Source organism: Cydia splendana, chromosome 21, assembly GCF_910591565.1.
Source record: "Cydia splendana chromosome 21, ilCydSple1.2, whole genome shotgun sequence".
NCBI lineage: Eukaryota > Metazoa > Arthropoda > Insecta > Lepidoptera > Tortricidae > Cydia > Cydia splendana.
In genome coordinates, this window is record NC_085980.1 from 5,815,684 (window position 1) to 6,104,041 (window position 288,358).

Consider the following 288,358-nt stretch of genomic DNA (forward strand, 5'->3'; position numbering starts at 1 on the left):
TTAATCATCATCATCTTACGCAGACGAAGCTAGTAGGTATATATGTAGCTTCTATATTCACTTCTACTGTGCAAGTGATCTGACTCACACAGCTTCTCATGTCTGAATCACCTGACGCTCTCATAACCTTTCTGAACCGGAAAACCAATATACAAACAAACCTGTGCCCCTAATACTGTTCTCTGAAAAACAAAATAGCTCGTAGGAGTAACAACTTTATCTTTACAGCTTACAACGGCATACCATAAGGCATTTCAATGGATCTTTTATGGGAGTATTGAGTTTGCGAGTTCACCGCGTGACAAGATAAGTTTGCAGTATGGAACCATCGAGATCGTTTCTCTGCTTTCTATGTCCGCTTTCACTTCCGAGCTCAAAACGACCACGAACTATTCGCGAACTCAAAAGAAAAACGACGTATGTGCGTATGAAGACGCATGCATTGATTGCCTTTTACTGTCAAGCTGTTATCGGTGAGTCAGAGTTGTTTACAAACTTGCCGCAAAACAATGTCATGTGCCGTGCTCGCTTTCTTTTGCTAATGCGTGTCATTGAACTCTGATAAAAATAGGCGGATATAAATAAACTAATGGTTTTGTTAATTAAAATAGATGTAGGTATTTTATGTCTACGGTTTTACGAAAGTTTCGTGAGAATCGGATGTCCGGCTATGCTGCCTGTGCCTGCAGTGGCGGATTTGCCCTAAGGCACAGTAGGCCCGGGCCTACGGCCAGATATTAGGGGCGGCGGTCTACCTATATGGTGGGTGCTGAGTAAAAGGGCGGCTAGTGTTAACTACAGGGCCTGAGGTCTAGGGCGGCTAATAATGCAAATCCGCCACTGTGCGCTTGGTCGGATCTAAATCGTAGACGATAAAATGGCGAAAAGTGTATTCAATAAAGCTCGAAACGGTTGCTGACTTACTGAGTATAATAATTTTTAAAAAATGAGCGTCCCACTGCTGGGCACAGGGTTCAATCAAGCTCGAGAGGACTTGGGCTATTGGGCCAGCGTGGGGACTACCCATAGGTACTTACACCTTTAAACTTCTTCGCAGATGTACGTACGTACCTATGCAGGATCTCAGAATGCATGTTTTCCTTCACCGAAAAGCTAAGTAGGTAAGTAAATATATAGGTAAGTACATGCGTTCCGTAAAACTCATTGGTACGAGCCAGGACGCCCAGGACTTGAACCCGCTTTGAGCTGAGAATACTGGGTTAAAATAATAGCTGACATGAATGACATGAGTGATAAATAGTGAATGTGACTGTACGCCTGGACCCAGTTCCGGACTCTTCATCGCACTGAATATTAAGTACCTTACCTACCTTAGGACCTTGGGCCTTAGGAGGTTATAAAACCTGACCCTGGGGGTGCTGCCTGAATTATTTGAGGGATTTTCGAGAGCTGGAATCATCCCCGTTCCACCATTCCCCGCGTATTAGCGCGCCCGCGTCAAATTCCTGCTTCATAATTTTTTTTTCTAGAATTATGTTTTTCTCATTTGTCGTTTTAGGGCGCGCCTAGGGGGGCGCCTAGAACGGCCACTCCACTCGCTCTGCCCTAGGGCCAACCCTGGATCGTATGCTCTTAAAGTAAACATAGGTACGTCGACCATTTGACAACCTTCTGACAAAACGAGTAGTCCCAACCCCATTACCAATTAATTTCTTTTCTCATCCTACATACATTTACTCATTATTTAAATATAGACACTACTTCTACGTCACTAATTATAAGTACAACATACATCACTAATTATAAGAAAGTTTGTGAAGGCATATTCAAGGAAAATTCTTTAGAAATTACTTACATTACTTACAGGCCATGCATTTGGGAAGTACCTCAAACAAATAATACAATTACACATACATACGTACCTACGTCATTTTCACCTTCTTGCTAAAAACTTAATGAATAAAAATTATGTGATTCATGCTTTAAAATTGTAATTTTCCTAATTTAACTCGACATTGAAATTCAACTCAATTTGTATGCAATATTAAAGAACCATGTTTTAATTTTAAATAATACGCGAGTGTCAGATCAAATCATTATAATAGATTCGACAGGTTTTTATAAAATACCAGTTTTGCATTTTCACGTTTTGCTTTATTTTAAATTCGTCTTTATCCATATCTCGTGGTAAAAGTACCTATTCCAGTGAGCGTAGCGTGAACAAATCGTGCCGTGGGCGAAGTAGCATCTGCGAGGCCCTTTTCTTTCAATGTGTATTCCCAAGAAAATAAAAGGGGTTGGCTTCCGCGAGGCCCCTTTAAGTATGAGGCTGTGGGCGAGGGCCCACTTCGCCCACGCCTATAGTTTGTCTGTATCTTAAGTATCTTTAGGTATTTAAATAAAAGTATTTTCGGGTAGGTAGTTATAATATAACATTTATTAGTTAACCGACCAATTACAAAACCACCTGAATCTGTTACTGAACGACCTGACATTATTTGATCATGTAATATTTTCATTTATCCTCAAATGGCTCCTTAAGCCAGTTGAGGGTAGATGAAAATATATTTTGTTTACTTACTTTTATTTAAATACCTAAAGATACATACTATAGCTACTCCACTGCCAGGGTGGCAGAAACTTTTTGCGTGGATGCTGCCTGTACCGTGCAGGTACCTATCTACATGGCCATCGTAACATATACACACCGCGTCACATGAATAAGACCAGCATATTTTCCTTTGCTATCGAAGATATAAGGAAAAATATATATATAATAATGGTACGTATAAACATCTTTAGGCATGTGAAGTTTAACTATAAACAATCGAACTTCTTAATACTCAGCGAGTCTTTGTGACAATGCTGGTAGGTAATTATGACGCGTCACTTGAATACGACCATTAAATAAAACACAAAAAAAAATTGTTATTAAATAATATTTATTTAAAAAAATGTGACTAATAATTAATACTGTGTCCGTTCTTTTGGATTAAATCAAAAATCCGAGATGGCATAGAATGATATAAACTTCTTATATATTTAATCGGTAGTTTGCTCCAAGTAGTAGTTTGCTGAGTTACTCTTGCATGCATTATTCCAGGAATATCCTCTTGATTACTCAATAGTAATAATGGGTGATTTTAATGTGGATCTTCTTAGGAATTCTTGGCAAAAACGTGAATTATTGGACTTATTGGGTCAATATAACCTGTGCCCTATGCATAAGTTGCCAACTAGAATTACTGAAACGACTGAAACGTGTATTGATCATGTTTACTCGAACTGTAGTAAAGGTACCTGGGACATACAGCTGATAAGAAGTCACCTTAGCGATCATGACGCTCAAGTATTCAATATGAAAACATTATGTAATGTGAGTTCTAAGCCACCAGCGATGAGGAGAAATATCTCACAACTTAAAACCCATAACTTTATAGAGGATATGGCTAACCGCTCATTTTATAATTTATTTCACTCTGACATGACGCCTGATGAAAAAATGAACCACCTAATCTCAATAATTAAGAATTCTTTTGACATACATTTTCCTTTAAGAAAGTACCCGCAAAATCAAAGTACTAAAATTAAGTGGGTTGATGATGACATTATGATGAGAATGCAATTTTATGATGACATCAGTGGTTTAGTTGAACGGTTCCCAACTAATCAGGATTTATTGGATTTTGTTGATAATTATAGGACTATTATTGATAAATTAAAACGAGAGAAGCGTAGTTTGTTCATTAATAAAAAAGTTGAAGGGTCTGATGATGTTAGCAAAATGTTATGGCGCATTATAAACATTGAAACGTGTAAAAAACAAAGTAAACCTGATCCAATGGAAGTTTTATTAGTAGCAAATACTGGATCTTGTTGTGGTCACAAACAACTGGCTGATAAAATTAATGATTATTACATTGACTTAAATAAATCAGAATGTAGGCAAATAGATTTAGAGAAAGCACTCCAATTTTTAAATGAGGCTACAAAATTGGTAGTGTCTAAAATTGATACTTTCCTATTTACTATTTCAGAAGTTAAAAAACTATTGAAAGCAATAAAATCTAAACATTCGACAGATTTTTATGATATTTCGGCGGACCTTATAAAGAAACTCCCTGATAATGTCATAGACATTTTTTGTGCCCTGCTTAATCAGTGTGCCATCATTGGGGTATATCCTGGCTCGTTAAAGATAGTTAAGGTTAGTCCAGTTTACAAGGGCAAGGGATTGAAAGAAGAAATAAAAAACTTCCGTCCAATATCATTAGTACCGGCACTATCGAAAGTTGCTGAGCTAGGTCTTTGTAATAGGTTAATGGAATACTTTGAAAGAAACAAGTTACTTCATGATCACCAGTATGCGTACCGCCACGGCCGGTCTACGGTAGATGCTGCTCGTGCGGTAAATCAGCGTGTCCTCCAGTATATTGACCAAAAGAAAATGGTTGCAGCAGTTTTTTGTGACTTGTCCCGTGCGTTTGATTTGGTTGATCACAAATTATTATTACATAAGTTGCAAAGATATGGTGTACAAGCTAGTCTTTTAAATTTTATTAAATCTTTTTTGAAGGACAGGGAACAGGTAGTGTCGGTTGATGGGGGGGGCACTAAGTCTGAGATGAGGACACTACATGACTGTTCTGTCCCTCAGGGTTCAGCGGTTGGTAATTTCCTCTTCTTGGTGATGGTTAATGACCTCATTAGTTTGTTTCAAGATGGTAATTTTATAATGTTTGCTGATGATGGATGTGCCATTGTTACCGGTGATTCTTTTGAGGAGCTAAGGGGGAACGTTTTGAATACATTATTAAAATTGACATGTTGGTTCCAAGTAAATGGCTTTCTGATTAACCTTAATAAGACATCGATAATGCATTTCTGGCTAAGAGGACTGTATCCCACTCCCCTTGACATAACAATAAATAATATTACGCTTCCACAGGTGCAGAACGTGCGGTTTCTTGGGTTTGAATTTGATTGCGGCTTAAAATGGGATAAACATATTGATTCACTTACTAGTAGACTTGCCAAAGCGTCGTTTGCGCTGTCTCGGCTTGCTCCTGCACTTTCACGTGAGAACCTCCGTATGGCATATTACGCGTATGTAAACTCGATCCTTGTGTACGGTATTGACCTTTGGGGGCTGGCAGCCGAAAGGGATAGAGTTTTCATACTGCAGAAGAGGGCTGTTAGAATGTTGTCTGGGGTGCCGCCATTCACTCCAACAAAAGAGTATTTCCGGGAATTAAAAATTCTAACAGTGCCCTGTTTATACATTTTTGAGGTAGCAAAATATATGTTTAAGCACAAGAGTGATTTTGTTATGCGTCGACCTGATCAAAGGCAAACAGATCGCGATATTAAATCTGTCCTTGTCAGGCTCGTAAAATCATCCAACTCGCTGGGGGTAGTTGGCATTAAAATTTATAACAGCCTGAGCCGTGAAATAAAAGAGGCGGCTTCTTATGAGCTATTTGTTAAAAAGTTGAAAGATTTTTTGATTGACCAGGCTTTTTTCACGGTAAAAGAATTTTATTGTAAATTTAATGTAAAATGAGTCTAGTAATATTTTTTGACATTTGTATTTTTTAATTTTTAATTTTTTGTTAGGTTTATTGACATTTGTATATACCACTATTTTTGACATTGTATATATTATGTACTCTGACATTTGTATATATTCCTTTTTAATTTGTGTGGATTATGTATTTTTAATTTTATTGTGTACCTATTGTATATTTTGACATGTGTTTTTTGACATTAAAGATATTGAATTGAATTGAATTGAATTGAACACTTTTTTATACCCTTCTCGAGTTCTTGCTTGTTGCTATATTGTTTACCATTTTTATAAACTTCACGTGACAACCACCCCCATACATTTTCTAGTATATTTAGGTCGGGGGAGAGTGATGGCCAGTCGAGAACGTCGACATTTTTTTGTTGAAACCATTGACGGACATCATGCGCTCTATGAATGCTGGCATTATCATGTTGGAAAATGAAACTTTCATCGTCTGTCATACTGCTAAACTTACATATTTCATTTTATAGAAGATTAATGTAGCTTTTAGAATTTTGTCTACCTTGTAACACTACTAAATCGATCGGTCCGTTGTATGATATCGCACCCCAGACCATAACTGAGCCTGCGTCATTTCGCCGACGCGATAAAATTATTTCATTTTTTCGTAAATCATGAAAATAGTAAGAATACCCGTCGGGGCCATCCAAATTAAATTTTTTTTCATCACTAAATATAACTTTATGCCACTCTTTGGTCCAGTGCATTTTGTTTCGTGCAAACCGAAGACGTTCCGTACAGTGATGCTCTTTTAAACATGGCTTTCTCTTAATTTTCAAACGTTTTAAATGGGAACAATTGCGTATAACCCTTTGAACAGTCCTCACAGATGCTTCAGTTCCAACATTATGGGCTATTTGTCCGGCTGTTAGCGTAGAATTCGACGCTTCGCGTAATATTGCTCGGCGCTCTCTTTCAGTTGTAGCGAATTTGGTACGGCCTTTGAATTTCTTACCATAATTTTCAGGATCGTCAAGAAAACGACTTACCACCTGGTGTGAACGCCCTATTTTTTTCGCGATTTTTCTTAAGGAATAGCCCTCTTCGCAAAGATTTTTTATTTTTCCTATTTCCTCTAGATTCAAACACTTTTTCCGACCCATATTAAATAAAAAAATTATTATATCGTGACTACTCGATGTTGTTCACTTCAAATACGCGTAATACGTGCACTCTGTGTCGTTTTTGTTTTGAAACTGAGGCCGCGCGGGGGGAGGGAAGTCATTGGTCGTATTCAAGTGACGCGTCACAATATTACCAACGTAAGCGTTGCTCGCGGTCACGCTGGGCGGTTAAGTTCAAATGTTTATAGTTACACTTCACGTGCCTAAAGATGCTTATACGTACTATTCTTACATATTTATTTTAATTAATATCTTAAATAACATAGAAAAATATGCTGGTCCTATGGGGTCATCCATTAATTACGTCACACGAATTTCTAGGTTTTTTGACCCCTCCCCCCCCCCTTGTCACATTTGGTCACATTTGGCAAACCCCTCCCCCCTAGTGTGACGTCACATTTTTTCTACGAAATCGCCAAATCGAATTAAGTAAGTACCTAAGTATTATTAATATTTTATCAAAATATTTTTGACGATATAAATATTAGTAATTTTATAACCCAAAACTGCTTAGGAAAGAAAATTAAAAGAATAAATACGATTATCGTTTTAAAAACTTGTTATTTAAATGTACAGCGAATAAAATAATAATAAAAAAAATTCAGTTACTGATGAAGTTAAAGTGACGTCACAAAGTTTGTGTCTCCCCCCTCCCCCATGTCACAATATGTCACATTTTCTTGACCCCCTCCCTCCCCCTAAACGTGTGACGTAATTAATGGATGACCCCTATTCATGTGACGCGGTGTGTATAATCTCGATGACTGGCATTTAAAAACTTTCAGGTTCAACTTAAACGATGCCGGTCAATGACCTGCGAATTAGCCGACTTGGAAAGTGAAGGTTAGATTGATGACAGCAATTGGTCGTTAAGGTGAAGGCCCACCCGCGTTTCATTAAGCCAATTGGGCACAATTAAGTTGAGAGACAGGCTTGCACTTTTGTGCATTTCTTGCAGTTAACCCGTGATGGATGCAGTTGACCCGTGAAAAAAAGGACCATGTCAGAGGCAAATGAATAATAAAGACAATTTATTGCATCTGAGAAACTGCGTGCCTCATCATTGTTATAAATTGTTCACCACGTACCGATAAAGAGGGGTCAGACTTGGCTCAGACTTTGAAAAACAAAATACACTGACGCTGAAATGTGGGTAGCTATCGCTGTTTTAGTAGCAATTTATCTTCATTTAAAAAATACATAAATTTTGAAGTAAATTCAATGAAAATTTGGTATTACAGCGACATCTAGTGAAATCTAGCTGTACTACATCGACAACATGTTATCGTTAGTTTTGGTAAATAGGCTACAGAGGGCACTGTATCTTTACCCTGTTGCCTGCTTTATCGACAAGAGCTGACAACACTTGACATTTGACGTCAACAGGAATGTTACAACTAAAAAAATATTTTCTACCATTGCTTGATATTTTATGGGTAAAGTGGATTTTATTCCATGCGATGTTTTTTTTACATTTTTCTATATTGAATTTCAAATTCATAATATTTAAAATAGGCCCTTGAGGCATTGTACCAAGGATGCTGGCGGCATTTCCTCGCTGTATCGCAATGCTGATACGTTGTGCGAGGTAGCCGCCAGCTCTTCGGTCACCAGTTACGGTTACGTCAACCAGACGCTTCGCGATTTCTGCGAACAACTTATGCGCGCTGGGACCCCATGGACCTAGAGTTTCAACACCAAATGGTACAAAATGGTACTCTCTACCGAGGCTCTTATATTTGTTACGTTTTAGAATTTCGGCGCTTTCCGCCGCTCCGCCCGCTTTTACAGTAGTCCGTTGGAGGTGGGACGGTGCCAGTGTGTCTACGCAGGTAGCATCCCACACCAACATCCGTCCCAAGCTCCAAGGAACTAAGGACACTCCATGGGGCCTATTTTAGATTTAAGCTAGTTATTAATTTCGTTTAGTAGTACCACTGTAAGCATATATATTGTATGTAAATAAATAAAATAAAAATTTTAAATAAATTTCAGATAGCTATCTCAATAAAAAATTTCTTCCTATATATAGATAGATCTTCATTTATTTTGGTATTAATCATACACCGTCCATTACATACTCAGACACACCCACTTTATCAGTAGAAGAAGGTGTAAAATTCATATTTTTTATGGAAAGTCAAATCTTCGAGTCTACATTGTTTAAATTTACCGCCTTTTTGTACTGACAAAGTGTGTGTGCCAGAGTATAATTATTATAATTCGATGACGGTCAGTAGTAGTTGGTAGTAGTATATTAGGGATACTATAGTTTGTCAAGGGCTGTCTCATTTCAAACATAGATAGAGAGAACCATACTATCATTGTCTTACACTAGTACTAGCACCCAAAAGAAAAGGATGAGTATAGTTTTTTTGTTCTTATTTACTGGCAAATTTGGTTTGAATACTCTTTGGTCAGGGCCTTGGGAGATTTTAAGGTTGTATTCTGGCAACATCAGTATGCGGCTGCCAGTGCCAGCCGTCAGTTCATGAGTTTGACATATTCTAGTGAGTTAGCCGATTTCGCTGGATTAGACTAGAAAAATGCAACAAATAAATTTCCAGCTAACACAATACGTATTAGCGGCCCTATTTTTTAGTCCTATCCTAGCAGAATGGAATACCCGGGACTACGTTAGGCGGGAGCACTCCCTCACAAAACCTTACCAGGGTGAGTGACCTGTGACTCTATTGACTTTGATCTTGTGAATATAATTAAATAAATGCGTAAATGTACGTTTATTGGTTAATTTCAGGAAGTGGGATGTCGGTGCCTTACTGGGACTTCTTAGGTAACACGATAGTGACAACGAATTACGTTCGCTTAACCCCCGATTTGCAGTCCAAGTCCGGGGCTATTTGGAACACTCAGGTAACGATTTTGTATTATCGCGAACGTAAATATGCATACCACGATAAGCAGGAACAAGGGCGTCGTAATACATTATATGTTTAGTAATAAATACGGGCATAAACATGCGATTTTATGTGGACATTATAGTATGAGTATAAGGGTGATTTTGGCTTGAAATGCCGCTCGCTTATCATTAGAAGTAAAAACGAATACAACGATTTAATAAAGTAATGATTTATGTCTTCTAAGTACTTGTATCTGTTATGCAAAATTTTATTTTAGGATGCACTCATGGCAGCATAGATTTTTGTAACATTGTAAATAGTAATTTGGCAGCGTTCAAATTATTTGGCTTGTATGAAATGTATTGGCTGAATGGGTAATTCAACAAAAATTTTAACATACAAAGAAATAAAATCTACACTAAATTTAATTATTTATACAGTTACTGTCAGATATATCACAGCGGCCAATCTGTTCACAAATATCTGAACAAAGTGCATGTTCAGATATTTATAGCACCTTGGCCACTCTGATATTACTGATGGTGACTGTGCAAACCTACTAGAGCCATCAATGAGTTACATTAGAAAATTAAAGTAGAATAATGTAACAAAATTTTAGTCTCAATAATTTCCATTTTCATAATATTTATTCTGTGGCTATCAGAAAAACACTAGGTATCATCATTGTTTATTACAAAAGTGCAACCATTGAAGGTTAAAGTCGAGATAGCATCAGGTTTTCTTTTGAAAATACATATTGTAATACCAACAATCATCCACTTATTTCCACAATGGCAATATAATTATCGTGCTATTCGTGCAAAGTGTTATTGGTAATTTACTATATGTAGGGTAATTCGCCAGTAACTGGCCACTGTTAGTAATTGGCCACCAAATGAATTCTATTCACCTATAAACAGAGTTCATTTTAATATAAGGTTTCAATAACTGGTCAGCCTTCAATAACTAGCCGCCTTATACTAAAATGAATTCTGTTTATAGGTGAATAGAATTCATTTTTAGTTTAGGGCGGCCAGTTACTAAAACCGGCCAGTTACTGGCGAATTACCCTATATATGTATTAGGTATTTTGGGTATGTGGTTCAGAAGGTCCGGTAAATTAAAAGATGCGTGTTCAGTAGTTAACGTTTACTATGAGACTAAACTTACGCGCCAAACGCTCTAGTCGGCTCTAACCTATACCTATACTATGATGATGATGCTCTCCTGACCGATTTCGGCCACAGCGACTGTGTGCTCACTCTCTGGTGCGCCCTTAAGTGGCTCACGTACACTATCTTCTTGCTGAATACTCGAGCGCATTTTGGGCACGTCAGCACACCACCTATATAATTGTAGGAAATTGAGGCTGGCGGCTGAGCCTTAAGCTCATCTCGTTTTTTGTCGAGCTTACTGCGGCAAACCTATACTATACCTTTACTATGGGTACATATGTTGCGTATTGATGCCAGGGAGATACGCCACAGTAATAACAGTGAGATGCATACAACAGTTTGTTTACTTTATATGACACAAGTGAATCACATATTTGTACAGATGTTTTTGTAAATAATAAAATTAATAAACATCGCTATAAACTGAATACTCTGAATAATAAGAATACTCTCTGACTGCCTTGTCTTACAAGATATAAACATGACTAGCCCCTTATACACCTTATACATCGGTGGACCTTATTACCAGTGATCATACATTTTCCAGCATTTTTGGTACAGCAGAGTGGTGTTAACGGAATTGGTATAGATAATTTCAACTGAAATGGTAAATTAAGGTTAATATTAACGTAATTAACGCTAATTAATCATTAGGGTTGAAATTATTTATACCAATTCCGTTAACACCACTCCGCTGCACCAAATCGATTCGCGTGGTGTTAACGGAATTGGTATAGATAATTTCAACTGAAATGGTAAATTAAGGTTAATATCAACGTAATAAACGCTAATTAATCATTAGGGTTTTTTTTTTTTTTTTTTTTTATGGTCCTTTTATCTGCAATGGGCTGTTTTAGCCAGACTCAGATGTTCTGTCGTTTTGAGGGTTTTGAGAGGTATTCCATTAAATACTCTCTCTTGACTTTGATGAGTTTATCTTCTAGTGCCTTTGGTCCAGCCGCAGTATTTGCCACCTTTTCAGCCTACTCGGATTGTCATTGGTGTTTACCAGGTCCCTTGCAAGTTCGTTTGTATGTTTTTTTAGTCGTTCTTTGTATTTAACACAATATCTGTTAACTTCCTCTTTGATTGTTGGAATATTTACGTATTCATGTATCTCTGTATTTTTTGCAAACCATGGTGCACATGTTACAGCCCTTAGGACATTATTCTGAAACCTTTGTAAAATTTCGAGGTTTGAGTTACTGGCCGTTCCCCAGAGTTCAATCCCGTAAGTCCATATGGGTTTTATAATGCATTTATACACTAGCATTTTATTAGTTAGTGTCAGAGGTGATTGTCGGCCGATCAGCCAGTACAGGCGCTTGTAATGAAGGTCTGCTTCTTTTCTCTTTGTTTTGATGTGGTTGGCCCATGTTAGTCTTCTATCCAAGTGAAGACCAAGGTATCTTACACAAGTTTCTTGGGGTAGTTGTTCTCCTCTCAGGTTCACGGCTGGACAGTTCTCTCTTCGTAGTGTAAATGTTATTTGTACTGATTTACTCACATTTGGCTTTATTCTCCACTTTTCAAGCCATTCTTCTATCTTGCATAAATGAGTTTGTAATTTTTCAGCTGCTATGGTCGGGTTTACGTGACTTGCAAGACAGGCTGTATCATCAGCATATGTTGCCGTTACCACTTCTTCACTACATGGTAGGTCAGCCGTAAATATTGAGTACAGAACAGGGCCCAGTACGGAGCCTTGCGGGACAGAGGCTTTGATGCTGTACAACTGGGACACTTCATCGCCAAATTTGACCTGAAATTTTCTGTCTTGTAGGTAAGATCTTAATACCATATAAAATGAGTTAGGTAATAACATTTTTAGTTTATGTAACAGCCCATCATGCCAGACTCTATCAAATGCTTGCTGGATATCCAGAAACACAGCAGCACAATATTCCTTTTGTTCCAAAGATTGTTTTATCTTGTTTACCACACGATGTACTTGTTCTACTGTTGAATGCTGTTCTCGAAATCCAAACTGGTGGTTGGGTATGATAGCTTCTTTCTCTAGGATTGGCTTGAGTCTCCGCAGGAAGAGCTTTTCGAAGAGTTTTGACATTATTGGTAGAAGACTAATTGGTCTGTAGGAGCTTGGGTCTATAGGCGTTTTTCCAGGTTTGGGTATCATACAGATTTGAGACACTGTCCATAGTCTGGGATAATAATGTATTCGCATTATGGCATTAAATAGCATAGTCACATAGACAATAGATTTTTTAGGTATGTGTTTCATAACTTCTGCCGTTATTAAGTCGAAACCAGGTGCCTTCTTATTGCTTAGCATTGTTATTGCCTTTTTTAGCTCTCTTGGAGTAGTAGCATGAATAGGCAGTGACAGTTGTTGATCGCTTTCCAGGGAAGCCTTCACCTCATGTTCGAAGTCTGTCATTGAGCTAGTATTGGGCATAAAAACTTTGCTAAGGTGTTGCGCGAAGAGTTCGGCTTTTTCTTTGGGACTTTTAACCCATGTACCAGACTGAGATTTCAGTGGAGGAACAGCTTTTTGGGGCCTTTTGAATTGTTTTGTAAGTTTCCACAAGGAATACTCATCACACTTCTTCGCCGATAGTGACAAAAGTTGTTGTTGATATGTGTAGTTTTCATTTTCTGCAATCATCGCTTTTTTTTCATTTTCTGCAATCATCGCTTTTTGCAAAAGGCATAACCACAGGCATAATCCACCGATGTACAGTTATCAGTGTGGGCGATGGTATGTGCAGGCAGCAAATCTATTAGCAAGCTTGTATATGCATGGGGGCTAAGCTACCCGTTGGGCCGTTTTGCTGACTGTACCAATGAAAAAAGGCCTGTGCCTCCATGTAAAGTAGTATTATTCTTATTCAAATCTTAAACAAACTCCATTTTGCTCTATTATAACCAGTGATCGTACATTTTCCAGCATTTTTGGTGCAGCAAAGTGTTGTTAACTAAATTGGTATAAACAATTTCAACCATAATGATTGACTAGCGTTTATTACGTTGATATTAACCTTAATTTACCATTTCGGTTGAAATTATCTATACCAATTCCGTTAACACCACGCGAATCGATTTGGTGCAGCGGAGTGGTGTTAACGGAATTGGTATAAATAATTTCAACCCTAATGATTAATTAGCGTTAATTACGTTAATATTAACCTTAATTTACCATTTCAGTTGAAATTATCTATACTAATTTCGTTAACACCACTCTGCTGTACCAAAAATGCTGGAAAATGTACGATCACTGATTATAACGCAAGTTTACTAAGACAGCTTACTACTATTTTTTTTTATACCTCTCCAGTGGCAAACTGCAGGGTCACTCCTTTGTAGGGTTCCGTACCCAAAGGGTTTAAACGGGACCCTATTACTAAGAATTCGCTATCCGTCTGTCTGTCAGTCCGTCACCAGCCTGTATCTCATAAACCGTGATAGCTATAATAGGCAGTTGAATTTTTCACATTATGATGTTTTTTTGTTCCCCGCTAGAACAACAAATACTAAAAAAATAAAATAAATATTGAAGTGGGGCTCCCATACAACAAATGTATTTTTTTGCCGTTTTTAATAAGTACCCCATATTGTACCTAATATACATAATTAATATAATTATGTAATGAAAACATTGGCCCTATTACCTCGTTACCTCTATGAAACCTTAAATCACCTTTACACATCAATTACTTAACTTTTAACCTTGATCTAGCTCTAATTTTCTCCTAACTCAAGGTTTACCTTATCAACGCTAAAACTAACATTTAAAGCAAAATAAACTCTAGTCACTAATGGTAAAGTTGTTTATCCCTTGACACGGTTTAATTCATCAGAGCAATCAATTATAACTTTAGTCCAGCATATTTCGCTGGCTGTTCAAAGAGGCAACGCCAGCAGCGTGCTAGGCACATTTACCCGGGTACCTATCGACCCTAGTCTGTAAATTTCTATAATATTACTTCTTATATTTGTTATATAAATAAATAAAATCTATTATTCAATTAATTTTGTTTGAAGTAAAGAAGGTGCATGTTTAGGCAATGAAGTAACTTTTGTCAAAGGCTTTGAAGACGATGTCGTATATTTAATTAGGTTTTATTCCTTTACATTACTTATTCAATAAACAACTGAGGATTTTTATATTGCAGTAACATCATGTGTATAAATATAAACTGACAGTGACAATGTAGGCGATGGTATAATCAAAGTAATTTCAACATATTTTCTTCCAGCCATGCTACACTCGCAACTGGGAGCTCCAAGTGCAATTCAAAGTCCACGGACGAGGCAAAGACCTTTTCGGAGACGGCTTGGCTCTGTGGTACGTCAAGGACCGAATGATGTACGGACCCGTGTTCGGTAGCAAGGACTATTATACCGGCCTGGCTATTATACTGGACACGTATAGCAACCACAATGGAGCGCACAACGTAAGTTTAAATAACCTGCCAGTGGGGGTGTTACCTACGAGCAGGCGTGGCTCACTCCGCGATTTCGTCGCGTCGCTGTCGCTACAAGTACATGCGGCCCACACCAATTTTGGTGTCTAGCAGTAGAAGTTGCCGCGCACCGCTACGATACCGATATCTGTTGTTATAGACGCGTTTTGTTAGAGAGTGATACTTCTGTACCTAGGACTATTATTTATTTTGTGCTAGGGGTGTGTCGTTAGTTATGTTTAAATTCAGCATCATCATCATCTAAGCCATAAGACGTCCACTGCTGAACATAGGCCTCCCCCTTGGACCTCCATTCGTACCGGTTGGAAGCGACCCACATCCAGCGTCTTCCGGCGGCCTTAACAAGGTCGTCTGTCCATCTTGTGGGTGGACGTCCTACGCTGCGCTTGCTAGTCTGTGGTCTCCACTCGAGCACTTTTCGATGTTTAAATTGCTCGAAAATAAATCCCATAGGAAACGGAGAACGAAACACCATTGCCACACTATACGGGGTCTTAGAATCGATTCCTTAATAATTTTCCCCCTAGACTTGCAACTGCCCAATTTGCTTATTGTTAATCTGGTTTATTGGAACTGAATTACGTTCACGATGCAACACTCACAATAACTCTCGCATTTTTCCTAGTCACCAGTGTCTTTTAACCTTTTAACCGCCGTATACTGATATATAAGACAAACAAAATCGGACTCAATTCGCCGCGGTCTGATAAATAAGACAAAGCTTCGTGTAATTTCGTACCGCCAGCGACACGAGCACGCTCGATGAAAAATTCTATGGCGGTTAAAAGGTTAATTTGAACTGGGAAGCGATTTGACTTAAACTGTGTTTTTTAGCACCAACACCCCTACATCTCGGCAACGGTAAACAACGGCAGTTTGCACTACGACCACGATCGAGACGGAACGCATACGCAGCTAGCCGGCTGTGAGGCGAAATTCCGGAACTATAACCACGACACGCATCTCAGCATTGTTTACAAGGATGACACGCTTATCGGTATGTTTTAGGGTTCCGTACCCAAAGAGTAAAAACGGGACCCTATTACATAGACTCCGCTGTCCGTCTGTCACCAGGCTGTAACTCATGAACCGTGATAGACTAGACTAGACAGTTGAAATTTTCACAGGTGATGTATTTCTGATGCCGCTATAACAACAAATACTAAAAAGTACGGAATCCTCGGTGGGCGAGTCCGGCTCACACTTGTCCGGTTTTATTTTATCAACAGTCATCTACAGTTCGTCAAGATGATTCAAACGAATCAAACTCAATGATGCTCTACAGCTTGAAGTCATTCTATTCTATAATTTGAAAGATTTTTACACAGTTCAATTACGTGACTTTTTTCAAAATGGTGTAATTAGTGGAGCTAGAAGGATTAACGAGGTCACAAAGCCACTAGTTCACTAGTATAGTCTATAACTATCAACCCGCCCAGCATCGCACAGGTTAACAAATTATACACCTAAATCTTCCTCAAGAATAACTCTACTGATAGATGAAAACCGTATGAAAATCCGTTTCAGTAGTTTTTGAGTTTATCGCAAAAAAAACATACCTACAAACACGCAAACAGACAGACGCGGCGGAGGACTTTGTTTTATAAGGTGTAGTGATTTAATCTATTTACCATTTTACAATAACAGAACAGAACTACAACATCGAAACTTTTTATTCCAGTATCAACCGACTTGGAAGGCAAGAACGCGTGGAAGGAGTGCCTCAGGGTGGAGAACGTGCTCCTACCGACCGGGTACTACTTCGGCGCTTCGGCGACGACGGGGGATCTGAGCGATAACCACGACATCATCGCTATCAAGATGTACGAGCTGGATCTGTTGGATTCTGTAAGTACCCACAAATATCGATGTACAACTACATATCATATATATCACCGATGGATCAGATAACTAAAGCGGAATACCATCGGTAAAATATAAACTATGGCAGCGGTATTTAAGAGGTAGTAGTGTAGTAGTTCGTATACTTTGCCTACTTGAATAGTAAAATTACTTATGGTGTTATATTGTGGGGAAGATTTGAGTTACATATATAGAACTTTGTAACTTTTAAGCCGTAAGTATCCATTTAGATTATCAACTCGAAAGGCTAAAGTGCTTAAGAGTGCCTCGGGGTGAGCGATAACCACGACATCATCGCTATTAAGATGCACGAGCTGGATCTGGCGGATTCTGTAAGTATTATAGCAGTGATCAGTCAGTCACTCTTTCGGATGCGTTCGGATCTCTTGGGTCTTGGTAACATACATCGGCAGGTATACTAGACGTGAAAGCGATAAACTAAGTAGTGCATTGATGACGTACTCCACGTAGCTACTAGTCAACCCTCTAGCTATATAATAGGTTGATTGTGACACTCACTAATCAAATAATGTAACATATGTAAACTGACATGCACAATCTGACAATAAATGATTACTTACTTACTTATTGAATATGTAATCGTCATTCTGTTGTTTCATTTCGCCGTACTTTCGTATCGCCTTACCAAAGACATATGTAACTTCGTATAAGACGAATAAAGTCTAAGGAAAAAACGTGCCTCGGAATTCAAGTAAAAGTCATTTTCGAATAGATGCCGCACACACCTTTAGCCTATCCTCGGCTAGATGGCGTGACGACACCGTTTCATATTTAACAATTTTAACACATAAGTAGGTAGATATCAGTGAATGAACATGGATCAAAATGATATAAAAATAATAAAATCTCTTATCCATATAAGTATATACATTTTTTGATAACTTTATACGTTTTCATTTTGAGTTTTAGTCGTGTGTCGATAGATGGCAGTAAATTTACAGTGACTACAAAATTTACAATGACAGGACCCCTCTATACTATCTATTCTTTTTGGCCTTACCAAAGATACATTGATTGAGTAAGTAGCGTATAATCTAAGACAATTTCGTGCTTCGAATTTGGCAGGTAAACGAGATGGCGCTGTACAGCTCCATACATTTTGCGGAAACTCTGATTGTCAAAAGTTGACGTTTGACAATTCAGGTGAATGCAAAACATATGGCGCAGTATAGCGCCATCTGTTTAGGATGTCAAACTAAGGGCCACGTTTTTTTCTTAGACTTTACCTCTCTATTACAATCAATTATCTGGGGCCTTACATAGCGACCGTGACAGGACTATTATTTGGCCGACGTCATGCATTACATACATGACGCGTAAAACTACTCAAAAATCTATGAATTAAGGGAGGAACAACATGCAGTTTTGATGGACTGTAGGACATTATAGCATTTAAACATCAGTGAAAAACCGGGCAAGTGCGAGTCGGACTCGCGCACGAAGGGTTCCGTACCATAATGCAAAAAAAAAAAAACGCAAAAAAAGGAAAAAAAAAACGGTCACCCATCCAAGTACTGACCACTCCCGACGTTGCTTAACTTTGGTCAAAAATCACGTTTGTTGTATGGGAGCCCCATTTAAATCTTTATTTTATTCTGTTTTTAGTTGTTAGTTTAGTAGTTATTTGTTGTTATAGCGGCAACAGAAATACATCATCTGTGAAAATTTCAACTGTCTAGCTATCACGGTTCGTGAGATACAGCCTGGTGACAGACGGACGGACGGACGGACAGCGAAGTCTTAGTAATAGGGTCCCGTTTTACCCTTTGGGTACGGAACCCTAAAAATGCAACTGCTTCGCATACTAACACCATTTTTTTTATTCACAGCAAAACAAAGATGAGGACCGCTCGCACATAATCCCATCAGCGCGAACCTTCGAAGCGCCCCGCGAACACATAGACGACCCGAAGCCCGCCATGTCCGGCGTCAAGACCTTCCTGTGGATGATGTGCATAGCAATCATTGTCATCGTGTGCGTTGTTCTTGGTATCATGTGGTACCAGAAGCGGCAGGAACATTCTAGAAAACGGCTGTATTAATGTTGTATATCCCATCAGTTCAAACCTTCGAGGCGCCCCCAACCCGCCATGTCCGGCGTCAAGGCCTTCCTGTGGATGATGTGCATAGCCATCATTGTCATCGTGTGCGTTGTTCTTGGTATCAGAAACGACAGGAACATTCTAGAAAACGGCTGTATTAATGTTGTATGTCCCATCAGCCCAAACCTTCGAGGCGCCCCACAACCCGTCATGTCCGGCGTCAAGACGTTCCTGTGGATGATGTGCATAGCCATCATTGTCATCGTGTGCGTTGTTCTTGGTATCATGTGGTACCAGAAGCGGCAGGAACATTCTAGAAAACGGCTGTATTAATGTTGTATATCCCATCAGTCCAAACCTTCGAGGCGCCCCACAACCCGCCATGTCCGGCGTCAAAACCTTCCTGTGGATGATGTGCATAGCCATCATTGTCATCGTGTGCGTTATTCTTGGTGTCATGTGGTACCAGAAACGACAGGAACATTCTAGGAAACGGCTGTATTAATGTTGTATATCCCATCAGCCCAAACCTTCGAGGCGCCCCACAACCCGCCATGTCCGGCGTCAAGACCTGTGGATGATGTGCATAGCCATCATTGGCATCGTGTGCGTTGTTCTTGGTATCATGTGGTATCAGAAGCGGCAAGAACATTCTAGAAAACGGCTGTATTAATGTTGTATGTCCCATCAGCCCAAACCTTCGGGCCGCCCACAACCCGCCATGTCCATTCCGTAGCGGTGCGCGGTAACTACTCCTGCTAGACACCAAAATTGGTGTGGGCCGCATGTACTTGTAGCGACGCAGCGAAATCTCGGAGTGAGCCACGCCTGGTACCAGCAGCGACAAGAGCACTTGAGGAAACGGCTGTTTGATGGGAGAATCGTCCTGTTATAAGATCATATACCTTATTGCGAAGACTTAAGGTCCAGTTCAGAATGTCAGAACAGCGGTAGTGAATACTAAGGTGAAACGGCAAGCTCGATGTAGATGGCTCCGCAGTGATGTTCTAAGTGTCAGGTGAGATAGACAACATCCTTTTTCGAGTTAAAACACACACAAGTCTATTTTTCGTTTATGGATTTAGAAACTCGAAAGATGTGCTTGATTATATTTTTTATTACTGCATTATATTTCACGAATATTACATTTATTTAAATATATAAATACAACAGATAACGGGAAAGATATGTCAGTTGGAAACACTTCTCTAAAGCGCCCTCTGTATTGAGCGATTTTCAGTTTTCAACCCAATTGAGGGATAACTTTGGCAATATATTTTTATCCTTTGACTTGTTTAAAATGTGAATCGCTTGCAAAAGTTATTTCTCGACGTATTCATATGTATGATGTCCTATTTGTAGTAAACTATTGATGCGCATAATATTTTGTAAAGATCAATTTAGAAAACATTAATAATTTCATCAATGAATATGTTAATCCATTCGAGTTTTTCGTTTACGTTAACGTAGTTCATTCGTTTCATAACAATTGTCAACGATAAACTAATTGCGAAGTAATATTTTCCTAATTTATTTTTATGAAATATAGTTTGAGATGAGGGAGTGAATCTTATAAAGATAAGATTTTTGTGTAACCAATGTTATTTTAGTTACTGTACAACAGATAAAATATTAATTATTTAGCCCTTCCCTACAATTATTTACTTTACGTTACTTTGTAATCTGTGTGAAATAGGGTCGAAAGTATTAATTTATGACCCATTTCGTACCTTGTCACAGTGACAATCAATATGAAAGTCGCTAGAGACCTCATATTATTGTCACTGTGACAAGGTATAAAATGGGTCATAAATTAAAATTTTCGACTGTACAAGGATGAATTAAAAGTTCAAATATGAATTTAAGTTTAATATTAACTTTACGCATTATTTATAATAGGCGTAGCGTTTAACCATTCGACTGCTAAAGACATCATATGGCGCGCGCGACTACAGCTTAATATCAACCTGCATTTCGACAAGGTATGCGAAGACGCGCCGCGCACGATGGGCGTTCAACGGGTTAAAGGGTTATTGTACATCACTTTTGTAGTTACATGCACTTTTCAAAACATCTTTGTGGTATGTGTCCTTTAAAATCAATGTATTGTGAGAATGGTAAGTCTTTAAGACCGCCACGACCATTTTATATAACACGCAAGAATAAACTTTATTTAAGTGACATAAGGTTCATTTTATATTTCAATCTTTGTCGGCTGTGCCCGCCTGGCGATCAAAAGGTGAAATGTAATTACATACTTTTGCTGTAGTATTTGTTGCTAATAATAATAATTATAATTATGAGCTTCTTAACCAATGAATTAGCCTTGGTTACTTGGCTCTAAAATTCGGCTGATGCCATATAAAACAATTATTATTATAAATGATCTGGAAAACATTCCTTATTTATTTTGATTTTTTTCTTCGGAACATTTGGGCTATGAGTATAATAAAAACAAATATATTGTGCCTTTGCAAAAAAATTATATAATACACATAACAGATTATAATAAATTACAATGCTGTATAGTTCGTTTTTTTAGCATTAGAAAAAAGGTAAACAATCTTGAAGTGTCTTTTTATTGAAAAACACTTGAAAAATAACTCACGGGAAATATGTAACAAATTATGAATCATATACGATTATTTACATTCTTTTGCTTTCATAAGTAATAGTTACTGATTTTTAAAAAGCGTTTTTCAATTAAAAGGCATCGCAAGATCGCGTAGTCTTTTTCTAATGCTAAAAAAACGAACTATAACACTGTTACCATAATTTAGATTTTGGGATACACAAAAACGGCTTCTCTAAAGTCGACAAAACCTTATACAATTATTGTTATTTTAAACTGGCCACATCTAAACTTACATTTAATGCTTATTATTGGTTAAAACTATTTAACGAGGTCATTACTTTTAATATGGCACAGGGATGAATTATTTTCTCATAAGAGTCATAAGCAATAATTACATATCTCAATGTAAACCCTTTGCCGCCTCAGTCACATATATGTGACTGTTTACATATAGAGTCGGACCAATATAACTATGCATGGCTTTGCAATGAAAAAGTGTGGCAATGTCATCATTTATGTCAAATTTCTATGAAAATATGAATGGCATTTGAAATGAAAAAGTGTGCCAATGTCATCATTTAAATATGTTAAATTTCTATGAAAATATGACGTTTATTATGACATTCCCTTTTTTCTATTCAAATCGGTGCAAACTTAGCTAGAAACTTACCACATTAAATTTACCATAATAGCAAAGAGAATAGAGTGTATAGAGTGTTACTGTCATGATAAATTATGTAGCCACAGTACATTTAATGCCATCTGTCGACAGAATATTAAAACTGTTAGAACGCCATTTGACTTTGATCCCTTTTTTTTTCACTGATATGTGTTAATTAATTAAATATTGAAATTAACCCCATCAAAGGTTATGGCGTTCGTTCGCAAAAGATTGCAGCATACCTTTGGCCTACTGTCGAGTAAACTGAAAGTCGTAATTAGATTCCAAAAAAAGTAAGACAATGTTGCCACTGCAATAATTTGTTTGTAAAATGGTAAATTCCTTTTTATAAATAAACACGCGAAGATAATTTATTTATTGGTAATTTTACTCCTACGATTTAAAAAAGTACTTATTTTTACATAAATACGAGACGCGCTAGTAAAAAGTGGCAACATTGTCTTACTTTTTTTGGAATCTAATTACGATTTTCAGTTTAGATGGCGTTAATTTCAATTTTTAACTAATTAGCACATATCAGTGAAAAAAGAAGGATCAAAGTCAAATGGCGTTCTAACAGTTTTAATCTTCTGCCGAAAGATGGCAGTAAATTTACTGAGGCTACATAATTTACTTTGACAATCCGCCTCTATTTCAAATACTCTTTGATAATAGCTAGTGGCGGTAAATGGGTTAATATTATTATTTAGTTAGTACCTAGTATAACGCAGCTTTGCTCTCCTATGTCAAATTTGGTTAGAAATGTATAATTGTATATTATTTTAGTTCTAATTGGTTATCCTATATCACATTATTATTGTTTTTATACATAAATGTAACCTGAGTAATAATGTAAGCATACAAGTTGGCTTTTATAATATTAAAAATTGGTTTTAAAATTTGGGTTATAAATTATAAAAATTGTTAAACTGGGAGGAGTTTCGCGAATTATTATTGGCAAAAAGCACTTTAATAATAATATAATAGTGTACTTTTTTACATTAATTTCATGTTAATTCTATGTTTACATATTACTCAGGCTATTTTCTAAGTTAAGTAATAACTACCAGTACATGTAACATAATAAAAAAAACTTCATTTACCTATGTATTGTACAAAATCCGCCCTAGTATCTAATAAAACATCTTCCTCTGTTGCTATATATAACTTTAGTCATTAGAGTATGGTAAAGGATAACTCACACTAGAACGGACCGGGTCCGGGCTTAGGTGTCCGACACTTCAGTTTTCTATAGAAATCATCACGCGATCACCGATCATCCGTCATAGAAAACGAAGTGGCGGAAGCCTCGACCCGGACCCGGACCATTCTAGAGTGACTCATCCTTAGCGCCACTTGCACTATTCCACTAACCAAGGGTTAACCGGTTAAACCGTTAACCCAGTGTCAAATTGTACTGGTATCCATGATAACTCCAGGTTTAACCGGTTAACCCGGTTAAGATGGTGCAAGTGGCCCTTAAAGAGTATAATATATTAAAAAACATCACTGCCGTTGCAAAATTTACACATGCTATGTTTAACAAGAATAACACTATTTATTATTGTTTCAAAATTATCGTTATATTCCACTAAAATGTGTCCGCGGCTGGCCAAAACCTGTCACTTTGTCGCTTACCATAAAGACGAGATTTGCTTGTATCTTTATACAAATAACCTGTCAAAGTATCTTTGGGGGTTTTCAGAAAAAATTGTACCATTTACTTTTTTTCGAACAACCATCAACTTTTGGGTTATTTAGACTCAGAATCACGAGTACTATTGAATGAGACTAAGAAAAAAAGTGTCCCCAGTTTTTCATACAAATTTTGGGTGTCAGTTTTGTAACGGTCCATACAAAATGTACCTATGTGAAAATGCATTACAAAACTGACAAGTTTCCCGGTCGCGGACACAAATAGTCATACTAAAACAAAGATACAATATTATTTAGTTTTTTGAATATTTATGTTATTGTCTCTCTCATTTCAACTAAGATTGCTTTCTGTAGTGGAAGATAGAAGATTATATAGATAAGGCGTAATCTAAAACAATAACTAGTGACAGTTTTGGTAGATATTTTGCTAAACTTGGAAACCAAATTACCACGCTCTTCAAATAAATATTGAATATGTAGTCATACAAAAATAAACACAGAATACGCAAATATTTTTGCACTTATACGTATTTACAATTAGTAGACAGAAAAATATTACATAAATGTATATATATATCTCAAAGATAAGATTCTTAGTGCGAAAATGGGTGTATTTCCATTTGTCCCCGCCGGGCACAGATGGGAATAGTAGGCGCTTCATATGCTTAAATCATTCCTATTTGTCCCCGCCTCGTGTATGGTGGCGGTCACGTGGGGCGGGGAGAAATGGGAATAAACCCGAAAACGTCTTACCCTACCATTTTCGCTGACAACGACTTAAGGCCCATCGTATACAAAAAGTTGGCAGTTGAATTTGAATCAGACGAGCAGGAAATAAGGTTTAATTTCGTTTCTTTTAAAATAAAATTCGACGTTACAATAGTGAGTATTATATTCTTTGGTTACAATTCAATATGATTTATATGTCTTTGAAGTACAGCTTGGCAAAAAAGAGTAGAAATTAAAAAGTGGCAACACTAGTGTGGTCTCGTTTTCTTAAGCCCCCTCCAGACTATTCGCGTGAATCGCGGGCGAAGCCGCGAACGCGAGTGTGGAGTCGATTTTCGCAGACAGTCTGGAGGGGACTTTATATATATTGGTTTGAAAGGGACGACACTACAGTGTTGCCACTTTTTAATTTCTACTTTTTTTTGCCAAGCTGTAAGTGTACCAAGTTCAGACAGGGTATATCGGAGCGCCCAAGGTGTTCGGCTCATTGTCATCAAGACGCTAATATAGAGTGTGTGTGCGTGCGCTCTGATATATCTGATGGAGGTTGGACCATCGGCCTTAGGAGGATAGATTATATTACACAGATATTATGTATTATATAGGCAATTTGGAATGGGCGACTTCGGGGGTGATTGTTTGATTCGCAAATCACATTATTTTGTTTAGTATGTGCTAGTGTTTTTATGTATTAGTGTTTCCAATAAATCATTTATAAGTTTTTTCTATTACTGTGTTTTATTCCTAAACTTTACCACTGTAGGACTTCCTTCAGGACGCTATTATGCGGTAGATAAAGAAGTAGGTATATACACATTTGATTATTTACCTCGTCATCATCTTTCTCGTGTTGTCCCGGTATTTTGCCTGGGCTATGGCAGAAGAATATATGGAAAGAGAATTGGCATAGCATAGGCACTAGTTTTTTCGAAAGCGACTCCTGACCTACCACTCGGAGAGGCCTAGGCCTTATTGGGGAACATCTGGTTTCCTATCGAAATAATGTAATGACACGTATAATTTCCGAAAACTCATTGGTCATACGAGCCAATTCCCATTTAAAGAATGTCTAGGTATATTCTGTAAATGGGACCGAAGTTCGCTGATTTCTCCGAAACCATTAATTTCCGTTGCACTAAATGGGGGAGAGGGTTAATTTAATTCGCTAGCTCTGTCTTAAGCCCGCTCCACACTCGTGCGCGAAGCCGCGAACGCGAGTGTGGAGTCGATTTCGCTTATCTACGATCTCGACTCCACACTTGCGTTCGCGGCTTCGCGCCGCGATTCGCGCACGAGTGTGGAGGGGGCTTCACACCTAGTCTAGCTTTGCGGCGTTTCGTTATTTGCATAAAATTTATCAAATATACTCTGTCAAACCATTTCCGTCAGTAGAAAAGAGCGGCAAATTAAAAAAACCGGGCAAGTGCGAGTCGGACTCGCGCACGAAGGGTTCCGTACCATAATGCAAAAAACGGCATTAAAAAAACGGTCACCTATCCAAGTACTGACCCCGCCCGACGTTGCTTAACTTCGGTCAAATATCACGTTTGTTGTATGGGAGCCCCACTTAAATCTTTATTTTATTCGGTTTTTAGTATTTGTTGTTATAGCGGCAACAGAAATACATCATCTGTGAAAATTTCAACTGTTCGTGAGATACAGCCTGGTGACAGACGGACGGACGGACGGACGGACGGACGGACGGACAGACGGACGGACGGACGGACAGCGAAGTCTTAGTAATAGGGTCCCGTTTTACCCTTTGGGTACAGAACCCTAAAAATGTAGGTGCGAAGAGTTATCGTCTTAACGACCCATCGAAAATTTTTGGCACCTTTTTCTACCGACAAACTTGTTTGACCGTCTATAATTTATGAATATAATAAATCTTTCATTTTATCAATCTGTTTCTTCATCAACTGATGGTAAATATAGCTGGTCAAGCAAATCTTGTCAGTAGAAAAAGGCGCGAAATTCAAATTTTCTATGGGACGATAACCCTTCGAGCCTACATTTTTCAAATTTGCCGCCTTTTTCTACTGACAAGATATATTTGATAAGTTTTAGAAAATAAAATATGTATCGCAAAAAGTTTATTTCATTCACGGAACATTTTTAGCAAAACGAAACGCAGTTAACCAACAATGACACTAATGACAGTGACAGCGTAAGCGTAGCAAAGCGCGGTGAGGCGGCGAACGAAAGCGTCTTTCCTCCATTATCCGTAACTGTGAAAATCAGAATTCTTTAGCATCTACAGTTGTGTCGATTCATAAGTGTTTAGTGTACTATCTAGCATCCTATAACCGCCTTAGCGGTATCATCCACGATGGACGTGAAGTCTTTCCTACATTCTTGGTGCGCCAAGAAAAGTCTCAACCCGACTTTCGACGTCCGTGCCACAGGTATTGATCACTAAATTCACTAATACAATTATGCTTTTGCTGTTTCTTAGGCTTAGAGTTTAAATGTGATCGCGTACGTTGTTAATAACAATAATGCAATTAATTCTAACCTTATTCTTCAGGGCCGAAACATCGTCAGCGTTTCCTCTGCGAAGTCCGTGTGGATGGCATTTCTTACGTGGGCGCCGGTAACTCGACCACCAAGAAAGATGCCCAGATGAATGCAGCCAAAGACTTTGTGAATTTCTTAGTCAGGACTAATCAGGTAATTATTCAGTTTTTGTAAAATATTCTTTATTTTAATATTGAACACTGTTTGTCGTTGGTATGTGAATGGATAATGAATATCAAAATTATAGGGTAACACAATTTTCAGAAGCCCATGCTAAAAATATACATTTTTTATGAATTAAGTAGTACTTATATAATTATTTTCTTCTGCATTTTGTATGTGCATGTGTTATTTTTTTTTTACTCATGTTTTATTCAGTACTTACCATCATGATCCTCACTTTTATTAGGGTTTTTACCCTTTGGGGTAAATACGGGACCCTTTTCCTAAGAACCCTTGGTGGGTGAGTCCAACTCGCACTTGTCTGGTTTTCTCCACACATTCCGTTTGGAAATAAAGTTTTAATTTTCATATTTATGTTACAAGTTACCATATTAAATTTAAGTTACATGAAACAATAAAATCTACATATACATTTAAACAGGTGGCTGCAAATGAAGTGCCCGAGGAGGTGAGAGTGAAGACAGAGGACAATGGGGCCGGTGGTAACAACTTCGGCAACAACGGGAACTTTGGTGGTGGCGCCAGCTACCAGGGACAGGAGCCCCAAAGCAGACCTGTTTTCCAAGTAAGATTATTACTTTCCTGGCAATAAGCAATAAATGTAAACTTTGTTTAGTGACTATTCTATTTTTATTGTATTTATTAATATTTAGTTGGAGATAAGAAATATTTATTGATTAATAAATTAAAACAGACAATTGAACTAATATTTAAAATAAAGAAATGCATTTTGCTATTGAAACAGCAGCTTGTACTTAGTAGAAGCCCCTATAACAAATAAGGTATTAACCCCTTAACTCTCAGGGGTTTTAATTTAATTTTTCAGCATAAAAAGGAACTTACATTTAAAGTTAAACTCTAAATCATCAGTGGTAAGTGTGAACTTAGTCTTTTTTAATGGTCCCAACCAACATTTGTCTTAACTATGAAACTTTTTTTTTCACTCTATAGGAAGGCATGGGTCCGGAAAGCATGGGCCAAGCATACCAAGCCTACGGAGGTCCCAGCCAGAACTTCACCTACATGGACCGGCTCCAGCAGCAGAAGAACGTGGAAGAAGCCGAGGACCTGGACGTGAACGCCAGTCTCCATGGCAACTGGACCATGGAGAATGCTAAGTCGAAGCTTCATCAGTTCATGCAGATGAATAAAATCAATGCGGACTATGTTTATAAGGCTGTTGGGCCTGATCATACCAGGTTTGTTGAAATACAGGGCTTAGAATCGTTATTTAAACTAAAATGGGACTTTATTGCGTATTTACTTTTATTATTAAAAGCAGTGGTGACTGAGTGGATATGACGTCCGACTTTCAATCCGGAGGTCGCGGGATCAAATCCTGGCAGGTACCAATGAGTTTTTTGAAACATATGTATGAAATATCATTTGATATTTACCACTAGCTTTTCGGTGAAGGAAAACATCGTGAGGAAACCTGCATACATCTGTGAAGAAATTCAAAGGTGTATGTGAAGTCCCCAATCCGCATTGGGCTAGCGTGGGGACTATTAACCCAAGCCCTCTCGCGCATGAGAGGAGGCCTGTGCCCAGCAGTGGGACGTATATAGGCTGAAATTATTATATATACTTTTATTATGTATCCTGAGCATAATCTCACGCTATGAGCGTAATATCAAGATAAATAATAAAAAAATAAATGTAGAGTAAGACCAAGCTATGTTCGCAGCGATTTTGTTAGCCTAGACAGTGCAAGTGTTATTTTGATGAAATGATGACGTTTAAATAACACTTGCACAGTTTGGGCTATCAAAATCGCTGCCAACTTAGCTTGGTCAAACTCTATGCAATAAGCAATAAGTCCTCTTTTAGTACTAAAAAATGAAACATGTGTAAGTGTAATCTTTTGAGTTATGCTTATAAGCCATTGGTTATTCACATTTAATTGAAAAACCAATGGCTGGTTGTTATTTCTGCAGGAAATGTGGTCAGGCATGACTTAAAATTAAGAAGTCAAGCTTGACATGAGAAACATGGAGACATTAACATTTTAGTCTGATTTTGACATTGTTAATGATATCAGGATATTACAGCCGATAATTAGATCAACAGTTTTTTTTTATAAAGTCTCATTGTATGGAACATGCTAACTGTGTAAACAAGCCGCCATACTGAAATCATCATTCAGTGACAGTTTCAATATGGCGGTTTGTTTACATAGTTAGCAAGTTCTATAGAACACTTTACATATATGTACGATTAGTGATTACGATTGCGTCGCCAAAATTAATACCTAGTGAACCAAACATACCAACAGTCAGCGTCAAAAAGAAGTAATTCGTACATTGGTGTTTTTTCCGTGACTTTAACTTTTTTGTACGTAATTTGAAAGTTAATTCCATGCACAACAAATAACGGAAAATGTAACAATGGCTAACTTATCTTTCCTAATAACTTAATTTATTAAATTGCAGACAAATTTAAGTTTTAATCTATGTATGTACATTTTTTTAAATCCATCCCTATTCTATTAATGATAGTAAATTTTCGGTTGGAATAAGGGCCTTATTTCAATAGCCCATGGATTTCTAATTGTGCAATGCCTGCGTAATAAGGCCCTAATAACTAAATTGGACAGTGTCTTGATGTTTCTGAATAACCTCATTAAAAATGTGAGGCATGTATTGCAGAGTTTAAGCAATATATACTTCACAACAATTTATTCTTATGGCTGGAGTTGATGATACAAATCTAAGACAATCAAAAATATTCATTTAATGAAATTATGAACATTTTTAGCAAAACTACCGTTTGCAATAGTCGTATAAAACAAGATGAAAAATAGCATTATATGTTACTTTTTTATTGACTACTATTTTGCGAGATTCACGGAGAATAGAATAGAATAGAATAGAAAGTTTTTTTATTGTTTATCATTTTTGTTACATACAATTATGTCCGCCAAAGGGGTGTGTTCTTAATGTAATATGTCTTAAAGATCTATACATTTATTTTATGTCGTGTAGCCAATTTACAGCTCACAGGAAAGTAATGTACTTAATTACACTGTTTATTATATTTTATTATTTATCACAAAAATTTTTATTTTAAAAGATGTTCCCTCGAGGGTAGGCTACTTTTACTCACGTATTTATGTCTATCTTTTTTACTGACATAATCTATTTCGCCGATTCTGTTGCTGTACATCATCGGGTTGTATTGACCGTACTTAACATATTGTGGACCAGGGTTCTCTAGCCCCGGGATGCACAAATTATTCAGCTTATCTAGCATGTCTCGGTGTAAGTCATGAAGTCTAAGATGCCATGGGTCTTCATCTAGTAAGTCCCATAACATTTCTGTGGGTATTGAACGAGGAAACCCTCCCGCAGACTTAAGAGCCATGCGGTATTGCCTTTCAAGCGTTAAAAGGTTCGTCTTGCTTACTCTAGGGAGTAGTTGTACTATTCCATAGTCTAGTATAGGCAGGAGACATGCCTGAACAACCTTTAGTTTGGTTTCTATGTTTACATTGGAGTAGTAGCCGATTATAATTCACGGAGAAAGACAATGATGGTTACCAAGAAAATTAAAATTCGAATTTAAGTCTATCTCTCACTTAATTTAAGTGACGCAGATACAGTACAGTGTCGATCAAGCTTTCGATTAAAGAACTGAATATACGTTTGTAGACTATTTCAAATGGTAACAATTTTATGAAATTGTTCATAATATCCCTACAAAATCAGAAGGTTCAAATTGATTGTCTAAGATTTGTTTTCAACGCAGGTAGAGCTATTTACATCGAGAAGTCATGCCTGACCAGACTTCCAGAATGTACTACATTTACTCTGCAACGTCTTCGTCATTTGGGGGTGAGTTGTGTGTAGCGAAAATATTTGATTAATGATTAGTGTAGGGGAAAATTACGATATAAGTAAAATTTTAACTGAATTAGTTTATGGTAATTTTTTAAATTTCCCATGGTACTAATGAGTACACGCCTCCCAGGAAGATAGGCTTATCCTTTCCCGCTTCAAAATAGCATTTTGAATGTAAAAATAATTATCTCTTAATGTCGGTATATGGAGTGTCATCGTTTTTCCCCTGGACTTTTCATTTTAACTATAAAACTCCCGTGAGACTTGAACATATTTTTTTTTAAACGGGTAACTCACGTTGGATAATCTTCTTCTCGGAGCAACGACCCGCCTTTACTGGTTGAGGACGCGACGTGACGTGTGTGTTAATAATACGTGAGCAACCCGTTTAAAATAATTTTAAATATGGACTCTTCATGTTCAAATTTGGAAATGTTTAGTTTGTGTAATCTTGTGCGTCTTGATAAATAATTTAAGTAGTGTCTGAACTACATATACTGCATACAAATACAGCTTTATTTCCCATTGTTTTCTGCACATCCGCTACACAAATTTCTATATTTAACAGGAGTTTTTGCTGCGAGATGTCGATCTACGTACGCCAACTGGGCCGCAACGTGACGGGCCGAGAGACGGCCTCGAACAAGCAGACTGCCAGCAAATCCTGCGCTCTGTCTCTCGTACGACAACTATACCATCTTGGCGTTATTGAAGCCTTTAGCGGGACTCTGAAGAAGGACAGGTATGGATTTACACATAAACGGTCTCGAACAAGCAAACTTCCAGCAAATCCTGCGCTTTGTCTTTATGGATTTGCATGTATAATAGGATTTGGATGTATTTCTGCTGCAAGATGTCGATCAACTTCCGTTAACGTGACGGGCCGAGAGACGGCCTCGAACAAGTAGAGCAGACTGCCAGCAAATCCTGAGCTTTGTCTCTTGTACAACAACTATACCATCTTGGAGTTATTGAGGCTTTTAGCGGTACTTTAAAGAAGGAAAGGGCTCGGGCTACTGTACATTTTAACCTCATACTCCGTCGCGATATCCGCCCGTAGAAAAGTGACATCTGTAGCATGGTAGGAACCATCGGGAAAAAGCACGCGTGATTTCGTAGAAAAAATATTAGAAAGAAAGACGCAGGGTCGCCGTGTGATAGGGCATTAATCATGAAAACCGTTTAGTTATACTCCAACACCAGGCCACTCTGGCTGGGTCGCCATGTAATATGGGGAGTCTATTGAGACAATAATTAATGTTTTTTTTGGCAATATTGTTGCAACAAATGCAAGAAAATTCATTTGTTGCACCAATATTTTATATATACCTACTGATTATTGATAAATAGAGGATAATTCATATGATTATTTTTAACATTAAATTATGTTTGCAGGTCTAATGAAGGCAAAATGAAGCCGCACCCAGTGGCTATTAGTCCTGAGCTGGAGCAACAGCTAGATAGCACTTTACAAGGTATAATTTTGAATTGTAACTCTAACAAACATTTTTGTAATACTACAAGTTTCAAAACCATCTACGAAGGTGATATGTTACCTACAGTCAGCAGCAGAAGTTGCTAAGCGGGCGATGTGTTCAAAATTACCTTGACACGCTCTTATTCTCTTAACAGTAAAGTCGCGTCAAGATAATTTTAAACATCTCGCCCACTTAGCACTACTTCTGCTGCTGATTGTACCTATCAAACTTAGTAAATTTGCAGTGGCAATACTGAGGAATCTTTGTAATTAATCTGAAATTTTTAAAGTAGGCAAATATTCAACTTTTAACCCTAGAACCGTTAAGTAAATGAATCCCAGAGAACATCTTAGCTGAAAAATTGGCTGTTTCATACAATTTTTTTCTTATTTTTGGGATTAATGCCACAGTAAAAATTTTTTTGTATGATCTGTTCTGTTAACTTAACTATTTATTTCTGTTCTCCAGAACTCGGTATCGAACCTGTGAACGTAGACACAGCCGCAAAGCCGGCAGATAACGAAGGGCAACCCACCGGCGTGACCATACTACAAATGGATCGCGTTCGAGCCATGCGCGAGGCGCGCCCAACGCACGCCGGCGTCGTATCATGGTCGCCGCCGCAAGCTAACTGGAACGCTTGGACTGCCTGTAACATTGGTACGTTGTAATATAGACTCTATACCTTTGTAATAAAGTAATAAGGTTACAAATAGATCGGTTTCGAGTCGTGCGCGAAGCGCGACCAACGCACGCCGGCGTCGTATCATGGTCGCCACCTCAGGCCAACTGAAACGCTTGGACTGCCTGTAACATTGGTACGTTGTAATATAGACTCTATACCTTTGTAATAAGGTCACAAATGGATCACTTTCGAGCCATACTCGAGGCGCGCCCAACGCACGCCGGCGTCGTATCATGGTCACCGCAGCAGGCTAACTGGAACGATTGGACTGCCTGTAACATTGGTACGTTGTAATATAGACTCTATACCTTTGTAATAAGGTTACAAATAGATCGGTTTCGAGTCGTGCGCGAAACGCGACCAACGCACGCCGGCGTCGTATCATGGTCGCCACCTCAGGGCAACTGGAACGCTTGGACTGCCTGTAACATTGGTACGTTGTAATATAGACTCTATACCTTTGTAATAAGGTCACAAATGGATCACTTTCGAGCCATACGCGAGGCGCGCCCAACGCACGCCGGCGTCACCTGGCGTCGTATCATGGTCACCGCCGCACGCCAACTGGAACGCTTGGACTGCCTGTAACATTGGTACGTTGTAATATAGACTCTATGTCTTTATAATAAAGTTGTGGCGTCTCTAGCTGTCGCTATCGACGTCGTGCCACAATAATCTAACAGATGGCGTTAGGGAGCTAGAACGCAATTAGTTAGAAACCTACATCGCGCTTACGAAGTTTCAAATGTCACTTACTATATATACTCCTTCTGACTACCTCTCAGTGGACCTCGGTCCCCAGGCATAACACCCGCATGGAGAGAGTACTCTCTCCCTCTATCTTTCCTACATTGGTGACCCTGACGTGATAGAGCAATAGACAAATAGATAGGATAGATTTTATAATAACTAATTTCGTTCCACAGACGAAGGTCCCTTGGCCACAACCTCTCTCGACGATATCAGCTCTGACCTCGAGCGCAACCATCGAGACCTCTGCCAGAACAGCCAACTGTATCAGGAGAGCATGAAAGAGAGGGATAATCTTCCTGTCTTCGCTATGCGGTCCACCATTATGGAGGCCATCAATGAGAACCCCGTGATCATCATCAGGGGGAACACCGGTTGCGGAAAAACCACACAAGTAAGGACACCTGAGGCCCATTTCTCGAACGGTATTAATCTAATATTATTAGTGTGTTGCCATGACAACCCATACGATTTGACAGTTCGTGGACTAATAATATTAGTCTAATACCGTTCGAGAAATGGGCCCCAGGTGATAGAAAAGTCTATAGACCAGGGTTCTAAATTATGAAGTAGTTATACTCCTTGATAATTATTACGATTACCAGAGGCTCTGTGAGCTGTGCATCTGCCGAACCCCCGAGGCTCCACCATTTAAAAAAAATGTCCTAAAACTGAACCGACAAAAAAAATATGCTTAGCAAACCTGTTTACAAGATTTCACGAGAATCGGTTGAGAAATCTACTTGTAGAGAACAGTCAGACAGTCATATGAAAGGATTTTTGCCCAAGCTGAGGCAGAAACCTTCGCTATCGCTCGGTTAATGAACAAACTTTAAATTAAAACTAAACTGTTTTAAAATTTAAAATCTCCAATTTCTTTGTCCGATGTCAGTGCGTCTCACTCTCTCATTAAAGGAAAATGTGAGACGCAATACACATTGGATAAAGAAATTGGATAGGTGGTAACCTATCATGTATTTGTGCAGGTATGCCAGTTCATTCTGGATGACTACATAGCGAGCGGTCAAGGTGCCTGGGCCAACATATGCGTCACCCAACCACGAAGAATCTCTGCTGTTAGCGTCGCTGAGAGAGTGGCGTCTGAGCGGTGTGAGGAGCTAGGGAACAGTGTTGGGTATGTTGGAATAATACATTATTGTATAGGCCGGGAAATGGCAATTCGTGAACGAGATTCGATTTGAAGTTGAGCCCGACAAAGATACGAATCCACGAATTGTTATTCCTGCCGAGGCATATAAGCATAGCGCTTTTTTCCAAACATACGAGGAAATAAGATAAAATAAAAAGCATCATTTGAATCGAACCTTCACGTCAAAAACTTCAAAAACAATTTTAGGATTATAAATATGATTCTGTGTATAGCCAATAAAATTTCTACATAGCTATGCTCTATAAGTTGTAAATTTGATTATAATTTTTATTCCGCAGCTATTCCGTGCGATTCGAGTCCATATTGCCAAGGCCGTACGGTTCAATTATGTTCTGCACCGTGGGCGTACTGTTGAGAAAACTCGAAGGCGGATTGAGAGGAGTCAGCCATGTTCTAGTAGATGAGGTAACTGATACTTATATTTATTCGTGATTTTATATTTTAAATAAAATATTTTAAATATGGTTTATTAGCTTTCGTCAGTTCCTTACACCACTTTATGAACATTCAGGTTCTACTTATATTTATTTCAAAGTGGACTATATTAGTGAACATAAAAGTCAGAAATATGCATTGATATTTTCTTGACATAATCATGTGAATTCGTCGGCTAAAGTCGAAAACCTTGTAACTTCCCCGGATGAGTTAAAACTTTAAGTAAGTTGTCTAAGTTTGCAAATCTCTAATATAGGGTCATCCATTAATAACATCACACGAATTTCTAGGTTTTTTGCCCCTCCCCCCCTCATTGTCACACTTGGTCACATTTGGCAAACCCTAGTGTGACGTCACTATTTTTCAACGAAATCGGCAAATAGAATTAAGTCGGTTGTATACTTCGCCGGTTGTAAAATTTTTAAAAAGAAATATTAGTAATTTTATAACCCAAAACTGACTAGGAAAGAAAATTAAACGAATAAAAATGATTATTGAGCGATAAGACCGCCTGTCGTTATCTTTATTGTCTTTGTTTATGTTACTGTACATTTATTGTAAACTACGAGTATGTGAGGTGTGCAATAAAGAGTATTGTATTGTATCGTTCCAAAAACTTGTTATTTAACTGTACAGCGAATTAAATAATTTGAATAAGTTAAAGTGACGTCACAAAGTTTGTGACTCCCCTCCCCCCTGTCACAACATGTAACATTTTCTTGACAATTCTCTTTAAGCTAAGGCAAAAAATACCCAAAGGTGTTGTACATTTTTATATGTTACCTGATTACGTACCTGTGACCTGTTACTCAGGTCCACGAGCGAGACGCAGACACCGACTTCGCTTTGATTCTGTTGCGCGACATGGCGCATACTTACCCGGACCTTCGCATCATTCTCATGTCAGCTACGGTTGATACAACACTGTTTACCAAGTACTTCGGCAACTGCCCCGTTATTGAGGTAAATTACACAGGAAACTCACATTTGTCTAACTATCGAGCTCGTACGTTCTATAAGTGCATGAGCGAGATGCAAGGCTGACTTCGCCCTGATTCTATTGCGCGACATGGCGCATACTTACCCGGACCTGCGCATCATTCTCATGTCAGCTACGGTTGATACAACACTGTTTACCAAGTACTTCGGCAACTGCCCCGTTATTGAGGTAAATTACACAGGAAACTCACATTTGTCTAACTAACGAGCTCGTACGTTCTATAAGTGCATGAGCGAGATGCAAGGCTGACTTCGCCCTGATTCTATTGCGCGACATGGCGCATACTTACCCGGACCTGCGCATCATTCTCATGTCAGCTACGGTTGATACAACACTGTTTACCAAGTACTTCGGCAACTGCCCCGTTATTGAGGTAAATTACAGAAAACTCACTTTGGCCTAACTAAAGAGCTCATACCTTCTATAAGTGCATGAGCGAGATGCAAGACTGACTTTGCTCTGATTCTATTTCGTGACATGGTGCATACTTACCCGGACCTGCGCATCATTCTCATGTCAGCTACGGTTGATACAACACTGTTTACCAAGTACTTCGGCAACTGCCCCGTTATTGAGGTAAATTACACAGGAAACTCACTTTGGTCTAACTAAAGAGCTCGTACCTTCTATAAGTGCATGAGCGAGATGCAAGACTGACTTCGCCCTGATTCTATTGCGCGACATGGTGCATACTTACCCGGACCTTCGCATCATTCTCATGTCAGCCACTGTTGATACAACACTGTTTACCAAGTACTTCGGCAACTGCCCGGTTATTGAGATAAATTTACACAGATACTCAATTAGATCTAACTAAAGGGCTTAATTTCTACAGGTTCATGAATGAGATGCAACATCGACTTTGCCCTGATTCTATGGCTTACCCGTTACACCTTAGAGTCAGATCAGCACTCATGTAAAGTACTGATTTTGAAATGTTTTAAAGGCACATAAAGCCAGGGACCGTTACCGGTATAACTAAAAATCAAAATATCTCATAGGTTTCACATTATTTCTTTGATATTATAGAATAGTATTTAGGTAAGGATAATGATTGATCAGATTAGCTAAATTAAGTGAAAAAATATACATAAACAACCATGATACCGAAATTGAATACCGGTTAATTTGTATGAAAAATATACCGGTATTCGGTCCCTGCATAAAGCATGATTTTTATTTTGTGCTCAAAAAATATGTTTGACATGTCTGTCTGTATCAACAGGTCCCTGGACGCACGTTCCCAGTCCGCCAGTATTTCCTCGAAGACTGCATCGAACTGACAAAGTTCGTGCCTCCCGTCGACTCCAGAAAGCGGAAAGCGTCAGGAAAGAAGGCCAATAAGGAAGATGGAGACGATGATGAGGATGAAGGTGGGTTTAATAGAAGATGGAGGTGGATCTAGTATAAGTAGGTCCAGTAGAAGACCAAGAACTGACCAAGTTGAAAACCCGTCGACACTAGAAAACGGAAGGCGTCAGGCAAAAAAGCTAACTAATAAGGATGATGGAGACGATGACGAGGATGAAGGATTTTCATGCGGTTTTCACCTATCAATAGAGTGATTATTACGGGTGATTTTAAGGTACATAATTTGTTAAGGTTTTGTGTCGGGGCGGGTCGCTAGTTGTAATATAAGTCAATTGCAATTCAGTAATGCCACTCGCGGCGCAACGTTATAAAATTGCAATTATGTGTCATGACCCCGCGCTTCGTAACCACGTTATAATTTGGTGTCTTTTACCCCCTTATATTCATAAAACTTTACGGGCCTGTAGGTAAATTTTGTTTTATCCCTTTCAAGTCGAAATGACAGATAAAGACAAACGATTTATAGCTGATTCAGGCCAGTAACGCGTTTATGAATAACGTGTGTGCTAAACAAACCATGCAAAATCGGGTTTCACAACTTTTTGTATATCAATAGGTGTTGGTGTGGACGAGCAGGAAGAAGACTTGAACAAGATCGCTCAACTGGGCAGCGACTACTCACCTCAGACGGCGCAGTCCATGGCCAAGCTCTCCGAGAAGGATGTAAGTAGTGTCCTGAAAAATTGGCCAACATTATGTACTATGACAAACATTACTTCGTCTTGAAAACAGTGATTCTATACCTAATAGATGTCTATCTATATCTAATTCCCATTAATAGGAGAAAGGCTGGAGAAAGGCGACTGTTTGGAAGTTATTTTTTTTTTATTGAGAAAGTTTAGTCTAGTATTAAAATAAAAATATGTAACTTAGAGCTTTTTTAAGTGCCCGGTTACATTATTTTTTTATTTGCCAACTTTTAGAAACAGAATTGTCTGGCTATAACAATTTCTCTTCACTTTTTTTTTTATTTTAGGGCTTTGCCGAATCCGACTCGCACTTTACCGGTTATTATTTAATTGTCGGCACGGGCAAACTTGACCATTATAAAACAAATTGGTACCCAAAAAACCCTAAAAACGACAACCATGACACATTTAATTTTTCCAGCTAAGCTTCGAGCTAATCGAAGCCCTGCTGGTCTACATCGGTTCCCTGAACAGCGACGGCGCCGTCCTGGTGTTCCTGCCCGGCTGGAACCTGATCTTCGCGCTGATGAAGCATCTCATGCAGCACCGGCTGTTCGGGGACCAGTCGAGATACGTGATCCTGCCGCTGCACAGCCAGATACCGAGGGAGGATCAGAAGAAGGTGTTTGTTACGCCGCCGCCTGGCATTATTAAGGTGAGGATATAATAGTGTTTTTAAATACCTATGTATCTGAACACAGGGGCAATGAAAATCACTCCAGAAATGGATCACTCCAGTGTAGGTATATGAGAATTTCTACAGAAATATACCGCTTTTTGCTCTTAAGTGTTTGTATTTATTTATCAGAAGTCAAAACGAGTACTCTTTATTATAATCTCATTTGTTCTCGTAATTTCTATCAAATTAAATTGAACCTTATGACCTCGTAAGACCAGTGATTATTGGAGACTAGAGAATGCGATCCCAAAGAGAGGATCAAACCAGAGGACTTTATCTCATTTACACAAGTGATCACATTTCTTTTTGTTTTGTCTTGACAGTACACTACAAGGAAATGTGATTAATTTTAATATATGGCGCCATACCGCATCATGCCCTAACGCATTCACTGCTAGGGGGCGTGGCCTAGGAACAAACTTGTATGACGGTGGACGCACATGTGCGTCGGGGGCAGTGAATGTGCTATTCTATGCTTGTAAGTGATTTTTATTCATTTACTTTCACCGCCAGGTTATCCTGTCAACGAACATCGCTGAAACTTCGATCACCATCAATGACGTAGTGTACGTCATCGACTCGTGCAAGGCCAAGATGAAACTGTTTACGTCACACAACAACATGACATCATACGCCACCGTGTGGGCCAGCCGGACTAATTTAGAACAGGTATGACGGTGTTGTGATCATGATCAATGACATGTACGTCATAGACTCGTGCAAAGCCAAGATGAGATTGTTTACGTCACACAACAACATGATGTCATACGCCACCGTGTTCCAGCCGGACTAATTTAGAACAGGTAATTTTGACCTCAAGGTCGTCTTTCGACCGATACATTTAAAACGAGGAAAAAATTATCCACCCTATAAGTTGGGAGACAAATATAAAGCTTGACATCAAGATTTTCTTACATAACGGTATACGTGTACTTACTGTAGATGCCAGTGGTATTTACTTCATCACTTAGTGCCACTTGCACCATACCACTAACCCGGGGTTAACCGGTTAAACCATTAACCTAGTGTCAAATTGTACTGGTAACCATGGTTACTCTAGATTGAATCAGTTAACCCCGGGTTAGTGAATGGTGCAAGTGGCCCTTAGGTGTGTAATTGGGTGAATCAACTTTTAATCCTGGCGGCTTAGCACGGTCGCGTTTTTATCCCCTGTCACCATGCCTGTCACGTTCTAACAAGTATGTAAGGGGCTGTCCATAAATTACGTCATCGATTTTTGACGATTTTGGACCCCCCCCCCCCCCCCCTATAATCATCCAAAAATCATGCATCAAATGACCCCATTTCCTCCTACTTCATGCTACCGTCATCCGATGTCCAGACCCCCCCCCCTCTAATTTGAAATGACGTAATTTATGAATAGCCCCTAAGTGCGAAAGGGACGCGCATAGTGATAGTCGATAAAAATGGAACTGTGCTGAGCCCGCTGGTCTCCAGGGTCACTCTTAAAATACTAGTTATTTCGTATTTAAATGAACCAACCTTGAATTTTTTGGTAGGTATAAGGCCTTTCCATAATGGGACATCTACTAAGCACGTTTGTAGAACATGGTACAGCAGCTCTTCCAAGAAACTAAGCTACTTGTCGTAAATAGCTATTAGGGTTCATGTATGTGTTAAATTAGTCTTTGCGTTTAGGTTGCTATTTTTACTTTTGTATATCATGTTTTACTTTGTGCTCGTATATTATGTCAAATGAATTGCGTGGAATGTTTTATATCTAGTTATAAGTCTAGGATTCATGCTCCTTTCATACGTGCTTAATATTGTACCTATTTATAAGTCTAGGATTCGTGCTCCTTTCATACGTGCTTATAATTAACGAGATTGGCAAAAATATACATTACTGACTCTGCATGATACACCCACTAGTTGAAGAAGGTACCAAACGGCCTTGTGTTTTACTATATAAGGCAGATCCGATTCGTGGCTTATTCAGAGATATCAGAGACATCAAGAGAGCTTCACTCATACCAGCCTGAACACTCTCCAAGTGAATAAATCAAATATATGTGTTTTCATTTCACACAACACATATACCGGTAAATGGAGGTATAGCGGACTTCGAGACAGCACAGCGGCCAGCGCGTTCCAGCGGCGAGTTTCTACGCTTCTCCCAACGAACCCCCATCACGAAAAGCTACAGTCTACACTCCACAGTTTGGTCCTTTTGAAGCCGGATGAAGATAGAAAAACGTACGCGCTGAGTTTCAAGCGACATAGCTTAACTCAGACATCAAGATAGAAAAACGTACGCGCTGAGTTTCAAGCGACATTGCTTAACTCAGACAGCAAGAAAGAAACAAGTACGCGCTGAGTTTTAAGCGAACGTTGCTTGACTCAGACGGCAAGAAAGAATAAAGGACGCGCTGAGCCTAGAAGTTCGCTTCGGTTTAGACCCAAACCCTATACCTTTCCGTAACCCATTTACCGGCTTGCCGGACGGACCGTGCAGCGTCGTAGGACCACCTCCGCTCACGTGTCCTGGCAACTTTCGTTGCAAGTGTCACATGGTTGATGCCCACACACTGCTTTCGAACGTTCTAGGCATAGCACTTTGCCATTGCGGGAGATTCAGTGCCACGAGGGATCCACGCTTAGGGCACTGACGTTGCGCACGGCAACGGTCAGTCATAGGCATAGGCAGGTCAAGTTAGGGACCCCCCGCGTGTGTTAAGTGAAGTGGTTCCAGCCAGAAAGATGTCCGAAAAGGAAGAAAGGAGCCTACGATCACGCACCAAGGGCCCACCTGCGCCCGCACCGAACATGGATACCCCTACCCCCTCGTCTGGTAAGACTACGTCCAACGAGACTAATACGTGGAGCAAGGGCACCAGTGGCAACCCGAATGCTACCGGTGGAACCGAGTCGGTACACTCGGAGACGTTAGATGCCACCGTAGTAATTCGTAGTAGGTCGAATACGCTAGTGAATAAAGACACCGATGCGCCGCCGCCGCCGTCGCGGGCGCCGTCTAATCGCGAATTAAAGAATCGCAAATCGGTTAGGGAACGCGACAATAAATTGTCGGTGCTAATGGCCGAGCTCGAGGTTCATAAAGCCCGTCTAGTCGTTGCTAAGACCGAGTCCGACACTGCCAATTTACGGCTGCAGGTTGCGCAATTGAAGGCGCAGTCTCGCGGCGGCAGTGACGCGACCGTCGAAGCTTCTAAGACAGGGTCCGACACTGCAAATTTACGGCCGCAGGTTGCGCAACTGAAGGCGCAGTCTGTCGGCAGCAGTGACGCGACCGTCGAAGAACGTACTAGAAGTTGGGTAGAACGACAAGCTAGGTTACAGCACGAGGTCGCGAAAGAAAACGTTAAATTCCCGCCGCCGAAAAAGACCGCGCAGCCGCCGCCGCGTGCAGCCGCCGACCGGGCTAGCAGACCGCCCCCGCGCGTTTTAGAGGTACCGCACGGTACCTACGCGCCAATGTACCATAAACCGCCGGAATTACCTGCATTCGGCGGAGATATCACCGAGTGGATATCATTTAGGGCAGAGTTCGAAGATACGTCGCCCATGTTTAGTGCCGTCAATAACGTCAGTCGGATTAGGCGCGCACTTAAGGGCGAAGCTCGGACGGCCGTAAAATCAATAATGTACACAGTTCAGGATCCGTACGAGATAATGGAAGCGCTGGAACGGCAGTTCGGCGACCCTGAGGAGATTGTTCTTACGGAAATTCATAATGTTAAACGCATGCCGCGTTTATCCGAAGACAATTCGAATATAGCCTCATTCGCCGCGCATGTAGCAAATGCCGTCGCCACCATTAGATCCTTGCGTCAAGAGAAATACTTGCACGCGCCTGAGCTCGTGAATAAAATCGTGGATAAATTAAATCTGATAGTGCGCTATGAATGGGCCAAATACAGGCAGTCTAACGTAGAAACACCCGGGTTAGTAGCAATTTCCGAGTTTCTTAACGAAATTAGTACTGCGGCCAAGCGCGTAAACCGACATAAGCCGTCTAACCGATCACGGAATGCAGTGAATGCGGTTTCCTCTGTGCACGAACCGAGAAGATCGAGCCAAGCTCTCTCTGGGTCTCGTGCCCCCGCGTTCTACCGTGATACGTCTAATAGATCGCGAAACGCGGTAAACGCTGTGCGCGAACCCAGTCGATTGAGCAACGCTCTCGCTGGGTCCGGCGCCCCCGCGTACTCTCGCGACGTTAGTTCGGATTCGGAGTCAGATTACCACGAAACGTACACGCGTGATACGTCTAATAGATCGCGAAACGCGGTAAACGCTGTGCGCGAACCCAGTCGATTGAGCAACGCTCTCGCTGGGTCCGGCGCCCCCGCGTACTCTCGCGACGTTAGTTCTGATTCGGAGTCAGATTGCCACGAAACGTACACGCGTGATACGTCTAACGGGTCACGGAATGCAGTGAGCGCGGTTTCCTCTGCGCGCGAACCCAGAAGATCGAGCCAAGCTCTCTCTAGGTCTCGCGACCCCGCGTTCTACCGTGATACGTATGATAGATCGCGAAATGAACGAAACGCGGTTTCCTCTGTGCGCGAGCCCAGTCGATCGAGCCACGCTCTCGCTAGGTCCCGCGCCCCCGCGTCCCTTCGCGACTATAGTTCGGATTCGGAGTCAGATCCCCACGAGTCATATACACGTGATACGGGAAATAGATCGCGTACTAGTAAATCAACTATAGCTCAAGTAAAGCGCCGCGATGGTAATTTAAAAAAGCCAGCGTCAACCGGAGCTAAGCCCCAGCGGGAGATATCGTCTGTCTCTGTCTCGCGCGATGCGTGCGCCATATGTAAGAACGGCAAAGAACACAAAGTTAGCGAGTGTTCGAAATTTCTAGCCGCGACTATATCTGAGCGATGGGACTTGGTGAAGGGTACTAGAATGTGCTATAGATGTTTAGGCGCGAGTCACCGTACGCGTTTTAAATGTAAATATGTCGCGTGTGGCATGAGTCAGTGCGAAGCCGGACATAATAAACTATTACACGGATTAAGCGCGGCCGCATCCGCGAACGGTAATAGTGTCCCGGCGGCACCTGCAGTACTCAATGTTAGGCTGCCGCAGACGTGTCTCAAAGTCATTCCTGAAGAGGTGTCGGAACCGTTAGGTACCGTCCAAACCCCCGCGCTATTTGACGAAGGCGCGGCAATGGCTTTGACGATACACGAAACTGCGGACAGCATCGCACCTGCGGTACAATTTGTTGGGCACGCAAAGCCTAATACCGCGGAAGACGAGGCCTTACAACTTGCGAAACGACATTCTGAGACAGAATCATTAGGCGTTTCGCAGAAGGTACCTCGGGCCGACCCCGGCCAACGTGCGCTAGATTTGTTAGAAGCCACCTGCGAGAAGATACCGGGGGAGCAAAGGTATCGCTCGGGCTTACTTTGGCGGTCAGATGACGAGAAACTCCCCGATAACCGAGCGCAAGCATTGAAACGGCTGTACAGTCTAGAACGAAAGCTAGACCGCGATGCGAAACTTAAAGCCGAATATGCAAAGCATATGAACAACTTGCTCGACAAAGGTTACGCGGAGAAAATGGACTCGCCGCCGCCCCCCGAGGCACCCCGGACGTGGCCTCTGGCGCACTTTCCAACTTTTCAGCCGCAAAGCGGGAAAACGCGATTAGTTTGGGACACGGCAGCCACAGCTTACAGACGTTCGTTTAACAGCGCGCTGTTGGCTGGCCCCGACCTGTTAGAGTCTTTACAGATCGAAATAATTGAGCAAGATCGCGATACGTTACGTTTCGTTTGGTGGACAGGGATCGATTGGGACTCGCCTATACCCGTCTCACTCGCACCCGCGTGGCGATCGTTCATTATTAATAACGTACGATTAGTTCGCGCCACCGCTAGTATTCTGGTTGCCGCCGAGGTTTTCAAAGCCGCATTGTTCGCTAAGAAAACAGACATAGAGATAAATAAGGGGCATTTAGATTTAGCAGAGATATTACTAATCCGACGGAGTCAACATGCTGCATTTCCGGAGGAAATCAAGCTTCTGGAAACTGGGCGGCCACTCCTGAAGAAATCTCCGCTATACAAAATCGCTGTACAACTTGACAAAAACGGAATCATCGTACTAAATGCTAGAATCGATAAAAACACGCACATGCCTGTTTTACATGCGAAAGAAGATTTCGTCAAGTTATTAGTACAGCATTTTCATGCACTCTACAATCACGGCAACCACGCGACCGTCATCAACGAGTTGAAACAAAGGTACTACATTATCGGGCTGCGCGGTAGCATTCGCTATATAACGAATAAATGCCAATGGTGCGGAACCTATAGGGGAACGCCAATCAAAGTTCCCATAGGTGACTTGCCGCCAGAAAGGCTAAAAGCGAATCAGCCGCCGTTTACCGCTGCAGCCGTAGACCTGTTTGGCCCCATGCACATAACTATAGGCCGCCGCCGCGAGAAAAGGTGGGGTGTACTATACACATGCCTCACGACTCGCGCTGTACATCTGGAGCTTGCCGCCTCACTTTCGGCATCCTCCATGATACTGTCGCTACGCCGAATGATAGCGCGACGCGGCACGCCTACAGTTCTCTATTCCGACAACGCCACCAACTTCCACGGCGCGGAAAGAGAACTGGCAGAGGCCAAAAACACGCTGCCCGACAGTCTCAAGCCCTTCTTGACCGAGCGAGCCATAAAATGGAAGAAAATTCCACCCGGCAACCCCTCCGCTGGCGGTGCCTGGGAACGGCTCGTGGGCAGCGTTAAAACCGCATTAAAAGTAGTACTGAAAGAAAGAGCACCCCACGAAGAAGTTCTACATACTTTACTGCTAGAATCAGAGCACATAGTCAATTCCAGACCGCTGACACCAGTGAATCCAGATTTAGACATCGAAGCCCTGACGCCGAATCACTTTCTTATCGGTCGATCAAGTGCCATGTCGCCACTGGGTGTCTTCACAGACGCAATTATGTCGCTCTCTTCGTGGAAAACAGCGCAAACGCTAGCCGACCAATTTTGGAGGCGCTGGCAGCGGGAATACCGACCCAGCCTCCTCCCCAGGCCCGGTGCTCACCAAAACGTGAGAAAACTGCATGAAGGTGACGTAGTCATCATTGCGGATAGCTCCATGCCACGAGGAACGTGGCCCAGAGGCGTAATCGCCCAGCTATTTCCTGGCCCAGATGGTCATGTGAGAGTGGCCATTGTTCGCACACGCGCAGGTGACGTCCGCCGCCCAGTTTCTAGACTTATCCCCATTTACTCCGCGCATGAAGACGGTGTTGACACACGTGGGGGAGACTGTCGTAAATAGCTATTAGGGTTCATGTATGTGTTAAATTAGTCTTTGCGTTTAGGTTGCTATTTTTACTTTTGTATATCATGTTTTACTTTGTGCTCGTATATTATGTCAAATGAATTGCGTGGAATGTTTTATATCTAGTTATAAGTCTAGGATTCATGCTCCTTTCATACGTGCTTAATATTGTACCTATTTATAAGTCTAGGATTCGTGCTCCTTTCATACGTGCTTATAATTAACGAGATTGGCAAAAATATACATTACTGACTCTGCATGATACACCCACTAGTTGAAGAAGGTACCAAACGGCCTTGTGTTTTACTATATAAGGCAGAGCCGATTCGTGGCTTATTCAGAGATATCAGAGACATCAAGAGAGCTTCACTCATACCAGCCTGAACACTCTCCAAGTGAATAAATCAAATATATGTGTTTTCATTTCACACAACACATATACCGGTAAATGGAGGTATAGCGGACTTCGAGACAGCACAGCGGCCAGCGCGTTCCAGCGGCGAGTTTCTACGCTTCTCCCAACGAACCCCCATCACGAAAAGCTACAGTCTACACTCCACACTACTATTGTCTCCTGGCTGATGGGACAGAATAACAACAATAAATAGTTGATCGACCCAATTACATTATGATACAAGTGTGCTACGTTGGTCATTAAAGAAAAAGGAAGCATGCGCGCTATAAGAAAGCCAATGTGTGTAATGACAGCACCCGTGTTTCATACGACGTTTATCAACAGAGTTGCGAGTTAAAAACAAAAGTTATATATTGATAAAAAATCAGTAAAAGTACAATAAATGAAAAGTGTCAACATACATTACCGCACTAGTTTGATAATTATAACATTACTGCACTAGTTCGATAATTATAATGAAAAGAGCACGCGGATTTAATATCTAGGATGAGCCTAAAAACGGTTCTATAAGTTCAACTGTGATGAAAAGAGTATTCCTATGGGGTGTCTCAAAGCCCCTCTTAGACAAGATAAAATAGGGCATGAATCTCTGTCTGCAGACAAGTTTACTGAATGGTCTTACGATATGTGACGTCCCACGGGTGAAGGTACCTTATGGCGGTTGGCGCTTACGCTATTATTAACGCCGCTCCAATACTATTGCGGTGCTATCCGACGTAAGCGCCAGCCGTCATAAGGCATCTTTTCCCGTGGAGAGTCACATATATTTGTTTGTTACAGCGCAAAGGTCGCGCGGGGCGCGTGCGAGCGGGCGTGTGCTTCACGCTGTGCTGCAAGGCGCGCTACGAGCGCCTCGAAGAACATTTGGCGGCCGAGATGTTCCGCACTCCACTGCACGAGCTCGCTCTAAGGTAATGCCTATGACAGGCATTTTGGTCAGTAGAAAAGAGCGACAAATTTAAAAACTGTAGGCGCAAAGGGTTGTCCTCCCATAGAAAATTTTAATTTCGCGCCTTTTTCTACTGACTAAGTGGGTTTGCCAAAGTATATCAAATATTTTAAGCAATGTGTGTCGCATACCTGTGATACCTGCCAAAGAAACGCCACAGTCATGCACAGAGTGAATACGAGTCGCGTTCACACTTTGCTGCAACGCGCTACTGGTAGTACTGGTGCTTAGATGAACATTTGGTAGCTGTTATGTTCCGTACTCCACAGTACAAACAGACTCTGCTATTTTTGTCCAATTTAAACTGTTGTGAGACATACTAACATTGAATAATTTTACGGTACTGTGAAAAACAAGTGAGTCTAAACCGTAAAATTATTCAATATTTTTGTCCAGTCTGCAGAAGATCCCTACAGTCCGTGAAAACCTCCTAAATGACAAATAGACTAGTCTCTTAACAATACTAGGTCGCTTCTTTAATCGAGTCCCATGGATCTAAATTTACCAGCCAAAGAAAGGCCTTTTCATGGAATTTTGATTGTCATTGTGGATTCGATATCGCGTGCGGGATTCTAAAGAAAGCCTACTTCACCTTAACTATAACTGTGCTTTAACTATTTACGGACGGACGGAATGCTAAAAAAATGAAATGATATGAAATTATTATTTTTTATTTCAGGCAACTAGTGGCCCATACATATATACCTTCAAACTGGCATACATATTATAAAAATATATTTTAAAACTAAACACAACAAATCACATTATGGCTGCGATGCATTACGCAGCCCCGCAGTGTCAGGGAGCCGACCGAGGGGCCGACGCCCTTCGCCTAAAACTCCTCCTTGGTGAAGGTCGCTAGATGTTCAGTCGGAACGCTCACCACAAACGAATTAAAATTCGCGTTGTGTCGAGATTCCAACTTCGCGACCCTCAGGATGAATCCGGTCTTCGTTTTCACATACTTTACGATGTCATCGACGCTAAGTTATAAGTAACTAATATACCTACATTTTCTAACAGCATCAAGCTCCTCCGCCTCGGCAGTATCGGCCACTTCCTCTCCAAGGCCCCGGAGCCCCCGCCGCTAGATGCCGTCATCGAGGCCGAGGCGATGCTCCGCGAGCTGGGATGCCTTGATGCCAACGACGCGCTGACTCCATGCGGGACTATACTGGCTAAGTTGCCTATTGGTAAGTAATGTAATAAGTAGTGATGTACCGACTATTGATTTGGCCGACTAGCCGACTAATCGGCGCTCGGATGGCCGATTAGTCGGCCGACTAGTCGGCTAGTCGGCCGGATCATTAGTTTCGTCTAAGTTCGGTTCAGATGCACTTAAAACAACCGTTTTACCCCTTTCGTCGCGTTATTTGTCATATTATAAATAATAACGCTGAAAAATTAAATAAATAAAAAATTCTAAGGCTATATTTCATACGACAACCGGACAATCGAACAAGAAAGCGACCAAGAGGTCAATAATTCGAATAAAAGTTTTCGTAAGCACCCTAAATAGGAATTTGGGTAAAATAGGTGAAAAGCTTATGGTAAATATTTGCTGTTTATTTCTTTTTGCCCTATTTTTCTGTCACTTATAAAGTGCCGACTAATCGGCCATTTTTGCCGACTAGTCGCCGACTAATCGCCGACTACAAATGTGGCCGGATAGTCGGCTTTCCCGACTAGTCGGCGACTAGTCGGTACATCCCTAGTAATAAGTATAGCATTAACTCTAAATTCAATGACAGTGTTGACTTTATAGTCTTTAGTTTTTAAATTGAGCTCGTTTCAAGAATGTATTCAGTATTGTTTTCACCTCCGCAAACGGGAGGCTGCATAAAAAAACCGGACAAGTGCGAGTCGGACTCGCCCACCGAGGGTTCCGTACTTTTTAGTATTTGTTACATGTTATAGCGGCAACAGAAATACATAATCTGTGAAAATTTCAACTGTCTAGCTATCACGGTTCATGATATATAGCCTGGTGACGGACAGACGGACAGTGGAGTCTTAGTAATAGGGTCCTGTTTTTATCCTTTGGTTACGGAACTCTAAAAAGGGTCGGAATGATGATTAATGTTCTATGTAAACCTTTGACAGTTGTGAACCCCATAGGATAAGGGTTCCGCCACATATGTCGAGGCGGAATCGGCAAAATCCGATAGGAGAGGAAAATGCTTTATGTCTGCGCAATAAGAGCGAAAAAGTCGTCGTTCGGCTCGGTTCGCATGGGCCGGCGCCTGCCGACGCGTCGACGGCTTTTTCTCTCTTATTGCATAATATATATTGCGGACATAAAGCTTTTTCCTATCGGCTTTTGCCTTACAGCATTTAGTAACTGCCGATTTTTGCGGGGGAGGGGCACGTCAAACGTGTGGCTATATTTACATGATTTGTATGTAATCTATAAATAGCCATGTCAGATAAACGTCAGTCCATACAAAATTTGCACAATAGGGTATCAAAGACTTCGTATAAGATGAATAAAGTCTAAGGAAAAAACGTGCCTCGGAAATCAAGAAAAAGTCATTCTCGGATAGACACACCTTTAGCCTATGCTCGGCTAGATGGCGCGACGACTCCGTTTCATATTTAACAATTTTAACACATAGATATCAGTGAATCAACATGGGTCAAAATGATATAAAAATAATAAAATCATTTATCCATATATATATACATTTTTTTGATAATTTTATAAGTTTTCATTTTGAGTTTAGTCGAGTGTCCATAGATGGCAGTAAATTTACTGTGACTACAAAATTTACTATGACAGGACCCCTCTATACTATCTATTCTCTTTGAGGGTATTATACTGTATTTAAAATAAATTATTTTACACCATGCGTGAAATAAAGCATCAGATAATTATTAGAAAAACACAGATAGGATTTATTTTTAAACACAAGTTCTATTTAATAAATCGGATAGAAATATAAAAAGTAGGCGAGTTGACCGTGACGTCGCGTCGCGATGTAATGTTTCATATAAATTCCATAATAGCAAATCGTTTTGACAGTTCTAAAAAGTAATTGATTTGACTAGTAGGAAAATACCCCATTGTGCAAGATTTTCGGCGGAGGGGTAAGCTCTTAAAGGCGACTTCGGTTATTAAATGCTAAGGCTTTTGCCGAATGCGTGTCAATATATCTGTGGAGACCCTAATGATCCCCTAGTTAAGTTTAAACCGTGATATTGATCGTACAGAGCCCCGTCTCGGCAAGATGATGGTGCTGGGGTTCGTGCTGGGCGTGGGTGACGCGCTGACCACGATGGCGGCCAACTCCACCACGTTCCCGGAAGTGTTCGCGGTGGAGGGCCGGCGCCGCCTCATGCCGCACCAGCGCGCGCTGGCCGGCGACCGCGCCTCCGACCACGTCGCCATGCTCAACGCCTTCCAGGTACCATTAACTGTACTACAGAATAATAGTATTATCATACAGAACGGCCACGCACCGCCCCGCCCCGATTCGTATCACCTCGCCCCGCGACCGGCCGCGACATGAATCTGACGGACTTCTGGCGTCCTCTCAGTAAAGCGACTTACCCATACATACACAATGACGCGTGTACAGACGTGCCGCGCACACATATAAACGCAAATGATTTTTGATGTACGGCGTGTCCGCCCTGTGACTGTACATCGGTGGACCTTATGCCTGCCGTAATAAGGTCCACCGATGTACAGTTTAGGAGTGTTGCTATTTGTACTACGCGACGTGTGGGCCACAGGTGACCACACGGCGGTGGTGGTTAGTTGTGTCCGTGGGGTACTTAACGCGTTCCTCCTCGCTTCACAAGATGATGTCGTCGTCGACCATTTGGCTCGGTCATATGACTATCGTTGAGTAATTCGTCGAATAAAATGTATGTAATGTATGAATAAATGCAAACGTTAATGTTATATGTCATAATTGTCAGTATAAGTACCAATAATTCTACGAAGTAAGACATTCTCACATGAAAAGGCGAAGGTTGGTTGTCTAAATAAATCATCGGCGAAGTGAAATTCAGACAAAAAAAGTTGGCGAAAAGGCAGAAAACCGAACTACACGGATAGCAGGGTCTCGTTTTTATCGGCTGCCGTGTCATGCGTCGCATTTATATACGTGTTAGAACGTGACAGGCGATAAAGAGGCGACCATCTTAGCTCTGCTGGACACTTAAGTCTTCTTTTTATTTTAATACTTTTGTATAATTGTTTCAGATGTGGGAGCGAGAGCGCGCTAAGGGCGAGGAGGCGGAGATGGCGTGGTGCGAGTGGAAGGGACTGCAGCAGACAACACTCCGGGTCACCTCGGAGGCCAAATACCAGCTCATAAGTATGTAACACCTCAAATGCACAGTAAAAAAGGCGATTAATATGTTTCGACTTCATGTAGTCTATGGTTCTATTTTCCTAATGAGGTTAACATAAGTTTATAAGTGCAGTCTATAATTTCAAGAAAGTTCAAGGAAATGGTAGAGTCAGCAGCATAAGTTGCTAAGCCTATTCTCTTAACAATAAAGTCGCGTCAAGATAATTTTGAACACCTGGCCCGCTTAGCAACTTCTGCTGCTGACTGTATGCCCAGATGTACTTATTTTACATGAATTAAAAAAACGTCGGTTGATGTCATTTTTACCTCTCGAAACTGGTGCAAAATAACATGCTTAGTTAACACAAAGAGAATTGAGTGTATAGAGGCGGATTGTCAAAGTAAATTTACTGCCATCTTTCGACAGAAGATTAAAACTGTTAGCACGCCATTTGACTTTGATCCTTATTCTTTCACTGATGTGTTAATTTGTTAAAAATTGAAATTAACGCCATCTACCCAACTGTAGGCCAAAGGTTATAGCGCCATCGCTCGAAAAGATTGCACCATAACTTTGGCCTACTCTCGAGTAGATGGCGTTAATATTAATATTTAACAAGTTAACAAACACATACCAGTGAAAGAATAATGATCAAATGGCGTTCTAACAATTTGAATCTTCTCTCGAAAGATTGCAGTTAATGTACAGGTACATAATTTACCATGACAGTAACTCTCTATTTCAAATTCTCTTTGGTTAACATGAAAATGGATTGTTATGTAATCCTTTAACTACGGTCCGATATTTGGACCGCGGAAAAGAAGCGAGAGTTCCAAAGGGCAGGCCATACAAGCCGGTCCGCTAAAGGGAGCAGGAGGGTCTAAGGCCTTGGCCCTCAAGTTTGGACTCCCCTGATCTAACCAATCTAACCCAAATTTCTGTTCCAGATATCCTGACCACCGCAATCGGGTTCCCGGAGGAGTGTTGCGTGCCGCAACGCTGGAACCCAACCGTGCCCGACCCCATGTTGGACAACGTGATCGCTCTCATGGCCATGGGGCTTTACCCCAACGTCTGTCTGTATCAGGGGAAACGGAAGGTCAGTCCAGTTGTTTACTCTAGGGGTCAAACTTGGCAGTAATAGACTGGAATCTGACCGTGCCATCGGGTTCCCGGAGGAGTGTTGCGTGCCCCAACGCTGGAACCCAACCGTGCTCGACCCCATCGTGGACAACGTGATCGCGCTCATGGCCATGGGGCTTAACCCCAACGTCTGTCTGTATCAGGGGAAACGGAAGGTCAGTCCAGTTGGCTACTCTAGGTATTGGTCGAACTTGGCAGTAATAGACTGGAATCCGACCGTGCCGGTCCTCAACCGGGTTCCCGGAGGAATGTTGCGTGGCGCAACGCTGGAACTCGACAGTGCCAGACCCGATGTTGGACAACGTGATCGCGCTCATGGCCATGGGGCTTTAGGGGCTACTCTAGGGGTAAAACTTGGCAGTAATAGACTGGAACCCGACCGTGCCGGACCTCAACGGGGTTCCCGGAGGAGTGTTGCGTGCCGCAACGCTAGAACCCGACCGTGCCCGACCCGATGTTAGACATCGTGATCGCGCTCATGGGCCTTTACCCCATCGTCTGTCTGTATCAGGGGAAACGGAAGGTCAGTCCAGTTGTCTACTCTAGGGATTAAACTTGGCAGTAATAGACTGGAACCCGACCGTGCCGGACCTCAACGGGGTTCCCGGAGGAGTGTTGCGTGCCGCAACGCTAGAACCCGACCGTGCCCGACCCGATGTTAGACATCGTGATCGCGCTCATGGGCCTTTACCCCATCGTCTGTCTGTATCAGGGGAAACGGAAGGTCAGTCCAGTTGTCTACTCTAGGGATTAAACTTGGCAGTAATAGACTGGACCCGACCGTGCCGGTCCTCAACCGGGTTCCTGGAGGAGTGTTGCGTGTCGCAACGATGGAACCCGACAGTGCCCGACCCGATGTTAGACATCGTGATCGCGCTCATGGCCATGGGGCTTTAGGGGCTACTCTAGGGGTAAAACTTGGCAGTAATAGACTGGAACCCGACCGTGCCGGTCCTCAATCGGGTTCCCGGAGGAGTGTTGCGTGCCCCAACGCTGGAACCCGACCGTGCCCGACCCCATCGTGGACAACGTGATCGCGCTCATGGCCATGGGGCTTTACCCCAACGTCTGTCTGTATCAGGGGAAACGGAAGGTCAGTCCAGTTGTTTACTCTAGGGGTCAAACTTGGCAGTAGTAGACTGGAACCCAACCGTACCCACCCCATGTTGGACATCGTGATCGCGCTCATGGCCATGGGGCTTTACCCCCTTTAATCTTGCAAGTTAAATTTGATCCACTTCGCGGTTTCCGATTGAGCTGAAATTTTGCATGCATGTATAAATCGGATGACAATGCAATATTATGGTACCATCTAGCTGAACTGATGATGGAGACAGGAGGTGGCCATAGGAACTCTGTGATGAAACAACGCAACCTAATTGTATTAGTAGAATTGTCTCGAGTTCTCGACGAGTATTAGTTGTCTGTCGTAAGAAAAGTACAGTCAGCGATAAAAGCTTGTACCAAAAATGAAATTTTTGACAAAAACTTATTAACGTAATCTTTTCTTTTCCACCAGGTGTTAACGACGGAAGGCAAGCCGGCCCTCATCCACAAGACATCGGTGAACTGCAGCAACTTCGAGCAGAAGTTCCCGTCGCCGCTCTTCGTGTTCGGCGAGAAGGTGCGCACGCGCGCCATCAGTTGCAAACAGACCACCATGGTGGCGCCACTGCATCTACTGCTGTTCGCTTGCAGGAAGGTTGAGTGGGTAAGTTGACTTAAAGTGGGGCAGAGGACGTCCACAGTGCGCCGCCATCTTGTTCTTCGCCTTAGGCCATGATAGCCCGATTGCCGTCAACTCGAATGCCACTGAGCGCCGCCAAGATTGTTTGGGATGGCCAGGATGGCCTGCTCCTCTCTCTTTTGCCTTGCGGGGGTCCGTTCTAGGGCTTGCCTAGGTCGGGAAGGTGGGTCGGGATCCCTTGTAAGAGTGTGACCGATCTAGGTTCACTTGCGGCACGCGATCTGATGACCGATCGGGGTTTCGCGGCTTGTATCTATTAGGCGTTCATTAGATATTCTTCTCTCGGGCCAGTATATCCCGATGAGTACCCACTAAGTAGTAAGTAGCCCCAACATAAATGCGTTTGATACAGTCACGGGCTGTAATTGGATTCAATAACCACGTTACAACCCTAATAATTAAAGTCCGTGGTCGTACATAGAATGCAGAAGCGCAAAATGCCACCCATATAATTGTGTTATGCTCGACCCGTTGTTTTCAAAGCCTTGGTTGTTTCCAAACCCTGCTTGGTTGCATCGAAAGGCATTATGGTTGTTTTCTAAGCCTCAATAGCTATTTCCAGAAAATCCTTGATTGTTTCCAAAGTCTCGTTGGTTGTATCCAAAACCTCCTCTTGGTGTTAGTCTACCGCCACGAAACCCTCTCCCCCTAAAACCACCCCAAACCTTTGTATTCCCAAAACCTCCTTTATTTCCAAATCCTCCTTGGTTGTATCCAAAACCCCCTCGTTGTGTTAGCCTACCTGCGAAGCCCCTCCGTTACTTAAGTTCAGTAAATAAAAATTTAAAATAAATAATTGTATTGCAGATCGACGAAATGGTGCGCCTGGACAACTGGTTGAACTTCGACATGTCACCGCGCGTGGCCGCCATGGTGACGGCGCTCCGGCCCGCCATAGAGAAGCTGGTCGAGCGCGCGGCTGCTGAGCCCGATGCCGCGCTGCAGTTCTCGCCCTCCGAACAGAAGGTAAGGGAAAAGGGGATATACATCCGTCCTGTATTGCCGCAGTGATGGTTCTTCGGCCCGCCATAGTTTTTATCGGAAAGGCGAATTTTGACACTATAAGCCACAAGCCAGTTCATAAGTGACTCTCGAGTGGCATTTTAATTCATAAACTTTTTATTAATAATTAACTAATTAACCTTTTGGACGCCAATTACCGATATATCCGCACCGCAGGTTCAACGCCAAAGACTGATTAATCGGTCACAAACCACAGAGCAACATAGACCTACGCGCATATGCATAAAGTTCAATTTCAGTTTTGACACTTCGGTGACGTGGCGTCCGCGTGACAGCTTTTGTGTTTGACACGGCATCGAAAAAGTTAACCTAATAACCAATTTATAATGGTTTTATCTTAGAACAATATTGTGACAACATTTCCTTTTACAGCTCGTCAACTGCGTGAAGGCCTTATGCGTGGTCGACGCAGGAGACTTCAACATCCAACGCGAGCAAGGCACCCCCGTATTCAGACCCGACGGGGCAAAACGGGGCAACCGCGGCTGGGGCACCAGCGGACCTCGGGCCGGCTTCACCGGAGGCGGCATCGGGGGCAGGGGCGGCTTCGGGAACAATCAAGGAGGATTCGGAAATAACCAAGGAGGATTTGGGAATAGAGGAGGATTTGGAAATAGGGGGGTCGGTGGCGGTTTTAGGGGGAGAGGAGGATTCCGTGGCGGTTTCAGAGGCAGGGGCCAATGGTAAAGTGATTAGACTATTCCTTATTAATTAAGTTAGTGTGACGTTTTGTGTATTATTAAGATTACCTAGTGAAATAAATATATTGACTACGAAACTGGTTTTTGTATTAATAAAATGATTATGGACAGGAAAACATTTATTGAAACAATAATTACACAGTAAAATTAGTGCCGCTCACCATTCTAACCGCTAATTATGATTTCCGGAATAATTAAAAAATAAAGTGACACCATGATCTACAGCGGTGAGCAGAGATTTAGTGTAGTAAATGAAGCAAGTTGTTGTATGGAGACCCATGCATTAATTTCTCAGTCGATGAAATTTAGCTTGGTTATTGTATAGTATGAGCCGAGACTAACATTATAAATATCCAAAAAAAAAACACTCCTAAGTTAGGTAAAAACACAAATCTGATTATATATTGAACCGAGTAATTCCTCAGTCCAAAATTTTTTTACAAAGTTTTATCAAACATGAGAATATTTTTTTATGATACTTCCTTTTTTTGACGCTCAATTTCATCGGAAAATTGCTCTGTCATTTTTTTCTTCTTATATGATCTTAGAATATAATTTGGCGCAGTGGGTAAAAAAATCCAAAAAAAATGCGTATCGAAATGTATGTATTATAGAACTATTAAAAACTGAGAGTGGAAAATTTTTAGATTTTCATTTTGTAGGTATAAAACGGCAATAAAATGGCATTCCAGTGAAAAAATTAGACTGAGCAATTTTCCGGTCCAAGACACGCCAAAAAAATTTATTTTATTAATACTGGTATTTCTGCTGGGATATTTTTTTGATATTTAATATATTGTTGCAATACGTTACATGAATATGTCTGGTGAAGAAAGTTTGAACGGAGCATTTTTCCGTAAAAAGATATTAACGATTTAAGACTTTAGGTATTTACTTTAATTCTATTATTATTATTCTTTGGAAATTTATACAATACTTTTTATTTATTGATACTTTATCATACTGTAAAGTTTTTTCTGGCTGAGGAATTACTGCGGGGTCCACTACCTTTATTTACTACACTAATTTACAAGAACCATTGTCAACGCAATTAGCTGGCGCGCGGAAGATCGCGGGGTTAGTATGTGAACGCCTAATAGTAATTGGAATGAAATAATCAAGAAAATATGCTAATCATGATTATAGAAATTATAAATAATTAAAACTAAATAGCTATACTAAAACACTTTCTGTTAAAATCTAATCGTGAATAATACTAACGTAAATAGAATCGTAAAGTTGGCTGAAAAGCCAAAGCCTTTGTCAGTCAACAGGGTTTTGAACGACAATCAAAATAAAGTCTTTATCTGGCGCAACCATGATCTCACTCCTCTTGCTCCGAATTCTCAGGAACGTCAACTCGTTGGTGGGGTCCAAGTCTCTGACAACCGACTTAGCTTTGTCTATGAGCGAACCCATGAGTCCGGCGTATTGTACTGAGACATGGTTGTCCAGGGTTGTCTTGATTGGGATACCTAGAATTACAGCACAGAATAAATAATTGTACCTACTACCGTACAGAAAGGACACTTCCTACGAAACCGAAGTTAACCCTAACCCCATGCTAACCCTAATGTATGGCACTATTCCTTTCCGCCAGCTTTCCGCTATTTAGGGTTGTCAAAATTCAAGCCATCTTATCTGTGGTCGTGCACGCAAAAGGACGTCAAAGCGGTGCCAATCCTAATAATTGCTCGGAGCAATGTTAAGCCGAACGGAGCCGAGTTTGCCCGAAAGGAGGAGTGTCCGTCCACTGATTACAGTTTGTATATAAGTAGGGCTTAAACACATTAGGAAGAAGTAGCGGTTTTCTCTCGAAAAGCACTGTTAAGAACAGCTTATTAATGAAGGCATGTTAGAATGTTTAGTGAAGTAGGTTATTATATTGTTATATTTTTATTTTCATACCTTCGCCGTTGACAATTATTACGCCAGCTACACCTTTATGCGTGCTAAGTTTGCGAATCGTTTCTTCAGCCTCGTTTGCCATGGCGAAATGCTTTTGAAAGTCAGACTTTTAAAATGTTTGTTGTCAATTAAGCTCAGAATTAAGTCAGTTTGACAATTCTTACGATTGTTTTGATAATATAAATGGCCGTGAAATGGCCATTTGCAATCAATAAACATTGTAAAGAGTACGCATTAAAAGTATCGAAATTATTTAAAGTACTTGCACATGGCGCATATACAAAATATAACACGCGTGTTGCCGCATATGAGTCGCTTAACTTCAAACTCGGGTAAATCCATCTGTCTGATTACGCGATTTTGGTACTTATGAAGAAAAGGTAGGGTAGATATTTGCTGAGGGTCGAATGGATTTACCCGAGTTTGAAGTTAAGCGACACATAACCAACACATAACACCTCCATAACACGCGTATGTTGCGCATAATGCTGGCTACACACGTAACTATAAATCGTAGCGATTAGTCTGTGCAGTCCGGTTTGCGCAGTTTTATCTACCGTGTGTATGACAAATCGTTGTATCTAGCCGGGGTAAGTTATTTGTTAGGTTTATATGCGTTCAGAGGGCCTACTATACCGCGAACCACGCTTTCTGTCACACTTACGTACGAATTGATAAGTGCGACAGAGAGGCAACACATGGAACGTGGTTCGCGGTAGGCCCTCTGTAAACAATGGTATGAAGAAGCATACTGGTTCAGCAAGTCCCAGCTCGATTTCTCTGAATAACCCTAAACTTATAATAGTGAAGTACCTACATTCTTAACAGTAATAGGTATGTATAAGTATTTCTGTTATCCTCATAATTATGAGAAAACCTCCAGAATCATGGCAAATAAGTTGACAATAGGTAAAATAATATTATAATAGATTATTTATTTATTTATAGGCAACTACTAAACAAATAATTGGACACATCATAGGAAGTAATGAAGTAATTGCTGACTTATACCATCAGCAACATCATCTTTGAATAATTGGCATGATTTCCTAAGACATACATGAAAGAATAAAGAAATCGATATCACTAACGTCATCACAATTTTCTACATGACAACATTATCTGAAATAGGAGCTTCTATTCCATTTTTTTCCAAAGACTCAACCTGTAAGTACAATGGCATTCTTCCAGTCCTCATCTTCTCTCTTTTATGTACCTTCAGCTGATGCTTCATCATCTGTTTCCGATATCCAAATGCCTTACCGCAGATGTTACAGAGATGGTCCTTAATGCCGGTGTGATCGACTTTGAAATGTAGGTCTAAAGCCCGTTTTGTGTTGAAGCCTCTTCCGCAAGATTCGCATTTAAAATCATGCTCCGCTTTATGCACATGCATATGTTTGTTAAGGTTACTTTTACTTATAAAACATTTAGCACACTGTGAGCATTGATACGGTTTATCTCCAGTATGTGTTCTCATGTGCATTTTTAATGACTCGGTAAATCTACCTCTATATGGGCAAAGAGAACATTTGAAGGGTAAATCATAGAAATGTGTCAACCGATGCCTTGTAAACTGTCCCTGCATGATGAACTTCTTGCCACAGATATCACAAACGAATGGGACATCTTCTGGTTTATGCAACAACAGATGCTTTTTTAAATATGATTCCGAGTACAAATTACAGCATATTGGACATCTTATCTTCATATTCTCGTGTTCTATAGATGCCTTGTGCTCATTGTAATCTTGAAATAGGTTAAAATCTACATTGCAACGGCGACAATGGTAGTTAGGTTTCACTTCCACTTTATGTTCTGTGTCATAGTTATGGTCACTGTCATTGTTAAAGTTTAAATTATGTTCTGTAGCCTCCTTGAGTGTCTGTTCAGACTGTTGAGCAGTTTTTCTGAATAAAACCGCTCCTTCTAACAGAGAATGACACGGTTCGCATAAATATTTGGGAAATATATCGTCAATCTGTACTTCAATGCCTCCAAACATATTCAAGCTTTCTACAATATCTTTACGGGCATCGTCGCCATAAATTGGAATATTACCTTCCTTAAGACATACTCTGCATGTGTAGTCCTCAAGCGCGATTGGCTCCTTCTTTACTTTGGAGTGATGAGCAATTATGGAGTCTTCTGTTTTCTTGTTCTTACATTTATCATGGCGTAAACGCCTGCAATGTAGCAGTTTCATAAGAACTAATGACCCAACCATTGCTGCGGCTTTCTGCGACTGTTTCCTAGCAAAATACCGACCAATTCTAGTTGAAATAATATTGAAATATTAGAAGATCACTGCTTCGCGTTATTGGGATTTTGTTATATTTTGACGTTTCAGTGGAAATGTTGCTATAGTAAAATATTTATTTTATTAAAGCTAGGACAGACCAAGAAAAGTCTGCAGCGGATTTGATAGCCCACGCAGTGCAAGTGTCATTTATACGTCATAATTTCATAGAAGTTTGACGTTTAAAATAACACGTGCACTGCGTGGGCTATCAAATCCGCTGCAGACTTTTCATGGACTGACTCTACCAAATTCCTACATTAGGTTACTATAGTGCACAGAATTTAAAGAGTTTAAACAGGGATTTTATACCTGAATAATGTCACGCTAATAACGAGTATTTAGTACTCTTGAAAGTTTTTTGTAGCTACTTTCAAGACAGCAGCCGTAAAAGTCTAATTTCAAGAGAATCACAATACGTAATAAGACAAAACATCAATACATACGTGAAAAACATCCCCCAAGATTTTTATTTCATGCTATCTCCAGTAAATCTTTAACATCTTATGCCAGTAATAGATATTTACTGATGTAGTCGTAGCCTTATTTAACAAATCAAATCTTGCAATGGTAACACTGTAATCTGCATCGGGTTCTCCTCATTGACAGCTGTCAAGTGTCAATGTCATAATCATAAGTGGTGGGTCTGATTTGGGCATTTTGGGCCCCGAGACCCAATTATATTTTTGTTATTAAGATATTTAACGACTCGTTACATCAAAAATATTATCTATATTGTATTTAGTCGTAAAAGCATCTCGTATAATTAAAAATGAACGTATTAAAGGTAAATAAGTTATAACCTCAAATTTGTTTTCATTTTAGTTTTTACTTAAAAATATTATTTTATGCACAACCGTTACAAATAATCAGAGTCTTAACATAAAGTTTCTCATGTAGTATCATCAGAAATCTAGCATTAAAACAGTTTAATACAAAAAATCGATTTCAGGGTATTTGGAAGACCTCACCGCTGATTAGGAGCACCATAGCCACAAATTATGCAGCTCTTCGACCTCTTTCCACTGTCACACCCTCTCCAGTACCAAAGACAATTCAGGACATCCCTAGCACAGTGGAGCTGGATAAGTTGTATAAAAAAGTTGAGTTGGAAATGAGAGGCATAGATCCTGCTGTGCTGCTCAGTTACTCCTGGTTTTGTGTGGCTGCCGCGTCGCATTTGGGGATTGAGGTGACGAAAAGGTTTGTGATTTATTATTTTATATATTATTCTTGTGATTTTATTGTTTAAAATTAGTCTGTATCTTTAGGTATTTAAATAAAAGTAAACAAACAAATTGTAATTTTTCGGGTAGTTATAAAATTTATCGGTTAACCAAAACCGCCTGGATCTGTCACTGAATGACCTGACTTTGGCCTACATTATTTATATCATGTAATGTTTTCATCTACCCTCAACTGGCCTAAGGAGCCATTTGGGAGTAGATTTTGTTTACTTTTATTTAAATACCTAAAGATACAGAGTATAGTCTTAACTTCCTTCAGTATGTTAACACATTCGACACCGCGTACCCGACTCTCGGGCACTCGTAAACTTTACTCAGATGCCGGCATACCCGCTAGTCGGGCAAGAGCTATAAACCTACACGCGACGCCGAAGTGCCCGACAGGCGGGCAAGCATTGCATCTTCACTACCTCAGGGCTGCCACTGCCACTAACAGAAAAAATTGTAAGTCTTCTGATTATTATGTGGTCGAAAAGTTGGTACAGTTGATTATTATATTTTATTACTTCACTTTGTATTTTTATTTACTTTACCTAATGCGATTACAATATAAAAATTCTTATTAGTTGGTTACGTGAAATTGCATACACGGGTATGTATCAATAGGAGTTAGAATTAGGAGAAGAACAAAACGGGGAGCCTAAACAGATGAGACAGCAGATTTAATTTTATCCACGTACTTATACGAAAGTTACTTGGCAAAGCCCTGAGCGTCCGCCGCTTGCCTGACTAGCGGGTTCGCGGCGTGCGGCATTGAGTTGCACGTCGTTGCCCGACTAGCGAGTACTGTCGGTTTCTGCGGTATTGTTTGAAATTTTGCCTGGTTGCGAAAGTGTTAATATCTTTATTAAGATTTCTTGAGAGTGCCGCTAATATGTACTGCTTATAATGCTCTCGGTTTGAAGCATTTATAAGAAAAGTCAACTCATTCTTTTAGTGAAGTAGTACAGAATATTTCTATCATTCAATTCTAAAGTGAATGGTCACTTAGTAAACATGTATAACTAATTTAGTTAAATCAGAGTATTTTTTGCAGCTTTGCACCCAGAAAAGCTGAAAAGGAGAGGCATACCCTCCTCAGATGTGTTCACATCTACAAAAAGCACAGAGTTCAGTATGAGATCCGGACATACTTTAGGTTCATCCATCTACAGAGGCTCACTGGCTCCACCTGCGACACCTACCTGGAATACATTGAAAGGAATCTTCCAGAAGGTTGCGCTTTGAAAGTCACTAAAGTTGAATGTCAGAAGCTACCGGAACACATCACCCCGCCCACAGAATAGTTATTGTAAATATAGTGTAGAAAGTTTAGAATAAAAGTTTAAGTATGAATTTCCTTTATTTATTTATATTAGGCAGTTATTACATTGTGTAAATAATTGTATTAATGTACTCATTCTACAACATAGCTAAACATTTTAATACTGTGTCCCAGACGTCCCAGTATTTGTCAAATCTGTAGTAATTTTATTATAACATGGTCCAATAGTTTTAATTTCTTATGAAGCTGACAGTCACCTAAAATATCTAATCAACTGCACCAATAAACACATTTAAATTCAGGTCAGTACATAAAATAAATTAATTTTGAGACTAGAATTTAATATATAAAAATTGAATAGTTCATTTGAGAATTAACTATATTTTCGGCTGTAACCTCTCATTTGGATTGATCAATAATTTATGTAAGTAAAAATGTACAAATGGTATATTTATGTTGGTCTCTATTATATATTTGTGGTATACAAAGCTATTACATCATTCGGATACAAATCTGTGCATTGAGTTAATATCATTTTATGACAAAAATGTAAGGCTACATGACTGTATTTTTTAACAACTAGTAAGCTTCAAACAACAAACACTTAAATATAAACTACGTAATACCAAGTAATACTTAGGCTTTAAAGCAAATATGTTACCTAACTACTTTCACCTAAATATATCTTACAAACAACTTCCCTTTAAATGACTCTTACCTAAATCACTTGTATAAGAGACAACATTATTAACAACACTGCTTTAAAATTGGAATGTTATAGTTTTTCAGTCAGCTTTTGGCATTATTTAGTATCTCTTTGGCACTGAGGTACTTTGAAACTTATTCTAATCATACTGCTGGTTTTTGCACACAGTGAACATGAAGAGAATAGCGAAGGCCATCTCCAGGGCGTGGAACATGAGCATTACGGCGCACCAGATGTATTCCAACCTTATAATGTAGGTTTGGTAGATGAGGAAGTAGCAGACACCTACTGCTGAGGGTATTGTGAGTAGGACTGAAAAGAACACAGGAACCTCTGAAACAAATAATAATATTGGCAAAGTTAAGTGTTTCAGGCGACGATAAATTCATATTTTGCGAGTGGGTGACGTCATTATCGGTTTTCTCCATGGACTTGGCCTGGTTAAAAAATTCAAGCGCCTACTTACTTTTACTAGACAAGTTTCCTCTCTGTCCTAAAAATATGCGAAAAGCCTCGATAACACATAAGGCGCCGAAAATACCAGTTTCAGTTAGCAATGCGTTCTCCGGGTACGACACATTTATCGCTTTCAAAATCCCAATGGCCACTTCACACACGAAAAACATGCCTAAATAGAAATTATTCAAGTACAACAATATTTCGTAAGCCAAACTTGAATTTACGTTGGTCATTTTCGACATATTATTCGTTGGGTTTTGGAGTGGGTTTTGGTCAAAACATGCAGCTGAAGTGAATGAACTTTTACTTTGTCGAAAGTGACGTTTATTTTAGTTCGTTCAATATCGTTCGGGAAAGCGGAAGTGCGAGTGAATGAGGGAGAGGGTGCAAAGCGCAAGGGCTAAACTGACAAACGTTTATTTGCGGGTGGCTAAAAATGGAACTAATTTTGTCACGTAGTTTTTAAAGGCTGTCTGATTGATGGAAGCGACTTTTCCAGCGCCAAAGTTTTGGTAGTTCGTAGTAAGGTCAATACGCTCAATAGGTAAATGAATTTGCATGTGTTGACGTCACGGTCCATTAATTTTACACGTTGTTTGTATGTTTATCTTTGTCGGTAGGTATTGGGTATTACTTACTTTAATCTTATTTTTACTTAAGCTTCGTGCTTTATTTAGCTCGGAGAAGACTCCGCGAATTCTTTGCTCCGCGACCACGGGGACAACGCCATCCTCGAAACGTCGGAGGTAAATTTAAAAACTTAATCATACGAGATTAAGTCCCGTTTTGCTAACTAATAATGAGTTAAAATGGTGACAGTTTAAACCAGTACTTTAGCTTTATTTTAAAATTTATTTCCATTTATTTTATTTCGACTTGCAGTTTGCTTGTTTTTTTTTCATTGTAGGTATACCTATTCTATTGCCTAATAGTAAGAAAGGTGTGGAAGGGTGATAGCTGGTCGCTAATTATCAAAAGCAATGAGATTAAGAAACATATATACACCTATTCTCTTGCCTAATAGTAAGAAAGGTGTGGAAGGGTGATAGCTGGTCGCTAATTACCAAAAGCAATGAGATAAGGAAACATATATACACCTATTCTATTGCCTAATAGTAATAAAGGTGTGGAAGGGTGATATATATAGCTGGTCGCTAATTACCAAAAGCAATGAAATTATGAAACATATATGTATAGGTACCTACCTACATCACACGCTAGTGTAGGTACTACATAAACCAGCAACATAAAAAGTAAATACATTGTAAGTTCTAATATTTACAGCATTAGGTGTCCGCATTTAGTCCGCTAAAAGGAGCGTATCGAATCAACAAGCCTAACACACTTTGTATGTGCCCAGACTTGCTTTACTAAAGGCGTAAGGCAAAAACAAGTAGGTATATATATAGACAAATGTATAATAAAGACTGTAAATTCATTCAAAAGTTACATTTAGTGGTTCATAGACAATTTTTAAAGGAAATCGACAGAGATCTTCTTCTCTGTTGTATCGCTCTTTACAGAGCGGTCGTGGTCTCGTTGAGGCGTCCGCATCGACAGCCCAAGTAGCACAGATTAGCTGTATAGCAGCCGCATAATGAAGTACGAATACGCTTGAAGCTGGAATATAAAAGCTGCATAAGAGCTGTATAAGCGTCTTTTCAGCTTTTATAACTCTTAAATGGGCACAAATTAGGCAGCCTTAAGTTCACATAGCTACTTAAGAGCGTTGTAGCAGCAATTTAACGGAATTATAAGGGGTAACAGGAATTATAAGAGGTGTATATTGACTGGGTAAGAGACCACCAGTTACCCTATATTCAGCTAATATGTCACATGTGCGCCCTAATACCGGGAAAGATTGACGTTGGGCTGAATAAAAGATAATTAATAACATACTTTTACACCTCTGCTTTAAAAATCAGCTATTATATTTAGTATAGTGACGACGAACGCAGAGGTGAACATATTTATATTGAAGCAAAAACGTTAAGCGCAACGACACCATAAGTCATTTTGTTAAAGTGTTTAGTTAAATGTTTGTACATGATCTTTTATATATTAATGCGAGAAAGATGTTTGGGAATGCAAGTTTATTGACATTATATATATACATTATCTAAGAAAATTTCAGTGCGCCACGAAAATAATCAGTATTTATTTAAATGAATGATATAAATAAGCTATGTGTAAAAACTATTTCAGTGGTTCGGACAGAATTATGAGATAAAAAGTTAATAATACGTTATAGGAAGTACTAAACTAATGATTTAGGTTAAGAACTCAGGCACAAAACCTTATTGTTACCCTTAAAAGTTGGAAAAGCAATTTCAATTTTGTAGGTTATAATACAATAAAATGGCGGTCAATGTTAAAAAGCAACGTGAACCGTTAAAATTCTTATATGCAGCATATACGACTGTTATATATCTGATAAAGATACTTAAGTGAACCACTATAAAGTCCAAGTCGTTATTTCGATACACTAGTGAACCTCTAAACAGTTAAAAGGCATCTTGTGAACGTTTTAACAGCCGCTATGCAGACAGTCCCAATGGTAGTATAATAGGCTGCTTAGCGGTAAACATGTTCAGCGCTAAGCCGTATTATGCGCCACATGTGTTCGATTATACGTCTATTGGTTTCATAATAGTTCACTCGTTCTCCCTTATAATAAGTCAGCGAAATAAAAGCTGCTTTAGCGGTAAACATGTTCAGCGATAAGCTGTATTATGCGCCCCATGTGTTCCATTATACGTCTATTGACTTCATAATAGTTCATTCGTGCTTCCTCAAAAAGTCAGAATAATAAAAGCTGCTTAGCGGTAAACGTGTTCAGCTATAAGCTGTATTATGCGCCCCATGTGTTCCATATATACGTCTATTGGCTTCATATTAGTTCACTCGTACTCCCTTAAAAGTCAGCGTAATAAAAGCTGCTAAGCGGTAAACATGTTCAGCGATAAGCTGTATTATGCGCCACATGTGTTCCATTATAAGTCTATTGCCTTCATAATCGTTCAGTCGTGCTTCCTTAAAAAGTCAGCGTAATAAAAGCTGCTTAGCGGTAAACACGTTCAGCGATAAGCTGTATTATGCGCCACATGTGTTCCATTATACGTCTATTGGCTTCATATTAGTTCACTCGTGCTCCCTTAAAAGTCAGTGTAATAAAAGCTGCTTAGCGGTAAACATGTTAAGCGACAAGCTGTATTATGTGCCACATGTGTTCCATTATACGTCTATTAGCTTCATAATAGTTCACTTGTGCTCCCTTAATAAGTCAACGTAATAAAAGTCCACAATTACCTCCTTATACAGCACATGGCGTAATTTGATCCACTAAACAGACCTTATAACGATTAAAGCATTTGATAACCCTTAAAGCTGTATAGGGTCGTAGCAAATATACATTTATATCACTCTTTGCGTATTAATGGTAGTTTTCAGAGCCGTAATGCAGCTTTTAATCAGCCCTAAGCTATATAAATATCACTGAGATCTATTATACAGCTGTAGGACCACGAGTGTGCTCTTATAAGTGTCTTAATACGCACAGAGCGTTAGATAGAACTAAAAGTGAGTAGTTATAGAGCTATCTGTGCTACTTGGGAGTAGGTAGAGGCGGACACAGCTCTTCGCACGATTTCCCGCCATCTCTTCCTATTGGCATTGGCAGACTATCTGGCACAGTCAGATACCCGGTTTCCCACTGACCGAATACCGCCCGCATCATCGCTGCAGCGGTAATCCTGTAGTTGTCTTCCTGTTTGACGACACTGCCAACTCGCCAAGTCACTGATTTAACTCTCAGATCGCTTACATGATAATGATGATGATGGTATGGTGGTGGTATGGTATGCTTTAAGCAGCGATCAAATATACGCGGCGCGCGGCTATCGTGACCACTGCTCATGCAGTTGATGCAGTGTTTGAAAATTGAGACCTAGGTAAGGCTCTCCGAAACCTGTCGCGCTTGTGCAAACTTAGCTATACTTAATCAATCAATCAAAGCATTTATTTTTCAGGCTACTAAGGCCCATAGATATTACATACCTTACAAACTAGCATATACAACAACAATACTAAAACTACACTAATAAACAACAATCATAAAAATTTTAAATACTAAAAAATCATTTTCGTGACGCAGTTTTCTGTTGCGGCGTCATCGTCACCTGCTCTGGTGTAGGATTCGGCAGATTCCCACGGAACCGCCGAAATATCGCCTTCGGCTAGAAGTCGCTTTACTAAGCGACTAATAGCGACCCGTATATTTTTGAGTTTAATCTGTCGCGAGTACTTACTACTATATTTAGTAGTAAGTACTCGCGACAGATTAAACTCAAAAATATACGGGTCTGCAAACGGAGAAACACGACACATTTATCATTCGCTTGTCTTTATCTTCACTTCTCTCATCATCTCTTCTCTTTTGCTCGTCATTATTTATATCATTCATTTCCCCACATTGACAGTCTTTATGTTTACTTGTTAATGTTAGGTAGTACTTTGATGTAAATAATGTTGTCGTCACCTCACCCCCGTTCTTTCTAGTGTAACTAACGGTAAGTACTACATAATCATTTACCAGCACGGCTACCACGAATTGGCGTTTTTTACGTTAGCGTCTGCGTCAGATGTGGTAAATATTAAGACACGGGTAAAAAGTAAAGTTTTTAACATTCTAAAACTTATTATATTCCATTCCTATTCCATTTAAAAAGAAGTCTACACACATTAAGGCTTCTTTTAAAATGGAATAGGAATGTTGTGCAAGTTGCGCTTGCGCAGATGCGCTAAACTGCAACATGACATAACGCACCGCACTTGTAATGCATAAAAGGTTGGGCGCCACTGTAATAACTTTTTTATTTTTGTTTAGGATTTAGTTCGAGCCCCGTGGAAGGACCTATGTCTGTATCTTTAGGTACCTATTTAAATAAACGTAAACAAAATCTACCCTCAAATGGCTCCTTAAGCCAGTTGAGGGTAGATGAAAACATTACATGATCAAATAATGTAGGTTAAAGTCTGTTCGTTCAGTGGCTGATCCAGGCGGTTTTGTATTTGGTTGGTTAACCAATAAATGTTATAACTACCCGAAAATATACAAATTATTTGTTTACTTTTATTTAAATACTTACCTAAAGATGCAGAGTTATCACGGAAATCATCATTTTACCAAGACGAAGTCGCCGGCAGAAGCCAGTATGTTATCAATATTATGAAATCACTACTTTTAGGTACTTACTTACTTTCGTATCAGTCTGTTGTGTAGTTTAATGTAGAAATATTAATTTATCTACCTACAGCTACACACATACCTATCATAAATCCTCTATGATGCGTCCAAAAACCGTTTCTGAACACATCATATTTAGAGAACTTATGTATAATAGGTATGTGTAGATAAAGCAGTGTATATGACTGTACAAAATTAGGCATTAAAACTCTGCTTGATGTTTTTATGAAACTAGCTGAAAATCTGCTACTCTGCCATTCATTATCTTGTAGTATGATCAAAGATGTGTTGAAGCGGCATATGAAAAGAGCTCATATATAGAGCCAACAACATGGGAAACACTAGCTGGTGACCGTCCACTGTGGAGGCATATTGTGCAGACGCAGGTGCGTGAACTTAAAGCCGCAGGCGACGCACGGAGCTCGTCGCTAAGCGTGACGAGCTAAAGGCCAGAACACCTGTGGCCATCACCCATCACGTATAATTACGTCGGAGGGGTGCTGACATGCAGCGAGTGCGGCCGCACATTTGCTGCATGATTGGCTACGTCAGTCACCTGAGAGCGCACCAGCGACGCTCTCAGCGGTAGAAAAGCAGTCGCTGTAGCCGAAAACGGCTAGCGGGGGGGATGAGTTGTAGTCACATATAATCACTCACATAAAACTACTATTACCCATAGACTACTAAAACATGGTCTTCTCTTCCCAGAGTGACACAGGCCTACGTCACAATAACATGGCCGCTATATGTAGCGCTATCGCATATTATCATATAGCGCTGTCGCATGATGACGTAGGCTTGTATATGTAATATTTTTACTAGTTTAGACATAAACTCGCTAGCAGTCGCTCGCCTACTAGAAACCGAAAGCGGTCAGGAAGAAAGCAGCACTGCAGTTGCTATTTACCCGCCAAACCTGTTATTACTTGTGATGCAAGTGCATCAGACTGCAGGTTAGAGGTCTAGCGGGGAAAATATCATTTATGGGGCCGTAAGGGGAAATTATAAACTTGAAATTTACGTCCCTATGAGGTGAACCGATATGTCAATCTTAAAGGATTTACGAACATTTACAAAAAATATAAATGAAACCCTCAGATTCAACTGGGAATCGAACCTAGTTAAATCTGTGAAATAAATTGGAAGTCGTTTCCTTGCTAAAATGGATAAAAGGAACAAATATCATTGTAAGACCAAAACCATGTTGGATGCCCCATAAATACATGATCCATATCCAAAGAAAATGGCGTGTTCGTCATATCGTTTACTAAATTAAAGTACATCCCAAGAGGCCGGGACATTTTCATGTGTACAAAAATAGTTATTTGTTTTACAAGGGGGCAAAGTTGTTGTTTAACCGCTCGTGCTAATATTGATACCCGAGCAAGCGAAAGATTCCAAAATTTAACCACGAGCATAGCGAGTGGTTCGAAAAATGGAATCTCGAACGTTGCGAGGGTTTCAAAGCACGAGGGTTAAACAAAATTTGCCCCCGAGTGAAACACAAAATGTTTCACCACACCAACCCGAAGCAAATATTAAATGTATAATATCAAACAAAATCAAACCAAATCAAATTCAAACGAATGTTATTAAATATTGATCATCCAAAATAATCATTTAAAAGTCAATTCTACCAGCAAACATAAGAAAACAACTCAAAATTTGCATTTGATTACTTTGCCTCACATGTGAAATACTGATAGCAAAGTGCAACTTTGCTATTCGTTTTTGAAGTGCAAAGTAAGCCTTTCCGAGCTGGTGTGGTGAAAATATGTTTTTTTGATCACACTTGCGCAGTAAACTATTTCTTATTACCTACAGTAGATACATTTTCTTGGCTTAGATCGTCGTATAGCTAATGTAAGATTTGACTCTTCCTTTTTTTAAACGCCTATCATTTTCTAACCACTTTTTATTTGCACATCTTGTGTATCCATGCCTTTACCTATTTCGGTATTCCATCCTATTGGAAAGTAGTGAGAGTGGTAGCAGAACGCGCTGCACGCGACCACACCGCTTCCGCGTAACGTTCGGAACGGACGTTCGAAAATCGAATGTTCAGTTACATTTGTAATTCCAAATTTGAAATATGAGGGTCAAACCGAACTTGACCTTTTCGAAGCTGGATGAACAAACGGGGGAGTTACTCGATAGGATGTTTGAGAAGAAGGATTGTATGGTGGAGATTAATCCGGGGAGGGTGATTCTGCCGGCGGATTATATGACGATTGGGCAGGATATTTTGGATATGGGGGTGCTGGAGAATGATGTTTGGATGTGCTCGTACCCTCGAACTGGTAAGTCTAAGACATAATTTAAGCACACATAAGAGTTTTCAATTGACAGCAATGTTTGTTCACTTCTCGTTGAACTCCTTGCAACCCTCAAGATTCCACTTTTAGAATAATTTACTTGTTCTAATTTCAATTCAAGCACGAGAGGTAAACAACAACTTTGTCAACAAGAGGGAAAACAAATAGGTACTTATTTTCGAACACCAGGTCTCTTTATTTTTCAAAATCTGATGAGAAAGTTGCATTTTATGCACAAAACTGGCGAAGTAGGTACCTAATTTGATGCAAATTTTGAGTTAATTTTGAATGATAAATATTTAATAGCGTTCATTTGGATTATGTAATTTTTTTAATTTTTAACAAGCAGAAACGTCTGCGAGTAATTTTTCCACTTTTTATTTAAATTTGTAATGTTTTACAGTTAGAATTTTCCTTTTGTTGGTGTGGTGAAAAAAATTGCGAAACCCTCATAACGCTCAATATTGCATATCACGAACTCACTACGCCTGGTGGTTCAATTGTTTCCATCATGGTATTTTTTTTGTACAAACGAATACGAATAATTACATTTTTTAAATCAATATTTACAAGTACCTAAATAACCAGATTTTAATCGATTTCCATCAATGAAGGTCACAGTTCTTTAAAGTCTCATAACAAGTTCTAATGGTGCTTTGATTATTGATAACGTTTTGATAGTATTATTTCATTTGTGCAGGCTCCACATGGTGCCAAGAAATGGTCTGGCTCATAGGCCATGACCTGGATTACGAGGGAGCCAAATCTTTGCAACAGGTAAGTTTTATCAACATAAATTTACTGAACCTAGTGGCCTACTTTACTCGTAATATTCCCAATTAACTGATCATTATGATTTTAATGATTTTATTGATAGGTCTGTTTTTTTTCCCGATTTCGCGTTTGTTCCCAAAGTCAAACATGACTTAAACATATTTTTCTACTCGTCGACTGTAATTCTTGAATTAAGATTTTGTATACCAAACTGCAATTGGGTACTTTTCATGGTCTAATAAAACATGGTCTTCCATTCCCAGAGTGACACGCGATTACGTCACAATAACATTGCCACTTTATTTCAACATAACATGTTACATGGGTACATTATACCTATGGTTAATAAGTTAAAATATTTCTTTATAATTTTATAATTTTCATTTATATGTATTTTAGCTTAAATTTTACAATAACACGTCATTTTTAATTACTCGTTAGCAATATCTTCCGATTCACGAAAGAAATTTCAGACTTTCGGGTAATTCTGTTTATACTACTGGCAACACAGGATAGCGCTGAGGACATTTGACAATTCGGATCTAGATAACTTCATGCCCTGACCGTCATCCTTGTCGAACGCGTGTTAATTGTTATTTCCTTCTCGCTCAGTGTCAGCAGTCGCAGAGTTTTCCAAACTTTTCACGTCGTAAGCTTGGTAATTAATGTTTTGTTACGAAAATGGTTGGCTGTTCTATTCGGAACTGTAAGAGTAGGAGTAAAAAGGGCAGTATAATCAGATTTTATACGTTTCCGAATAATGAATCCGTAGCCAATGAATGGCTTCGCTATTGTGGACTGAAAACAATATGTAAAAATGGTATGTATACGTAATTATCGACAATAATTACTATTAATGATAAAATTTTATGTTCTATGTTTGCTTGTTAACACAAGCAGCCCCCCTAAGAAATTAAAACGAAAATTGCTTAAAGTGTCGAACACCGTTTATTGATTAACTGTGAATTAGTTTTTCAAACGTTTGTCTTGTATAGATAAATAAAGTTTAATTTAATACATTAGATTTGTTTTATTTTACTATGTTTCTACATGAATAACTTAAAATTAATGCCGTTAAAATAATTTTCACCGTTGGTTAAAATTCTCCCACATTTCAAAGTTTGAGAACCTGTAAACAGCATGATGACGTAGGCGCGTGTCAGTTAGGTCATACGCGAATCTCGGAATGGAGTACCAGGCGGAGTATATTATTATACCATGGGTACTTTTAATGTTTTAATGTATGGGCTCCCAACTCTCAACTCAACTATAATATTAATATTCCCCTTGCAAAATATGGCTAGGGGGCCTAATAGGGGCTGAAAAACACCGGTTATAATGTTAGCGAGGAAAATGAAAATAACCGGTCCGGAAACGAAGCAAGCTTCCGAACCGGTGAACCGGTACTTTCCAGCTCATGGCGGCATTTTGCTTCCGCGTTTACCAGGAGCGCAGAAAACGAAGGAACAATCTGTGACCCAAATACGAGAGTCCAGAAAGCCGCACTAGATGGCATTTTGCGGCTATTAAGTACGCATGTGCAATCTAGTCTATCTATAACTGAAAGTACTATTAAATCGAAATGAAAGAGAAAGTTTTACTATAATGGCGTTTCAATGCGATAGAACGAGACGGGATGAGGGGTAGTTTCCCTGTGAACGTATAGGCGAGTCAAGTTTAGTGTTGTCCAGTGCATTTTCTACATCGTAACCTGTCTGTCTCAGACCTATATTTATAGGGTATTTAGATACCTAGCTATTTCTTTCCATGAAACGGTTATGGATAATTGGATATGAATATAATCTATTAAAATTTCATAAGAAATATCCCTGTTTGTAGCTGACAGATCATATCCATTACCGTTTCATAACCAGATTATAAAATTCGAATCTTCCTCTTGGTTTCGACTTAGACTGATATTTTTCCAGTATACAGGATGGCCAAAAAATAAGTGTATTCCCATTGCCACGGAGGTTTTAGGATTATACTGAGCAACTTTTACTATGGGACCAACCCCGAAATCGCGAAGAAAATATTTTGGTCATTTCATACATTTTGGCTGGTCGATTTTCTAGGGAGGGTAATTTTTTATCTATTGGGAGGGTAATTTTTTTTTTCGTGATTTCGGGTTGGTTCCATAATAAAAGTTGCTCAGTATAATCCCAAAACCTCCTTGGCAACGGGAATGCATGCAGTTATTTTTTGGCCACCGTGTATATTGGACTACGTACAGTGGCCCATTTCTCAAACAATATTAGTCTATTGGACTATAGACCAGGGGCCCATTTCTCGAACAATATTAGACTAATATTATTAGTCCACAAACTGTCAAATTGTATGGGTTGTCATGACAACACAGTAATAATATTAGACTAATACCATTCGAGAAATGGGCCGCGGTAGGTCGCTGGAGCTACTTTATACTGGTTTCAAGATGATGCGCTGGTTCAGTCTTGGGAATGAAAGATCTGAAAATGGATTTCCTCAGTTTCATGCTGCCCTAGTACACGCGGAAGGGGAATTGTCTCTAAAGCTCCAAGGGTGCTACGGATACGAGATGAATTCTCAACGGAACGTCTGTACTGTTTCACAGATCGGTCTCAAATAATCGGTCTCGGTTTGTGGATGCTGCGAATGTACTAAAAGCGCATTGAAGTGATGGTTGGTGAACCTTTTGGAGTTGGTATAAGGTTCAATGTTGATCGTTATTAGGCTTGTTAGTTTTACAGACTTTGGCTTTACTGCGATTCAAATACAGACGATATAAACATGCCATTGCAACATTTTAATTGAGCGAGCGAATGGGAAGCGTTTTCGTTTTAGCTTGGCTGAAAAATTATTTCTTATGGTCCATGGCGCAGCATGGTTCCATTTATATCGCCTGTCACTAGGCCCATCACTTTCACACTTACATACTTGTTAGAACGTGACAGGCATGGTGACAAGAGATAAAAATACGACCATGCTAACGCCGCAGGTCAAATTATTCAACTGATTCTCGTGATTTCTTGATAATTACTCGTAATACAATGTTTTTCTTTGTCGATTCAGTGTTTGAATTTTTTTTGGAAATGGCGTACGTTTAGGTATTCAAAACCCCTAGTGTTCATTCGATAGGATAGAGTGATGAGCGTTCGCGTTTGCGTCATGTCTATTTTTGTCTGGGATTTTGAACAGCGCGCCAAGCGGGACGTTTTGGAAACTTAAAATCCAGTACAAAATTACTCTTAACGCAAACGCGTATGTCACGTCACAGTACAGTTTTAATAGGCAAGTTGACTCTTTCTTTCGTGAGTTTTGACCCTAAGTAAGTCTTCAGCTCACAAAGCCACTAGTTTAAATTCACTCATCTTAATTTTTCGCTCGTTTATTCATTAATTATTTAGTTGCATTGGCCTCCAAACAAAATTTGAATTTGTTAAATATGTTGTTTGTTTAGATTCGCTGCCCACTGGTAGAGCTATCATGCATCATGGTGGCTGGACACTCGGAATGGCATGACGAGTCTGTAAAGGTAAGCTTCTTTTAAGTTATTTTGATTGTTTAATTTTATTTTATCTTAAGGTAGCGCCAACAGCGCATATATGCGAGTTGCGACTTCCGATTGTAGTTGTAATAGTTATTTGTTTCACTCAGGGGCAAAGTTGTTGTTTAACCGCTCGTGCTAATATTGATACCCGAGTAAGCGAAAAATTCCAAAAGTGAACCACGAGCGTAGCGAGTGGTTTGAAAAATGGAATCTTGAGCGTTGCGAGGGTTTCAAAGCACGAAATTGTTGTTTAACAACTTTGCCCCCGAGTGAAACACAACATTTTTCACCACACCAACCCGAAGCAAATATTACTAAGATAAGATTACTTTTACTTTGTAACTCTGTTCTCGTGTAAGTGACTTGTATGTCTTTTATGAGAATAAATATCTTTAAACCTAAAACTAAATATTAAATGTAAAATATCAAACAAAATCAAATCCAAATGAATGTTATTAAATATTTATCATCCAAAATAATCATTTAAAAGTCAATTCTACCAGCAAACATAGGAAAACAACTCAAAATTTGCATTTTTCTTTGCCTCACATCACATGTGAATAAAATGCAACTTTGCTATCAGTTTTTGAAGTGCAAAGTAAAGCTTTCCGAGCTGTGTGTGTGGTGTAAAATATTTTTGTATTTATTTTAAAAGGGCACATCGGTGGATCTAGTGAAGTACCGGCTAGCGAGACCTCGGTACATCCGCAGTCACCTGCCTTGGGATCTGCTGCCAGTGGACATTCAGCGCGAGGACGGACAGGCTAAAGCCAAGGTATGTACTTACAGCCGTATTCATAAAAAATCCTTAAACGAGGAATGATCAGCGTATTCAATCAAAATCAGCTGTTTTGTGACCGCCGTCTAGCGTTAATAAACAGATAAAGAAGGGTCCGCGGATCCATAACTTTCCGAGCTTTTGCTAAACAGATGATCAACTGTTTAGCGCTAATAAGCGTTTATGAATCATGTTTTTTGACATCTGGTTATCAGCAACTGTTGATCAATGCTCTAACTTTTTATGAATACGGCTGTTAATAAATAATTTTATTACCGCAAAACACCGCGAGTTGTTAAAATGATTAATGAGTGGTTATTGAAATTTGCAATGCATCTCCCATGCGCGCAATAGGTAAGCGTAGCCATAGGTAAACATGTTGCCTTTTTAACTTGGAGAGTACCGCCCGTATTTGGCTTATTTATTCATATTAAATACATTCGATCATTAAAAACGTCTATCTGACACAGCTTGAATACGCTCACAGAATCATTCCATTTTTCGTTAATATTGTTGTGAAATTTAAAAACATTCTAATTTGCTTACTCCAAATAAATAATTGAGTATGGCCTTGTTATGTGGGGATACAGTTAGTACCTACAGCTCTCTACAGCTAGTGACATTCTAAGCGTTTTAATAAAAAAATCCTTTTAAATCTATGTAAAGTTATATCAATATTTACGAAGACGTTATAAAATAAGTAAGAGTAAAAGTACAGAGTATCTACATAGATGTAAATATATTACTTACCTTGTTTATACTGCAGTATAGTGCTACATCTATCCAATGAATGTTTCACAAATGATTGATCGTCCTCATAACGAACAACATTATGTATTACCAAATGCCTAAACACTCATCATGCGTAAATCTGCCTGCAGCGAATTACTCAGTAACGCACGCAGCACATCAGCTGTTTTGAGTCGGCGCGCACCTCACTAGTCAAAGGATCTTGAAGCTTAGTACATTGTGGCTACGTTATACATTTGAATGGGATTTGAATACGTTATACATTACAACAACAATTATCGCGACCACGCGCAAATTTTAAAAATAGAATGTAACTGTTGTAAAGAAGCTTCAAATTCCTTTGATTCTACTAACGTGCGCTGCGACTTCACTCAGCTGATGCGGTACATAATGATGGTTGGGTGCAGCGTAGCTTGAATGCCTTCCTCTTCCTAATGTTTGCTAACAACGTTTATGAAACGATTTGTGGCCGAGTTATGTTTGTTTTGTGTAATTTCGAGGAATTATAAGGCTGTGCTTGTGTGATTGTGACTATGCTTATTGTTTTTATATAATGTAGAGTGGACAATCAAGTAACATTGCCAACCTAAGTTTTAAAGTAGATAGCCAAGACAAAACAAATCCAAACGTGTACAAAGTGCAATATTAATTAATCTCACCCTGATTAAAGTAACACGTTTTTTTGACCTACCGTTACTCGTTCTACCTTTGCTAGTTCGACAGGTGGAACTAGTAATCTTTTTTTCAGACGACCTATATTGATCACGCTTTTTAGAATCATTCAAACCAACCAGTATTTTTTTCATAGGACTTAACCGTTAACCTGAACTTTTTTTCTCAAACCAGTATTTTTTTCATATAGATGGTCAAGCAAATCTTGTCAGTAGAAAAAGGCGCGAAATTCAAATTTTCTATGAGACGATCACAGACTACAAAGATGAAGAGAAAGACCCTTCGCGCCTACATTTTTCAAATTTGCCGCTTTTTTCTACTGACAAGATCTGCTTGACCAAGTATAGGACTTAATAGAACTTTTTCTCAGTATTTTTGCACCTATACTTTATATTTTATGTGTTCCCAGGTAATCTACACATCACGCAACCCTAAGGATATGGTAGTATCCTACTACCACTACTGCACGCTAGTACACGGCTTAAAGGGGACCTTTGAGGAGTTCTGCGACCTTTTCATGCGCGACCGCGCGCCCTTTGGACCAGTATGGAACCACATTCTAGGTAAGAGTATTTGTAGTAGAGAATTGTAAAGAAAAAAAAAAGGTTGTGAAGAAAGTCATAGAACAGATTGGTTCAATTTCCTACTTTCCGCACTTGTATCGTAAATAACTATTGTTTTACTTAAAACGGAACAAACAAAACTCAACCCTATTTTCTAAATGATTTGGTTTATATTTCAATGTCTTACACTGAATATGGTGGGCAGGACAAGACTAGGGGGGAATCGGAATAAGTACGGATGTCCGGCAACGTGCTAGTACATAAATTCGAGGCAAGTTCCTCTTCCGCGTGTACCAGGATCACATATATGTTAGGAGCTTTCTATATTTTAGTTGCAATGCCATCTATCTCGATCGCTGTGCAATAAATGGTTAGGGGAGAATGGCTGCAATATGCGGTTATGGAAAGGTGTGTTTCTAAGTTTCCTTTCCTCCTACGCGATTTGTTTACACAGAACAAGCTAATTGTGCATGCCTTAGCAATGACAAAGTGAGGCAATAGCTACGACCATTCATGTCAAATTTATAGGAAAGTATGCAGTTTATAATGACATTCCATTCCTGTGTTCTGTTCAAGTCGGTGCAGATTTAGCGTAGACGGACACTAATTGAGAATATTCATTAAGTAGGTAATAATTATTGCTGACGAAACTTGATTTGGTAACTTAATTTGCCTGCTCCTGCAAATGATGATGACATTAAATCTGTTCTGTAATCTTCCACAGGCTTCTGGACCCGCCGAAACGACCCTAACGTCCTGTTCATCAAGTTTGAAGAGATGAAGCATGACTTACCCTCCGTGGTCAGAAGGACTGCTGACTTCCTTGGGAAGACCATGACCAATGACCAGGTACGTTGATCTCTTACACCTATCTATTGCTTGACAGTACTGACGGTTTGGAGTTGGTCGGCAGGACGACAAACGAAGATGACCAATGAACAAATAAGTTAAGTGCAAGCCAGCTAATGTCGATAAAATTGTATAATAAATTAACTGAACGTAAAAACTACCTACGTCAATTCTTGGGATTAGTTGTCAAGCGGACCCCAGGCTCCCATGAGCCGTGGCAAAATGCCGGGATAACGCGAGGAAGAAGAAGAAGAATAAATTAACTGAAGATATTAAAAAAGAAGAAAAAGAAAATATTTGTCGACGTCGACCGTGACAGCTAGAGGACACGGCACAATATTATATATATCGTTCTCCAAGTACCACAACATAAGTCTTTTTGAGCTTACTTCGGGGGTTAATTAATTTGTGGCTTAGTCAATTTGTATAACAAACCCTATAATATTTAAAAAAAAACCCTATCTTATCTGAAAATCTACCATATCTTTTCAGGTGGATAAACTGTGCGACCATCTCTCCTTCAAGAACATGAAGAGCAACCGCGCAGTCAACCTCGAGCCAATCCTCCAGAAATCCTTCGGCAAGAGCTACTTAGAGGGAACCAAGCTGAGATTCATCAGGAAAGGGGAGATTGGGGACTGGAAGAACTACATGTCTGATGATCTTTCGAGGAGGTTCGACCAGTGGGCGGAGCAGCATTTGGAGGGGACTGGCCTGAAGTTTGAATAATTTTAACAAGACTGCCTTCAGACCCAGACATACCGAAATGTTTAGGACGAGTTAGTTACAAGAGGGAAATATTAGTGACAACTGTTTTAAATATTTCAATATCTCTGAAGAACTTTTTATCCTATGTAATATTTGCTATTTTGTAAATGATGTTCTTGGTAATTAATAAACGTTTTTATCACAACTGATTTATTTCTTTCGTATGCTAGTTTAAAGTCGAGAGTAGGTGGTGTTAGGATCTACGAGTATTCTAATTCCATTGCATTATCATAGAGGTTAATATTCAAACTAAATACTGTAGGTACAAAATTTTGACTGACAGAGCATTTTTCATATTTTATGTATATCATTGAGTAAGTTTATTTTAGTAAATTTCTATTATTCTATTTCTATTAAAATTCAGATTTTTAATGACAGGTATTGTTCCAATTATTTCGAATTTAAGAGCCCATCAACGTGCACACTAGTGCCACCTAAATAATCGTGATTATTATATTTAAATTTAACGAAAGATATCTAAAAAAGGGGGCCGCTACGTACTGTATTTTGTATTTAAGTACCTTTTGAATACATCAGACTAGTTTTTATCTATGTTGTTGGATTCGTCGATCTAGGAACTCAAAACAAAAACGGCCGTTTTAACTTTGGACGCATAGATTGACGAATCCAGCAATATAAAAACTAGTTTGAGTAGGTTCAAAACAGGGATGTAACGGATGTGGTTTTATCGGAACCGAAAACGGAAACAGATGTTTTCAATTTAGTTTAACGGAACCGAAAACGGAAACGGAACCGAAAACGGAAACGGAACCGGAACCAGAATCGGAGCCTGACTTTTTAACGATGTAGTCGTTTTCCCCTTTCTAGAATAAACCTTCAGACAAAGTTTACACTTAGTCGTGTCCCCACTAACTTCATCAAAATAGTTCCAAATCGAACTTGATTTCGGCTTCATTCGGCTTTTTTTTTACACACTAACATTCACCACACACACTACACACAGTCAGTAGTCAGTACACAACAGAACACAACCGATTTTAATAACACGAATAAAACAAATTAAGTATACAAACAAACAACAAATTAGCGTAGCACGTGGCAAGCGGGGTGATGAGCGAATGACTGGTATGAACCCGTTCGTTTTTGATGTACGCCGCCGCCGTGCGAAGCATTGACATCCGTTATAACTTCCGTTTCAAACATAACGGAACCGGAACAGAAACGGATGTGTAATACCAAACGGAAGTTCCGCCTTAACGGAAACGGAACCGGAGCTCCGTAACATCCCTGGTTCAAAAGGTACTTAAATACAAAATACAGTACGTATTAGCGGCCCCCTTTTTTAAATATATTTCGTTAAATTTAAATAATCACGATTATTTAGCAGTGGCACTAGTGTGCACATTGATGGGCTCTTAAAAAATACAAATTATTTATTAGTGACGGTTTGAAAATTATACACCTAAACCTTACTCAAGAATCACTCTATTGATAAGTGAAAACCGCATGAAAATCTGTTCAATAGTTTTTGAGTTTATCGCGAACATACAAATACACAAACAGACAGACGCGACGGGGGACTCTGTTTTATAAGGTGTAGTGATTGTAATAATTTCGAACGATAGGCAACTGGGGCAAAAGAAATGCTGTAACTTTCGATGCATTTAATTTCACAAAAGTAAGATTCCCAAGTTAGGCAACATAACAAATTGATATGATGTTTTAGAATCACAGAAGCAAAACTATGTTGCAAATATAAAAAAAAATCTAGACAAATATTTGATTTGATTAGTTTTATGTTCATGATCATAAACATCAAATAGACATAAAAAATAAACAGAGTACTAGAGTTAATCCAAGATAAGTCTGTAACGATTTTGATAGCACACGTAGTGCAAGTTTTATTTGAAACGTCAATTCTATGAAATTATGACGTATAAATAACACTATGCTATCAAAATCGTTGCAGACTTTTCTTGGTCTAACTCTACACCATACCTATAGCACCTCATATTTTAATACCAAATGTGACTATTATACATGTCCTCTACAGGATAACGTGCTAAAATAGAGCGATTTATACAAATCACAACAAAAATTGAATTTTAAAAACCCTGTAAATTTCTAGCTAACATTTATACATTCAACGTTCAAAAACGCATTTTGAGAAACGGTATCTAGGAAACAATAATAATAGTATCTACAAATTACCACACACTGGCAAAATGTAATAATGATAGAAATCAAATAAAAAAATAAATCATTATATATATTTATTTATAATTAAAAACATCACTGTTACACTTTTCCAGTCGTATTTTTTAAATTCCCAATAAGGAATACTTACCTAACGTGTACAAAATATAAATCTTAAAGTGTGAATAAATTAAGTACATTAGTAAAGAAAAAAATGAGTAAGTACAACAGTAATAGACTAGATAAAATATTATTCTTAATTGACTTAGCATACGACATTAAACTGTGATTTAATACGAAAAAATCACTTCGGATTTGTAATAAAGACAACCTTGTAGGTATATATGTGTCATTTTATATTACATTTGAGCATAAAACTTTAAGGATTTAGATAGTTTTATTACGTAGGCATATTTCAAATGATGAGATTATTTTAATATACCTATTATAATATAACAATGAGTATTTTATTGCGCCAAGCAATAATAATTTGCTATAATTTAATTATACACATTACCACAAGGTTTTCCTTATTCTTAATCCCCTAGAGCTACCTACTTAGTTTCCTAATTGTGACGTGACTGCATTTACAATGCTTTTAAATTAAAAAATATATATTTTTTTTAAATATATTTTAGTCAACATTCAAAATATGTGTAATCAATGAAATACTACGCTTTAAACATTTTTAGTGAACGAAATGCAAGTTGAATGTAAATCATTACGAGTATTCTTTGCCGCCTTTTTCTACTGACAAAGTTTGCTTGCCAGAGTATTAAAAAAAAAAAAACAGTCAGTAAACATCATATTTTTGTCAAAATTACTTGGCATTTAATATTGAATTGTTCTACAAAAATATTTATGAATTAAATAAATATTTTGATAATTAAATTCTAGATATGTTATAATATTTGCCGATATATATCGAAATTAGAAACATAATTATTTATCTAGGTTCAACTGTGACACAGTTTAATAGTTTCGTGAATTTATAAATGTTATAATTATTTTTGTACGTGCCACGTGTTGAATAAAACATTGAATACTACAAGTTTATTGTGTACACTGACACACCAGGAACATTCAGAGTAGAAACATTGTCAAACTTTATAACTTACGAGCTAAAATACTGAAAATATACAATACTATACATGTTTCATTTGGACCTAAACTTGAAAAATATAATCTCATTCGGTATCTAACTACCTTTCTTTGGATCTAGATTATAAATAAAACAAGAATTTAGCTACAATTGTGATATATATGTCTTATTATTATTTCTCTCTTTATTATAATTTTATTTCTTCATTTGTTTTAAATTAAATCCGTACACGGCGGGAAGAAGTTGATAAATTTCGGGAAAAAATTGAAGAAATTTGAACCTTATACAGTTTCATTTTAAGTTCAAATTTCTTCAACAAAATATCTCCAGTTATCAACTTCTTCCCGCCGTGTACCGAAATAACAACTATATTTTGTTGCGAAAACAACTACCAATAATTCTTACTTTAATCCGCAATGCAGTTACAACTTTTATAAAATATTAAGTATGTATCTTTTATTTATTCCCAAGTATACATCAATCTATAATAAAATTCTATAGAAACCACTGTTAAACAGTGTCAATAAATTGTATGTTAAAGTAAGGTGGGCTAAGACTGTCACCGGGGTAAGACTATCACTTGTATGGAATCCTCATACTGTTTGTCTTGCCCCGTGCAAAATAAACTGTTAGTCTCACCCCACCTTACCTTATACAATTTGGTATTTTATTTCCTATTGTCATCGTGTAAAGCTCTTTTTAACTTGATAGCTAATAAGCTACAATCTTTGGAATTATCTTTGGAATGGCCATGCATGCACCATAAAAACAATAACTTAAATATTATACAATAGCAATTTTGCGTTCAATAACATATTTACTGGAATAAAATTTTTCCAAAATATATCTTACTTTAAAATGATATGGATTATGGCTGCACTATATAATATTATTGTAAAAAAATATATTGTTTATTTTATGGTTTATCCAATTATTATAAAAAGGTAACGCAGGTGTACCTAATCAATACAAACAGTGTAACACAGATGTTTTTTTTTAGTTTTTTTAAATCCGTCAAAACTCAAATTTATTGCACTTTATGAATAATATAATCCTTTGCAAATAAAATAATACTTAGACCTTTGATTCAAAAATATTAACTTTGTTTCTAATAAGTTATTTATAGTGCGTTTTAATTTTAATTGATATAAATCAGATATTACTGAAATGTTTTCTTCTACGACCAGGCTCCAATTTCACCACGGTGACAGGTGCGACAATTGTAAAACATCACTGTTGCTGACGTCACAGGCATCCATGGGCTACGGTTACCGCTTACCATCGGGCGGGCCGTATTCCTGTTTGCCACCATCATTGTTTTATTAAAAAAAACTTTATTATATCGAAAAAAAAACAGTTATTTCTCTTGCTAAGTTTATGACAATTGTCACAAAAACACTACAATTGTCTCGAAATTTCGACATATATTAACTCATTACCTGTCAAGAATTACCTACAATTCTTCTAAATCTTGACAATTGTCAGAAACTTCGCAAAAGAAATATCTGTTTTTTTCCGATATAATAAAGTTTTTTTTAATAAAACAATGATGGTGGCAAACAGGAATACGGCCCGCCCGATGGTAAGTGGTAACCGTAGCCCATGGATGCCTGTGACGTCAGCAACAGTGATTTTACAATTGTCGCACCTGTCACCATGGTGAAATTGGGGCCAGTACCGATAAAAATATGCCAATAAGCTTAGCTTACAGCTTATAAATTTAAAAATATACATATTATCTACATTTTTATTGATTCCGTGTAACGAAAGTTACGCGTATAAACGTACGAGTATTTTTTAATCGATTAAAATGTCGACAAATAATACAATACTTTCTCGGACTAGATAATTTATAACAACACAAACCTTGCATTCTTTAAGAATGAAAATAAACTAAAATTTTGCACAAATTACCTACTAAAACTGAACTACAACTTGAAAATTCATGGAATGTCAGAATCTTTAACATGAGTCCAGGAAGCTCATACGTAATTTGGTAGTGATAAAAAAAATTGCCCGACTAGCAGTTTTCACAAAAAGACCTATAAGTAAAAAGAATGAGCTTCTACCAAAATTACGGTTTTATTTTCTTCTGTAAGTACCTTGATTGAATTTTAATTCAAATTCAATTATGATAATACTTACCACCTAATATTTGCATAATGTGACCGATCAACAACATCAATGTTTCTATAATCCTTAACCAATGGACTCAATTCAATATTTTAATATCAGCACGTCATGATATTTGGGACATGACTTTGATAGAACAAAACAACTTTGACATTTTCTCTGGCACTGGCGTAGACACTTCACCAGATTGTTCGATATCTGCTGCCATCAAACAAGTCAAATTGAGCCTCATCACAGTCATCACTAAGTATCCAACATACATCATAGGCCTAAAGTGTAATTACCCGTGTTCAACTAAAATCCTAAATAAGTTGACAGCTAGAATTATTTTTATGTCTCACATGTGGGTTTCCGAACGCGCCACAACACTGGTGGTGATTCACGTTCTTCGTGTGATGGTGCCCATGGACCGGGGGGTTTTTGTCCTTTAATGATTCCTTGTGGGGCTTGGTGACGCAGGTTTTGTGGGGTGCTATCCGGGCTTTAAAGCGTCCCACTTTGCCAGGTTTGGGGTTTTCTGTGATGGCCTCTGAGACAGTGCAGATGTGGCTTTGGCTGAGCTCGTGTGCGTCTTGGTATTCTGTATCGGTTTCTGAAAGGATACAGTACAATTATTTACAAGAGTATTCTTAGATTTTTTATACAATTATGTTTATAGGGTTAGGGTGTTAGGGTTTATGTGCTTTGGGTTATTGCACAGTTATTAAACCTACTTGGTTTAGTTGGCGCAGTCGCTATGATTTATGTGCTACGTTCCCAGGAGAAACTAAAATGTAGCAATATCATGTCGGGAGTTCTGGGGGCATAGCCAAGTGACAATCGTTGATAGGAACCGATTGAAGGTGAAATAATGTACAGATGGAAAAGATTACGTGAATTTTCTTTGCATCTATCATCCCTATACATATTTTCTTTTAGATCGGCGTCTGTCGATGTACGACTGTTATCTTGGCAAGGCTTCCTGTAGGCAAAGGAGGATGTAGGTACCTTTATTGTATATGGATACGGAAATAATTCTAATATTCGCCTAGCTCTAGCTATTTCATCTGCGCTGTGTTGATGTGACGAGTCTGTGACGAGACAGGCGGGCGGCGCCGAGAGTACTACTGACATTCGAGAGACGCACTGTAACGCAGTGGTATTATACGGTAAGGTATGTTATAGCTACCTATTTTCTCTGCGCTGTGTTGATGTGACGAGTCTGTGACGACGCACGCAGGCGGCGCCGAGAGTACTACAGACATTCGTGAGACGCACACTGTAACGCAGTGGTATTATACGGTAAGGTATGTTATAGCTACCTATTTTCTCTGCGCTGTGTTGATGTGACGAGTCTGTGACGACGCACGCAGGCGGCGCCGAGAGTACTACAGACATTCGTGAGACGCACACTGTAACGCAGTGGTATTATACGGTAAGGTATGTTATAGCTACCTATTTTCTCTGCGCTGTGTTGATGTGACGAGTCTGTGACGACGCACGCAGGCGGCGCCGAGAGTACTACAGACATTCGTGAGACGCACACTGTAACGCAGTGGTATTATACGGTAAGGTATGTTATAGCTACCTATTTACTCTGCGCTGTGTTGATGTGTCGAGTCTGTGATAAGGCAAGTGGGCGGCGCCGAGTGTACTACGGACATTCGAGCCACGCACTGTAAAGGCCCCAGTACACAATGGGCCATCGCCGGCCACTCCAAGGGACGCAGCCATGCGGTAGAATGAGATAGCAATATCACTTGCTCCCTCTAACGCATAAATGCGTCCCTTGGAGTGGCCGGCGATGGCCCATTGTGTACTGGGGCCTTAACGTAGTGGTATTATACGGTAAGGTATGTTATAGCTACCTATTTCCTCTGCGCTGTGTTGATGTGACGAGTCTGTGACGACGCACGCGGGCGGCGCCGAGTGTACTGCGGACATTCGAGCCACGCACTGTAACGCAGGGGTATTTATATCACCAAAGTTAAAGTTATAGGTAACGTAAAGACTCACGTTAGAACGGTGCGGGTCCGGGCCGAAGCATCCGATAGAATTAAAGCATCATACGATCACCGATCACTCGTCAAAGAAAACGAAGTGTCGGAAGCCTCGGCTTGTACCCGGACCTTTTTAGCTTGAGTCATCCTTAAGGCCCCATCACACGAGCGCTTTTTCAACGCGCTTTATAAATGCGCTTGAATTCGTCCGCACGCTAAATTCGATTTAACTACCAAGGCTTAAAGTCGTAAATCCAACAACGCTTGATAAAAAGCGCCACCGCCGTCGTGTGAATAAATACACATGTATCCATTTGTGTCATTCAAGCGCTTTTTTAACGCGCGTTGTAAAAGCGCTCGTGCGTATGAGGCCTTAAGACGCTGAAACGCTTTAAAAGTGCCTTGTCATAATACTGATGTAAATATATAAACGATTCGATATAAAAAAAATACCCAATTAAGTACTTACTTATAAAGAGTAAATATTGAGTTGATAGTAGTAGCCATCACTAATGCTAGGAAAGAAGATTCAAGATAGCAACTATATATTAGAGATGCCACGAATATTCGGCAACTATTCGGTATTCGGCCTATTCGGCCATGTTTTCTTGGAAAGTTGTTAAACACGAAGACCCTGTTTTTGAGCATTTGTTGATTACAAATATTTTTATTTTTATCATGGGTCTAATTTAATTGACTCTAACTACATTCACTAGTTCTGAGCAACAAAAGTCAAATCAGCAAACGTTGTGCTTTGTTGGCGAACAGTTTTCATAATTAACGTGACTCAAAATGTTCGCATCTTATGCCGAATATTTGGTAGCGGAATATTCGGCGCTTCGGCCGAGAGAGGGGCCAAATATTCGGTATTCGGTATTCAGCCAATCCCACTATTCGGGGCATCTCTAATCTATATCTTCTAGCCGCCCAGAGGCCTATAGAAAGGCCTCCCGTTCCATTCAAAGCCAAATAATCAAAATTGCATCTGTCTTGGCAAGTTTTAATATCTGGGCGGCTAGAGAATATGCGGCTTTCCATCAGAGAAGGGTCCTTGTGCTTGAACTGCAATAAGGACGTTTCAATCAGAATTTCGGGTTGACGTTTCAGATGGAAACGTCGTTATTGCACATGAAGCATACAACCCTTCTGTGATGGAAAACCACATATGGCAAGTACCAAAGCACTAGAACTAGAACTTAGGGCCACTTACATCATTCACTAACCCGGAGATAACCGGTTAAACCTGGAGTTACATGGTTACCACTACAATTTGACACTGGGTTTGGGTTTAACCGGTTAACCCCGGGTTAGTGGAATATAGTATAAAACTTACAGCTGCATCACCCAAGTTCTCCTCCCTTTCTTTGGAGGGGGGCGCGGTACCGTTTCTGCAAGGGGACGTCGCACTGTAACTACAGACGGACGAATGACAGACGCTGACGTGTTATTGCTTACGCAGCGTACTACGTAGGCGAACAACACGTGAACGCGAAGCGAAGCGATGCGGCGCGGGGTGAATGAATCCTTTGATACCTATAGAAGTGTCCTACGTGGGCGATCTCGTTGCGAACGCGAACGCCTTGGACCCGCCGCGCCGCGCCGCGTCGCGTTCGCGAGTTGTTCGCTTACGTAAGACGCAGCGTTAGACTAAATAGGTAGAAGGGAAGGGATCCTTCATAAAACACGAAAAAACGTGAAAGATCATTACGTTTCTTGTAATTTTACGATAGGTTATTAAGTGAAGGTTTTTACTGTTCACCTGTTAAGATTTATGAAAGGAATACTTATAGTAATTAGGTTCCGTTTGGTACCGACGGTACCGATTTTTTAACAAGCTGATACGTCTGCGAGCGATACTCCAAATTTCTAAGTCCTGCCGGAAGTGTAACATTTTGCATTATTCCTTTAATATAAAATTTACCGACGGTACGAGTACCGTTCGGTTAGGTAATCCATAGAAGGAAATTTGAACATTTTAAGGTAAACTTAGCATCAATTTACCAAATAGAATTGAGGCTGTCGATGGTCCTCGCAGGGTCCGTGGCGAGGGACTCTGTATCAGCCCAGTTGCCGCCCAAGCTCGCCGAATTAGACCTCGAATCTGCAAACATGGTGTTATAAACGGAAATAAAATCCATATATTAAAGGAAAAGTGACTAATCTCTAGTAAGTATCTGAGGCCGGAATCAAACTTCGCAACTAAGAGCTCTTTCCCACTGACGTACAGTTTTTTGCGGGTACGGTTTTCTGCGGGATCCCGTTTTCTTTAGTATGCGTGCAGTATCCCGCAAACATAATGCTCGTGTGAACGTTACTACTAAAACGGGATCCTGCAGAAAACCAACCCGCAAAAAACTGGACGTCAGCGGGAAAGAGCTCTAAGGCCTCCAACTAGACCATCCGACACCCGATCACCTATGTCCGTACAGAATGTCTAACAAATGAAGTTGAAACGATTTTTGCTTGTATTATATTATGTTATATATGTTTACAAAATGCTTTTAATAACCCATAGGTATATGTATAAGTGCCAAGAGGACAGTGAAGCAATCAGGATATATTTAAAGAAGCCTCACGCTAGACTATTTGATCTATCCGATCTATTGTATCCGATTCGATTCTATCCGATCTAGACCAGTGGTATATGTCACTCTTTCTCTATTATCTTAGCGTATAAAGGATGACTCACGCTTGACCGGGCCGAGCCCGGGCCGAGGCGTCAGTCATGTAATTTTCTATGACAGCTGATCGGTGATGACGTGGTGGTTTCGATAGAAAACGAAGCGCCGGAAGTTCCGACCCGGCCCCGGCCCACTCTAGAGTTTAGCGTTCGTTTTCTATGGAAAGCACCATGTGATCACCGATCAGCCGTCATAGAAAATGACATGTCGGACGCCTCGGCCCGGGCTCGGCCCGGTCAAGCGTGAGTCATCCTTTATACGCTAAGATAATAGAGAAAGAGTGACATATACCACTGGTCTAGCGGTAATAGTAGATCGGATACAATAGATCGGATAGATCAAATAGTAGAGCGGTGGTCCGTAATAGTAGATAGGTGCAACTTGGACATACGCTAAGATGAGAGAGAGATTGACAGGTACCTACCTCTGGTCTTCTCAGTCTTGTGGAGTTGGCAATGCTAGAATACATTCGTCGTTCATTCACTGGTTCAAACCCCGGCTCGTACCAATGAATCTTTCGGAACTTATGTACGAAATATCATTTGATATTTACCAGTTGCTTTTCGTTGAAGGAAAACGTCTTGAGGAAACCGGACTAATCCCAATAAGGCCTAGTTTCCCCTCTAGGTTAGAAGGTCAGATGGCAGTCGGTTTCGTAAAAACTAGTGCCTACGTCAATTCTTGGGATTAGTAGTCAAGCGGACCCCAGGCCCTATGAGCCGTGGCAAAATACCGGGACAACGCGAGGAAGAAGAAGTTCATTCACTGGTTACGTGACTGTTGAAGTGGCGTGGCCATTGGCTGTATGTGTGAGGGAGACATACCTCTGGGCTTCTCAGTCCTATTCGGCGAGTTAGCTAAGCTCCGTCGCGCGACATCTTGGAAAGTGACAGGCGAGTACATCCGTCGTTCTTCTATAGGTGACGTCAGAGTTGGTGTCGCGTGCCCTGAGTTCCGGACTGTTTGGGTTGACGGCTGGGCTAAAGTGTTCCCTGGAATCAGAAGATTTGGACGGCATAGTTCTAGTTAAATAAATATTATAGGACTATTTTACATAAGTAGATCGACCTTGTCCCACAGTAAGCTCAATAAGGTTTGTGTTTCGGGTACTAGACGACGATATATATACTACAGTTGCCTCCAGAATCTCGCGAACTAAATTGACAGGTCAATGTGCACAAATGATACCACAGTTTGGCCAATGCTGTTCATATCGATATTTTCAAAAAGTTTGCATTAGAGAATATCGCGAGAATTCACCGCTAGGGGCGCTACTGTTGCGCGGTCAGTTAAAATGTATTGGTTAAACATATTGTAATTAAATAAATATCTTATTTTATTTATTTTGTTTTATTTGTTAGGAAAGCTTACAGCGAGAGCAGGCGTGGCTCACTCCGCTATTTCGTCGCTTTGCTACAGGTAGCTAAAAGTACGTCCGCTCCACACCAATTTTGGTGGCTAGCCATAAGCCGCGCGTGGCGCTGTCGCCACCTAGCGGCCATATCTGTCCTGATCGTAACAGACGCGTTTTGTTAGAGAGTGAGTCTTCTGTACCTAGTACTATTATTTATTCTGTGGCGAGAGTAACAAGTTAGGTGATAACATAGAAACAGTGATTTTGGCTCAAAATTTCAAATAAGTTCAATGTGATTAATTTCTCATTTACTTTGTGTGGTGTGGAAGCAAAGATTAAATCGTCTCGGTGATCCCTATTGCTTCGATTGTAAAGACCAGTCCCTAAACTGGATATTGAAGTTCACAATTAGGTCAGAATTTAAATCATTATGGATCAATCTTATCTACCGGCCACATGTACAAAATTAAATCAACAATTTTAGATTTATGGCGACAACCGAGCTCTTGAAATTGCCCCCAAACCTGCATACTAACATCGAAATTAGTCGTTTCGCATCCGCACCTCCTGATTTGATCGGTAACGTCACAATCGAATCAACCACTTTTCGCAGCATATAAATCGAAATCGTTTGTGGGTCACACTAAACAATTATCACATGGGTAGTAAGTGCAATAATATTATTATACTACTCTTTGGTGCAATATCTTACTTATCGATATCATTCTATCGACATATACTCGTGACTATTTTTTCTTTGCTATTCCTGGCATCATTTTATTTGTCAAACTAATGCCAATTTAGTTCGCGAGATTCTGGAGGCGACTCTTAGTATATCCATACTTAATATAGGGTTGAAATATACAGATTTTTGCACTAATGTTTAACAAACTGTATCTCAAAAACGGTGAGAAATATTAACGTGATTAATTAAGTAGAAAATAAAGTACGTAGCCTAAACAATTCCCTGTTTGCGTAAAAGTCCTTAATTCGTTCTGTTCCACCCGATATAAATATACGCACCTCTACCTACTTATATACAATCGTCGTCTAGTACCCACAACACAACAAGTCAGACCCCATATGGAGTACTGCTGTCACCTTTGGGCAGGAGCACCTGGATGCCAGCTTGGACCCTTCGACTCAGTCCAAAGGCGCGCTGTACGAATCGTCGATGATCCCAAAGTCACAAGCGGTATTGAACCTTTAAGTCTAAGGAGAGACTTTGCCTCCTTGTGTGTGTTCTACCGCTTGTGCAATGGGCTGTGCTCTGAGGAATTATTTGACATGATGCCAACGGCCGCTTTCTATCACCGCACCGCTCGCCGTCGGCAGGGTGTTCAGTTCATCCTCACACCCTAGAACCTAAATGGTCGCGTACTGTGCGATTTAAGAGGAATTTCCTCCCGCGGACGCTCCGGCTGTGGAATGAGCTCCCTTCCGAGGTTTTCCCGAGGGTCTACAGTATGGGGTTCTTCAAAAAAGGAGTGTACAGGTTTTTAAAAGGTCGGCAACGCGCTAGTAACACCTCTGGAGTTGCAGGCGTCCATAGGCTACGGTGACTGCTTACCATCAGGCGGGCCGTAAGCTTGTTTGCCACCGATGTGGTATAAAAAAAAAACACAAGCCTTATTGAGCTTACTGGGACTAGGTCGATCTGTGTAAAATTGTCCTATAATATTTATTTATTTAAGAGAGTGAGGAGAATACTAGGTACCAGGGTCACATCAACCATAATGTGACTAAATGAATATTTACCTGATAGACTGACCAACGAGCACGGTCCAGAGTTATGCACGGCATTAGCCACCTGCAAACCGTTGTTCTCCTTATTCAAGAACTGCTGCGCAGAATACTCAGCAATGGAGTCTCTGACATCAGCCGCTCGCTCCCATTCTGGCTCCATCCCTGGTTGGAGTTGGGGCGATATCACCTTGGTTAGGGAAGGTCTGGACTCCCTACCTTCGAGCCAGTAGGTCTTCATTGAGCCTGGAATTTGAAATTAGTTAGTTACAAACATTCTAAAACTAAAATTTGGGTTTCAAACGCTGACATTAAGACCTCCTGGCCTTATGACTAAATTGTCATGAAAGAAAGGATCTTAGACACACCTTTGGAAGAAGTTACAAAATATCATTTTTACAATTCCGGTTCCACTCATAGAGTGAGGTAAGATTAGTAGTTTTTTTTCGCTTTGTAGATACTAAAATCTAGTCATCTTATGTCTGCATTAATTTTGCATTGACACAATGATATACTTTAATGAAAATGGGACATTTATGAAGCTGTTGCCTAGTTATTTCAATGTAGCCCAGCACTATATATGGTATTTGTGTAAGCACTAACCTTTCCCTTTAACCTGTATTTCTCCCCTCTCCTGCACCATATAAGAGGGCGAGAGTAGCTCTTGTGTCGTCTCCGATATATGGATCCTCATGGCTTCCGAGGTGGACTCCATTCGCGAGGCGGTGTTGACGGAATCACCGAAGAGGCAGTATCGAGGCATTTTGAGGCCAACAATGCCGGCTACGACTGCACCGGAGTGAACGCCCACTCTTATAGAGAGATGAGAGCCTAGAACAGAGGAACGGTGGAAACTAGTTGGCAGACATCGATCTATCAGCTAAAAGTGGCCACCGCAGAACATAGGCCTTTCACATCAAACGCCACGAAGTCAGATCGAACAACCACAGCTAGTGGACATTTATCCGGGCATGCTTGCGTGTTGATAAGGATTAGCCGATTTTTTTTCTCATATTTATAACTGTACATGGATCTTTAAGGTTGGTATTCCATCTGTCCAAAGTGTATTTTGTCTCACATTTTGCTTAACGAGAGAGTGAGACGCAAGGAAATTGGACCAAGAAATTGGATAGGTGGATAGGTGGTGGTAAGTTAATAGTATCCAATATGATCAAGCCTCAAATCACAAACTTTCACAGAAGCCCTCAGGAGTCTCAGGTCCAATATTTGGCAGTAGTCTTCATAATTTTATTGTGTTGCCCCGTACCTGTGCTAGGATCCTTAAGGTCAGTGATGGCGTCCACCATGTCAAGCGCCATATCGCAGACTTTCTCGGCGTGGTTGTCTTCTTTCTCAGGAGCCCCGGATACAACCATATAAGCATCTCCTATCGTTTCCACCTGCAATTATAGATTCTTAAATTTTTCTTTGGATATTCAACAAATAGGCTACATGACAAATTTTCATTGATGGTAAAAATCAATCAGGTTTGTTTTTAGGATCAAATGTCTATATGGGACCCATTGCATTAAAGCAATACAAAAGTCAGAAATGATAGTCAAAGTCCGACAGTCGTACTTCACTCCCGAAACGCCCCTAACAAAACGATAAGTGACCGTGACGTCAAGGTCACTGAGAGTCCATCTTGAAGTATGAACACTATGAACAAAACAAGAAAATTGCGTTTTTGTCGGTGAAATATTGCGTTTATGTATATAGTTGCGATACAATCTTTTTTTTGGATGAAATGTGAGGAATCGAATGGTATCCTTACTTATTTCGTTTTTAGTAGTTAAAAAAAAACTTAAATTTTGTAATTTTCAGGTGCTGTATTTTTGTATTATTTCCATTTTTTTTTAATATCCACAATATGTGATAAATTGCTCATTTGCTATCTATTTTACTAGATTTTGTTATAAAATTCAACATGCGTCATGGCAGTAAATAAGGATGAAGACACCATCATCCCTATTTACTGCCATGACGCACTTAGGAAATTGGAAAACAAATTTGAATTTGGAATTCAATTGAATGACTTTTCTAATCACAGAAAAAAGTAAAACTGCTTTCTTTTTAATGGCTGTAATGGCAGCATTATCAACAATGTCAGTGTTATGCGGAAAGTGCGTAGAGTTAGACCATGACAAGTCTGTAACGATTTTGATAGCACACGCAGTGCAAGTGTTATTTAATCGTCATAATTTCATAGAAGTTGAACGTTTAAAATAACACTTGCACTGCGTGTGCTATCAAAATCCTTGCAGACTTTTCTTGGTTTAACTCTATAGTAGGTATACAGTCTGTATACAGGGTATCATGAGACGTGAGCAGGACTAAGCCTACACAATCAGTAAATGTTAATGAATCGTTCACAACAATTTTTTTTAAAGTAAAACAATCACGTTTTTAGGGTTCCGTAGCCAAATGGCAAAAAACGGAATCCTTATGGATTCGTCATGTCTGTCTGTCTGTCCGTCCGTATGTCACAGCCACTTTTTTCCGAAACTATAAGAACTATACTGTTGAAACTTGGTAAGTAGATGTACTTGTTCTGTGAACCGCATTAAGATTTTCACACAAAAATAGAAGAAAAGCAATAAATTTTGGGGGTTCCCCATACTTAGAACTGAAACTCAAAATTCTTTCATCAAACCCATACGTGTGGGGTATCTATGGATAGGTCTTCAAAAATGATATTGAGGTTTCTAATATCATTTTTTTCTAAACTGAATAGTTTGCGCGAGTGACACTTCCAAAGTGGTACAATGTGTCCCCCCCCCCTGTAACTTTTAAAATAAGAGAATGATAAAACAAAAAAATATATGAAGTACATTACCATGCAAACTTCCACCGAAAATTGGTTTGTACAAGATCTAGTAAGTAGTTTTTTTTTAATACGTCATAAATCGTAAACCGCAATTTACGGAACCCTTCATGGGCGAGTCCGACTCGCACTTGGCCGCTTTTTTTCTGTTGTTAAACTTTTTGGTAAGGACAAATTTATTTATCTACAATCATGGAGACCCTACAACATTTAATTAACAAAGATAAAACCTTTCTTACCGTTATGACAGCACTTTTAATATGAAGAAAATAAAATGTCACACTTTGCGAGATACGATTTTTCAAAAGTCTTAGACTCTGATGTCATTAAATTTGGCACTCGTAATCAGCTTGTAATGGAATAAAACGAAGAGGGTGAGGGTGACCATAAATGTCGTAAATAAATTAAAACTTTTTTTAAAACAGTATAAAATAAATTAAAGTTAATCTCACAAATACTGGTACGAAACAGTTGCTAATAACTAACTGTATAACTTACTGTATGCGTAGGCTTGATCCTGCTCAAGTCTCATGAATCATCCTGTAGATTAGGAGATCAGTTTTACCCTCACTTTTAAAACTATTCTACCGATGTTAACTGTCAGCGGGCAGCCACAGCTGACAGTAAAGGCAGAATAATCAGTTTAAACGTGCGGGCTGACCTCACTTTACCGTCAAATATCCTTTTAATTTAAATTCTACTAACAATAATCTTCTGAGGTAAATTACATAGCAATAGCACAGGAAATGTCTCACAGTTTTAATTAAAAAGTCACAACCACCACCACCCCGCAACTCAAGCATATTAGGCCAATCAAATTAGATTTGTTTCAGGAATTAATTCCCAGCAAGCTGGAAATCGTCTTAATACCTTCATTTGGTTCTTCTTCTTTGTCGTCACACTCTTGTCAGAGTGGTCGTGGTCGTCATATCAGGGCTGGTGGCAAGCTTCACAATCTGTCACCATTCCTCCCGTACTGTAGCCCTTCTTGTACATTCATGGAGTGGTTCATTGAATGCACTTTTGACTAGGTCTGACCAACGCATTAGTGACGCCTTGTGCCTGGCGCCTTGTGCCTTCGACTTTTCCCTGCACTACAAGTCGTTCCACAGATGTATCATATCGACGCGTAATATGTTCTAAATTAGCGTAAACCGAGTTTGCTCTTTTTCAGTTTTTTGCTTGTAGTTCAAAAACGATACGTCCGACGGAAAATTTGCTCTAATCATGATAAAAACTTACATCTGAGGATCTGAAAAATACCTTAATATGAAGTCGTATCAAACATTGTAAAAAATGGTCACCACATCGAATTTCTTTTTTTTTGGTAAAATCGTGGTAAAATCCAGATTTTATTAAGTGTCTGATTTACAGCCATCTTGTTGGTAGTGACCTTGATTTTGACGGTGGGTTCCTTTTACACAGCGAGTGGTTTTATCAGTCCAAGGTAAAATGTATCTCCTAAGGCTCCCAAATTTATCCACACCTCCTGGGATGGAGCAAACTCGGATTATATGAATTTAGTACCTAATGAAAGTATTAAAATGATTTCTAGCTTGCTGGGAATTAATTCCTCAAAATGCTTTTTTTTATCTAATTTGATTTGCCTATAAGTGTCATCGGTAAATCAGTTTCAACTTTAAATGGATTGCTCAAAAATACGGTAAAGAGCGGACCGAGACGGGATAAAAGTGTTATAAATTAAGTGTAATCTCGATGAAAATCGAGTGGGACGGGACCTATTAAAGTAAACTTGAAAGTTTTAATTAACAGTGACCCAACTTGCGGCCTTGTGGCGAACATTTGCCCAGGTTTGTTAACTGAGTGGGGGTTAGACAAACATTGTTGTTTCGTCCCGTGTAATCTATCTTAAATCCACTTACACCATCCCGCCAACCCCCCGGGTTACCCCGTTAAAACTGTGACAAATTGAAATGTTAACATGGTTACTCCAGGTGTAACCGGTTAACCCCGGGTTAGTACCGGGTAACCCGATACATATAGGGGTAACTGGGAGTATGTAATAAGAAATGCAGGAGTACTTAATTAAGAACTTGTATTCACACAACCACTACCAGGCTCCAATTTCACCACGGTGACAGGTGCGACAATTGTAAAACATCACTGTTGCTGACGTCACAGGCATCCATGGGCTACGGTTACTGCTTACCATCGGGCAGGCCGTATTCCTGTTTGCCACCATCATTGTTTTATTTAAAAAAACCTTATTAAATCGAAAAAAAAAACAGATATTTCTCTTGTAAAGTTTATGACAATTGTCACAAGAAACACTACAATTGTCACGAAATTCCGACATATAACTCATTACCTGTCAAGAATTACCTACAATTCTTCTAAATCTTGACAATTGTCAGAAACTTCGCAAAAGAAATATCTGTTTTTTTCCGATATAATAAAGTTTTTTTTAATAAAACTATGATGGTGGCAAACAGGAATACGGGCCGCCCGATGGTAAGTGGTAACCGTAGCCCATGGATGCCTGTGACGTCAGCAACAGTGATTTTACTATTGTCGCACCTGTCACCGTGGTGAAATTGGGGCCAGGAGACAACTAAGGAGCGAGCTATGCGTTGGACCTTCCGTAGGCGCGCGGAATGCTGACAACGCATAAGCTGAGGGGCTACCGCGAAAACCGATATTCGCAAATTGCGGGGATCTTTCTCTTTTACTCCAATGAAGGCGTAACGCAGCGTACTACGTAGGCGAACAACACGCGAACGCGAAGTGAAGCGATGCGGCGCGGGGTGAATCAATCCTTTGATACCTATAGAAGTGTCCTACGTGGGCGATCTCGTTGCGAACGCGCACACCTTGGGCCCGCCGCGCCGCGCCGCGCCGCGTCGCGTTCGCGAGTTGTTCGCTTACGTAAGACGCAGCGTTCTTAGAGTGACAGAGGAAGATGCCCGCAATTTGCGAACTTCGTTTTTCGCGGTTATAGCCCTGTCCAAACCTTGTCCCTATAATACACATACCTTATAGACCCGGTTCCGTTCAGTAAGTGTATCGAAGATGGAGTACATGGCGTTTAGCATGGACACCACTTCCATGGGGGTGATGCGGGAGCAGATCTCCGTGAACGTGACCACGTCGGAGAAGAGGATGGACACGCTGTGGAACATCTGAAAAACGAAACATCATCATCATTCTAGCCTTCAGTCGCCCACTGCTGAGCATAGGCCTCTCTTCGTGTACGTCACTTATCCCAGTCCTGGGGTAGTCTCATCCAAAAGTGCCCCGCGATTTTCTGAATGTCATCCACCCAACGAGCCAACGGACGCCAGGCGCTTCTTTCATCCGAAAGCGGCCACCAATCCGTCAACATTTTGGTCCATCTGCCATCACTCTGCCTAGCAACATGTCCCGCTCAACTCCATTTAAGCTTGGTGATGACGTCACCCACGTCTCGCACCTTGGTGGAGCGTCGGATAACAAAACACACTCTAATTAGTGCCTACTAGGTATTTCATGTGTAACATTTGTAAAAAACCTAGGCGTATTATGACTACTATGCATAAGGATATTGGATTACAAGGAGTTTAAGAGTCAAAAGCTTGACATATTTAGCACTAAATCATTTAAGGTAAGCGTACTGGTGCTCGACACGGTACCAGTACATGTCATCTTGAAACTTAAGTCATTGTCAATAGAGGGCGTGACAGCAAGGTGTCATCTATTGGGCATTAGCATGTAGAGCACTAGTACGGTTACCTTAGTAATTTTGAAACATTTCAATTCCGTAAAGTAGGTACCTATCTTATTGTCCAATCCCTCTCGCGTAAATAGACAAGATTTACCTTCCCCGTCGTCGGCACCAATGGCAAGCATCTTCCACTTAGAAGGGAACAGTCTCTATTCTACAAACATAGGTGCCAATGACTGATATTTTTCAGTGCCACTCATTGGGTAGTGTTTCTTTTTTTTTTTTCGATGTGGCGCGCGCACAGCTCTTGTGAGCAAGGACCCCGCTAAGGATACGGGCGAGCCTTGCTCATGTGCATATCTGTCGCCAGTTTTCCCTATACGACACCCACGGGACGAGATGGGGTGGTGCTATTCTTTTTAGTTTACCCTCAATTTACTTTACAGTACATGTGGTCCTATTTTCCCGCACTAGTGCGTAAAATAGCACTTTTCGTGCATATGTCAAAAGTTTAAAGGGCCATATGTACTGTAAAATGTTGTACGATACACGTGCGAATAGGTAATTCGCAAATCGTGTCGATTTAAAACACTCCATTTGGTCGTGTTTTAATTTATCGCCACTCGTTTCGAATTTCCTCTTTTCCGCACTTGTATCGTAAATAACTATTACGCTAGGATGGTGCTACTTTACCGCCCTAGGGCGGGATTAAGACAATACGTGCCTATGTCAAAAATTTAAAGGGCCATATGTACTGTAACACGTTGTACAATACACGTGCGAAAAGGTAATTCTCAACTCGTGTCGATTTAAAACGCTCCCTTCGGTCGTGTTTCAGTTTATCGCCACTCGTTGCGAATTTTCTACTTTTCACTCTTTGTATCGTAATGTACTAATTTTTATTATTTTATACTTATAGTTATGAGCGAGTATTCGTGATATATTTTAACAATTAGCCGCCCATACGTCAAACCTTGCCAAGTAAAATTAAAATGTATTTTGTCAACACAAAGTTCAAATTAGAATGGAACAGGAGACCTTTTTATAGGTCTCTGGGCGGCTAGAGGTTAAGGTAACAATCTTGTCTCATTTGACATAATTGCTCTGCCTTACCTCGAATGTCAACCTCTTCGTACTCCCTAGCCCATTTCAGTCTCTTATTACAGGTTAAAGGAGCTTATTACACGTTAGAACGGGCAGTGCCCGGACCGGAACTTCCGGCGCTTACTTTTCTATGACATGACAGGTGATCACGTGATGCTTTCCATAGAAAACCGATGAGCTGAAAGCTCCGGCCCGGACACGGCCCGTTCTAACGTGAGCGATCCTTAACATAACAGTTCCACCAAGTCATTTTCACAGCGATTTAGATAGAGCCCTCTCTAAGTGCAGTTAGCTCCAGGGGACAAATTTACTCCACACCACCTAATTGAGGGTTATCCACGGGGATCACCTTTATTACATCTATCCTTTTAAGAACATTATGCTACGCATGTGAGTGTGAAATGTGTAAATTGTTCACAAATGTAAAGCACGAAACACGAAAATGAAAGCACTCAAAGTGCACGTGCAGCCCTTAATCAATATCTATGCTAAGCAGACACTAAAGTTAAAATGAACTTGAATATAACTTTGTAAGTTGCGGGCGAATTTCCGATACTAAGTAAAATTGAAACTTAAGTTTTGTAGCGTAAGGTATAAAATATACACAATAATAATCAACTCACTCAAATTCGCTTTAGATACTTCTTGAACGGGTAACTGAGAGAAAGTTTGCATTATATGCTTTCTTGTTACATGAGATATGTAAGAAACTTAAAAACTATATTGAAGATCAATGAAAACGGGTACACGTACCAAATACCTCATAAAAATATTGAACCTAAATCCAAGGAAAGACTGCTTTTGTACTTAAGCGTGCTCTTTCGCTTGTAAAAGGGCTTATGTTCAGAAGAATCGTTTGAGATGAAGGCACGACTACTGTGGGGCTAGGTACTTTTTTAAATCTCATCGCTCACTAGCACAGCATCTAAACCCCGGAATCTAAGTTTTAAATAATCTCAACCCGATAGCTCACTTCACAAGTATCAATAGGGTTTTACCGCTTTAGCGTCGACCATCAACTTGCTTAGGTTAGGTATCATCTGGTACAACAGTTAATCAGTTCATTTAATCTTGTTATCCAGTTTTTACCTCAGATTCCTCACCTCACATCCCTTCTGTTTCAGTTGTTTGCTTGAAAACATCGACAGAAACTTACCTCGCACGTATCAATAGGGTTCTCCCCCTTCCTTAGTCTATCAGCAACTTGCTTAGGTATCATCTGGTACAAGAGCTCGTTAGTCCTTTTCATCTCCTCATCCAGTTTTACTTAGGAAACCTCACCTCATACCTTACCTGTTTCAGTTATTTGCTTGAAAACATCGACAAAAACTTACCTCCCACGTATCAATAGGGTTCTCCCTCTTCCTTAGTCGATCGGCAACTTAGGTATCATATGGTACAAGAGCTCGTTAGTCCTTTTCATCTCCTTATCCAATTTTTACCTCAGTATCCTCACCTCACACCCGTCCTGTTTCAGTTTTTGCTTGAAAACATCGACAAAAACTTACCTCGCACGTATCAATAGGGTTCTCCCCCTTCCTTAGTCTATCAGCAACTTGCTTAGGTATCATCTGGTACAAGAGCTCGTCAGTCCGTTTCATCTCCTCGTCCAGTTTTCTCATGGATTCTTCTAGTTTCTTGCTCTTCTGCTGCTCCTGGTCCAGGGCTAGTTTGAGCTCCACGGATTGCTGCGTCCCGGCTAACATCAGGTCTCTAGAAAGTTTAAAAAAGTTTGAGTGGTAAGTACTTACCCAACTAGAGTTTTCGTGACAACGTTGTTAGGTATAACCTTTTTCATATGCAATCATTAATTATATTTCATCGACTTCAGAAAAAAGAGGAGGTTCAATTAGTCGAATCTTTATTTTTACATAAAATTTCATCGATAACTTGGACATTATTATACAGATTCTTTTTTTGTTAAAAGCTGTTATTAATCTCTTCTTAATTTCCTCATTTTCCTTGAAACTATTTGTTGTTGTGTGATAGCAAGTCGATTTTGTTCATAATTATTTTCATTTTCCTTTTTGTTTATACTCTCATAATGGATACTAGTAATATAAAACTCGAAACGAGAAAAGCCGATTAGATATTAAGATAATATTATATTTCACTGAATTAATATGGTCTCTTCATAGAAATAAGGTTAATAAGGTCAAACTTCTAAAACCGAAAATATTAATATAAAATTGATGAATTGCTCCTCAAATTTCTTAAGAGCTCTTTATGTATAGTCCCTACTGGGGCCTTCTCAATATTACCTAACGTTTGGCTCCTTCAGGGTATTAAAATGTCAGTACTTATCGAAGTTATTAGAAGAATGCAAATAGTTTATTATTAAATAAATTTTATCTTCATTTTGTGTGTTCAACGATATATTCAATTATACGAAATATACAAAGAAAATGTCTTGAAGTAATAGGTAAATAATAGAAGTTTCTGATGTTGTCAGGCATTATCAATTTATCACGGTTGCTAATACTCGTAATCTTAAGTTTTTGACACACATATGCACTTAGAGAGATTATCAAAGTTTGGTGGTGATTTAATTAATAATTTAATACATTATCTACATACAACTTTCGAACAATGTCGTCAAGTAATTAAATTTATGTGTATAATTATAATGTAAATTACGTTCCAAAATGATTAATTTGTAATGTAATTCAGAAAATTACCTTTATTTAAGACATTTCTATGTTCTTTAAAGCGTATAGGTACCTACTTAACAAGAGAATAATTATGTACCTAACTAAACCATGCGGTTAGCTATTAATATAAAATCCTCGGGGTAAAATATTATCATTTCAGCTATTTTATATCAGTTACTACGAGTACATTCCCTTTTCATCGTGGGCGTAAGTAGCTTTCTTATTCTGTCACTTTTAGAATGTCACTTCCGAGGTCTAATCCTACTTCGCATACTGAATTACTGAAGAAATGACTTTGTATACGTAGACTTCTTTGGAATTTTAGAGTTTGACTAAAAAGTTTTACTGGTCATTTCTCTTACATAGATGTTGGCGTGAGCTAGTCGCGCGACGCGCGAATGATAGTAAAAACATAATAAATCTATGAGTAAAAAGACATGATTTTGACATCCATTGACATCAAAATGAAACTTTGAATTGGCCACATAGTATCTTACCTGCTGTTTAATATATTATACTTTTGATAGAGGATATTATGCAGTGAATGGGTGCAGTTAATTAAGATTTCTTCTGGATATGCGAATAACTAATTCTTTGGACATCATTCGACGGTTCGTGGTCCCGGCCGCCATTATGCTTTGTACTGCTGCTCCAGCTATCCTCTAGTGCATCGCCAAGGCCTCGACGGATGACTGAATATCTTACCTGCTGAAGTCATGCATGGACAAGTCGTTGATGTACAGGCCTGTGGAGACCAGTGCGGAGAGGTCCGGCATCACAGGAGTCCCCAGGTACATCATCATCCTCCAGTTATCCATGTAGATCATTTGACCTGGGTAAAATACTTCAGTTAGACACCTGTACGGCTACCACTAGTTTTGACATTGACATATTAGCTCGCGTCTACGTAAATTACTTTCTATACATCTCGCTTGCACTAATATGCGAGTACGAGCGAGATGCATAGAATGTATGTTACTTAGACGTGAGTGAATATGTCAATGTCAAAACTGGTGGTAGTGGAACTGGACTACTCAGTTTGCACAGATTTTTTGCATCAAGTTGGCAGTGATATGTTTATATGTTACCGTAAAAACCAGTTTTTAGTGAAAACGTGTTTTCCCTAGTTAAATCTAGTGTTTCGTATCGTCTCAATGAAAACGCGTTATCACTAGTCAAAACTAGTTTTCCGTTAGGTCTTCGTGAACTGGGATTTTTTAGTCAAACTAGCTTTCGCAAAGTGCCTTTTCTAAAACTAGTTTCCACTAATTGTTCCCAAAAGAAGATTGCGATCCCTAATTGTGTATGAATTACGTATACAGAGATTTATTCGAAGTGCTCAAAAAGTAGTGACGACTAAATGAAAACACGACTGTGATTGTGATACATTAATCGAAGTATTTGTTGCTAAAAAACTGAACTTAAGAGTTCAGTTTTTTAGCATGTTTAACGTTTAACATGTTTAACGATTTAACAATAAATATGATATACTTATATGATACAGAATGTAACAAACATAAAAGGGATCCGTTTAAGGGCATATTCGTTATCGTGTTTTGATTAGGAAAAAGTAGATGAAAAAATTTTTGGACGAAAAAAAAAACATTTTTTTCTATGGGGCAGGTCGTCCAAGTCAGCCAATTCTCCATATTGAGGCCAAACATTTTTGGCATTATAAAAAAAAATTTCTTCAATTTTTTCGGAATTAAAACACGATGCCGAATATATCCTTAAACGGATTCCTACTATTATTGTTACATCTTGTAGTGAAGTATCTACTCCAGCATTTAATTCAATAAAATACGTATTTCTTCTATTCTTGACTATAATTCCTTCAGGCGAATTTTCATACGATAATACTTATCAAATAAGTTTACCCGAGGCAAATATCATGGAATATGTAGTGCGTAATTAGACTAATTAGATTTCCTCATAACATGCCAATGCCAAACGTGTGTACCCACATTTACACGTAAGTAGGTATGTATGTATATACTTTATTGTACATAGAAATAAAAACACGAGAAACACAGTACGTAAGTACGTAGGTATTCGTAATACACGAATGTGCTTTATAATTATCGACGTTGTAAAGGAGGTAAATTGTATTAATATTATAATATTAATGCAATATCATAAGGACATTCTTACACAAATTGACTAAGTCCCACGGTAAGCTCAAGAAAGCTTGTGTTGTGGTTACTCAAACAACGATAAATATAATAGGTATATAAATACCTACTTAAATACATAGAAAACATCCATGACTCGGTAACAAATATCTGTGCTCGTCACACAAATAAAATGCCCTTACCGGGATTCGAACCCAGGGCCATTGGCTTCACAGGCAGGGTCACTACCCACTAGGCCAGACCGGTCGTCAGAATGTATAACTATTAACTTTCATATAATAATCATTAATGAAGGATTGTGGACTTGTAAAGAGAGATTCCTACTGAGTGCTGATGGAAGTAGAAAATAAAAAGTGAAAATTCTTTAGTTCTTTTACTCAGTAAATTATGATGCTGAATAACTACGAATTATGGTTCTATTTGGAAACATGTCCAAAATACTTTTCTGACAGAAATTTACGTTTTTAACACAAACAAATAGTGCAATTACAGCTAATTATTAAGACTATTTATAATATAACTATTAAAACAAATCTATTTACACTTTAATAATAATTCATTAAAATCACCTTTTTAGTATCTACCTAAAATAACAAATATTTTTTAAATAGTGAATTCTTGTGCATTGTGGACAACAAGTGCAAAAATACCTAATTAGGTACATATCTCATTTAAAACTTTATTCAGAAAAATATGTCTAACATAAAATATGACAAGTGCCATTCATAAAATAGGTGCTTAATATTTTAGACGCCCAACGCAATATTTGTTTAATTTTCGCGTCTTTTATTTATTGATTTTGTGCGCACATTTTTACAAGTGAACACAATCGCTTAAAATATTGTGATAAGGTGGCCATATTAACGATATTACCAGCTATCAAAAAACAATGTGGAATCGCGTTCCAAACTACCTTTAAGATGTAAAATAATAACGTCAGGTAATCGTCTTCCGTCATACGCATAACGTTTCTTCTTGGGCATTCCTGTAAAATCAATACATTAAAACTTACCTCGACAATTCCTATATATAGCTAACGAAAAGAGTCTGTCGATGGTCAGTTAAGAGCTTTTAGTTTATACAATATCTTTAAGAGTCACGCAAACCCGCCGCCATAAAGGCGCTCCCATGCAATAAATTAACGATACTCCGGTATAAATACAACGCCGCGCGGCGCTGTGCGGCGTAAGCGCCATCGACAATAAGGTCCCTTTTCGTAGATAATGCCCCATTTTAATACGACATTCTGAAATAACATGAAACTATGTTGCGGCGGCGGCCAGGTTCGTGTCTCTTTAGGCATCACACTCCACCCTATTTGCCGTTGCATTTCTATCCTTGAAAGGGAAGTGATGATGCACTTATATATTTGCGCAAATAGCGAAGCGTGATGTGGATCTGTCGTGGACGGAACCGAAGTATTTATTACTATTTGATTGATAATAAATTATAAACATCGCCCTTTTTTACTTATTGCTGTTTATACAAAAATATTTTGATAAACAATAAAATACACAAAATTTTCTGTCTGCAATCTCAATTTTTCACTCTTTTTTAAGTCTTTTTAACTACATTAGTACTAAATAATACTAAAATCACATTTATAATTACTAATTGTAATACATGTCATGTCCCTTGCGATAAGTAACTTTTTGTGTAGCTATTACTTTACAAGCCGACTTTGTGCCCAAATAAATCCTGGTTATTTTGCCATGTCTCATGAAATATTACTACTAATTTGCAGGTTTTGTGCACAGAGTCGAAAGACAGACAGAGGTAGGGTTGCTTAGAGGGTTGATGTTAATTTTGCACGCACACATAGTCACTGTTTGATACACCGATTCTGATTTAACAATTTGTTATGGATTTGATCTGGCTTTGACACGACCTTCACAATAAATAAATAAAATAAATAAATAAATATTGTAGCACATTTTTTACACAAATTGTCTAAGCAATAAGCAACAAATGGGTGTACAATAGTTTTGGAGATTAGTGCGTCTGCGATCTGACGCACGAGTTTTACATGCTCCAGTGACATGACCAATCAGCCTAAGCGATCTTTAAGGTCAAAACCGTAGCAAATTGTTAAACAGAATTGGGCATTCTTTGCTCGCCATCGAGTTGTAAATGTGTGCGTGTCGCGCATAAACTCAAGCAAATCTGCGCGTTAAGAAATCAGTTATTAGGGTTCCGCACCCAAAGGGCAAAAACGGGACCCTATTACTAAGACTCCACCGTCCGTCTGTCTGTCACCAGCGGGCGTAGCATGGTTACTTTTTTATCGCCTGTCACTATGCCCATCACTTCCGCACTTACATACTTGTTAGAACGTGACAGGCATGGTGACAAGCGATAAAAATACGACCGTGCTACCGCCGCAGGCTGTATCTCATGAACCGTGATAGCTAGACAGTTGAAATTTTCAGAGATGATGTATTTCTGTTGCCGCTATAACAACAAATACTAAAAAGTACGGAACTCTCGGTGGGCGAGTCCGACTCGCACTTCTCCAGTTTTTTTATTTGTCTTAGCGACCTACCTCTGAATGTCTTTCATCTCTGTGGATTTGTGATTTAGCTTCGTAGGCGTTGTTAACGTCCTTTGTTTCTGCTTTGCTTTGTTACCTTTGTTTCTAATTTGGTTGCTTTCACTTTAGTACTATTAAGCTTTGATTTATAAATAGACTCAAACAGACCTAATAGTTTAAGACGGTTAATGAAGACTGTTTCTAAATGACTTCTGAGTATATTGTGGTTGATAATTGGTTTGATATATTTAAGACAAACTAAACGGAATAATTTGATACCTATTGAAAACACGCTTAGTGTATTTCAGTGGTATGGGTATGATGCTTTTAATAGAATGTTGTGACACTTGAGACTTTATGATATAAATAATTTAAATTAATGAAATCATATAAACATATTACCTACTTTTAATTATAACCTTTCTAACCAAAATTATAGTCTTTATAACCAAGATGTAATTAATATATTCCGTTTCTCGTTTTAGGAAGGCGGCATATATGTTTAATAAAAATTAAATACAAAATTACAGGTAGTTTAAGTAAAGATAATTAGTTTTAAATACGAATGCATAAACCTTATACTCCGGACAAATATTATACCCATCGCTTTCCAATGAATTAATAAATTATGTACCTAAGTACTAAGCATAGGTATTCCATAAAAAAGTTATATAAATTTACTGAAGTTGTTAAATATTAATAGAATTACGCGTCACCTCGACAAACTCAATTACAGTGATATGGGTCGACGGGAACCGGAAAGTGGAATATTTTTATTGCTGACAGGATTTTGATGACCCACATCTGTAGTTGATAGTTTTCTAAGTATCTGGGGGACTTTAGATATGGGTTTTATTAGGATTTGCTTAGGCTAAAAAGAAGAAATTACTTATAAGTCTGTATCTTTAGGTATTTAAAAAAGAGTAAACAAAATCTACCCTCAAATGGCTTCTTAAGCCAGTTGAGGGTAGATGAAAACATTACATGATCAAATAATGTAGGTTAAAATCAGGTTGTTCGTTGACAGATCCAGGTGGTTTTGTATTTGGTTGGTTAATCAATAAATGTTATAACTACCTGTACAAATTATTTGTTTACTTTTATTTAAGTACCTAAAGATACAAAGTATAGTGAAGTGTCCATATTTTTATGTAATTGTTGATAATAGGCATATATATTGTGTATATGCAGGGTGTATCCGTCACTTTCTATCCCGCGGTGTTAAGTGACAATTATTTTATCACGTGTATAAAGCCATCCATAATACGCCCACTGGATAACTTTTCCAAATAGAAATAAATCTCTATAGATTACGTAAATATATAAGTATCTGTAACAGTCTAATTGTTCTACATAAAGAGACATGTTATCCGCTTTTTTTGATGCTGACTGACTGGGTGCCAAGCAAAACGTTTTTCTGACTGTATGATCATGAAGATGGCTGACTTGTAGAGAAACCATTAGCCATTAAGTCCGCCATCTGTCATTATTTTTGTTTTGTACAATAAACATTAAAAATACATAAATAATCATGACTATCATGAGTGAATATTTATGAGGATTCGTGTTTACTAATAAAGGCTTTACGGTTTCCGATTGAGATTTGCTTGGCAACATCGAAACAAAGGTACAGTGTTGCTAGGGCAACTTTGGTCGTTCTCTCGACTTATATAGGTAAGTACAGTCGGTTCCCTAACATAAGTTTCCACTTTTCAATACGATTATTACATGGCAACTCCGGTAGGTACTTAAGTTGGGGCACCGACCGTACATAAGATAATTCACTCTTCACATAACCAGACATAAAAGTTTTTGTGGCAAAATAAAGTGATTGTGGAGATTGTCTGCTTAAGCTAACACGAGCTATTATACTTAGTAACATTATTTTAATTAATGAATTACAGTGAGACGCCTCATTCCGCTCTCGTATGTTTCTTTTCTTTCAATGAATGTGTTATAATTATACAGGATTTTGACTCCTGGAAGTCCTGGAGACCCTATACATCTCTAAGGATAATTTGATGAACTATTATAATCTTATAGTTCTGACACCTAGAGACATTTACACCTCTAAATGTTATAAGTAGTTTTTTTTTGTGTTTTTGTGTCTGTATTTTTTTAATATTAATATTATAGGTTTTTTATGTAATTCAACATTAAGAGACCATATACATCTCTCAGTAATTGTAATACATTATTTTGAATTGTTAGTTTTATTTTATAAAATTGTGGATGTATTGTTATTTTATTATTTTTGCTTGTATGTAAATTCAATGATGACGTGTAAAAGTGCCCTTGTGGCCTATTTGCTGAATAAATTTTAATGTTTGATGTTTGTTTGATGTTTGATTGACAAAATTAAATATCGACGTGTCTGTTATCGATGTTACCTTAAACCTTATACTTAGATATTGATTACGTTCGATATCTACTTCTCTTTTGATATATTGGTAGTTTTCTATTCTTTTGGCACTGTATACTACAGTTTACGTTTGAATTTTTAAGTACTAAATATATGTAATAAAGAAATTATGTACCGCTTTGTTATTGATTTGCATTATTGACATTTTCGGTAACTTACCTACAGCAAATAGAAGTTACATATTTTAAATATCTATAATCTACTTATGACTTATCGATTTCGATGTTTCATTTACTCAAACACTCGTTTTTGCCACAACTTTTGTTAAGATTTGTCATGACTGTTACGTCGTTGTGTCACGTGTTAGCGATTCGTTTAACTATAATTATTCCCTATGCCACTATTTCATTTGCATGTGACATTCCGATTACGTAATTGACGAAACTTGTATCGTTATTAATGTTATTATGGTTGCATTTCTTTGCATGCATAATTCAGAATTTGCATGCTTTGTTTGTACAGCAGAAAATAAATATGCACCTAAATATTACACATTTTTTCTGATAACATTTAGTTTTGTGAAATCGTGATGTCGTCAAGTTGTCAACTACGTTCATGATTTTTCATTCTCTCATTACCTAACTCTTATGTACCATCAGCATCACGCTCCGCAATTGTTGCGCAATTTAGGGTCCTAGCTAAATTGGTTGTTCAATACTTACGCTATATAGAATTTTCAAATTCGCAAAAACTCTAAATGGCATAACAATCCTGTGTGGTGACTGTACATAGGAAAAAAGGGTTATGTTAATAATTAATTAGCTTACCTTTAAGCCTCAAATTCTTCTCCGTGGTCCCATCAGACTCATCCGACAGCTTCAGAATCTCGCTCCTCTTGTCTGTGGCCTTCTCGTGGATGACTGCCTCTACCGTCACCAACTCGAAGATGTTGTTTGTGCGGTTCAGGATCTGTGGGATATTTTTTTATTAGCTTAATTTAGTGGCCCGCTGCTGGGAAAAGGGCACCCCTCGTTTCCTCCACTCGACCCTGTCGTTTGTATTTTCCACCATTCCGTGTAGGATGCTTTCTAGTCGTCCCTACATCTTCTTTTTGTGGGACATAGTATACAAAAGTAGAGTCCTCCTAAGCTAACTCTCTTCACCGACAAAGTGTGAAAGTGCCACTATAAGCGCCATTTTTATACTTGCACAGAAAATTGAAATTATCACGGCGTCTCGAACTCGAGATTCAAAAAGTTTTCTGTAATACGAGGGTTGCACTGAAAATGTCGGGAATAGAGAAAACTGTCGCATCTAGACGGTCAATCTTTATTTTAATACATACTTAAACTCAAACTGACCACGCATATAAATTTTCTTTTGAAAGTAATCATTCTGTAATGCACACGGCTCATAATCCCAAAGTCCTTTTTGTATGGCGATTTTGGGGCCTTAGTGGTTTTGTATGAAATTCGTGGAGTAGCCAACGGAATTGAAGTTTTTTTACATATATATATATATATATAAAAGATTTTTTTACTGTTGTCATATGAATATTTAGGAATGTCGAAATCTGCCGATATGCAACTTTTTTGGCAGTCTTTTTAATTAACAGCACAAATGCGATTTTAATTTTTGACGTCGCTTTGGAATGACATGCTTCTTTAAGATCACCCATGGGATAAAATGAAAGTGACTTTCATATTTAATTTTAACTGCAAACGAGCGTACGATGAACTCTAGTTCATAAAAAAATAACAGAAGCCCATTGTAACTTTTATTTGTTCGCTGAGGGCATATTGAAAACCGTTTAAAAATATGATCCGAAAAATCACTTGGCCAAAAATTCAAATAATGTTCGACATACAATTTTCAAATTGCCAGTAATTCTTAAATACAAATGACAACCAAATGGAATATACCTTAAAAGTTTTATAAAGAGTTACATTTTTATAAATTATATGCCTGTTTCTATTATGTTATTTCTAAGTGTCCCATTCCCGAATATTTCAGTGCGACCCTCGTAGCAGACGTATGTAGACGTACCTGCTCACTACAAATTAATTTGACTATATAATATGAATAACTTATCGATAAGATTACCTAATCGATGTTCCATTTTCTCAAACACTCGTTATTTTGCCACGAATAGTTCTATTTCTGGTCTTTACATTAGGTTCGTAACCAAATATTGTTTAAATGTGTAGGTATATACTCACTGTTTGAAACTTAAACGCGATGAGCGGTCGAACTAGATCGAACCAGTTGGTGATCTTCTTGCCCACCAGGTCGGGGAGGATCACCATCAGAGAGTTGCCGATGCTGCGGACCACCATGTCGGATCTATATAATCAAAAGAACATCTTCAGCATTGTACATCAGGATGTACCTAAGGGTACAGTGGCGTAGTGTGAACCGATCTAGCCGTGGCCGAAAACCAAATCTGCGAGGCTCTTTTCAATGTGTTTTCCCAAGGTAATAAAATGGCTTTGTGCGAAGGCCCCATTCGCCTACGCCACTGCCTGGGTACAATGGACGGAGTTAAGGACGAGGTAAAGCACCCACGTGGCACCAACCCCTTATTAATTGTAAGGGAACCTCAGGGACCCAATAATATAATTATGTCACGTGGACGAATATAGTCAGTATATTTGTCAGTAGAGTAATTTAACTTTTCTATGGGAGACCGAACCCTCGCACCAACAATGACAAAGTTGTAGTTATATCTATTTAAACCCAAAAGTGGAACTAATTTTAACTCTTGTCTTTGAAACAAATTAATGTGAGTTTTCGCCGTAGTTTCGGTATATCGAAAAACAAATCCCTAACTAGGTACAGAGAAACTTTGATCCTAAATAAGTTTAGGTTCGTGTTTTATTACTTATCTCCTCAGCCTAGAAAAGTTTGTAGAGATAAAACACTCGAACAAAAACTTCTTTTGCGTCGGGGTTTAAATATATACACAACAAGTGTATATTTTCTGAGTCCATGCGCAGTTATATGCTGAATAAACCCCTCATAAATATGGAAATAAAATATGTCATATCAAATTCACCTGTTGCTGTGTTCACGCAAAACATAAACGTACAAACAAGATCAAGGTAAGGCTCCTTAATTATAATAATCCCCATACCACATTACTTTATTTTCGTTTGTTCTGTTTTCTTGTGTACTTTTTCATTGCGACCTAATCAAAAATACAATTAAAAAATTTTTGTTTTAGATAATTAGTTACGTTGTTAGGTACGGATAAGACAAGGCCTAGCGTAGGTACAACTTAATGCACAGCTAAAAAAATGTAGTCAAGTTCTAGATTTAAACATTAGCATCCACAACTATGACACTCTAGTTAAGTAACCAATGATGATGTGGACGAATATCCGGATAGCCTGGAGAAAGATGACGGGCAAAGTTGAAGGCACCAGACCTCGGGGCCCTCCTCCTACTGGATGGTGTGCTCAAATCACTGCACCTATGCAATTAAAACTGCACGAGGTCATGCGCTTGGCGAGGAATAGAAGCCTATGGAGGAACCTGGTTTTCAACAGAAGGACATGATGTCACGATTATCAGCATTGAGGGACCGACTGAAGAAGAAGATGTGGGCGAAAATGAAGGTACCAGACTGCCAGTCATTGGCACATTTTTGTTACCACTTTTGCCTTAGTATACAATTAAAAGTGCCTTTTTTACATGCCACATTGCTTAATAGGTAATAACATGTAATAATCTAAAGATACTGACGGAACATACAGCCAAAATGTTCGAATATTGTACGACCCAATGGGGTGAAAATGGATAAATGACTTTAAAAATGGGATTTAAAGTTTATGATTGTAGGGACCTACTAATTAAGTCAGTGCACATACGAAACTGCTTTATCCTCCTGAGAACCAGAAGCAATTGATTTGTTTTTGAAATTGGAATTAGTTACACAACAAAAGTTGCAAATAGATTTTGGAATATGTACAAAAAATTGTACGCAGGGACTTAGGAGGTTAAAATGAGAACATATTAGCCCGGGTGTGCCATTAGCTGCTATAAACAAGATCAAAACAATTTCCAAATATGCAAATTATATGTACTTACATAACAACTTAGTTTCAATCTCGTGGAATAAGGCCAGTTATAACCATCGCTACGCTACTTGCTTTGACGAAACCAGTCTAAATATCACCTGCATATCTGTAATAATTATGTGTGATTGGAGATCACGGTATACTGTTTCTGGGGGTAATAGTAACAAGCAAGTAAACATTCAGTCATGTGTATAATTATGCTATATTCATTGGTAACACATACATACAATATACATACACATATATAGGTATTGTATACATTTAACTAACGCCTTATTATGGAGTTGTAAAGTTTAAATTAGATAGATAGATAAAATCTTTATTCAACCACAACTTATACATGCTTTGTGACACAATAAATAATAACAAGAGACAAAAAGAAAGTTGACAAGAGACAAAAAAAAGAAAAAGGCAACATACAATTTTACACTTATAGCAGTAATAATAAGCGTTAAATTTATGGGCATTATACACTTCGCATATTCGGATTGCATTGTGTCGCGATTGCTTTGTCTCTTCGCCTGTGGGAGTATCGCGATGGGATCTTATTTAGTTGTCACTAAAGATAAAGGGCCCACTGATTAAGTAACAGTCCGCCAGACGGAATCGGCCTGTCAGTTAGAACAAAAAGTTGACAGTTCCGAACAAATGACAAGCAGATACCATCCAGCGGACTGTTAATCAGTGGGCCCCTTAAGGGTTGCCATACCTAAATAAGATCGCGTTCACGACAGGGATCTTCAATGGATCTTATTCGCGAAAAAGGCATAAAAAGGCCATTAAATAAAAGTAACAAAATAAATTCCCTACAGACCAGATAAAATTATGATTTTCTATGTATTCAGAATGCTAAGGTTTTAAATGCCATATTCTATTCTATTCTATAAGGTTTTAAATGCCATATTAAAAAAAAAATGCTGTCTTATGTTAGACTGTATCATGAGCAATTGAGCACGCCCTAGGCCCCAGGCCCTGTAGCCGCCCCTTTCTCAGCACCCATCATATTGACTGCATTTTGTGTTATTACAATTTGCCGCCCCTAATATCTTGCCGCCCTAGACCCGGGCCTACTTGGCCTTAGGGCAAATCCGCCACTGCATGAGCAGCTAATTACAATACTGTTTCATTCAAACTATAGCTGCTGTCTGTATCCCTGCCTGTTCTTGCCATAAGTGGTATGCTGGCCAGGCCGTATTTGACATTGACATAAAATAACTGTGTCCTATAGCCACCAGACAGGCGCCACAACTTCTAAGTCTCGATAATTAATATTAATAATATATCTTCAATCTTCATCCCCTCAATAAAGAATAAAGACCTTAAATAACACCGAGATCTAAGTACATAATAAGATTAATAAGTAACACGAATTCTGGTTCGTTCAAAAGAAAGCCGCCTGAATACGTAAGCCAGATCCCTTAGCTTCGCCTTACCAGGCCCAAACAGGAGGGGCAAACCAAGGCAGCGGTGGCACAATGTCATCGATTTTAACACGGGTTAGCGGAAACCGATATCCAGGATAGGGCGAAGTGGAAGGAGAAAAGTAGGAAAGCGGACACCGTCACAGTAAGCGGACCCCGACAAACCCTAGGAGGATGATGATGATGAAGTAGGTAACATTTGGTTCGCCTGAGACAAGTCTAAGAATTCGACTCGTTCACTCGTCGCTTTTAAGCGATTGGAACAGACTCCAACATGGGGACATAGAATAAAATACCCTAACTTCATCGACATAAGGTTGAAAAATCAAAAAAATTGTCTGATCGTGCTGCGTTGACATATTGCAAGAAACTCGGGAATTAATTCAGCAATTTGTTTAGAGATTCTTCTTGTGTACGAAATTCGTTAATAATCTCGCGAAAATGTTTTGTGAGAGATCTTTGTTTTTTGAGAATAAGAAATTTGTAACGTAACATCTTGAAGAAAATGTTGTATTATCTCTGGTAGCTATACGAGTAGGTACTGCCTACCTATTTTTGCCTATTATCTATATCTACACAGTACAAAATAAGAAGAATTCGTTAAGTATCTAAGGTCCACTTGCACCATCCAACTAACCCGGGGTTAAACCGTTAACCCAGTGTCAAATTGTATTGGTAACCATGGTAACTCCAGGTTTAACCGGTTAACCCCGGGTTAGTGTATGGTGCAAGTAGCCCTAAGTATTTTAACAACAGGAGCAGGCCTTTTTAAATGTTGAAATCAATTTTTCATCGTAATTTCAATAACACAAATTAAAGTTTTGATTCATTTAGATTAAAATCGACGAATTTAATAAGATCGTTAAAAGTCGCCAATAAGTAGGTACTTGTATCGAAAATCTGCAAAGTATTGAATTCTTTTATTTAACTATTTGACCATTTGTTTGCCAGTATCAAGAAATAGTACCTCGGTACCAACGGAGTTGAATTTATAGGAGCGCTGTCCTGGAATGGTGCTGTATAAATTCAGGTTTAACAACCTAAGAGCAGAGACGTGTGAAAAAATCAAGATCACAACAAAAGTTTAGTATTTAAATCCCGGATCCTAAACTGTCAGATTCTTCTTCTACTAAGCCGGCCCCTCACTGCTGAGCATCGTGACTCCGCATAGGTACCAATTTTCCTTATGGCAGCTCTCCACTTCTCCCTGTCGGCTGCTTTGTGGAAAGCGTTGCTTAAGTAGTGTGATGTCCATCTGGGCGGATATTTGGTCACACCATCTCGTTGGACTTGGTCCTCTAGGGCCTCTAGGCCGTCTGCCGTCCTTTCCCATCACCACAAGTCTCTCCAAGTTGTCAGAGTCTATGCGAGCTATGTGACCGAAGTATCTCAGTAGAAGACAGATGGTGAATAGTCTAGGTTCCTTTTTCAAATGAAAAAAAATCTGATTTCTGAATGTCAGATAGATTGTTCTAATTTTTCCAATTTCTGATGCAGAGGCTGTCCATCGCGATTTAACGAGCGAGGTGATGGGCACCTTTGCGTCTGGAATGGACGCGGGACGAGTTGTGAGAGTTTTTTCTTTTTTTGTTGTTTTGTTTAGTTAAGTTTTTACTTTGTCTTTACGTTTAATTTTAATCTAGAGATATTTTTGATACTTAAGTTTTAAATTGTACCCCTACTTATTTTGATAAATAAATTGACTAAGATTTTTCCAACCAATATGTCAGTACCTGGAACCTGGGCGGACCTGAAGTTGGACTGGTGGAATACCATCCTTAAATGTTGTAGGTTGTAGTGCTACCTCAGGCATTTTTGACGATTTTTGACCCCCCCCCTCCCCCCTAAAATCATCCAAAAATCATGCTCTTCGAATGACCCCGTTTCCTCCTACGTCATGCTACCATCATCTAATGTCCAGACCCCGCCCCCCCCCCCCCCCCTAATTTGAAATGACGTAATTTATGAATAGCCCCAAACCCCTAAACCGTTACACACGTTTGAGAAAACTTCATGTCTACTCGTATACTTGAGAATTAAGATACTTGTAAGTAGCGATAAAGATGAGGTCCGGAACTTTAGGAGGAGATTAAATGTCTGTGTATGTTACTAGTCTCTGGTAAGAGGATTTAACTCACTGTCTGAGTGTAATTTAATGAAGGCTTGTGGCTTCAGCTGGAACTCTAGCTGAGCTGTCTTACTGTCGCGACGTATACGGATTTATTGGTATACGTATCAGTTGTTATGTTAGAGCACATAAATAGTACTTACTGTAGGTGTATCTCTTTTCACAATAAGCAGACTCATACTACTTGTAGTGCAACCTGCATGCTTAAGTGTACAATAACGTGGGAATGTCTAGATATTCCCATGTGTTTCTCATGTCATAACCAGAAGTGACTGTCTAACATCAGTTAAAATATCACACACAAAATGCTAAACTTTCTTCCCGTGTCTTAAAACAGGGGCAGTCAACTCGCGATTGTCAAACGTAAGTTAAAATGTTACATACATACATAGAAGTATACACTTATGTTTAAGAACAAAGAGTTCAACACTCTTGTTGAGCACTCGTCCTAAAACGATGTAAAAGGGATACCCGTAACGTATCGATTGAGGTATAGAGTCTGCAGCGGATTTGATAGCCCACGCAGTGCAAGTGTTATTTTATACGTCATCATTTCATAGAAGTTTGATGTATAAAATAACACTTGCACTGCGTGGGCTATCAAATCCGCTGCAGACTTTTCTTGGTCTGACTCTACCTACACCTCAAACAATATAAGCGAAGAAGACAGGAAGACATTTTTCCAACCGTGTCCATAGCCAGAAAAGCCAGGGTCCGATTGTCAGTTGGAAAATCACTTTCATTTCACTCATTTTCAAGTCTAGAAGCGCCTGTAGAAAAAAAATAGCACTCACCCAAAAACAATGCAAAACGGGAATATCTCGAACAGCACAGAGGCGCTGATGGGCAGATGTTTCTCCTCCCGTGTCATGGCCAGAGACGCCAGGGTGAACGCCCGATTGTCAAATGTCAGCTGGAAGGTCACGTGGACTGTGTCAAACAGGAGTTCTTCCCGTAGCAACTCTATTCGCATCTCCTTGTGGTAGAAGTGGCGGGCTACCTGGAAAGTGGTGTAGACTAAAAAAGTAGTGTATTTGGACCAGATATTATTATTTAATGTTATACGCTAAACTTTTTTAATTTGCACTTTCCAAAAAAGGTTTGCAAAGATTTTAATATCATATTAACCTTATCAGAAAAAAATGGTTTTTAAATATTTATAACTACATAATTATTGTCTTTTGTCCAAGAAATAAATATATAAGATTTCAATTTATTATTTATAGTGAAAATATAATTGCTTTGATTATAAATAGTGATATACTTCAAATACTAAATTAATATCTATAAAAACAGGAACATTGTTTTAGTCGTAATATACAGCGCCATCTAGTTACAAAACTTCCAAACAAACGCGTTCAAGTGTTGCTAATATTAGCACCGTGATATCAACTATGATAACATGTTTTTAGTTTAGATCTTATTCAAATAACTAAATACAATAAAACTACGTTGTTTAACTTGTAAATCATTAAGTAAATTACAAATACAAATACTACAGAACGTGGTCACTAATTTCGCTACGTCTCGCAACCGGGGGTGTAGCTCAGATGGTAGAGCGCTCGCTTAGCATGCGAGAGGTACGGGGATCGATACCCCGCACCTCCAATTAAATCAACTTTTTGTTTTTATTTTTTTACTTGCATTTTTATATTGTGAATAAGATTATAAAAATAAAATTTCTATTTTTTTCCGTACTAGGTATTTAGATCCTTTTCTTTATAGCTAGTTTGATAAAAATACTAGACTAGATAATCTCGTTTCTAACATAATCTGGTTTAGCGAGTAAAAAGGAAATTCTATTAATTAGGGAAAATACGGTTTCGCTGCTTTATTAAGTCTGGTCTATTATTACTCAATTATAAAAGAACGAACAAAGGAACTTTGATCCGTCTCAAATATGAAATTAAGTAAATTCATGAGGTAGGTACAAAAATGTTAGAAAGTTAGAAATTGATTGGGTAGGGCACCTATAATATTGCTTAGAACTTAAATTTCTGTAAAAACAAGAAAATCACATGTATGATTGATTATACCACGGCTAGCATGATCAGTAAAGTTGTGAAGTCGCAAGTCGTGCGAGATAGCATATATAGTCTACGTCATTTAATTTATTTAACATAGTATGTGCACCTGAAACTCTCACCTCTCTAATCTGTCCCATAGCGTAATACACGAACCCTCTCCTCTTCGACCTATAATGCAGCGTCAGTCCTTGCCGCGTCTCATTCTCGCATATAAAACTAGGCGCTCGCATCCTAGGATAGCTAAATTTTAGGTATTCGTGTAGGTTATCTAGGCCGTTTAGGAAGTCCCTCATGTGACGGCCTAGGACTGACAGGACGCGGTCGTAGCCGTATTGGGACACGAAGCCCACGAAGTAGACGCCCATTTGGTCCATGAATTCGCGCTCTGTGATGCCTAGGACCTGCAACAAAGGGTATAGTTAGACCAGGCTAAGTTGGCAGCGATTTTGATAGCACGGATTGTGCAAGTGTTATTTTAAACGTCACAATTTCATAGAAGTTTGACCATTGAAATAACAAGTTGTTATGAAATCGTCCCCATTGTGATAGTGTTAACCGCCTGACTGCCCGATTCGAACTTTAAGATACGTCAATTAAGGTGTAGAGTAAAGCAAGTGTCCTTGGATGTCTGTATCGATTGGTTTTGATTTGCGCGCCATCTCTGTATTTATTCAAGAGTTAAGATCCATAGCGCTATTGCGACTATTGTTGAACAGTCGCGCGGCTCAATGAACAGATGGCGCTTATACAGGTAAGATAATATAAATAAATGTGAAATAAAATAAAATGTTTCTATTCCACATCGACTGCTGATCTAACAACTAGAGTCAGACCAAGATAAGTCTGCATCGATTGTTATAGCATACGCAGTGCAAGTGTTATTTTAAATGTCAAACTTTTATGAAATAAATTATGACGTATAAAATAACACTTGCTCTGCATGCTATCGAAATCGTTGCAGACTTCCCTAGGTCAACTCTATACATGGTATAAAAAATCTATGGGCCCTGGAAGTACCTTTTAAATCTTTATAATATACTTGGTCAAGCAGATCTTGTCAGTAGAAAAAGGCGGCAAATTTGAAAAATGTAGGCGCGAAGGGATATCGTCCCATAGAAAATTTGAATTTCGCGCCTTTTTTTACTGACAAGATTTGCTTGACCGTCTATACTTAGCTTATTTTACGTAAAGGAAACATTCTTTTATTTAATTTTGCTGTAGGTATTAGTAAAACTGTATTCAGTTTTTTTTTATGTTAAAAAGGTACTAATTGTACCTAAATTGAGCTATCTCAACATTTCAAGGTAGATTCCCTTCGGAGCCCATATTTTTTTCGGCTCTGTAGGTATAAGCGACCGATGAGAATAATACTATTCCCATTTGTCCCCTATATCAGGCATGGTCAGTGGCGGATTTGCCCTAAAGCCCGGGCCTAGGGTGGCCAGATATTAGAGACGGCAGTTTATAATAATATGATAGGTGCTGAGAAAGGGGCGGCTAGTATAGTCACGCTCCGTGATTGTTGATCCATTTAGGGATCTAGCTAAATTGGACATGTACGTATTGAATAAGCAATTTAGTTATAGTAGGAGATCCCACATATGGTCGACCTTCACCAATCTGTCTGACGGATGAAACTATGAAAATATGAAAGAAAATCTGTTCCAGAACATAAATAAATAGGGTTGCCTAAAGAAATATGGTCAAGGCAATTTTTAATAAATTTTTGAAAAAAAAATTTTTTCGGCAAATTTCACCGATTTGTCTGACGAACGAAATAAGTTTCAATGGAAAGTATACAACTTGTACAACATAAATCATCTAGGTTGCCTATCTTTTTCCGGTCACTATTATGTGGTTGCCGTGTTTAAAGAGGTGATTTTATATCGATAATTGCACTCATCTGTCTGATGCTTGAATTATACATCAAAATGATGGTAATTTTATTGCAAATACAATGGTATAGTAACAGCACCAGTCATGGGACATTTAAGAGGAAATTTGGAGTATTTATGATATTTCCCTTGTACATGTAAATGGTCTTCCGCTTAGCGTGTTAAAAGATGAAAGTCCTATCCGCCTTTCATGTTTTAGGCGTGTTGTATCAAAGATACTGCAATGAGTTTCCACATAATTAACAAATTAAAACTATGCTTTTTTTCTCAAGTCATGGACACCAAAGCTCCAGTAATGGGCCCCCGGTAATGGACGTGGATCCAGTAATGGGCCCCCTATAATGGACATTGCTCTATCCGTATAAAATTTTGAAATGGGGAATAAGTTATGGCAAAAAAATAAATTTTTGGTATAAGCTTTTATCGCTGAATGTATTTTTCTTTCCACAGCCAATTATTATTGTATTAGATTCATCGAGACAATTGTAATATACCCAAACACAATTAGTTAGGGTTTATTGCGATAAAGTTCCCATGGCCACCTCTTGTCTCCATCATCAGATCAAGTTCATGTTATCATAATATTGCATTATCATCCGATTTGCATACTAATTACGTACTTACACAAAATTTCAACTGAATCGGAAATCGATAAGTAGCTCAATTCAGCTACCAAGATTTGACCCACACTAACTAACAAGGCAAGTTAAATAAAAGTTTGGAAAAACGATATTAATTTATCCTAAGTCCGAGAATACCCCCTGGTTGACATATTTCGTAACTACATTTTACTTCTGTATTGTTTAAAACATGAAATTATGGCATGGCAAGCATCATTATGTCAATTGTCCCATCATAGGAGGTATGCAGTTTTACAGCTCCTATAATGGGATTGGGCCAAATACCACTATTTTTTTTACATCTGTGGAGTCACAACATAGTGTGTTGTATACCTTATCTCATGGTAAATGCAATTAACAAAACACATTCTAGTTTTCATCAAGTATTCATTAATTAAAATTTAATAAATTAACTCACCTCTCTTAGCGAAGTTGTTAAGAATTTTTAGTGATATTTTTTTTCAGTGGCACGACAACTTTTGGGTTGACGCACATTTCTTAAAAAATAACCGAATTTAATAAAAATTCAAATATAATCAGCTCTAGGACTCTTATTTATGATAAAAATATATCCAGTGTTTATAAACTACTTTTATATACTTATTTTAGAGGAATTGTGTTTTTTTGTCCCATTACTGGTTCCGTGTCCATTATAGGGTATACTACTATATAGGGTTGCTTGCGAAAATCCGGTCACAAATAAATAAGGGTTGCCAGGCTTTTAATTAAAATAAGAAGGGAAGACTTTTAGCGATAACTCATAAACGGCTTAGCTGACCAAGTTTGTTTTAATTTTATTTGATTGAGTTTTAAGCACTATTTTCATGATTTTTTCCATATTTTTTGGACAGATGGTTCAAAAGTTAGAAGGAAAAACCTTTTTTTTTTCTTTCTAAACGATTATTTTCGAAATGATTCACTTTATCAAGAAACGTTGTTTAAAGACCCCTATTTATTTTGAAAGGCCTATCCAACGACACCCCACACTATGAGGTTGAAACGGTAAAAAAATTGTCACACACATTTTGTTTCTTTCAAAGCGATTATTTCCGAAAATATTCACTTTATCAAAAAATGTTCTACTAAAACCCGTATTCATTTTGAAAGACCTTTCTAAGAATATCCCACACTATAGGGTTACCACGAAAAAAAAATCCTCACGTACATTTTATTTCTTTCGAGGCGATTATTTCCTAAAATATTCACTTTATCAAAAAATGTTTCCTAAAAAACCGTATTTATTTCAAAAGAACTATCCAACGACATGTCACATTACAGGGTTGAAGCGAAAAAAATGGTCACATACATTTTTTTCTTTTTTTTCGATTGATACCTACGTTGTAAGATGTCATTTGATATGAATTTTAAAATAAATAGACATTTTTTGATAAAGTGAATATTTTAGGAAATAATCGCCTCGAAAGAAACAAAATAATGTTAGGATTTTTTTTTTCGTATCAACCCTATGGTGTGGGATGTTGTTGGAAAGGTATTTCAAAATTAATAGGGGTCTCGAAAGATCATTTTTTGATAAAGTGAATATTTTCGGATATAATCGCTTTGAAAGAAACAAAATGTGTGTGACAATTTTTTTATTGATTCAACCTCACAGTGTGGGATGTCGTTGGATAGGCCTTTCAAAATAAATAGGGGTCTTTAAACAACATTTCTTGATAAAGTGAATCATTTCGGAAATAATAGTTTAGAAAGAAAAAAAAAGGTTTTTCCTTCTAGATTTTGAACCACCTGTCCAAAAAATATGAAAAAAATCTTGAAAATAGTGCTTAAAAAACTCAATCAAATAAAATTAAAACAAACTTGATCAGTTAAGCCGTTTATGAGTTATCGCTAAAAGTCTTCCCTTCTTATTTTAATTAAAAGCCTGGCAACCCTATACCATTGTATTTGCAATAAAATTACCATCATTTTGATGTATAATTCAAGCGTCAGACAGATGAGTGCAATTATAGATATAAAATCACCTCTTTAAACACGGCAACCACATAATAGTGACCGGAAAAAGATAGGCAACGTAGATGATTTATGTTGTACAAGTTGTATACTTTCCATTGAAACTTATTTCGTTCGTCAGACAAATCGCTGAAATTTGCCTAAAAAATTTTTTTTCAAAAATTTATTAAAAATAGCCTTGACCATATTTCTTTAGGCAACCCTATTTATTTATGTTCTGGAACATATTTTCTTTCATATTTTCATAGTTTCATCCGCCAGACAGATTAGTGAAGGTCGACCATATATGTGGGATCTTAGACCATTAGGACCCTAAATGGCTCAACAATCACAAAGCGTGACTGTACTTACTTCAGGGCCTGGGGCCTAGGGCGATCAAGACTGCAAATTCGCCACTGGGCATGGAAAGGCAATTAATAAAATAAAAAACCGGGCAAGTGCGAGTCGGACTCGCGCACGAAGGGTTCCGTACCATAATGCAAAAAAAAAAAGCAAAAAAAAACGGTCACCCATCCAAGTACTGACCACTCCCGACGTTGCTTAACTTTGGTCAAAAATCACGTTTGTTGTATGGAAGCCCCATTTAAATCTTTATTTTATTCTGTTTTTAGTATTTGTTGTTATAGCGGCAACAGAAATACATCATCTGTGAAAATTTCAACTGTCTAGCTATCACGGTTCGTGAGATACAGCCTGGTGACAGACAGACGGACGGACAGACGGACGGACGGACGGACGGACGGAAGGACGGACGGACGGACAGCGAAGTCTTAGTAATAGATAGGGTCCCGTTTTACCCTTTGGGTACGGAACCCTAAAAAGTTCCTAGTGTTCAGAATTACACATAATAAAAGCAGTTTGAAAAAATATTTAATAATGGCATTTTTGCATTACCTAGCAGAACCATTAAAATAAAAACCAACATCTCGGTTTTCTTTGTGTAATTTTGAATTTTGAACACTATTATGTTATATTTGGAATAATACAAATAAACCAGTTTTCATCGTTTATTTATTTCGACGACGACGGCGGGGGGGGCGTATGTTTTCACTGTTTTCAGCGGCTAGTTTTCTTTTTCTTGGTGGCGCAGATGTTTTCTTCCTCTCTTTCTCATGAATGGCTTCTTTTATGTAGGCTGGGTCTCTAATATGATATGATCTGAACTGATTTTAATCCGCAATTGAGAGGGCCATGAGATGATATTTCTTGCAACTTGTCAAAGAACTGGTCCACATTTGCAATCCTCCTGCTATATTTTGTTTCATGGCCACTGAAATTATAGAAAATTATTAATAAAAAAGCAACACATTAATTAAACCTACCTTTTAGAAATAAACTTATAGAAATATTTCATACAAATACAGTTTCACATGTATATCACTTCACTGGGAGAAGGGAGTCAAGGCACATCTTAAGCCCCGTCTCCATATCGTGATATGGAGAGGAGGCTTTAGAGATCACAAAAACTTAAAGGTTCTCACCGGCCATATTCTATACAGAGTGAGGAAGAAAAATGTACTAAGTAGTTTGTAAGTAATAGGTTCCCTTTTTTCAGAGAAGGTTACAAAATCAAAGCCAAGTCAAATCCTTTATAATTTCAGGGGTTTCTACACAGCACAGAACTTGGCACCCATATAGATCTCAATTATTTTGTCGGCGAGTTAAAAACGACAGTCATATTTTTAATATTGGACTTGGCTCTCATTTCACATGTATGTTATTGTTGGGATACAATTATTCACTTATTTTGAACCATTTAAATATATCTAAAGACCCATACGGGCATTACACTAAGAATGGTGCTGTTCAGCGGTGTCACTCACAAATTATCGCCCGTGTAAGGCCAGTCTTTAGATATATGTCAATGTTTTGAACCCATGTAATAAATATAAAATAAAATCTTTACTTACTGTTCAGGGCCAGTAGGTATATTTTCATGTGTTATATTAAAATCATTTCCTTCAGTGTCTTCACTCAAATAGTCTACATAAGCAGAAAAAGATCTGTAACAATGAAAAATATAAACAAGCCGTAATCAAACAAGTAACCATCATGCTCCATTATGTGTCCGACTCCATGTATGACAAACCAAAACATGTTTGTAATTTGACTTATTTACAATTTCCTGCTTAAAACAAGTCAACTCAATTAAATTACAGATAGATATTGGGACTGAAGGTATTTACATAGCCACCAGACACGGACCTATTTCACAAAATCATTTACTTGTATTACTTAAAACAAACTGCTTAGGGCCGGTACAGACGGACTGCAACACAACTGCAACTTGTATGGAAACTGCATGCTGACATTGCATTTGGCGTGCAGTTCATACACAAATTGCAGTTAGGTTGCAGTCCATCTGTATCTGCCTTACAGAAATTTTTAACTGCTGACCGACTTATTGACTACAGACACTATGGTACCTAATGCAATTTATTATCATTTGTAAGTAACAACAGAAGAAACGCACTGAAAACTTCAAATATGAACATATTACGGTTCATGACATACTGCTTTCATTCACATGGACAGATGGACAGACAAAATAGACAGCGGAGGCTTACTAGTATGGTTCCAATTGTATCCATGCTGTAAGGAATTTGTTAAATATTGACATGTGGGTAAGGTATGATGATCTGCGGGTACCACCAGTTTGGTTCTAGCTAGCAAGCCAGCATAAAAGCAGGCTAAGCTGGCTGTGAGGTAAAATTAAACATAAGTACCTACTTAATATTATTACTCATCCAAATAAAACTTACGGTTCAGGTTGATTTGTGGTTTCTTTAGCAGATTGACACACTTCACTGTCAATTTGGTCATGTGGATCAGGTGGCCTGGAAGAAGAATAAAGTGTAGTTGAGCTATACTATAAAGATTCCATGCAATTAACGAGATCATTAGATTCTTATTTCGTTAGGCAAGACATAAGGATGACAAGGAAATTCTTCTTTTGTACCTTGTTATTGATCAGTAAACGTCAAACTTCTATGAAAATATGACGTAATTATAAATAGCACTTGCACTAGTTGCACTGCGTTGGCTATGAAAATCGCTGCAGACTTTTTTTGGTCTAATTCTATGAAACGTGGCCTGCTAGACTAAACCCCTAGTATGCGGCCTGTTAAAACTGATCATTGAAAGTAACCTTGATAATCAAAACAATACTCTCACGCACGGATCCATGTCACGAGAGGTAAAAGTATGTTATTGTAGGTAGGTACTTACTGTGCAGCAGCTTTGTAACGACATTCCGGAGCATGTTTGCTTTCGTTTTCGCTTCAATCTCACTGATGCACTAGATTTTCGTCCCTTCTTGTTCCCCATTCTAAGGGATTTTCAAACATAAAGTACGTACGCACACGTGCGTTAGTACGAAACGACTTGCATCACACAAAACACTAAGTTCAATAACAAATAACAACAAGTAACAGGAATAAAACAATAAGGAATACACGCTAACTCATACGGAATCGTGGAACGATAGACAACACAATGTCAAGCAAGATTGACAAGTTTTCTCAATAGGTATCCAAACAACAAACAACGAACCAGTCTGGCAACAGTGCAAAGCGCTCGTGGCGATTTCGAACAATGCACGAACTTGCAACGTCGCTTTCTTTGCTACAAAATGCTTTATCTAGAATCTAAAACTTTTTAAAATCAAAGTATGTTCAAATCCATGTAATTTACTAAATTAATTTAGATCATTTTTTATTTTATTTTTGAATAATTTAAGCATTATATTAGATTTTTCTTTAAAAGAGTACACTCTATTCTATGTCATGGTATAGATTCGTGTAATAATTTTATCCTTACGCTACAAAAGCGCCTGCGCAATATGACAGAGCAATCGTAGTCCGACGAATAATCGTAGGCACTAGGTGGTTTTGGGTCTACAACCCCTATTACAACTATTTGGAAGAAAACTGTTATACTAGAAAATAGACAAAGGTCTTACAAGTAAGTTAAAAAAAAATGCTGTCGTAAAATTCTGTCCGGATGGAATAAAATGCATATAAGTATTTATTAAAACTAGTTATGAAATGTACTTTCTAGACTTCATTATAACAGACAGACACATAACGATTACAATATCCAATACTTGAGTGTATTTTCGACAGGAATAATCACTTTCCAGACCTCCATATGCCATAATATGACCAAACTATTTCGACAAAGACACCGTTTTTTTACGGTTTTGCCCACCCCTTCACTAGATCTAGAACTGTAAGTACGTCTCATAACATTATTACTGGTTTCTGGCAAGTATAGAAGCTGATGCATAATTTCGACCGCTTATTCAATCGGGGGTGTAACTCAGTGGTAGAGTGTCTGCTTCGCATGCTGAAAGTCCTGGGTTCAAATCCCAGCACCTCCAAAGTGTTTCTTTTTGTTTTTTATTTATTGGTTGATTTTTTATAAGCAATTTCTACATTTTTGGTACCTACATTCGAAAGTTTTTTATTTGCTGTTTTTAATCTTTAGTATATTATGTATATTGTATTAGCAAACAAAATTAAAAATAATATTTTAGATATGTTTTGTTGTTTTGCCTAACAATTTATTTGCCATTATTTATAACTGAATTTTATAGATTTTATACCAATATTGTCATTAGCAAATAAATTTTAATTGAGTTTAGAAAAAAAAATCTATCATCAATTCAACAAGAAGCAACTTAATCGATGAACAAGCATATTTACAAGGTTTTGATACTATTGTCGTAGCGATTAGTAAGTAAAATGTAAAATCATGTATATAAAAAAAAAAGATTGTTTGGCCCATGAGGGGATCGAACCCGCGACCTTCGCGTTATTAGCACGACGCTCTAACCAACTGAGCTAATGGGCCGTTGTTGCGGATGACGAAATATTCTATCACTATTTTTTTAATTGTTTGAATGCTAAAAGTTCTTCCTACAATCAAAGACATATGTAACTTCGTATAAGATGAATAAAGTCTAAGGAAATAATAAAAACCGGGCAAGTGCGAGTCGGACTCGCGCACGAAGGGTTCCGTACCATAATGCAAAAAAAAAACAAAAAAAAAGCAAAAAAAAAACGGTCACCCATCCAAATACTGACCACTCCCGACGTTGCTTAACTTTGGTCAAAAATCACGTTTGTTGTATGGGAGCCCCATTCAAATCTTTATTTTATTCTGTTTTTAGTATTTGTTGTTATAGCGGCAACAGAAATACATCATCTGTGAAAATTTCAACTGTCTAGCTATCACGGTTCGTGAGATACAGCCTGGTGACAGACGGACGGACGGACGGACGGACGGACGGACGGACGGACGGACGGACAGCGAAGTCTTAGTAATAGGGTCCCGTTTTACCCTTTGGGTACGGAACCCTAAAAACGTGCCTTGGAACTTTTCTTGGAAATCAAGAAAAAGTCATTCTCGGATAGATGGCGCACACACCTTTAGCCTATGCTCGGCTAGATGGCGTGACGACACCGTTTCATATTTAACAATTTTAACACATAGATATCAGTGAATGAACATGGGTCAAAATGATATAAAAATAATAAAATCATTTATCCATATTATATACATTTTTTTGATAATTTTATACGTTTTCATTTTGAGTTTTAGTCGTGTGTCGATAGATGGCAGTAAATTTACTGTGACTACAAAATTTACGATGACAGGACCCCTCTATACTATTTATTCTCTTTGCTACAATCTACTAGACTAGTTAGACCGAAGAAAAGTCTGCAACAGATTTGATTGCATACGCACATACGCGGTGCAAAAGTGTTATTTATACGTCATAATTTAATAGGACATTTAACGCTTGCACTGCGTGTGCTATCATAATCGTTGCAGACTTTTTTCCCTAAAAAAAATATTTTTATCTTTATTTGACATTTTAATGACAGTTACAAATTATTTACGTTGACATCGACTTTAATGTTAGCTTGGTTTAGTTTATTCAATTGTTTGACATGTTTTTCTTTGTACATGACGATCCCTATTGGGAGACACAATCATTATTTTAAATTTATAATGTAATTTTTGACGATCATGATGAGAAGATAAACATAATTTTGACGAATGTAGCAAATTGATAGTGTAATTTTCATCTTGAAATAAAGAAATCTAATTCTATTCTTAGAACAAATTAATCGAATTTCGTTCGGTTCATGATAGTCTAAGATGGTACATATTATTTCCATCACTTTCTGCCACATAAGTTATCTGAGAAAACCTGAATCGCCATCAAAACGTAATTTCTACAAAAACATGTCCACAAAATTAATCGGAACACTTAAATAATGACTCGACTACCACCCAAAACGTTTTCCACAATACAAACAAACTGAACAAATAAAATTTAATGTTAATTGAAATGTAATAGACTCAACAAACGTCTTAATTACAAAAGGCAAACTCCTTTACAAATTAATAAACACAAAACCATTTGTCCCGAGGTCAAACAACATGTTTTAATTGCCAGGGACACTACAATGACTCCAATACAATAAATTGATAACCATTTGTAACGTAATTGGGTAAGTAAATTTACAAAATGGGTCAAGGTGTTCCCTTGCGAAGGGAAGGAATGTAGCATTATTAAAACTAGTCAGTTTAGGAGAATATTCAAGCGAACTATAGATTACTTAAACAAATTAATGTTTTAGGACAATGACAATATTTTTTTTACTGTTATAGAAGCGTAGACATAGGTAGTACGGATTTTTTAGTATCTATAAATTGTAATGGAGCAAATAAACAAGTAAATAATAAAGATTGCTAAATAAATATTCATACAAGCGAAAGCGTATGCCCTCTCATTATATAGATGGCGCTACTTCATACATCACAGCGCCATCTAGTGAGCTCTCTGTAAAAGTCAAAAGGTATAGCAGCGCGCCAGTTTTTTTGCCTCAGAGTCAGAGTCGGAATACCTAAATTTTTATTAGTTTTATAGAACTCTTCTGTCGGTGAAATGAGAGTTCACACGTGTTTGTGTAATTTCTGTATAGATGGATGATAATTATTTCGTTAAATATTTTGATTTGTATTTTTTTAAGTCTATAGTTATACTTTGATAAAATGATAAGTAATTAAAACGTTGTAAAAGTAGAAGTTCAGCGGCAGTCATGTTTGTCTGTCTGTCTGTCTGTTCCTTTCATGATTCTTTGAAATTCTAAGAGACTAGGTACCCTCCCTCCTGTATGATATTTTTATATTGATTCCAAACACTATGTCAAGAAAAAGTAGGTCGTTTAATATTAATTTATAGACAATGTGCTTACTAACCCTCTAGCAACCTCATGGGAAATCTAAGGTCTACTAGCCCTTCAATGTTATGGGTAATCTATTTTGTGATATGTCACACTGGTGTTGTTATTATGACTACCTAGACTCCTTAACTCAAATAATATTATTAATTTAAGATAGTTAAGAGCCCATCAACGTGCACACTAGTGTCACTGCTAAATAATCGTGATTATTTAAAATGAATGATTATTTAGGTACGAATAAAGGCTGCGTTTCCACCAGAAATCTTTTTTAATCTGTTTATTTCATAGAAAAAAGCATGCATATTTACAATTAATAGCCCATCAAGCACACTAGCGCCACTGCTAATTAATCGTGAATATTTAAAATGAATGACAGGTATTTAAAAAAGGGGGCCGCTACGTACTTTATTGTGTATTTAAGTACCTTTTGAATATGATATATTCGAACTAGGACCTCAAAACAAAAACGACCGTTTTAACTTTGGACGAATAGATTGACGAATCCAGCAACATAAAAACTAGTTTGATGTATTCAAAAGGTACTGAAATACACAAGGCAGTACGTAGCGGCCCCCTTTTTTTAAATACCTGTCGTTAAATTTAAATACCTAATCACGATTAATTAGCAGTGGCGCTAGTGTGCACGTTGATGGGCTCTTAAGTTTGTAAATATGCATGCTTTTTTCTATGAAATAAACAGATTAAATTTTTTTTCTGGTGGAAACGCAGCCTTTATTCGTACCTATTTATCAAGCATAAAATATTCCCAAGTATATTCATCATTTTCTCTTCATCAAAGAACCTCCAGCCATTAAGTTATAGGCCCGCTTTCAAAATTCGACAAAAGGTGTCTTTTACATGAGCTCTTATTGAAATTTCCTCTCCTTTGTCATGGCAAGCGTCACAAAGTTATCAAAGTCATGGCCAGAAATTTCGTTAGAAGATTTTCACGCCCAATGGCTGTTACAAATCAAGAAAACCAGTTGTTAAACGAAGTTGAAATTACTTTTTCCACGGGAAATAGGGAATGGAATTTGTAATTGATTAGAAATATACTTATTTGTGGAAGCTATGCTACTGTGCAGAAAGGGATAAAAATTTTACAAAACAGAATATAATTATCAGACATAGACAATATAGACATTAATATTAATAATAATAGATATTAATATTAATAGATATTATTAGATATTAATTTTGTGGCAAAAACGAGTGTTTGAGAAAATGAAACGTCGATAAATTTGCTATCGATAAGTCGTAGGTAGATTAATATTTAAAAGGCACGTATTTAACCGGTCAACTAATTAATCGAATTTGAGTAGTTTAAAAAAATATAAATGGGTACAATTAATAGATTGGCAACAAAAAGAGAGCCTTAAAATATATCAATATGAGACAACATTTTAATGCCATTACAGCTTCTGTTTATTTTTAGGCAGGTACCAAAATTTATTTGGCAACTGAATTATTATATTGGAGACCATTTACGAAGCACATTTAAAAAAGAAAACGGCTATCTATTAATTAAAAAAATTAAGTTCTTTTAAAATATTTTGTTTGTTCATTACACGGTCAACCTAACACGCTCCTCCTCGCTTCGCTCGTCGTCGCACCTATCTTTTGACTCTTGAAGAACCCCGTGATAACTATTGAAATTAGTAATTAAAAATTAAAGACCTAATGGTATAATGGCCATTGGCCATTAGGTGTTTCATGATTAGGAATTTCGATTATAAGTATAGGTACTGACCATTGGTAAATAAATAAATTATTGGTATAATGGCCATTAGGTGTTTCATGATTAGGAATTTCGATTATAAGTATAGGTACTGACCATTGGTAAATAAATTATGGTGTTTTATGGATTAGGAAATCTGTCAATTTAAAGAATGCATATGTTTAAATTAAGTATTTAAATATGGAGTATTTAAAGCTTATGTATATAGGTATCTTAGGTATTCTGGATATGTACATATACAGGGTGGAAGGACACGAAGGTCCTTCCCAGAAGTATTAGGTCGTTTAAGTGATACAGAGCAGATCGGTAATGATAATGGTAAGAATCGTTAATTGAGTAAAAAATAAAAATACCAAATTTTCTACTTTTTAACTGTGGTGATAACCCTATAGCATGTGCACATGACGGCTAGATTAAGGATCTCCGTCGGGAAAGCTCGGGACTTTACGCTTTTTTCCGATCGTTGACAGAATCGCAATGATGTATGAATGACGCATATATGACAAATAAATCAAATGAATGCAAAAATATTACAAACAATTTTATTACTTTTTGCCAATATTTAACACTATCTTCTCTTCACATACGGTGTTCAAATGTACCTCCGTGTCTTATAATGTACGCCGCAGCCCGCACCCGAGCTCTCGCACATTGCCCATGCGATAGTGTATGCTCTTCGTCATTTTTCCTCTGCAGATTGTCAAAAGCAGCAATTAGCCTTTAATGTCTCATTTCGTCCGCAGTTTCACATTCCGTTTGGTACACCCATAGATGTAAGTAAAATGAGGTAGATATGGTACCAGGCGCACGATCGTGAGCCATTAAATGTAGGTTACGGAACCTATATTTAGTTAGTCGTATGGGTGACGCTACGTGTCAAGTTGTCACAATCGTTGGATCAAATTTTAATTTTGTCAACTATGAATGTCACACGTCTACATAAATAAAAAGTCATTGGGTACACCATATCTTTTACACAGCCCCACAAATTTAAATAACCACGAGCATCTAACAACGGCATTTTTATTTGAAGAATATGACATTAGATAAGTAAGTTCAATGACAATTTAATTTCAAACGTCTTGTCTATTTCCTACCACGCAAGAAGGTTTAAGAAGTATTTATTCTTGATTTATTCTTAGTATTTCATTTTTGCAAATTCATTTGGTGCATCAAACACAACCTACTTCTAATTTTTAGGGTTCCGTACCCAAAGGGTAAAACGGGACCCTATTACTAAGACTCCGCTGTCCGTCCGTCCGTCCGTCTGTCACAGTTGAAATATTCACAGATGATGTATTTCTGTTGCCGCTATAACAACAAATACTAAAAACAGAATAAAATAAAGATTTAAGTGGGGCTCCCATACAACAAACGTGATTTTTGACCGAAGTTAAGCAACGTCGGATGGATACTTGGATGGGTGACCGTTTTTTTTTGCCGTTTTTTGTATTATGGTACGGAACCCTTCGTGCGCGAGTCCGACTCGCACTTGCCCGGTTTTTTATTATTTTAGATAGTTTCCAATTATTCGAAAATAATTTTGTGAAACGTGTTAAGAAACTAAAACCTTTTTATCAGTCAAGGAAACCAGAGATATTGCGATATAAGACGATTGAGAACTTTTGAGTGGTTGTCAATGTCACACCATTTGAACTGTCGTTGTAAACAATGTTGTGGTTAGTATTATTAATATTAAGGAATAACATAACTACTTCATTCAAGTATTGAACAAATACTGAATACGCTTCCACTAAGAAAGCGAAAATCCTGCAACGATTCTTACCGTGTTGTAAGCAGACCTAAGAATGGTTAGATGGCAACAAATTAGCATAATTTCCTGTCGTATACTGATTGTTTACAAGTAAGTTCATTGACCCTGTCACCTGTTAGGGTTAGAACAAAATAGTTTTTTGCATGGATGTTTAAAAGGCCATAATTTAGAAACGGTTGCCCATATTAACATAGTTTCTATGGAGGAAATATAGAGCTTAGGCTAAACAATCCCCCTTTTGCGGAAAGGATCGTCGTGCCTTTCCAACCTGTATAAACAACCAAATTTTATGATCGCTTTACAATATTAGTTGCCAACTTATGATTTTAGACGCCAACCTATCAATTCAAAATCCTTATAATTTTTTTAGGTGGCTTGATTTTGCTGCCAGTTTTTTAATAATATGATGCTTAAATTTGAGGCTAATATAAATTTATTGGCGCTAAAATATTAATGCATAGCCAAATTATATTATTATATGCCCAGTGAAAGTCCCTGTTTAATATTTTAGCTGCCCGGTTAATAATAAGCCTATTTAAAATATGCAACTTCTACTTGCTGTAGGTAAGTTACCGAGAAATTTTAATAATGCAAATCAATTACAAAGCGGTACATACTTTCTATATTACATATATTTAGTACTTAAAAATAAAATATAAACTGTAATAGGTGCCAAAAGAATAAAAACTACCAATATATCAAAAGAGAACTCTATATCGAACGTGTTGTGTATTTCGCGGTAGATATCTTCTTATAGAACGTAATACCTAAATATCTAAGTATAACGTTAAGGTAACATCGATAACAGACATGTCGATATTTTATTTTGCCAATCACTTTATTTTGCCACAAAGACTTCTATGTCTGATAATTATACCTGCGTGTTTTTTTATATGTATACCTAAATAATGAATCCTCAGTTCTCTCAGTTCACAATATCTGAACACGCACTCTAATGCCCGGACAATAGAGGCGTGTTCAGATATTTGTGAGCGCCTTAGCCGCTCCGATATACCTGATGGCGACTGTACGCAAACTTATTATAGAATCCCGTAAAACATCGTACCAGTCAATACCTTTGTGACAGAACTTATGGCCTAACTAAGTATAAATATGTACATCATATACATGTCGTAGGCCGATCGTAAGATCAGGCATATCGTAATGTTCCTGTGTAATGTTTTGACGATAGTCACATTAAACCAATACATAGGTAGGAAGGTTCGTTAGGTTGCTTCAGATGCCCGAAGGGCAAACTGCCCAGAAATAGGAGCCCCGCGTAGCGGGGCTCCGTCGACTCAGGGATCGAGTCAAAAATTTTCACGTTTCTCGATATGCCTAGGAATTTCACGATATGCCTGATCTTACGATCGGCCGCCGACATACATATATACCTACTTAGGTACAGTCACCAGCAATAATATGTTACTCTTCGAAGGCCCCAAAAATATGTGACACACTCTTACGGCTCTACAAATAAGATCGTGTCAGATATTTTTGCGGCCTTCGTTGTGTAACATACTATTGCAGGTGACTGTACCTACTGGACAATAATTGGGAAGTTTTACGGTAATCAACTGACATAGCTTGTTTGGACCCTGGGTATATTTGAGTTTGAGGGTGTTTTTACCTACCTACTTTGACTTATTAGGTACGTAATGATAAGGTAATTCAGAGTATGAAGGGTAAGGTGAACAATCTGTGTCTGAAAAGTGTCCATCAACAAACCATAAATATGTGGCACCACAATACATCGCGCTCCAAAAAAAATTCACTGACAGCGCACTTCACTCCGTCAATCACGTCAAAGTTCATGTCATGTCACTCATGTCCTCGTGCTGACCTAGCGCCACCGGAGAGATTTGGAGCTATTATTTACAGCTGCCAGCTGGACACTTTAGCAACAGTTCTCCCATAAGGCCCACTTGCACCATTCTACTAACCCGGGGTTAACCGAATAACCGGTTAAACCTGGAATTACCATGGTTACCAGTATAATTTGACACTGGGTTGACGGTTAAACCGCTTAACCCCGGGTTAGTTGGATGGCGCAAGTGGGCCCAGAAATTCTTCTCCTTAACTCTACCCTCCATAATTGGCTACTTTCCTACTAGTCAAATCTGGTTCTTGTTTAGAACTGTTCTGTCAAAACGATTTGCTAATATGGAATTTATATGAAAACGTGTATAGTGACGTCACGGTCAACTCACCTACTTTTTATATTTCAATTCGATTTATTAAATAGAAATTAAGGTTAAAAATAACTGATATCTATGTTTTTCTAATAATTATCTGGTGTTTTATTTCGTGCACAGTGTGAAATAATTAATTTATTTTAAGTAGAGGAAAGTACCCAATTGGCCTGATGACAAATTTTGAAATCCCTTTTAATATTATCGGTACACTTGTATTGGTTCCGAAAAACACAATATTTCAGCTATACTCATAAGATTTAACATAAATAATTGCATTTTATTATAGCTAGTTTAAACCTCGCGCGAAAACGCCTCACACGCCATTTGTGACGTCATAAATTATGGTGGTAGACATTGTTTACATACTTACAGTTACGAATTTCCCTTGAATCCGAATGATATTGTTAATTCAGCACCATATATTACGATTAGGGGTGATAAATACATTACAAAAATTGTTCACAATAAGTCATTTTATACAAAGACTCTCACACGGTTGCAATTTAAGATGAATTATTTAGATACATGTAAATTTTGAGTGAAAATCACCGAGCGCCGGGTTTACTTTTTAATTTTTAATTTTTTCTAGTTACGACAGCCAGCATGGCAATGATAGCCAATTCCATTCAGCCAAAAAACTAAAAAAGTATTTTTGTGAAATATCGTATTACTTAGCGTTTTATTTAAGTATATAATAACAAATAAATATTTACTTTATATCGTGTAATAATATTTTTTGGACGTAATAAATGTTTAGTGGCGAAATAATATTTTTTTTGAACTTCCAAACTCTTTGGTGAGGAGTGAGGACGTAATGGATTACAGTCAATGAGGTTGTCTATGTTGCTCTAAGAAATATGTCATACATTGATGACGTCAATTCTTAGCTCGCTTCTGATTCGCGTTTCAGTCAAAATGGCCGATTAGAGAATTTTGCAGTTTTATTTATTGAATATATTAATAATCCTAATGTTTATACTGAGATTGGGCCATTTTTTAGAATCATATTTACGTATATGTTTCTTTGAAACCATTATTTCCATGATTCTTTGTTACTGTCATCAGGCCAATTCTGAGATATTTCGTGACCTTTCAGGCATAAAAGTGAAACATACTTTCCCGGCGGCTATTGAAGATTAATTTAAACATAATTTTGTGTTTAGAAAGTGAAATAAGAAAAACAGCATAAATACCAAAAACAGCAAACATTTCAAATGAAACCTAAATATCTTGAATACCTCATAAAACTAACTTTAAACTTCTTTCAAATGTCAGTTTATTATGACTTAAGTTGGTGCTAATATTATTTTCCAGTTTAGTTTTTATTACTTAGCAAACAACGGTTATAAAATTAAAATAAACTTACGTATCATGCTGATCATGTACCTATGAAATGTATTAAAATATATAAAACTCTTCAGACCATTTTATTTCTATAAACGTAATAAATTTATAATAAGGTCACTGTGGAGAAGACCGGCATACTTTTTTTTTTCACTTTGGAGTGATCTAGTTCCGTTAATTATTCACCTACGTTACTTACCGGTTGTAATCGCATACGATGAAGAATTTAATAATTAATGGTTTAGCTTTAGTGACAGATCATTTCAAACACAAATTAAGCGAAAACAATAGCATTTTTTAAAATTCGGCGAGTAGACGGAAGTCCGTGCAGTTTAAGGGAAGTCCGTCTAGTTATGATATCAGCCAATTTATGGGTGCGTATATGTTCGTAGTCAAATTCCTAAAAAGAACGAATCAAGACAATCAAAAGTGTACTTTAAACTTGTTAATATAGGGTTTAGATTCGAAGTAAACACCATTTTTCTAATACAAAGGCAAGTCGACATACTACGAAAATGGGGTGGTAAACATTTTTTGGCAAATAATTACACGTAGGTAATTATTTTTTTGATTTCCGAAATAAAAGATCAATAGTAATTTTAAAATGAATTTTAATCGTTTCTTTTAATTTACTGAGATCAAAATTTAATAAAGTAACATCATGCGCAAAGTTAGGAGGATTTTTTGATACCTTATCAAATCGTTATAATGTTAAAGTCGCAAAAACAGTTGGTAATCCCTGATTTAACGAAAGTCCGGCGGACTTGCCTTGTACTTGTACATAATAGACGGACTTTCCAACTTAGTCAAATTTTAATGTGATTAATAGTGGAACGTATAATTCCAAAACTAAGCCAATTTCTGATATTTTAAACATAGAATAAAGACAGCTGGTTCTTATGCTACCTACGTAGATACTTTCTGATGCACAATCTTTTCAAAAACTATTTTTAACAATTTTTTTTCGAACGGCTGTCGCACTATGACTTCGGGTTCAAAACACGAAATGACTTGTTTAGGCGGATTGCTCTGAAGTTGGTTGTCCCAGCGCCATCTGTTTTACAGTGATGGAACTTACGCGAACAACTGGTTTTAATCGACTGTACTCCAAAGCGGCATACGCCTTCAAATTCAAAAGTTATAACGTGTTGACGGACTTGCCTTGTAGACGGACTTGCCCACAGTGACCTTATATTAATATAAATTACTAAACGACATAAACAGGAAAATAAAACTAAAACTAACTACAATTAAAATAAATAAAACTAAAACGAAATAAATGTCATATAAGTACCTACAAATCACAAACTAAAATATTTTCATAAGAAAGTAATTTAATTTATTCTTACAGGATTTTATTTCTGATAAAAAGCTTGAATTTGTGAGCTTTACTTGAATAATCCTGTACTAACTAGGGCTTGCATTCCGGAATTCCGGAATTTCGAAATTCCGGAATCTCGGACAAATTTTCCGATATTACAATTCCGGAATTGATACCACTCAATATCGGAAATTCCGGAATTGGATTTAAGTACTTTTTGTAGGTTTTAAAACCTTTATTATTAAAAATTGTTAAGAAACTACACTGTACGGGTATTTTTTGTCGTTATTAAGTGCTTCTTAGTCATTCAGTGAGCTATAGTATAGATATATTTTACTTTTCCGTTTGCTAAAGCAGTGGGACAATATGGGCTCATAATAAAAAAATAAAAATACAATAAAGCAGATCGATTTACTTGCTTAGAATAGTCAGAATAGTCAGAATCCTACATAAGCGAATATGTAGAATTGAAATTTAATAATTTTTGTACTTTTTATCTTGAATTCAGAGAAAAAGAGGTTTTCTCTATTAACGATTTCGAATCCTGTAGAAGCACATAATATACGATATTCTGAATCATAATTAGGAACTACGAAGGAAAAAGCAAAACTTAGACCTTCAACTTCTTAAACAACACCACTACCTACTAGGTTAGGAAGAGTAGGAAGCTATTATATTTAACTATTTTATAAAATTATGCATCGAATGGTTTGCTAGCAACTATAGTTTCCCCAAATAAATACCCCGTATCATTGAAGTGAATAAAAGTAACCATTTTAATAAGGTGGTAAAAAAACGTATCTACTTCAAATTAAATTTCTCTTAAACAATACTAACTTTAATAAACGTAAAGTATAAGAATTTCACATTTTTTGTATGTTTTTTTTTCAAAAAAATCGAATAAAAATATGATTAACCCTAATTCCGGAACCAGTTCCGGAATTCCGGAATTGGTATCCAATATCGAAAATCAGTTCCGGAATTGGAAACCATCCGATATTGCAAGCCCTATACTAACTTAAATATAACCGATCATCTACATCGTTGTTTTAATATAGACTGCTATTTTTAATATAAGATTAGGTACCTAAGTAAAGCTAGTATTGGTTAGGACTCGAGTCCTTTGAGCCCTCTGATTCAAGACTCGACTCGATTTTGTAGACTTTTATAATTACTTAAGTCGAATCGAAACTCGAGTTCTTTTCAATTTGTTAGAGACCCGAGTTTTTTGAATACTTTCAGAGAAATCTAATTTTTTACAAATAAAATGCATTAATATAACAGTCATGAGATCGTATGACGTATGTCCTAAATAAAACCAAAAAAAAAATAGCGAAGACTTTATCCGAAGGCTCGAACTCATTTAAATTGTACTTAAAAGACTCACTAAAGGACTTGCTGGACCCGAGACTACAAAGACTCGGAAGTTTTTTAAGACGAAAGAGGAGGACCCGCACGACTTCGCCTTTTCATACAAACGTGGTCCTCATTTTACTCTCTGGATATTAACATTATTGATTTTTTTGATACAGGTTGTTGTATATTAACCATAACTAAGCCCCTACGTTAGATTTTTTCGAATTTTTAATTATTATTAGAGTTAGGAGCATTTAAAAAATTGTATGGTATCTGTTTTTCGCTCCTAATATTAGCAATAATAAAAAAATCGAAAAAAAGTCAAACGTAGGGGCTTAGCTATGGTTTATATAGGTACATCAAATTATGTAAAAATGTTTTCCATAATGTCAATATCCAGAGAGGAAAATGGGGACTACGTTTGTATGCAGAAACGGCCGTCCCCTTTCCTCTTGCAGTTTTTCAGATTTAGACTCTCAAATTTAGATGCAACCCGAGTTCCTACCAACACTAATATAGACTGCTATTTTTAATATTAAGAGTATTAAAATTACGATTCCGAAATACGTTATTGAAGTTATTTCTCATAATAGTTTGATAGACGGGCCTAAGTATCTAATATTAAACGCCTTTATTTATATCTAAAGATATCTAAAGACGATAGGCGTATCGAAATATTTATTATTTTCATTTCTATGTGAACTTGCTTTGATGTATCATCGTTCCGATACACGTAATATTTCGCAAATTTTGTAGGATATAAATATATCTAGGTATATTTTCTTATTGCTTTCTCTATGAGTTGATGTTGAATTATCTTTGACATCGATATTGATAAGAGAAATAAATGTCAGAAGAGATATATTTGAATAGGTAGGTATACCTATAAGTAGACAGGACTCATTGTAAGTATCTATTTCTGTGGCCCTGGTGAAAAGAAGTACAAGTCTCGCGCAGCTCAGGTGAAAAAGGTTACAAGTGTTATATGGAACTTATACCCTATTTAGGGTTCCGTACCCAAAGGGTAAAAACGGGACCCTATTACTAAGACTCCGCTGTCCGTCTGTCCGTCTGTCTGTCCGTCTATCTGTCCGTCTGTCTGTCTGTCCGTCTGTCTGTCCGTTTGTCTGTCCGTCTGTCTGTCCGTCTGTCTGTCCGTCTGTCTGTCCGTCTGTCTGTCCGTCTGTCTGTCCGACTGTCTGTCACCAGGCTGTATCTCATGAACCGTGATAGCTAGACTGATAGAAATTTTCACAGCTGATGTATTTCTATTGCCGCTATAACAACAACTATTGCGACCGATTTGGTCTCCAACTAAGCCAATTTGATATTCTTTATACAGTTACTATTGTCTGGGAGAGGACACTGACTTCTGTAATACCAGGTCTTTACCTGGCTCAGAAGTCAGGGACTTCAACACCTACCTGTAACTTGTTTTTGTCAATAAAATATTTTTTTTTTTACTATTTCCTGTGCCTTCTTGGCAAGCCTGGTGATGAGGTTCTCAGGGTACACCTGGTGGACTGAGAACGAGGGTTGCTCGACTCCGGCCTGCTTCCGGATGTCCTCCCAGCACTCCTCGCCGTACGTTTGTCTTGGAACTTACCCCCTTTTTAGGGTTTCGTACCCAAAGGGTAAAAAGTTAAAAACGGGACACTATTACTAGTTAAGACTCTGCTGTTTGTCTGTCACCAGGGGGCTGTCCATAAATTACGTCATCGATTTTTGACGGTTTTGGACCCCCCCCCCCCTATAATCATCCAAAAATCATGCATCAAATGACCCCATTTCCTCCTACTTCATGCTACCGTCATCCGATGTCCAGACCCCCCCCCCCCCTAATTTGAAATGACGTAATTTATGAATAGCCCCCAGGCTGTATCTCATAAACCGTGATAGCTAGGCGGTTGAAATTTTCATAGCTGATGTACTTCTGTTGCCGCTATAACAACAAATACTAAAAAAGTACGGACGAGGTGTACGGAGTGGGTGAGGGTGAGTTCGACTGTCTGGTTTTTAGGGTTCCGTACCTAAAGGGTAAAACGGGACCCTATTACTAAGACACCGCTGTCCGTCCGTCCGTCCGTCTGTCACCAGGCTGTATCTCGTGATCTGTGATAGCTAGACAGCTGAAATTTTCACAGATGATGTATTTCTGTTGCCGCTACAACAAATACTAAAAACAGAATAAAATAAAGATTTAAGTGGGGCTCCCATACAACAAACGTGATTTTTGACCGAAGTTAAGCAACGTCGGGCGGGGTCAGTACTTGGATGGGTGACCGTTTTTATAGATAATGGTACGGAACCCTTCGTGTGCGAGTCCGACTCGCACTTGGCCGGTTTTTTTCATCTGGACTGCACTTGAACCCCTTTTCCCTACTGTGACATATTTACCCCCTTATTCATAAACGTTTACTAAAGTTGACAAGCCGATAATAATCGTTTGTCCCTTTCCATCATACCAATACGTCGGAAAGGGACAATCGATTATTATCGGCTTGTCAACTTTAGTAAACGTTTATGAATAAGGGGGTTAGTCTCCGACTTACTTCCTGAGCCTTCTTGGCCAGCCTGGTGATGAGGTTCTCAGGGTACACCTGGTGGACTGAGAACGAGGGTTGCTCGACTCCGGCCTGCCTCCGGATGTCCTCCCAGCGCTCCTCGCCGTACGTTTGTCTTGGAACTTACCCCCTTTTTAGGGTTTCGTACCCAAAGGGTAAAAAGTTAAAAACGGGACCCTATTACTAAGACTCTGCTGTCCGTCTGTCTGTCTGTCACCAGGCTGTATCTCATGAACCGTGATACCTAGTCAGTTGAAATTTTCACAGCTGATGTATTTCTGTTGCCGCTATAACAACAAATACTAAAAAGTACGGAACCCTCGGTGGGCAAATCCGACACGCACTTGTCCGGTATTTATCATCTGCATTGCACTCGAACTCCTTTTCCCTATTGCGACCGATTTGGTCTCCAACTAAGCCATACTAAGCTATACTCGATTTGATATTCTTTATACAGGTTCTATTGTCTGGGAGACGACACTGACCTCTGTAACACAGGTCTTTACCTAGCTCAGAAGTCAGGGACTTCAACACCTACCTGTAACTTGTTTTTGTCAATATTTATTTTTTTACTTACTTCCTGTGCCTTCTTGGCGAGCCTGGTGATGAGGTTCTCAGGGTACACCTGGTGGACAGAGAACGAGGGTTGCTCGACTCCGGCCTGCCTCCGGATGTCCTCCCAGCGCTCCTCGCCGTACGTTTGTCTTGAAACTTACCCCCTTTTTAGGGTTTCGTACCCAAAGGGTAAACAGTTAAAAAGTTAAAAACGGAACCCTATTACTAAGACTGTGCTGTCCGTCTGTCCGTCTGTCTGTCACCAGGCTGTATCTCATAAACCGTGATAGCTAGGCAGATGAAATTTTCACAGATGACTTATTTCTATTGCCGCTATAACAAAAAATATTAAAAAGTACGGAACCCTCGGTGGACAAATCCGACACGCACTTGTCCGGTATTTTTCATCTGCATTGCACTCGAACTCCTTTTCCCTATTGCGACCGATTTGGTCTCCAACTAAGCCATACTAAGCTATACTCGATTTGATATTCTTTATGCAGGTTCTATTGTCTGGGAGACGACACTGACCTCTGTAACACAGGTCTTTACCTAGCTCAGAAGTCAGGGACTTCAACACCTACCTGTAACTTGTTTTTGTCAATAAAACATTTTTTTTTACTTTTTCCTGTGCCTTCTTGGCAAGCCTGGTGATGAGGTTCTCAGGGTACACCTGGTGGACTGAGAACGAGGGTTGCTCGACTCCGGCTTGCCGCCGGATGTCCTCCCAGCGCTCCTCGCCGTACGTTTGTCTTAGAACTTACCCCCTTTTTAGGGTTTCGTACCCAAAGGGTAAAAAGTTAAAAACGGGACCCTATTACTAAGACTCTGCTGTCCGTCTGTCTGTCTGTCACCAGGCTGTATCTCATGAACCGTGATAGCTAGTCAGTTGAAATTTTCACAGCTGATGTATTTCTATTGCCGCTATAACAACAAATACTAAAAAGTACGGAACCCTCGGTGAGCGAGTCCGACCCGCACTTGTCCGGTATTTTTCATCTGCACTACACTTGATGAACCCCAAAAGGGAAAACCCTATTGCTACATATTTATTTAGTCTCCGACTTACTTCCTGAGCCTTCTTGGCCAGCCTGGTGATGAGGTTCTCAGGGTACACCTGGTGGACTGAGAACGAGGGTTGCTCGACTCCGGCCTGCCTCCGGATGTCCTCCCAGCGCTCCTCGCCGTACGTTTGTCGGATGAATTCCGCCATGTTTTCTAGTAGCAACCCGTACATTTTGAGGCCTGGGGACAAAGAAATAAACGTTACGTTACATTTTTTACATTAGGTGTTATTTTTATTAAACGGTTTCTTATTGAAATTTTCCCTGATATATCAATATCAATAGTTAAAACCCCGGCTCGTACCAATGAGTTTTTCGGAACTTATGTACGAAATATCATTTGATATTTGCCAGTCGCTTTTCGGTGACGAAAAACATCGTGAGGAAACCGGACTAATCCCAATAATGCCTAGTTTCCCCTTTGGGTTGGAAGGTCAGATGGCAGTCGCTTTCGTAAAAACTAGTGCTTACGTCAAATCATGGAATTGGTTGTCAAGCGGACCCCAGGCTACCATGAGCCGTGGCAAAATGCCGGGATAACGCGAGGAAGAAGAAGAAGATCAATATCAATAGTATCGTCAAATGTAGTCAAAGTAGATGTTTTCCATTTTCATCGTGTAGAACACATTTTCCGTCCCGCGCATTTTCCGTATTCGCGTTAGACCCGTTTATAAATGTGAGTTAATATGCGTTTAAAACGCGAAAGTTTAAAATATTACATTTTCCGTCGCTAATTAATATTTGTTCAGTTGACGAGAGACCTCAGAAGGCTAACGAATTTAATGAGATATTATTACAGCCATCTCGGTTGCGTAATACCCTAGCCACAGTATTAAATTAAGTAGGTATAATATTTTTGGCAGTATCTGAGCTGGTAGAGAAATTTAATATTCTAAACTAACTGAGTACCTATGTAACCAACAAGCAGGCTAATCCTATAATTATAGTGCGACATAAAATAGTAGAAATTAAATAAAATGGAACTAAAAAAATCCCATACTAAATTGTTGCCATGTTTAAGCATTTTACGTCAAAAATGTGACAGTTACGTAGGAAGTGGCGAAGAATTTTTTTGAAGTGAAAACTTCTTTAGCGGCGCTGGGCACTTTTGAGGTGGAGAAAAAATTATAAACTCGAGACAGCGTAACGCGTAACGCGATCACGTGACCGTAACGTTTAGATGGCCACTCATTTAAATGGCATTTAAATCCATAAAGAAAAACTCAATGACATTACATGAAAAAGGTTTTAATCTTGCACGGGTTGAAATACGAGGATCTCACAGTGACATTCTAACTTTATATCACTCAAATATAATTCAATAAAGCTAGATCTTGATGAAATCGCTAATAAAAGTGAACTCTAGTACTGGTGAATAAAACTCAAAATATCATGACCAAATATATTTAGATGCGAGGTCTGCAAGGTAACTTTACAATTTCTATTCGAATTTTAAACAATTAACCCTACAAAGGAGAGCGTCGATTTTGGGCCCAGAGTAAACCATCATGTATATGGTACATTATATACGCATTTTATTACTGAAAAAGATATAATATTGGGTAAAAATGAAACGGGAATTAGAAATATGTATATAATTAAAAGACATTACATTATTCATTTCCGTAAATCAATGTATTATATATTAACAAAAGCCTTGCCGTCGTCAACATCTTTATTAGCATTGACATAACGCTCAAATTCACACAAACCGTGAGGTTTTTTCACTAAGGAGTTATAAAATCTCATTGCATTAAACTATAAGGTGGGTAGCCATAAGTCATAGTTGACATAAGTGCGTTTCGATACTATTCAAAATATCAGTAGTGTCATTCATTATTTATTTAATATATACCTACTTTTAAATTCTAAATCGACTGTATAATGCCTAAAATAAGTAGTTAAGAAATACAGTAATTTGACATTTTATTAAGTTACATAGTTTGGAGATTTAAACGAGTTCAGAATACGACGAAATCATGCTACTTTTATTTAACTAAACGCAACCATTTTTAACAATCTGTCAAATATTTTCAAGTAACGCCAACCTTAAATAAACCTTACTTCATTGAAAGAAGATTTAAAATGAATCTGTGCACTCTCTGTAGAAGTAACAATGAACTTCCGAATAAGATCAAAATATAACTTTTTATTGAACGCGGATACGATTTCAGTTTCATTTACATGTCAGACTTTGTATATTTTCCTTTAAAAAGTCAAAACACTTTTACAGAATAGTGTGAGTAGTATACGCTTTTGTATATAAAAGTGTTTCTTGTCATGTTCAAGTTTTTATTGCAGTATTTCTCAAAATTCCCGTTATATTTCGTGATTCTGTTTTTATCATCATAATCTAGCAATTATAAAGATTAATTTCCTATATATATTACATGTATACGTTCAATTTGCGAGTGGGCCCAAACGCCTAATAAAATCGACGATCTCCTTAGAATTTCGAATTTTAAACAAACTCACTGACCAGCAATTTCGGAACAAAAGTTTTTCAATAGAAAGGAGGATGGGTTAATAACGAGTATACATAGTGCTGCAGACATTTTGGACTAGTCATTGAGTTTTCACTTCGGCACTCCCGGAGTGCAACCCGTTGTTTTTAAAGTGAAAACTTCTTTAGCGGCGCTGAGCACTTTTTGAGGTGGGGAAAAAATTATAAACTCGATTCAGAACGCGTAACGTAACGCTGACGTCATGTGTCATGGACAATGTTATTTACCAAAGAACTTTAGTCATAACGTATCATAATCAGCTCAATTATTTAAAACTGGACTTTTATATTAAGCAATAAAGCTCAATGTTCTAATCTTGTACGGGCTGAAATACGAGGATCTCACAGTTACATAACTTTATATCACTCCAATATAATTCAATAAAGCTACATCTTGATGAAATCGCTAATAAAAGTGAACTCTAGTACTGGTGAATAAAACTCAAAATATCATGACCAAATAAATATATTTAGATGCGAGGTCTGCAAGGTAACTTTACAATTTCTATTCGAATTTTAAACAATTGTCGCTACAATTTTAAGCTCACTGGCCAGCAATTTCGGAACTAAAGTTTTTCAATAGAAAGGAGGATGGGTCAATAGGCCTGTTGCAAGTAACAAAGAATCATGGAAATAATGGTTTCAACGAAACATATATGTTAATATGATTCTAAAAAATGGCCCAATCTCAGTATAAACTGAAGGATTATTAATATATTCAATAAAATAAAAGTGCAAAATTCTCCAATCGGCCATTTTTACTGAAACGCCAATCAGAAACGTTCCAAACAGTGACGTCATCAATCCATAACATATTTCTTAGAGCAACATAGACAACCTCATTGACCGAAATCTATACGTGGGCACCAAAGAGTTCGAAAGGTGCAAAAAAAATATTTTTTCGCCACTAAACATTTATTACGTCCAAAAAAGATTATTACACGATATAAAGTAGATATCTATTTGTTATTATTTAAATAAAATGCTAAATAATACGATATTTCAACAACAAACTTTTTTAATTATTTGGCTGAATGGAACTATCATTGCCATGTTGGCAGTCGTAACTAGAAAAAATTAAAAATTAAAAAGTAAAAGCGGCGTTCGGTGATTTTCACTCAAAATTTACATGTATCTAAATAATTCATCTTAAACTGCAACCGTGTGAGAGTTTTTGTGTAAAATGAGTTATTGTGATAAATTTTTGTAATGTATTTATCATCCCTAATCGTAATATATGGTGCTGAATTAACAATATCATTCGGATTCAAGGGAAATTCGTAACTGTAAGTATGTAAACAATATCTACCACCCTACCACCAACTAAATGATGACGTCACAAATGGCATGCGAGGCGTTTTCGCGCGAAGTTTAAACTAGCTATAATAAAATGCAATTATCTATGTTAAATCTTATGAGTATAACTGAAATATAGTGTTTTTCGGAACTAATACAAGTGTACCGACGATATTAAAAGGGTTTTCAAAATTTGTCATCAGGCCTATTATACATAGTGCTGCAGTCATTTTGGACTAGCCATTGTGTTTTCACTTCTGTCGGCACTCCCGGAGTGCAACCCGTTGTTTTTTTTTAATTAAGCTATGAGCATCATCACATATGTTCCTTGAGTAATTCTAAGCATTTTTAGACCGGGAGGCAATAAAAAATATGCGTCTAGTCGGGGAGGGCGGGGTACAAAAATGGCCGCCACCCGTCATTTAAAAAAAAACAATTCTCGTCCTGGTGGCTACTAAGGCAAGTTTGGTGTCATTTTCGTATAAACCGAAGACGTAGAATTCATTCCTGATATTTTTTTTCCAGTTTCATAGTAATACTACCTGAACAAGTATGTATGTAATGTACCTAAGTTTGTCTTGTTTTCATCTTTAAATACACTCCATAAGGCTGGGTTATTAATTTACGGACATCTAAAATAAGAAACGACTCCATCATTAATAGATACAGTGATTTTTTTACTCCCGGCAATATTTTGCGATGTGAATATACAGGCCATACTGAGAGAGCAAAATTTACTATGGGACTCTCCCATAAAAACAAATGCCTCGTGACAGGTATCAGCGATATCTCGATCGAAATCACATCACATTATATCGTGATGTTTATTATCATCTCCAATTCATAATTATATTGCATTTTTGTATTTCTCTGATCTTGTAATATTTATTCCTTCTTTATCAATCGAACAAGTGTCGCCATCTGCACTGAAGTTTTACTTTTTCCGCGGTTAAAGATACTGGTTGTGTTAACTTTACTGTGGCGTTACGCAGTACCGGGACTAAAGGGGCCCACTGATTAACATTCCACCGGACGGTATCGGCCTGTCAGTTGTTCGGAACTGTCAAAATTTTGTTCTAACTGACAGGCCGATACCGTCCGGCGGACTGTTAATCAGTGGGCCCCTTTATCTGTTATCACGGCACGTTTAATAAGCTAGGACCTTCACCTTGTGGGTACCTTGAGAGTTCAATAATTACATAATTTAACACCATCCAAATGTATACACTGGTATATGTTTCGGCATTTGAAATAAGGCTACTGAGCCTTAATTCAAATTCCGAAAGATAATTTGCAGACAAATAAGATTGCTGAAGAAGACAGAAAAAATTGCAGAGAAATAACATCGATTTGTTGTTTTAAAATTTGTATGTAGGTAGGGACGTAACTTTGTCTCAAAATGGGATGAAGCTTAGGATGAAGTACCTACCTACACCGGTCTAAAGCTTAATTAGTTTCAAAAATAGCATGTCAAATCTGTTCAAAATACTACATAAAACAGGTTTTATTCATTAAAAAAATATACACCTAGCATAAACATGCAAAAATAAAAGTTAAACTACAAAAAGTCATATCAATTGCAAAGAAATAATTTTTCGGTTTCGGTTGACAACATTTCTACCTACTCACTTGATATTTTATTCTGTGCAATAATCTATACAATTTTCTGTCGTATTCCATCTAACTAAGATCTAAAATGTATTTCTAATGAAGATACGTGTGAGAAACCATGTAGCTTCCATGATGAAGCTATGTGTAGGCAGGACTGGTCTCAGATGACGTCAAGATATATGCAATCAAATACAATCGATAGATTTCAATCGGTCGTTAGTCGCGAATAGGATCGGATAGATCGTGTCGCGAACATGCAAATTGATTTTACCTTCGTCCACAATATTATTTACATTTAGATTTATTTATTTCATAATATTAAATTACAATATAAATTATTTTACACTAATCTATACGAATTTATATTATGATCGTCAAGTAGGAAAATAACAATTGATTATAATTATTTATACAAATGTCAACACAATTTAAAAACCATTATAAGCAATCAATTAATTAACTAAATTATCAACAATGTTAAATTATATAAAATGAAACACAATGTCAATATGGCTAAGCTAAGCATGGATCTCATAATGATCGTCAAATTAAAATAAAATAAAATGAAATACAGGTCAATATAAAAATTAATTACATTCAATTTAGATTATTACATGTCATTTCCATATATTCATTTACAGAATGTAATGGATTATCCAATAAAAAGAGTCTTAATTGGCGTTCAAATGTTTCGTCGTGTATTAAAGTGATAATTCTTGTTGAAAACACATACGGTCCATCGTTAATCAGTAATGTTAAGTGTAGTAGCTGTTAGTACCGTAAACCGGGGTTACTTTGATTTGCGGGTCGACTTTGATAACAACTTCCCTCCGCTACTAAAGTGCTTGTTTTAACGAATTGAAAAATACCTTCGCAGTTATTTTTTCTTTTTTGGCAATACTGATAGTTGCTTAACCGCGTAGTAATCGGATGCGAGTGTAATTATTAATATTTCGTGTAGAAAAAAAATATTAATGGCGGGTACGCTTTTCTACCTGGTTTTCTTGGTTGAAAAACTTTGAATGTATTTGTGCCAAGTGTATTAAACATGTAATTTTATAGTGTCTTAGGTTAATCAGTGTTTATTCGTGAATTTATAAAAAAATACCCGAATTCGACAACCTACACATGCGCACGTAGCCGGGGAATCCATGGGTCGGGGTGTCTTTGGTCACTTATACGTGGTGAAATTGATCAAAATATTAAAGTAACACCATGAATTATTTTGGCAGCTTACGATTTTTTAATGTATATTTTTCAATAGTTATATAATAAATAAGTATCGTTTGAGTCAGTGCAAGAGGAAGAGGGTGTAAAATGATAAGTTTGTATGTAGGAGTTGATCTTCGGAACTGCTTATCTGATTTAAAACATTCTTTTACCCTTTTTTATTGTATGGAATTAACTTTCTGGGTGGAAATTGGCTATATTTTATCCTGCGGCTTTGATTTAGGTTTTTTATCATACGTGCATGAGGCCACCAGCCCACCAGGGTATTAATTCTACAATAAATAATAATGCATATTCTTTTATAGAAACAATGCCAGAGATTACAAAAAAAATCGAGACTACAAAAAATACCAAGAAGATCAACTCAATGATGCACTTGAAAAAATAGTGGCGGGCTTAAAATCTATTCGTGCGCCATGGAAAGCATACAATATTTTATATAGAACTTTATACAATAAGTATAAAGGCAACATATCAAAGGCACAGACCAAATTTACTGAAACGGAAAAGCTTGCAATTCAAAAATCTGTTGCTAAGTGCGATGATAAGTTAAACCCCTACGTTATTTATAGTAAATGATCTAATAAGCGCTTAAAGTTATTAATTTGTATCATTTGGTATGTTATCAAAGTAACCCCACACCTTAAAAATATATATAACTTAAAAAGTACTCAACAAATTTTTATTTTTTTATTTTTTACGGGCTTATTAGCGGGTCTACTTTAGATTGTCAGCAAAAAAAGTAGTGGTTTCAAAGTAACCCCATTCTCAATATAACTTTGATCACGTTGTTTTTTTTTTTTTTTTTTTTAATTATAAGTCCTAATTTTTTTTTATTTGGCAGGCTGAAAGAAGAGAAAAAACCGATTATTATATTTTTATTTCATATTTTTACGTATATTAGGATCGTCAAAAACTGGTCCCAAACTCTAAAATTGATCAAAGTATCCCCGGTTTACGGTACGTTACAAACTTTATAGAAAGGTATAACCTCGTCACACCAATAATTTGATCGCCGTTATAGCCGCCTTGGTTCTAGGAGGCCTTCACCCGATGAGGGGTTCTTGTCCACCACAAATAATTAATACTTTGTATATTTATAATATGTGAAAATTTACTTAACAAACAATAAATAATTCTAATTGATATTATACCTAAAATAAATACTTATAAATAAATGCTAACTTATTTTGTTGTAACGTAATGAATGTAACAAATTGGACTTGAAATAAAAGGCTTTTTATTTTATTTTATTATACCTTGGTTATACCTAAATGATTATTCTTGCGATTTGTAGCAGGCTGCTAGCTCCCTTGGCGAGTAAAGGCAAAAAAAATCGTCAGAAAAAGATTTTGTAGGTAACGAAAATATTATTGTTTCTTAAGTAGAAACAATAATATTATCATCAAATTTTGTCAAGTTGTCCGGTTACATGTAAATTCAAGCCACTTCATCTTGTAAACCATAGAACCCTTGTTTAGACTACATAGGGGCTGTCCATAAATTACGTCATCGATTTTTGACGATTTTGGACCCCCCCCCCCCCCTATAATCATCCAAAAATCATGCTTCAAATGACCCCATTTCCTCCTACTTCATGCTACCGTCATCCGATGTCCAGACCCCCCCCCCCTAATTTGAAATGACGTAATTTATGAATAGCCCCATAACGGATCGAATCGCAATAATGTATTTTCCTTTAAACTTATAATAGTATTGCCTTCCTCGTATACTAAAGGTCTCGCTTGTACTCGGCCATTGAATTTACACCGGATATGCAATATTTTTTCCCGTTTTGTTTTGTTTGCTTGACCTCTTATTAAAATAAGAGGTGGCAGAAGCATATATCAAAAGTCATCAATTTCTTAACAGCCCTTAATAAAACCAGCAAACAAAGCATCAAGTCGCACATGTCATGATTTTATTGTATCTTTTCGAGACAGTGGATTTACGATCTCGGTTTCATCGTAATATACGGTTGACAAAGTGCTATTTTGTGTCGCATCACACCAAATAGGTACTAGAATTGATGAGTGCTAAATATTAACAAAGGCAGAGAATAGTTATTTACGATACAAGTGCGGAAAAGAGGAAATTCGAAACGAGTGGCGATAAATTAAAACATGATCGAAGGGAGTGTTTTAAATCGATACGAGTTGCGAATTACCTATTCGCACGTGTATAGTACAACGTTTTACAGTACATATGGCCCTTTAAACTTATGACATCGCACGAAAAGTGCTATTTTACGCACTAGTGCGGGAAAATAGGACCATATGTACTGTAAATGTACATTTCTTAACACGAGTAAAGTACAAAAGGTCGCAAAGGTGGTGTTTTACAGTGTTATAGCGGTAACTGAAAACCTCAACCGCTAACATTTTGATAATATCGTTACAACCTTTACCGTTACCGGTTTTGTATTTATTTTAATTTTGTACAAAAAAAAACATATGGGCTATACCACAAAAACATTTATGATAGATGAATTGTTAAGACGTTTATTTGTTGCTAATATAACACGCAATAAATATAATACATGGCCATAAAAAAGAAACAAAGGAGACTAATAATTTAACATCAAATAATAAACATTTCGATACCTACCATTCGTTATCCCTGCGTGCATTTCAGCAAAACGAGGCAATTATGCTCACCTCTTTCATGAAAAACATTGGTATTCTGCTAGAACCGAGGCCACGTTAAACACTTTGATTACTACAGTGCATAATTGTTTTCCTTCGTATTTTCTCGGAAACGTTCGTATTTGTCATGCTACTAATGGTACTTCAATCAACCTCAGTACTTTTTGTACCGAGACTGACTGAAATAGCAAGACACGTTCGTACGTTTCCGTGAAAATACGAAGGCAAATAATTATGCACTACATCTGTAACTACAATTTAGAATGGATTGTGCGTGTGTTATGCGTCGTGTATACATTATACATGTCTAATTTGTGAGCACAATATTTTGCATTACCTATCTAAAGAGTGTTAGTACCTATCCTTTGTAACAATCTTTTCAATCCCTGCATTCAACCTATTTTTTTTACATTTCAACGCCACTATTTACAAAAATGTGAATTGATACGACAAAAAGCAGTAAAAGAACCACACAGCTAACAACACATATTCGGAATCAGATCACACTCCAGCAATCAATAGTCGTATTAACATTAACGACCGCACTGATTCGGACGCGCCCAGCTACTTCGATCACAAATAAATTATACACCAGTATAACCTGAACTGCATATCTTATATAACTATAGCGCCAACGGTCTATCATAACTGCTAAGTTTTTTTAAACTGCTTTAACAAAAAATCGATGAAAATTACAATTAAAGGCGTATGATAAAGAAATTTTTAGCAATACAAGGGATATGTTGCATTGTACAGCCACGAGCTTTAATTACCACCCATTTCCAAAAAAATGTTGTTAGAACATTCGTAATGCAATAAGGTTGAAACTTCAGTTCGATGGTGTTGAAATGTCAAATTAAGACATTTAAAAGTCATAGCGAATCGACCCTTAAAATGATAACCTCTTTGCAAAAAGTTATCACTCCGGTTTTATAATCTGTTTAAAGTGACATTTTCAAAAATATTATTTCACATATTGATGTAAGTGAGTGGTTGCCCCTAGAAACGTAAATGTAAGCATGGTATAATAATATACTCCGCCTGGTACTCTCTTCCGAGATTCGCGTATGACCTAACTGACACGGGCCTACGTCATCATGCTGTTTACAGGTTCTCAAACTTTAAAATGTGGGAGAATTTTAACCAACGGTGAAAATTATTTTAACGGCATTAATTTTAAGTTATTCATGTAGAAACATAGTAAAATAAAACAAGTCTAATGTATTAAATTAAACTTTATTTATCTGTACAAGACAAACGTTTGAAAACTAATTCACAGTTACACATTAATTACCAAGCTTACGACGTGAAAAGTTTGGAAAACACTGCGAATGCTGACACTGAGCGAGAAGGAAATAACAATTAACACGCGTTCGACAAGGATGACGAGGCATGAAGTAATCTAGGTCCGAATTGTCAAATGTGAAAGCGCTATCCTGTGTTGCCAGTAGTGTAAACAGAATTACCCGAACGTCTGAAATTGATTTCGTGAATCGGAAGATATTGCTAACGAATAATTAAAAATGACGTGTTATTGTAAAATTTAAGATAAAATACATATAAATGAAAATTATAAAATTATAAAGAAATATTTTAACTTATTAACAATAGGTATAATGTACCCATGTAACATGTTATGTTGAAATAAAGTGGCAATGTTATTGTGACGTAGGCCCGTGTCAATCTGGGAAGAGGAAACCATGTTTTATTAGACCATGAATGTAAGTAAATGTCGATGGTAAACATTATGTCAATGAATGAACACTGCATTAAAATATTAGCTCTAAATAGCGTCAGTTTGCTACACGATATTCAACCTTAGGTGGGTCCCAAATTAAAGCTCGTGACTGTACAAACATAACATAATATATAATATAATGTAACATAAGTGTGTCTTTTTCTCAATTCGTAATTCGCATGCTTGGTAGCGTGAGCGTTGATAGCATGAGCATCTTAAATAGCGATGATGGTTATTGATAGTGACGTTTGCATTATATAAAGTACGGTGTATTTTCGGCTCGTACTAATGAGTTATTCGAAACTTATGTACGAAATATCATTTGATATTTATCAGTTGCTTTTCGGTGAAGGAAAATATCGCGAGGAAACCGGACTAATCTTAATAAGTCTTACTTTCCCTTCTGGGTTTGAAGGTCAGATGGCAGTCGCTTTCGTAAAAACTAGTGCCTACGTCAAATCATGGGATTAGTTGTCAAGCGGACCCCAGGCTCCCATGAGCCGTGGCGAAATGCCGGGATAACGCGAGGAAGAAGAAAGTACGATGAATTTTCGAATTGATACCGGATGGTATTTTAACCGCTAATGGTTGTGTAATAAACATATTTAATAATTGAAATTTAGAGTTACAGTGCACATTAATGCTTTGTGAACATCAGTCCATAGCAGTTGTCACAATGTAGCATTGTGTCTAATTTTAGACACGTACCTATTCAATTATTATGGCACGGGTTGACCTTAAAGTAACTGTAGTAATTGAGGGACTTTACCGCTGTAGGAGGGCGAATCATCCAGGGTTGGGTTGAACTGACAATTTGTGCCAGTTTGGACCAACTAGCCAAGTTACAATAGTCTATAGAAAACGCCTATTACGATCAAAACTTAAAAAATGTATGGAAAGATCATGCAAGCATTCGTGCGCAGCTCAACATAAACTCTTACTTTTCAATTGCGCCTTACTTTAAGTACTTTTCTTTCAAAAACGATTAACATCCAGTACGGATATGATGGTCGTTCTTGTCTACGTGAAGGCGTGATAAAACGGTGTCCGTCACTTTCTATCCCACGGTGTTAAAAAGTGACAGTTATTTTATCACGTGGATAAAGATGGATAAAGCCATCCATAATAGGCCGGCAGACTACATCTACAGGCATGAGTTAACGCATTAATATATAAGTCTTGGTAAAACCGGTAATTGCGAATAGGTAAACTACTTAAAAGCGCTGAAAATTCATTCAACAGAGTAACGAGAGCGATTTCTGAACGAAGATAGCTTTTTGCAATCCTGTCTGCCAAATCCTTACGCATAAGACGCAACAAAAGCTACGTTTTTGTCTTACTTAGCATAAACATTCGGGTGAAGCAAGGCTTAATTGTAACTCGAATCTTGCAGAAAAAAATCCGTAGAAATATAACATTATATTTAGATTCCCGGGCGGCATCTCGTTTCTAACGAGGCCTCTAAGGCTTTCTCGTAGGTATCCTGTGCATATTTAAAAGAACTTATACCTACTTAGTATTAGAAATAAGGTACAGGGCCCCAAGTTCGTGTTAGTACGTTATTTCGTTAGTTTTGTTTCTGGCACAAATAATAAGGAATTCAAATATTTTTATTCAAATTATACATATGAAAAAAATCTGTATTATTTAATGGCTGCTATTTAACTGATCACCAGATTTAGTAAAATTTAATACCAAAAAAATCTATTTTACCACCCTAAAATCATGAATGATCACCAAAATTATAACACCATTTTAATGTGAAATGATTACCAATTTTATTACATTTTACTATCCTTTTAAAGGAAATGACACCAAAATAATCATTATTAACCCAAAAATAGTCAATGATTACCAAATTTCAATCCCCATTTTAATGTGAAATGATAACCAAATTTTTACATCTTGCTATCCTATTAAAGAAAATGACACCAAAATAATCATTGTAAACCCAAAAATAGTAAATGACCACCAAAATTAGAACTCCATTTTAATGTAAAATGATAACCAAATTTTTAAATCTTGCTATCCTATTAAAGCAAATGGCTCCAAAATAATCATTGTAAACGCAAAAATAGTAAATGATCACAAAATTGTAACCACATTTTAATTAAAAATGTGCAATCATTTAATATATCGTTATCCTATTAAATTAATTAATCCACTTCGTCACCTTTTTCTAGTAGCATTTTATTTCTGTAACAGTCGCAGCTCTAACCTAACCTAACCCACTTTTCTAGTAGCATTTTGTTTCTGTAAGGGTCGCAGTTCAAACCTAACCTAACCCACTTTTCTAGTAGCATTTCGTTTCTGTATGGGTCGCAGTTCAAACCTAACCTAACCCACTTTTCTAGTAGCATTTCTTTTCTGTAAGGGTCGCAGTTAAAACCTAACCTAACCCACTTTTCTAGTAGCGTTTCGTATCTGTATGGGTAGCAGTTGAAACTTAACCTAACCTACTTTTCTAGTACCATTTCGTTTCTGTAAGGGTCGCAGTGCTAACCTAACCTAACCCACTTAACTGATAGCAGTTTAACTTACTTTTCTAGTAGCATAACGAAATGCTACTAGAAAAGTAGATTAGGTTAGGTAGGTATGCGGTGCGGGCTACGGGGGGTTGAGCGGGAGGGGCTAGTAATTTTGGCATCAGTTTACTTTATTTGGTAATATGTATAAATTTTTTGGTAATCATAGTGGTTTATTTAGGTGAAAATATCGCATTAATTTGGTCTTCAACATTTGGTGATCATTAATGATTTTTGGTGATCATTCAATATATTTGGTATTTGAATACAATTTGAAGTGCAGTCGTAATTAAAGTGGTGGTACTTTTGTATTTTTAGGCCTTATTTTTTTGGTGTTCAGTAATTTTTTTTGGTAAGCATGATTTTTTTATTTAGGGTACCAAAGTATTTTTTGGTGGTCATTATATTTGTAGCCTTATTTAATCTCCTTAATAAAATAATAACCAATATTTTAGTGATTAAACTGAGAATAATACGACGGTCGAAACTGTCAGACGGCCGCGAACAGCTGTGTTGTATGCGTGCACTTTTTTTAAGCGTAAGGTGCGCGCTCTCACTTGTTAAGCTTATAGGAAGGAAAAGCTAAACCCATTCGATTAAAAGTTTTTGAGGGTGTTTCTGTGGGTTCCTTAATAATCGATTTGATAAGAAAAAAGATTGAATATATGCATAGATATACCTTAAAATTGCAATAAATCGACTCACGAAATAGCGGTAATTTAATTTTTCGTGTGTCTCCAATTTTGTGCCACTAACGAATCAAGGATTTTCTATAAACATTTTGAGTGCTTGTTTTTAAATATAACAACGAAGATAATTAAAAAAATAAATTACAAAACAATTAATGTATTTCATGAAGTTTCGTATGAGGGGAATTCGGTATATGTTTTTTTCACTAGAATTCTCATAAAACGAGATTGAATGTGACCCGAGTTTAAATTTTAAGGTATATTTCACGTATATTCTCATATTAACTACTAGCACAATTTTATTTTTAATTCAATTTATTTGATTCTCCTTAGATATCACGGGCCTATAAATCCCGGTCTTTTGATAGGCTTGTGTGGGGATATAGATCCAACACGTAGAGGCCCTTTGGAGAGCTTTAATGTCATGTAGAACGCCTGCTGGAACCCGTTCACAGGCGCAACAATAGACACCCATGAACCGGTCTCAGCAGGCATTGGGACTATTGTAGAAAAAGTGAACAGTATGCCGGTCTATGGATTGATGTTTGGGTGGACAATGAGACTGGGCTATTGTAAAAGAGGTCCGGACACCTGCCATAACAATGTTAACACCGTCATCGAGGCAGGCGGTGACTCGCCGCTGACTAGATGGGCCCCTGAAACTGCCGTCGTAAAGACGACCAGGAGCAACACCGGTGTGAGCGGCTCAGGGGTGTCGAGAGGTGTGCGCCGCTTACTACCCAGTGTTACCAGCCACTGTGCCAACTCGCGTCTTATGCATCTTTCACTTCCACCCCTGGAGCATATAGCTCTAGCGACTCCTCTCTGGACGGCCAATGAAGGCAAGCCAGAGCTGAGAGTCCTGCGGGTCCCCTTGGGGTCCACTCCGACCGACGAAGACACGCCGGAGACGGAGACCCTGACCGACTCTCGGGAGCACTCGGGTCCGTGGGGTCGTTACTCCCCAACAGCTCGCCACAAGCTGCCCTGCGGGCTTAGTTATTTGATTTATTATTATTATATTTAACGTATAAGATAGTTAAACATTTTTTTTAGTAATTTTTTTTTTATAGTTTTGGCTTTTAATCAAGTATTAAGGTACCCATATGGTTTACGAAGTCTTAATTCAATCATTAAAGTCGACGAGTACAAAAAACGTTAAGCTAGATTTCAATTTAATTCTTTTTTTTATATTATTTTTAATTTGACCTTATAATTACTCGTAAGTAGGTAAGACCGTTAAATATTTAAAATTATTATCAGCAATTTATCACCAATTACTCTAAGAAAACATTATTCCGAATTCACGAACTTAGGAGCTGAGCTAAATTTGTATCACGAAATGGGAGCCAAATAAGAGGTTCACGAAAAAAATCATATTAAAAAACGTTTAAACTAAAACCCTATAGTTTATACATTAAATTATTAACACGAACCTGCCGAAACAGGGGCCCTTTACCTTAATCTAATAATATTTCAACGTAGATCACCTGTGACCTACTCATATTACCTACACTCCCCTCCTCCTTGTATCGGTTTCCTGATCACTGAGGGTCGTGGCCACTTCTAGGGAGCAGCTACACTATGTGTATAGGTAATACGATATAGCTGGCGACGTATTTTGAAATAAGTCGGGCGTAAATGACAGGACAATATAAGTTTCATTCAATCGTGTGGTGATAAAAAGTGACGATATCTTTCATTTTATTACGTTTATTCATACATTTCATACTACTATAATGTTTTTTGACCATACATAGCCTGGTTTTCGGGGACATAAATAATGAAGATCGTTTTGGCAACTCATGGCTACACTTACTGATTCAGATAACGTAAAGAAAACCATTTAAATCTGTCCCAATATAGATTACCTGCACCTAATACACGCACATACCTAATAATAAAACGAAAGTGCCCATTGTGTCACAAATCGAGGTCTTCTAAAAATAAACTGGACCCACACGGGGCTCATTAACTTGCAGACCACGGATGCAGAGCTAATTAGAATTTTGAGTTACGGTATCGACGCATGCGTAAACACGTTGACCATTAAAAATAGTAGTAGGTACCTAGTAAATGCTTATGCCATGGTTTTTCTTATATAATATTTTTGCGCGCTTCGTTGTACAAAACTTTTTTGCAAAATGATTGTAGGAACCTACCAGCAAAATGAAATATTTACCTAACATTATTAAGTAAATTACTTTTCAAATACATATATTATGATAACGTGATATGTAATACACGTTTGAACAATTGTCGAATTTGTAAAATGTGAATGTAAATATTGTAAAAATGAATTACAAAAAACATACTTGCTTTGTTAAAATGAACTTTAAAGTTTAGTATGTAGGTGTTATTATACATTGAACTTAGTAGAAATACAAACTGTTCTACAACCAAAGACATGTTTTCGCTTTAAAACTCAAAGAGTGTCCTTTTTGCCTTATCAAATTGTTTCCATCCAAAGTTCCACATCTCTTAACAGAAACCTGGGCAATTTTAGATTTGGACCTTATCGTAATGAAAATTAGGTTGCTTTTAGAATATCATAGTAAAGTAAGATACGAGTTTGCGAAAGTAGATAACGTATATTGTTACGACCGTATGCAGTAGCGTGGAATGTTCGAATAAAATGGAGGGATATTTTAAGAACGTTTCTAAACAAATAAGAAGACAAAGAAATGCCCCAAACGTTTTGGATAATCCTTTTATTCGCCGAAGATATTATTTGAAGATAGGAGGATAGGTACTTAATGACATTTACCTACATTACAAATATACTCTAAATTAATAACTAGCTTAAATCTAAAACAGGCCCTTGAGGTATTGTACTAAGGATGCTGGCGGCATTTCCTCGTTGTATGGCAATGCTGATACGTTGTGCGAGGAAGCCGCCACCAGATCTTCGGTCACACGTTAGGTACGTCAAACTAAAAGTCTTAATTTGTTTTAATTATATCATAATTAATAATGTCTCACAGCAAAATTAATTATATGATTAAATTTCGTTAAAACAGGAATTCAATTCAGATTGTACAAGTGTACAACTTGTTATAGTTTGACATAGTTTTGATACGATTTTGACGATCGTCTTTTTGATTGGCCCGCATCGCGTCTCACTATAGCACAATCGGATTAGGTCTAACCTCGAAATCTCTAGAAGAATCTTGAAATTTGGTATGTGTATTCATTAAAGGTCTCTTTTTCATGACCAAACTATTTGACATTTGGGGACCTCGAGGAATCGCAGCCATCTTGGAAAATGTGTACTGTAAAGGGGACGGCCTATAAGAGAGGACGCTTAGGGCATGAATACTCGGGAAATCAGTACTTCAGTATATTCTTTTAACAATATCACAATTTAAATAAGTCAACACTTGATGACTGCCTCTAACCGAATGCCGATCCGCACCGCGTTCCATTTGACAGCGGGCTCATATTCTAAATTTAAATAGCGTGACTAGCCAGTCACAGATTAAAAAAGGTAGTAAAGGTTGCAAACCCTTGCAGTACCATCCTGGAAAAATGAATACACATACCAAATTTCAGGATTCTTTTAGAGATTTCGAGGTTAGACCTAATCCGATTGTGCTACCAAGACTTTCAATTTTTTCGCATACACCAATCAGAGTGAGTATTCTTCTAAGTCGTATCAAAGTAAGATCAAAAGCATAACAAGTGATTAAATCTGAATGGGCACCTGAGTCATGCGTACATTCAGCCAAGAAAGTGGTCTACCACTTTTCGACTCTATCATCTGATTGATAGAGTCGAAAAGTGGTAGACCACTTTCTTGGCTGACCGTAGATACACATACTGATTTACAGTGAGTTGCAAAATTGCATGGAGAAATTATGAATGAATTCATTGATTAAGTTGCCATGCACCTGATGATATGATGCATATGCACCGGATGATGCGCCTGATGGTAGGTACAATAGATGACACTCCGCTGTCACCTCTATTGACAATCACTATTAAAGTTTTTATATATTGGTGACATGTACTGCGACAGTGACGAGTCTATCATCTGATTGATAGAGTTGAAAAGTGGTAGACCACTTTCTTGGCTGACCGTACATACATACACATACTGATGTACAGTGAGCTGCAAAATTGCATGGAGAAATTATGAATGAATTCATTGATTAAGTTGCCATGCACCTGATGATATGATGCATATGCACCGGATGATGCGCCTGATGGTAGGTACAATAGGTGACACTCTGCTGTCACCTCTATTGACAATCACTATTAAAGTTTATATATAGGTTGATATAGGTGACATGTACTGCGACAGTGACGAGTACTCAGATATCTACCTTACTTTATTCAACATTTGCACCTATAAAGCCGCCCCTATAAAATTTGAATCACCAAGATCAGACCAAGCTAAGTTAGCAGCGACTTTAATAGCCCAGACGGTGCAAGTACTAAGAAAACGTCATAATTTCATATAAGTTTGACGTTCAAAACAATACTTGCACGGTCGTCTATCAAAATTGTTGGCAACTTAATTATGTTATGTTTATGAATTCCTTTCTGCCTTAAAGATGCTTAATGTTAACAACGCATCAGTGGTATTGATTTTTTCTTAAGCTTAATGGAAGGCATGGTGGCATCTTTTATTAAATTTATTGTGTTTAGGGTACCGCATGCTAAGAAAATGGGTAAATAACTGTTCTTTAGTAGGTATTTTGTAAATAAATCAGCCATTAATAATAGGCGCTGGATTAATTTATGTTGTCGATAAAAGCTTATACTTGTATCTGGCTGTCTATGGTACCGTAAAATGGGGTGAGTAGGGTCAAAGCTGAAATTCAATCCTCGATAACATTTTATTTTTACATATGAAAACTGAATGGTGTATAGCCGTTGCCCGGGATTGAATGTGTTTGCATTCTTTTTGCGATAATCTCCACGGCGAGTGCGTAGAACGCCTCACAATTTCGGGTGCTAAGTACTTACGGTGACATAACTTTTGATGTGGAATTAAATTATTTTTTATATTAATTATGTCCATACACTAGTGCATGAAGTTCACACCTAGGTGCCAATCATAGCTTTGTTGTGTTTCGTTTTGACAAAAAATTAAAAGGCGGCATGTCATAAAGGTCGAATCAAAACCAGTTCAAAACTGCTATATCAAACTGTTATTGTTGGTCAAACCAATTTGTCAGTCAGTAAGAACCAGGAAAACTATACTCATCCTTTTCTTTTGGGTGCTAGTACTAGTGTAAGACAAAGATAGTATGATTCGCTCTGTCTATGATTGAAATGAGACAGTCCTTTGACAAACTATAAATCTAAAAAAAAACTTTCACAATTTTACCGCCAACCTTGCATGACTTGCATCTTAGTTACAGCCGTATTCGAACAATGAGATACGTCAAATACTAGATATTGAAACGATATGGATTGGATATGTCAGTGTCAAACAAGTGTCAAAAGTGACGTTTTTGTATGAAGAAAAGACGTATTGACGTATCTTAAAGTTAGAATCGGGCCGTTAGTCCCTGTAATTGCAAAAATAAATAAGTAAAACCGACTTTGCAATAAATTGGGTCACGGAACCCTATGGTAATAAAATCAGATTTGGTTTGAAGCGATATTTATGATGGCAATACCTTGACCTAAATATGACAGCTATGCCACCGCGGGATTTAATCATATCATTCAGATTTCAGAAGCCACGGTATGTTGGAAATTCTTGATATGCACGGTAAAAGGTATGGTTATTAAAATTACTTTCGAGACAAGCGAAGACAGAAAATATTCTTCAAAAGAAATATGTGAACGCCTTCATTGTAGGTACAATGATTTTTAGGGTTCCGTACTGTACTTCAAAAGGAAAAAGCGGAACCCTTATAGGATCACTTGTTGTCCGTTCGTCCGTCTCTCCGTCAGTCTGTCTGTCAAAACTCTTTAATTAAGAATATTTATTTATATAGTTATCCATGCCGTAATCGGCAACGGCGACCCTAGCTAATTGCGAGCGTGAGCTCTGATATGGCTGGCAAAGCCGAACTTACTTTTAAAAACTCTATCGCAGGTGGGGCAGTAAAGTTGACCAGAATTATTGTAAGTATAATTATAGGAGGGTTTCGGCCGGGATTTACGTATCTGACGTTTCGCATCAAGATCAGTGAGACGAGTGTCTTCAAAGTTCTTTACGCTCATCTTAACGCGAGAGCGCCATTCTGGCCGCTGAGAAGCAAGCTCCTCCCATTTGTCAGGTGGTATACCGCAGGCAGTTAGGTGGCGCTTAAGCACATCCTTGTAACGTAGGTGCTGCCCACCTTGATTCCGTTTACCAGCTGATAGCTGGGAGTAGAAAACGGCTTTCGTTAGTCTGCAATCACTCATACGCCAAACATGCCCACACCATCTTAGCTGACCCTTCATCAAGAGCGCCTCCATGCCAGGCATCTTGCAACGACGAAGTATTTCAGTGTTGGGAACGTGATCTTGCCATTTTATACGCAGAATGGAACGTAGACAACGTAAGTGGAACGTGTCTAGCAAACGAATGTCGCCTTTGTACAAACACCATGTTTCCGAAGCATGCAAAAGAATCGGAAGAACCATGGCTTTGTACACCGACAACTTCGTCTGCAGCTTTAGATCATGCGATCCCCAGACACGATGCGTTAACCGACCGAAAGTGGACGCAGCCTTAGCAATCCTAGATGGGATCTCGGAGGCTAGTCTGTTATCCTTTCTGATCTGGCTCCCAAGATACTTGAAAGAGGACACTTCGGTTCGGGGTTTCCCTTCTATAGTTAGGTTGGAAGTATCCGCTTCGCAATTACGGGCTGGTTGTTTAAGCCCTTGAGTCTTGGATATGCTTATTACTAAGCCAAATCTAAGGTACGACCTTTGCAGAGCATCCATGTAGGACTGAAGCGCTTCCATGCTATCGGCCATCAAGCAAACGTCGTCGGCATAGAGAATCTCGAGGACGGAGAGCTTTGTGGTTATTTATTTACTTACTTAACGAAAAAAAGATATGGCCGTTTATGCCGCAAAAAACATATTATTATATTTCGACACTCTAAAGGGATCAAAATTTATAGGGTACTTCCCGTTGACCTAGAACTTTGAAATTTGGCAAGTAATATCGTCATACACTACAAGTACACAGGGAAAAATCTCAAAACACAAAATTTGTAAAATATAAAAATCTGTACGAAACCCTCGGTGGGCGAGTTCGACTCGCACTTGTCCGGTTTTTTTAGTAACTATAATCAGTCTACAATTGAGGCACTAAATAAGAACATTACAGAGATAGGTACGTTAAGAAAGTACAAGGCCGAACTCCCATTGTGTTATCTCTTCCAGCTAACCTTATAAAATAGGCAACCTTCCTACTTCATAAACCAATACCAAAATATTATTTTACAGTAGGTACATACTTATTATGGTGCTACTTTCTTTATGTTAAAAGTTTAAAGGACCATATGTAAATGTAAAACGTTGTACGATACACGTGCGAATAGGTAATTCGTAACTCGTGTCGATTTAAAACACTCGCTTCCTTCGAGCAACACCGGCTTCCAACACGTCGGAACTCCCTTCAGTCGAGTTTTAATTTATCGGCATTCCTTTCGAATTTCCTCTTTTCAACACTTGTATCGTAAATAACTATTTCACTACACCAGCTCGGAAAGGCTTACTTTGCACTTCAAAAACTGATAGCAAAGTTGCATTTTATTCACACAAGTAATCAAATGCAAATTTTGAGTTGTTTTCTTATGTTTGCTGGTAGAATTGACTTTTAAATGATGATTTTGGGTGATAAATATTTCATAACATTCATTTGGATTTGATTTTGTTTGAAATTTTATATTTAATATTTGCTTCTGGTTGGTGTGGTGATAAATTTTGTGTTTCACTCGGGGGCAAATTGTGTTTAACCCTCGTGATTTGAAACCCTCGCAACGCTCAAGATTCCATTTTTCGAACCACCCGCTACGCTCGTGGCGTCGTCAGAGCCGTTAAACGACAACTTTGCCCCCTTGTAAAACAAATAACTATTAATAAATCTTAAAAATGACGTAAGTCGGAAACTATCAAACGTAAGAAGCTGAGACTTGGGCAAAATAGACACCATTATAGGGGGGCTTACCACAAAAAAATCGATACTCTATAATAAAAGGTCGCAAATGTATGAAAGTCCGACCATAGCCTTTCCTACTTTTTGCACTTGTATCGTAATTAATTATTATATGATATTAACTGTCAAAGAATTACAAACTTCCAAAGTTTGTTTTTGTTATTATTCGCAAACCAATCCCGTAAGCGGAAAGGACCATCGATCAGATTAAATTAATTGACCGTTTTATCTATCTGCATTAGGTAGGAAAGTTTTGACTTCAAACGAGTCCACTTAATGAATGGCTTGGGAGATATTTCATATATTACTTAATTTAAATTTTTGAAGTGAAATTGGGAACTTGATAGAACCAAGGATGAATCGTAACTCCATGAATGATTTAATCATGGTTGTTTTCTATGTATTAAAGTATTTATATATATATCGTTGTCTGAGTACTCACAACACAAGCTTTCTTGAGCTTACCGTGGGGCTTAGTCAATTTGTGTAAAAATGTCCTATAATATATATATATAGGGGTGGAGTGGTGTGATGACCTCCCCGAGCGGGAGACAGGGGGAAGTTTGGGTGGGCTCCGGCCTGCCCAAAGGTCCGTCTGTCACCCCCGGTCCATCCTGGGCAACGTCACTAGCGACTGGCATTCGTGCCTCTTTCTAGTGGCGGCTAACATCCACACTGGTGTTGTCAGTAGGTGTAGGTTACTACTGACGACCTATACATAACCTACCTGTGCTAGGACCTGCACAGTAGAGCGCCGTACGCAAGGATGACGGGATCCTGGGGATTGAGCCATTGCCAACCCGCGTGGTAACACGTCTGCTTCGGCCCTAATTTCGGGCAAAACGGTAGCCCGGGCTACTAGCCACAGTCCGGGAAATGGTCAAGTGAGGAACCGTAGGTGGGCTCACGGCGAGAAGTGAGAGGGCCGCAGAGGCAGTTTCGGCTGCTGATGCGGTGGTGAAAGGCCATGCTGAGGAAGTGCGTTTAGGTGAATCGGGCGGAGGGCGTCTGACCTGGACGACCCTACGTCCCACCTTCACACATTTCCGATGTCGCGCAACTAGCCAACTTCTCACTTCTATACCCGAGTCGGTGTCCTAACGACTGAAAGCACCTTTTATATGTGTGTGTAAGCGTTCCCAAGGTGTGGGCCCTTGTAGGGTGGGAGCCGATGAGGATGAAGTTAATCGTTACGAACTATGGATACCAGGTCTAACGAAAAACCCCAAGCTGATCCAGCAGCGTCCATCGCTAATGGTGAAGCCACACAGGCGAGACAAGCTGTTCCAGTGACAGTGCGTCAGACCGAAACCCCGGCCCGTCCGCAACCCAGTTCATCTGGGGAGCAGACCGGCCCAAACCCCTTCCAGGACTGGCAGGTAGTGGACCGAAGGTCCAAGAAGCGACCCCCTGCTGGGAAGCCTCACCCTGCCAGACCTGTGAATTCTTCTTCCTCTAACCCACCCACCCCTGTTAAATGTCAAGGTGGGGTGGCTAAGAAGAAGAAGAAAAACAAGAACCAGAGGCGTGCAGCTCGTCTAGCGCGAGAGCAGCAACTGGACAACACACCAACACCGACACACTCTGCAACCGGTGTGGGTGTGCAGGCTTCCCAGAAGCCGGCACCCAAACCGGCGCCGAACAAGCAGGTTGCTGCTGCCAGGCCTCCGCCGAAGGGAAAAGGTTCCACCCTACCCCCTAAGGCTGGAACGTCGGGCGACAGCCCTACGGGGTCGGCCGCAGATCCCTCCAAACGACGACCTGGTAAGCTCGCACGAGCCGCTGCTAAAAGGATGCGAGATGAGTCCTTCTCCCCGCAAGGAGACAACAAAAAGCAGCGACTAGTGAGCCCAAGCCAACCGTTGTCGTACGCACAAGCAGCGGCATCTGACCTGACGATCGTCATTACTGACGCGAAGTCGGGGAAGATCACCGCTGACCACTCCAACGCCATCCTCCGCGGGTTGCACCAAGCAATCGTGGAGGAGGCGAGGAGAAACCTCGTAGGAGCCAGGCCACCCAAATTCAAGGGCAAGCCCATCTTCGCTGAGGGGCAGCTGAGGGTCTTCGCAGAAGACGAATACTCGGCCGCCTGGTCTCAGCGATGTGTCCAGGCCCTAACCCTGCCAGACATCTCCCTTAAGGCGGTTCGCCAGTCGGAGATGGCAAGGAGAATTAAGTGCGGGCTCCTAATACCCAACATTAATAATTCGTCCTGGGAAGACGTCCGTCAGGCAGCTGACGGACTAAGGTACCAGAACGAATGGGCCAAGGTCGGGTCTTGGTCCATTATACAAATACTACGGCAAGACCAGGGGTGGTTTGTCGAGTTCACAATCCCCGAAGACCTCGTCCCCGCCTTCATGGAGAGGGGGAGATCCCTGAACTGTGGGGTGGGCAATGTCTACCTCAGGTTCAGGGGACCCGGAGGCAAATACCTGGACCAGCCTCCCACCCTGCAAGGTTCCACCCTAAGGGTAACGGGAGTACAGGTCCCCAACGAACAGGCCGCGGGCACCTCCGAGCAGAGCAAGTCTGTCTCCGGGGAGAAAGTTGCCCCCCTGCCTCTACCCAAGCCGACGATACCCGAACTCTCGGAGGATGAGCTCCTTGGCACTGGTGAGGGACCAGCCGGGTCATCATCCGAGGGTGAGGACTTGTCGGCTTGGATAGTGTCGGGGTTGGCCGACATGTTCAAGGAGGGAGGGGAGATGCAAGATGCCGCCCCCACCACCGACAACATGGACACCAACTAGTGTCATCCAAGCAAACCTCCAGCACAGCGTGGCCGCTACGGCCCAACTCAGACGCTGCCTGGTAGGTTTGCCAACAGCCGTTGCCCTCCTACAAGAACCATGGGCGGGCAATGGATACATACGCGGGCTGTCCGACACGAAAGGTAAGCTCTACTACTCCACGGTACATGCCGTCCCTAGGGCATGTATCCTAACTACTAACAATATTATTGCACAACCGCTCACTGAATTCTGTTCCAGAGACCTGTGTGCGATTAAACTACAAGTTCCACTGCCAACAGGCTGTCGCGACCTAGTCCTCGCCTCGGCGTACATGCCTGGAGAGGACGAGCCACCGCCTGCCGAACTACAACGACTGGTCAGCCACTGCGAGAGATCAGGCCTCGCAATAATCATCGGGGCCGACTCCAACGCACACCACCCACTGTGGGGAATGGAGACCAGCAACAACAGAGGTAAGACACTTGTTGAATATCTTGTGACTACTAATCTAAACATTCTAAATATAGGCGCTGAACCAACATTTGTAAACAAACGATGCAGGACGATTATCGACCTGACTCTGGCTTCGGAGGAGGTCAGTGAACTAATTATGGGATGGCAAGTCTCCCAGGAGGCCTCCTGCTCAGACCATAGATGGATTCGCTTCAATCTACTAGCATCTAGAGACACACCAACCGCCCGGAGGAATCCCAGGAAAACGGACCGAGCCACTTTTAGGAAGGTCCTAGGGGAAAGCCTTGACCGGCTTCCACCGAGGGATGACCTTCGGGAACCGGCTCAGATAGAACAGCAGGTAAATATCTTAACTGATACCCTCGTAGACAGCTACCACAAGGCGTGCCCCTTAAAACCACCGGCAAAGACTGCCATAAAGGGTCACCAGTGGTGGGGCCCAGAACTGGAGAGACTCCGGGGGAAAACCAGAAGACTCTTCAACAGGGCCATGAACACAACGGCTGAGGTGGACTGGGATAACTACTACGAAGCCAAGGCCAGGTACAAAAAGAGATTGCGGTACTGGAGATCCCTGTCATGGAGGAACTTCTGCAGCAGCATTGAAACACTTGACCACGCCAACCGGGTAAGGAAAACCTTAGCGCACAAGCCCACATCACAATTGGGCTCACTGCGTAAACCCGATGGCACATACACATCTAGCCCTGCAGAGACCCAACGCCTTCTCCTGGTAACTCACTTTCCAGGATGCGTAAGTCTCGCCGATGCAGATCAGCAGGACGAGGAATACAGTACAACGGACAACAACTGGCAAATGGCGCACAGAGTCGTCACCGCTGAGAAACTCAGGTGGGCCATAGACAGCTTCCATCCCTTCAAGGCGGCTGGTCCGGATGGGATCTTCCCCGCTCTCCTACAGTGGGGTCTAGGACTCATCCAGGAAACCCTGACCGACATCATGGCAGCCTGCCTAGCCTGGGGGTACGTGCCCAGGAGATGGAGAGATGTAAATGTGGTATTCATACCTAAACCAGGTAAGAACGACTACACAGCTGCCAAATCCTTTAGGCCCATCAGTCTCACATCATTCCTGCTGAAGACCTTGGAAAAACTGTGCGACAGGGACCTGAGGGACCGAGCGCTAAAGAACATACCGATGCACAACAACCAGCACGCGTACAGCTCAGGTAAATCTACGGAGTCGGCTCTACACATGGTTGTAAGCCGCATTGAGAGGGCCATCCACGGCAAAGAAATGTGCCTCGGCACTTTCATTGACATAGAGGGCGCTTTTGACAAGACTCACTTTTCCAGTATAGGGAACGCCTTGGAAAGCCACGGCGCTGAACCCGGACTAGTAAAGTGGATCATGAACATGCTAAATCAAAGGACAATAAGGTATGTAGGTAGGTGAACCGCAGGCCGTAGCGGCGGTGCGAGGATGCCCTCAAGGGGGAGTTCTGTCACCTCTGTTGTGGAACCTAGTAGTCAACAACCTCATAACCAAACTGAACGAGGAACACTTCTACACAATAGGCTACGCTGATGATCTGGCAATATTAATATCGGGTAAATTTGCCAGTACAGTATGCGACCTCACCCAGGCAGCTCTTCGGATCGTAGAACGCTGGTGTAGAGATTTTGACCTATCAGTTAACCCCACCAAAACAGAAATGGTAATGTTCACCAATAAAAGGGCACTTGGCAACTTTACCAGACCAACACTTTTCCAGACTGAGCTACAGCTGACCGATGAAGTTAAGTACTTAGGGCTAACGCTCGACAGTAAACTCAACTGGAACAATCACATCAACAAACGCATAGACAAGGCGGGAGTAGTCTTCTGGCAGTGCAGAAGGATGATTGGTAGGAGGTGGGGACTCAACCCGAAAATTACCCTTTGGCTCTATAAGACTATAATCCGCCCCCTACTCTGTTACGGTGCTCTGGTTTGGTGGCCAAGAACAAACCTAGGCAACGTACGAGACAAGCTACAAAGACTCCAGAGGCTCGCATGCTCGGCCACCACTGGCTGCACGAGGTCCACTCCGACTGCAGCCATGGAGGTCATGCTAAACCTTTCACCGCTGCACCTACACATACAACAAGAGGCCAGTCTCTCAGCGGTAAGGTTACGAACCCTCAATATATGGTCTAACACCACAGGAGCTCTTCACACAGCATGCCTGGAAAAAGTATACAGCGAATTTCCAGTGCTCATGGCGGGCACGGATCGAATTCACAAACAAGCCATCTTTGACAAAAGGTACAAAATACAATTATTTGAGGACGACAACTACGAAGGACTCAATCCCCGGGAGCTGAGAATCTTCACTGATGGGTCCAAAACAGACAGCGGATCAGGCTCTGGAACCTTTTCAGAAGACCTGAACATGTCAATCACCACTCCGCTAGGAGCCCATAACTCGGTATTCCAGGCTGAGTGCATGGGCATCATTAACGCGGCGGCTGCCATCACTGCAAGGAAGGTAGTAGGATCCTCCATCCGCATACTCTCCGACAGTAGAGCAGTCTTAATGGCCCTAAAAAGCCATATAGTCACATCCAAACTTATACACGAATGCCACGAACGACTAATGGAGGTATGTCAGAACAATAAGATCACCTTACAATGGATCAAAGGACACAGTGGATCCCGAGGTAACGACGCCGCGGACGAGCTCGCCAGACAAGGATCGGGTGCGGGGGCGATTGGCCCGGAACCGATCCTCCCGATACCGTTTAGTAAGGTACGCTCAATGCTGCTGGCACGTACAGGGAAACTACACACAGAACACTGGCTAAACCAAACTGGATGCAGGCAGGCCAAGCAAGCCATGCCGAGCATGAACGGTAAGCTCACAAGGGCGCTCCTTCAACTAGGAAAGGTTCGACTGAGTATGGTAACCAGTGTCATAACAGGTCATGGACTTTTTAACAAACATCTTTTTATAACAGGTGTCACAGACAGTCCCCTATGCCGTGGATGCATGGAGGAAGAAGAAACAGCCTCTCACGTGGTGTTGGAATGCAGCGGATTGGCCCCATACAGGGCAAAACATCTCGGATCCCCGAGTGACCTCCCCGAGGTCCTACTCAACATCAAAGGTCTGATAGGATTCCTCGAGGAGCTGGGCTGGCAAGACTAGTCCACCCCCTATCACGCAAAATAGGCGCAAGACGTCGAGTTGCGGAAAATCGCCCGAACTACAATACAATACAATACAATATATATATATATATATATATATATATATATATATATATATATAGATATGATTTAAACTGAAACTTTAAAATCCATAGTAATGTTTGCCAAATAATCAATGTGACCACACAGTTTGAAAACTTAATTCCGATATAATATCTATAAACTGATAAATAACCTGACCTAACCTAACCCACTTTTCTGGTAACAGTTCGATACTGTAAGGGTCGCAGTTCTAACCTAACCTAACCCACTTTTCTGGTAACAGTTCGATTCTGTAAGGGTCGCAGTTCTAACCTAACCTAACCCACTTTTCTGGTAACAGTTCGATTCTGTAATCTGAAATAATTACTGTAAACCCCTTTGATAAATATAATTATCTTGTTAACAATCCAGTTGATGACATAATTATGTTGAATTTTCATAATCTAAGCGAATTTAAGGATAACTGACGTTAGTAATTTTTTATGAAAAGCACCACGTGATCGCCGTTATAGAAAATGACATGTCGGACGTCTCGATCCGGGCACGACCCGGTCTAGCGTGAGTCAACCTTTAAACTGTCGTGAGTCATACCTAGTCATACTAACTTAAGCCAAAACAACTGTATAGTATAATTCACGTAATTTTAGTCACTAGTCTCTAAGTACTTACCGCATAACCACACAAATAATAATCCCTGACTATTTTGCTTGTGTCTGAGAGGCGCATTTTACTTAATTTAAATAAGAGGATGTGAATTAGATTTACATTCTTTTAAAATTATGGCTTCAGTCCAGTGGGACTATTTCGCCAGTATCAAGGTATTAGGAGCTAAATACGAGGGCTAAAATTTTACAGTTACCTACTACAAGACAGTCTACGGTGATTTTATTTGTAAAGCGATAGCTGGACTTTACAAAGTAGCACGTGGACTACCGGCCGTTGACTCCAAAATGGTGGTTAAACGCATTTCAAGATTAATTCTCCATTCACTGCACACTACCACATTAGTTTACTGTATAATAAACTATCGATATTACACTTTAAACAATATTAATGAGTAAAAAACAAAGGAACTAATCACGACGCGCTCGAACCGGAAGTCCGTGAATTAGATTTGGATTAGATTTCAATCTGATCTGTCAGTGGACTGTCAAGAGCGTCAAGAGTGACATTTCTTCAACCAAATACGTCACCTTTGACACTGACAGATCAGATCCATATCTAATCCAAATGTATAGGTAAACCAGAACTTTGGGAGTATTGTCAAGAGGGCGCTCGTTTTGAATTTTATATAGCAACAATTTGTATAGTGGGGACAATGGAAATTGGCAGATGATTTTTGTTTTATTCCGACAACTTTAATAAGTGCGAAGTTTGATGTTTGGATATTTCTTCGGTTTTTACGCTATAAAATTCGTGAATTTTACGACGTATGACACATAAATCAAAATCATCCAAATCTATTTTCTTTTTTTTGTTGTCTTTTTTTTAGGTTTGGTCGTTTAATTCCGCCCTTACGCCCTTCGCTAGCAATCCGTGATACCGATGCATGCGATACACCTAATACACAAATCAAATTATTACAAGACATCAACCAAATCGTGACGACCTGACTATAGTGACATTTGTCCATAAGTTTGAAACTTACCCGTCAATTCAGGTGGTAATTTCGTTATGTTTTCTAATGGAAGAAATTTCTCTCCCGCACGTTTTTTTTCCAATAAATAACTATATACACTATTTACAACTTTTTCTCTGTAAAATCTAAAACTTTCGGCATGATTATTGCAGTCTAATAATAATTCACACGAAACTAGACAAAGCAATGTTTACATTGTCAATATTGACAACTATCATAAAGGGTAGATGTTGTCTATTATTAAAGTTGTTGCCATTGCTAGAAATTAGTACCAACAAATTTCCGTAACATGGCGCACCCTCAATAGATCCTGGTTCACCTATACTCGTATATAATTCACATTCTGTTGTTAAATTTAGAAATACGCCTGTGAGTTTTTCCCCCAATTATAGAAGTTTTCATAGAATGACGATATTCAAATAACAGTAATACCCGAACAAAGCTAATCAATTTAATTTTGCCCATAGTTGGAAGCTTTTAGACTATAGTTTAGTTAGTGTTACGGTACATTCTATACAAACAATGTTAATCATGCAAAACCCAGTATCACGTATGTACATCCCAATACGTTTCAACATGGGACGTGTCAAACATCTTATACCCATTTCTTTCCCAAGATTAATATTGGAAAAGTTTCCCTTATCTTTAGCCTCGATAAAGTACCTTTCCTTTCCTTTAGGAAAAAGGGCGTAACATTTAGAACAAAATATAGGCAAAAGAGACCTTAGTGTGATAGGCGCTTACGTTGTTAAGTACCGGATTCGCAGGCAACCCATCAGGGGAGCTACAGCTAAAATGGGAATTTGAAAATTGCAGTTTTGCCTCTTTATCACTCTTGCATATTGGAGCCATAAAGAGGCGAGAAAGAGGGAAACGAACGAAGGAACGAAATAGTTCGTGGTTAAAGCCCAGTGATGATGATGCTCCTGACCGATTTCGGCCACAGCCACAGTGTGCTCTGGAGTAGGCAATTTTTAATTCGCGTTATTAGAGTGTAGGTAGCTGATCCATTTCCTGGTGCGCCCTTAGGTAGCTTACATACCCTATCTTCTTGCTAAATAATAGAGCGCATTTTGGGCACGTCAGCATACCACCAACATACTCGTAGTAGTAGCACAGAAATAATAATAGTACTAGGTACATAAGATTCACTCTCTAACAAAATGCGTCTGTTACGATTAGGACAGATATGACGGCTTAGGTGGCGCAAGCGCCACGTGTGGCCTATGGCTAGCTAGCCACCAAAATTGGTGTTGGGACGGATGTACTTGTAGCTACTTGTTGCGACGCGACGAAATCGCGGAGTGAGCCACGCCTGGTTGTAGGGAATTGAGGTTGGCGGTCATTTCGTTTACTGTCAAGCTCACTGCGGCGTTCATGCTCAAAATTGCTGACTCGATCATGAATGAGGTGCCGTATAGATAGCCCAGTAATAATGCCGTGAGGAATTGAGGATAGCCCAGTAATAATGGCATAAGCGACTATCGCGCTATATGTTCCCTTTGGATAAGGACTAATATAAGTTAAGACTGTAATATGTACTAACAGCAACACACTTTCATGACCTTTGGTAGATCTTATCTCCTTCCAATAAAGGTTACGGATGATCAGTTTATTGTGTCAATAATGATAAGAGCTTTTCGCTTAAACGTTAATTCATCGCTTTTAGAAGACTTAATATCGCCGTGAATTATAATGAGTCGGGCAACTCGGGCATTAATTACCTATAATTTTATTTTTTATTTATTTTATTTTATTATAGGTATATATATATATATATTTTTATAATATTAAGTGTTAGCCGCGCTCATTAATAAGTAAGCTTGTTGTTATAAGGTCTTTGACTTTGAAACATGTAGATACTAAATAGAAAAATTAGATATGGCTCATTACTTAGTTTATGTATATGAATCTTTTCAACTTAAATATTTCTGACAATACCTAGTAAAAATTTTAACTATTACACACTGTTATTAATGTTATTATTAATCCCCATGTCAGCCCAATGCGGGTTTAGCATTTCGCACACACACACACACCTTTGATCTGTTATTTTGTATGAAGGTCATATACCTACTTAGTAAAGGTCTAAAATATCGACATGAATTAAATGCCAAAACTATGCGTACAAGACCTTATTAATTACCCTACATAAGTTTTGGAAAACTCATTAATTTTCCATAATACATATACATATTTACAGTCAATTACTCTGATACCTACTAGTATCTAAGAGCCTACGAGAAAAAAATCCTCTTATATTAGAGCTCGTCTAAAACTCAATTTTAAAAAATCTAATAAAAAATAATTCAACCCTCAAAAAGTCGCCTCTAAAAGATTTGGCTTAATATTTAATGCCATGATGTGAAAAGCCTGGTTGTATCTAAATTGTGAGTGAGCTTTTAGTAATTCGCTAGTTAATCTTTTTTTATAACTTAGGTACTCATAAGGTAAACGTACTAGTGCTCGACATGCTAATGCCCAATAGATGACACCTTGCTGTCACCTCTATTGACAATGACTTAAGTTTCAAGATGACATGTACTGGGACCGCGTCGAGCACCAGTATGTTTACCTTACTCATACTCATTTATTTATAATATTATTACATATTACATGTCACTTTTTTATTTACATAAGATAGACTATTACAGTTACAGATTAGATTATTATTACAGTTTCGGTTAGTCAATAGTTAAATATGTCAAGTAGTTTTACAATAGTGCGCATTATGCAATGAAAATTAAATTTGATACATTAAATGTTATGTTGAATGTCCAATGAATCATAATAAGATATTGTAGAATTCATTCAGGCTATAAAAAGCGTGGGAGAGGAGGAGGAGCCATTTGTTTTAATTCCCGAGTAAATAAGTTCGACGATTCTATCAAATTAATGAGTCTTGGAGGACTTACGCAGCGTACTACGTAAGTGAACAACACGCGAACGCGAAGCGAAGCGATGCAGCGCGGGGTCATTCAATCGTTTGATACCTATAGAAGTGTCCTACGTGGGCGATCTCGTTGCGAACGCGAACGCCTTGAGCCCGCCGCGGCACGCTGCGCCGCGCCGCGTCGCGTTCGCGTGTTGTTCGCCTACGTAGTACGCTGCCTTAGTCAGTCGGTGGCTGGCAGGGAGTAGGCTTATGCATGCATATTGTAATTTATACTGATAAGGGTAGAGTTACTAAAGCTGACTTGGATATATTAATTATTGAGATAAGCTGTTCGAGTTGCCTGATTAATTACTTACCCTTGCATAGAATCTAGTACGCGTGCAGTCAGACGTCTTTAATCATAATTAGGGCTTGCAATATCCGCCCAGTTTTTGTATCCGGATATTTCGAATATTTATTATTTTACTATCCGGATATCCGGATAAAACGGATAATTCGAATACTTGTTTTTTATTTAACAAAACTTACATGAACTTTATAAAATGTGTAATAGAATCAAATCTGTCTTATTGACATATAGTACTGGCCGTGGTTTTAATGATATATAGAGAATCGAATACGTCGTCTAACTGTTGAGACAGTCTCTTATTGTTGAGATATTACATTGCATTTAAGCTCAATCAAGGTTTTCATTACAGATTTATTCAAATGCAGAATAATAAAACTTTCTTATCATATCTGCTAAACAGCTGCTGCATCTCGTTCAGCAGTTCAATGTCAACAGATGCTCTCCTCCATTGGTCCCATTTTAATTCTGTTCGCACGTTGTTAATAATGTATTAGAGGCTAACAATAATGCAGCGCAGCGCGTTTGACAGGAACACTGTACAAGTACATTCAAAATTTCAAAGTGTCTTTGTACGTTTTACGGAGCTAGGTCGGTCCGCATAAGATTGTTCTCAAATTATAAAAAAAAATAAAGGAGTAGTCGGCAGTCAACGAGAAATACTTAAACAAACAGTTTTAATACCGTAAAAATGTATCCAAATAAAGAAATACATCAACCGCCATCGTTTACGTTACAATTTTCAACGTTTTTGAAATATAATTTTTATTGGACTGATATTTTTTCATAAATGCTATTCGAATTATTCGTTTTATCCGGATATCAACCTCATCTAAATCCGGATAGTAAATTGGTCGGATATCCGGGTAAAACGGTTATCCGGATATCCGGATTGCAAGCCCTAATCATAATCAACAATTAATGTCATCATCATCATCATCATAACTTAAGAGCTTTGCTCTTCTCGGTGGAGTAATCGCCAATTATTTCTTTCTTGTGCCAGTCTTTTAATTTCCTCATACGACGCATTATTTTATTTGGCTGAGATAAGTAATTCTAGGTCTCCCTTCTTCGCTTGTCTTTTCAATCCTGCATTCCAGGATGTGGAGAGGATGTTACAATTAATGTATGCATCTCTTTTATTTATACTCTTATGAGACTAGCGACCCGCCCCGGCTTCGCATGGGTAAACCTTCATAAATTATACACTTAAACCTTCCTCAAGACTCACTCTATTGATAGGTGAAAACCGTATGAAAATCTGTTCGGTAGTTTTTGAGTTTATTGCAAACATACAGACATACAGACGCAGCGGGGAACTTTGTTGTAGTAATCTACGTGTACTGTACGTTTTTCGGTCAAGAAAACATTCGATAGCTACTCGCTTTCTCGCTGTCGGTCGTGCAGCTGCCTAAATAAATAAAAGAAAGGCTAAAATAATGATGATGAACTATTGTTCTCAAACAAGTCCCCAGCTGTTCATAACCATGCCTTAGACACAATCTGTTGCTTTCCACTCCATTGGAGATTAATGCTTTCTTTTGTATATAATAACTTTGCATTGGAATAGTCATTCATCTAAGATAATGGAGATTTTCTTTTAATAGATAAGAAATGAAAACTCGTAATGAATTAGACATGAACCATACTGTTCTACCTTAGGGATGGCCGTCATAAGCCTTCAGTAAGAAATGTATATATGTACTTGGAAAAATTCGACCTATCCCGCCGTGACCCCCGTGGCCGAATGGCTCAAGCACCTGCCGCGATAGCAGAGGACGCTGGTTCGTTTCCACCCTGGGACACTGGAGGCCTTGGTCACCTTTTCTTAGTATATGTACACATCGGTAACTCGTGGCACTTAAAAGATTAGTTTAATTAATTCCTTTTTTTAGTGGTTTCTTTTTCTCGATTCGTATAGGAAGAACATTGTCACATCACTAGTCTGTTAGAAACTGTCAAGTGCCACGAGATACCGATGTGTGCTCATCACTAATCATTTAAGTGCTACCCAAATGCCACGAGTTACCGATGTGTAAATTGTGTAAATTAATTATTACTAGCAGTTCGCCCCGAACTGAGAACTCGCGGTTTGCCCAAAATTATATAGAGCGATTGACTTTGTTGCACCTACTTACTCGTATAGTTCGACATAAAATAGTAGAAAATAATTTTTAAGAAAAGAAACCGACTTCTATGGGGGCCGGTGAAAGATTATTGTACATAGATGGTGCACTATGTAGAAAAGGAGGTAAAACAACCCACTTTTCTAGTAGGTAGCATTTCGTTTCTGTAAGGGTCGCAGTTTTAGCCTCACGAACCGACTTCTCTGACAGCAGTTCGGTTCTGTGAGGATTGCAGTTCGAACCTAACCAAAACCACTTTTCTAGTAGCATTTCGTTTCTGTAAGGCTCGTAGTTCTAACCTAACCTAACCCACTTTTTTTCGGTTCTGTGAGGATAGCAGTTCAAACCTAACCCACTTAGGCTTAACGGCGCGTGCGGTGCGGTGTACGGGGGTTTGAGAGGGAGGGGCTAGTAAGTTTGGCATCATTACACCTACTTTATACTTACCTACATTTTATGGTAGGTAATCATAGTGGTTTATTTAGCTTAGGTATCAGTGGTTTTCCGGGTCAAGGTCCGAGTCCGGCTCCGAGTCCGGGTCCGGGTCCAGTTCCGGGTCCAGGACCAGGTCGAGGTCCAGGTTTAGGTCTTGGTCCAGGTCCAAGTCCAGGTCCAAGTCCGGGTTCAGGTCCGGGTTCAGATCCAGATAAGAGCCCGGATCCAGATCCAGGGTTGGGTCCAGGGCCAGCTCCGTCAAAATCGAAATTCGAAATCGCCAAATGTGTACTATACGTCGTTGAAGAGTTCCGTTCTGATCATCATCAGCAGTTCCACTTCATCAAATGCGACTTAATAAATGAGGTTAATAAATGAGGGCGCCACCTTCTACGTAGCTGTCACATTTAAGACGTAAAATGCTTACACATGGCAACAATTTATAGTCTGTCAAGCCATTTCCGTCAGTAGTAAAAAGTGGCTAAAAAATGTAGGCGCGAAGGGTTATCGTCCCATAGAAAATATGAATATCGCGCCTTTTTCTACTGACAAACTTGTTTGACCGACTATAGTATGGAAATTTTAGAGTTCCATTTTGTTTAATTTCTACTATTTTATGTCCCACTATAGGCGGCAATGGATCAAAAATCGCGTGGATATATTAAGGTCTGTGGAGCCCTTAACTGATACTGTATCTGTGGTAAGCCGAAATATTTCCTGTCAAATGTCAAATACCTATATTATGTTTATTTTTATCTTGCTAATTATTTCAAAATTGATACCAAACTCGACCATACTTTCTTGCAAAAAGATGACCAGAATAGCAAGACCCCTCACAAATAGTTTTTTAGACTTCTAAGCTCTTCTAGCTCAATAACCCCTTGATCGAGCCTGCTAATAATTTAATGACTAAAATATAATGCCCTCGACTACACGTTTACCCAATTTCATTTAAATTAGAACAAATTTACTTAAGTTCTTGAGTATCAAACTATCCTCTGATAGTTCAGCTTAAAAACATCGAAATGCCGGGACGTGCCCCTAGCCAGCCGCGTGTCCCAAGTCGAATGTAAGAACTTCGTTCGCTTCGCTCGCTCGTTCGAATATGACATTTATTTCAGTTTATAATTTATATAGTAGTGTTTCTACTTGAAATAAAAACAAATTAAAATATTTTCTGAAAATAATTTAATGTGTTCTAATACTTCTAATAGTATGAACCGTTAGGTGCTCTAATTAATATTATCCTTTAACCCTCCCCAAAGTAACTCAGTCTGCCTGTTACGTCTTCACGCTTAAATTGCTAAACCAATTTAAGGAAAACTTTGGGTAAGGAGATAGTTTGAGTTCCGGAAAAGGATAGTCTTTTATGGAATAGAAAAAAACTACTTGATCTTGACATGTCTATTAATTGAAAAAAACGCGTTTTAAAAATCAGTAACTATTTACTACTTATGAAAGCAAAAGAATGTAAAAAAATCGTATATATACGGGAAACGTGTAACAATTATGAATGTAATTGTTACACGTTTCCCGTGAAAAGGTAAACAATCTTGACGTGTCTTTTTATTGAAAAACACTTTTGAAAAATAACGAAAGTGTTTTTCAATAAAAAGACACGTCAAGATTGTTTACCTTTTTTCTAATGCTAAAAAAACGAACTATAGTAGGTATTTAATTCGGAAATCATCACAAAGAGGTGAAAAGAGAGGGAGGGGAGGAATTTACTATGGAAGTACTTATTCTACAAAGACGAAGTTGCAGGCAGAAGCTATATAACAAAATATAAAAGGTTTACTTTATTAAATCATTCTATTAAGGCACTTTCATTTAGATTAACGATACAAAGGATCTTAGTTCGCATCCATTTGTCAATCAAAGTAATTAGTAGGTACTTACGTAATTAATCATAATTACTTTCAGTTCAATCGCTAAAGCTGGCAAGGAATCGAATAGGTAAGTGATATATTTTTTTGTTTATGGTGATATAAGGTAAACGTACTGGTGCTCGACGCGGTCCCAGTACTTACATGTCATCTTTAAATTTAAGTCATTGTCAATAGAGGTGACAGAAAGGTGTCATCTATTGGGCATTAGCATGTCGAGCACCAGTACCTTTACCTTAAATTGCCCTCGACCAGTAATGTTAGTGAGTCGTGAGTGACATTTTGGGATAGGTATGAATAATAAAAAACCCGTTCTGGAAAATACGTTATCCCTGTGGACAATATAGTTAACGATGGATACAAATAGCAACACTCCTAACTGTACATCTGTGGCCTTATTACAAAAGGCATACCTAAGGACCACCCATGTACAGTTAACAGTGTGGGTGATGGTACAGTCACCTGCAATAATATGTGACTCGCTCTTATTGCGCTACAAATAAGATCGTGTCAGATATTTTTGCGGCCTTCGTTGTATAATATATTATTGCAGGTGACTGTACATCCTACTTGCTTTCATCATATCTACAGCTTTAAAAACTAGAAACATAGTTGGATTTGTCTATAAGGGCCCCAGCAAGATTTTTTTAATACCACATCGGTGGCAAACAAGCATACGGCCCGCCTGATGGTAAGCAGTCACCGTAGCCTATGGACGCCTGCAACTCTAGAGGTGTTACATGCGCGTTGCCGACCTTTTAAAAACCTGTAGATTACGCTTTAAATTCCATTTATTTTACGATGTCCATACCCAAAGGAAAGACGCATAAGGATGACACCCAACATCCATAGAAAAGGAAAGCATCACGTGATCGCCTGGTTGTCATATCATAGAAAACTAAGCGCCGGAATCTCCGGCTCGTACACGGCCCGGTCTAACGTGAGTCATCCTTAATACTAACTAATACTATATTTTAAGCAAAGGGCGGTGAAAGTAGGTACTGAAAAGATGAAAAATATTTTACGGTTTTCATGAACTGTTGCAACATAATGTGGTAAAAAATTACTGTACACATTTTTTACCACTAAATACATACCCATAAACTGTAAGCGAATGCCTAAAAAGCCCGGCAGATAAGCTAATAATCATTAATTTACGCCCCAAAGCGTGGCCGTTGCGGGTATTCCGCTCCTAAACGTAGGACAGGACCGTTTACTGGACCAGTTTAAAAAAAACTGACTTCCTACAGATTACTACACACTACTACACACTAAACTGACTTACTACACACTAGCGTCCCCCGAGTGTCGTGTCGGTGTCTATAGTCTGTATCTTTAGGCATTTAAAAAAAGAGTAAACAAAATTCTACCCTCAAATGGCTTCTTAAGCCGGTTGAGGGTAGATGAAAACATTACATGTTCAAATAATGTAGGTTAAAGGCAGGTCGTTCAGTGACAGATCCAGGTGGTTGTGTATTTGGTTGGTTAATCAATAAATGTTACAACTACCCGAAAATGTACAAATTATTTGTTTACTCTTATTTAAGTACCTAAAGATACAGAGTATAGTCAACTCTATGGCTGCTGCTCGACGCAAAACAACTGTGCAGCGACGCCATAATCTATCTATCTTCAAGGTATCATTGCTGATTGTTAGGTAAGTAATATCTATTCTTATGGGGGCTCTAGCTTCTTGTAGAAATAAAATCTCCCTTTTATTACGCAGGTGTTCATCCTTTTCGTAAAATAGCCTAGTACCTACTTACATTTTCAGATCCCTTTAACTCAATAGTCCTTACTAAAACAATTGCTATCTCTGCACGTGTACGTCAATACAAGCAAAGGCATCCGGTAATGAAAAACCCGGCCAAGTGGGAGTCAGACTCGCGCGGATTCCGTAACATTACGCAAAAGACAGCAAAATAATCTCGTTTGTTGTATGGGAGCCCCACTTAAATATTTATTTTATACTGTTTTTAGTATTTGTTGTTATAGCGGCAACATAAATATATCATCTGTGAAAATGTCAACTGCCTAGCTATGACGGTTCATGAGATACAGCCTGGTGACAGACGGACAGCGGAATCTTAGTAATAGGGTCCCGTTTTTACCCTTTGGGTTCGGAACCCTAAAAATAAAAGTGTCCTGAAAGTTTCCTACGTTTTGTTTACACATACATATAACATCACACAACTAACTGATTAATTTTATATGGAAAACTAGGGACTCTTATCGTCGCGATCATTAGTAGAAATAACCAAAAATTATGTTAGTTTTTCGTGGTTTTTCAAAAAGTAAATGGTACATATTTTCTGTCCGGCGCAGGGTTCCCTTTTATACTGGTTTTGTCTAACCGCCCGACTCGCTAAGCGATAAATCCCTGACTAATGAGATATTAACGAGCGACACCCTTAATTCTTTATTTGCTGTGGCTGGTTTGATAATCCACCTTGTACGAGGTCAAGCGTGCGGCTAGACGGATTATCCTCTAGCCGCTCATACGTCAAACCTTGCCAAGCAAAATGAAATTTTATTTTGTCAACACAAAGTTCAAATTAGAATGGAACAGGAGACCTTTTTATAGGTCTCTGGGCGGCTAGTGGTTATTGTATGGAAACGTCCTCTAATTCGGGATGATAACACGTTTTGATGTAATTTAATCTAATTGGGTAGGATATTCAGAAAACAAATGAATTTGGAATATTTTCTCATCCCCCACCCTAAGTAAGTAAACTAGAGCCTGTAAGTGGTATGAGGGAGCCATACGTAGGTACTCTTAGTAAGTTTACATAAAAGCTTATAAATTTTAAAGTGGAAAAATTACTGTCTTGTGTGAGACGCGAACTCACGGCCTCTGGATCGATACTCCAGCGCTCTGCCATCTGAGCCACCAAGACCCGTCTCACTCAAGACAGTAATTTTTCCACTTTTAAATTCATTCTAAGCTTAATAGCACCGTTCGCACACGTTTCTGCTCGTTAAAAGTTAACTAAAACCTTATGTAGGAAACATACATAATTTATTGCATTTGCCTGCTAACGTTCACCAGGCATCCTTTTGGTATTCAAATAGGTAGCTGTCGGCACTGCAGAAAGGATACAACCCTATTAAACTACCTCCCTCACATTAGACGGGGAAAAACTACCGAAGACATTTAATTTGCATAAAAGGAGGAATTTAACTCGTTCTTGAGATGGGAAACGAGAGAATGGCTTTCTGGTTAGTTTTATTGGCTCAATGTAACTTATTTAAAAGATTAATATCTGGGAGACCGAGCTTCGCTTGGAAAACATATAAAAACTGAGACAACTCATTCCCAGAGATAAGACCTAGCTAGATCGAAATCTTAGAGCCGTTTCCGAGATCCCCGAAATATATGTGTTTATATTTATATTTTAGATATAAGAGTTTTACATACAAAACGTATAAAAACTGAGACAACTCCTTCCCAGAGATAAGACCTAGCTAGATCGAAATCTTAGAGCCGTTTTCGTATATATGTCGCAGTCGGATCGTATAATCCGCCGTATTACATTACGGCTAGCCGTTTTCAAAAACAGGGGCGTTTTGAAATGCGGCGGTTTAACGATTAGCCGGATTGAATGCGGCTGAATGAGAATCCGCCGGAATGTATTCGGCGCCATACGTTCTTCAACACGGCTAGCCGTAATGTAATACAGCGAGTCATTAGCCGCCGCTTTGACAGTTTTTAGTTCCCATTTTTAACACCCGTGGCGCTGCCTGACTGGGGTGTCCATCAAATCTGGAGTTCGTCGGACTGTTTCTTTTCAAAAAACATTTCTTTCGCAACTTAACTAGACGGAGCCCCGCTTCGCGGGGCCCCTATTTCTGAGCGGTTTGCCCTTCGGGCATCTGAAGCTACCTAACGAACCTAACCTACCTGCCTATTGATTTAGTGAGACGTCCATGAAAACATTACATTTTGGGGAAAAAAGCGTAGGTAGGTAAGTAGGTTAGGTTCGTTAGGTAGCTTCAGATGCCCGAAGGGCAAACCGGCCAGAAATAGGAGCCCCACTTGCGGGGCTCCGTCTATTTAAGTTGCGAAGGAAATGTTTTGGAAAATAAACACATGTAGTGCGGTGGGACCATGGTAAAAATAAATTAAATTGCAAACATTGTCAAACTCCGGTTACGTAGGCGACCGAAAGAACTGGTCACTCTACAATCTAAAATAGTAGTACGATGCGGCTAAACGTTGGCCGCCTTATTGAAGAACGTATCGCAATGACAATCCGGTTAATCGTCGAACCGCCGCATTTCAAAACGCCCCTGGTTTTGATAACGGCTAGCCGTAATGTAATACGGCGGATTATACGATCTGACTACGACATATGTCTATATATATATATATATATATATATATATATATATATATATATATAAACAAGAATTGCTCGTTTAAAGGTATTATTAGATATAAGAGTTTTACATACAAAACGTCCGTGATATTCCGAAATATTAATTAACACATATTAAAATGGGTGAACCTGACCTAGCAATTTTAATTTTTAATTTAATTTGTACTTATCATTCATCTTCCACGCGTTGTCCCGGAATTTTCGCATCTAATCCCAAGAATTGGCGTAGGCACTAGTTTTTACGAAAGCGACTGCCATCTGACCTTCCAACCCAGAGGGTAAACTAGGCCTTATTGGGATTAGTTGGGGTGTACCTACTTATCATTATTTACAGTATTTCCAGATCTATGCCCAAGTAACAAATATAGACATTCACTATGAATAAGAAAAACAAGCTAAATTATTGAGTGTATTCATTGTCACCTTAAAGTATATTATTATCACTCACTAGGCGTTGTTTACTGCAGGTCTCTTTGTTCACTTTGTACGGATTTCTCCCTGTATGGGATACTTTGGAAATATTAGGGAGGAATATCTCTTTTAGGCTGACAATACAGGGTGTGTCGTAAATTAAACGGAATACAATGCAGAGTTTCTCCAAATATGCCTACCTACCTACCTTTACCTTTGTACGTACCTACCTAACAACGTTATGTAGTTAATATGAATAATATAATTAGTTGAAAGATAGAAATCAGCAAAACTAACCCTTAAATTATTATTATGTTCACGCACAGAACACCCGACTAGAAACCTAATATTGGCCATTTTGTTCGCGACGCAAATCACCAAACTGTAAGGCGCGGGAGGGGTGCTCCCGGCGTTGCGATTGGTCGTGGCGCGCTGACACGTGTAAGCGTAGGGATGGGACATGTTCATTACTTGCAGTGGTACTGGTACCAATGGTACCGTAATCTGTTGCGGTAAAATAATTGTTATCAATAAAGTCCACAGATTAATTACTTCAGAATATTCATACAATATAATCATTCATTAGATACTTTAAAAATGTATCTAAAAATGTTACTTTGCATATTATTAATGAGCTAAGATTGTAAACATAAGAAAAACTGTAACGATTTCGATGAAATTTGCTATATGGGGGTTTACGGAGGCAAAGCGTTTTAACTCTAGGAAAACGCGCATTTTAGTTTTTTTATGTTTGCTGTGCAAAGCTCGGTCTCTCAGATATTCAGTTTTTATTAACGCTGTTTTCTACAGTAGTACCGTTGAGGCACCACGTCATCACTGACACAAAGGCAAAAGCCGCTATACACCAATGCATGCATGCTAATGAAAAATACTGTATTATTTTCCTAGTCTAATTCATACTAAACAACCATGCATAATCTATTTAAAGCATCTAAGTACCTACGTTTACGAATAAACCAACGCGACAATTTTGTATATGATCCCAGCACATCTGTAAAATTAGTTTGGTTACGGCAATAACATAAACAAATATAAAATAATATAAATGTGTAATAAATTTCACATTTCGTCGGAGTCCATTTCAGTTCATCATCAGGTCCATCTCGTGACCCAAGACCTTACTGCTCACCTAGAGGATTCTAATAAACCCACACAACATGTGTCTATCACAAACCAACACCGATTTCCCTCGCACTTCTTCAAAGTTCATCATCAGGTCCAGCTCGTGGCCCCCCACCTTACTGCTCACCTAGAGGATTCTAATAAACCCACACAACATGTGTCTATCACAAACCAACACCGAGTTCCCTCGCACTTCTTCAAAGTTCATCATCAGGTCCATCTCGTGCCCCCCCACCGTACTGCTCACCTAGAGGATTCTAACAAACCCACACAACATGTGTCTATCACAAACCATCACCGAGTTCCCTTGCACTTCTTCAAAGTTCATCATCAGGTCCATCTCGTGACCTAACTGATCACCTGGCTTCTTAAAAAAAAATTACATCATTCATTTATTATTAATAAATCAATCATGAATTTCAAAAATACACTTTGGTGGCAAACGCAGCCTATGGAAACTATACTACTAACTAATGGCGCTTGCAACTAGGAGAATGTCACATGGGCGTTGCTCTGAAAACCTGCTAAAATATGATCATTTTCTTATTTTGATGCTACCTCAATAATGGTACTACTAACTAAAAACTAAACTACATACTACATATACCCACTAAGATAAACTACCAACTACTTAATTAAAACTATAGATTTTACAGATCAATTTTATTTATTCTCAATTAAAAATGAAAGAGAATCACAATTATCTTTTACATTTCTTAAAATGGTACAATATGGTTCGAGCGAAAGCACGAATTTACCGCAATTGACAAAACCATCACCGTCACATCACTAGTTGTTGACGTGAAAGGGATAGCACATTGCATTTTCAAGTTGACGGAAAAGGACGGGCTACTTCACTGCCGCTCAGTACAACCATATTGACCAGTATAAAATGAACCCCGCGGACAAGAAATAATTTTCAACAAAATAGTGATTTTGACTTACCTGTGGAATGTTATTCCATCTGTTTTATAACTGGAAGTCTTAGATGACTTGCCACACCATTTCACACTGCAAAATCCCATGATTTGAATAAATTGCGATTTATTTTCGTAAACACGCGCACACTGTTAACAGGTCGTGAATTTGGACGCAACTGATCGGAGTGGCGCGCGTGAAATATTTTATAAGCGCTATTGCTCGCACGAGTGGAGGCCGCGAGTCGTCCTATAAGCTATGTCTATAGGGGTTGGTCTGTGTGTTCACGTTACACGTACCTACCTACTTACATATCCGCCTTTGGGTCAACAACGTTAATGTAAATGGATACATTATAAGTACCAAATTATTCCAAGGCCTCTACGGCCTGATTCGAACTTTAAGATACGTCAATTAATAGATCTAGAAACGATATTGATTAGATACGAGTATATCACTTATCAGTGTCAAATGTGACGTTTCTTCAAACAAAAACGTCAGTTTTGACACTGACACACCTATTCCATATCGTTTCTAGATCTATTAATTGCTTCGAGGATATAACCAAACGGAGATGCCTTGTCTGTAATTTTCGGTACAAAATAGTCTGCTGATTATTGCGGGGGAGGGGCACGTCAAATGTATTCGTAACGTAAAAATAGCCATGTCTGATAAACGTCAGTCCATACAATGTGTATGACCATTGGCCGCCTATTTTCGATAGAGGGGAACGCCTTTAAATACCTTCTCCGTTTGGTTATATCCTCTAAGATTAATTGACGTACCTATCTTAATGTTGGAATCGGGCAGCTAGTCGTTATCCCCGGAAACGCTTTTATACAGGTCCTTTGGTGTTAAATCGATAACTTATGTCCCGTTCTATTTAGGTGTCACCTAGTTACTTCACGGTACATCCTGTACACGGGCGCGTTATGGCAACAATGAAATCGATATGCCGGTGTCATTCGTCCCATAAGATATGTAATTTATTATCCGATATCCATCATTCATTTTCTCCCTTGGATACGTTATGTGATAGGCGTTACGTCACTTCGCACTTATAGTTAATGGTAAACGATATATTTTATGGTATCACATAACACGAGTGTCTTTTTGTCAGCCAGTCACTAATGATTTTGAGAAAAGTGAAGAAACTCATTACAGCCCGTGTGCTCTTAGAATGAAATACGGGTTGTCAAAGGTATCAAAGGTGACATGCGAATATGACGACAAATGGTTCAATTTCAATAGATACCTCGTATTTTTTTCTTTCAGAGCGATTATATCCGAAAATATCCACCTTATCAAAAAAAGGTTGTTGAGAGACCCATATTCGTTTTGAATGACCTATCCTCCATATCCCACACCATAGGGTAGAAGCGAAAAAAAAATCATCTCCAGTTTACGTGTAGACGGGGGAGATATCCTAAAAAAAAAATTAAATTCCTGTTTTTATTTTATTTTAGCACTTCATCTGCATGATTGATTTATGCAAAATTACAGCTTCTAGCACTTACGATCATGGAGTAAAGCCGCCGCCCGACGGTCAGATGGGCAGACAGACAGACAAAACGACCAAACAATATGATATACGGAAATAGGTATTACAATACCACCTTTGTACTGCCTATCATGTGCCATATTTGTGTTTTGTACAATAAAGAGTCTATATATACATACATACATACATACATAAAATACCGACATTTTACTCCCCTAACGTCTGCACCCGCAGCCCAACAAGTGCCTCGCGACCTTTATCTGTCGTGTGTCGTGTTTGACACGAGTATAATTGATTAGACCTTTATCACAACGCTGCAGCGTCACGGAGGCCAATCCATATTTAACAATTTGATACGGTTTACGGTGTTTTGATACGACCTCGAGTTATCAGGCATCTCATGCCCACCAATAAGTGCGAGCGAGATGCCATTTGAAACGACTCCCATGTACCTAGCCTAGACGACAATCGTACATCGACTAACGTCAAACGAAAAGAAATATTGTAATGGGCTGACAGATGTTACGAAAAGCTACGTAATTATTTTCATACATTATTTAAGACTCTATTAGCGTTTTAGCGTGGAGTTACCGTAAGGCGCGATTAGGGTCCAACCTGAAACACGCGGCAGATTGCTGCAGATGTCCTGTCTCCACACGTATTGGCTCGCCTTTCCTGTGGGATAAGACAGTGAAGCCGAGAGGGTAACGTAGATGCTGGGCATCCCTGCGTTTCCTTAATTCCGTCCCAGGTGGTGTAATGTATGTTACACCATAAATCGTCTGCAATAGACGCAACGGCCAATGGTGGTGGTGATGGCGGTGGTGATGGTGGTGGTAGCATTTTCTATCAACAATTGTTATGTTGGCCATCAGGAGCCTACCCCCAGGCACTTTTAAATCTTGTGACAATTGTCATCATCATCATCATCATCATCATCATAAACGTCGCAAGAGAAATACCTGTTTTTTGCCGATATAATAAAGTTTTTTTTTAATAATACAATGATGGTGACAAACAGGAATACGGCCCGCCTAATGGTAAGTGGTAACCGTAGCCCATGGATGCCTGTGACATCAGCAACAGTGACATTTGTCGAATTGTCGCATCTGTCACCCTGGTGAAATAGGGGCCTGATGGCATTTCGTGTGGCCAATCAGCGTTAGCGGCGCACGATGAGTCAAGATCGTATCAAAATAATATAAAACCACATCAAATCAGAATTGGCCTTACGGGATGAAGGAAATTCGAAAAGAAAAAGTTGAATGTCAGTTCTGAGAAGGGACGAATTTTCCCTGTACAATACTTGACAACACGTAAATAATGTAGAACTCAATATGCATATATAAATGGCAAAACATATTAACAAATAAATATTGCCATTTGACGCACGTAAAGGCCTATTTTTATTTTAATGACAATCTTTTGTCAGACTTAGATGAAATTTAGAATAGATAGAGTTCCCTATTATGTACAATATATAAGCCTATTTTTACATCTTCCATTGAGTTACGAGAAAGTATGGTCATATTTTTCGTAACTCATCGGAAAATTACCTACAAATTTTTTTCGGGATAAGTTGTGACTTGAGGATCCCTTCAAACTAGCCAAAGATTTGGTAATCCAACTCAAAGTCGCAAAAGAGTTAAACCAAGAAAAGTCTGCAAATATTTTGACAGCACACGCAGTGCAGGTGTTATTTTAAACGTCAAACTTCTATGAAATTATGACGTAGGTGTAAATAACACTGGCACTGCGTGTGCTGTCAAAATCTCTGCAGACTATTCTTGCATACATCCGAATGTCACCTTTATACGTTTCTAGGTTATTCTGCCGCATTTCTGTCGCGATGTAACGTTCAATCCGTCATCGTCAAACATTTTGTTATTAATTTCACTGCGAGTGTGAAGGTCGGTATCATAGAAATATCAAAACAAACAAATTATGAAACTTGGATACGGCTTAAGAGCTTAAGTAGGCTCATGAGAATTGTTTTCGTATACCTAGTTTATTGATAATACCTTATCATTCTTTTTATAATTTTATATCTGTTGATTTTACGCAATGAAAGAATAAATTAGCATTGTTATCACATTATGAACATCATATATGATTTAAAACTCGCCAGAACACATGTTTTTGTTTATCTTTAAAAACACATTGTATTTTATTTCCAGCTTCCGGAAGAAAGCATGAAACTGGACATGCATGTAGCTTATGTGGTATATTATGGTTAAAAAAAACTAAAGTGTTATATATCCAGGCCAAATTGCAGCTTTCTAGCACTAACGATCACGGAGCTAAGGCTCGGACGGACAGACAGGCAGATGGACATGGCGAAACTATAAAGGTTTCTGCCCACTACAGCGTATCATACCATGACCGTGCTATGAACGTATCAGGCACGGAATGTAACGCGACACGGACTACTATGCCCACTACACCGTTTCCACATCGTTTCATATCCGTCCATAACGGGGTTAGTGACCGTAGTATCCGCGTATCATCCCCGTAGCTGCTGTGTTCAACTAAACAAAGGGTATTTATATAAATGTAATACTTAGTTCACATCAATTGTTCAGATAATGTGAATACTTTGCAGATATACTCGTATAAGTAGGTACATAAATAATCTAAAAATAACAGTAAGTATTCAATATATTCAAGTACCCTCTAGCATTTTGAATAAATTACTCGATAATAATACCATAAGTTTAGTATATTAAGACCAAAGTGGAGGACCCGAGCGAAATCGCCTTTTCATACAAAGGTAGCCCTCATTTTCCTCTCTAAATATTAACTTTTTTTAAAATATTTTGACTCAATTTGTTCCCCCTGCCGCCTACGTTTGTCCATGGAGAAGCGGCCGTCCCCTTTCCTCTAGAAGTCGTCTATGATAATACTTATATGTATATTGAAAGTACAATTAAACAAAATGCCTACCAGACTGTTTTACTTCCTCATCAATTTAATTTCACGCAAGATCTTTCTTGGTCATCCATTTTAATATTCAAATTAACGTGCGTGTTCTAAAACTGACGGAATTAGACTGGCAAGAGCGGGCAAGAAATATGGCAACGCGTTTATAACGGGCTTACAACGGTCACCATACGCGGTTATAACCCGTCTGTTCACCGTTTCGCCGCCTGCACGCACCGTTCTGGCAACGTTGCGTGCCATGCACGGAGCATTTCAGCACCGGCAAAATATCGTCGCCGACAATTTTTGACGGTCCGTGCATGGCACGCGACGGGTATGGTCGGTGACGGAACGGGCTAGTGGGCATAGTCTCATACTTTTTAATACAAAGATATTTTTTTGCCTGACACGTTCATAGCACGGTCATGGTATGATACGGTTTAGTGGGCAGAGACCTTAAAGGTTCCTATTAGTTGACTACGGAACCCTAAAAAGTAGTAATAAATTAAAAATATGTGAGAAATATACTTAAACTCGTTATGCAATAAACGTGAATAGATGAACTTGAGCTTGGATTTCTCTTTATTTGGTAATTAATCTTATCACTTATCAATTTGTTGGATATCATTTAACGATAAATTAAAATCCTGTCATAAAATTTATCAGGCTGTGTGTTAAATAATAAGTGACGCCCTCCTTTTTTAGGGCTCCTTCGCCAAAATAGAAATTGGAACTCACAAACATTTTCCGCAGAAACAACGTATTTAAAAATGAAATATGATACAATGATGTCATAAATGTATTATGCGTGCCATTATATAGGACTTTTAAAAGTTTAGTGTTAAAATCACTAAAGATTAAAACATTGCTAAGTAAGGTTTTCATTCAGTTTATATTTACGAAGGCACTACCTACGCTCCGAATTATAAATGAAATTTACTAAATTTTAGATGGAGGGGGGTGGGGGAGCTTTCTTTATATTCTTGACCATTCTGTAATCGTTTACCTTTCTCTCTGAAAAAACTGGGTTCTCTCGAAGAAAACTACTGAAAAACTGCATTTATGACTCTCGTAGATAAGATGTTTGGATCGTAGGAAGGTGTGGAACCCATTGTGCCTAGACCGAATCACACTTTGCCAGTTTTATATCAAAGAAAACCCAGTATAAGTACTTTCCCCAAAATACTTAATCATAGTTTACAAATAACGGATATTTCGATAAGGAGTATGTGCTAGTCTCAGTAAGTTGGTGGTGGAGTGATGTTTTCGACAATGGGACGTTCTTTGTATTTTATATGGTATGTGTAAAGAACCATGCACCTTGTAACTTTAATTTGTATATGCTTGTGTGTATGTGTTTGAGGAAAAACCACTCGTGTTATCTGATTGATTTTTCACAGCCGTTGTTGGTCTTAGGAACTTTGGAAAATTGGAACCTATGATCTCCTGACCTTTGGCAACTTTTGGATTACCTACTGTTCCGATGGAGCACCTAAAATATCATTATAACATTTATAACCTAGCTGCCGACTGTGATTATTCTCTTGAATATTACATTTATTCATAATAGTCGAGGGTTATAGAATCCTCAATTTAGAGGTTCTATCCAATCCATCAGGAATCCGGAGTTCTGGGAGTTCTGGTCTGTTCCGGTTCCGCCTTAGACCCTCGGTACAAATTTTTGTACATAATCTACAGTCTATTCTGAACTTTCATTGATGAACGAAAGGTTCGAAATTCAAAAACAAAGGCTCAGCGTCTGGGTCTCAGTAGGATAATGTTTTTTTTTTAAATTTAGTATGTGATTTTTATGTGAGTTTGTGATTTTTTTTTGAAGACTCGAATAATGGACGTAGCTCAGAAAGCGGCTAAGTTAAAATGGGACTGGGCTGGTCATGTCTGCCGAATGCAGGACGACTTGTGGGCCAAGTTAACCACAGAGTGGGAGCCCCACGAGTCTAACCGGGGAGCCGGCAGACCTCGTCGGCGATGGCGGGATAACTTGGACTCCTTCTTGAGAGGCTGGCCAGATATTGCACTAAATAGAGACGAGTGGAGGAAGAGGGGGGAGGCCTTTGCCCAGCAGTGGGACACAGTAGGCTCTGAATAATAATAATAATGTGATTTTTCAGTTGGGTGCTAACAATCAGTGCTGCCAACACAAGAATCAAAACGGTCTCAGCAAAGCAGTTCCCTCACGACTTTATTTTTGGCGTTGCTACTGCCGCTTACCAGATAGAAGGGGCATGGGATGTCGACGGTGAGTGGCATTCATTATTTGTGACATTTTTCACCAAAAGGTACCACATTGTCGGTTGTCAATAAAATTGTTTTCAAATTGAAGCTACATGGAAATAGCACCTTATTGGCAACTGACAATACGCACGCTTTTGGTTGATGACACATTTGATAGTTTCAGTGGGTGGATCAACTGTTTTCTGTCCCGTTGTACATGGGACAATAGTAGTAGGTACCTACAGTTTGTGAGATGTGTTCTATCACGTTCTACTAAAAAGCTGAGTGGCCCATTATGGACATGACTTGTAACTAAAAGCAAAAAATGCATGTTTGGTAAATTTTAATACCATAAAATCAGAGTTTCAAGAGTTGTCCAGGATAGCGTAACCATAGCAACGCGTGACATTAAAAAGTCAAGTAGTTAATTTGCCGAGATATTTTATGCCTACTTCTGACTAGCAATGCACCGAGGAGAAGTTTCTTAAGTTGCGAAACTTCTATGAAGAATATTCTCTGGAACTTAAATTTAATAAACAATCTAATCGTGTCAAGACCGACGTAGACACATGCCATTTTAAATATTTCGCCTGCCCGCTTTACTGTTATGTGGCGTGTAATATTATATATTACAGAAAACGTTAAAGTTCTCATGGGAACATTCTCACAGAGAACTTTCTAAGTTTCTTTCATGTAATTTCTCTGAAATTTCCGAGAACATTTCTGCATTTTCTGCAATTTGTACATTGCTACTTCTGACTCTGATTAAATTAAGTTTAAAAGCTGGCGGCTACCTTGCACAACGTATCAGCATTACGATACCGCGAGGAAATACCGCCAACATCCTTGGTACAATGCCTCAGGGGCCTATTTTAGATTTAAGCTAGTTATAAATTTCGTTTAGTAGTACCACTGTTGTAAATAAACGATTTTCTCTGTCCCTCAAATATGTTTAATTTTGCCTAAAGCAGCCAAACGCCAAATATACCAAAAACTTACAAAAGTCCGCATTCTGCTGTAGCGAATTATTTGTTGTGTTCTTTGTCATAAATAGTTCAGGCGAATGATAATTAAATTTCCTCTAAAATGTATAAATACTTAGGGCATACTGAAAATTCCTGGACTGGCCACTTAAAATAAGTCGTCTCGTATATCAGAATCCAGTAACTTTCAGTATTGCCCACGTATTTGTATTTCCAGGTAAGGGTCCCTCGATATGGGACTACCTGGTGCACACGGACCCTGACCACATCACTGACAAGAGCAACGGAGACATCGCCGCTAACTCTTATTACAACTATAAAAGGGACATCGAAATGTTGAAGGAGTTAGGCGTTACACATTACAGGTAAATATAAATCTAAAGTGCTTTTCATCATCATCATCCTCCTAGCGTTTGTCCCGTACTGTGACGGGGTCCGCTTTCCTACTTTTCTCCTTCCACTTCGCTCTATCCTGGACATCGGTTTCCGCTAACCCACAGTCGTTTAAATCTTTGGCGATGACGTTACGCCACCGCTGCCTTGGTTTGCTTTTATTTGAACTTTATCGCGAACTATTTAATATTCATAAATTCATCATAAAGAAATTTTCAAACTGATCTTTTGAAAAGACAAATTCTCCCCTGTGTATGTACCCCTAGTGTAAATTTCATTTGATTGCATGATGTGACGTTTGCGTTAAATGTAATTTTGTTTGGGATTTTGAGTTTCCAAGTCTCGCTTGGCGCGCTTTTTAAAATCCATACAAAAATAGACATAACGCAAACGTAAACGCTAGTCACGCTATCGAATGAAATCTACACTAGGGGTTCTGATGAAATAAAAATTTGTTATACAAAGGAAAACTAGGAAAAGTGATCCAGAGCCGCGAGTTTGAACCTCGAAAATCACCCGAGGCAGTGTAAATTTTCCCATTGCACCATTATTTCATAAATCGGTACCAATTTGTTTTGTAGGTTCTCTTTTTGTGTTTAAAGTTTGTGAGCTGTATGATAAAGAGTGCTACTTAAAATTTGTATTTTTTTTTTACATTTCATTCCATTTTAACTATTTAAGTAATTATTGACCAAGCGTTAGCGGAGGTCTCTGTATCAGCTTGGGGAAAAATGCTTTCTTATTTTCGGATGTTCTCCTCTACAGGTCGCAATTTTCAACCGATTCTCGTGAAATTTTGTGAGCAGGTTCAATCATTAATCTAGATTTTTTTTTCGATTCAGTTTTAGGAAAATTTTCAAAAATGTTGGAGCCATACATTTATTCAGTCTTAAGCTTTGCTCGCTTAGTCAACAGCTCACAGAGACACTAGTTCTTAGAAAATATGGAAACTAGGTAAATATATATCGTCTTTATAGGTTCTCCATATCCTGGACAAGAATTCTTCCATTTGGCCGAGCCAACTACGTCAACCAACGAGGCATCGACTATTACAATCAATTCATTGATGAACTGCTAGCAAATGACATCGCACCTTTTGCGACCATCTACCATTGGGACTTGCCTCAAATTCTTCAGGAACATGGTGGCTGGCTGAATGAGAAGATGGTTGACTGGTTTGGAGACTATGCTCGAATCGTGTTTCAAAACTTTGGTGATCGCGTTAAGCTCTGGATGACGTTAAATGAGCCATTTGTCCATTGCTACTTTAGCTACGGTTACGGCGTCCATGCTCCTAAAATCAGATCCCCAGGCGTTGGTTTCTATGAGTGTGGAAGACAAATTCTATTGGCGAACGCCAGGGCATACCATATATACAACGATGAGTTTAGAAGTACGCAAGGTGGTAAAGTTGGTATCGGTTTGAATTGCGAACATGTATTCCCTGCTTCCGATTCGAAAAATGATATTGAAGGCGCTAAAGACTACTTAGCTATCCATGTAAGTACATCCATTAGTAGGTGTGTCTGTTTTGAAATGGTGTTTTTTTTAAATCGCATGTCTACATTACTTTTATAAAATTTCTATATAACTTTATACATGCTAATATAAATCTTGTTACATTGCTTGTCGTATTAAGACCAAACTGAAGACACCACAAGACACCATGTTTAAACTTTTTTCATTCCCAAGTACGTTTTTCTTAATCTCTCTTCTCCTCTTTTGACTTTCCTTTGCATTTTTCTTTTCTCGTCACCGAGGTTTCCATTAACTCCCCTGTTCTGCAGAGTTTTTTCATTAGTTGTTTTTTTCCGTCTGATCAATTCATATAGGATCTTTGTATTACAGTTTGGCCAATACATGCACCCGATCTTCTCAAAATCTGGAAACTACCCACAGCGATTGATACACCGCGTGCAGGCTGCTAGCACTGCTCAAGGACTCAACTCCTCAAGACTGCGTGGCTTCAATCAAGACCAGATTACCTACATTAAAGGCAGCGCGGATTTCCTAGGACTCAACCATTATTACACTAAATATGTGTATAGGAACAGTTCTGTGATTGGAATGTTCGAGGTACCGTCGATGGACGATGATGCGTTTGCGGATTCGTATTTGGATCAGTCTTGGCCAAGGTCGCACGCTCCATGGATCAGGGTAAGTGAAATTGTGTACAGCAAAAGTAATAGGCATTTGATTATTTTTATTATAACTAAGTGGCCATGATAACAACGCTATCGATAACAATATTTATTGCATATAGTAAAAATTATAAAACCACCTAAGTCCTGTTATCTAGAGATGATCTTCGATCTCTTGTACCTATAAGGAGGCTTGTGACTCAAAGATTAGGACTTATGAATTTATTTAATAAAATTCGTGCTTATAGAACTAAATTTATAGTGTCTCAATTTAGGGATATGCATAGCACTAGCAATATCCACTGGCCAAGCTGGCTGATCGGTGATTACGTGGTGCTTCCATAGAAAACGAATCACCGGAAGCTCCGGCCTTGCCCCGGCCCGGTCTAGCGTAAGTCATCCTTTGTAGGTCTGTACGGTTACCATCAGTTTGTCACTGACATAAACGCCGTCGAGAACGTAATTTACTTTCTATACATCTCGCTCGCACTCGCATATTAGTGCAAACGGGATGTATAGAAAGTAAATTACGTTCTCGACAGCGTTTATGTCAGTGACAAACTGATGGTAACCGTACAGATCTAAGTGATCTAACTACATTCGATAGGAATTAAAGTGATTGATGGCAGAATGATTCAGTAAAAACAGTGATCTAACGAAATAATTATTATTTAAGGAGTATGGACCTGGTTTGCACTACCTCCTGGCCCATATAAAGGTCACATACGACAACCCCCTGGTATATATAACGGAGAACGGAGTATCAACTACTGCAGGCCTGAACGATCACACCAGAGTGTCCTATTATAGAAGTTATCTTAGCGCGGTGCTTGATGCGTTGGCTGAAGGTAAATACATCATAAGGGTAACATTCCATTTCTGACCGCAGCTGCACTACTAGTACGAACGCGTAGGTGTTATTGTCAACTTCCATAGTAAAATGAATGGTAGTGCTGCTGTCGTCGGAAATGGAATGTCAGCTTAAGGCAGCTAAGATACCAATCGTTTGCGCCGTAGCGAACGAAACGGTCGTCTCTCTATTAGCCACGTCAAATTAAGCCGAATTTGGGCAAGCTGCGGAAATAATTCGTATAGTTTTGAAAATTGGTACAGGCATACCTTGTGGTGTCCAGATAAACATACTAAAAGTCCTCGAGGGTGTAGGGGGTGTGCTGGGTACCTTTTTTCATATTTTTGCTCATATCTCGAATATCTGTACGAATAGCATTATAATTACTTCGGACAAAACTTTTAACATAAAATTTACTACAAATTTAATTATGATTATTTTTACTCTGCGATCAATACTTTAGGAGATACAGGCTGTTAAAGTTAAATAAGAGAAAAAAAATTGACGGTTTAAGAAAACGTCGTATTTTCGTAATTGTTCATCATAAATAAAATTTTTAGTTTAGAATAAGCAAGCTAAGCGACCTGCTGATAAAATATAAAAAAACCGGCCAAGAGCATGTCGGGCCATGCTCAGTGTAGGGTTCCGTAGTTACCCGTCCGTCAAAATATACTAAACTCGTAAAAACTCGAAACCTGCTCGGCCGATTAGGTTTGCTATATTTTTTTCTTGAAAGTCTTTATTAAGCTTTACTTTCACGATTTTTTTTCATATTTTTTGGACCCAAGGTTCAAATGTTAGGGGAACTAAAGTGGAAAACACAACTTTTTTTCTTTCAGATCGATTTTTTCCGAAAATATTAAGTTGATCATAAAATGGTTCTTGAAGACCCGTATTCGTTTTAAAAGACCTATCCAACGACACCCCACACTATAGGGTGAAAGCGAAAAAAAAATTCAACCCCACTTTGATGTAGGGCAACCCCCCTCTACACCCCCAGCACACCTCCTACCCTCGAGGACTTTTAGTATGTTTCTCTGGACACCACAAGGTATACCTGTACCAATTTTCACAACTACACGAATTATTTCCGCAGATTTTTCTAATTTGCTTACGCTATATCTAATCACTCCAACGTATACGTGCGACATACAGAGGTGTTTCGTTCGCTGGATGTAGCCATGATCATGGCATACCAGAGCCAGGTTCTGAAAAAGTTATTCTTTTTTAACAAATATGAACATGTTAATAGTTTTTAGGGTTCCGTACCAAAGGGTAAAAACGGGACCCTATTACTAAGACTCCACTGTCCGTCTGTCGGTCTGTCCATCACCGTGATAGGTAGCTAAACAGTTTTTTCACAAATGATGTATTTTTGTTGCTGCTATAACAACGAATACCAAAAAGTACGGAACCCGGTGGGCAAGTCCGACTCGCACTTGTCCAGTTTTTCCTTTTTTATTGTGGGACGTACCACAATACAATCTATAAATTGTATATACATACAGATAAATTGAACACGGGTTTTCATTGTTACGTGATGACGGGAAACGGCTCCAGTCATTTACTCACAAATGAGAAATGACTAGACATTTAATTTTCAGGCTGTAACGTCCAAGGATACTTTGCCTGGAGCTTAATGGACAATTATGAATGGGCTTCCGGTTATACGTAAGTATTTACATAAAATGCTTGTTTATCAATATTTTAACACTGAAATAGTTATTAATTACATCTGATCGGTGATCACGACGCGGCGTTACCCAGTTTAGTTACAAGTTATGCAAGTTATTGTATTTGATTTTTGTTCTCTTTGACATTTGTATGCCAACCGGCAAAACATAGCGATTCAAATGTATATAGATATACACACCTAAGACCTATTGTGTACCTACCTATATTTTACAAATAAAGCATTATGATTATGATTATTATGAGAGAGGAGGAGGAGTTACATTAATATTAATAATAAAATAAAATAAAAATAAAAATCATTTATTTCAGGTTACCAGGACCCATATTACATTCACAAAAAAATAATTAAATTAAATTAAATTAAATACATTTACAAACTAAGTACGCTACAAACATTTACAAATAAAACAAACAACATACAATACAAATTACACATTATTAGCGACACTGGGTAAAAATCATCACTTTGTCTGGCCAGTGATGATTTCTACCCAGTGCTTTGTCATGGGGCAGTCCAAGCGCTCAGCGAACATGCTCAGGATGGTGTTGGAGCTGCCGCGCACTCTGTTCAGCAGAGACGCTACTCTCTTCCTTCTGACGGCGTGGAAGCCATCAGTGCGCGCCTCTGCGAACATACCTGACGCACTACAGCGTCGCGGCAGCTTCATCAGCATCCTGAATATGTTATTGTACTGTACCCTGAGCGCATTGTATGTGCGTTGTGTATGACTCACCCACAGGCTGCCAGTGTAGAAGGTTTGGCAATAAGCCCTAAATAATGTTATTTTTACTTCCTTCGTACACTGAGCGAACCTGCGAGCAATCATGTTACCTCGCACAGACAAGGCCCTCCTCTCCCTCTCTATATCCGCATCATCTCGCAAGTCCGGCGTGACCATGTGCCCCAGATATTTAAACTGGTCCGCTACTTTTAGTGGAACGCCACCCAACACTACCGGAGGTGTGTAATGTATTATTGTGTATTTGTCTGACAGCCAACGCTTCGGCCTATACGAGGTGGACTGGGAAGACCCGAACCGGACCAGAACGCCCAGGAAGTCAGCCTTCGTCTACAGAGAAATTATACGAAGTCGGATGATTGACTACGACTATGATCCGGATCCGTACGCCGGCGGCGCGCGCGCCGTCACCAGCTCTCTCCTTGTTTTACTTATTGTTGTTTTAACTGTATTGTATAGCTAATATATCGCATCGTCATTTTATTTGCGTTTCTCCATTGATGTACCTAGCGACTGCTATAGCTATTGGTATTCATTCGAGTTCAAGCTTTTATTGCCTTGTTTCTTTCTGCCTTGTTAAGAGTGGCCAGTTACTATAGCAGTTGTTGGTTTTAACAGTTTCTTTTTCAATCTTGGCCTAGTAGTGGCTCCCACACTGCGTCTACCTGGGTCTACTCATTTTTCAGCTGGTATGGAAAATCCGACACTGCATACATATACATATTGTTCATGACTGCGTTAGACCTGTTTCCCACTGACGTCCAGTTTTTTGCGGGTACGGTTTTATGCAGGATCCAGTTTTCTGTAGTATGTGTGAATGTTATTATATTAGCACCTGTACTACTAAATCGGGATCCTGCAAAAAACCGTACCAGCAAAAAACTGGACGTCAGTGGGATACAGCTTAGCCTTGGATATTTTTATAACATAGTTTTTTTTAGCCTTTTCCCTCTAAAATCAATACTAAACATATTTTATCCCTCCTCATCATCATCATAACTTAAGAGCTTTGCTCTTGTCGGTGGAGTAATCGCCAATCATTTCTTTCTTGTGCCAGTCTTTTAATTTCCACATACGACGCATTATTTTTTATTTGGCTGAGATAAGTGATTCTAGCCCTCCTACCCCAACTCATATCACATTGACAGCACGCAATATTCATTGACTCGTATCCTAACGGAAACAAAAATATATCCTTTGTTCCATTCTCTATTGTTTTGAAGCAATTTTAGCAACTCTAAAAATACTTTTGCTTGACCGTTGACCGCTATCGTTAGCTGCAGCAAGCAAAACAAAACAATGCTCGAGCATCCCCACACGTTTCTACGCTCCTGTTTTAATACTCTGAAAATATTACGAAGGTGACATGTTGGTTTGACATTGTCGAATTTTGCAAAGCCCTGAAATTCAATGATGAACGATCAGTTTCTCTTTATCAAGTCGGTGAAAAACAAAACGTACCTAGGAATAAAAATACCCACTTGTAAGATGTTGGTGTATCAATATAATTATTATTTAACAAAAAGATTTTATTTTATAAAACTTGCAAAAATCTAATTAAAAAAACAGGATAGAAGAGTCAATCCTGTGTTGAATTTTATTGACTTACAAAGAAGGGTATCCAACTGTCCGACTCCGATTTGGTTTATTTTGATATATCATCAATATATGTTATAGAGTCGTCTAAAATAACGGACACGTATTTTTTTTAGCTGCCCAAACTCAACCTGTTAGGAGAAAATGGCCTTCAAAGTACTGAAAATTGACCAAACCTTCTAATATCATAGAAAAACTTTTTTCAAAAAAATTGATAATTAATTACTGGTTTCGTTATATGTTGGAGAACATGAAAAAAAAATGAGGACGTGTTTTGTCATTTCACCACAAACTCAATTTTTATATAAAAATATATTTATTATATTTATTTATTATATATATATATGTTCTCCAACATATAACGAAACCAGTAATTAATTATCAATTTTTTTGAAAAAAGTTTTTCTATGATATTAGAAGGTTTGGTCAATTTTCAGTACTTTGAAGGCCATTTTCTACTAACAGGTTGAGTTTGGGCAGCTAAAAAAAAATACGTGTCCGTTATTTTAGACTACTCTATAACATATATCAAAATAAATGAAATCGGAGTCGGACAGTTGGGTACCCTTCCTTGTTAGGTAACTTCTGCTCCTTTCCTTCCTCCTTGAAAAACAATTATTTACGATCAGAAAATCTCAATTAATCTTTGAATTAAACTTGAACATTTAAAAATTATAATTATTTTCTGGTCAGTTTAATATTAACCTGTAGAAAGTTACAAGATTAAGCCAAAAACTTTTCTAAATTAATTCGAAACATGAAATAGAACATTTTCGATTTTACAATGTACAGGCAAATGCTCGTCTCATCTTATAGCGAATTGATAGGTAGGTAAGTTCAAATCTAAAGTGATAGAAATTGCAAATGGTGAATCAAACATTTTCGCAAAGTAGGTTACCAACTTTGCTGTTTCCGCTTGAAAGCTATTTATATACATTCAATTAATATAAGGACGTGGTAAGTACCTTTAATTAAACCTAAATTAGGACAAAGATACCCTTATAAGGACAACTGTTCTAATTTCCAAAAGGCAAGTTCGCCAAGCGCAAGTTAATCCTTTTTGTGCCACGTTCAAAGTCACAATTTTGAGACTTAACTCCAAGTAATAAGGCTTATCATTAAATGTTTCTTTATGGACAGAATCTACACATTGCCTTTGTGTTTAAAAGCCGGGTATGTAGAACAAAGCAATAACCGTTTTGAGTGGGACATGAGTTGAAGTGTGCAAAGTGCCGTAAAGCGGGGTAGCTTAAAAATACAAAAGTGACAAAAATATTGTTTTACGTCTTTGATAATGAATATGAATTCGTAGATTTGTATTGTAACTCAAACAAGTAAGTACTAACTTTTTGGATGAAACTTCTTGAGGTTACCGGCCATCTTGCTTGTTCATTTAAATGAGTAGGAGAGAGTTTTTCCAGGGAGTCGAAAACAACCCAATGGGCATATTTGGGTTTATCATTATAGCCGCTTGAAGACTATCATAACCTCTACTTAGTCAAAACTTGCCAACACAAAAGCAAATTTTGATTTGTCAAAATTCAAAATAGTATGGAGTGAGAGACCTTTTAATGAGACAGACAGAGACATTTTTGTTTACTAGGTCACCAATTGTCATTTAAAAAAGTCGAATAATTTCTTCTGGCTACCGAAAAGAATAAGCCGTTTGTTCCATGTTATCTTTCCATTTATATCAAACGATTTAGGAATAAATTTACATCGACGAAATGCTAGTAATTCATGGTTTTTGGTCTATTGCCCGCAAATAAATCTATTGTTAACCCTTCGTCTGCCAAATTCCCGCAGCGGGAGGGAAATAAAATGGCCACGTCTGCCAGCCTCCATTTTTCATAATTTGCCGCGTCTGCCATCCGTATTACAAGATACATATTTCATATAATCTCCCATAATTGATTCCTCGCGTCCATTATTGGGTTGTTAACCTATACATTACCAAAAAGAATAGATAGTATAGAGGGGTCCTGTCATTGTAAATTTAGTAGTTACTGTAAATTTACTGCCATCTATCGACACACGACTAAAACTCAAAATGAAAACGTATAAAGTTATCAAAAAATGTATATATATGGATAAATTATTTTATTATTTTTATATCATTTTGATCCATGTTCATTCACTGATATCTATGTGTTAAAATTGTTAAATATGAAACGATGTCGTCACGCCATCTAGCCGAGGATAGGCTAAAGGTGTGTGCGCCACCTATTCGAGAATGACTTTTACTGGAATTCCGAGGCACGTTTTTTCCTTAGACTTTATTCGTCTTATACGAAGTTACATATGTCTTTGACATTACTAAACTTAAATAACATTATTCAAAATAAGATTACTTAAACAGATTCAATGCCTGCCAATATCTCGTTCCACTTTAAAAATTCCACCTCGTTCCTTAGAGATTCTTATTCCACGAACGCTAGTAACGTGAACTTCGTACGAGCAATCGATACGTAGGAGGAAATTTATCTTCGGAGATATGAGTATGCCTGCGAAGCGCTTTAAAACCTGCACTTACCTGCGTTGCAGTGGATCAAACTTGGCCGGAGAATAAAGTTACCTAGATGCTGTTACATAAGATAGTAGGTACTTATAGGTTATCAGCAGCAGTAGTGTATATGTTACGGGTAATGTTAGAAGATTAATTAAACTCAAGTTTACCCTGGTGTAACTAGTATTACCCGAGCCGTTTGGGTAAAGTTCAAAAAATTATATAACATTCATATGTTTTCGGCGTTTACCCGTACCAAAAAGAATAGATAGTATAGAGGGGTCCTGTCATTGTAAATTTTGTAGTCACTGTAAATTTACTGCCATCTATCGACACACGACTAAAACTCAAAATGAAAACGTTTAAAATTATCAAAAAATGTATATATATGGATAAATGATTTTATTATTTTTATATCATTTTTATCCATGTTCATTCACTGATATCTATGTGTTAAAATTGTTAAATATGAAACGGTGTCGTCACGCCATCTAGCCGAGGATAGGCTAAAGGTGTGTGCGGCATCTATTCGAGAATGACTTTTACTTGAATTCCGAGGCACGTTTTTTCCTTAGACTTTATTCGTCTTATACGAAGTTACATATGTCTTTGCCCGTACACATCTACTAAGTAGGTCTACCCAACACTGGCTGGGTAGTGTTAGGTGTTGCATCATCACTTCTGACATTACCCTCCCAGTGTTGGATAGACCTAGATGTAAACGGATAAACGCCGAATACAAATTAAAATTGATTTAATATTCGGGCTTTACACAAAAGGCTTGGGTAGTACTAGGTGTACGCAGGTAAACTTTTAAAGTTTACTTACCCTTCTAGTGTTGCCTCTAAAATTTCTTTCAGATTAACATTTCCGAAACCGAAACCGAAACAAAATCAATTGAAACTACTTGTCTAAGTAATAAATACATATAAGTTTCACTCGTACGCCACAATGTCTAGTTTAAAACGGCAGTAAGTTGAACCATAGAGAAAAAATACATAGAGTGCTCACTCCATCCATACATCCGTTTTAGTACCAAAACAACTACTATTTTCGTAGTCGACATCTAGCATCGAGTAGCGGATATATCAATGCTGCTACTTGACAATAGATGTTCCGACCACCGAAGAGTCTAACGCTCAAAAATTTTCGGTTAATATTATGACCGGACAGACCGGATTAACCGGAACTCGATTTTCAACTCCTTCTGCCTTAAATATTTGTTGTAAATTGTTGTTCAACACTATTATCGTGAGTCGCTACTAGAGACTTCTAGTATCAAGTAGCGGTACTGATAATTCCGCTACTCGATGCTAGATGTCGACTGTGCGAAAATAATAGTCGTTTTAGTATCAAAACTGATGTATGGAGTGAGCACTATATTTCTATTCTTACTATATTTCTCTATGGTTGAACGCAATCCAGACAGTTTGCAATTGAAACTTTGTACATATTGCGAGACTTTTCTGTCTCTGTTACTTTAAAGGTTATTGCTTATATAACCACACACACACGGTACACACCCGGTATGGCAACAGTGTTATCACTTATCAGTTATAGCGTACAATACTTAATATATAAACAATACTATAAGCAAAATAAAGCCTAACATTGAAAAAACAAACGCTCTGTATTGGGAACATGAACCGATCGTAATATCCCTAGTTTCTATACCCTTCTAACATGCGAGATTGAGAATCACACGTCCCAAACTGCTTACTAACAAAATAACTTAATTACCATCAAAGTAATACCAACTTAAACTCTATTACAACGAGTTTAGATTCCAATTTGAACGCTACATTTTCACTTTATTACGTTTAGGATTGGAGGTGTTTTAAGACATTTCGTTACAAGCAAAAAAGGCTGCAGAGGGTTTTATTTAGCAATTTTCCGCGTAACTTTCGGACCGTTTGCCCGTCGCTTTGACGAGACCGCTATTTAAATAAGGTGGCGGAAATCTAGATGTTCGATTTAGAACCTAAACCCTGAATACTAATCCAAACATAGGATGAAAAACGATTCAAACAGAAACACACTGGTGATATCTCCGAGAGTTTTGGAATATGTTGTGTTGTGATTTCATTAGATAAAAAAAGATAAAAAATAGTTTATTCAAGTAGGCATATTACAATGCGCTTATGAACGTCAAATAAAACTACACCGGCTCCAACCCTACACCTCTGCCTCGAGAAGATTTAAATCTCCCCTCAATCGTAGGAGGGTATCCCAATATGGGATCGGCAACAAACTCGGCGGGACACATCTTTTCAAAACATTATTATAAGTAAATAAGAAAAATACAATTTAAATTACTATAGAAGTCATGCAATTAAACACAGTAGGTAGGTATATTACTTTATAGAAATTTGATTAAAAAAAAATATATATATATATACATGTACATGAAATCATACAAATACGTAGGTCTTTCAGAAAACATACTAAATTCTTATGAAAGGAAAGAGTTATTTGTACAACAAGAGATCAAAGTTTGATATTTCTTTGAGTGCTTATTTTGAGTCCCGTGCAAGCAAAAGATTCTATAATATCTAATTTAGAATCTTGAGCGTAGGAAGGGACTCAAAAGCGCACGAGATGTAAATAACTTTGATCTCGTGTAGTACACAACATTTTTCACGGGAGCAGTGAGAACATACCTATTAGAAAACTTGAAAAATGTAATCCTTCTTCATCACTTAATACCTATACACTCATGTTTTCTTAAGATATACAAACAATTAAGTTTAATTACCGCAATCGAACACAAAAACAAAACGTAATAATAAATTTCAGTAATTTCTACTGTTCACTTTTTCTACAATAGTCCCAATGCCTGCTGAGACCGGTTTATGGGTGTCTATTGTTGCGCCTGTGAACGGGTTCCAGCAGGCGTTCTACAAGACATTAAAGCTCTCCAAAGGGCCTCTACGTGTTGGATCTATATCCCCACGCAAGCCTATCAAAAGACCGGGATTTATAGGCCCGTGATATCTAAGGAAATTTCAGTAATATAATATGGAAATAACAAACATCAACAGAACTGACACTTCAATCGACAACTTTTTTTTGTAAAAAAAAAACATTGTAAGATACGGTCCGAATTGCGGATACGTGTCTATTTGTCAACTATAGTAGAAATTCTTAGAAGTAAAATAATTAATTTTGCGTGATAATCTGTGTATTTTTTGAGTTCATTATTTTAATTGTACAATAAAATACCTAAAATATAGTATTTTTATCAGTTTTTATCAAATCTTAAACATTATTTTTATTAATTAATTATTAAGAATTCATACTCGTACGTGGTTTGGAACGATGCGTTCATAAGTTTTTCGGGGGTCTATTATAAACCGTCAATATACCGTTCAATGTCGTTTGAACTTTTTTTTGTCTGTTTCTTTTTGCTAACAGCGTGAAAGGGACAGAGATAATAGAACCCAAGTATTTCGAACTTGTGTTAGACCCCGCATGTTGAAATGACATTTGACTATAAAGGTCACTTGAATGTCATTTTGTCTCACTCAGTGAGCAAAATCGCATTTTGCTCACTGTTTTTAAGAAGCAAAGTACCCTTGTTCGAGCTGCTGACGTGAAATAGTTATTTGTACAACAAGAGATCAAAGTTTGATATTTCTTCGAGTGCTTATTTTGAGTCCCGTGCAAGCGAAAGATTCTATAATAGATTCACGAGCGTAGCGAGTGAATCTAATTTAGAATCTTGAGCGTAGTAAGGGATTCAAAAGCGCACGAGATGTAAATAACTTTGATCTCGTGTAGTACACAAAACTTTTCACCCTAAGCAGTGAGAACATACCTAAAGGGACAGAGATAATAGAACCCACATATCGAACTTGTTGAAATGACATTTGACTATAAAGGTCACTTGAATGTCATTTTGTCTCACTCAGTGAGCAAAATGCGATTTTGCTCACTGAGTGAGACACACTTAGTGAGCAAAATGCGATTTTGTTCACTGAGTGAGACAAAATGACTCAGTGAGCAAAATCGCATTTTGCTCACTGTTTTTAAGAAGCAAAGTACCCTTGTTCGAGCTGCTGAGGTGAAAAGAAAATTGTTATAGGGTTAAATCCAAATAGGAGTTTTTATGGAGATAAGAAATAAAAAACCTGAAGTCATCTTAATGGAAACAGCCAATTTTTGTAATCGTGATTGCTCAAATGTTACCACAGAGCACAGAGCGACAGTCGGTTCAATAACTAGTATTTTTTTTTCTTTTGTGTAAATTTATACAAAATAAATTGTCAAATTCGATTAGAAATGGAAATATGCACTGCACCCACCTTGACATTTTTCTCTATGGCCCTATGGTTGACTAGTAGAGAATGTCACAAGGAATTAAGTCCGCCTTTTGTACTTTTTTTATGTGCAATAAAGTTTAAAATAAATAAATATGTGACGTCCCACGGTCAAAGGTACCTTATGGCGGGTATGGAGTTATGCATACTCCAGTAATCTACAATAAATAAGCTATCGATAACACAAAAGATCAACCTTCTAGGTTGCGTAGTTACAGAGATATGATTTTTTGAAAATAATGTTGTGAAATTAGCAACTTTACGATAGAGAAGTTTTAAGTTTAGCCGCCTAAAAAACTATGTTCCTGAAGTAAGTTACATAGTTGACTACAAATAATAATACCTTATATATCTGAGATTAAAAAAATATTGCGACTTGTTCTGTAATGCAAATAGAAACTTTTGATATCGACTGATTTATGTGTATACTAACCAATCTCTTGAAAATAAAGTTTTATTTCATTTTCACGATTGATTGCAATGAGCTCTCAAGATTTAAATTTTATCTATTAGAAAACGACACTGACAGACAGTTTAAGCAAAAAACAATACCGATTTAGAGGTGAAAATGTATTTTCTGACTTTTTCATATAAAATCACAAAATTGAATATTTTTACTTTTAATGTGACACACAATCAATTTTTCTGAGCACATATGAAAGAAATTCTGTCATTCAAATGAAATAAATCCTAAAACCCCAACTAAATACTATATTTAACCCTTTATGCCACTTTAAACTTACATAACAATAACAGTATTTGCTCCATACATTTACGAAAAGGTACCTTATGGAAATAAATCTAATAATACATCACTACAAAATATCAATCATATCACAGTTTATCTTTTATGAATAGAAAATATTAATTTACATTAAACTGCCCCAAATTTAATTAGTTCTTCGTCATAATAATCTTAAAAAAGACCAATAATTTGTATGTAATGAAAAGGTACCTTGTGATTAAGTTACATGATGAGGCATGATGATGATGGAACAGTTAGGATAAACTAATAATATTTTGGGGTTAAGATGGTATAAATCGTCTATTTCTTATCAATAATATATTTCGGTTGCTATTGAAGATAAGCGGCATTGAGGTTCAATGACCTCAGATATTCCATAAGGTAATGCGTCGGGTATTGGCATTTTTCAGCAAACCAATGGCTGATTTACTGCATGCGACCAAACCAAATGAAGATTATTCTAGTTAAGAAAGACTTGACGAGAGTAACTTTGGTATAATAGCAGGCTACTTGGATTTGTGATGTCGGTCGATATGTACGGTTATAATATTTGCGAGGCGCCCCAACCAGAACTGAAATTATCAAATTAGTTTTGCAGAATGCTAATACAGTTCTCTACCAAACTTCTTTTCCCGTATTGACTAGTTTTTTTGGGAATTTTCAATCTTTTTTCCATAAGGTACCTTTTCTACTAAACTCTGAGACGACATTACTAGGCTTATAACTAACTTATAACAAAAATAAAAACAGGTAAACAAACGTTACGCATTAAGGTTTCAGATCACACAATAAAAAAAAATTGAGCATTTTTTCACCTCTTTACAAAACATTTCATATCTCCGAAACTAGAAACCCTCATAAGGTACCTTTTCCCGTGGAACGTCACATATAAATATGATGGCATTAAACCAGAAACTTTATGAATTAGGTGAAGGCCCAGTTACACCGTACGGGTATATCCGCCGATCGGACGACGTTAGTCATTCATCGTCACCCGCCGAGCCAATATTGACTCGCTTTGAAGTGAAGTGTCGAACGCAAACAAAGCTAAACTCGGATTACGCCATTTTTCCTTTCCTTTTTTAATTCGAGTGTCAGGGGGACAAATGCAGTAGGAACATATACTACTCTATGGTCTCGCCAACTATTTCCGTCGCTTATATATATCTAAAGGCCACAATGGGCCACAATGGGCCAGCGCCGGCCAGTCCAAGGGACGCAGCAGCGGTAGAATAAGATAGCAATATCACTTGCTCCCTCTAACGCATAAATGCGTCCCCCAGACTGGCCCACGCTGTACAGGAGCCTTTAGAAGTGAAAAAAAACCGGTCAAGTACGAGTCGGACCCGTGCACGAAGGGTTCCGTACTATTACGCAAAAAATGACAAAAATATCACGTTTGTTGTATGGGAGCCCCACTTAAATATTTATATTCTGTTTTTAGTATTTGTTGTTATAGCGGCAACAGAAATACATCATCTGTGAAAATTTCAACTGCCTAGCTATCACGGTTCATGAGATACAGCCTGGCCCCAATTTCACATCGGTGACAGGTGCGACGAATTGTAAAATCACTGTTGCTGACGTCACAGGCATCCATGGGCTACGATTACCACTTACCATCGGGCGGGCCGTACTCCTGTTTGCCACCATCATTGTATTATTTAAAAAAACTTTATTATATCGGATAAAAACAGATATTTCTCTTGCGAGGTTTCTGACAATTGTCAAAGATTTAGAAGAATTGTAGGTAATTCTTGACAGGTAATGAGTTATATGTCGGAATTTCGTGACAATTGTAGTGTTTCTTGTGACAATTGTCAGAAACCTCGCAGGAGAAATATCTGTTTTTATCCGATATAATAAAGTTTTTTTTAATAATACAATGATGGTGGCAAACAGGAATACGGCCCGCCCGATGGTAAGCGGTAACCGTAGCCCATGGATGCCTGTGACGTCAGCAACAGTGATTTTACAATTCGTCGCACCTGTCACGTTGGTGAAACAGGGGCCTGGTGACAGACAGACGGTCAGTGGAGTCTTAGTCATAGGGCCCCGCTTTTACCCTTTGGGTACGGAACCCTAAAAACTAACAAATAACAAAAGTGTAAGTGTTTTCAACGATGAGAAATTTAAAACCGTATTATGGTCTAAAGTAGCGCTTTAGAAGTTACGGTGTTTAAAAAATTCTGCTGGCTGAACCTACGGTAAGTACCTTAACTGATTAAAACAATAGACTTTAGTATTCTATTGTAACATATGAATAAAGTGCATTCTTTAATTACAAACACAGAAGAATAAAACAGAATAGTACCTTTTTCCCTTGAAACTTATCTATCAAGGATCTAAAGAGTTAATATTTCTAAGTCAGTCCCTATTTCTAACAGCGCAAACATAACCAGTGTCACTCTGATCTCCAAACACATAGTTATATTACGGACCTAGAGGTCTCCTTATACTGGTTTCTGAGTGCTTGGTTAAAACAGTAAAACAATCCTGCATTTCAATTGGCTAACCTGAGGAATGAAACAGCCCTACAACCATCTAAATGAGACCGTTAGCTCGCGAGTAATGTTATTCTATTTGCCTCAGGTAGATTGGATCGTGCAATGGCGCTAGTTTAATTAAAGTTTGAGACCTTGCTATGTTGATAAAGAATAGTCTCCATAAAAAAAGATAGTAACTATCTACTAAAGCTATCAATTTTCACTTTATGTGACTTCAGGCAAACTATCCGTTCCTAGAATTAATAACTACTACTTACGGGGATAGAACCCTTAGGAAAATAATTCCATACTTACTTAAAAGTTTGCCTGAAGCCATAAGACGTGAAAATAATAAGCCTAAATTTAAAACTATGTTAAAAAACACTACCATAATATATTGTAGTAATTTAATTAGGCACATACTTATACTATAAGTTATTAAGTTAATAAGTAGAGACTGATGACCCCACAGTCAAACTCATTGTTGAGTTTTGCGGGGCTATGACTATTTTTAAGAATACCTCTGTACTTTATTAAATAAATAAATGTCGTGAATATAGGCAAGGTACGTGAATATACAGAGTTGAAAGATAGATAGAGGTCGCAGAGGAACATTGACTTCATGACAAGCCGATTTCGCACGTGACATTCCAGCAGGCCTATTATGGATGGCTTTATCTACGTGACAAAATCTTTGTCACTTTTTAACACAGCGCGATTGAAAGTGACGGATATCGTTTTAGCACGCTGTCACGTAGACAAGAACGACCATCATATCCGTACAGGATCCGAAATGTCACTGTTTACAGCTGATATATCAAATCCATAACAGTTTTAGAACAAGATGCGCGTGAGATGCGCTGCGAGTCCTATGAAGGTCGCATCATGACAATATCAAAACTCGTGAGTTCAATTCGTGAATTGTAAAATCTATAATTCATAATTCTTTGTTTTTGCATAATTCTTTTCCCACTTTGGAATAAAACTATTTTTTTTTGTAATAATTATTCATTGAAACAATTAATCGACAATATAATCACCATCATTATCTGGAACATGTAACCATCTGCTAGGCAAAGTTTCAATACCCTTAGCCCAGAATGAAAGCTGAGAGACAAAGAAGTTGGCAAGGTCATGTTTTAGGTCGCCGATATTTTCGAATTTCTTTTTACGAAGATTCTGTTTCAAAGCCCGAAAAAGATGATAGTCGGAAGGTGCTAGATCAGGGCTATAAGGTGGATGAGGTATTGTTGTCCAACCGAGCTCCTCTAGAAATTTACAGGTCGTTTTCGCCGTATGTGGTCTTGCATTATTATGAAGTAATGATACTTCGAGTCGTTTTGGCCTTTTTTCTTTAACAGCGTTCGCCAACTTCTGTAGTTGATTCACGTAGGCTTCGGCATTGATAGTCTGATGGTCGTCCAGTAACTCCCACACCAACATTCCTTGCGAATCCCAGAAAACTGACAGAAGAAGTTTCTGGCCATGCGGACTGCTTTTCGGCTGTGTTGGTGGCCGTTTATCGGAAGGCATCCAAAAGGCTTTTTGTGTAACTTTCTCGTACAAGACCCAGGACTCGTCTCCAGTGATGATCGACTCCAGGAAGCTCTTTCTTTGGGAGCGCAAGAGCAGACTTTCACAAATATTGACTTGTAATGCACGTTGAGCATCGGTCAGAGCATGAGGCGTCCATCTTGACAAAACTTTACGGTAACCCATCGACTGCAGATGGCGAATTATGGTACTGTAGTGATATTTAAGAGTTTTCTCTAAATCCCTGGTGGTGGAATCCGGATGCAACTCAAGCTCGCGCCGCAATGCTTCTTCGTCAAACGTGACGGGGCGACCAGTAGAGGAATGTCTTTTAGACTTGTGTCTCCATCATTAAAGCGCTGGAACCAATTTCGTACTGTGCGATCGGAAGAGCATAGATAGACTAATTCGCATGACTGAACATAGAGAGACATATAGACATATGGTCGCCGACCTCCTGGACGGAGATGGCACTTGAAGAAGAAGAAGAAGATCGGTAGTAGTGTTTGGGCCAAAAGCAGTGTTAATCTTATTTGCTGTTTCCCTCGGACTGGTTCCCAATTGGTGTTCGTAATTATAAGTAAATCACTCGAAGATGTTGTTGGTCCATTTTTTCGATTTTAACTAAATCCCTGTAACAAGCCTGCGCTTATATACCCTACGTGAAAGATTCGAGAACATTCTACTATACACTAGATTTATTCTAGAATATTCCCGAGACTACTGAAAATATCAAGAAAATTTTGAAGAGGGAAAAAAATTATGCAACAACCTAATAAATACCTACCGCTCCTATTTAAAATCAGCTTCTTATACCACAGGACTTTCCTTCTATTGCAGACAATTTATGCATTGCTGTTTAGGCAACGGGTTTGGGTGACTTTGGAGGTCGACGCGTGAGCGGCACGATCTCCCACATTTTTGGCAGAGAAAGCTCATGCCACCTGAGGTTCCAGTTCTTTAGCACTCGTCAATAACCCTTGATAGCCATCCAGCATAATCGTCAGTAACTATTTCCACCCAATCGACGCCACTCGATATGTAAAGTGGTCGTAACGTGGAATTGCACGTTCGGGCGGGGTCCAATTAGGTAGGCTAGGTACTTATATCGCCAATAGTGATGTGCCCTTTCTGGGAATATTCTCCACAATAGGGTATGTGACTACTAGTCAAATCTGTTTCTTTTTTCGAACTGTCAAAGCGATTTTGCTACTATAGAATTTATATGAAACACTAGCATGTGACGTCACAATCAAATTACCTTCTCTTTATAGTTTTATACGGGTTTTAAAATAGAAATTGTGTCTAAAAATAACTGCTGTCTACGTTTCTCTATTAATCTTCTGGTGCTTTATTTTATGCATGGAGTAAAATAATTTATTTTAAATACCTACAGTCAAATACCCCATTAAGGAAAACTCTACATGTTTTCGGTAAAATACCCGTTTCCGAAAAAAAATGTTGTGGACATGTTTAAATTTGGCTGGCTTTGGCTTGGCTGGGCCAACAGGTCTTCATCGCCATACAGCGCGGCAACGCTGATGATGATGATGATGATGACGTTTGGACCGGGCATGACACAGATCGGGTTTTAGGTTAGGTAGTTTTAAGTATGTGTAATGTGTATTTTTAGGTTTCTTTATTGTGATAATAGTATAAAATGTAAGGATTTTTGTAGTTTTATGTGTAAAATTTGTGTTTTCTTTTAAGTATATTATGTATTGTCTCATTAAGAATGATAACTATCAAAATTTATATTATGTATTTAATAAAATAGATTTGATTTTACTAAAACAAAACGTATTATCTTCAAAATGATAGCTTTAGCTTTGATACATAAACGCAAACGTTTGTTAAAATTATCAACAATATGCGGCAGTAAAAAAATTTTCAACGTATGATTACGTCTATCATGCGTAGTGATGTTTCATATACTGCGTACATGATGCTAACGCTAACGTACGAAATACGAAAATCGAAATTTCGTTATCTGCCTTTTCTATCACTCTTGCATATTCGAACGATAGAGCGGCAGATAACGAAATTGCGATTATCGTGTTTCTCGTTAGGCCCTCAGGAATAGTGCGGGCACATCACTGGTTGTGAATGGGACCCCACCCATTATTAAAGCGTTAGAGAAATGTTTACGACGCGTCTAAGGATTCCCGAATTCTTTTCTTACGTAAGTCTTTGGTTGTTACGTAAACTCTAATACTTAATATAAATCATGTTTGTACAATTATTTTATTTGTTGCTTTAAGAAACTTCAATAAGGGACTTACGCCATCCAGGGTTAGTCACTAACTCGGGGTTAATCGGTTAAACCCGGAGTTACCAGTTCAATTTAGCCCTGCGTTAACCCGTTAAACCCGGAGTTACCATTACATTTTAACCCTGTGTTAACCGGTTAAACCCGGAGTTACCAGTACAATTAAACCCTGTGTTAACCGGTTAAACCCGCAGTTTACCCTGTGTACAATTTAACCCAGTGTACAATTTAACCCTGTGTACAATTTAACCCTGTGTTAACCAGTTAAACCCGGAGTTACCATTACAATTTAACCTTGTGTTAACAGTTAACTCCGAGTTAGTGGCTAACCCTGGATAGTGCAAGTGGCCCTATTTAAGTAGAAATGAAATCTGGATTCTGTCTGACATGTCTGAATTGGGAAGACTAATAAAAAATCTGCTCGTCATTGGTCAAGCGAATGTCAGTCGCTTTCCTGTTACCCTCAATTTAATATATATATTTTTTTAAGTGAACAGAAATAGTGATCCAATAGGATTAAAAAAAATTACAACTTCATCGCTTGTATTTCAACTAGAAAGTGCAGAAATATCGTTTCATTCAACTAAAATTCTGTAAAGTATCGTAAAATATGGAACCAATAACGGGCGGTCTCGACGGATACCAATACCACAGATGACTTACCTGTAGAGTGTAGATGAAGCAAGTTAAAGTATTCACACTGGCGCCGCAGTCGGATGTGGCGGCGGTGTGCAAGTAAGGCACCAATATCCCATATTTTACTATAAATGTGAAGATCGCCTGAGTAAATAACTAAGGTGACCAGGTAAATCATTTTGCATTTGAATTAAATTGTTAGGAAGTTAGCAACTTGTGAGGGCTGGTTTTCAGTGCCGCTGATTGGTCCATTCAGTTCTACCTGTCAACAAGCAGTATGAATGCATATGTTTAAGAAACGTATGCCTAGTTTGCAAAACATTTTTATTCAGACAACCCATCAACACAAATAGCACATATAGCAAATACAAGGCATTAGAAATAGAAATGGTCTCCACTTAGCAATGCAGCTGGCACGTCTAGCGTGGTCAACGGCGCTGGTTTTCTGTGGAGCCAGCGGAGTGTGCGGGACAGCATATAGGATGACTCACGTTAGACCGGGCCGTGTCCGGGTCGGAGCTTCCGGCGCTTACTTTTCTATGACATGACAGATCGCCTGTCATGTCATAGAAAACGTGATGCTTTCCATAGAAAACGATGCCCTGGAAGCTCCGGCCCGGACACGGCCCGGTCTGACGTGAGTCATACTTAGTGCGAGGCACGTTGTGGACGACGTGAATAAATAATACGGTCAGACTTTTTAAAAGTCTCACCTTGACATCCATTACTCGCAGTGCATCTCGCTGTGGGTTGGTTCAATGCCCTGTAAGCGATATCAAAATTTGAAAGTTCGAATAGGATTTCTGATATGTCCAAGCTTTTGACTCGTCTTTTAACTGGACACTCGACAGGCCATTGAAATGCACTGAAATGCACAAAATGCGTTTTGAGCTGAATTCAGATTAAAATTCCGAATTCAACGCCGAATTAATTGCAACGCGGTTACTGTGTAAAATATTTAATAACGAAATTAATCTTACTGCGCTTACAAAAGACATATTAAAATTAATGTTGCCAAGGGGCACATTCTTTACAAATCTACTTGATAAAGGTTTTCACACTAGGTTTTCTGTTATATATGTGTAAAAACAAACCAATATTATTATATTCACGTTACACATTTACCTAGTCAAAGTAAAACTCGTACTTGTGTTATTGTACTTAATGTTATCTATATATTTGTAAAAAACTCAGTATCATCTCAAAATAGCAGCCATAAACTGATAGTTACATGTTAAACCTCTCCTTATAATTATGTTCTACTAGCTTTTGAGTCGTGAAATGTATAGAATCCAGTACATTCTACGACTCTTCTCTTTCCGCACAGACTCTATATTAGTGGTTAGTAACGAATTGCCCTACTTTGATAAGCGCTTTAATCTAGGAAGTCATTCATCATGAAATTCATTCAGAGGATATTTCACTTTGGAGCGAGCAATTTTCGAAGCCTTGTGCAGCCATATTGCGTCGTTCGCAGGAAAAGAGCTAAAGGAAATGATTCGAATTCTCAGTCTATATACCTAGTATACATATTTAGTTAGTAGTTTTGCGTCAGCTATGTATGTAAATAAATATATTTTATCTGAAAGCGTCGGAGGTATATTTGGTTGGTATACCTACTTTATTGCTTAAAACCATTTTCATAGTCATAATCTCTTGTTACGTCTGATAATGCTGTAATATACAACTTTTGACTTCTATGCTTACATTAGAAATATTCAATAAGATGTAAATAAATGTTACTTATACATATACTTATGTTTATATATTTTACTGCATGAAAATTGTTCAAATAGCGGACTTAATGCCTTAACTTAAGGCATTGTGTATCATTCAGCCAGAATATATCTAATGTTATAATTACATTTTTCTTTTTCATTGCCCTGTGGCTTCTTCCTACTTTTACACTCTTTTCTTTTTATAACTTAGGCCAAAGGTGAGCGACCCCTACATCGAGCTATGTCACGAACTCACAAACAGGGATCGGGCCTTTTACGGTCTAGCTAACCACGACCGCAAGTTTATCCGCGTAAATAAATACTTGTTCTGACGCCTACGGAAGATAGGGATTTTCACTTTCTTATCGCACAAATAACTATTTTGATCAGTTAACTAATTTAGATAAAAAAATACTACCGTAAAATGGGGTGAGTAGGTGCAAAACTGACATTCAAACCTCGATAACATTTTATTTATACATATGCAAAAAAAAAGCGTTTATTCTCAAGCTTACTTACATCTAAATAAATACATTACATTCTTCTGCCAAACCACAGAGCGGTTTGTTGGCAGACGAGCCTCCTATTATAATTAGTTAACTAAATGGTGTATATAATAAGTGTTCTTGATGTTTGTATTTTAGTTTTTATTTTATTTTGGGTAGTTCCATTTCATAACTTGGACGATAAACATGAAATCCCACCTCACTCCGTAGTCCCTCGTATTTGGGATGAGTTGGGTTTTCATACAAAGGTGATTTTGGAAGATTGTTGGATCGATTTTTTTTTTATTATGAGTATTACTATAGCTCCATTTTAAATTGGAATACATTATTTTTGTAGCCGTAGCCTTAAAATCCCATCTCACCCCCCTTTCATCCCTTCTCTCCCAAACCAACTCTCCCCGCGAACCCTACTCACCCCATTTTACGGTACTCTGTTCCAAGTGTCTGTAAGCTGCGGTATCCGCTTTCCATAGGCGGGCCATCGGCTTCATAAAGGTGTTTTATTATTTAGATTTAATACAAAAACAGCCTTAGTACAAAGAGACTTTATATTACATGTGTAAATGTAATTGCCGCTAGTATCGAAAAAACATACAATTGTTTTTCCAAGAAACAATCTCTTTAAATGTTGTAATTTATAGGTCTTGGTGTAAAAGCGCCGTTTGCGAGAAATTATTGGGAGCTTTTCTCAGTACTTGCTTTAAACTTCGTTTATTTTCTACAATTGTTTTTATTTGTAATGTTCTGAATTACCAATGCATGTTATGGCAGACTTAAGGATGACTCACGTTAGACTCCGGCGCATCGTTTTCTATGGAAAGCATCACGTGATCGCCTGTCATGTCATGGAAAAGTAAGCCCCGTAAGCTCCGGCCCGGACACGGCCCGGTCTAACGTGAGTCATCCTTTACTCAGAAATATATAAAAAAATCGAGGGTATGTACACACTCATCTACTGAAGCTGATTCTGACTTTAGCAATTTGTTACGATTTTGACCTTGTTTTGATACGATAGCTCACTCTGATTGGTGCGAGCGAAATGCCCTGGAAGTCGTATCATTATAACTCTGTATACAGGTATTTAAATAAAAGTACTCAAATGGCTCCTTAAGCCAGTTGAGGGTAGATGAAAACATTACATGATCAAATAATGTATGTTAAAGTCTGGTCGTTCAGTGACTGATCCAGGCGGTTTTGTACTTGGTGGGTTAACCAATAAATGTTATAACTACCCGAAAATATACAAATTGTTTGTTTACTTTTAATTAAATACCTAAAGATACAGACTTATAGGCATCTGCATTGTGAGTCGTATCGTAACTTATACTCTGTATCTATAGGTATTTAAATAACAAACAATTAAACAAACAATTTGTACATTTTCGGGTAGTTTTAACCAACCAAATACAAACCACCTGGATCAGTCACTGAACGACCTGGCCCCCATTTCACCACGGTGACAGGTGCGACAATTGTCGACATTACTGTTACTGACGTCACAGGCCTCCATAGGCTACGGTAACCGCTTTACATCGGACAGTTAATAAGTACTTATTTTGCGAAGCTAATGACAATTGTCACAAGAAACACGACAATTGTCACGAAATTCGAACACAGAACACATTTCCTATCAAGAATTACCGAAAGTTCTTTTAGATCTTGTGACAATTGTCATCTTCATCATCATAAACTTCGCAAGAGAAATACCAGTTTTTGGCCGATATAATATTTTTTTAATAATACAATGATGGTGGCAAACAGGAATACAGCCCGCCCGATGGTAAGCGGTAACCGTAGCCCATGGATGCCTGTGACGTCAGCTACAGTGACATTTGTCAAATTGTCGCACTTGTCACCGTGGTGAAATAGGAGCCTGACTTTAACCTACATTATTTGATCATGTAATGTTTTCATCTGCCCTCAACTCGCTTAAGGCGCCTTTTGAGGGTAGATTTTGTTTACTTTTATTTAAATACCTAAAGATACAGACTATAATGTCAAGGTCGTATCATAACAAGATCAAAACCATACCAAATTAGTAAGTATGAAATAAAACTATTGAAACGGATTATATGGAGTATAATAATATTGAATTCATACTACATCCCGATGTTCCGAACCCTTTAAAGCGTTCGTGGTCAACGGGTGACCACGAACACGGGTTTTATATGAACTATCGCGGTAACCGAAGACAATATTAAATTGGTAAGTAAATTACTTTGATTCGGCCTCACTGTTGAGATACGGTCGAAGCGCTACGTCGTAGCCGATAACATTGTAACGCGACATTACTGACTGCATTGCTGCCACAAATGTCAAAAATCTGGGCAGTAACATCGATTTTGACATGTGCGGCAGGAATGCAGTCAGCAATCGCGATAGCAAATACATTTTTCATCAGACTCGCTCAGTAAATGTGGAATTGCACGCAGGTTTAGCGGGAGTTATAGAAAAAGCGTTCTCCCTAGGGAGTTATGAAGTTTCTAGTGCCATAATTAACAGTTTTTTGTCTTTATACTTAATTTTTGTAATTGTAATTTGTAATTTGTAATGAAAAACATTGTGTGTAACTCGGGGCGTAATAAAATTGCAAACTTGAGTCTATAAATCGCTCCGGCAAGCCGTCGCGATTTAACTTACTCTCGTTTGCAATATTCAACTTACGCCCCATGTTGCACAATGTACTATTTTAAGGTAATTGATATTAGTGATATCGCCCACGTCAGCGCTGTAGTAGTAAAGGATGACTCACGTTAGTTATGGTACATATCATATATAACATTAAATGTAAGAATAACGTTTTTTGATCCGACCCCTACGGGGACCCCTATAAAGATATTTCACTCAAGTTTCACTTAAAAAATACATTGTTAAAAATTGTGTAATGTACGGAACCCTTGGAACGCGAGTCCGACTCGCACTTGACCGGTTTTTTAACTAAAGTATAATATTATTATAGTTGTATTATCATAATGACACCATATGATATGCTTCTCTTCGAGTAAGTCAAGTATCTTGAGCTAATCTCCTCTAGAAGTGACCGGGAATCTTTTGAATGTATGTATGTAAACACTTTATGTACCTATTCAATTTTGTTTATTGGATAACAGATAGAAATGTAACAGTTAAACATACAAATTACTTATAAATTAAAATAAACCTAAGAATAAGTAAAACCAAAAAGAATAGATAGTATAGACGGGTCCTGTCATTGTAAATTTTGTAGTCACTGTAAATTTACTCCCATCTATCGACACACGACTAAAACTCAAAATGAAAACGTATAAAGTTATCAAAAAATGTATATATGTCGCAGTAAGATAGATAAAGCCGTTATCTAGTTATAACCCTAGGAATATAATTATATGACGTAACATAGTTATACGAAAGCGCTTCATTACTATCTTACTAGGAATATAACTATAATACGTCTTTAGTTTAGTGATATAGTTATATTACTGGATTAAGTTTAGTGAAATAATTGTAGGTAGGAGTGCGGCGGTGCGGCGGGGGTAGAGTTATATCCCTAGGGATATAGTTATATGCCGTATAGTACGTATTATAATCATATTCCTAGTAAGATAGTAATTGTAGGTATTAGGAGTGCGGCAATGCGGCGGAGGTTTAGTTATATCCCTAGGGATATAGTTATATGCCGTATTATAATCATATTCCTAGTAAGATATAGCGATTTTATGTATCTTGGATTGGATTTGATGTATCTTAATATTATATTTTCATGCTGCTATTTTTAAGGGTTTATGAGTCATTGCGATCGATTCACGAAAGCTGGCGCGAGATTTGACAGAATTTCAATGAAAATAGCTGTCGCTCAGTAGAAATCTCGCGCCAGCTTTCGTGAATCGACCTGTACTTTTACGTAATATTGCTAAAAAGTATTACAACTAATTGCAACCAACAAAGTTGATTTTGTAATAAAAATAAAAACGAACATACTTACTTCTTTGATTCCCTACCAGATTTATAACCATTTAACCACTTTAGTTTAGTCAAACACCATATTATAATCATATTCCTAGTAAGATATTACTATCTTACAGTAATATCTTACTAGGAATATGATTATAATACGTATTATACGGCATATAACTATATCCCTAGGGATAGTTATAACTATAATACGTCTTTAGTTTAGTAATATAGTTATATTACTGGATTCTTCTTCTTCTTCCTCGCGTTATCCCGGCATTTTGCCACGGCTCATGGGAGCCTAGGGTCCGCTTGACAACTAATCCCATGATTTGACGTAGGCACTAGTTTTTACGAAAGCGACTGCCATCTGACCTTCCAACCCAGAGGGGAAACTAGGCCTTATTGGGATTAGTCCGGTTTCCTCACGATGTTTTCCTTCACCGAAAAGCGACTGGCAAATATCAAATGACATTTCGTACATAAGTTCCGAAAAACTCATTGGTACGAGCCGGGGTTCGAACCCGCGACCTCCGGATTGAAAGTCGCACGCTCTTACCGCTAGGCCACCAGCGCTTAATATATTAGCGCTTAGTTATATTACTGGATTATGTTTAGTGAAATAATTGTAGGTAGGAGTGCAGCGGTGCGGCGGAGGTATAATTATATCCTTAGGGATATAGTTATATGCCGTATAATACGTATTATAATCATATTCCTAGTAAGATAGTAATGAATTGCTTTCATATAACTATGTTACGTCATATAATTATATCCCTAGGGTTATAACTATATAACGGCTTTATCTATCTTACTGCGACATATATATGGATAAATGATTTTATTATTTTTATATCATTTTGATCCATGTTCATTCACTGATATCTATGTGTTAAAATTGTTAAATATGAAACGGTGTCGTCACGCCATCTAGCCGAGGATAGGCTAAAGGTGTGTGCGGCATCTATTCGAGAATGACTTTTACTTGAATTCCGAGGCACGTTCTTTCCTTAGACTTTATTCGTCTTATACGAAGTTACATATGTCTTTGGTAAAACTAAATGATTTAACGATATTATTACCTTAAAACACTTTATTGTACAGTCGAGTGCATAAATATGTATACATTTTTTCACTGTACATTAAGACAGGTTAAAATATGAAACAACCATATAAAATGTACAACGGCCAAATGTCATCCATCCATCGACGACGACGCTCTTCTTACCAACCAAACTATTCACCAAACCACAGCATTTCAAAAAAACCTGTCAAGTGCGAGTCGGACTCACGCACGAAGGATTCCGTACCATTACGCAAAAACCACAAAAAATCACGTTTGTTGTATGGGAGCCCCACTTAAATATTTATTTAATTTTGTTTTTAGTATTTGTTGTTATAGCGGCAGCAGAAATACATCATCTGTGAAAATTGGAACTATCTATCACGGTTCTTGAGAGCGACAGCCTGTGGTGACAGACAGACGGACGGACAGCGGAGTCTTACGGCCCGATTCGAACTTTAAGATACGTCAATTAATAGATCTAGAAACGATATGGATTAGATATGTCAAATGTGACATTTCTTCACTGACACATCTAATCCATATCGTTTCTAGATCTATGAATTGACGTATCTTAAAGTTCGAATCGGGCAGTTAGTAATAGGGTCCCGTTTTTACCCTTTGGGTACGGAACCCTAAAAATCAAGTCAAAGGGATAAACCATAACTGATCTGGGCCATTACCTAAGTAAACACGTGTCACACCTGTGCCTAATGGATCGGATCTTACGGACTACATTAATCTCGCTAGGGTCCAAATCTAGACCTCAGATCTCTGACGGAGATAAATTACTTTTACCATTACAAATATTACTATAAAAAGGGAAATTAGAATAACATTTTCAACCATGTGTGTTTAATGTGAACTCCAATATGATAACATTATGTGTATTTACATAATGATTTGATGTATTATTTAAATATTATAATAAATTCAGTGGAGTGTGACAGATTCTATTTTCTCTACTATGTAGAAATGCTATAATGTTTTATCTTGTAATAAATGGGGATTTATATACAGTGGTATTATTTATATAAGATCTTATTCGCACAGATCAAATTCCTATTCGCACGTGTATCGTACAACGTTTTACAGTACATATGGCAATATAAATTACGACGTAGTTACGTAATGTGCTTATTATAGCACAGGATGCCGTAATGGAGCACCATAATAAAATAAAATGAATAAAAAAATTAAAAAGCCCTTTACTTATTGCAAAACGGTTACATATAAATTTGAAAATAAAACTAAAACTTAAAATATGTGTTTTAATAATGAATCCCTAGTAGGTGTAGGAGGGCCAATTTTTGAAGAGGGTGTTTTTTTGACATTTGTATGGCATTTTTTTATTTTTGGAAAATCTGATTTATAATCATAGTTTTAGGAAGGGTTCTTAAGAACAAAAATATACTGTACGAGGCACCACTCTACTTTTTATAGTTAGTTAGATATGGACGTTTAAAAATCGACATTTGTATGGCACTATTTAGCCATTTGGTAAGGCGCTTTTGACATGTATATGGCATTTTTTCGACATTGTATGGCAGTATCTACTTTTTTATGGCACTATTTACTATTTTCGTGGCATTTATAAGACCCTAGCGACATTTGTGTGGCACCTTTTCGATATTTGTATGGCACTATGTCGACATTTGTATGCCAAAATCGACATTTGTGCGGTCAAAATAGCCGTATAAATGTCGCCATACAAAAGTCGCCAATAATATTTTTTTGCGAAATTTCCTACACAATACAACTGATTAACTTATATATTTTAAGACTATATTTGCAACTATTATTATAAAATACACATTTCTATTTCGACTGTATACCAACATATTAAGCGTCCATACAAATGTCATTGTAGTCGTACCAAAATATATCGAAAGAGATTCTTACCTGTTTTTATATAAGTTAAACTGTTTCCGCGTCCACATTCGATGGCAATTGACGCCCAACAAACCGCACTATTGCGTCATAAATTTAATCTAACCGTTATTCTATAGACAAAAAAGATTTTGGGGGATATCTTTAAGTCATAACAAAACAATGCCGCGCGGGACAACAATAAAAGGGCTTCCCTTATTTTATTAAATAACGCATTAATTTATCGAAAAGATTAAATAAATTCTCCAGAAAATGCTCTTTATAAAAATACAATAATATTCATAATACGTTGCGTACATCCAAAGTTATGTTTTTTTTTATTGGGCTATGCCGCCACTGGGACAAGCGAAAAACGGCAAATTTCGCCGTTTCTGGAACTTCAAATGCGATTTTGTCAGACACAAATAATATTTAAGGTACCGTTTTACATTTTTTTAAAGCTTACAATACATTGAATGAAAATATACCCAGTCTGTTAGTCCTACGTCCTACGGACTTCGAGTTTTAGCCGTGGGACAGCAAAAAATGGCAATTTGAAAATTGACCCAGGCCACAGAATAAATAATAGTACTACCGTACAGAAAATTCACTCCTTCACAAAAGCCAGGGTTAGGTATAAAATTATACCTATACTCGCCGCCTGCAACAAAATTTAAACTTATAACCGCTAACCGCAAAATTTTAACTTATAGTTTGCGCGCCGCAGTTTTATGGCCGAACTGTGAGTGTCGGCACAGCACAGGGTTATCTTGCCAAGTTTTAGTTTAGTTTAAATATGTAGGAATTACAAACGTTGTTTCTGTAAAAATATTTTTTTTATCCGGAGATAGTAGGTATGTCTGATTGTCACGGAAGTAGGTATGCCACAGATGTATTCCTTCGAAAATATGTCGTTTAGTTCCTAATATTGTTTCTGGGCAACCAATATTCAATAAATTAAGGATGTTTATTTTAATTATTACTAAGTAAGGACTTAACTTTAGGTTTCGAAGCCATTGTGTATTTTCAATTTTGCGCGAGCGAGCGCCCCGCCGTGACACGACTATCGTGCGAGCCGGGCGGCAGCCCACTGCCCACAGACAAAACATCCTCCAGACTTAGCATAGTCGCGCTACCCCCTCTGCCACGCATACGGTAATTTTACTCCATGTTCGAGTGGAAAGTGTCTTTGTGTGACGTCCGTGTATTTGAACGGACCAATCACGGCACGGGATTTCGCTCACCTCGTCCCGCGCACCCCCGCATTTTGGCATCATCGGTTGTATGAAATAATTGCTCTAAACTCCGTCTAGAGGATTCCTAGTCTATGCCACTGCCATACGCCGGCCCGGGCGGCGCGCCGGCCAAATGTACCTAAACTGCGTTGTGACACCCCCCTGCCCAGGCCTCCTCCAGTGGAGCACCATATGTACAGTCGAGTGCATACATATGTATACATTTCTTCACCTTAACTCATTGCAATAAGGTGAAAAAATGTATAAATATTTATGCACTCGACTGTACAGTAAAATATTAAATAAGCATCAATATTTTATTTAGCTGACTGATAAGCTTAATTATTAGCTCGTGTATGTTGACGATTAATAAATCCTGATCCGTTTTAATTAAGTAATTATCTCAGTGTCCAGGGGATTAACGGATCAACTGACTATTATGAGGTCATTAGTGAATGTGTCCAGTGAAACCTCACTTAATTAAACGTGGCACATCATGTCGTAGTTATAGTCTGTCAAGCTATTTCCGTCAGTAGAAAGAACGGCAAATTAAAAAAATGTAGTTCGCGCCTACATTTTTTTAATTTGCTATGGGTTATCGTCCCATAGAAAATTAGAATTTCGGGCCTTTTCTACTGACAAACTTGTTTGACCGGCTATACCTGAAATGCGTTAATTAAATAAATTAATGAAGTAATCGTATTCAGTTTTTGTAGAAATAGTCTACGAATAAAGGATGATTCACGCTAGACCAGGTCGTGGCCGAGGCGTCCGACATGTCATTTTCTATGACGGCTCATCGGTGATCACGTGGTGCTTTCCATAGAAAACGAAGCGCCGGGAGCTCCGGCCGGCCCCGGCCCGGTCTAGCGTGTCATCCTTTACGCACTCTGGTTTATCCACGGATATGTTCAAAATATATAATACATCAAGCATTAGATTAGATATTTTTATATATTTTTTTTTGATTAGATAAAAAAAATTAAGAATAACATTACTGTCGAGCCTTTCAAAGATTTCATATACTCGGGTAATTAGAACGAGTAGGTAGGTCACTTCCTTAAAAGGCCACTTTCTAGTTAGGTCACGTTCTGATGGCGTTACTTTCGAAGTAGTTCACTTTCTTAGGACGTCACTTTCTGAGTACGTCACTCATTTATCAAGGAAATTGACAGACAGTTGCAGTTGCCATCCTCATCCTCATCACCTGCTGCTGTAGTCGTCGTCCGAATGTCACCTTAACTTTTGTAAGGAGTTGCAATTTAACAGATTACTGATAATCATTGACGTATATATCTAAGGACTGGCCTTATGGGCACTAAAAATGGTACTAGTTCAGCGGTGTCACTCACGAATTCGAGCTAATCGTGTAGTCTAATGCAACTAGTTGCGACCAATCGTGCGCGTGATGCGAACTCATCAACCAATCGCGCGCGTAATGCGAACTCATCAACCAATCGCGTTGTAGCGGTGTCACACCGCTGTATTGGCCCCTGTCATGCCTCATTAGTATTGCCCGTAAGGCCAGTCCATAGATATCTACGTCAATGCTGATAATGCCTTTAACTTTCTTAAAATATGGGCCTCTTTATTTGAACCTGTAGGTACGACACTTTAGGGTCGGAAAAGCCTGTTATTCTGAAAAGAAATTGGTAACATCAAAATTCCCAAAAATTAAAAAAGTCTAATGTAGGTGGGCGTTTTTAGAATTAGAGTCCGTAGCGTAATGGAATTCCAAACACAAAAAAAAACAATTTTTTTGACTTAAAATGGGTTGAATTAAATCTACTATTTATATATTTTATGAAAATGTCACTTTCTTTCTATATACATTATTTATATTCTTAATAAATCACTTTAAAGTGAATGACAGCCAATGTGACGATCCATTACGTTACAAGTTTTAGGCAGGTTTTAAGTGAAGATCGGAGTGTTTTAAGTGAACCAGTTTTTATTTATTGAAATACAAAACAATAATAATCTTCTAAAAACGAATAACAACTGCAATACTAAGTATTACAATAAAGTTATTTAAAGAAGTCTTTCCAATACGTTACATTTTTCGTTTTAATCGTTGCTTTGCAATCATTTTGTTTTAAAAAACGTAAGGTAAAGGTATTATAAAAAGTTGTTTTTAATAATTACCAATATCATATATTATTCTTGCAAATGAGATCGAAATCAGTATCAATTATCCTAATAATTAATATAAATTCTAATAAAATCAATCACAGCCACAGTAGGACAAAGTGACGTTATGGACCATAATATCACGTTTAGGAACTACATGAAGGGTTTACATGTGCGGAAAATAGCTACTTAATTTAGTACCTACTTAATGTTGTACTAAATTAAATAATTTAGTAATTAATACCTATTGTTATAGTTTAACAGATTTTGAAATTTCCTGCAGTAATTATGCTTTCAAATGCAGCAGTATTGCAGCACGACAATACTGCCGACTGCATTACTGCTACAAAATCAAAATAGATGTTGCTGCCCAGATTTTTGAGATTTGCAGTCAGCAGTATTGTCGTGCTGCAATACTGCTGCAGTCGAAAGCATAACCTGCGCCTGCCAGCGCTTCTTAGGTCGAGCCGTCACTGGTGCTAAGTAGTTACTAGTAGGTCGAGTAGTTAGAAGAATATAGCTAGATTCAAATTATTTGTGTCTTTTTAATATCACTATCATCACTATCATCACAAAAAGACACAAATAATTTTATTCTAGCTATATTCTTCTAACTACTCGACCTACTAGTAACTGCTTAGCACCAGTGGCGGCTCGACCTAAGAAGCGCTGGCAGGCGCAGGTTATGCTTTCGACTGCAGCAGTATCACCTACTATATTTTGGCAACTTAAAATGACGGCATGTAAACCGTGCATTTTCATTCCATACGTCACGTTTTTTTGTTCCACTAATACATCACGTAACGTTTTGGATGTGACGTAGGCATGCTGGTTGGTTAATAAAGCGAAATAGCGATCTGATCGTTTGAATTTTCTTCATTATAATTATTTGATATCATACAACACATAATAATCTAACGAAATTCATAAATATTTAGTCAATAATTGGCTTCTTATCTTCAGTTTAATTCAGTTCGTTGTGGAAAACAAATTTCTGCACAGCGTGACGCAAAACCTACACCTTGCTTTTTTCGAGCCCAATTGCCTTGTAAAACCTAAACACCGGGTAATTATAAGATCATAATATTACGATCATGTAAAAATGCGTATGATATTAGTAGATTTTTGCTACTAAGTTGGTAAAAACTCCGTGACGTTGGTGGAAATTTCCACTACGTCGATATTGAAGGACAACAATAAATTAAACTTTTGTGCATATTTTTACTTTAGGTACTAAAAAATAAGGTTTTAAATAGATTTTGGCTGATACGATCTTATCACAAAACAACCAGGTTCGGGCCTAGAAGGAGGCAGATATATAATATTTGGATCCAAAGTATGCAAAGTGTGCATGGGACACTCAAAAATCATCTCCTTTTCTTCAGTTTTTGTACATTTTCTTTACTTTAAAGCAGCGGTCGGCAACCTGCGGCCCGCGGGCCGCATGCGGCTCGCGAAACTGTCACTTGCGGCCCGAGAGGCGCCTTGGCTATTTTGTATGTAATAGTGACAAACGACAATGTCTCATAAAGTCATAAATATTAACAAAGTACGGTCCGCGTCACCTCCGTTAACTACTATTGGCCCTTGGCTGCTAAAAGGTTGCCGACCGCTGCTTTAAAGTACCATTTAATCAGTTTTTTTTACCATAAATACTCAGATAATAAATCACTTTACAATTTTTGTATACATGTAGTACACTTTAAAATAGTATTTGACGGTAAAAAAGTATACCAAAGTCGTGGGACAGTGATATTTGACCCAAATATTTTTTTCCGAAAACGCCCAGGTACAACTTTCACTAAAATGGTCCATAGTTATATCTAAAATAAATTGCAACGCGACACATATTTCCTTTTTCGCGTTCACTCAGTTCAAGTGGTCGTAGAGGCTCGTAGCGAGCGGCGTAGCAGCGTAGCACCGCTACGGCTACGTGACGGGATCACTGACCTCAAGTAATGGATTTCCCGATTTCCACTTGAATGGTCACGGACAAAATGTGATGATGTGATACCCCTGAAACGTGTAGTCAGGAATAGCCTTTTGTTAGTTGGTTTAATGAAATGGGATATTTGATACGGAAACCCTATTTAAAAGCACCTTTGTTGTAACATTTGTAATACATACCATATGAAATCATCATGAATTTATTCAACAATTAAAATTATAGACAAAAAGTATACAAAAAGCGTGAAAAGGGTGACTTTTTAACGAAGCTTATGTCTAAATATGGTCAAATAAGTGTCTCAGACACTAAACATATTTGTGTTAGTGACTCGTTGTAGTTGTCAATAATATGTTTGGGCGTCCACGAGAAATCACAAAACTTAACTTCTCTTGGGTGAAAAGTACAGCTCACAGAGCCACTAGTTAAAATTAACTAGAGTCAGACCAAGAATAGTCTGCAGCGGATTTGATAGCCCACGCAGTTAGTGTTATTTTAAACGTCAAACTTCTATGAAATTATGACGTATAAATGACACTTACACTACGTGGGCTATCAAATCCGCTGCAGACTTTTTTTGGTCCAACTCTATAAACTAAATAAATTAAAACTATCTACCTAATATAACAAACCTGGATATTTGCAATAGTATGGGCATTTTCCGCTAAGTGAACGCGTTTCCCCCGGCTGGCCCTAATTATTAGAATTTAAGCTTGTCGCCGAAAATAGTTCGAACTTTAAGATACGTCAAATATATTCGAACTTTAAGATATGTCAGGTGACAAGCAAAAGTCACTAATTACTAAATTAAACAAATATCGACCTTCTTTAAGTACTAATAATATGGTTCACTATGGCTATGAACTTGTGGTGGTAATTAGTGAGCTTTGCTTGTCACCTGACGATATGTCACTGTCAAAAGTGACGTTTACGTAAAAAACGTCACTTTTGACAGTGACATATCTAACCCATATCGTATCTAGGCGATATTTGACGTATCTTAAAGTTTGAATCGGGCCGTAACTGGCTTTTTGCTTCTAATCCATATCGTATCTAGACGTAATATTTGACGTACCTTAAATTTCGAATCGGGCCGTAACTGGCTTTTTATTTTTACTTCTAATCCATATCGTATCTAGACGTAATATTTGACGTATCTTAAAGTTCGAAACGGGCCGTAACTGGCTTTTTGCTTCTGTACAGACTGCGATTAATAAACGGCCGCTACAGAACTAACAGAAAAAGATGGCGCACTTTGCTACTAAGTGCCAATTTAGTTAGTAATTTGGTCCGTCTAGGCTTTTTGTTAAGTTTTATTATGTTGTAATATATATTTTATCGTAATTTATTTTGGCTACGATACGGTCTTTACGTCGCTTTATCAATGCATACAATTATAACTTCTTACCCCCCCCCCCCCTTCTTACCCCCTTATTCATAAAAACTTTACGGGCCTGATTTAGTTAAATTATATTTTATCCCTTTCTTACAAATACATAAATCAAAATGACAGATAAGGACAAACGATTATTAGCTAATTGAGGTCTGTAGCGCGTTTAAGGATAAGGGGGTTAATTTTTAGTAATAAAACTTAAGATTAAGCTTAATTTCACGGTTTAACACACATTTTTTTAGTCACACGCGCGTTATTTTCCAATATACGTGCGATATGTAAATAACATAAATTAATATTATAGGACATTCTTACACAGATTGACTAAGTCCCACAGTAAGCTCAAGAAGGCTTGTGTTGTGGGTACTCAGACAACGATATATATAATATATCATCATCATCATCATCATTTCAGCCTATATACGTCCCACTGCTGGGCACAGGCCTCCTTTCATGCGCGAGAGGGCTTGGGCTATAGTCCCCACGCTATAATATATAAATACTTAAATACATAGAAAACAACCATGACTCAGGAACAAATATCTGTGTCATCACACAAATAAATGCCCTTACTGGGATTCTAACCCAGAACCATCGGCTTCACAGGCAGGGTCACTACCCACTAGGCCAGACCGGTCGTCAAACCGGTCGGCCGGACGGCGGTCGGTCGGTATGTAATAAGTGATGTGACTGTAATCCAAGTTTTTTTTAACCCAAACTCATGTCATTTTACTCTGCCTTATTCTGTATAAGAGTATAATGTATTGTTATGGAAATCTATGAAGTTAATAGGAGAAAAGCGATGCTTGTTAAATGCAATAAGAAATAGCAGAGGCATGATGTTGGGACACCTAATACGGCATGATAACTATTTCCTAAACATCCTGGAAATCCTGCCTGGATTGAAAAGACAAGAGAAGGAGGGAGACCTAGAATCACTAATCTTAGCCAAATAAAAAATAATGCGCCGTATGAGGATATTAAAAGACTGGCACAAGAAAGAAATGATTGGCGATTACTCCACCGACAAGTTATGATGAACGAGTGGTCAATACCACTCGATTCCAAATTTCTATCGCTCGTATTTCAAAAATTAGCATTTCGCCGTTTTCCGCCGATTTTCGAGTGACGAAATCGAGCAATCGATTTTCAAAAATCGCCCCTCTGTTCTTTCACTCTGTGTAGGTAATATCTATTTTATGAGCCCAACTGGCCGCGGCGGGCATTTTTCACGAGCTGGCAGGATCCTGAATTATGTAACGCTTATGCCACAGAATAGATAATAGTACTAGGTACAGAAGACTCACTCTCTAACAAAACGCGTCTGTTACGATCAGGACAGATATGGCCGCTAGGTGGCGACAGCGCCACGCGCGGCTTATGGCTAGCCACCAAAATTGGTGTGGAACGGATGTACTTGTAGCTACCTGTAGCAAAGCGACGAAATCGCGGAGTGAGCCACGCCTGCTTATGCCTGGTTTGTGGTAGGTCATACTCAAGGACATGATGAAATAAAAAAACCGGACAAGTGCGAGTCGGACTCACCCACCGAGGGTTCCGTACTTTTTAGTATTTGTTGTTATAGCGGCAACAGAAATACATCATCTGTGAAAATTTCAACTGCCTAATAGCTATCACGGGTCATGAGATACAGCCTGGTGACAGACAGACGGACAGACAGACAGACAGCGAAGTCTTAGTAATAGGGTCCCGTTTTTACCCTTTGGGTACGGAACCCTAAAAAGGAGGAAATCGGTTCTTTATAATTTTACAACTTTTTAATAGCATTATATACAATAACGACATGTTTATGTCGCAAAAGTTGCTGAGTGGCCTTAGTAAGGTAGTATGAGATTTGTAAAGCTATTTATGACACAATGGCGTAAAATAGTTTTTCTAGGAGTCAACCGAAATAATTTGACAAACTAAGTATCTATTGAGACAGTAACAGGCGTCTGGATCAGATATGGATCAGATCTATCAGTGTCAAAAGTGACGTTTATAGTTGAATAAATGTCACTTTTGACACTAACTTTTGTAACTTCGGTTTTGTAGGAAGTTTCCTCTCTGTATGGTAGTACTATTATATATTCTGTGCCATGGCGACATGGATAGAATAGAATAGAATAAATTTTATTCAATAAACTCTTAAAATTAACTTAAATGACATTGGATAATTTCCCATTTAAGCCAAAGCAAAGAGAATAGATAGTATAGAGGGGTCCTGTCATAGTACATTTTGTAGTCACAGTAAATTTACTGCCATCTATCGACACGCGACTAAAACTCAAAATGAAAACGTATAAAACTATCGAAAAAAATTATATATATGGATAAATGATTTTATTATTTTTATATCATTTTGACCCATGTTCATTCACTGATACCTATGTGTTAAAATTGTTAAATATATAACGGTGTCGTCAACGCCATCTAGCCGACCATAGGCCAAAGGTGTGTGTGCCATCTATCCGAGAATGACTTTTTCTTGATTTCCGAGGCACGTTTTTAGGGTTCCGTACCCAAAGGGTAAAACGGGGCCCTATTACTAAGACTCCGCTGTCCGTCCGTCCGTCTGTCACCAGGCTGTATCTCACGAACCGATAGACAGTTGAAATTTTCACAGATGATGTATTTCTGTTGCCGCTATAACAACAAATACTAAAAACAGAATAAAATAAAGTTTTAAGTGGGGCTCCCATACAACAAACGTGATTTTTGGCCGAAGTTAAGCAACGTCGGGCGGGGTCAGTACTTGGATGGTTGACCGTTTTTTTTTTGCCGTTTTTTGCATTATGGTATGGAACCCTTCGTGCGCGAGTCCGACTCGCACTTGCCCGCTTTTTTTTCTTAGACTTTATTCATGTTATACGGAGTTACATATGTCTTTGTCCAAAGTAACTGATCTGACGTAACTGCGCTGTGTCGTATCAATTTCGGGAGATTCGGATCCGCAGTATTTATCTCCAAAGCCTTTGATCGGAAGCTAATCCTGCTCGGTACACGGGACGCTCTTTATTACAATAAACGGAGAGGACAATTCAAGGTCGACATTGGTTGTATTTCTGAAGTATGGAACAACTGCCGAATTCGAACTTTAAGATATTGACAAGAGAGTCGTCTCTCGTAAAGTACGTGTCGACGTACTAGATCCATTCTAGATACGTTATAGTTTAGATATCAACTAGTTCTCTTTTGCAGCGCAATTCGGGCAACCAATGTCACTTTTACGTTAGATAGAGTAAGATATCTATTAGATGTGAATTGGATCTCTAAGTCATATCCTGTGGAAATCGTTCAAGATTATCTCCAGAATCGCGCAAATGTCAAATTTGACAGGTTAGATCTTAAACATATCGTTATCGTATATTGGTGATGTCTAAAAGATATCTAATAGATGTCTATTTCAAAATCCGAATCGGGCCCCAAGTCATGTTATAATACTAGCTTCTGCGCGCTATTTCGCCTGCGTGAAAGGATAATGAACTTTCTTAGAGGATATAACCAAACGGAGACGCTTTGTCTGTAATTTTCGGTACACAACAGTCTGCCGATTTTTGCGGGAGAGGGGCACGTCAAATGTATACGTAACGTAAAATAGCCATGTCAGATAAACGTCAGTCCATACAATGTGTAGAAAATAAAAGAAAATATTTATTAGTAACATCGTCACAAGTCGGTTTGTAAATTTATATTTAAAGCATTATAGTTATAATTAACACATCATTATTAGTGTGTAAATAACATCTACATTAATGTAGATATTACATTTTGTACATATATTTCATACATTTATTAATTGTATACTAATTTATTTATATGCATGTGCATCCCTGATAATGTCCGGTAGCTTACTGTATGACCATTGGCCGCCTTTTTTCGACAGAGGGGAACGCCTGTTAATGGCTACTTCGTTAGGTTATATCCTCTAAGATGATGGATGACAATGCGCTTACCGCTGCCACAGAATAAATAATAGTACTAGGTACAGAAGACTCCCTCTGTAACAAAACGCTTCTGTTACAATCAGGACAGGTATGGCCGCTAGGTGGCGACAGCGCCACGCGTGGCTTATGGCTAGCCACCAAAATTGGTGTAGAACGGATGTACTTTTACCTACCTGTAGCAAAGCGACGAAATCGCGGAGTGAGCCACGCCTGCCGCTGCGTGTACCGTGTAAAACAATGTAGTGTCATTAGATTGTACAGTCACCTGCAATAATATATTACTCTTCGAATCCCGCAAAAATATGTGACACGCTCTTAGGGCTCTACAAATAAGATCGTATCAGATATTTTTGCGGCCTCCGAAGAGTAACATATTATTGCAGGTGACTGTACCCCGAGTGTAAATTTAATTCGATAGCGTGACGTGACGTGACGTACGCGTTTGCGTTAAGTGTCATTTCATCATGTATGGGATTTAAGTTTCCTAACGGTCCCGCTTGGCGCGCTGTTCTAAATCCCATACAAAAATAGACATAACGCAAACGCGAACGCTCGTCGCGCTATCGAATGAAATTTACACTAGGAGTTCAGTTCAGTACCACTACCACCAGTTTTGACATTGACATATTCACTCGCGTCTAAGTAACTTACTTTCTATGCATCTCCCTTGTACTCGCACATTAGTGCAAGCGAGATGTATAGAAAGTAATTAACGTGGACGCGAGCTAAAGTGGATTCCAGACGTGGTGATCAAATCGACCGATTTCCAATTTAATTTCCAATTTAATCACCAATTTTAGATTTATGGTGATATTATAGAGCCCTCTAAATTGAAAAAATGCCTCAAAACTAAAATACTGGCGTCACAAATTGGTATTCTTGCGTCCGCACTCTATTTTATCGGTAATAGGTATCTGTCATAATCGGCGGTTGAATTCGGCGAGCGAAATTGGTGTTTGCGTCCGCACGACCGGATTCGATAGGCCAATTTAATCAGATTGTCGAAAAATTGACTCGTCTGGATACGCCTTAATATGTAAATTTCAAAACTGGTGGCAGCCGTACAAATGTAAAATAGATGTGCGGCAAACGCATTGCGTTTAAAGCTGCGTTTAACGCTTAGAAAAACCGCGGGCTTAAAATGTGAGCAAGATCCAATACTGACATGAAGTTGAGATTTTAAAATCTAAAATCTGCTCTAGATTTATTAACATTGAAAATGTTTTTTCGATCACATCAGTATAGCCCTCCAATTTCAGCCAGAGTGAGACACCGCCCTGGTCTCGTGAGTTTTAGGGCTACATGAATGGTCCAGGTCTCATCAAGAGATTCGTCTTAACAAGGGCTACTACATGGTGAAAAAAGAATTTGAAAAAGTAAAAAACTCTTTTCGGAAATCTCAAAAATGTAGAAAAATGACGCATTTTTTCGGTATCTTTTCGCACTAAATCGACAATTTATCGAAAAAGAAAAGCCATATCGAAAATATGAAAAAAACCCTAGGGGTATTGAGTTAGGCTACATTTTGAAAAAAACCGGACCTCTCTATCTCTTACGGCCTAGGCTGTGGCTTATCCTTTATGTAGCGAAATGTCAGGATACCGCAGGAGGCGTGCGCGGCGCGGGATACCTATACAAGTAGTATGATTGAAGTTTGTTGATTATTGTATAGTTAAAGCTTGATATGTTATTGAAATAAATATAAATGGTGATTTTTTAAATAATTTCCAAAACTTTTATTTCTTTCCAAAATTATTTAGATGGTTTAATATCTAAGTGTGCTCGTGAGTGCACATAATTAGGTACTGACATTGTTTGTTATAGGTAAGTGTGATTTCAACATTTGTTTACTGTGTTGGTGATCAGTGATTAGTGGTGTTGGAGAGTGATTCGATTCTGTGTGAGATCTCTTTAGTGGGACTAGACTTGACTAGAGTCTAAAACAATTTAGTTTATAGGTACATACGTCGAGAAAATTCGGAGAGACGTCAGACGTCAAGAGGGTTCGCCTTGGAAAAGAAGGAAGGAACATTCCCGTTCGCAATTGATGGAAGTATTAAAATGTAGTGATGTTCGAAAACAAAGATAACTAACAACAATTATCTACGAATCTACGATAGCTTCTGTAATTAAGTTGTAAGTTTATTTGACTCAGCATTGTTGGTAACACACAGGAACACTGATTTTTTTGTTGTCAGGCAGGCTAGGGAAAAAAAGCGCAGCCCGAGCGCCCCTATACGTGCAAGCCATAACCACTTGACCACACTACGTCGAATCACTTCGAATGATCGCTCAAAAAAGGACAGTCATTCTCAGATTCCAATGCAGTCTCAAAATGCGTTAGTGGTGTGCATTGCAATTTGCATCAACATAAAACGAGCATCGGTAACGCGCTAATAATAATTGCAACAGCTCAGAATTCATACGTGGACAACCTAAATACTATAAGTACGCGATATAATCCGGTAAAATTTGTTTCAAATCTAAAGTCATTTCAACATTCAACCTTATTCAGCCAAATTAAAAAAAAATACTCTCGTTATTACTTTTCATATTCGCACCGCCCATACCCTTATAAGTGGGTATGAATGAAGCACTTAAAGTTACCTCGAAATACAACAACAGTCATTGATAACTGCAACTTGAAACCCCAGTGATAAGAATTCTTGCCCGACTATAACAACAAAATATTCCCTAATGTAAACAAACGGTAAGACTTGCGTTACTTTACTCTGTAAAACTCAGTATAAACAATTCCTGCAGATTTAATTTTTACAGAATTATTGAAAGAAGAGATAGTTGTGCAGTTGAAAGATATATCTTTCTAATACAACTATCTTTTCTTTCATTAATGAAAAAACCGATATTCGATTTAACCCGTGTGGCGTCCTAGGGACCTATATACGTGGTGCGCAACTTATTTTGCACTCACAATAAAAATGTGAAATAGTAATTTATACAACAAGAGAGCAAAGTTAGATATTTCTTCGAGTGCTTATTTTGAGTCCCGTGTAAGCAAAAGCTCTCTTGAGCGTAGTAATTAAGGGACTCAAAAGCGCACGAGATGTAAATAACTGCTCTCTTGATCTCGTGTTCTACTGTGTGATGAAGAAGGATTACCTAAATTTTTCAGGTTCAGGATGTCTAATATTTACGTTCTCACTTCTGAAGTGAAAATTTGTGTGTACAACACGAGATCAAAGTTATTACGAACAAATATCAAACTTTGATATCTTGTTGTACAAATAACTATTGTTGAAACTCAAATAATTGCATAGTATATTTCTTTCTTTTTTTGAGTATCGTATCATTTTAATTGTAAAGATTTTTCGATAAATAAATAAGTGATTTCGATTAAAAATATAACTAAGTTTAAGTGTGTCATTTAGGAGCCCACGTATGGTAGCTTTGTTTCATCCGTGTGGCTCTGTTTTTTTTTTTTAAGGGTTCCGTAACTCAAAAGGAAGAAACGGAACCCTTATAGGATCTCTCGTGCGTCTGTCTGTCCGTCTGTCACAGCCTATTTGCTCAAAAACTACTGGACCAATGAAGTTGAATTTTGGTACACAATTATGAAAGTCTGTGACCCAAAGACGGACATGTAATAAAAACAAATGAATTTTAAGCATAGGGGGCACTTTTAGGGGGAATACGAGAAAATTAAAAAACAAAGTGTTGCAAACCATATCGTGTTACATATTAAATGAAAGGGCTTATTTGAGGATCTCAAATATATTTTTTCTATAATTTTATATGAAACAGTTTAGAAGTTATTTAAGAAAATAGGCAATAAATTACCATCCCCCCCCCCCCCCCCCTTAACTTCGATACTACTGGGTCTAAAATTTTGAAAAAAATACACATAATAGTTCTTTACCTCTAGATGACAGGAAAATCTATTAGAAATCTACAGTCAAGTATGAGTCGGACTTAAGAAAAAGAACGCGGTTGGGCTGTTTTAGGGACACAGCCGTAATGGTTTACGTGAAACGTGGTGTGGACAGCTTTCGCGAAGGCCGAAGGCCCGAAGCGTCCCCCAGAGGCTTTTTGAAACGCACGGCCGAAGGCCGATATGCAGGAAGTTAGTGCTCAAACACAGAAAAATTATATGTAGTACCTACAAGTGTCTGAATGCGAAGGTCGAAGGCCCTGAAGGCCCGGAGCCTCTGACATGTGCATGCTTCCTGCAAAGGAGACCGTCGATTTTGTTCTATCTTTTGCTAAGCAATTGGGCTCGATACCTATAGATTACTGGAAAAACGAAGAAGTTTGCAATTAAGCGTGAGCCGGACTTATGAATAAGAATTGCGGATAAGCTCTATCAGGGCCACAACCGCAATTCTTTACGTGAAACGTGGTGTGGACAGCTAGTGCGAAGGTCGAAGGCCAAGCTCTGGGTTGGGCCGAAAGCCTGGAGCATCCGAGAGAGGTGCGCCTCCACGTAAGGTCGAAGGATGAGCTGTAGTGTAGGAGGTTAGTGCTCAAACAGAACAAATAATAATAACAAATAATTGGTGTAAGTACGAGTAGCTAAATGAGATGGCTGTAGTGCCGTATATCAGAGGGTCTACCGCTAACACCAAAAGTTCGCAAATTGCGGAGATTTCTCTTTTACTCCAACGAAACTGTAATTAGAGTGACAGAGAGAAATGCCAGCAATTTGCGAACTTCGATTTTCGCGGTTATAGCCCTGTTATCTTGAAATAACAGAGATACGCCTAACCAGCTTAACACAATACTTGAACAAAATTTAATGCGTAACTATCCTTTGATAGCTCAGTTAAAAAACACGGAAAAGCCGGGGCGTGCCCCAAGCCAGCCGTATGTGGAACAATTGAATGAAGAGTTGAATGTACTTAAGAACTTCGCTTTGCTCGCTCGTTCGAAAATGTGTGCAGTACGGAACCCTTGGGACGCGAGTTTGACTCGCACTTGACCGGTTATTTTATTATATCTATACAATCTACTATCTAAAATAATTTGTACACTTATAGTGCAACGTATATTTCTTTACTATTTTTCTTGTGTCATTTAGGAGCGCATGCGGGGTAGTTACTTCTTTACTATTTTTCTTTTCGAGTATCGTATAATTTTGAGAAATAAAATGTGAAGAATTGATTTATTTTAATTCATTTTGCCTGTTCCCGAAGGTCGTGAGAGGCACGAGATCTGTGATTTTTTTTGTTTTGCCCTTGTAAAGATTTATTTGAAGATAAATAGAAGTGTTTTCCTTCACCCCGTCCCAGCCCCGAGCAATTTATGGCCTTAAAATCGTAATATTGAGCTTCAAACGAATATTTCTTTTCAGAACAAATCGTACGCGAGCATCACGAATTCTCCAATCACATTATTTCTGACGATCCGCCAATCAGGACGTCAATTGAGTTGACGTTTCATCAAGATTGGGAAGAAAGAAAATGGAAAATATACGACATAAATATACGGGGCCTATTGCATAATAAAATACAAGCTAATATTTTGTATGTAAAATCACTAATATGTGACGTTCCACGGGAAAAGGTACCTTATGAGGGTTTCTAGTTTCGGAGATATTAAATGTTTTGTAAAGAGGTGAAAAAATGCTCAATTTTTTTTTATTGTGTGATCTGAAACCTTAATGCGTAACGTTTGTTTACCTGTTTTTATTTTTGTTATAAGTTAGTTATAAGCCTAGTAATGTCGTCTCAGAGTTTAGTAGAAAAGGTACCTTATGGAAAAAAGATTGAAAATTCCCAAAAAAACTAGTCAATACGGGAAAAGAAGTTTGGTAGAGAACTGTATTAGCATTCTGCAAAACTAATTTGATAATTTCAGTTCTGGTTGGGGCGCCTCGCAAATATTATAACCGTACATAGACCGACATCACAAATCCAAGTAGACTGCTATTATACCAAAGTTACTCTCGTCAAGTCTTTCTTAACTAGAATAATCTTCATTTGGTTTGGTCGAATGCAGTAAATCAGCCATTGGTTTGCTGAAAAATGCCAATACCCGACGCATTACCTTATGGAATATCTGAGGTCATTGAACCTCAATGCCGCTTATCTTCAATAGCAACCGAAATATATTATTGATAAGAAATAGACGATTTATACCATCTTAACCCCAAAATATTATTAGTTTATCCTAACTGTTCCATCATCATCATGCCTCATCATGTAACTTGACCACAAGGTACCTTTTCATTACATACAAATTATTGGTCTTTTTTAAGATTATTATGACGAAGAATTAATTAAATTGGGGGCAGTTTAATGTAAATTAATATTTTCTATTCATAAAAGATAAACTATAATATGATTGATATTTTGTAGTGATGTATTATTAGATTTATTTCCATAAGGTACCTTTTCGTAAATGTATGGAGCAAATACTGTTATTGTTATGTAAGTTTAAAGTGGCATAAGGGGTTAAATATAGTATTTAGTTGGGGTTTTAGGATTTATTTCATTTGAATGACAGAATTTCTTTCATATGTGCTCAGAAAAATTGATTGTGTGTCACATTAAAAGTTAAAATATTCAATTTTGTGATTTTATATGAAAAAGTCAGAAAATACATTTTCACCTCTAAATCGGTATTGTTTTTTGCTTAAACTGTCTGTCAGTGTCGTTTTCTACTAGATAGAATTTAAATCTTGAGAGCTCATTGCAATCAATCGTGAAAATGAAATAAAACTTTATTTTCAAGAGATTGGTTAGTATACACATAAATCAGTCGATATCAAAAGTTTCTATTTGCATTACAGAACAAGTCGCAATATTTTTTTAATCTCAGATATATAAGGCATTATTATTTGTAGTCAACTATGTAACTTACTTCAGGAACATAGTTTTTTAGGCGGCTAAACTTAAAACTTCTCTATCGTAAAGTTGCTCATTTCACAACATTATTTTCAAAAAATCATATCTCTGTAACTACGCAACCTAGAAGGTTGATCTTTTGTGTTATCGATAGCTTATTTATTGTAGATTACTGGGGTATGCATAACTCCATACCCGCCATAAGGTACCTTTGACCGTGGGACGTCACATATTATTAGCTTGTATTTTATTAATTATCCCTTCAAATGGCAGAAAACCGGCTCCCGGACAATTATGTCAATTAAATTTAAAATTGCATTAATTAAATAAAATTTAAGTTACAACAACTCAAATATGACGTATGCCACTTGAATGGTTATGCAATGGGCGCCCAGGGTGGCGAGTTTGCAGTTGGCATATCGTTGGTCCTGACTGACACTTGACTACATTTATAAAAAAAAACCGGGCAAGTGCGAGTCGGACTCGCGCACGAAGGGTTCCGTACCATAATGCAAAAAACGGCAAAAAAAAAACGGTCACCCATCCAAGTACTGACCCCGCCCGACGTTGCTTAACTTCGGTTAAAAGTCACGTTTGTTGTATGGGAGCCCCACTTAAATCTTTATTTTATTCTGTTTTTAGTATTTGTTGTTATAGCGGCAACAGAAATACATCATCTGTGAAAATGTCAACTGTCTAGCTATCACGGTTCGTGAGATACAGCCTGGTGACAGACGGACGGACGGACGGACGGACGGACAGCGGAGTCTTAGTAATAGGGTCCCGTTTTACCCTTTGGGTACGGAACCCTAAAAAGGACAAAAATAACACAATCGAACTAGGACAAAGGTCGAAATCTCTAGAACAGTCCTACAATTTGGTATGTATCCAGTAATTATCTCATATCAGAAAACAGGACCTTTTGTTTACATAAATAGGTACCAAATTTTAGGACCGATCTAGATATTTTGACCTGTATCAAGTAAGTACTAATCCATACTAATATAATATTATCAAAGGAAGTCTGTCTGTCTGTGTGTTGCCTCTTCACGCATGAACCGCTGAACCGATTTAGATGAAATTTGGTATAGAAATTGTTTGAGGCCCGAGGAAGGACATAGGATAGTTCTTATCCCAGAAATCATCCCATAAAGGGTGGAATTTTGTATGGGGACTTAACAACAACTGCACAACAAACTTTGTCAATTAGGAATTGTCCCGCCCGCGCGGTGTAGCACCAGGGTGCACGATTTAGTTGAAATTTAGTATAGAGATAACTTGAGTCACGGGGAAGGACAAAGGGTAGTTTTCATTCAAGAAACCACCCTTTAAGGGGGTGAAAAGGGGGGTTGAAGTTTATATGGGGAATCAACAAAACGCAGATTGAATAAAATAGTAAGTAACTACCTACCTAAATTAATAATTCCACGCTGACGAAGTCGCGGGCAAAAGCTAGTCCGAAATAACTTGCCAATATTAACGTAATGTAATAAATAAAAGCTTTTAGTTCGTACTTCCTGTTAGTAACAATCGGTTCTCACTGCGCTGGGCGTATTCGGAAAAGGGAAATATGATATCAGTTTATGTCATTATCAACACGTGGTGTATTCCAATTAGTCCCCGCTCCACATAACCGCCGCCATACACAATGTGGGGAGTGTGGGGACAGATTGGAATGATTCATAGCGGGAACAATCCCAATTTATACGCATATTTATTTAATTTCTCTGCAGAATTTTTCTCCCTCGAATTCGCTCGGCCATGATGATTGTTATTCAATTGGTATGCGGTTGAACGTTTCTGAATCCGTTTCCTCGTCATATCTAGTTCGGAAGCTTGTCGGAAGGATGTCGCGAGTATTTATGATCACGCCCGGCCCGGGCTCACGCCCGGGCCCGGCCTCACGGCTCCCATCGGGCGTTCACTTTTACTATCACAGGATTTTAAGTATAGGCACAGGGCGGACACGCCATACATCAAAAATCATTTGCGTTTATATGACATGTGTGCTAGGCACGTCTGTACACGCTTCATTGTGTATTGTGTGGGTAAGTCGCTTTACTGAGAGGACGCCAGAAGTCCGCCAGATTCATGTCAGGTAATGCAAGTCGGGGCGGGGCGATGCGTGGCCGTTCTGTATGATAATACTACTAGTAGTTCGCCCCGAACTGAGAACTCGCGGTTAACCAAAAATTATATAGCGATTGACGATTTGCACCTACATACTTAGGTACTCGTATAGTGCGACATAAAATAATAGAAAATAAATGAGAGCGCCACTTTCTACGTAACTGTCACATTTTTGACGTAAAATGCTTACACATGGCAACAATTTAGTATGGACATCTTTGAGTTCCATTTTATTTAATGGATCAAAGATCGCGTGGATTTATTGCAAGGTCTGTGGAGCCCGATAGATTTAAGCAAAGAGTAGTATGTATAATATAATTGGCCAAGCAGATCTTGTCAGTATAAAAAATGTAGGCGCGAGGGGATATGGTCTCATAGAAAATTGAGTTTCGCGCCTTTTTCTACTGACAAGATTTGCTTTTTTGCATCAATTTTGAAGCGCCATTTACAAGTTTAGCGTTAAGTAATATAGATGGCGCTATTTTTTCGAATAAAGGGCTTCGTATACGGCTGTCCCTCCCCTGGATTTAAGTCACCACCATAGAGATTAAAATAAACTGTATCTGTGCTAAGCCGAAATATTTCCTGTCAAATGTCAAATACATATATTATGTTTATTCTATTTTATGCTTATCTTGCTAATTATTTCAAAATGGTAAATAAAAAAATTTGATGATTGATGAATGAAAGAGCAAAGTGCTTTGATACTAAACTCGACCATGTTTCTTGCAAAAAAAATGACCAGAATAGCAAGACCTCTCACAAACAGCTTTTTGGCCTTCTAAGCTCTTCTAGCTCAATAACCTCTTGATCGGGCCTGCTCATAATTTAATGACTAAAATATAATGCCCTCGACTACATGTTTACCCAATTTCATTTAAATTAGAACAAATTTACTTAAGTTATTGAGTATCAAACTATCTTCTGACAGTTCAGCGTAAAAACATCGAAATGCCGGGACGTGCCGCTAGCCAGCCGCGTGTTCAAAGTCGAATGTAAGAACTTCGCTCGCTCGTTCGATTACTTATTCTGTGGTATAGGGCCCAATTCAAACAATGCTTCTATGAAGTAGTCAGTGTCAAAAAAGACATTTCTTCAACCAAAAAACGTCACTTTTGATACTGACAGATGGGCATCGTATCACTGTGAGTTCTTAAGGGACCCACTGATTAACAGTCCTCCGGATGGTATCTGCCTGTCAGTTGTTCAGAACTGTCAACATTTTGTTCTAACTGACAGGCCGATTCCGTCCGGCGGACTGTTAATCAGTGGGCCCCTTTAGATGCATTGCTCGAATCGGGCCGATAGGAAGCATGAGCCTAGCCTAGAAGATAACAATCGTTTGCAGGAAACGAAACGAAACGCTATTGTCTTTCATATTAGCGCGATAGAGACAGATAGCGTTTCCTTTGTCTGCGAACGATTATCATCGATTGGCTAGGCCGGATATCCGTTATGTAAATCCAGGGGGCTGATTTGACTAGCCATTCGATGACTTATTGTGTCAAAACTCTGATATACCTATAGTTTATGTAAAATATTTGTTTATTTCATACATTAGATAGTAACTCAATTTGTAACTCATATAAGACTACAACACATACACAAATCGTTACGGCAGAGCTAACTAATTTTAATTTTTAAATATAATTAATAACCTGGATTATCCTACAATGGTGTTAACATTAATTGCATCGTTAAGGCTTAGAGCCAACTAATTTTAATTTTTAAATATAATGAAGAACCTGGATTTTCTTACAATGGTGTTAACATTGGTGCCTCATGGCATTAAGTTCGCCTTTTGTACACTAAGTTATTTCTTTTGTGCAATAAAGTATAAATAAACATTAATACAATAATTCGCAGCAGACATAATAAAAACAAATGAAAGTAAATACAGGTCGTAGCATTCGGGCTTTATTATTTAACTACCCAGATATTTGACCAACAAATAACGCCCAAAAACAATCTGACCGCGGCAGCAAGTGGCAGTATTTTACTATAAGCCCCTACATTATTATATTCCCATCGCTAGAAGAGAATTACAGTCAAACCAGTGTGGCATCAGTCTGGCAGTTCAGAGGGGTAACGCAGCCAGCATCTTCGGGACCTTGCCGCAGAGGCCTTTTTTAGAAGTTAAAAACATTGCAGTCCCAAAATCGAGACTGCAATGTTTTTAACTTTTTAATTTTTGACTGACCATAAACTACGCGCTTCGCGACCAATTTTTTAAACGTCAAAGTCGACTTTGCCGTCCATTTTTGAGAAAAATATATTTATTTACAAAAAACAATGAATTGCATGTACACCGCCCACACTGTTAACTGTACATCGGTGGACCTTTTGTAATAAGGTCCACTAATGTATAGTCAGGAGTGTTGCTGTGTGTACAATCAAAAATCAGGTAGAATTTAGATATATTTGTGTAGTAAAATGGATGGGACTCAGCGAGACCGCTATTTACAAAACCCTTGGACCGAATGGGATCTGTAGATGTAAAATCCAAGATTTATTGCTCTTAAGTAGTGGACCCTGTACCCAACTAAGTATAAGGCTTGGATATATTATGTAGGTCTAGGTAGTCGATCAACCAAAAATATTCGTAGTATGTATTTTTATAGGATTAGGAACCTAACCCACCCAGCTACAGTCCAATACTACAACTATGGCTAAAAATAAACGTTCTTTTCCGTTTTGTGTGAGTTATTTCTCTCATTTATGAAAATATTTTGCCTCAGAAATGTATCACTCAAATAATAGTCACGCCTAATTTAATAGTTATTTACGATTTCCGATACAAGTGCTAAAAATAAGAAATCCCCCTCCCTCCCTCCCTTTGATCGTGTTTTCATATTCTACACTCGTTGTGTGTATCGTACAAAGTTTTCACTACATATGGCCCTTTAAATTTTCGACGTAGTTACGTAATGTACGTAGGGGCCCGATTCGGATAATGAAATAGACATCTACTAGATATCTTTTTGACGTCACCAAGATACGATAACGATACGAGTATGTTTAAGATCTAACCTGTCAAGTTTGACATTTATGCGATTCTGGAGATACTCTTGAACGATTTCCACAAGATATGACTTAGAGATCCAAGTCACTTCTAATAGATATCTAACACTATCTGACGTAAAAGTGCACTGGTTGCCCGAATTGAGCTGCAAAAGAGAACTGCTGCCGTATTCGAACTTCAAGATATTCACAAAAGACGACACTTACTAGATCTATTCTAGATAAAGTCGTAATAATGAAGCACCAGATGTACTGTAAATACTTATTACTCGAGATTATTTTGGACCAATTAGGAGATTTTGGACTATCGTTAAGGGTTTCACGGAATTACAATTATTGTTTTCGCTATATTCCTTAAATCTGTCTCAACAAATAAAGTAAATACGGCCAAGTGTGAGTCGGACTCGTGCTCGACGGGTTCCGTACCATTACGCAATAAAATCACGTTTGTTGTATGGGAGCCCCACTTAAATATTTTTTTTTTGTATTTTTTGTTATAGCGTCAACGGAAATACATCATCTGTGAAAATTTCAGCTGTCTAGCTATCACGGTTCATGGGTCACAGCCTGGTGACAGACTGGCAGACAGACAGACAGACGGACGGACAGCGGAGTCTTATTACTCGTATTATTAATACGGGGTCCCGTTTTTACCCTTTGGGTACCTACGGAACCCTAAAAAGCGTGAAAGTTTGAATCAGTATTTTAATTAATATCCTTGTGTTTTCATAAGCTTTTAAATATATAGTATTGCTGAAACACTGTCAACTACACGACATATTAGACTCGTTTACAAAGTGGTTAGGTGTCAGACAGAATACCAAAGATGCCGGTTTACTCCAGTCGACAATTAATTAAGAGTGCAGTCGGCCCGATTCCAACAATGCTTATAGGAAGTCACAGCGGTACGATATCGATCTGTCAGTGTCAAAAGTGACATTTCATTTACCTTTAATCTAGAGATGCCCCGAATAGTGGTTTTGGCCGAATACCGAATAACGAATATTCGGCCTCTCTCTCGGCCTTCGCATTTAGACACTTGTACTATTGCTCTGTGCTAAAGCACTGACATTCTGGACGCTTCGGGCCCTACGCGGCCGCCGAATCGCCGGTCGCCGAATATTCGGCATAAAATTTGTACATTTTAAGACACATTTATTATGAAAATTGTTCGCCAACAAAGCACACCGTTTGCTAAGATTTTATTTTTATTGTTCAGAAATAGTGAATGTAGTCAAAGTCAAATCGAACCCATGATAAAAATAAAATTATTAGTAACCAACAAATGCTCAAAAAACAACAACAAACTTCCCAAGAAAACATTTTAAACATTAAATTTAGTGGTTTGCGATTATTTTTATTCTGAAATTTATCTTTTTAGGTAGGTAAAAGAGATATTCGGTATTCGGACGAATAGTAGGCAATATTCGGCCGAATACTGAATATTCGGCAAACTGGCCGAATACCGAATAGTTGCCGAATATTCGTGGCATCCCTACTTTAAACACTTTTGACACTTGACGGATCGTACCGCTATGACTTCTTAGTATGCATTGTTCGAATCGGACCGGGAGACCGAGTTTTAACGATGTGGTTTCGTCGCGGACGATGAAAAAGTAAACAATCACGTTCTTAATTTCATGTTTAAAATTCTATTTTATGTACGACATTTTCTGCACAATATAGACTCTCATTCAAAAATGTACAAATCTAGTAACGAGGGGGGGGGGGGGGGGTCTTGTGCGTACCTACAAATAGCTAAAAATTATATACTTAGCCGAGGTATCTGACGAGCAACATTGAACAAAAGGATCGTTTCAGAGTAATTGAGATAATAAGGTACCCACTCGACGACAATATCTTCCGTCGCAAGTATCGCGCGGAACGGCCATATCTTTTGCTTCTTTCCAATTTCCCGGCTTTATGAAATGAAATGAAAATCTTTATTTTCAGGCAACTAGTGGACTATAATTATTACATTAAAACTAGCTATTAAAAATAAATACATTAAAACTAGCATACATATTATTATAAAATACATCTTAAAACTAAAAACACACGCATTTCGCAACCCCGCATTATGATCCATCTTAATTATTGTGTATAGTCTCTACCTATATATTTATGTATTGCCTCTAATACTATGAAGGTAAATAAATATAAATACTCGTACACCTAGTCGATTTAGCTGTGTCTATAGGAATTAGAGTTACACCATGAAAAGTCTGCAGCGAATTTGATAGCCCCCTCAGTGCAACTGTTATTTTAAACGTCAAACTTCTATGAAATTATGACGTATAAAAACACTTGCACTGCGTGGGCTATCAAAATCGCTGCAGACTTTCTTTGGTCAAACTCTACACAGGAAAAACATGCATAAGTAAGTAAAAGCAAAAGGTGTTTTTTACGGATTTATTAATCAGAATACAGATTTGGTAAGCAACACAGCAGGTGTGAACCGTCTATCCCATTCACTAAACAACATTTACGAGAAAACGCAAAAAAAACCGGACAAGTGCGAGTCGGACTCGCCCACCGAGGGTTCCGTACTTTTTAGTATTTGTTGTTATAGCGGCCACAGAAATGCATCATCTGTGAAAGTTTCTACATGATAGCTAGTATCATGGTTCGTGAGATACAGCCTGGTGACAGACGGACGGACGGACGGACGGACAGCGGAGTCTTAGTAATAGGGTCCCGTTTTACCCTTTGGGTACGGAACCCTAAAAGTTAAAAAAATGCATTTCTTTAGTACTGCCATTCGCTTCGTTGCTTCCCAAAAACGTGTCTGGATTACAACCAGTAAGAAATAATAACTTATACAACCTCGTATTTTACTAAGCCATCTTATACTAAATCCTGCCTTAGCCCTTACAGATAAAGTTCCATTTACAATGAAAATAAAAGGATAGAAAAAGTTGTGTAAATTGAGGAAATATGGCAAAGTTACCCACAGTTAATTTATTAGCGTCGGAAAGAAATACGCTTTTTCTCACATTTACTCATAAAAGGAAAAGCTTACATCGGAACGTGGAATAATTGTACTTTCTCGCTTAAAGGGTTAAATATTTGTATTGTTTGGCAACCCTACGTAGTTGTGTTCAGATTTCTAATCTGAACACTGTTTAAATTAAAAATCTATTTATTTACATAAGTACAAGATACATACAGTGGTAGGTACTACTAAACGAAATTAATAACTAGCTTAAATTTAAATCTAAAATAGGCTTTTGAGGCATTGTACCAAGGATGCTGGCGGCATTTCCTCGCTGTATCGCAATGCTGATACGTTGTGCGAGGAAGCCAGCTCTTCGGTTACCATTTACGTGAACCAGACGCTTCGCGATTTCTGCGAACAACTTGTGCGCGCTGGGACCCCATGGACCTAGAGTTTCAACACCAAATGGTACAAAATGGTACTCCCTACCGAGGGTCTTATATTTATTACGATTTAAAATTGCAACTGTATACTTTCTTTTCCTTCTTTCTTTGTTACCTACTTGTAGTGTGTTTTTTTGTAACTGAACCTAAAGTGACGTTGGGATGAGTAGGGTAGAGAATCTCAAAATTTCAGCCACTCGGCAGTCATTTGGCTTAACATGGTCACGTTTTAATAGTCTGCCATCGTTTCCGTCACATTATAAAGTGAGAGATTGATACTTTCAGCAGCAATAGTTGCTAAGCGGGCGAGGTGTTCAAAATGATCTTGACGCGACTTTATTTTTAAGAGAATAAGTACACGTCAATATAATTTTACACGAAACACGTTAAAAATGTAACCATCACATCCCTACAGGTATATGTTTTTCCTCACTGCTTGTGAGATAAATGTGAACATGTCAGGAGATAAAAAAATCATTTGAGTAGCGGCGGAAAACAGGTAAGCCTACGTTCCTTAAATGTTATGTATTCAGGAAGGTATGCTTATTCTTATATTTTGCTCTTAAGAATGAGTAACGTTTTACGAAGGCGGAAGAAAAACACTTAAGTACTCATAAAAAATATGATGTGCCGTATATATATACGCGTGTTTGATTTGATTTGTTTATATTAAAGACTAGCGACCCGCCCCGGCTTCGCACGGGTTACACAAAACCTTAACAAATTATACACCTAAACCTTCCTCAAGAATCACTCTATTGATAGGTAAATACGGCATGAAAATCCGTTCAGTACGGTAGAACGGGGTGACTTTCAAATGCAGGGGCGACTTTAAAATTCTAGTGTTTAAGCCATAATATATTTTTATGCGAGATTTTTTACAGTAGGTGAATTGAATATATAGTGATCTAACTAGTTACAGGAACATTTTCAGCAAATAAAGAATAATGGTAATTCTATGGCCGTTTTAAATCTATCAAAGTAACCCTAAATTTTCAAAAGTCACCCCGTTCTACGGTAGTTTTTGAGTTTATCGCGTCATACACACAAACACACAGACGCGGCGGGAGACTTTGTTTTATAAGGTGCAGTGATAATGATAATGATAACTGTATCTTTCATTAAAACATAGCTTGCGCTTATTTTTCACTATCTATGGGTATTTTTCTTTCAGGAATCTTATGCATTGCACCCCAAAATAGCAGGCATAACCATTTCAAACATCACGAATTATATTCACGTAATCGAAAGAGCGTTCATGTCAAGATGCCGGGAAGCAGACACATTATTCCCGGTAATACATTCCGTATATTCCCGGGAATACTCGGATGCATCGCCAGCCGTGTAACCAGCGGGATTGCGTAATTTAAATTCTTTGCGCGTCGCTGGAAACATCGCATCGCTTGCACAAATACATAGTTTAGTCAGTATTTTAACTGCTAAGAATACGAACTTAAATCCCTCTAATACATGAAAATGTGACTTAACTATAATGATTTAAGTATATGCTTTCTGACCATATACTCGCGTTGTTTTCTGCCGCATTCTATAAAATAATATGGGTGGTATATGTAAGTTTAACATGTTATCTGTCTGTGGCATCGTAATTCCTACCGTTAAATGATTGAACCGATGTGTGTGCGTTTTTAATGTGTTATGTTTTATTTGTATTTATATGTTTTTTATAATTAGTGTTTTTTTTTAGTAAATATTATCTTTCAATTTAGTTTTTAATATCTTTAAGTATATTTAACTTTAAATATTCTTAGATACGCGTGTGTCGTCAAGAACTTGAAATTAGCACGAGGACAAGGCTAATTGAATGGGTTTTCGAATATATACGCATACACATAGAATTAAGCGCATGTTACAGTGGCTATACATAAATTATAAATTGAAAAGTAAATAAGCCCATGCGCAGGGCCGGATTTGAACACCCCAGTTTCGGCAAAATTATATAATCGGTTTATTGTATATAATATGTGACGATCCACGGTAAAAGGTACCTTATGGCGGTTGGCGCTTACGTCGCATAGCGCCGCAATAATATTGGAGCGGCGTTAATAATAGCGTAAGCGCCAACCGCCATAAGGTACCTTTACCCGTGGGACGTCACATATATGCTAAGTATCTGTAATTGTATAATGAGATAATGACGTATAAAATGTAAATTTTATAAATAAATAGCTAATTGAAATTGAAATATGCTAAAGGCCGCCTTTAAGGTACCTACCGTATTTTTTTAGTAACAGCTTAAAAAATACGGTACCGTAAAATGGGGTGAGTAGGGATTGCGAGGAGAGTCCCTATGAATGGGGAGAGAAGGGATGACAAGGTGGTGAGGTGGTTTTTAAAAGCTACTGCTACCTAAATAATGTTTTCTATTACAAATGGAGCTACTAATATTCATAATAAAAAAAATCGATTCAAAAACGTTTCAAAATGACCTTTTGTATGAAATCCCATCTCATCCCAACTACGAGGGACTACGGGGTGAAGAGGGATTTTGTGTTTATCGTTAAAGTTATAAAATGGAACTACCTAAAATCATAAAAAAACTAAAATACAAACGGCCGGAACATTTATTAATAAAATTAAGTTTGCATAAAATGTAAAAATAAAATGTTATCGAGGTTTGAATGCCAGTTTTGTCCCTATTTTACGGTACTGCATACAAATCAACTGTGTTTGAGCCGGCAGAAGGCTGTCTCCCACTGGATTAAATTCGTCGTTTCTCGGCTTAAGACTTGTGTTTCCAAGTTAAATGTCTCACAAATCCCGGTCACATGTGCTTTAGGGGCTATTCATAAATTACGTCATTTCAAATTAGGGGGGGGGGGGGTCTGGACATCGGATGACGGTAGCATGAAGTAGGAGGAAATGGGGTCATTTGAAGCATGATTTTTGGATGATTATAGGGGGGGGGGGTCAAAAATCGTCAAAAATCGATGACGTAATTTATGGACAGCCCCTTAAGTAAAGTGGATCAACAGTAAAGTGGGTTATAGTGACCGCAGTAACAATATCGTCAATTTTATTAGAGATTATTATTTATTTAGTCGTATGGCGATATGGTCACATAGGCAAAATAAATCTCAAATTTTAATCGCGATATGAAAAACATTTATTTACATACAATATATATACAGTGGTACTACTAACCGAAATTAATAACTAGCTTAAATCTAAAATAGGCCCTTGAGGCATTGTACCAAGGATGCTGGCGGCATTTCCTCGCTGTATTGCAATGCTGATACGTTGTGCGAGGTAGCCGCCAGCTCTTCGGTCACCAGTTACGTCAACCAGACGCTTCGCGATTTCTGCAAACAACTTATGCGCGCTGGGACCCCATGGACCTAGAGTTTCAACACCAAATGGTACAAAATGGTACTCTCTACCGAGGCTCTTATATTTGTTACGTTTTAGAATTTCGGCGCTTTCCGCCGCTCCGCCCGGCAAAATTATATATACAGTATTTTTATTTATAAGGCAACATCTAAGTTTTGCAACTATTAGAGGTTAATAGTAATTTTCAAATGCTGACATGAAGAGGCGTTGTCGCTTATTAACGTGTTATTTTATATTGTTTTCAGATTGATTCAACTGTTTAGAAGTTATTAAGTAAATTTGAACAAAGTCAACAAAGGGTTTGTTAAGTTCGTGGCCTGTTCACACTTAGCCAAAGCCAAGGGGGCTTAGCCAAAGTACCAATCATACCTACATCGCTAAACACTAAGCGAAAAAAAAATGTATCAAGACAACAGATGCAACGACAAGTCACGTAATAATTACATTATTTCCCTTACTTTTTTCATTTTCTATAAATTGTCATCTTGACTAGGCCCCCAGGTGTGTCCAGAGACCAGCATTGGTCCTCGGACCACCGGTTAAGGATGACTTACGCTAAACCGGGCCGAGACAGGGCCGAGGCGTCCGATAAGTCATTTTCTATGACGGCTGATCGGTGATCATGTGGTGCTTTCCATAGAAAACGAAGCGCCGGAAGCTCCGGCCCGACCCCGGCCCGGTCTAGCGTGAGTCAACCTTTAAGCACTGCAGTAGATCGATACTGGATTGAGTCCCTAAATACATACAAAGGGTCTGCGCTGGTACGTCCGTATGTACCAACATGAACGCAATATCGCTCGAACACGCTATTCTGATAGTCGATGAGGCGGATACTGCATAGCGATGACTGCATGTCCAAAGCTACTCATATTAGTTTGGTGGATAGTCAAGTATATAGTGCTACCAGCCTACCACAGACTACACAGACACCGCATTATCAAGCGTGTACAAAGAGCACGAGGTCACCACACATATGTACAATTTTACTTGTAAATCAGGTTTAGCGGGAGTTATAGAAAAAGCGTTCTCCCTAGGGAGTTATGAAGTTTCTAGTGCCATAATTAACAGTTTTTTGTCTTTATATTATACTTAATTTTTGTATCGCAAGTGTGATGAAAAACATTGTGTGTAACAAATCGGAGCGTAATAATATTGCAAACTCGAGTCTATAAATCGCTCCGGCAAGCCGTCGCGATTTAACTTACTCTCGTTTGCAATATTCAACTTACGCCCCATGTTGCACAATGTACTATTTCAGTCCTACGAAAATCGTAAATAAGGTGGCTCCTACAAATTGTCCTCTCCACTATTAGCAAAAAATTAGGTACCTACTCTCCGAATAGACTACTGCAATCCAATTATGTACTACTATACCTCAACCTGTACATTTATATTTCAAAATGAAGTTATAAGCACTTGCTGAGCAAAAAAGTTTTAATTTATAGGTAAGTTAAAGGAAAAGCCACGGATAAGAGCCATTTCACTTAAAATTACTAGCACGATTTAAGGCTAACCATCCAGTCGTAAAGCCACCTTCTGAAATCCTGCTTTAACACCCATTACTGTTTATTAGTCTAGTACTGCGCAATGTGTGGGACGAAATCACTTTTATATGGGTACAGCCGGGTCTCTATTGTTTCCCAAATAGTTTTAAGTCAATGTATTGTTTGTCCGAATTTTCGTTAGTCACATGGTATAATAATATACTCCGCCTGGTACTCCATTCCCGTCTTTTCTAGGTCACCTAACTGACACGGGCCTACGTCATCATGCGACAGCGCTATATGATAATATGCGATAGCGCTATATATAGCGGCCATGTTGTTGTGACGTAGGCCCGTGTCACTCTGGGAATGGAAGACCATGTTTTATTAGACTATGGTTAGTCATAATTTGTTTTTTTAGAAACGCGTAACTTTTCAGGATTGCCATAATACAAACCTAACCTATCTACAGAATAACCTTACGAAAATCCTGAAAAGTTAACGGTTTCAGTTTATGACTAACGATAATATGACAAACAATAAATACATTATGACTTAAAACTTTATGGGAAACAAAGGGACCCCGGGTACAGCTTAACCCCAGTGGTTTCAATATGTAGGATTCTTGAAGTGGTGCGCAAAATGGTGACATTCAGATTAATGATCGGCCACACCGCTGTCAAAATACGGTGACGGTACGGTATCACAGTGACGTGCCGTAAGCGTCACGATTTTATCGCATGCCCACACCTGCGCGATTCCGTGCCGTCAACGTAGTTTTTTTAGTGTTCCGTGCAAACTTTGTTCACGGAACACTTATGGGATCACTTCGGTCTTGCAAATAAGTTAAATGCGTTTTTTGATTTTATTTTAAGCTAGGAACTCGAAACTCTGTAAAAAGATATTATAATAAAATACATGAAAAGTGATTTCAGCGTTTTAGAAACTTCTTCCCCTAAGGTGGTAAAAAAGGGGTTTAAAATTTGCAACGGAAACGAACTCGACTAGATAGTTCTAGATAAACAAACGCCCAAGCGGCAGTAGCTATTGTAGTTGTAGTACATTTTCGTGACAGCATAGTTTGATTGAATGAATCATTTGCGATGATTAATGGAGTTAATAACGTTTTGTAGACCTTAATAAATCATCTGAATCTTACCTAGAAAATGGTACCTACAACGAGCTGCAAGATGGTCATAGAGCATATAGGGTGGTATAGGGCAAGAACACTCGTATTTGTACATCACGTGCTTCGCTCAGACACAGTCAGGAAACTTCTTCTCTTCTATTGACCTTATGTAAGTGGAGTAACTATGTGTACAAACGCAAGAGTTAAGGGGCCCACAGATTACCAGTTCGCTGGACGATATCAGCCTGTCAGTTGTTCGGAGCTGTCAAAATTATGCGTTTACTGACAGGCTGATATCGTCCGGCGAACCGGTAATCTATGGGCCCCTTTAAAACCGACCAAAATGTTGTACCTAAACAAGGGAAGACTTCCTTGATTCCCAGATGTCCTTGTCCACATTGAACTTGCCGACTCCTCTTTCTCTATAAAAACATTTGATGCAATGCATAGCCAGCTTTTCTTCAGCGAATTTTAATAATGCCCAAGTCAGCTCAACTAGTCTAAAAGTCCAACTTTGAAAAGCGTCCGCTTTTAAAATGAAAATCTCCAGTTTTACAAATTTTACGAAAGACAATTTATGAATTGCGGTGCTCTTAGCCGGTACGTCATAATGTCAGCAACGTCTGGCTTAGAACAAAGGATTTTGTGTTTATAAAAGGTAAAAAATTCTCCACTGCTAGTAAGGTAAACATACTAGTGCTCGACATGCTAATGCCCAATAGATGACACCTTGCTGTCACCTCTGTTGACAATTACTTAAGTTTCAAGATGACATGTACTGGGACCGCGTCGAGCACCAGTACGTTTACCTTAGATAACACCCTACTTAACACGTAGCTCTTTGGCTATTAAATTTATTTTTTTTGCGTCACAATTTTTTTCCTTATTTTTACTAATATAGTATTACTGCAATGTTCTGCCGCCAGAGTGCAGCACTAGTGCACATACTAAACCATAGAGCAACTTATACATACTAGGCCTTAAGCAATTTTTTGACAAGTTTTCACTATGACATTGATGCAAAAAGGCGGGTTGTTTACAGGTGCCCTACCGCGAAACGCGAAAATCGAAATTTCGTTATCTGCCTCTCTATTGAGTGATAGAGAGGCAGAAACCAAACTTTCGATTATCGTGTTTCACGGTAGGCCCTGGGATTGAGCTAGTGACGCCCTCTACGCAGAGTATTACGTAATATTCCCTATTAGAACACGATACCGATGCCCTTAAACTGATCCCTACTATTTTAGTCACACCAGCATTAATTAAATAGTTGGACAAGCTGCCCAAAATGTTTTGTTACAGAAAATAAAGAAAGAAAACTCCTTGTCACGAGTGCTATTACGTAATAAATATCGAATAAACGAGCATCGTGAACGTTATACGAAATACATACCAATTAAGGATATCGCCGGGCACTTCGGTAATTGCCGGGTTACGTGCTTTAGGCGGATAAAGCGGGTTATTAAAGTCAATAAAAAAATAAGTAAGTAGTATATTTTCGTCTCTGTAGAAACATAAAGTGTTGGCCTGGTAGTCTTACTTAAAGGGCCCACTGATTACCAGTTCGCCGGACGATATCGGCCTGTCAGTTGGTCGGAGCTGTCAAATTCTGCTTTTAACTGACAGGCCGATATCGTCCGGCGGACTGGTAATCAGTGGGCCCCTATAACACAAGGCAGCATTAAAAATGTTTTGATTTAAAATAACGCGATTTTACTCATAATTTTAAAACTGAAACGGGACTTTAATTGCGTTGTCTTACTCTTATTATTGACCTGACGTTTCGAACGTGACATTACCTCCGTGCTCACTGACAGAAGACCGGCGAGGTAAACACGTGTTTTTGAAATTTAGTGGAGTGGAACAGTCGAAAAATGGGAAGTGTTCTAAAAGTTTATTTATCCACCCGATTGGGTTCCCAGTTCCCGGGCCTTTTTAATTGTCGTTGAAATAAATTTTAGGTTAAGGTACCTAAATAATTTTCACACATATATGTGGATATTACTTACTCGTTTTACTCTGTAGTTTATCTAAAACTCAATTAACTGAAAATGTATATTTTTCTCTATGCGCTTGTTATTAAGGGTTGGTAAGTGAGTGTGAGTTATAAGCAAAGTTTGGACAATTTATCGCAAAAATAAATTTTGTATGGAACATGATACAATTTTTTTTTACAATTTTGGACTGCAGTTTTTGAGTATAATCTGGAAATTTTATAAAGATACTGTGTACATAATATGAGTTTAATAAATCTTGTCCTATTTTGAGAGAGAAACACATCCCCCACAAAAATCGGCAGACTCTTTTGTACAGAAAATGACAGCCCTGACGTCTTCAGTTACTAAATGCTCTAAGTTTAATGTCAATAGTACCTATCATAAAATATATTTTTATATAATTGATGCAAATGAATCCATACAAAATGTCCTCTATAGTCCATAACAAACGATATTCCGTCAACGTTATCTAAATGAGTTATTTAAGATGACATATTAATGCTCTGGAGCCGCCATTAACAGGCGTTCCCCTCTGTCGAAAATAGGCGGCCAATGTTCAACCACATGTCAACCATATGTATGGACTGACGTTTATCTGACATGACACCTATACATTTGATGTGCCCCTCCCCCGCAAAAAACGGCAGACTATTTTGTACCGAAAAAATAGACATGGCGTCTCCGTTGGTTATATCCTCTAAGTATTAATGAGTCATATAAGCCTTTATATTAAAACACAGCCATAAAATACAATATTAGGGTGACCAGTAACTCAGAAGGGACGAACATAAGCCAGAGGTTTATTTTATGGCATTAGCTACAGGTGGTCCCTAATGGACTGCCACCTTGTTACTATAAATAGCTGTAAAATGTGTGTGTCTATCACATGCGCGTTCCCTACACCTTAGGTTAGGGTTCACTTTAATCTTGAGGGATTAACTAACTTTGACGAGCTTACTAAGTACCGTAAAACTTCCCAACTATAGACCAAAGCTCCCATCGACTATGGTCCAAAATTAACTGTAAGTTTTTCATTGCCCCTATTTCACCACGGTGACAGGTGCGACAATTGTCGACATCACTGTTACTGACGTCACAGGCCTCCATAGGCTACGGTAACCGCTTACCATCGGACGGGCGCTGTGCTTGTTTGCCACCAACATTTTAATTAAAAAAAACTCCATTATATCGCCAATGAATTGTCACAAGAAACAGGACAATTGTCACGAAATTCCGACACAGAACTCGTTTCCTGTCAAGATTTACCGAAAGTTCTTTTAAATCTTGTGACAATTGTCATCATCATCATCATAAACTTCGCAAGAGAAATACCTGTTTTTTGCCGATATAATAAAGTTTTTTTTAATAGTACAATAATGGTGGCAAACAGGAATACGGCCGCCCGATGGTAAGCGGCAACTGTAGCCCATGGCTGACTGTGACGTCAGCAACAGTGACATTTGTCGAATTGTCACACCTGTCACCTTGGTGAAATAGGGGCGTGTGACTTTTACTGTATTTTTTGTAGTTCTAACGCAAGATATGTTTATAAATGGAAGAAAAAACTTGGAGTAAACCAAAAGGAACATTGGTATTGATACTTAATTATCTTTTGAACCTGTGGACCATAGTGGCAGTATTGACTATAGTTGGGAGGATTTACGGTACAAGAAAACATATATAATTATAATTTTCCCTCTGACTTCTTTATAAGCTGGTTTTATTTTAATGACAATAAACGTCATTTTAATAGAGTCTTAAAATAATTGTCCAGTATAAAGGTGACCAGCAATTTAGAAACGTCCAGGATAGAACATAAGCCTAAGTTTTATTTTATACCGGTGTCTGCAGGTGGCGCCTTAATGGACTGGCCACCTAGTTGCTGTAATGGCGAAGGATTTTTAACCTTACCTAATCTGTATAAGGTTGGTTTTTGTGGGGTTTATTTGTGGAAACCTTTTGGGAATAAATGAGGGTCATATCGATAGTCGTTGAAATACCTAGATCTAGAAACGCTTTAGTGTGTGATTCTCTGAATCGATAAATTTACGTGAGAAGCGGTAGAATTATGCAGTGTTGATTTAGATAAAATAAAGTTGCCTAAACGACTTTATTACCTTAATTGGTATCAACATTAGTTTTTTTTTAACATGGACTATACATAATTATGTAGGTCTCTACATATATACAGTAGAAACCGCTTAAAGGATAGCTTACGTTAAAACGGTCCGAGTCCGGGCCGAGGCTTCCAACACTTTGTTTTCTATGACGGGTGATAGCTGATCTCAAGTGATTCTATAGAAAACTGAAGTATCCTCACCCTGGACACCATATAACTATACTTCGGCTACTATTCTCTTTCTCTCCTCTTTTTTCTCTCTGATCTTTTTGTGAAATTCTTAGTATTAAATTTGATATGTATAATAATCCAATATTACTATGGAATAATATTAACATCAATAAATTGCTCCGATAATTAGTTTAAGATAATATGTAATAACAACTAACCATTCATAAGTGCTTGTAGTATATTTGAACTTGAACTTATTTTCGTAGTAACAAATTGTTGTGACGTTTCATAAAGAGAAGCTAATTGGTTATTAGACTACCCAATTCTATAAAACGTGACGCTGCACGCGGCATCCGATGCCAATCAAAGGCTGAGTTTGTAAATCGTAAACAAGGTACGTAATTGTTAGAAATATAAGATAGTTTGTTATATAAAATCAAATGTTTGCTTGAAAGTCAGTGCGCAATCAGATAATTTATATCATTATTATTGGCAAAACACTTTTAGCCATCAAACTATTTCTATTTTGATACTAGTTGTTAATATTCAATAAAAATACGGTCATTGATTAGCCTTTTACCACAGTATTGCATTGAGGCATCCGGTGTAATATTATATGTGTTGTTATAATACTAATTAACCTAATAAATAATTTAATGTACGATAAACATATACCATAATTAATTAAATAATAAGAAAAGAATTTACATTTGTTTAAAAGTGTTAATAATTGTAATCTTTGTTTAAATTGTTACACCCACCAATGTTGAGAAAAAGTATTGTCTTCGGCGGGCAATATGGCGTCGCCTATGTGATATACGACTGTGTGCTTATGCTTAAAATACATTAATATTTAGAAACAGTGGATAGTGGTTTAATTCCTTTCATAATGAATAGAGGCCAATTCTGATCATAGATATTTGATATTTGTTAAGGTTTTGATCTTGTTATGATACGACTCTGTCGATCGCTCACTGATTGATGTGAGATGATGCGAATATGTCTATATTTAATATGTAATATTTATTTATATAAACAAAATAAGTAGAAACAAAGTCGTCAATCCATAGTTCGTGATCAGCAACGCAGGCTTCGTCAAGTGATCACGTCGTCAAGCGATCAAGTGGTGACAAATTGTTGTTAAAAAATTCATTCAGGCCTGCTGGGGGCCTAGTCAAGGTGACTATCGTTTACAGAACCAAACGAAACGCTATCAATTCCATACATTATTTTCGTTTTCTACAAACGAAACGAAACGCTAAGCTAAGGCCGCTGATAATATTGTAGAGATATAGAACGAATTTTTAAATAGTCGATATTTTTGCCGTGTTTGTGTGCGTTTATAACTTCACAGGGTGTTAGTGCCTTGGAGGGACACGCAGATTAAAAATGATTTGAGGTTAGATGGGGTAAGAGAATTATCATAAATAAACTATAATTATTTATCTTATATTTACTTATCTATGTACCTACTTTTAATGTGAAGTTAATTTTCCTTCGCCATTTTCGATAAGGTGTCAGATGTTGTTTGTTTCGTTTATTAGGGGCAAATCTAATGTAATTACGATGGAAATGGGATAAAAGATTTTATTGCGGCAAACGAGGTATATTGAGTAAACTTGAACTAACAAGTTTGGCAGTTTGAAGATTATTAAATTTAATTGTAATAAAATACGTGTATACCGAGGTACCTACACACAGGCTACAACCGTGCAGAAATATCTTGACATTGACCTACTGTCATTAAGAATCGGAGCTAAATACATTCTAATAAGTTTTTTTTAGGGTTCCGTACCGCAAAAGGAAAAAGTAACCCTATAAGGGATCACTTTGCTGTCCATCCGTCTGTCTGTCAAGACCCGTTATTTCAGGAACGCGTGGAGATAAAATTAAAACCATATGCTCAGGTTTATGGTCCCTAGAAGCTGTGAAAAAAACAAACTTCTAAGTTAAAGTAAAAGGAAGATACGACCGTTTATGCCGCAAAACACGTATTTCGACGCTTAGAGGGTACTTCCCGTTGACTAAATTTGTAAAAAATTAAAAAAAAATGGCTATTTTGTACGGAACCCTCGGTGGGCGAGTCCGATTCGCGCTTGGTCGGTTTTTTTGGTTTCTGGAATTGTTGCTAACCTAGATAGAATTAAAGTGAAAACCATTCATGCATTCAAACAAGCATGTACGTCTGCGAACGATACTACAAATATTTATATTCTCGTTAAATTTTGTGAGTAGGCAAAAAAACTTAAATTAATTGAACCATCGAAATGGTTCAACTAATTTAAGTTTTTTTGTCGATTCAGTTTTTCTAAATTTTTCAAAATGGCGATGGCGGAAGTTTTAAGCTATGCTCGCAAAGTTTACACGTACAGGTCACAGAGAGCCACTTGTTTATATAATTATGTTTTATATAGGTAGTTTGAATACTAATTGACTACGAAATATACGTATAAGAAAATTGACATTAACAGTCATATCGCAAACACAAAAGCTAAAGGCAAGAGCCGCAATTTAGGAATAAACAGACCTACTTATGGGTTATCCGCAGATGGTCTAGAACGCAAAATTACTAGTGTGTTGTTTTGCCTAAATCGCAATTAGTCTACATAGCAAACGGTCTAAAACGCAAAATGCCCACTTTTTATCACCACATTTTACATAGGTAGGTTAGGTTCGTTAGGTATCTTCAAATGGCCGAAGGCCAAACAGCAAAGAATAGGAGCCCCGCGCAAGCGGGCCTCCGTCGACATCGCTGTAAAGTTAAGATAAAACGGAAAAAATAATTCGGGCATTTTGCGTTCTAGACCGTTTGCGATGTAGACTAATTGCGATTTAGGCAAAACAACACACTAGTCATTTTGAGTTCTAGACCATCTGCGGATAATCCCTACTTATTTATCTTAGCAAGAACCTTAAAATGGCGTATTACCTTTATAATAGAAGTAAACTATTATACATATATTTAGTAGTAGTAGTAGTAATCATTTTATTGTACACAACACAGATTTACATAAAATTTACAGAACTAAAGGTACAACAGCGAACTTATCCCTATAAGAGATCTCTTCCAGCTAACCTTCGAGTAGATGAGGGGAGAATTTAAATTAGATAGACAAACTTACACAAACGGGTCCACCGCGATATAATTTAATTGTATTTACCTTAAATTCCGACGTTTCAGCTGAGTTGCACCAAAATTGCTGAAAACCGTTGAAAATCGTTGAAATTATATCGCGGTCTACCGTTTGAGTAATTAAATATGTGTACAAAACGCGAGAGTTTAAAGTTTTATATAACTATTTTATATGTCAAAAACTTTTCAAATTAAAGCGGTATTTGACTTTATAGCCAGGTAAATGTAAAACTTTACTCATTTACGGCACTTTCCTGCGGACTCAAAATTAAATAGGTAGGTACCTATTCGGTAAAACTTCTGGAGCAAACGTACTAAATTTAATTTTAAATTATTATCTATTTACCTAGTTATTAAATTTTGCTCTTGGAAGGGTATTGTTGTAATAATAAAATTATTATACAGTTTCTAGGGTTCCGTACCCGCACTCCATTGTCCGTCTGTCTGTTTGTCCGTCTGTCTGTCTCCAGGCTGTATTTCATGAACCGTAATAGACAGTTGAAATTTTCACAGATGATGAATACAACAAATACCTACTAAAAAGTACGGAACCCTCGGTAGGCGAGTCCGACTCGCACTGCTCCGGTTTATTAAATATTTTTTGCCACATGAGTTTTGATTTTCACTTTGTACCTACTGTTATTTTTTGTAGTGTAAGTAGTTAACTATGTTTTATTAATTGTAAACAATAATAAACAAATATTAGGACTTGTTAACAGGATTTATGTGTATTAATAGGTACCCCATAATATATTATGTAAAAGAGGACGATAGGATACAGCTAAGTATTTTTTGTACTTATTAAATAAATTAATACCCAAGTACCTAAGCCTAAAAATGTAGGCGAACAAAACAAATACAGCTTATTCTTATTTATCACATGTATAATGAAGAATAATTTCACCTAATTAAGACCATACAGTGTGAAATAAAGACAATGCCAAGCAGGAAAACGTCAGGAAATTACGAACTTGACCTTGAGACCACCTGAACACCGGACGTGACGTTCCACTATGTGTCAGAGCCAAATAAATCAACACACCTACCTTTAATAATTCAACTTACTTACACGTCACGGAAAATTATTACAAACGCTATAATATATATTTAGAATATTTGAGTTTCAACACAATAATAAAAAGTAGGTAGCATTAACATAAATATTTAAAAAACTTACCTTTTTAATCCAAAGAAAAAAGAAAGTTTTTAATTAAATGTCACAGCTGCCACACACACCACAAACAAAACACAAGCACTTTTAAATTTAGAATTCACTTTGAATAGCGCGCCAAAACATCACCGAATGCGAAGGCGGGAAACATCGTTTTTTGACCGACTAGTGTCCCGGGTTGCGTCAAACGTTCAACTGAGCAAATTGGGCCCACTGAATTGACGGAACGTTTCGCAGGCGCGCTGCACCCCGGCGAGACGAAAAACCCTACACATCTACAGTTGCAATAGTACTACCTATCTGTAAATTTTGTTCATATGACGTCGGTTTGCGGTGTAAATTTATTTTGAGTCTGGTAACTTTTGGGATTTGTAATGTGTGGTTATAAATGTTTACCCAACTTAAGCTGCTTTAAGGGTTGTTTTGAACAATTTTTGAAGGTCTTGTTGATTCTATGCTTTCAGTTGATTAAAAAAGTTTACTTTACTTTTCATATAGGTACATTTACTCTCGTTATTTTTTTATCAACGTTTTTATAGAAATGTATTGTTTTGAACTTGCATAAAATTTGCGATAAAACCTTAGTTAATTTTATTATGAAAACAGCCGTAAACGCTTTGCGGTCTTTTTGTGTCATTCCCTTTAATCTGAATCCGGAACTCGCAAGATTTATAGACCCTTTATTAGAGGCCAAGGACAAAAACGGACTTAATTAACTTTGTGTGTATTTTATATGGCTGAAAAAGATTTTGGCACTCCGATTCGTAAATTAGCTGTGGGTTGGCCAACTTTTGACACTATCATTGAGTAATTATATGAACCTACTTATCTCTTTCTTTTCTTTAACACGGTAATTAATGTCTAGAGCGTGTAAGTAAATTTTGTTTTTAATAGCAGTAGATTAGTGATAGCCAGAGTCTAGAAAATATAAAAGACTTGTAATCTCCATCTTGCAAAGCTTCCCGGAGTGCTAGAATTCCGATAACGGAATTTATTTCTGTAACGAGTCTGATGGATATGAACATTTATTCCTAAGTTCTAAATAAATAGTTTTTTACTATTTTATCTATTCTGGGACTAGACGTGTTTGTATGACATTGTCTCATAATATTAAATTAATTTAATTTCTACATTATACAATTCTATAATTAAATTTAATCACCTATAATAATGCTGCTACAAGCGCTGGTTCTAATTAATTACTATGGCGAAGCTCCATAAAAGGCAGCACCGATTGTCCGCCATTTTGGGCAGCAATCGTCCATCAGCCACTTTAATAGCGCTACCGTTTAAAAAAGCAACATAAGAGTGTCACAACACTATTGTACATACGCCATTTTAGAATTAAAAAAAATTGAAATTGATGACCTCTTGTCTATAATATTGGGTTTAAGAATATATCAATTTTGTTACACATGCGTATGTCCTATCGTTTTAAATTAAATAGGTAAAACGGCCTCACACGCTCATACCCCGTTCCATTTTCGAATTTTAACCGTTTGAATTCTAAATATTGTAGTCGATGTATTTAAATTCAATTCAAAATGATGTAACAAATTGTTCACGGACTTTGAATCGTAACAAGTTTAAAATCAGCTGTCATAGAATTTAGTTTTGACTGTATTTAAAACGCTTATACCTACATAGTATACTTGCCTGTATCTCTGCTTTGTTTTATTTTGTTACAAATGTTTTAGAGTCTATTCGGAAAGAGAAGAGTCGTGGAATGTATTGGGCCCCATACATTCCACGTGTTCATTGTGAAGCCCTCTCATTAGGTACCTACCTACAAAAGTATTATTAAGTCGAGAGAGCGACCAAAGTCACCCTGGCAACAGTAGCAACATTGTATCCTTTGTTTCGATGTTGCCAAGCAAATCTCGCTCGGAAACCGTAAAGCCTTATGATATTGTACGATGTCTGTTTAGTGTACCTAATAAAGTAAAATAAAATAAAATAAAAACGCTTTGATGGCACCCCTGCACACGTATTTGTATGCAGGGATTGTGGCAGGGATGCTAAACTAATAGTTTTGATGACCTGTGACTGTACATTATTTATTTATACAGTCGAGTAAAGGGATTGAGTCACTTTAACTTTTTTTTTTTCATTATACTATTTAAAAGGATTGTGTGGTGACCGCTTCTCTATGACCAGTGATCGGAACCGGTTTTTTGCAAAAACTTCGAAATAACCTTATAGGTATTTTGAATCATTTTATACTCCAAATGTAGGACTCAGTGTTTTTAGGTAACGACTTCATATTATTAGATTGCCCAATTGGTCAATTTCTAATTAGAAATGAAATAATTAACAAAAAACGAAAAAATACCGGTTTCGTTCCCATACTAAAAATACCGGTATCCAATCCCTGCTCCATACAAACGTAGTTCCCATTTTCCTCCCTGAATAACATTACGGGAAATGATTTTACACAAATTATTGCGTTTAGGATAAAGTTGCGGCCAATCCGAACTTATATTTTGATGGCATATATGTATTATGACTAGCGACCCGCCCGGCTTCGCACGGGTTAGCAAATAATACACTTAAACCTTCCTCAAGAATCACTATATTGATAGATGAAAACTGAATGAACATCCGTTCAGTAGTTTTTGAGTTTATTCTTTATTTCATTGTAGTCATGTTCATAATACAGTAAGGTGTTACAAGTAAACGGTAGGTACATGACACAATATTAAATAAAATAAAATAATTATTTATTTCAGAAATTAAATTTCCATAATATATTAGTAGCTACAATATATGTACTACTAAACGAAATTAATAACTAGCTTAAATCTAAAATAGGCCCTTGAGGTATTGTACCAAGGATGCTGGCGGCATTTCCTCGCTGTATCGCAATGCTGATACGTTGTGCGAGGTAGCCGCCAGCTCTTCGGTCACCAGTTACGTCAACCAGACGCTTCGCGATTTCTGCGAACAACTTAAACGCGCTGGGACCCCATGGACCTAGAGTTTCAACTCCAAATGGTACAAAATGGTACTCTCTACCGAGGCTCTTATATTTGTTACGTTTTAGAATTTCGGCGCTTTCCGCCGCTCCGCCCGCTTTTACAGTAGTCCGTTGGAGGTGGGACGGTGCCAGTGTGTCTACGCAGGTAGCATCCCACACCAACATCCGTCCCAAGCTCCAAGGAACTAAGGACACTCCATCGGGCCTCTTGCCATCATCTCTGATAATGCCAGTCGGCTCAAGAAGAGCAGGCACATTGATGGTGGCAAGAGACCGACGGACTATGTCATTAAGCGACGCATGTCTCGAAAAACGGCCTGCACTTTTTTGACAAGATAATCCGTGGTGTCCCAGTCGGTCCACGTCCGTGCCACAAGAGCATATGTGTGGCGTACCTACACACCGAAACCCCGAGTCGCAAACCAGTCGCCAGTCTAAGGGAGGCCGGATCCAAGAAAGTACCAGTATTGGGCGAAGGATGGGCATGTAGCCAGTAACCGGCTTCCCGGGCTCCGACCGCCAAAAGCCTCGCGCGGTCTGGACCTGTACAGTTGTTTATTGTAAGTTAAATCACAGTAAACATTATCCCAACTCCTTTGTGAATTTGGGTTGTCTGGAAATTGTTTGCCTGGGCAAGCAATTTTAAAAGCATTTTTGGCGTCCCCAAAGCCCGCGATCTCACAGTTTGTGGGCAAAGCCCTTAAGATATTTCCTATGAGACCAGACGTGCTAAGAGTGGACGCCAAAAAGGCTGGGGAAGCCACACTGGAAATTTTGGTTCAGGCGGAGTATGTCACTTTCTTAGGACGTCACATTCTGAGGACGTCACATTCTGAGTTCGTCACTTTCTGAGTACGTCACTTTCTGAGAACGCCACTTTCTGAGGACGTCACTTTCTGAGTTCGTCACTTTCTGAGTACGTCACTTTCTGAGAACGCCACTTTCTGAGTACGTCACTTTCTGAGGACGTCACTTTCTGAGAACGCCACTTTCTGAGGACGTCACTTTCTGAGTACGTCGCGTTTTTTAGCATAGGTACGATTTAACAGTATAATATACCTACACGAAAAATGTATACTGCCAGCAACCAGATTAGCTGTTCGACATACGGTCGCTTTTATATCTTACATACCAATACCAATCTCTGTTTGCCTTACGCCTGACTGGTAGAGAATTCCATTTGGCAAAACGTCCTATGTTTCGTGCAATAAAGTGAAAATAGAGAAATAAATAATATAAAAACAATCTAATTATGTTTAAATCATTATTTAATTCAGAATACTTAGAAACTACAAGCACCAAAACATTTAGCCACAGATTGGAGTTTGGCCGGCAACAGCTTCGATTCAATACACATAAATGTTTCGCACAGTAGGAACCATGATTTTATCATTCGTCGCTGTGATTAGCTGGTGAAGGTATCACGGCAAGCTCGCTGACACAAGTAGAAGGTCATTCCCACATATTTACATTTAAACGGACTGCCGCTCCTTTCGTGACAACATATTCTTCAACATACCGCGTCTTCTGCTATGTCTCCATAAACTGACGTCTTTTTTTCTGTTGATGGTGTAAATTTTGGATATCTGCGTATAAAAATCAGCTCTTGCAGTTTTGGTTCAGACAATATTTCTTCTTGTGTCACCTGTGGAGAATAGGCGTCAAAGGATTTTTCACCTCAGCAGCTCGAACAAGGGTACTTTGCTTCTTAAAAACAGTGAGCAAAATGCGATTTTGCTCACTGAGTGAGACAAAATGACATTCAAGTGACCTTTATAGTCAAATGTCATTTCAACATGCGGGGTCTAATACAAGTTCGATATACTTGGGTTCTATTATCTCTGTCCCTCTAGGTATGTTCTCACTGCTTAGGGTGAAAAATTTTGTGTACTACACGAGATCAAAGTTATTTACATCTCGTGCGCTTTTGAATCCCTTACTACGCTCAAGATTCTAAATTAGATTCACTCGCTATGCTCGTGAATCTATTATAGAATCTTTCGCTTGCACGGGACTCAAAATAAGCACTCGAAGAAATATCAAGTTTTGATCTCTTGTTGTACAAATAACTATTTTCTTCGTATCGGCAACGGCATATTCAGAATATATGTTCAGCCATCAATCACTTCTGCATATGGATCACTCCCATACTCTCATAGTTCTCATGTTCGTCTGCATATATTTAATGTAATTTATTTGTTTGTTTTCTTCCTATATAGGTTACATGATAAATTTTTAAATTAATATTACATTGTACTTTTAGCCTGACAATAAAAATCTATCATGTCGCCGATTTGACATCGCTGATTTTTTTCTATTTAAAATCCGAAACTACAAAAAGATTATAAAGTTTGTCAAAGGACTGTCTCATTTCAAACATAGACAGAGATAAACATACTATTTTTGTCTTACACTAGTACTAGCACCCAAAAGAAAAGAATGAGTGTAGTTTTTATTGTTCTTATTTAATGACAAATTTGTTTGACCACTTACAGTCCGTTAACTCTCAGAATGAACTTCGTTTTTCGGGTAAAATCGGACGTATTCACGTAATAGAAAATGACAGCGTTGTACTGATTTAGTTGCAACTTGCAATCCAACACTCAAAACTATACAGGGTGGTCTATACCACGATGTCCAAAATTTTTTTTAGATTCCTCAATTCAATTATAGAATATGTATGTTAGCCGGTTTTTCGTAGTTTACGAGTTATGAATTTTTGAACTTTTAACTTTTGTTAAGAAATTCCGGGCCGAACCAATTAATTTATTTAAAAAAACTATTGAACTTTTTTGAATGTTTCTTTTTATAACATAATCCTTTACAAACGACGCAGTTGCTAAAAAAAATCAGCATCCTCACTTGGCTGCGAGTTGGAAAAAAAAAGTCAAAGTTTTACGTTCAAGCAGGTCAAGTTTAGATTTTACCTAATTAAAAAAAAAACAAGCGAGTTCAACGACTTTTGGTTATTTTAGAAACTGCTAGTCCCTAAGTTTTTTTTAAAGGTTAAAAAAAGGGACAATAGTCATAATTTGACAGAGTCACCGGTCAAAGGAATCGAGGTGAAAAGTTCCCAAATTAGTAATCTGATAGCCCACGTAGTGAAGAATCTAAAAAAAAAAAATGGGTTGCACTCCGGGAGTGCCGGCAGAAGTGAAAACTCAATGACATTGTAACAGTTTTTCGATCAGGCCACGTGTCCGTCTTACGTCTTACGAATCTTACGGTCACGTGACCTGTCGCGAGTTTAACATTTTTTTCCCCATCACAAAAAGTGGACAGCGCCGCTAAAGAAGTTTTCACTTAAAAATTTTGGACATCGAGGTTTGTACCACCCTGTATAGAGTAGTTAATACCACCATAACTAGTAGGTAAATATTTAAATTCATATTAAAATATGTGACTTTAAAGTACTGTGTAATTATTTACAAATTAAATTTAAAATTTTGTTTTAATTTATTTTTTTATGTTAAAGTAAATTTTAATTAAAACTAGAGATAAAATAATAAACACAAGCTATAAAAAATATACTTACCTACAAAAAAATATGTGACTGTTATTATTACCACTCTGTATAATTTCAGCCAGAAGTTGTAAATGACGGTGTGACGTTCTGCTTTCAAATTCTGATTCTATTTTATTTAGATTATGACAAAAAGTCAAATCGCAATATAGTCATCAACCAAATATTAAGCATAACGTCATTAAATTAGGGCTTGTTTTACATTGAGACAATAGGTATCCCTAACTTTTGGCGAGTGAGTAAGAAAGCAGAACAGCAGTATCACCTTCGCGTGTTACCGCCGATACCCGATGTATCTTTCTAAAATCCGAAGGTCATTCTGAGAGTTAACGGACTGTAGATAATATGTTGAGCTAGCTTCGACCTGCGACTTCATCTGCTTGGAAATATCATGATGATGATGATATCGTACCTATGCTAAAAAACGTGACGTACTCAGAAAGTGACGTCCTCAGAAAGTGGCGCTCTCAGAAAGTGACGTCCTCAGAAAGTGACGTACTCAGAAAGTGGCGTTCTCAGAAAGTGACGTACTCAGAAAGTGACGAACTCAGAAAGTGACGTACTCAGAAAGTGACATACTCAGAAAGTGACGTCCTCAGAAAGTGGCGTTCTCATAAAGTGACGTACTCAGAAAGTGACGAACTCAGAATGTGACGTCCTCAGAATGTGACGTCCTAAGAAAGTGACATACTCCGCCTGAACCGAAATTTTGCGAATTCCTAAACCTCCAAACCGAATAGGGAGGGACGCTTGAGACCAGGAAGGCTCACTTAGCTGAATGTTTAGAATCGTCTCTAAGCTAATTTTGATCAAATCATCTATGGGCGACAATAAATTTTGATGTTTCCAGAAAGGACAACAGCGGAGCACATACGTAAATTTAGGGACAAAAAGGCAGAATTTAAGAATCACAAGAGCATAATTTCGAGTAAGCCATCCGTGTGACTTTTGAATTTAGTTATGGAGTTAGAAATATAATCGGGAAAAGATTCTTCGAATATAGGAGAACCCAGGAGGCAAAGAGAATACTTGTCTACTGATTTGATATTGGGAGTCAGATCGTCAAATGTGGGTTGTAAGTCGGTCAAAGTACAAGAAGATTTTTGAATAAAGAGTTCGCATTTACTGAAATTCAGTTCTAAACCAATATTTTCGAAACTACTCTTAATAAAAGACAAATCAGAGAGTACAGTATTCACGTCGCCTCCTAGGGTTCCGTCATCTAAGTACCACACATTGAATTTTGATTTTAAATTTTTGATAATTGGATTTATAGCCAAACTAAAAATTGCTGGCCCGAGAGGGTCACCCTGCTGACAGCCAACCTCAGAAGATAATTCATGTGACTTGTACATTAATTTAGATGAGTCTGAATAGCAAAAGAAAAGGTAATTGTATAGTTCCGGAATTTTGTCCTTAACTTCTGTCAGCAAGGTGTCTCTACTAACCGAATTAAAAGCATTTTTAACGTCAATTTTGACAACAATTTCGCAATCATCGAGTGAAAGGTAGGTCCTTAGGGCATGGACGGCTGCCTCGCACCCACCTTTCGTGCCGAAACCTAGCTGTATTGGTTCAAAAAGGGATTGTAATTTTGATCTAATGTGTCTAACCGCAATTTTTGAAGCCAGACGTCGTAAAGTAGACCCCACCGCAATGGGTCTCACCCCTCCGTCCTTTTTGGTTAGGGCGATCAGGTTTGCCCCGTATAGAATCGGGACGATATCAGTGTTAATTTTGCCTGAAAACATAAAATTTATTAATTTAGTAAGGGAACAGACAAGCTGCTCACCTGCGTCGCCCACGGAATGAGAAATAAGATCTTTCAAATGTTGGGGCGAGATCCCACCCAGGCCGGCCGCCGAACCGGTTTTGAAAGAAAATATGGCGTCAATAACGTCTTTGCCTTCGATTTGGAGGCAGGCCTGGTCAGCTGTAGGTGGGGCAAGTAGCTTGTTTCCCTTATTCAATTAGGGTCTTAGGTTAGGATTTTACAATGTGAGTATAAAAGTAAAATATAAAAACACTTACAAAACATTACAAAAAATATATAAATACATTATAAAAACCTTATTATTATTATTATTGTCCTTAAACTAAAAACATATATGTACATTAACTGAACATATTTTATTTTTATTTTTATCGCGAACAAATACACAAACAGACAGACGCGGCGGGGGACTTTGTTTCATAAGGTGTAGTGATATTTAAATCTTGTCACTTTGATATCAGAATGTAAGATCGAAGTGGCCTCCGTGATTTGAGCGCAATCGACCTTCTAAAGTTTTTATTACAGTGTTGATTATAGTGTAATAATGATAAATTGTTTTGTTTACATGAGGGGGTGAATCTCCGTGTATTTCTCATGCTCAGATCTAGGGGCGTGTTCAGAACCATAATAATATGTGATATTACATATACTAAAGAAAAAGTGACTAAGCCCCACTGGTGTCCTCAGTTTAAGAATAAGAATAACAAATATTTATTAGCACAACAAAATCACATAAACCACAAGTTCATTTAGATTAAATAAACAGAACATAAATAATTGTGCTAAAAGATCCTCACTCAGCTTGATGTCCCGAAGTAAATCCTAGGACACACAACGTGACGCTAATTTTCAATGAAGCCTGGTAAAAACTAAAACTAACTAGGTGGCACAAATATCCAAGAAAACTTAACAACAAAATAAGTGGTCACAGCATTAAGTAGTCCAAAATTAAGTAACATAAACATAAGGATTCATCAATGAATAAAATTGAGAAAAAAGATATCTAAAGAACAGTGGAATTTCTAAAATGGCTTATCATAGTCGAGAAATTGGGACGAGTACCGCCGTGACAGGGTAGGCCGCGATAACTGAAGCCGTCGCCGATTTGAATCCGGCCTTCGCCACTGGAACCACTGAACCACTTAGTTACTTTTTATTTAGTATACGACATTTATTTTAAAGGCCGGACTCGAACTGGCGTCTTTAGATATCGCGACTACCGCCATGAACCCCTAGGTTACTCCGTCACGACCACAGAAAACACGGTCTGTGGTCACGGCGGAACCCGTACCAATTTCTCGACTATATATATCATCTTAGAACCACCACTGCACTGGAGGGATTCGTCACTTTTTCTTTAGTAGTTACTTATTACTACTTATATAGATTTACCAGATGTCAGGAATTTTGGCCGTTCGTCAGATGTCAGGAATTTTAGTGATTTAACAGAATTTTAGTGATTTACCAGACTTTTCTACTATGGACTATGGACCTTCCTAAAATGGTACATTATTCAAATTTACGTACATAAATCCAAAACAAATGCATAGATATCGCTTACAGTTAGCCCCCCCCCCCCCCTCTCGCCGATATGAGTGTCAGGAAAAATTCGCAAAAACTCTATACTTATATATGAGTTATATGACATCGACATCGGTGTATTACCGACCGACGACCGCTCTGTCACTGGAATGCTATTTCAGTTTATCAAAATAATATATTAGGACAAACGATTAATAGCTAATTGAGGCGTTTATGAACAACGCCAAGTGTTTACGAGTGCCTTATTTTTTAAACCATTCGTATCGCCATTCGCCGTCGTGGCCCGGCAGGCAAAGTGGTCACGTCAGAATTCACTCTCGGCGATGGACTTCTCTGATCCCGCTTTGCATAAGCTACGTTTTTAATGCGACCACGAACTCTAGGGACAGGGGAGGGTTTTTTGAAGTCAAAACTTCTTTAGCGGCTCTGTGCACTTTTTGTGATGGGGAAAAAATGTTAAACTCGCGACAGCGTAAGACGTAAGACGCTTCGTAAGACCAGGTAAGACGGACACGTGACCTGATCGAAAAACTGTTACAATGTCATTGAGTTTTCACTTCTGCCGGCATTCCCGCAGTGCAACCCGTTGTTTTTTTTTTCTTTAATTTCTTTCTATAGTGCCAGTATACAAGGTTGATTCACAGGAGGTGGCTCGAAATTTGAATAAAACTGTTAAATTTTGTATATAACATTTGTGACAGCTTTTGTGAATCAATCTAAAGTCTGTCAAAACATTTCCGCCAGTAGAAAAAAGCGGCAAATTAAAAAAAATTGGCGTGAAGGGTAATCGTCCCATAGAAAATTTGAATTACGCGCCCTTTTCTACTGACAAAGTTGTTTGACCGTCTATATTATTGTAAAGCTGCTGATGAAATTAACACAAACGTACGAGTAGGTATGTAACGAATTCATTGGAGAGGTTTGCAAAAAATACACTGATGCTTGGTCATACCAAAATTAAATTAATTAATTAATGTTTAGCCGCTCGTATCGGAGAGGTTCCTAGATTCCTTCAAGCGTTAAAATTGTTGAAGTACCTATGTCGTGATGTGACTAAAAATACGTGAACTAAACCGTAAAATGTATTTTATTTTATGAAATATTTACATGTCTATGTCATATTTCATAACATAAAGTTTAAATGAAAGTCATGAACATGATTTCCCAACTGTATCTTTATTTGCACACTTGGTATCTTCAACTAAAATTTTGCAATCTGTATAAGACTTTAGTCGTTAATCTTAGAAAATAATAAACTGCTTCTTACTCAGTTCAGACCCAAAATAAACTGAATGACATTTATCTTTTTAGCCGCCTGAACTGTCTTATAAAAATATGGTATATTAAAATAATTTGTTTTATTATATTTCGCTGATCTGATGGCATTCGGTAAACTATTCTATGGAAAAAACACAAACATAATTACTTAAAGCTCATTAGAACCGGTCAAGTGCGAGTCGGACTCGCGTTCCAAGAATTCCGTACATTAGCCAATTTTTTAACTATGTAATTTTTTAATGTGAAACGCGAGTGAAATGCCTTTAAAAAACCCGTAGGGGTCGGATCAAAAATAAAGTTTCTGAAATAAATGCGGGGGGGGGGGGGGGCAATGGTAATTTTTCGGCTATTTTCTTAAATAACTTCTAAATTATTTATTTTAAATTTACAAAAAAAATATTTAACATTCTCAAAATGAGCTCTTTCATTTGATTGTAACACGATATAGTTTTAAAACATTATTTTTTAATTTTCTCATTTACGGGGGGTAAATGAGAAAATGCCCTCATGTTTAAAATTCATTTGTTACGTTAAATGTCCGTCTTTGGGTCATGAATTTACATATTTACCAAATTTCAACTTAATTGGTCCAGTACTTTTGGAGAAAATGGGCTGTGACAGACGGACAGACAGACAGACAGATGCACAAGTGGTCCTATAAGGGTTCCGTTTTTTTCTTTTGAGGTACAGAACCCTAAAAATAACATTTATAAACAAATAAACGGTGGCCTACTTGTTAATAATTTAAATGTAATAGACTATATTTTATAAACAAAATACCATAAACAATGAACAACTGCGTTCGAATGCCGCTGAGCCGGCCTATATAAATCCACAATAAAAAGCAATAAGCTGTCAAAAGTCTTTATAAAGCTCCCCAGTTTACGGGGCGGCCTGTTATCGTGCCGGCCGGACCAACGCAACGTCGTGAATAAATTGTGGAATTATTGTTTTCGAACGTACCCTCGCCGTGGATTAGTGGAAATCGAGGATCATTTATAAAAAAGTCATTTTTAACCCCCGACGCAAAAAGGGGGATGTTATAAGTTTTACCGCTATGTGTGTGTCTGTCTGTGGCACTGTATCTCTTAAGCGGATGTAGTAACTTGGACGCTGTTTTGGACACCCGATTCGTCATGATGAGCATTACCCAAGATAGCTGATGCTGAACCCTGGTAGTACCTATTGGAACTCAGGTTTGGTGCAACATAGACAAACGCTGTTATGGTCATCTCTCGTCGCGTCAAACTGCTGTCAAGAAAATTTCATATCTTGCAGCAAATGGGCCGCTGCCGATCACCACTTCTCGAGTTGACTACGGATTTGCCGTGTAATAATTTTCTTGTACTTTGAACATTAATATATCCTGCTTATTAATCGAAAAATGAAATATGTACCTATACTTATGCGCCACGGCGACAATTATTCAAACTTGGATACGCGTGTGGAAATTTTGCAATTTGTTTGTTCACATGCGTTATGTCCAGGATACTTGTGTTAGTCTAAGAATAAAATAATTATCATTCAACGTTGTAGTTTTATTTTGTAACTTTTTCCTTATCCAGACTTTCTCGTCGCTCAGCGACAATATTTTTTCGAATTCCGTAGATTCATTTCCAATGTGCTCGATAGTCGTGTGAGGCACGAAATCTGTGAATTTTTTGTTCTTATTTACTGACAAATTTGGTTTGTCGAACTATAATTGTTTATTTAGGTGTCCATGCCTTCGCTTGAACCACATTATGAGATAACACCCTTGTAACTCAGCCCTAATCAAGCGAATTCATCAACTAGTAGCGCCATCTATCGCGCTACCCAAGTACTAATGTCGCCCGGTTGCCAGCGCTCGGCTGCTTTCTCTTCAGTACGCTTTTGTAACTCAGCCGATCAACACGTTTACAAAGCAAGTTTAAAAAGATCAAGAAATTTAAATCGTAAAAATATTTTGAAAACCTCCGACTTCGTGACATTCCGCTCGGTGCCCATGGCCCAGCGACGAGACGCAGTGACCTTCCTACAGGCACCGTCATAAAAAGTACACGGGTACTTACGCCTCATGGCCTCGTCCTGTGGGACAAGCGTCGTCCCGTGAGACGACATGGCGTCGTCCCATGAGACGACAAGCGTCGTCCCGTGAGACGACAAGGCGTCGTCCCGTGAGACGACAAAGCGTCGTCCCGTGAGACGACATGGCGTCGTCCCGTGAGACGACATGGCGTCGTCCCGTGAGACGACATGGCGTCGTCCCGTGAGACGACATGGCGTCGTCCCGTGAGACGACATGGCGTCAACCCGTGAGACGACAAGGCGTCGTCCCGTGAGACGACAAGGCGTCGTCCCGTGAGACGACAAGGCGTCGTCCCGTGAGACGACAAGGCGTCGTACCGTGAGACGACAAGACGTCGTCCTGTGAGACGACAAGACGTCGTCCTGTGAGACGACAAGACGTCGTCCTGTGAGACGACAAGGCGTCGTCCCGTGGTATCGTCCTGACACACGACATGGTATTGTCCTGACAGACGACATGGCAGCGTCTTGTAAGACGACGAGCATCGTCTCGTTAAAAGACCTTGTGACATTCCGCTCAGTGCCCGTGGCCCAGCGATGAGACTAAGTGAGCTCTTATAGCCATCATCATAAAAAGAATACCTACGGGTATAAATGGCACACAGCGTCGTCCCGTTGGACGACAAGCATCGTTGCGCGTCTCACTCAGTCCCGTGAGATGACATGACATCGTCCTGTGGGACATCAAGCGTCGTCCTGTAAAACAATAAGGCGTCATCCTGTGATACGACAGGCATCGCGATGAGTTACGTCATCATGTGAGAAGACATTGCGCCATCCTGTGGTATCGTCCCGTGAGAGGATATTGCGTCCCATAGGACTACATTGCATTGTTCCATAAGACTACATTTTGTCGTATCGTGAGACATTAATACGTCGTCCTATGAGATGATATCGCATCGTCCTCTGAAATGACATTGAAATGATGTTGTCTTGTTAAACAAAAACCGTTGTCTCATGGTCTACCATTAATACGGTAGCGGACGTCTTATTGGTCGCTTTATCGTTCGATGTCTGCACAGTCGGCCTCGCATTTAAGATCTGCATGGTCATGAACCAATGCACGACTTAGTGGGCGTTATCATCATTGTAGCCGACCAAATGGTGTGTCACCTTATTTTAGAACGACGAGCAGCAGAATTGCTATTAGCGGGTTTGGCGCGATATTGATAACGAAATGCAGTTACAGTAATTGTCTCAACCTGCCAGGAAAAAGGAAGGTTTCCGTCTTGGTCGTGTACAAATGTTGGTCTAGGTCGATAACAAACAGTTGCCGTGAGATACCAAACAAACCAAAAATATACATTCTGAGGATCCTAAACTGTATGACTAACTGGCCATGAAAAATAGCAGTTAAGAAACTGTGAAAAGGGAAAAGTACAAAGTGAACAACCTTGTGTTATACTTTGCCCAACTAGATCCTATACCATAAAGAGAGAGGGGGAGGCAAGAAAATTGACGTTAGCCTTAAAGAAGGAAAGAAAACTAAAACTCCCTCTTCTGAATAGGAATACCAATACAAGTATAATGCCAATTCATTTACGGCTCTGTCATAGGCTAACAAGAGATATCTCTTTATTGCGGCTCTAAACCTGAAAAGAATAGAGTTTATGATACTCGTATATATTAGTGAAAAATCATCGCACTAAATCCCTCTTTTGAATGATGAATGACTAGTCAGGTTGATAGTGTCTTTGGGAATACTGAAGCATCTCCTGTATACTCTCTAAATATTGACCATTAGCTAAAAAATTGCGGCCTGTTACAAAGAGAAATCTTTTACTTACTTTAAATCGTCTACTATGTAGCTGTGAAACAGAGACCACTGAACTAAGAGAAACACGTAGAAAACAGCAAGTACCTTCCATCGCAAATCGTCCAATAGACCGAACTGACAAAGGCATTTATAATGTAATTAGTGCTCCATTCACATCAGTCAGGTAGAAACTTGTGAAATTAGGTTCAAATGCTGTAAGTAACAAGCTCCACTTCGGAAGATTATCTAAGCAGCCGGTTGTGTTATCGACCTACCGTTGGTATAACAATCATGCATCATAAAACGTTGACCATAAACGTTACATAGTTAAATTTCAAAGGAAATGAATGAACTCTTACTGGTAATATAACTATCGGAAACAGGCGGTATATGTCTAAGAGGACCAACTAGTAAAATATTAATTTAGTATGGCAATCCGCATAGTTACCCATGATTGTTCAATAGGTGAAACATCGGTTTCTTTAGTGGTAAATGTTATGCCTATGTAGAAGATGAAGCGCTCCTTCAAGTTATGTAAATAAATAAAGAATTTATGAAAAGATTTTTCGGTAGTTAGAGTGGTGTTACTGATTCTGTTTCGAAAAATCGCGAATTGAATTAGAGGTGAAGCCGACTAAGGGAACTAAGCTGTCGAACCAACAGCCACGGCCCACGGCTTTAAATCTAAACGATGATTGTTTAATTTTTCCAAATAGACAAATTAAAATGAAGTCACTCCAGAAACTTTGAAACCATGTGGACTGCGGGGCAAGCCAACGTACAGAAAAACGTATAACGTACGTAAACGTACACACATGCGTAATATGTAGAAAATATTTGCAGGCAGTCACCGATAGCAGATACCGGATTCTGAAAGAACACGGATCAGAAATATCCTTCTTTCGATTTCCAGATGAGAGGTTCCCTTTGCAGATAAGGAAGTACTCGCGTGATTTTATAGAAGAATAACAACATACGGTGGTTCAGGCAAAATGCACGATCTAAGCGAAATATGACTACAAATATGTTCGCCGGTTAAATAGACCCTGCAATTTACTCTGAAAATCAACACTAGTTCTGCAGTCATTGCCAGATCTAAGTATTATAAGCTTAGCTGAAAGGTTGTAGTCCAGGATTTACAGCATACTGTTGTAACAGGTCTCGTAGAGCATGTAATTGGAAACGTCATCTTCAATGCAATAAATTCCAGGTGTAGTACCCTACAAAATCATCGTGTCTTGGTTATAGGGCAGATGCGCCGCTAATCGAATTACAGCATTAGTTGTGAAGACAACTACAATTCATATATATTTATATATTCATGATAATATGCTTATATCATTAAATACAGTATATATGAGATGTCAGTAGACATATATCAACGTTACATCAGGCGTAGCTCACTCCGCGATTTCGTCGCGTCGCTACAAGTACATGCGGCCCACACCAATTTTGATGTCTAGCACTAGTAGTTGCCGCGCACCGCTATAGAATGGACGCCTGCTCGCGCTTGCACCACCTTGTGGTCAAAATCTGTCGTAATAGTACATACTATTATTTATACTATGATTACGTCAAGGTAGTGACATAAATATAATATGTCGCAGAAAGGCCTAGATCATCAAATAATTGTTTATTTGTGGGCATCATGATGCCTAATTAACCCTAGGGTTCCCTCAAGATAATCAAATGATACACAACTTAATTGCACGAAAGCCAATAAACAACATACAACGTCCTTGTATTGCTAAATTTCTAATCAAAAGTACCTACAAATTAATAATAATAATAATTCAGCCTATATACGTCCCACTACTGGGCACAGGCCTCTTCTCACTCGCGAGAGGGCTTGGGCTATAGCCCCCACGCTGGCCTAATGCGGATTGGGGCTTCAAAGTACAAATTAAGTAATCAAATTAATATTTGGTAATGAACGCGTCTACACGTGTTAAGGTTTGACAGGAATTGTGCCACAGCATCGCCCGCGCGCGCCGGTGCTGGCAGCACTTGAGATTAGATGACATCATGACATCATGAGACACCCGTGGTTTATGCCACTGCAATGGTATAATGCCAAGAACTTACTGGTTCGGGCCATATATAAATAATAATAATGTTTTAATTTGTCTGGGTGTTAAGAAAGTTCCGCAATTGGTTTGAAAAGGTTGCACTACAATTTAAAGTGGATAGGTCCACCTCCCCTACTCTTACTCAAAGAGTCTTTCATCGTCAGTCAAGAAGTTTTTTACACTCTTATTAGAAGATCGTATGTATACGAAAGCATTAAAAACTCACAAATCGTGCTAAGTCTAACAATAAAGCACAATCCATTACCAGCGCGCGAACCATATAATCTTCAGTTTGGGAATCAGCTTGCCACCAGAAAG

General features: G+C 38.3%; 9 protein-coding genes, 1 long non-coding RNA gene and 3 other non-coding genes across 13 annotated transcripts; 7 read left to right on the top strand and 6 right to left on the bottom strand.

Moving 5' to 3' along the window:
* Positions 1–9,133: 9,133 nt before the first annotated feature.
* LOC134801150 (vesicular integral-membrane protein VIP36) lies at positions 9,134–19,104 on the top strand. The gene is made up of 6 exons (XM_063773691.1): positions 9,134–9,348; positions 9,434–9,549; positions 14,929–15,126; positions 15,991–16,153; positions 16,838–17,004; positions 18,870–19,104. Exons 1-6 carry the CDS (start codon positions 9,222–9,224, stop codon positions 19,080–19,082), a joined length of 984 nt encoding a protein of 327 aa, XP_063629761.1. The 5' UTR covers positions 9,134–9,221; the 3' UTR covers positions 19,083–19,104.
* Positions 19,105–26,931: 7,827 nt separating this feature from the next.
* LOC134801174 (dosage compensation regulator) lies at positions 26,932–57,162 on the top strand. Its single transcript, XM_063773720.1, has 23 exons — positions 26,932–27,108; positions 27,231–27,373; positions 27,825–27,968; positions 28,355–28,602; positions 31,811–31,984; positions 32,638–32,717; positions 33,189–33,380; positions 34,332–34,549; positions 35,142–35,290; positions 35,605–35,731; positions 36,575–36,724; positions 37,987–38,134; positions 38,689–38,795; positions 39,243–39,476; positions 40,014–40,169; positions 48,007–48,137; positions 49,199–49,368; positions 51,386–51,579; positions 52,386–52,500; positions 53,425–53,576; positions 55,140–55,331; positions 56,175–56,333; positions 56,763–57,162. Exons 1-23 carry the CDS (start codon positions 27,033–27,035, stop codon positions 57,075–57,077), a joined length of 3,774 nt encoding a protein of 1,257 aa, XP_063629790.1. The 5' UTR covers positions 26,932–27,032; the 3' UTR covers positions 57,078–57,162.
* A 960-nt stretch (positions 57,163–58,122) lies between these two features.
* LOC134801202 (dynein light chain roadblock-type 2-like) lies at positions 58,123–59,153 on the bottom strand. Its single transcript, XM_063773736.1, has 2 exons — positions 59,000–59,153; positions 58,123–58,566 (listed from the first exon to the last, which is right to left on the bottom strand). Exons 1-2 carry the CDS (start codon positions 59,079–59,081, stop codon positions 58,355–58,357), a joined length of 294 nt encoding a protein of 97 aa, XP_063629806.1. The 5' UTR covers positions 59,082–59,153; the 3' UTR covers positions 58,123–58,354.
* A 764-nt stretch (positions 59,154–59,917) lies between these two features.
* Positions 59,918–61,326, bottom strand: LOC134801284 (zinc finger protein 92-like). Its single transcript, XM_063773823.1, has one exon. It carries the CDS (start codon positions 61,224–61,226, stop codon positions 60,105–60,107), a length of 1,122 nt encoding a protein of 373 aa, XP_063629893.1. The 5' UTR covers positions 61,227–61,326; the 3' UTR covers positions 59,918–60,104.
* Positions 61,327–61,925: 599 nt separating this feature from the next.
* Positions 61,926–63,880, top strand: LOC134801286 (small ribosomal subunit protein uS10m). Its single transcript, XM_063773825.1, has 3 exons — positions 61,926–62,085; positions 62,251–62,501; positions 63,582–63,880. Exons 1-3 carry the CDS (start codon positions 62,071–62,073, stop codon positions 63,829–63,831), a joined length of 516 nt encoding a protein of 171 aa, XP_063629895.1. The 5' UTR covers positions 61,926–62,070; the 3' UTR covers positions 63,832–63,880.
* Positions 63,881–64,564: 684 nt separating this feature from the next.
* On the bottom strand, positions 64,565–65,218 carry LOC134801203 (transmembrane protein 216-like). Its single transcript, XM_063773737.1, has 2 exons — positions 64,982–65,218; positions 64,565–64,848 (listed from the first exon to the last, which is right to left on the bottom strand). The coding sequence occupies exons 1-2, from the start codon at positions 65,214–65,216 to the stop codon at positions 64,655–64,657; spliced, it is 429 nt and encodes a 142-aa protein (XP_063629807.1). The 5' UTR covers positions 65,217–65,218; the 3' UTR covers positions 64,565–64,654.
* A 6,921-nt stretch (positions 65,219–72,139) lies between these two features.
* On the top strand, positions 72,140–81,228 carry LOC134801285 (luciferin sulfotransferase). The gene is made up of 7 exons (XM_063773824.1): positions 72,140–72,519; positions 73,235–73,311; positions 76,748–76,822; positions 77,493–77,612; positions 79,447–79,600; positions 80,325–80,449; positions 80,942–81,228. The coding sequence occupies exons 1-7, from the start codon at positions 72,312–72,314 to the stop codon at positions 81,176–81,178; spliced, it is 996 nt and encodes a 331-aa protein (XP_063629894.1). The 5' UTR covers positions 72,140–72,311; the 3' UTR covers positions 81,179–81,228.
* Positions 81,229–86,648: 5,420 nt separating this feature from the next.
* LOC134801358 (soluble guanylate cyclase 88E) lies at positions 86,649–145,360 on the bottom strand. Its single transcript, XM_063773898.1, has 16 exons — positions 145,311–145,360; positions 121,405–121,686; positions 120,053–120,258; positions 113,850–113,973; positions 112,458–112,599; positions 105,312–105,438; positions 103,464–103,668; positions 100,184–100,330; positions 95,634–95,766; positions 94,970–95,197; positions 94,382–94,612; positions 92,094–92,261; positions 90,590–90,689; positions 89,922–90,000; positions 88,457–88,544; positions 86,649–87,201 (listed from the first exon to the last, which is right to left on the bottom strand). The coding sequence occupies exons 2-16, from the start codon at positions 121,657–121,659 to the stop codon at positions 86,912–86,914; spliced, it is 2,523 nt and encodes an 840-aa protein (XP_063629968.1). The 5' UTR covers positions 121,660–121,686; positions 145,311–145,360; the 3' UTR covers positions 86,649–86,911.
* Positions 120,794–120,866, top strand: Trnaa-agc (transfer RNA alanine (anticodon AGC)). The gene has a single exon. It is a non-coding gene; the product is annotated as a tRNA-Ala (tRNA).
* LOC134801265 (uncharacterized) lies at positions 126,804–129,281 on the bottom strand. Its single transcript, XR_010145656.1, has 4 exons — positions 129,000–129,281; positions 128,534–128,608; positions 127,682–127,774; positions 126,804–127,041 (listed from the first exon to the last, which is right to left on the bottom strand). It is a non-coding gene; the product is annotated as an uncharacterized LOC134801265 (long non-coding RNA).
* Trnaa-cgc (transfer RNA alanine (anticodon CGC)) lies at positions 130,081–130,152 on the top strand. The gene has a single exon. It is a non-coding gene; the product is annotated as a tRNA-Ala (tRNA).
* Positions 130,552–130,625, bottom strand: Trnai-aau (transfer RNA isoleucine (anticodon AAU)). Its single transcript has one exon. It is a non-coding gene; the product is annotated as a tRNA-Ile (tRNA).
* Positions 145,361–198,150: 52,790 nt separating the features above from the next.
* LOC134801330 (myrosinase 1-like) lies at positions 198,151–205,804 on the top strand. The gene is made up of 8 exons (XM_063773870.1): positions 198,151–198,245; positions 198,437–198,564; positions 199,740–199,887; positions 200,893–201,415; positions 201,764–202,084; positions 202,733–202,904; positions 204,511–204,577; positions 205,597–205,804. The coding sequence occupies exons 1-8, from the start codon at positions 198,151–198,153 to the stop codon at positions 205,802–205,804; spliced, it is 1,662 nt and encodes a 553-aa protein (XP_063629940.1).
* Positions 205,805–288,358: the final 82,554 nt, after the last annotated feature.

Bases quoted from the DNA above. Each gene is read 5' to 3' on its own strand.
- LOC134801150 (XM_063773691.1), top strand. From the start codon at position 9,222: ATGCAACAAATAAATTTCCAGCTAACACAATACGTATTAGCGGCCCTA. The intron at 9,550-14,928 runs GTAACGATTTTG...ATTTTCTTCCAG, and splicing joins GGGCTATTTGGAACACTCAG to CCATGCTACACTCGCAACTG. The intron at 17,005-18,869 runs GTAAGTACCCAC...TTTTATTCACAG, and splicing joins AGCTGGATCTGTTGGATTCT to CAAAACAAAGATGAGGACCG.
- LOC134801286 (XM_063773825.1), top strand. The intron at 62,502-63,581 runs GTTTGTGATTTA...TATTTTTTGCAG, and splicing joins GGGATTGAGGTGACGAAAAG to CTTTGCACCCAGAAAAGCTG.
- LOC134801285 (XM_063773824.1), top strand. From the start codon at position 72,312: ATGAGGGTCAAACCGAACTTGACCTTTTCGAAGCTGGATGAACAAACG. The intron at 76,823-77,492 runs GTAAGCTTCTTT...TTATTTTAAAAG, and splicing joins GGCATGACGAGTCTGTAAAG to GGCACATCGGTGGATCTAGT. The intron at 79,601-80,324 runs GTAAGAGTATTT...AATCTTCCACAG, and splicing joins AGTATGGAACCACATTCTAG to GCTTCTGGACCCGCCGAAAC.
- LOC134801358 (XM_063773898.1), bottom strand. From the start codon at position 121,659: ATGGACCAAATGGGCGTCTACTTCGTGGGCTTCGTGTCCCAATACGGC. The intron at 113,974-120,052 runs GTGAGTGCTATT...TTGATTATATAG, and splicing joins CCGTTTTGCATTGTTTTTGG to ATCCGACATGGTGGTCCGCA. The intron at 92,262-94,381 runs GTAAATATTCAT...TTCTGATTCCAG, and splicing joins CTCGTTGGTCAGTCTATCAG to GGAACACTTTAGCCCAGCCG.
- LOC134801202 (XM_063773736.1), bottom strand. From the start codon at position 59,081: ATGGCAAACGAGGCTGAAGAAACGATTCGCAAACTTAGCACGCATAAA. The intron at 58,567-58,999 runs GTATGAAAATAA...CTGTAATTCTAG, and splicing joins AATAATTGTCAACGGCGAAG to GTATCCCAATCAAGACAACC.
- LOC134801174 (XM_063773720.1), top strand. From the start codon at position 27,033: ATGGACGTGAAGTCTTTCCTACATTCTTGGTGCGCCAAGAAAAGTCTC. The intron at 31,985-32,637 runs GTATGGATTTAC...TTATGTTTGCAG, and splicing joins GGGACTCTGAAGAAGGACAG to GTCTAATGAAGGCAAAATGA. The intron at 39,477-40,013 runs GTGAGGATATAA...TTTCACCGCCAG, and splicing joins CGCCGCCTGGCATTATTAAG to GTTATCCTGTCAACGAACAT.
- LOC134801330 (XM_063773870.1), top strand. From the start codon at position 198,151: ATGGACGTAGCTCAGAAAGCGGCTAAGTTAAAATGGGACTGGGCTGGT. The intron at 201,416-201,763 runs GTAAGTACATCC...TTTGTATTACAG, and splicing joins AAGACTACTTAGCTATCCAT to TTTGGCCAATACATGCACCC. The intron at 202,905-204,510 runs GTAAATACATCA...TTTAATTTTCAG, and splicing joins GCTTGATGCGTTGGCTGAAG to GCTGTAACGTCCAAGGATAC.
- LOC134801284 (XM_063773823.1), bottom strand. From the start codon at position 61,226: ATGGTTGGGTCATTAGTTCTTATGAAACTGCTACATTGCAGGCGTTTA.
- LOC134801203 (XM_063773737.1), bottom strand. From the start codon at position 65,216: ATGTCGAAAATGACCAACGTAAATTCAAGTTTGGCTTACGAAATATTG. The intron at 64,849-64,981 runs GTAAGTAGGCGC...TATTTGTTTCAG, and splicing joins AGGAAACTTGTCTAGTAAAA to AGGTTCCTGTGTTCTTTTCA.